The 254118-nt window shown below is 42.9% G+C and overlaps 2 protein-coding genes across 16 annotated transcripts; one reads left to right on the plus strand and one right to left on the minus strand.

Annotated features, from left to right (window-relative positions):
- The first annotated feature begins 7090 nt into the window (after nucleotides 1–7090).
- On the plus strand, nucleotides 7091–31565 carry NR1D2 (nuclear receptor subfamily 1 group D member 2). 3 transcript variants are annotated; one of them, XM_056335776.1, is made up of 8 exons: nucleotides 7091–7396; nucleotides 10637–10897; nucleotides 12877–12965; nucleotides 13918–14062; nucleotides 15808–16427; nucleotides 19848–20033; nucleotides 23870–24080; nucleotides 28505–31565. In XM_056335776.1, exons 1-8 carry the CDS (start codon nucleotides 7381–7383, stop codon nucleotides 28699–28701), a joined length of 1725 nt encoding a protein of 574 aa, XP_056191751.1. In that variant the 5' UTR covers nucleotides 7091–7380; the 3' UTR covers nucleotides 28702–31565. The 3 variants fall into 3 exon arrangements, with proteins under 3 accessions (XP_056191751.1, XP_056191749.1, XP_056191750.1); XM_056335774.1 differs by lacking the exon at nucleotides 7091–7396 and adding an exon at nucleotides 7572–7755; XM_056335775.1 differs by lacking the exon at nucleotides 7091–7396 and having other exon boundaries at nucleotides 8553–10897.
- A 36481-nt stretch (nucleotides 31566–68046) lies between these two features.
- Nucleotides 68047–229347, minus strand: THRB (thyroid hormone receptor beta). Of its 13 annotated transcripts, none has more exons than XM_056335704.1 (10): nucleotides 229112–229347; nucleotides 196876–196905; nucleotides 180406–180514; nucleotides 119681–119745; nucleotides 89117–89217; nucleotides 85192–85339; nucleotides 83196–83401; nucleotides 79895–80041; nucleotides 75121–75379; nucleotides 68047–73650 (listed from the first exon to the last, which is right to left on the minus strand). In XM_056335704.1, the coding sequence occupies exons 4-10, from the start codon at nucleotides 119685–119687 to the stop codon at nucleotides 73409–73411; spliced, it is 1110 nt and encodes a 369-aa protein (XP_056191679.1). In that variant the 5' UTR covers nucleotides 119688–119745; nucleotides 180406–180514; nucleotides 196876–196905; nucleotides 229112–229347; the 3' UTR covers nucleotides 68047–73408. The 13 variants fall into 13 exon arrangements, with proteins under 13 accessions (XP_056191679.1, XP_056191681.1, XP_056191677.1 ...); XM_056335706.1 differs by lacking the exon at nucleotides 229112–229347 and adding an exon at nucleotides 228903–228997; XM_056335702.1 differs by lacking the exon at nucleotides 180406–180514.
- Between the last annotated feature and the right edge of the window lie 24771 nt (nucleotides 229348–254118).

Below are 254118 nucleotides of genomic sequence, written 5' to 3' on the forward strand. Positions count from 1 at the left end.
CTGGAATCCGAGTTATTTTAAGAAGACTTGTATATTTGCAAAATAGTTTGAATACCTCAGGTTTGTTTCTAGTAAGCTTTCACTCTTGCTACCAATGCCTTGCATAGGATTTTATGAGAGAAACTACATTTGTTTTAACAGTTAAGTTTTTATAGCTGGAAGCAATTTTCTTTAGTGTAACATTTCATAAGCCCTTTATGGCTAGCAATATTTCATTGAATGCCTGAAGATTGAGACCTACTGCATGACTTTATCATGTATAAAGCTTATTATCTGACATAATTTGGTGCATAGCAGGCTTATTTATTTAAAAGGTCACGCAATCATATTTCACCACTGGTAATGGCTTTTTTATCCATTTAATAGGTTTATCCCAAAGCATATTTATTCCTAATGCATTTTATTCTGAAGCCAGTTAATAACTTTAACTCTTCAGGCTCTTAGCAGAATTCAGAGGCCAGCGTTTTGGAATGGGAATTTGACTGGTTCGGCCTAATCCAGCAGGACACAAGGTCTGATACAGTGTTCCATGCATCATCTGCTGATACAATTAGCACCTTGAAGCATTAGGCCTGAAATCAACTTTTGACCTCCAAGTTCGCCAGGGTGAGACAATGATGGGGAGAAGCTGCTGCACGGTACAGAGCTGCTGGAAGCCCAAAACCGTCCTGGCCCTTACACTGCCAGCTGTCCTTTGGGTAGTTATGGATAATAATTCTGGGGGGCAAAATGTGTTTTGGTTTATTCCCCAGAGCAATTTTACAGATTTGAATATAGTTGCCTTTGTTTTGCCTGGATGTAGAAAGGCAATCCTCTCTCTCGGAGCCAACGCACAGGGACCAACGGCACCTGTAATGAAAAGCTGTTTTCTACAGTCTTGGGCTAATTAGGGCCAGATGCAGGTGGCGTTTGTCTCTGTAAGAGGCTGAGCCGAGTTTTTCCTGGGATTTTCCTTGTGAAATATGCCAGTATTCACCGTAAGCTTATGCTGCTCCAGAAGAGAGAAGCAAGGGTGATATGCAGAACCTTGCAGGAGCTGTGGGTGACATCTCTGACTTCATGTCCCCTCCATACAACCTGCAGAGATTTCCCAAGTTGAGGAGCCGGCACCATTTGCATCTCTGTTCTGCCCAGGACTGAGCTTTGTGTTTCTCTGTCACACTACATCCTTCCAAGGATTGACATAGTTTACAAAGGGAAAAAGCAGAGCGGGTTTATGTTTCAGTGGCCCAGAGGGTTAAGAAGGGAGATGGTGGAGCCAAGCTACGTGACTTCTGAAGCAATGGTTTTGATCCAGTGCGAGCAATGCCACCATACTGGGGGTGTTCTGGCCAGCACTGTGTCATGCAGTGCCAGCAGGATTGCGGGCAGCCTGCAGTGTAGCTAACTTCCTAGTGAGCATCAGTGCTTTGAAATAAGATGCTCTGCAGGACACTGTGATATAGGAGAGTTTGAAAAAGGCAGAAGAAACCCCAGTCTCAGAAGGATGTTTTTTACAAAAGACACCAGAGGGAGAAAAGGAGTTGCCCCCAGGGGGGATTGGGTGGTGGGGAGAAGGGACTGGCAGCTGTCAGAGCAAAAGGCAGCAGTTGTCTCCTGACTGTGCATTCAATACGATACTTCTCAAGTCTTCCCCAAGACCGTACAATGCGTCACTAGAAATCACCTGTAGTTAAGTCACGTAAGTCTTGGTGATTCAGGGAAAGTAAAGGGTAGATCTTTGTGCACCCTTTGCACAATCCATTCTGCTTCTCTCCCAAAAATCACTATTGGCCCAATCAAGCAATAAATATTTTCATCTTTCTTTCATGAGCTGATGATTTTATTTCTGGATAAATAGACGATGTACCAGCAGAATAAGTAATTTACAGCTCAAAAAGGACAAGGTGGGCAGTGATATTACTGCCATATAATGTAGGCTTAATTAATGAAAAATTAATGCTTTGTCTTTCTGGAATAAAGGTCCAAGTCCTCATCTTCCATTAAAATCTGCAGGGGCAGCTGAGGCTATTTGTAATAGTCACTGTTGACCGAGGTTATTTCCCATCATTTTGATCAGGCTAGTAGGACGCTTGTATTATCAATTTTTGTGAATAAAAAGCACACCTGCAATAGCCCTAGGTACGAGAGAAAAACGTAAGCGTTACGTGCTTCAGGCCATAAACAAACTGCTAAAGAGCTGAATCAGGAAGAAAGTTACCCTATGGGCAAGTTAGTATATAACTGTCTATTATGAGCTTTTATATCTTCCTCCAAGGCTCTGATACTTGGCACCGAGAGACAGGATGTGAGTGCGGGGGAACGGTCTGTGAGCCAGTTCCTCTGTTTCGGTTATACTTAGCTCTGTGACTACACCGCTCCCAGTACCTAAGCTAGCTGCATTCATGTCATGTAGGCATGCCCTTAACGGGTAGGCTTTAAATGATTCTATATTTAGCTTTTGCTTCTTCCTAAAGCATTCTGCACACATTCAGCCTATGAAGGGATGCAATGACAAGCTAAAGACCTCTGGGACCTCCTTATCAGGATTTCTCTTCAACTGAGAGAGAAAAAAAAAAAAAAAGTGCAACAATCTGAAGAGTTAGATACATACGTGAAATCAAAATGGAGAATAAGTAGGGCAAGGGGTCAGAAAATGCTGTGTAGGGCTTGACCCAAGCTGACTCTAATCGATAGAAAAATTTCCACTGGCTTCCAGAGGCTGAGATTAGTTGGATGAGTTATTGCCATTTATATCATTTAACGTAGGAAAGAAGTTACAGTTATACCTATCATTATAATGACTTTAGAGGACAATATTTAAGGTAGTAACTGAAGATAGCACGTAAATCTTTGCTTTAAAGGAGCTGGAAATGCAAGGATAGGTTTGATATCAGTTGCCTCACTGAAGAGAAGCATACTTGTATGAACTAGTTCCACCTGCAGTTGTGGAGCACAAATTATTCAGGACAGACAGATTACTGAGGGTTTCGGAAGGATCTTGTCAAACAGACTGACTGGACAGAAAAACAGTGCCAAAGTATTTTATATGGGGGAAAAGAACTTCATTATATGTAAACCATCCTGAGCTGTAAATGACTGGGGAAAAGAACTTGGATTCATTGTAGTTATGTGCAAATGTCAGTGTTGTTCTGAGCATCAGTCAAAAAGACAAATAAGAGGTTAGGAATTTTTTCCTGAGGTAATAAGGAACAAAGAAACAGAAAACATCAGGAGCTGTTGGGGCATGAAAAGATGCTGCTCCTTGGCACTCTTCATGTAAACAGTTTTTTTCTCTTTGCGAAGTAGCTGTTTGGGGATCAAATTAATGTTATTGTAAATGTGCCAGGCACTGAAGAAATCCAACTCATCCAAAAGCAGACAAATGCCTGCTGATGGAAGCTTTGGTGTTCCTGGCTGGTCCGTGGATGTTTACCAGGATTAGGAGGGCCTCTCCACAGGAACAGAAAGGTGGAGGTATTCTGTCCTGACCTGAGCAACCACCAGCATTTCAGGCCTGAGGAAAAAGAGTCATCAGCCTCCACATACCTCTGGTGAGGTGGCCAAAGTGCATCCTGTCCCACCATCCAGCTATCAACTGCACTTAACAGTTAGGTCAGCATTAGTTGGTGCAACACTGTTGTGCCATCTCCCATCCAAAGGTAGGAGAGTCTGTAGCACAGGTGGGAGTCACTCGGCAACCTCTGGAATTTAAATATGCAATTTTAGCTCCTCCATGTGTGGGGGATGAGAGAAAAGAGAGGGAAATGTTTGTGTTCTTTCCCAGGGATGGGAAGGGGGTTGTAGAAGTTTTCTGTCCCACCTTCTGTGCTTTTTCCCCTCTCTTGCCCCTTCACATGTTTCAGTTCAGTCTTCCCAGAACCACAAGTTTTCTGCAGAGAGCAGCACCCTCAGTAAGCAGAGCAGAGGCTGAAGGATTCCAAGGACTGATCAAACACATGGATTCCCAAATGCTCTTCAGGTGGTCGTCCTAGTGCCCGCCTGACCTTTGGGCTGGAGAGATGCCACACCACTGTAAATGCCAGCAGTACACTGCCTCTCCGTAATGCCAGGATTTGTTTTGCCCTTGATGGAAGGGTGAACAACAGGGAGGGAATCACATCTCATCATGGGGATCATGGAATACCCACTGAGCATCACATCTGGATGGAAATGTTACTTGCAGCTCAGCAAGTAACACTAGAGCTTTAGCGGCCAAGCTGGGGGTCAAAGAGAAGCCCTCAAGAAGCAGCCCAGGCACCATGACTTGGTCAGCACCCAGAGCCACAGGTTATTATATCAAGTGTTTGTTTGTGTGGGTTTAGAAGAGGTAGGTGGGAAGGGGCTCCAAGAAAAACCTGGCTCCCATATTGCAGCCCGTTGGCAGAGTGTTGTCTTCCCCCAGGTTACAAGGCAGAATAAAAACCTCGATGCGAAACCAGTTTTCTCCTCCAAACACTGAAGCGCCTCTCATGGGCTGCTGTGGCAGCCCATCACTTTGTGCTGACCAGCAGACCTACAGCATAGGAGTGGACTGGGCCATTTCTGAGGAAGTTCTCCTCCATCAGGAACTCCAGGATGGAGTTACACTGGGTTGCGCCATCCCATGGCTGCCCACAGCCATCTCTATCTGCTGGACCTTCTCAGGAAACACACCTTTCGGCTTCCTCTGATTGTGGTGGACAGGGACCCTGAGTGCAAGGCTGGGTGGTGGGCCCATTACTTGCTTTTGCTGTACTCCATCCCTAAAAAGAAGTGCTTGGCTCTTGCAACCTGTGTGTTTGTGGGGAGCCACCTCAGGGAAGGAACCAGAAAGGGTGTAGTATGGGAGCACAGGGAGCAGTCCAAGGTCATTAAAAAAGAGGTTGATCTAAGATGAGAGAGAAGCAAAATAAAGGCATTCTTAAGGTGGGTGTGGGGTGGCTCCGGGACTGCAAAGTGCAGCACTAGAGGCAAGAGCAGGCTGAAACTGCTATAATGATCCCTGAGAGTCTCAAAAGCAGATGGTAGAAGATACTAGAGGCTGGAATCCCTCTGGGATGGACAAAGTCCTGTCCTGGTGGTAAATAGGAGAGACTGAGATTGGGAGCAATAGTGTGGTGGCCTCTCCCTATGGCCAGGCAGGAGCAGCAGCATTTGTCCTTGCCCACAAAGGAAGTGGAGGAGCAGTCCTTCCGTTTATTGGCCACTCTCAGGAATGGAGTCCATGGACCCGAAAAACCTGGAGCCTCCCTTGAGCACCACAGACTGCCTGCAGGCCAGGTGGACCTTTGGTCTGAGTGCCAGTGCCTGCAGACTCATCTCTACCACCTGCAGACCGAAGACTCCCGCGTTGTCCAACAGCAAGTGCTCGAGTTCTGTAGGGTTTTTTTTTTAGCAGCCTCAGTGAACATCTAGGGTTGGTAACCCACTGGTTGGTGGATATTATACAAGCATCTGCTTTGCTAAAATCCAAAAATAACAACAACAACAAAATAATATCCCGGAGACGCAGAATGCACGGACAGAGAGGAATTGCTCTGCTGTTGTTTCTGATGTTCAACTTGGCTTCCTAAGAGAATTTGATTTACAGACTATCTTCTCCTTTGTCGGACGATTTCGGCTGTTGAGAGGTCTGACATGGCAGGATAGGCTATCTTAAACACGTCACATTGCCCTCGCTCCCCGAAGACCAGCAGCAAGGCAGAGGAGGGGGATGGAGGCCCTGAGCGTGCAGAGGGAGGGTGGGACGTCGTGCCCCCCACCCGGCCATGCCCGGGCCAGCAGCACGGCGTGGTGGCTAGCTGAGCAGGCAGGGACTGTGCGAGAGGGCCAGAGGGCAACTGGCAGGGCCTAGGAAACGCAGCTTGGGGTTGGCATGAGGAGAACTGGGAACATGAGGAAGAGCAGAAGCTTTTGCCACAGGAAATTGGGGCAGGGGGATGGAGGGCCTGGAGACGGTGGTGGGCGCTGCCTGCGGACCAGAAGGCAAGCTAGATGCCTCCTGGCTGCTGGGCCACAGCCAGAAAAATGGGAGAACTCACCCATTGACCGTATTCGAGAAGGGAGGAAGCTCGCCCAAACTGACCTGTTTACCTCATTTGAGAGGAGAGGAAACTCACCCAAATTGGGAGGCGGTAAGCCACATTTAGCTGTGTTTAACCTCCGCTTGCTGACCTGGTTTAACCCCACCACCTCCCTCCCATCCTGGAGGGCAAAATACACCCGTGAGGCGACGCATGTCCTTCTGCATGTCCCCCTGCATGTCCCTCTGCCTCCTGGGGGCCGAGCGAGGGCAGCACTTCATTTCGGGCGCTGCGTGCAGTTAATGGAGGAGAGCCTTACCCCGCATCGCCCCCCCCCTTGTTGCGGTGGGTTTTCTTTGTGGGTTCCCTCCTGGGAGCGGGACATCCCCTCTTTACTCCCCGGGTGCAGCAGGGTCGCTGGGGGCGCTCCCCTCCCCGCTGCCGGGCGGCAGGCCGTGCCCGGGGGCTCCACCGCATGTGCGCAGGCCGCAGCGGTGCGCGGGCGGGGGGGCTGCCCCGCGCTTTGCGTTGCCCCCGCAGCCAGCAGACACGCGGCTGACAGGGCCCGGGGCGCCGTGCTCGGCACGGCCAGCGGCTCCGGTCGGGATGGCAGAGCTCATTAGCTGCGGCAATCACAGCAGTGGCATTTCCTGCCGGTGCGCGGCGGCGGAGCGACCCGCCGGCGGATGCTGACACCGCCGCCCATCACCGTGCCCCGCGGCGCCGCGGGCGCGGGCATACTTGCGCCGCAGCGGCGGCGGGCGAGCGCCGCGCCGGTTGCGGCAGCGGCGCGTCCCGGCCGGCGGGGGTGACTCCGGCGGCCCCGCGAGCTCCGCGCCCGGCGCGGGCGGGGGGTGCGGTGCGGCCCCGCGGCGGGGGGGAGGGGGGGGGGGGGGGGGCGTCCTCCGCGCGCACCCCGCTCGCGGGCAGGTCCCGCGCCAGCGCCGCAGTGCCCGTGCCAGGGCAGCCCCCGCCGCCGCAGTGCCCCCCGCCGCCCCGCGCGCCGCCCGCACGCGCCCGCCGCACGTGAGCGCTCCCGCCCGCGGCCCGGGCGGCGCGGAAAGTGTGTCACTGGGTGAGGGGGGCGGGCGGAGGCGGGGCGGGACGGGGCGGGGCGGGGCGGCCGGCCGGCGGTGCCGCACTCTGCGCGGCTCCCGATCGCTTTTGTTGTAAAGGGGAGGGTGCCGCGGCGGGGACGGGCAGCCGCCGCTCTGACAGGCGACAGCGCGGCCGCCTCCCGCCCGCATGTAGGGCTGCGGCGGGGACGGAGCTGGGCAGAGAGAGAGCGACCGAGCCGTGCCGAGCGGAGCCGAGCCCAGCCCAGGGCAACCCAGCTGTGCCGAGCCCGGCGGACCCCAGCGCGGCGCCGCCCCTGCCCCTGCGGGAGGAGGCCGCCATGGAAGTCTGCGCGGGTAAGCGGCGGGCCGGCCGCGGCGGGCCGCGGGCGGGAGGGGCTCTGCGGGGTCGCCGTGGCGGGCCGGGCTGGGGGAGGGGGTGCGGGCGGGGCCGGCTGGGGCGGCGCGGCGCGGGGGAGCGCGGCGGGCGGCGGCGTTGCCCGGCCCCGGCCCCGCCGGTGGCCCGGACGGCCGCGCGCTGCCTCACATGGACCCGCCGGGCGAGCCATGTGCGCCCTGTGTTTACGTTCCGCGCGGCGTGCGCGCCCATTGGCCGTGCGGGGCGGTGACGCGCGGATTGCATAATAGTGCCGGGGCGGCGGCGCGGGGCGGCTGGCGGCGCGGACACGTGAGGCGGGCGGGCGGCCGCTGTTTTGGTGACCTACATTCGGGGCGGCGGCGGCGGGGCGCGCCCGGGACACGTGGGGCCGCGCCGCTGCGGCGCCGGCGGCCCCGCCCCCGCGGCGCCGGCGGCCCCGCCCCCGCAGCGCGTAGGCCGCGGCGGAGCGCGGGGTTTGGCGGCGGTGGTGGGGGGGGGGGAGTTGGCGGCCTTCGGCGCCGTGCGGCGGGGGTGCGGGGCCCGCACGTGGGCCGGCCCGGTGCGTGGGGGTGGCGTTGTGTAACGGGGAGGGGGCGTCCGGGGGCAGGGCAGGGCAGGCCCTCTGCGGCCCGGCGCCGCGTGACGGCGGGCATTGCCGCAGCGCCGGCCCCGCTCCCGCTGCCCGCTCCCCTCCCTCCTTGGTCGGCGGGGGCGGCCGGGGGCGCCCCGGCTGCGGCGGCAGCCGCAGCAGCGTCCTCGGGGCCCGGTGAACGGACGAGCCGCGTAGCCGCTCACCGCCCCCTTACCGCCCCGGCGGCCATAGGGCTCCCTGCGTCGCTGTGTACGTGAAGCACCGGCGCGGTACGCACCCCCCCCCGCCCCCCAGCACAGCCCCGGGGCCCGCGGCTCCGAACCCCGTGCGGCCGCGGCGGGCTCGGCGTGGCCAGAAGGGCTGGTTGTGCCACCCTCCGCCGGGCCCCCCGAGCGCAGCCCCGCCGGTGTATGGAGCCGGGGCTGCCTCACCCGCCGGGCATCGGGGTGCCCCGTGGGGTGCGGGGGGCGTGTGGGTGCGCGGGGATGGCGGTGCTCTTTGTTTCGAGCAGATGCACCAGATCTGACTCCTGGCTGCTGCTGATCGAGCAAAAATAGGGTTCGTAGGGAGATGTAACTTCTAAAATAACAAAAATATTAGGGATGTTGGCTATGGCACAGACAGGACTGCTGAGCTCCCCAGGGTATGGGAGCAGCCCAGCCCTCTGGAGCTCCTCAGCCTTTCAAAAGGCAAGGGGTGAAAACCCCCACAGACATACTCTTTCCATGCCCTCCTATGACATCGGTGTTACATTTGAGGGAAAAGAGCATCTCTTTTTATGAGGCAGAGCTTAGAGATAGCGGGGTGAGGTGGCAGCCTGGCGAAACGTGGAGTTCCCCGCAGGGCCATGTCTGCGTGCCCTGCTCTGCCCCTTGCAGATAAGGATGGCGCCTGCTGAGGAGCTCCGTGCCTCCCGTGGACCAGGTGGACTGTGAGCTTTGGCCTGGCACCTGGCAGAGGCACGTGCGGCGCCAGGGGATTGCAGGACCTTTGTCAAATCGGTGGCGTCTTACACTAGCCCACGGGTGTTTGATGATGGCTTTTTCTCATGCTGTTGCTGCACTCATGTACCCCTTGCAATCCTCCTTTCCCCAGAGCACGGATCCTGAACGCGTGCTATGCTGCACGGAGGATTTCTTTAAAAAAAAATAAATAAATGTGCAGGAACAAGCGCAGTGGTGGGGTGTAGGGGCACCGGTGTGCAGGAATGTGAGAAGCAGTATGTGTTGTAGCGCATATGTTGTGCAGCCGCTTGGTCTGACTTCTGCTCCGCAGCAGCTCTGCTGGGGACTCCTCGGCTGCATGCTCCTTAACGGGCTGGTGGGAGTTTCCTTGGTAGAAAAAAATGAAATGTTAAAGAACAAATGGGCCAGTAAAGATGCTGCAGAAATGCTGAGAGGACTGTTATAGCTGATAAAGGTGAAGACATTTTCTAAGTCAGAATTCCTACCTGCAAGCAGTGATATTTCCAGGGTTGTATAACACCACTGCCTTTTGCTGTGAGGAGACCATGGCTGATCTAAGGGGCTACAGCCCCAATCTGCTATGCCAGCTCCTCAGTTGACAGAGGACTCGACAGACACCAATGCTTTTTTCCTCCAGAGGAAGCCAGGGCACAGCCCTTTAAAAAGTTTTTAATTCTTACTGGTGTTTGGAGTTCCTTGTTGCAATGTTCTGAGTGAAGAGACTCTACAGAGCAATACAGGCATAAAACAGCAAAGATGCAGAGAGTAATTTCCTTAAACAGTTGCGAGGCTTTTGTTGTTGAAATTTTGGTATGAAATATCAGATGCTTTTATATTAACTTTTGAAATGCTGAGTCTTGGAGTCAAACAAAGTGAAAACAATTTCTCTGGCTTACAAGCAAGAAAAAGGAGCCTGTGAAAAGCCAGAACTGCTCCCAGGTCTGCCTGAGGGCAAAAAGCTGTTTCATCTGAGGGATTCTCAAGTGTGTCAAATTGTGCGATGCGGCAGGACAGAGACTGTTTGCATGTAGCAGCCCGGCAGTCAGAGTTTAGGTGCTGCTAGAAATGCTACAAAGGCTTGTAGTTGGACAAATGGCATTCAGTAGGCTAACCAGGCTGCAGCGCTATTTCTTTCCCTTGCCCCCTTCCCTTCTGCATCGTGAGCACCTCCCAGCCCTTCCTTTCTGTGCCTTTGGCGCGTAGCCTGCATGAAGTCTTTCTGTCTGCCCTATTTCTGTCCCTAACCTAGCTTGTTTGCATTCTGGCTCCACAGCGCTGTAAGATCCTGTCTTTGCTGTGGCTCCAGGCGAGCTCTGCTCAGAGGGTGGCCAGGGAAACCCTCCCTGGGCTGCCCTGTGCCCTTTCCCCACTGCCCCATCCTGCCAGCACCATGGCTCGTTGCTCCATCTTTTGGTTCTGCCGGCTCATCTTGACTTGGATCAGAGGAGGCTGTTAAGATGGGAGAAGGGGATGGGGCAGACTGGGAGGTCAGCCGTTGAAAATGAATGGCGAGAAGGAAGCTTAAGCGAGGGAGGGAAAGGAGTGTGCCCAGGAACACGTGATGGCTGGGTCTGGTGTGCTGGGTCATGGCGTGGCTCACATGGCAGCGGTGCATGTCTGCTTGTTATGTCACTACGTGCTGCCTTTTTTTCTTGCCTTAGGGGGTGTGATAGCTTACATCAGCTCTTCAAGCTCGGCATCTAGCCCAGCCTCATGTCACAGCGAGAGCTCAGACAGCGGTTTCCAGTCATCCTCTTCTCCTGTACCATCTTCTCCAAACAGCTCCTCTTCAGAGAGTGGCTGCAACGGCCGGAGCAGCGAGGGCTCTGATGGGGCACCGAAGAGTGATCGGCTGGAGGAGACTATTAAAACAAACCAGTCGAGTGTTGCTGGTTTGACAAAAGGCCATAATGGAGTCACAAGTATGTTTGGTGCCGGTTCCTGAAACCACCATTTTTCCCCTTTTTATATTTACAACCAGGTCCTCCGCGTGGCTTGCTGCGAAGGCACGTAGCAAAGCCTCCATTTTAATTTTTTTGCATTATATGCGTGGTAATACATATGGTATTGCCATACAAATGCTAATAGAGGGGAGGTCCCGTTGCTGTTAACTTCAAACAGTCCATAAATACAGTCCAGATTTACTTCACATTTTCACTAGTGAAAACTGATCTTCATAAAAATCCAACACATGGTTAAAAAGATGCAGTGAAGTAAAGGTAATAGTAATCAGAAGTTGCCTTTAGGAGTATTTATGGAGCTGTCTTGCAAATCTCGTTTCTCTGTTTTTTCATACTCTCTTCCCTACCCCTCCACCTTTCGTCCCCCCACATTTCTTTGAGGAACAAAATAAACAAAACAAAACCATTATATTATATTTACATAGCTGTAGCTGGGATTTTTATCTTTTTGTTTCTAAGTCTTTATTTGTGGATGTTAAAACTGAAGTATTCATAAGCGGGAACTAAAGGATAGCATTTTAAAATGCATGTAACAATCCAGCTCCAGCTGTTTTCTTGCACTTTTTTTTGGTAATCAGAGAAGATCAACGATAAAGAACTACATTTGAACAGTTTTGGAAGGGCAGGAATCAAACTGGGTACTGGAATGAGTGTTTCAACAAACAGCTGGAATTCAGACTAGTCTTTTGAAGGCTGCATTCTTCTATTGGCAGAATTGTTTTATCATTTTGAATTGTTATGAAGCTAGAATTAGTATCTCACAGTTCTATCTTAAAAGTTTTTTTTTTAAAAAAAATTGTAAGAGCTCTTACCTTAAGTTTGTAGTAAGAACCTTTACTTCCTCTTAGAAATTTGCTTGCATCTAGGTTTTTGGTATCAGGGCAGGGGTTCCTGAGGATGAAACCTGTTGTAAACTGTTCAGATGTATAGGTAGATAGATAACATTTTTAGCTCAGTACTAGCTCTGTTTAAAAAAAATAAAAAAGAAAAAAAGAAAAGAGCAAACTAAAATTTTTGTGGTTTGGTTCTTTTTCAAAACTTTACAAAAAATAAGAGTTTTAGTTCCTCTTTATAAATGAAACCCAAATGTCAAATAATCTACTTTTCTCGTAGAATATGATTCTGTGGGAGTATTTCCAGCTGTCTGTGTTACTCACTGTTGAGGTAACTTTGTGGTTACTGAAGTCACTGGTAAAATTCCCATTGACTTCAGTGAAACCAATGGTAGATCAGCACTTGGGACTTGCAAAAAACGCTTGTTGACAAGCTGAAGTAAAATACGTGGGCAAAAACTTAAAAAAAGCCACACCATGAGCATATTTACAGTGTTGAGAAGGTATTTCCAAGTTCAGGTGTGCAAGTGTGCCATTCTGGATATACACTGAAATGAGTAGTCTGTACATATGTAGATGTGGCTGAGTCTGAAACTTTCATCAAATAGGTAGAGTGTATGGCTTGTTTACAATGCATAAGAAAATAAAGTGTCCAGTAGTTCTGTTTTTAAGAAAAGATGCTTATTCTCTGTTGGGGAAACTGTAGCCTTTATAAGGGCTTACTTGTCCTGATGGAAAGAAAAAAAATAGAGCCCAAACTTCGTGGCCTAGTTAACTAAATGCTACTTTTAAAAGTGCATAAATGCAAGCAGACTTTCTTTTTCTACAGTTGAGTATAATGCCACTGTGACTGAAAGTCCAGTGAATATATGCTTTCTCGCTATTCTGTTGAGTGCTTCACATTTTTTTACCCCCTCCCTTGCACTGGTACCTTCTGAACTGTTCAGGGGTTTTGTGCATTCTTCTTGTCTGTTCCTTTGCTGTGTATTTTGGATGTTGAGCTGACCTGATGTATATTGCTTTCAGTCCAGGTTTTAAAAGCTGGAAACATGTTCCTGCAGTTGTCACCGGTTTTCTATATCCCTGACTTTTCTGTTCTGATTCTAGAATTTAATGGCATGGTTCTTCTTTGTAAAGTCTGTGGAGATGTCGCTTCAGGATTTCATTATGGTGTTCATGCCTGTGAAGGCTGCAAGGTGAGCTGTATTTCTGCTTACCCTTCTGCTGGTGAAATGCTCGAGTTCTCCCCATAGAGGAAAAGGGGTGATACCGCTGAAAAAGTAGCGGTACGCTTCTCTGTTCAAACTTAAATCTGATAGATTTCAGACAATGTATAAGTTGTAGGAAAAGGCAGACCACTTAGCAATCCACAGCATTTTTCGAACTCTGCAGTACTTTCTGTTCTCGCCCCATGTCCAATCCTGCCTGACCTGGAGTGCATGGCAGAGAATGAGAACTGGAGACAGAGGTGGTAAGGACCATGTAACGCAAGACATGCAAATGTTAATTGCATTAAGAGATAGTAGGTGTGAGTTGTCACCAGGGCTGGAACGCAGAGCAAAACAGCTTTGGAAGAGCAATGCTTTACCACAGGGAAAGCCAGAGCTGGGTGCTTGGGTGTTCGTGCATCAGTAGAGCTGTATTTTCTGATACTGTAACACTGCAAATCTTACCTTATGTGAAGGAGTTTATCGGCTTAAGGGTTATGTGAAAGAGCCACCTTTGGAGGTCATATGGTGCAACAGAATGGTTTTGTTGCCAAACTGGAGATTGAAGTCAAAAGATCTGATTTTGACTTTCATGTTTGCACTTGATGTCACCGGAGATTGAGGGTGTATCTTAGGAACTGTCAGTACAGTGATAGAAATAATACTGGAGGTATTCTGCTCTTAGGTGCTGACTATGCAAGGAACAACTTAGCATCTTCTATAATTAGAAATCATAACTAGTTTGCGTTATACACAGATCACGCACAATGGGGAAGTAAGTCATGAGGAGTAGCAAGCTCTTTAAAATCACTTGGGGCTGATGGCTCTGAAGAAGCTGATGAGATGCAGTGGGGTTTTCTGTGCTTGCAGAGAGGTGAACCTTGGCAGGATATAATATATGCTGTAATAATAGTTGCTGTGGTTTCTTGTTTGTTTGCAGGGTTTTTTCAGAAGGAGCATTCAGCAAAACATCCAGTATAAGAAGTGCTTGAAGAATAACAACTGCTCTATAATGAGAATGAATAGGAACAGATGCCAGCAGTGTCGTTTCAAAAAATGCCTGTCAGTTGGGATGTCAAGAGATGGTATGTTCCTCTACTGAGCAGTGATCCTCTGAGAGGAAGTCTGCTGCCCACCTCAACACTGATTGCTAAGGGTCTTAATGGCAAAAAATGCAGCCAGCCCTTTTGTCAGGGACAGGTTCCCTGTCCAAGAGCATTTAGATCAGCTTGCCTTCTAGCTCTGTGACTCTTCTGAACTGGTAATGTAATACTGGCCACAGAGCTGTCCGTCTCTGGAGGCTAATGCAGCGGGAGGCACTGCAGTGGTCTCTTAGAGGAATGGTTATAACAAGTCTCAGTTTTGTTTTAATGAGTTAATATTTATAGCTGTATCCTGCATGAATCGGAACAAAACTCTTCTCCTTTGTTTTGTAACTGTTGCTTTTTCAATGAAATGGAATTCTGCTCAAGCCGATAGCCTTAGACTAATCATTATAGAGCGTAAACAGTTAGGTTTGGGTGCATGGGGTGAGGATATATCTGCCTCCTTTTCTTTTCTTGGAAGGAGAGGGAAGGCAGGGAGGAAAGGGTAATGTTGAGCTGTGTCTCTGTCCACCTTGCTGGCTGTCCACTCCTTGGTGACTTTTTAAAAATGTAATGCTGAAGGTATAGTTCATCAGTCTGCTGCGACTTACTGTCACAAACCAGAACTCTTCCTTCTGTTTCACTTTTTAATTTTCTCTGGGTGTTTATTTCACAATAACTAGGAATCCGGGGCTGTTAATAATTTAGTGGGTGGAGTGTTAAAACTTATTTTAAATAATTGTTCCGAGTTCTTGTCATGCATAGGAGTTATTTCATCCCCTAGGCGCTTGTTTGTGCATAAGGTTACACCTGCTTTAATGAAACAGACTTAGTTACATTAATGATGGGCTACTGCATGAACGTAATTACATCAGTCGAAACTGGTTATAAGCCCTTGTAAGGCTGTGGTTGAACAGGGTAGTAGAGGTAGTTGTAGATTCCCTAGGACAGGATCAGAAGCGCTACAGCCGCAATGATGCCCATCCCTTTGCCAGCAGAAAATGTCCTTGTCGAGGCAAAGTTATCAGGAAAATTTGCCAAGGTAAGCTGCATTCAGCATTGATTCTCTTAACCGTTTTGCCAGGTTATATAATAGGTCCATGAGGAGCTGTTGTGTAGGACTTCTATTCAAGTATGATATGAACCATGTTTATATTCAGCTAATTGTCAGTTCACAAAGTTGAACTGATTTAATTGATCCAATCTTAAAACCCGACAATTAACTAATTCACCTGTGTGTATAGTCCAGGGGTCCTCAAACTACGGCCCGCAGGCTGGATACGGCCCCCCAGGGTCCTCAATCCAGCCCCAGGTATTGACAGACGCCCCCGCCCCCCCCCCCCCCCCCCCCCCCCCCCGCCTCTGCCGGGGGTTGGGGGGGGAAACCAAGCAGCCGCAGATGACTGCCTGCCACTGCATCCACGTGCCGGCCCCCTGGTTAAAAAATGTGAGGACCCCTGGTATAGTCCATGGCCAGGTTTGTAGCAGAAGGGGAAAAGGCTTTAGAGACTGTGTACTGTGAACAACAGCATACGTTTCATATCTCACGCCTATCCTATGCCCAGTTTGTTCCTTGATTTCACTGTAATACCCCTGCTGTAGTATTGGTGAGAGCATTAGTATTCTGTTAAAAGGCAAGATTTTTGGTAGCAATGTGTATTCTGTGTGTGTGCGCGTGCGACCGCTTTCAGGATTGACTGTTTTTCTTTTTCTTCCCACCGCTTTTCATTTCTCCACCTTGGTAGCTGTTCGATTTGGTCGCATTCCCAAACGTGAAAAACAGAGGATGCTGATTGAAATGCAGAGTGCCATGAAAACTATGATGAACAGTCAGTTCAGCGGTCACTTACCCAATGAAGCATTAACAGAACTTCAAGATCAAGCACCTCAAGAAGACCTTTCCTCCAAGCCCAAACAAGAGCGGGAGACCATCAAAAGCCCTTCTCCCCCTCCTGGCACTGACATGGCTAAGGAAGAAGTGATTGGTATGGTCACTAGGGCCCACAAAGACACTTTCATGTACAACCAAGAACAGTCCCAAAACCCAGCAGAGATGATGCAGTCCCAGACTGGGGAGAGAGTGTCAAAGAACACTGAGCAGTACATCTTGAGCAGCGAGCACTGTGTTAGTGGGCTCGGTGGTCCTCAGTACCCTGAAAGTGAGCAGCACCTTGCTGGTGGACAGTACAAAGGGAGAAGCGCAGTGCATTATCCAAGTGGGCACACCATGTGTTTTACAAACGGCCACTGTATGAACTTCACGAGTGGTTATACTCAGCAGCTGTGTGATAGGATCCCAGAAGACGGCTTTTCTCCAAACAAGAATGCCACTTATTCTTGCAGCACTGGAGGAAGAATGCATCTGGTATATTGATATTCATTGTTTAATTTTACTTGGTGAAAGTCTTAGTGATGGGTGTGATCCAGCTGTGCCTCTTTAGTCAGTGAAGCTGCACACAGTTGGCGCAACGCTGAAACTTAAAATAGTGACACAAGTTTGATAGCACGGGTCGTGATGAAGGAGAATAGTGGCTCAGGTTGCGCTGAGGATTTGAAATCGTGTAAGTGATGGAGTTTCTTGGCTTGGTATTTAGTAAACAAAGTAGGCTAGTGTCAAAGAACATTGGTTGAAGAGAACAAACTCACGGGCTTTTTAACTGGCTTGAGTTAAAAAAGAAAATAGATGTTAGGAGTTTATAAATTCCTTTCTTTACTCAATCCTCTTGAAGACTTCACTTTAAAATAGACTACACAGTTGGATATGCTGTATTTTCCTTAAAGGTATTTAGAGCAAATGTCTGGGGTGGCACCTCAGGGCTAGGATTTTAAACCAGTCTGCATGCCTTATTAGTGTGTTCTAAAACCTGTCTTGCTGGGTAAGCTTTGTTTTGTTTTTTGTTTTTGTTTTGTTTGGTTTTTATGGGGATAGGGTGGTTCTGTTACAGGCAATGTAAAATACAGGCTCAATGGCACCCCCAGGCTATGCATCCTTCTCCCCTAGAACGTGTTCAGATTGGAACAGAGGCAGGAGGAAGATGCACAGCTAAACCACTTGAGAGAAGTTCAAGGTCTTTTCTGTAGTACTTACACAAGTGAGGCTCTAAACACACTTCTTGGTAACTTGGATGACTTTGCTAGAGCATTTTCTCACTGAATTCTTAAAAAGGATGCTTCCTGTTTTCTTGCATGTGGGTTCTGGGTTGGGTTGGTTTGTGGTTGGGTTTTTTTGTTTTCTTTTTTTTTTTTTTTCCCCTTAACAGGTCCCTCCCATTTGCCTTGCACCTGCTGTTCCTCTGCCATTCAGGCAACCGGTTCTGTAAGCCCCTTAAAATAGATTGTCCTTCTCTTTATCACTGGAACCGCCTGGGATGAGAGAACATAACATCCTCATTCTCATCCTGTGCTCCTGTCGAGAAGCACAAGCCTCTGACCTTTCTGGTGTACTTGGAGCTGCTGGTGTTTTTCTTCCTCATAGTTTGTACAGATTCTTCATAGGTTCTTGAAGACCCCTGAAAGTATCCACATGAAGGCTATTTATTTTGATGCTGGATTTTTTTTTTTTAAATTTTTTTTTGTTTGGGGTTTGTTTTTTTTCTCCCTCCTCCTTCAGCTACTGCATATGTGAACCATGCCATCCCTAGCAGGCTCTGACCTTAATTGCAGACTCTGGGCACTATACCATGACAAATAGTAGTAACTCCCAACCTTTATTCCTTGCAGGGAAAGTATGTGAAGTCACTACAACAGATTCTTGGCACTCCCGAGAAGTCAATGAGATCAGGATCTGACTAAAATGAGTCGGTAGCCATAAGGGAATGTCACTAGGCTCTGAAGCAGTGTGGAGACAGATGTTCAGGGGTTTGGTTTTTTTTGTCAATACCCCCCAACCAGAAAAGCAGAACAGGTCATTCCTGAAGAAGTTCCTCTAAAGAGAGCTAGTGGCTATCAGCATTCAAGGAGTGTCTGGATGATGCTTTTGGTCGTACGGTTTTGTTTTAGATAGTCCTGCAAGGACCAGGGAGTGATGGGTCCTTATGGGTCTCTTCCAACTTGAGATACTCTGTGATCCTATGATCTTGGGAAGAGGTCTCTCAAGACAGCTTGGACATAATACACAGTGGGGGGAAAGTGGCAGTTTCCCTTTGGGACTCAGTGCTGGGGGTTTAGGGTAAACAATCTAGGATGAGAAGTTGAGGTGCTGTGTCCCGTTTAGAGTGGGGTGCTGAACCAGAGATTCCTTATTTTTTGGAGTGCTGTATTTTTAACAATGCATATGTGAACTGTTGCAATATCATAGATAGAGCAGTGATTGGTTTCTGCCATGCTTCTAGTTGTGTGCCTAAACATTTCCTTTTGCCAAAATATGTCATGATTTTCAGTTTATGGAAAGGGTCCTCCTCTACCCCACATGCAATCATTTGGTTTTGGGTGTTGTCCTCAGACACCCAAATGGTGATGTGATTCACAGCTGAACCAAGAAATCTACAATTCCATTCCTTGTCTGATGGGGAGAGAGAAAGGGGAGACCTTTCTGCATATTGACTGCCCAGTTACAAACTGGGATTTGGGGCGGGGGGGGGGGGGAACCCATAGAAATTTGTATCTGCCTCCACCTTGTTTTCCCTGGCTGTTGCCAAGTACACACACACACGCATGCATGCATGTATATATGTACCTGTATAATATATTCTTGTAATGTAATTCTTGAAGATATTCTTGTAATCTTGGGACCTTCCACACAGAGAATTCCTAGGCAATTATCAGATTCAAGTTGCTCTGCAAAAGCAACATAGCTCTGAGGAATTACTAATTCATTTCACTGTTTTCTCTTTGCTTTGCTGACGTTACGCAGGATTACCTGCACTATTTAGTATACTTGTGAGGAATACTTAAAGGAATTCTTGTCCTTGGTGATGACAGCTGAAGTGAATATTAAAAGGTTTAAATGTCATTAAAAGATGTAAATTTTAGAAAGCAGAACTGAAAGTATCTCAAGAGTGTCTGGTTGGGTTTTACAAAAGGAATTCACTGGCAGTCTGCCTTGACTGATAAGTCTGATCTCATTGTAGTGGATTCAGATGTTCCTGTAAAAAATTGCTGCATGTTTGTATAAAAAAGAGCATTTTGTCATCTTGTGACTGAGCAAAATTGGAATACCAGTTCCTTGGTGGTCCTTCTTCAGTGATACAAATAAAAGCAAACACATAGGAGAGGAAGGTTGTCCCAGTAATGAGGGTGTAAATGTGTGGCTCAGGAAACCAAGGCTTGGCCCCTTGCTCTGACGTTAGTACCTTTGTCACCTTGACTGAATCACTTTAGTTGCCTGCAAAGCAAGGAAGATCTATGAGAATTAATGTAGAAGTGACTGTGGAATTAAAATTGATTGATTGTGAAATCATGATTAATTGTGAAATTACAGGGGTAACACAAGAGAAATCCAGTTGTCAGGCATGAGTTGAGATCAAGGAAGAATAGCATAACCTGGGTTCTCTCAAGTCTTTTGTTGTAAACAGTGTTGGAGTCTCCAAGGTCAGCAAATCTAGAAACAGATTACTGATGGATTGCCATGGATTTTTTGCTGGTTTTTTGTTTTAAAGGGAAGGGGGAAAATCCAGTTGCTTTGGGAATTGACTGAGGAATACTGATTCTTTTTTTTTTTTTTTTCCTCTGTGCATCATTATTGCAAAGTTTTCTTGAAGAATAAACATGGTTCTTTGAAGTATTTGTCAGTATTTGGAAGGGTGTCTTTAAGAGTTATTTTTTGTGTATGTTTTGTAAACATCAGGTCTGCCCAATGAGTAAGACTCCCCATGTGGACCCAAACAAGTCTGGCCATGAAGTCTGGGAAGAGTTTTCCCTGAGTTTTACCCCTGCGGTGAAGGAAGTGGTGGAGTTTGCCAAGCGCATCCCAGGTTTCCGAGATCTCTCCCAACATGACCAGGTTAATCTTCTGAAGGCTGGGACCTTTGAGGTGAGACCTCTGTGTGTATATTGTGGACCTGACAAGCTTTGCATCAGTCTGACCCCCTTAAGAACAAAAATAAACAAACTGGGTTATAGCAGGCAAAACCAGCTTGTTCATGTATGCTAGCTCTAAGCTTTCCTTAAGCTGATGGTGTCCAGTGCTTCTGTTTGGTCAGATCTTGTTGAGCTGTCCCTTGTACAGCCAGCTCAAAAGTGCTAAGCCAGTCTACCCTTCCCTCTTCCCTGAGCATTAATAAATAACTCTTAAGGAGTTTCTTGGTTTCGTGTAGCAGCGGGTACTGTGATAGCTACCTTTGCTTAGCCTGGAAAGAAGCATACTGCATCCAGAAAGGTGGGTAATTTAGAAAGCTGTCTATTGACGTACCAGTTTTGTAGAGGAATGTGTTTATTGCTCTGTATGTCCTTCTGCCAAAGCCAGAGCATCCATCCCGACCAGTCACCACTAGCCTTTGGTGGCAGCTGCAGGTTGCTGAAGTCTCTATCTCCAATGCAGTGACACTGATAACTAGCCGTGCTGCTGCAGCTCTGTAGATACCGTGTGCCAGCTGCAGCCTGATGTACTGTAGATGAAGCCCACCGGGCCCTGATGGTCCACTTGCAGTCATGACACACATGTGGATTAGTGGTGTTAATTTGGAAATGATACCGGAGAGCTTGGTGCTGTTAGTGACCTTCACCAGAGGGGACCTTTACTTAAGGTTTCAGTCGCTCTTCCAGACTCTTGTATCTCTATTGGAGACCATGCACATTTTAAAAGTATTCAAGTGTGAAGTTTAAACATAGAAGGCCAGAGGAGCTGAAGTCTCAAGTATTCAATGTTACTGTGCTTTTCTGGGGAGGGCAGGGTTGGCAATACTTTTGCTCTTGTTTGATTTATTCTTATTGAAGAGGGTGCTGGATTTCATATTTACCTGACATGTCTTGTGTAATGTTTCGGGTCTTTTATCTGCATTTATACAGCCTGGTTCTAAAATGTGTAATTGTTGGGTTGAAAGGCACAAGTTGTACTGGAAGACTTGGTGTCTGGAGCATGACAGTTTTCTTTGTTTCTTCCATTTTGCTGTCATGTATTTTTTTTGCTGTTATTCTTGACCTTTTGATATTCATCTACAACTTTGGTAACTTAAGGGCTGTATTTTCACTTCTTTAGCTACAGCCTCTTACATTGCTGTTCACATTACACAAAAATGTTGGTTCCTTCCTCTGCAAAGTGGTATACTGTCCAGTGCCCTCAAGGAGAGTGGAAAAACCACCTTGAACTGTTCCTATAATGTAAAGCCAGACATTCATGTTTTGCAAGTAAAATGTTTTGGCTTGGCCTTTCTTCACTTCAGGCTTTTCTCAAGCTTTGTTGGTATGCCTTTTTGCCAGTTACAAGCACTGCTGATAAGGAGGTTTCTATATCCAGGGAAATCAATAATAATGTGTGGCTGCGTGCTTATCCCTATTCACTTATAAATAAGAAACATTAATGATTTGGGTTAGTGAGCTTCTACCTGTAGTTAAAGGCCTGTGTGGCATTTTAATAACAGAAAAGAACCAATAAAAAATGTTGGAGAGCAGTGGGGGGACACCCCCCCCCCCCCAGTAGTATTAATGAAATGATTGCAATAGAGGCAAAAGCATCTTGAAAAGCTGATGTATACAAGGTCATTTCTGTCTTCTGGATAACTGAATTAGGATATCCCAACATCCACCTGTTAATAGAAGAACCTCGGTAAAAGTACTACCTCCGAGCCTGTTACGGCTCCCTTGGGCACCAGTGTGTGGCTGTCTTGAAACTGTGCTTACCAGCAGCTCATATTGAAGGAGTGCTTGTCTGGGGGTAAGAAGATGCATGGAGACAATGTTGGTGAAGCAGCAGCATAGCTCTATATATTCACACTCATGTGAGGTAAAAAGTCTTCTTGGAACTGGGAGTATTGGGGCGCTCGGTATATTGTGGTGGCATTTACGTGGCTTTTATGGGAGCCAGCTCAGAAACAGCAGTGAGCCTAAAATAAAGAACTCCTGGATTTGAGCAGGTCCTTCCCCACCTCCACAAGCCCCCAGTCCAAATATAGTTGATGGTAGAGCTAACAAAGCCCTTGGATTCGTTGGGGTAGTGGCTCAGTCTCTCCACAGACTCACGAACTTGGTTATTTGGGTGCAGGTGGTAGGGAAGTGAGCAAGCGGTTGCCTCTGTGGAGGTTTTTATGTGTTTCTATTGCTCTGATCGGGTGGCAGGGTTGATCAGGTATATCCTCAGCATGCACAAATAGGAGTCTGGCTTGAAGTGAAATGGGATGAATCAGTCATGTGCTATGCCATAGTCTAAACTGTTCTTCCATGGGTTAGAATGGTGACGTTGAAATCTATAGGCAAGGTCTTTACCTTAGCATAAGTCAACACAGCTTCATGGGCTTCAGTTTTGAATACCAGCATTCATACTGGTTGTTCGTTATGTAAGTTCATGTTTCTAAAGCCCAGTTCTGTAAGGGGAATGCTATTTTGAAGTGAAAGGTTGTTGAGTACCTGGTGGGTCTGTGCTAATGCATGAGTTCAGCTTTGTGTGTCTGCCCTTTCTCTTTTTGTTGTGTTCTGAGGGCTTCTGCACCTAGGTTTCTGCACTCTGTAGATGTAGTGAAAGGGCATACAGCTTGGCTGACAAAGGTGAATAATACATAGTGCTCATGTGTCCATCGAGATCGCTGCGTGCCATTTGGCTGTTAAAACTTACAAGCAAGTCATTGTAACATGCATGAGTGGTGTTTGAATTCTCAAACGTTTTCATTTTTTTTCTTGAACCCTCCTTTATTAAGCTTGTCAAAGGCACTAGTCTTTGCAGAAAATCTGGTTCTCCTCTCATCTGTAGTAAACATTTAAATTAATGGAGTTATGTAGGGTAAGTGGGAAGAGCTGACTGTCACACGAAGAGATTACAGCAAGTCTGAAGTTCTAACCAATGCCAGTTGGTTAATTTTCTCCAAATAAGAAGGCTGTTCTGTGCAACTTAAACCTTGAAAATGTAAATCAGGTTGTTGAACATGAGCAAATGAAACTTTACAAGCCATTCCAGAGGGAAACATTTCACAGTACGACTGAGAAGCCACAGGAGAAATTTCAGCCCAGAGGGGTAAGTTCAGTACATGTCAACTGCTCCAGCCCAGGTGCTTATACCAAAGGGGTATTCCCAGCTGCAGCTACAGACCAGGTGTGGTTCCAAGCCCTGCTTCTCTAGCCTTTTGGAGGCTGTACACGTGGCTCCTTTCTACCAGAGCTCATTAACATTCCTGTGGGTATAGAGATGTGGCATGGTACTTTCCCAGGGAATGCCTAAAGGGCCGCATCATCAGGTGGCGTAAGTCCGCATTGTTCCAATGGAGCTGCTCCAGTTGATGCCAAGTGAGAATCTGGTTCAATACCTTCTTTTTGCTCTTCGCAAGTGCGGCCAAGAAAACGTTTCTTTTAATGCTCTGTATGCCTTTGGCTGTTCAGTGGCTTAAACAAGTTGTCTTACTGGCATATTTATGAATGGCATTGTCTTTGTGGCTCAGGCTGTCTGAGGCTTAAATTTTAATTTTCTTCCTTTTCATGTGCGGTAGCCCCTCCCCTGCATCCACTCACTACCTTTTTCACTTGTTTGTTTCTCCAGCTACTGGGCCAGAGCTTGCACTGATTTTTACAGCTCGGTAGCATGCTGACAGTTTCTGTATAGAATGTTTGTGCAGTGGTTAATGAGACAGTTTGAATGACATTAAAAGGGTTAACTTGTTTCTTTGGCCTTTCTAGAAATCCACCTATATTAACCTGGTTTGGTTTTGTTTTGTTTTCTTTCACCAGGTTTTAATGGTACGGTTTGCATCTTTGTTTGATGCAAAGGAACGTACCGTCACCTTCCTGAGTGGAAAGAAGTACAGTGTGGACGACTTGCATTCAATGGGAGCTGGTGATCTGCTCAACTCAATGTTTGAATTTAGTGAGAAACTAAATGCCCTGCAACTTAGTGATGAGGAAATGAGTTTGTTTACAGCGGTTGTCCTGGTATCTGCCGGTAAGAACAGAAAGTTAACTTGCAGCTTTGCCAAAGTTTGAATATAGCTCTGTACGAAAAGATTTCTGTAAAATGTATACCCTATTATTTCGTGTCGAAGTGCAATTTAGTAGGTCTTAAGCTACTAGCAGCCTGTAATTTACTTGTTTTACATACCTGCTTTTTCTAATGCCGCCTTTTGGAAAAATGTGACAATGGTTTTTATTTTCCTACTACTTTCTATAGAATGCAAAAATATATCTCATAGCTGCCCAATAGCTGTTTAGAAGCTGTTTGTCTGACTCATCTAAGTTTCACAGGACAGCATCAATGAAATTACTCCTGATTTGCACAGCCTAAGTCTTGGGATAAGGTGGTATTTTTACTTCCAAGTATTGTCATTGAAGTCTGTTGCGTGTCTTACTCAAGTCTAAATCCAACAGTTTGATCTCTGCCTATGTCAGCAAGAAAGCCCTATTCATCTGCATCGTGACTTCTTACTGCTAAAGGTCTGCCAATCCACTAACATCTTCACCAGCCTCGTATCTTGTTTCAGTCCCTGGATACACAGAACACCCTGGCCCAGATTCAAAGAAGGATTAAGCACCTACTTCTGTAGTATTATCTAAAGCCTCAAATTAGGCACATTAGCTCTGCATATAATGCCTGGAATACAAGATGCAGAATCCCTGCTTGCTGGGTAAGGAGCTCTCTAAAGGTGGCTAGCACAAATGCTAGCAGTGCCTGCTTATACAACAAGCCGGCATTTGGGGGCCACTCACTTCTTGAACCAGTGCATCTCTTCCACATAAGTGGTTTAGACCTACATCTTTCTTACCAGGGAGGTGAAGCCTCTGTAAACAAGGTAGGACAGTTCAGTCTAATGGCTTTGTGCATGGCCTTACTGAAATGTGATGGGGCAGCTGTAGGTAGCCTCTTCGGCTGGCAAGCAGTGGTAATGAGCAGAGGGTGGTACAGAGACTGCCAGCTTCAAAAGCCAGAACAAATGGCAGCATGAAGGAAGCATGGCACTGCAGTCTGTTAGTGAAAATTTTCAGGTAGCAGAGAGAAACCTGGGATTTTAGTTGCTTTTCCAGACTCAGTTCTACAAATTTTATCTTTCAAAAACTAAATTGATGAGAACTGTAGATAACCGTTAAAATAAGGACTGAGAACCAGGCCTCTTCCTTGTGCAGTCATAACTAGGCTACAGCCGCTCTCCTTGCTTTCTCGCTCAGCTCTTGGGCCCTAGAATATCACAGTCTGTGCCACCTGTTTTGAATGTTAGTGGCTGTATCTGTTTTGTTAAATGTGCTTCTAGCACAATGCCACCGCCTCCCCCCCTCCCCAGCCTTTTAGGTGCTGCTCCGTGCTGTTGCTAGCTCCCAGTAGGGCTTAGCCCTGGGGATGGTATGTAACTGTACAGCACGTAGTGTCAGAGCCATGCAACAGGACAAAAAGAGAAGTGTTTGGTATTCAGACTTGGAGCTGCTGAGGATTTTTCAGATCATAGCTTTGGACATTATTGCTACCTGTCTTTGCTACCATGTGATCTGATCTGCATCTGATCACAGCCTTCCCGGACATCTTCACAAAATACTTCTAGGGTTTTATAAAGTGCAATTTCATAAATCTTTTAACGTTTGGGCCCAAAGTTGCATTTGTACTGTGTTCCAGACACAACAGTAACCTTGGCGGTCACTGTAAGTCCAGCAATTTTCAGATGAACTTCACTCTGTAACTTGCAACTGAACTGAAATACTGCAGCTGTTACTTGCACAAGTAAGCCAGCAAGCTTCACGCTTGAGCGGTACCCAAGAAGAACAGAAGGACCCCCAGCAGAGCTCCTGGGGAAGATGCTTGCAGTGTAAGGGCTTGCCAGGAAGCGAAGGTGCCTGCAGAACTGAAGGATTGTGGCTGCCTGTTGATTAACAGATCTTGGAAGCAGATCACCTGCACCCCACCCCTCAAGGAGGAGTGTGACCCAGAGAGTCATTTCCCAGGTGGAAGCGGAACTCAGTTAGAGAAGGAGGAAGAGTTGAGGAACACCATCTGAGAGAGTGGAGATGCAGACAAAGGCAAAAGATGCCCTAACTGGAAGAAGTGAAGGTGGAAGAACAAGGCCATTAAGACTTCTTCACCTTGGAATGAATGCTATTGAAGAGGAGACTGAAAGGAAGGAGTAGTGAAGATTTACATCGGTTCCAGAAGCAGACACCACAGTGTGTGACTACTGAATCCTAATGAAGTGATCCAGAATATAAAATACCATGCTGCACTAGTTAAGAATCTTTTTAAAGGACTTTCAGTTGCTTAAAATTTAAAAACGCCTGTGGAAAAAGAAAAGCAGTATTTGTCTCTAAACAGTGCTAGTGGGGGAACACTTGTCAGAAACAATTCCACATAACACTGGACAAATAACCATTCTTAGGAGGGATGTTTAGAATGTGCAGGGGTAGTAGCAAGGAATGAGTGTAACTGTGTACATCTTGTTGTGGTGTCATATGGCAAAGAAAGAAAAAGCAGGGCTATACAGTGAGAATGTGGGAGTGTTTCTGGTGGTGCTGAGGAATTACATTCACAAAGTAAAAGAATGTTTCACCTCTGGCTTCGGTTAGCTGGATGTGTTGAAGATGGAGGGATGGTGGCAAGATGGGTCATAGGCACTGATGAAGGAAGAAGCAAGGTGGAAGCAAAGCTGTATGAATGTGGTTCGTGCAGGTCTATAGAGACCAAGTGAAGACTTAACTGAAGGTGATGTTTTGTAGAAGAATATAAAATACACACCCGCTATTATTCTGTCTTATTGGGGTAGTACTAGCAAAAACTGCTGGCCACTGGAAGCAACTGGAAGTAGACTAAGAGGGGAAAGACTTGGACTAATCCAAGAGAAGAGACTCCAGTAACTCACCCGAGGCAGCCAGGGAAGACTGGACTGCATTCTTCTGCCTTCAGAGGCAAGGCAGTATTGTACAGAGCTCTTGAGAAACCTCAGCTGGCATATTCTGTGCAAATGTCATCATCCCTGCTCAGGATAGAGCAAACCTAAAGGCTCTGTAAAGCAGGAGGGCAAGTGAGATAGATATCTTCACAAATAAAGGTGGGGAGGCATCTCTTCACTTGTGCCATCTTGGAGAACAGCTATCAAACCTAATGGACAATCTTCACAGAAGACTGGAGTATGTGCTAATAAACATAATTTGATATTAATCGAAGTTCCCGATCGTTAGAGGAGGTGGTTCTGGAACAATCTAAAGGAACTAAACACGTTAACTGCTTCAAAATGGATCCTTAAGTGAATTATGTCATAATTTTGCCCCATAGCAGTAGGGAACTGCACTGAACAGTCCAGGAGGACTTCCTAGGCTTTTCACCTGAGAAGTCAAATTGGATTGACACTGGCAGCATAAGGGACGGATTCCCCCTCTGACTCTGTGATGTGACTCAGTGTTACTCCAGAAAGCTGTTGTCATTCCGTGTCCCAGTTCTGCAAAGTGCTTAAGTACATGCACACATCAAAGCACATTTCTGTTCGTGTCCGTCACTCGTGTATGTATGTGCCCTGCTGAATTTACATAGTGTTTAAGAAGAGAGGCTACAGCTTGGAAAAAACCAGCTACTGTGCATGGTTATTAGGTGAGATGTTGTGCTTAAAAATTCATCCTTTTAAGCTGCTTGCTTATGTTCCACCTAAGGACAACAGGAATGTTCTTAAATACAGCTCTCTTGAAAGAGATGCTTCCGGGTGTGGGGCGAATGCGGTATGTCAAAGCATAATATTTTTCTTGATGTTGAAATTCTGCTTCTCTTCCTCAGTTGGGAATTTTTGGGTGCATTGTGTTTCATTTTGTAAGTGCTTCAGAACACGCTCAGAAATAGTGCTCAGTCGTGTCAGGGCTTATACTCCCTTAGCCCCTGGGGCTCCCACTGTGCAGATACAAGTGTGGCTGGCCCGGAGTGGGATTTCCTCCTCAAACATGAACCTCCAGTTTAAGTTTAGGGTTCTGTGTCCAGCCTTGAGAAATGTTTGAAATTCTTATTTCTGTGTGCCCTATCTCTCTCCTTGTGTTGCAAGTTGTGATTCAGCAAAATACTTAAGTGTGTGCTTCAACCTGTCCTTTTCTGGAAACGTGGGTAAGTGATTACAGAAAAGGTGTTTGAATGCTGCCAGTTTGGCACGAGCTTAACACTTTGCAAAGCTGATGCTAAATAATGTTTGAAAGACTTTTGATATGTGGGTTTGAAATTTCTAGCATAAATATTTTAATTTTTCTTGTGCTTGTTACATCAATGAGTGATTTTTCTAGCGGCTTTATGTTGCAAAGTACATCTGTTCAGCTTTTTTTTTCTTTTTTTTTTTTTTCTTTCTTCTCCCCCCCTCCCTACCCCTCTCGTTCTTTTGTTCTGTTTGTGTGTTTTGTCATGTCCCCCACCCTTATCTTTAGATCGCTCCGGAATAGAAAATGTCAATTCTGTGGAGGCACTTCAGGAAACACTAATCCGTGCATTAAGGACCTTAATCATGAAAAATCACCCAAATGAAGCCTCTATTTTCACAAAACTTCTTTTGAAATTACCTGACTTGCGTTCCTTAAACAACATGCACTCTGAAGAACTCTTGGCCTTTAAAGTTCACCCATAGGCCTTTAGATCTCATTTGGACTTGGACTTGCCTGGTGTTAAACTGTTTTGTGCTAAAATATGTATTTATACAGTTGTACCACTTGTTGGAGAGAGAGAGAGTTCACAGACTGTGAACAATTGATAGCTGTTCCATAACCATGCAATAACGCTTCAGCAGGTGCTTTCAGCTAACGGCAGCACAGTGTTTGGAGTCCTCCAAGACCTCCAGACCCAGCTGTGCTGCACTGCTGCAGAAGAGGTTGTGATGAGCCTGAATAAATATGGACTGTTCCTTCATTTAGGAAAAAGAACCACTGCTGCCCTCTCATGTAAACGGAACACAAAATAGCTGTGTATATGCATATGGAGCATGGAATGGGGTGGGAACAATCCTGTGCTAATGGGAAAATGGAAGAGCTGATTTAATTGGTCTTTCACGTATCTAATAGATGTATGTCTGTGTCTCTTGATAACTCACTCATGGTTTCACTGTTGTTATTCCATTAAACCCAATGGAATGATTTCAGCTTGCACCAACTCTTCACTGAGCGTGTGTTCATGCCATGTGTATATAATATAAATAGTTAAGTAATGAGTGTTTATGGCTATATAAAGTACAGAGTTGTGTGTATATATGTGTATGTATATAAATAGTTCTATACATAAAGTATACATATAATTTCTTCACAATATTTTAAACTGTGAAGGAATTTAAACTTACAAGAGAAGGTGATCTATGGAAAGAACCAAATAGATGCACTTTGCATATTGCTGAACTAATTATATGAGCATTTCTAATTTTTAGAAAACATCAAATTTGCATTAATATGCTGTGTTTGTTAATTTAAAAACCCCACCAGAGTGGCACCAAAGGGGCAGGGTCAGATTCAACTTCTAGAAGGGGTTCGTAGAGAATCTCAGGTGGACATGGTTGGTTGTGGCACTAATAGAATTGATTGTCTGCTGCCACTGAGGTTCTTACGTTCTGGTAAAGGTTAAAGAAGCACCAGATGCTCTTCAGAAACTTCAGCACAGCCAGAAAGAAACTATCTGATAAATAACAGCATCTATCAGGAAAAAGAAAAATAATGGGAAAAATGTATCCATGGTTGCGTTTGGGTGTATGTGTGTTCTGTGACAGTTTATTTCTTGCAATACATCATCTCGCTGCTTCATTGCTAAATGAGAATTGAAAACAGAAATGTGAGATTCCCCATGTCTTTTCACAATTTGGGCTTTGTGGTTCCCATGCCTGTTCTTCTGGAGCTCTCCATCGGTGCATGTGCGTGTGTGTGTATGCGCAGAGAAGGTGCACTGGATGGTCTGGATTTTTTTTCTTAAAAAAACAACACCACAAAAACCAAACAAATGGGACATTTTTTGTTGTTTATGCCAGTAGCAAATTACAAAGCAGATCCTTAAGGCTTAAGATTCTGCTGCTTTTCCATCTAGAAAAGCAGCTTTCTATGGGTTTTCTCCATTTGTAGCAGGGCCTGGCATCAGAAAAGAGAGATAAAAAAAGTCAAAGCAGTTTTGTTAGTTAGTTATGTTTATGTTTTGCTTATGTGGGAAGAAGATGCTCCATTACCCTTGTGTTTAGTTAGCTTTCCTGGGAGGTAGCCCTCTGAGTCTCTAGCGCTGACTCCGTTTGTTACCGCATTTAGCTGTACGCGGTAGCTGAGGAGCCAGAAAGCCACCGGGCCGCATCGCTGCTCCTGGCCGTGCAGCCATGGCTCTGGCGCAGCAGTGAGCGGACGGAGCCCTGGTGCCTGCCCCTGAGCACTGCCAGCTGGGCAGGGCAGGGGAGGCTTGCACCCTGCCACAGCTCCGGTCACCTCGGCGCTGGGAATTTCCCCTCGGAAAGCGGTAGGGAGTGCTGGCCGGGGGGCCAGGAGCAGAAGGGGGCAGATGCTTGAGTAAGAGCTGGGGAAAATTCACCTTTAGCCTTGGTTGAGGAGCAGAAGAGCCCACCCTTTCCTCCACAGCTGCTGCAGGGAGAGCTGTCCTCCTGCTTTGAGCTACTTTAACCACTGGATAATGGCCCCTTAACGTACAGTTTTGCCATCCAAATGTGCTGTCGGGGCATATTGTCCTAATTTCTGTTAACAGTCTGCATCCTACCAGTATTATTTGTTTGAGAGCTTCACTGAATTATGCATTGAACCATTCAGACTTTAGAAAGGACACAGTCACGTTTTGTATTATTTAGGGGCTGGAATGACTTCTTTGTAGACCCCATTTCAAATGTGGAAAGTACAGTTAACCCTTGGTTGTTTTGGAAGGGAAGGAGGCTTCTTGCAGAGATTGCCACCCTACAACTGTGTTTTGTTGTGTTTTGGTTTGGTTTGATTTTTATTTTTTTTTTTCCTTCTTAAAACTGTATTATTAAGCCTTTAGGAATGTATAACCAGGACTGAGTAATTACTGCTTATTAAATTTTTAGTTAGATTGACCATGTATGCCTATAGATAGATATTGTAACTTGTGCAATTTCATTTGAAATAATCTTCCTGTACATAATGGAAAAACTCATATAACAGAAAAAAAAAGCCCCAAACGGATTGACTGAACAAAAAAGTTGATTAAAGTACGGTTCAAAAGTGACCCACGTATTACAAACCCTAGCTGGACTCTTGGAAGAAAATCTGAACTCATTGTGTTAGCTGTGTATTGTGAGCTCTTCTTTTACTGTGTCACTGGTTATACACTTGTTAAACGCTGAGATAATAGACTTCATGCCAGACATTTGAGTACTGTAGACTGGGTCATCGCTGAAAGATTAGTGTACTGTATGACTTAAATGAAATTTTTATTCTTGATTTTATTCTTGATTTTGTTCTTGTTTTAAAAGATTAAATATGGGCATTATGTCAGCAAGCTAAACTGTGTTTCTGTGTTCTTTGCATTTTTCTGTACAAAATCTGGAGGGGAGGACAGCATGCTGAGATGAACAAAACAGAAGTGATGGATGAGAGCATCAGCTGCTGCAGGGCTGCAGGGGCTGTGCTGGTGTGCGGTGGCTGGGAGCTGGCGTCTCAGCCCGCCCGTGGTACTGGGCGCTCTCGCCAGGTGGTTCGGTGGGGGTTTCTGATGCGCTTGGTTTGCTACAGTTAATGGACTTTTTGGGTAGTGTCATTAAAATAGATAGTTTTAAACACCTTCGTTGCTTTCAGGAATGTAACTGTAACTGAAAAAAGGAATATGGTTTAGGTTTTGGTGAAGACAGTCTTAAGGCTAGGTTACAAGAGAGGTAGATGGAAGATGGCTTATGAAGGGCAAAGATCTGCTTGATTTTTTAGCTCTGTTTCCTAGTTTGTAATGTTTATTGTTTTAGGAGGTAAGAGAAGCTTCTCCAGGAAATGTTGTATCTATCGGTGTTTAAAAAAAAAAACAAACCCCAAAACTGCAAAATTATGACTGCCAGCACTGGAAAAAATCACAGCACAAAAATGCTTTCTTCTTTTCTTGGCATGTGTTCCCTGGTGGCATGTTTGCATATGGCTTCCCGTGTTGCCACCCAGTCTGAGCCCCTGTGAGCGGGGCTGTGAGCCACAGAGTCCCAGAGCCTGGGAGGTCCTTGGGAAGAGCTCTCTCCAGCTTTCACTGGGATGCTGCAGGTAGGCCATGGGTGATTTTTTTCCCTGTTTGCCTGCCGAGAGCTTTACCACAGCAAATGGGGGGGATGGGAGGGATGCTTCCCTGTAAAAAGACGATTCCGTTCCCCCCTCTCCCAGCCTCCAGGTTTGGCAAGATGCTGTGAGGATGGGGGCAGGAGGTGTTCGTGCTTGTTTGTGGGTAACTTGCTGGGCTTTGAGTCGATGGCGTAGACTCGAGTGTGAACGTGCCTGCAGCAGCCTGCCCCGTCTCTGTCCTCACTCCGTGAGGGAGTGATGAATGTCACAAGGCAAACAGAGGTACGAGTGTCCCTGGAAGCAGAAACTGATGCGGGTGTGGGCAGCCAGCTGCCCTCCTGCTCGGTGCTCCCATGGGCAGCGTGTCGGCTGGGAGGGAATCGGCATTCACAGCTGAACTGCAGGGTGCTTTGATTACAGAAACAGTTTGTACAAGGAAATAATTGACACTTCCTTTTCTTTGATGAGTACAGTGAGCAGCTGCCAGAGCCTTCATCAGCAAATACCTTCCTTTTTTTTTTCTTTTTCTTTTTTTTTTTTTTTTTTTCTTTTTTCTAAATTGAAGCTTGGAGTGGGGAGGGAGAGGAACATCCAGGTATGGGAGAGCCTGGAGACACCTGCTGCTGGCAGCTGACGGAGGTGTAATAGGCAGCTTGGAAAAAACATTGTGAAGGCTGTGCTCACTGGGCAGGAAAGCTGGTCAAGGACACAGCCACATCGCTAGCGAGAGAAAGAGACAGGAGCTGAGCCAGCATGCATGGCGGCTGCAAGGCTGCACATTCCTGGTTGGCAGGAACAGGCAGGTCCACCCGCGCTAGCAACGCTTCTCTCCGTGCAGGCACTGCTGCCCCTTCACAGAGCAGCTGGTACCTGCTGCAAACCCACACTGTAGCACTTCTGTTCTAAGGCAGAACTTGCAATGACGGGGCTGAACTCTGCTGGCTCCTGCAGCCGTGGAAACCAACTGCTCCTGCCCGGCCTGAACCCCCAAGGCAGGCTGCGTGGTTATCCGTGACGGTTGCTCCCCTGCATTGCTCTCCGGGAGAGCCTTTGCCTCTGGCTGGAGGAGAACCCTCAGGGGGTTACTTGTAAAGTTACATGCTTAAAACTGGGGGGACTACCTTCTCAAAGAGCTTTTCTCTCTGCCCATGCCCCCTACCCCCCATACCTCAGGCTTAGAAGATTGTGACTCAAATTATTTGATGCAGCAGCACTGAGTGCTACTTACAAGACGGCACAAAGGCAGAGACCAATATGATGTGTTAAAAACCCATCTGGCCTAGAAGTTGCAGCTTAAAATCAAGCACGTCTAGACAGGCCTGCTGGATTACTGCTGTACGACAGCTCTTCTCCACTGTGGTGCTCCACAGACCCCATGCCGGCAGCCCCAGGTTAGCTGGAAGGCTGGATAATTGCTGCCTTGGTTTTCGTTTACTTAAAGCAGAGACTCAAAGCTGTGTGATACATACGCAGCGGTGATGGTTTCTAAAATGAGGCTGACACTAATGCCCCCATTTATGCCACTTTCACAGGTTCAGTCGTCAACACATGCTGAAGATTTCCTCTGACCTAGGCTGGAGACTGACTCAGTTCTTGCTTAGTCCCAGAATATGGTAAGATCTCAAGGAGAACCTCAGGTACCCATTGGTCCCTTTCCCTCTTCTCCTTTGGCCCAAGTGCAGGTACAGAAGCCCTGGTAAGCAACCCAGATCTGTGCAAAGATGTGGCATCCTGATAGGTGACCTCTCTTCTGCACAACACTCTGGGATAGGGAAAGCACATGGATAAATGGCCACCTAACATGCATCTGGGTCCCCAGTGGCAGATGATACAAATTATTTAACAATGCTGCACTTCCGTGATGTCTAAACTAGTACCTCTTAGGCTGGCTTATAGTGCAGAGATTAGACCATGCTGCATGGAGGATTTTTTTCTGTTCACCTTTTTATCCTTGCCCAATACCAACCTCTCCGTCGTCGCCTTATGCTGATTAACAGTGTGCGTGGCTTGGCAGCCCCATTTCCTACTGTGTGGTATGCATTTGCCCTCTGCATGCCCACACACAGGCTTCCCCTTGTTGCTAGTTTGGTGTGGGTCCAAACTGACCCCCCCGACATCCGCAGGGGAGCATCTGTCCTGTTAGTCCTTTTATAAGAGTATAAACAAAACTGCTGGGTTAATGCATCAGAAAACAAATGCTGGTTCTTACATTTCACAAGAAGAATTTAGTCATAATTATTTACAATCATTTGCCATGTGCCTTGCAGATGAGCTCTGCTAAAATAGTGATGTATTGGGAAACCCAGTTCGGTCAGTGGCTGCTTTCTTTTCATTTATCCGTGCGCAGCAAACGCTGTGATAAACCTGGGTGTAAAAAAGTACCATTTTTCTTATAGGTGCTTCACCGTAGGAGAGGTTCCTCCGTTGCTTTCTAAGACAAAGTGGGGTGTCGCTTTTTAACTTCACTCTATATGAAACTTTCTGGTAGCTAACTCCATGTAAGCTCTGCACGGGGTTGTTCTTGCGCAGGAGCCTTGTGTGAGCATAGGTGGGCTGAATTAAAGCGCTGCTGTGAAAGCCAGGAGGATCGCCTGCCAGTGATACCAGGAATTACCTGGCACCTGCAGCCAGAAATTCCTTGGCATAAATGAGCAGCCTTTACTCCTCTGCTGGAAGAGCATCGGCTCCCCCGGCTGCCCCACGGCACCACAGCTCCTGGGCCGTGCTCAGACCACACTTCTGGCCCTGAAAAGCCTCCTAATGCACTGAAGCTAAGGCAAGACAGTGTCACGTTCAGAGGGTTGGAGGAGAAGACAAACACGGGGTGGGTGGGGATAATAAGGTTAGGTGACTACATCCACAGCTAGTAATTATTTTCGAATCATGGAGAAGGTCCCTGTATTTGCTTCTTCCCACCTGCCAGGTTTCTGTAAGTCCGTAACCAGGTCAGGATCTTTAAAAATAGCCCTGGAGCTGAAGAGCAACGTGCTTGCAGGCTCTGATGTCCACGCTATACTTTGTGGTTGTGGCTCTCCAGTCATGGCGTGGGTTTCAAACACGCTCAAGCCCAAACCCTGGAAAAAAAAAAAAAGCATTTATTTGCTTTGCCTCTTTACACATCTTACACCCAAAATGGCCAGAAACAGTGCTGTCAGAGTTACAACAGAGCCACCTTAGTGCCACAACAGTTTCCTTGTTTAGTCCTAGTGTTTCATGAGAAATACAGTAAGAAAGACGACAAGGCCCCCAGAACCGGGGCACAGCTTTCCCTGCCTGTTCACTTCTGTCTGCGGACACGCATACCCGCCCTTGCTATCACATAGTTACTGATAGCAACGACTGCCTCTTGGCTTACAGACTCGCGTAATGTAGGCTCAGGGGCTAGTTCAGCCCAGCGATCTGCCCACTGATGACAAACCACCCGATGTCTACCAGCTGCTGAGGTTTCCATGGAGGAGGGATCGGCTTTGGCCTCATCCTGCCGGTGCTCTCCAGCTCAGCGTGTGTGCGTTCGTGCCCGCTCAGGCTCAGCAGCCACACGGCTGGCCTGGGGATGGGAAGGTGCCCTCAGGAGCATGCATCGGCTCCTGAGGCAGCCGCATCAGAGCCTGCAAGGCTGCTCTGGCTGGCCAGGCTCACAGTGGGAAGACCTGAATGTGGGCGATCGCGTGGCCACGGGTCACATTCCTGGTGTCATTGCAGCTAAATGGCCTAAAATGATAAGCTGGTCCTGTAAAGGTGAGGCCTAGAGAGGAACAGCTAGGGTTTGGTCTCTAGTTTGTCCTTGTTATGTGCTCGTGGACGTGGCACGTACCCTTGCTCTGCCTGAGCTTCCATTGCTGCATAACTTACCACATGTGAATACCATGGAATTTCATTCAGCCATGTAAGCTGACTGCTGGGAGAGCCTTGACCGGAGCCTTTGTGTTTCTCAACGTGCTGAAGAGCTGCTGTGCGTTAGCAAGGGACCTGCCTGTGCTAGAGCAAGTAGCTACCAAGGTGGGCTTTGTCTTCTCTGGCAGTGTTAAAAGATATGAGAGCAAGACTCCAGCGGCTCAGCTCATTAATACACTAGGACTTTATTAAAGTCTAGAAGGAGTACTTGAAGGAAAATGGTGTTTCTCATATGTGAATAAAGTCTAATAAGAATTATGCAAGCAGTTTAGAAAGGGCTGTATATGCAGTGCTGCTGGAGTGAACTCACATCAAACCACAGCCCAAGGTCTTAGTTTGTTGGTGAGAAACCAAACCATTTGTGAGGACCTTGCTCCAGAGACTGGTGACACGGTAAGTACCACCCAGTCCAAAATAAAAGGCAAATCAAGAAAGTATCATTCTCCTGTGTCCCCCTTGCCTCTCCACCCAGCAGCTACCTATGCTGCATCTCCCCCAGATGCTGCTACCCCTGCAGCAGTCACAGGGCTCCAGTACCTGGCTGTGCCTCCCCGCTTCTGCACAAAGCCCAATAACTCACCCAAACCCCGTCTCCGTCGACCCCTTTAAACTGAGCTGCCAGGTGTTGCTCTGCAGCAGCTGAAGCTGGGGCCCATGAGCTGCTCCGCTCGTGCCACCCTACTGATGTGGCGAGGAAGGCTGTTCCCTCCATACGTGGGTGGACTGGCCGGTTCCCTCCGTACGTGGGTGGACTGGCCAGCTCAGAGCTGTCTTGAACCACAGAGCAAGATTTGTCAGCACCTGCCAAAGCCCAAAGTCTTGACAAACAGAAACTATTTGCTCGGGGTGGAACCAGCTATTGCAAAGGGAAAAAAGTGCTTTCCCGTAGGAGAGCTGCCTCCCCATGCACAGCGTGAGCAGGAGGAGAGCTCGCTTCCCTGCCCAGCACCGGGGTCACTGCCCAGCATCCCCCCTGCCTGCGAGCTTTTAGTCACAAAGCGTGACGGAGGAAAATACAAGCACCTCAGGGGGAGAGAGAAGTGCAAAACCCAGAGGATAAAGGGCATTTCCTCAGCCTGCAAATGGAGTCCAAAAAAATTCATTTCCTTACACGCCATTTGCACCAGCACCCTTTCAGCTGATGGCATCTGGGTACCTGGGCATTAACCTGCTGCCAGGCACAGCTGCGGGTCCTGCCGGGTTTTTCCTCCTCCCCTAAGGGGAGACGTGTTATTCCCCAGCATTCCTGGCAGGGGGCGCTCTGGCACCAGGATTGCAACACGGCACGCCGCTGTCTGCGGCAGGGCTGCGCTCTGATGCTGTTTGCTCCCCAGCCCAGAAGGGAGGCTGTTAGGAAAAAATAAACAGTTTATACCCAGCTTTGAGACAGAGACATTAGAAGAGAAGGATAAACTGCAGCTCTAGGGACAAAGATAATGTAGCGGTGAATTTATTGAAATGTCAGGGCGAATGGGAATGACATAACCAAATAATCAAAAGGGGAAAAGAAAAGAAAGTAACCAAGATGATAAAAAATTAAAATGGCAAACACAGCACAGCAAGGAGCAATTACCCCAGGCTGGAAGCGAAGCAAATGTACAGCACAGAGATATACAGAGAGTAATGGTAAAACGCAGTTCGAAATGAAAACAATAAAACAAAAATATAATTAAGAACAATTCAAGCCACCCAGATGCATTCATAGTTCAGCTTGGATGCCAAATTCGGTTAATAACTGCTTCCAGCTGCTCAGCGATGCACAGCCATTTCTCACTGCAGCCTCTGCGCTGAAGCTGAGAGCATCAGCCCTGCAAGCAGGCGCCGCGCTTGCGGCACAGGCCCTCGCGAGGGCAAGGCAGCAGAAGGGAATTAAAAGACGGGAAGAGCCTTAAATCACTACTGAGCATCGTCGGGACTACAGTGTAGTCTGCTGAACCCCTCTTGGTGCTGGGCACCCGGGGAGGGGAGGATGCTGCAGCTTCAGAGCCTGCGTGTGAGGGTGATTCCTCTGTACCGTCAGTCTCTGCCGTCACCTGCTGCTCCTGCCCCACATCTCCCCTCACAGCCACAGTTTCTTCCAGGTAGAGAAGGGTGAGGGCCTGAGCCTGAAGAGCAAGCAGCCCTTAGAAAATGGGGCTCAACACCAGCCTCTGTGCCTCCTCTCAATCTGGGGCCTGAAAATAATACCACCAGATACCTTTCATTTTCTTCTTTTTCAGCTGATGTATTTTTTTTAGCTGTGTGTTAGGATCCACCTCTTTCTGAGTTTCTTCTTTTTTGTCTTCCCAAACCAGGAGGGCTCACAACTTAAATTTTTCATGTTTAAACCCAGATATTCCCCCTGCCCAACCACGGTGTGAGTACACTCACGTGCACAGGCACACACATCTGCACATTCTCTCTCTCTCTCTCACACACACATCCAGCTCCTGGGCCTTGATGCAGACCATCAGCTGTGGGCATGCAGGAATGAACTTGCAACGCCAGCAACTCCTATGTTTCCCAGAGGGTGATGTTTGTCCTGTAAGACAAAACAGTCCTCGTATAATCAAATAACCTTTATATCACTGCTGGGAGACAGGGCACAAAGACTGTCAGCAAGAGAGTGAGAACAAAGCAAAGACAAAGATGAGACACAGGGAGGAGCTGGAAAACATTGTTTTTCCTCTCCATCCCCTTTTTTAATTAACAGCAAGTCTAGTCTGTGATGCTTGAAGTGGTCTGTGTTTGTTAATCGCAGCTCATTTGGCTGTGTAGGAAGATACAAACAGAGCTTCATGTGTGACTGATGGGAGCTGCAGAGCCAGCCCCCTGCATTATTTTTGTGGCTCCCATCAACAGCAGCTCTTAATGTGCTTATGCCAGGCCCCAAATCCAGAGGTGCTGCTGCAGTCTTCTGTGGTTGGGCTTTAGCTGAGAGGAAAGAATCCAGCTGTGCTGTGCCTGTTCTCAAGCCCCAGCTATGCAGGCCCACATCCAGCAATACCTCCCAATCTTGCCACATGCCGTAACCATGTTTGCATTGTATCTTCTACAGCTTACTTTGTTCCAGCTCTACCCACTTGCTCGTCAAAGAGCAGAGACCTCTGCTCTGATCTTCTAGCACCTCTAGTCACCTACCCGCTCCTTCCCCGAGCAGCCCCACACAGCCCTTTCCTCAAGTGCCTGCCAAAACCCCCTCTAGTAGCCTGCTGGCAGGTGTGCAACCAGCTTCAGACCCGCTCCGCCTCATCCCTTTGCGTCCGGCCTGTCTGGCCGCCTTCTGCAGTTCATGCTGCCTGACTCGGGGCTGTTGGAGCTTTCTCCCTCCTACTGGCACTTGCCTGCTTGCTGCTGTTCAGCTCCACTTCCCTCTCCTTAATGAATGCAATCCCCTGCAGCCTTTCTCATCCCACCACCCCACGACACTGTCAAGAGTTAGTGACAGAGATGCCTGTATTTGCACTGAGACTCTGACTTGTGTCTGGGAAGCCCAACAGCAAGTGTTTTATTAAAGGCAAAGTGACAAGGGGAGGGGGGGGGGAAAGAATCGAGGAGTGACTTGTCGTAAGTCCAAGAAAACTGGTGTGTCAAGAGCTGAACAGTATATGACTGTCAGCTCTGTAATGCCATAGACCAAGCTGTTTCAGCTACAGCTTTTAAGCTGCTTAAGGTGAGTCAACCGTTTAAAGTATCTTGGTTTCTCTACCTATTGACTCAACACCGAGCTACCGTACTAGAGATCTCAGAGATTTTCTGTTCAGGTGGGAGGGCAAGAACCCAGCTTTGCTCCACATAACTCATGCCAAGACAGCAGCTCTGAATGATGGCAAACTTCTAAAGAAAGTTTCTAAGTGAATCTTCAGGACCAGTCTTGCATTTAAAATCTTCAGGCTACATAGAGCTTTGCTGCTGGGGAAACCCAGTTTACTTTCTTCCTTGTTTACATATAATCCTGATTCAGCTTTGAGGTGAACAGTACCAGCAGATAGGAAAGTCTGTCCTTCAGATACCCCTTGACTCCAATATTGCCCCTTGGGACTGATCTGCAGGTCAGAAATAGCTTCCATGGCAAGATGCCACGTGTCTGTCACAGGGGTGTGCTGGTGCTGGTACTGCTGGATAACCACAGCCTTTTCCTTCAGCTGGAAAATAAAGCAAGCCAAGAGAGGCTTTCAAACCAAACCTCTCTGAAACCCTGCCATACTCTATGCCCACCTTCACCTCACATATAGGGATCTGCTGCCATCTCCCTCTGCTTCTGGCTCTCTGTAGTCTGTGGTACATCTCCTGTGGTTCTTGGTCCGTCAGAGATTTTTAGTGTGCGTATTACAAGGTCAAGAAGACTGACCCCCAGCCGTCCCACCCTTGGACATTCAGAAGGCCACTGAAAAAGATGATACATAAAACAAAGAATGATTCAAAAGCTCCAACAGGATTTGCAAAGATTTGAAAGGTTAAAACTTACTTAGTTTTGTCTAAATTGCCATAATCACCCCACACCCCTGCAACAGGTGGTTTATCCAGGAGCTATAAGAATCATCTTACTCGTGAGAACAACTATGTGCCCCTGCCAAGCCAGTTGCAGTGCTTTGCTGCTGGTGGTGAGTGAGCCGGATACATCATTTTCATTTTCTGTCAGCTGAAGATAGAGAAGGAACTGGATAAATGGTAAATTTTCTATTTCTTTTCCACTGTCAGATCTGAGCCCACAAGACAGTGTTCAGCTGGCATGGGTGAGTCGGGGAGCAACCGCTGAATGATAGGTTATGAATTTAACGATACACAAGGCAGCCTTTGCTGACAGCTTTGCTAGTTGCACCCTTCTTTGCTGGGGTGGGCATCTACATGCTGCACTGTTGTCTGCTTGTGACTGAAAAAAACCTCATGGTGTCTTGAAACCTGGCTGCTGGTGTGTGGCCAGGGGGACAGCATCCCACAGTGAGCAGCGTGAGTTGTGACCTGAGGTTAGGAAGAGGGTTCTTTGAATTCATGTTCATTGGACGGTTGCAGATGAGTATGAGAAGTTGCCAAAGGTTTTGAACATATGGGTTCTCCAGCTGTGCTGTGGTGATTCACAACATCACACCCTAATTCTGTGCCTGGCAGAGATTTTACATCAACAGGAAGGATTTCTTCTCCATCATGCTAAAGCTATTGCGGACTACCTCAGACATTTCAATGCCCTCGGTGATAGATGGTCAAGTCAAGGAGATGATGCTTGGCTATTTAGCAATATGTGTATGTGGCAATACAGTTGTACAAGAATAAGAATTCCTGCCACGTACTTTTCATCAGTGTAATAGAAAGAAAAATCAAGTTGATCAAGTCTGAGGGCTATCATGCATCTAATTTTTCTTCAGCCGAAACAATGTCAAGGACAAGTTTTTCAAGAGCTCTTGACTATGGCAAAGGAATGCCAGTTCTTTTTTTTTTTTTTTTTTTTTTTTTTTTGGCTGCTACTCTCATTAATTAACATGATTTGTGCTTCCATTGTGATAAGAAGCACTTCAGAAAGATGCCAAATATAAATATAAAAATTAACAGCAAAGTGAGATCAAACCAGAAGATACTGGCTGAGGGAGACACCCCTAAGTTTTCCCACACTATCACTTTATTGTATTCCTTTCTTTAGCTGGCCCTTCTCTAAAGAGATCATAAATCCCTCAGAGTAAGCCTCACTGTTGAGGCTGCTAATGTGAATAAAGGTTGCTGAATCATCCCCCTGACCTTCTTACCTATCTGCAGAATATCTAGAACACTTTGAGGGCTGGGGTAAATTATTAAAAAAATACACCTGACAGTTTGTTTTTAAAGCTCTTCAAAGGTAAACTGTTTCTCTGAACTTTCTGAAACCACAGAACTGTGCAGGAATAATATTTAGATACAGTTCAAAAGCATCCAAATCCCTCTTCAGACTCCAAAGTCTACAACTTGGATGCCACACATCCCTCAAAACCACTACACAGCTGCACAAGCCCATAGATAATTAGCTGTGACTTCATGCAATCTTTAACTGAAGCACTTTGGCAATCCGGGCATTCATCCACTTTCTTGCTTCTCCTCTCCCCTCCACATGGAAGCCTTTCTGCTCAAGGAGCACTGATCTCGTCTTTCACCATAGTAAGGGGAACAGGGCTCCTCCTCTACCTTGAGGCTTCTTGACAGGCACTCTTGAGTTCTCAATTCCTCTAGAAAACACCAAGAGTTAAAACTTATTGATGGGAGGGAAGGGCAAAATCAACAGAGGTACACAAAACCTGAGAGAGAGAAAAAGAAAGCATGATTGCAAGCATCTTCAGAAACTGGCATTTTAAAAAAAAAAATATTTTTTAGTTCCTGAGTGTTTCATTTTCTTCTCTCATTTATTCGTGCTGCCTATGCCTCCCTCATCTTCCTGGTACTTGCAGGGCAGAATTAATTTTGCTGTCCTTTGCAGGACACTTGTAGAGACAGAGAACTGCTCCATGCTGCCACACATTCAATTCCCATCCACAGTCAACCTGTAGTGTTTTTGCCTTCTTCCAACTCCATGTGTTATGTCTCACATCAAGCATGACCATGCCAGTCTCTCAAGGAGGCTAATCTTTTCCTGAGATAAAAAAAGAGTGACAACAATTTATCCAAGCTCCTGAATGGCAGAATAATAAATCCATTTTCAGACTGAACTGTAGACCTCACCCTGCCAGCACTGTCAGACATCAATTACTGTAATGAGAAGTACATCCTGATCCTATGACTGGCATTTCTCCCTCAGCATTAATACATGACCATTAATGCAACAGCCCAAGAAACCACAGGGAAAATACCAGTGGAATTTATGTTACTTGACCTGTGAAAGAAAAACACCAAGTGTAGCAGAGGCAGGAGCAACCTTTCTGTTCCACACGACTTGTTCCTGGCAGTAAGACACGTCAGTAAGACTGGAGCATACTGAGAAAAGGGAGCTGGGGAGGGGTTCAAGACACTTCTGTCTTCTGCAGACATGACAAAGTGGCTGGAAAACAAGGACCAGACCATTCTCTGCCTGGAAATCAACAGCCTTTTTTTACTTCATTGCTTCTATTCCTCTGTCAGAACAGCACACCTCACTTGCAAAATACCTGTGCTTGCCAGAAGGAGAGGTCTTGCCCTCCCTGAGATGCTTTTCACTCTGTTCAATTAATTTTACTAACACCCTATAGATTCCGTGCTCAGGTCTTCAGATGAAAATGTTTCATCATTACAGTTGTTTCACAGTAAGAGCCATGCGAAACCTACTAATGCTTTGTGTGTGCTGCTATTAATTACCCTGTCAGAAAGCTAGGAAAGCCTGATAAAATGGGCTGTTTTTAATCCACCATCCAGAGGAATTCAAACTAGCAAAGCTGACTCAGGCAATTGCAGGGAGTTTTGCTAACAGTGTTGTTTCCAAAGGGTGACATGCAATGTGACACATGTGGAAGAGACCAGGCTGTCCTACACTGCTCTTCAAGAGGTAAATATGACTCTCATTACTGTGCTATTTCTTTATCATCAGTGCTCCAGGAAGGCAGGGAAAGTTACTTCCATTTTGCAGACAGTTTAGCTTAAGACCCATGGCCGCAATCACACAACGAATCCCTGGCTAAGGTGGGAATGTACTTTGGACCTCCTGAATTCCAGTTCCCATCATCATCAACTTCTTTCTTATCTCTTTCTCAATTAATGCTGAACAGAGTCTATACGCAAGTGGCAACCCTAGTGTGCCGCATGACTGAGGCCAGACCTCAAAGGGAGACAGGGACAAGTGGGTAAGAGGTGATGCAGACTTCACCTCTCAGTGTGCCTCAGCACCTGTGGGGAGACAAGCTGAAGCTCTGGGAGCAGAATTCACTCAGGGTGGTCAAGGCCCAGGAGCTGAATAAGAAACACATGAAGAAACCCCTATTCAAGGAGCTTCTCACTGAACTACACTCCTGGATTCCCATTTACAAACAACGTATTTGAGACAGGACAGCCCTGTCCTCCCCCCTCAGTGCTCATTTCGTGACGAGCAGGTAAGTGAAGCAATGAACAAGACCAGCTCTCCAGACACGGAGTGCCCTAAGGGGCATCCATCATACAGGGTGCAGCAATGAGCCCGTGCCAAGCACCTGGTACGCTGTACGACCAAAGTGCTCAGCTGAAGTTCAAGACCTTTGCGGTGTGGACTTTGAATTTTTTATAGCTCTCTGGTACTTTTTACTACTGGCCTGGGAAAAACTTCTCTATTTAATTTAGCAAAATCAGTGAAACTGAAAGATTGCTGAGAGGAAGCAGAAGGGTAAATGTGAACAGGTGATTTCTGAATCCTGTTCGTTGTATAGTCTGGCAAGCTCCTTGTCCTGGGGTGTGCTGTAGTTTAGATTAGCTGGAGTCACAAAGATCCGAAGGCAACAACATAAAAACTATCAGAGCTCGGTGCATTTCGGTGTCTGGAGTCCTCAGAGGAACAACTGTAGGCTTCGTCCTACAGACCCTGCCTGGAAACTGTCATTGCTCTCCCCATTATATCTTGGCTGAGTAACAAGAAACTTTCTAAGATGAGTCAGTAAAACACACACAGCATTTTGCAGCAGAGCAATCAACCTGCTATGAATTATGTAATCAACACTTGTATCACGAATACTGATGTTAGGCTGATAGGGAGATGCTGATACCATCAAGCCTGGAACAGACACCAACACGGCGATGCTGGGGTGCTTGATTTGTCCATCCTGGGTGTTCTTTTGCTGGCAACTGAATGCACTCTGGGTCTCCTGACTCTGGAAACAAGTTAGACATGTGTGGTATGATCAGAACAGGTTTGGCTAATTGTCCTGCTCCAGGCTGTAGTGATAAAGGGCAGGTACCCGTGGACGGCTATGATTATGTCATTTACACCTGTTAGCTCTTTTGCCATGTTTTGCTTCTCCTTTCTCCACCCTAGTCTGCTCCCAAATAAACAAGCTACCCCTAATTATTTTTTCCCTCTCAGTTCAAATTTGGCTCCACCTGTACCGAAATTCTGTACTTCTGATAATGATATGTAGGTACATCTTGACCTTATATGACATTACAGATACTTTTACATAGGCACTGTAGGCCTTGCAAGATTCCACTCCCCAGAAGGTCCTCAGCCCTCCCTTACAGTTATCTGTGAGGTCTGGTTATTCCTCACGTAATTCACTTTTAACCATCTGTGAAATCCATCCATTCCTCATGGTGTTATACGTAACTTTTGTTGGCTTCTTACATCCGTAGCTGTCACGTCTGGCAATTGCTCATGTCATGCCCAGTGGTTTCTTATGTCCTGCTCAGTTAGCTCAAAGGCAGGTCAGGGCATAGTCATCTGCCTACAGCCTTAAAAAATACTATGTGATTTTCAGGCAGCCCGTGATATCCACACCAGCTGTGCGCTGCAAGAACCATGGAGTGGTATGAAAAAGCCTGGGAAAAAATCAAATTAAAATCACCCTGGACCTTACAGAAACTTGGACATGAATGCAGGTGCATCAGGACTCACAGCTAGGCTGCATTTCTCAGCAGGGAGATTTTAGGTGACAAATGTCACCAATAGATAGGTATGTCTGTCACAAAAGCTATTGCTTGTGTTGCATAGGTGCACAACCCAGCAATTTCACATGAGAGGAACATTTTGAACAATGTGCAAATGCTCTGCCCCACAGCTGCCATGGTCTGACCAAGCACCCAACATTGTGGTCATGAATCACAGTTTTGTGGCAAAGTCAGGCTTCACTAGCATCTGCACTTCTACTTCCTTTGGCTTTTTGTAAAAGCAACAGATAAACTTTATTTCTCTGATGAAGAACATCATACATTTTTGCAAAAGCAGCACTTTTAAAGTGAGGATGCTTTCCATTCTGTGGAGAGCACTGGCATACACACAGAATAGCCCCCTCTCTTGCAAAACCTGGCATCTAACCTCCAATCCAAATATAGGAGCTACAAACCCTTGCTAAGAAAAAAAAAATGCCCAGGAGTCAGGGTATGCACTTGTGTAAGAGGTAGGAATGAAGGCTACATGGACAGTGCAGAAAAGTGTCTCCCCTACAGATAAATCTCTGCATAACATCCTCATTAAGCAGGAGGAGCGTTTCCTCTGCAAAGGCACCACAAAAAGGGATTCCTCCCTTTCCAGTGGTGCAAGAGCTAAGAGGGGCTCACAAGTGGAAGTCAAACATCCTCTAAGTGTATTCTGAAGCCCCCAAAAAGAAAAAAAGAAAGTCTTATTTACCTCCAGTAAAATCAGGGGAATTGCAAAAAAAGTCCTGAAATAATTCCTGGCTTGGCTTGCTGCACTAGTTGAGTAGAAGTGCGGCACTGCAGTTGCTGGTTCATGAAAGTGATTCTGAATCCTGGCTTATTAGTTCAGCCTGCTGTCCTGTCCTAGAGCCCTACCTGGTCTTGGCATCTCCTGCTGAAAATCCTTATTACCACCTTCTTTCCCACCATAAAAAAGAAACGGAGACTGTGAGCCTTGTTTTGAAGCTGAAAGACTGTCATCATCCCCAGTTCAGGAAAAAACATGTGTGGGAAAAATAGCGTGTAGGTGCGTTCAACTGTCTGACGCCAAGGCTAGAGGCAAATCAGATCAGCACGGCTAGAAATGTGACAAGGTATAATTAACATGGGATGACTTCTCGATTTCACTGTTGATTTTTTTTTATTAGAACTCTAAATAAAAGTGACAGGAAGAGGGCTGCCGTGCCTCGCTCCCCAGTGCTGTGTGTGCCCTCCCTGCCCTGGGTGCTGACCAGCAGCCAAGCCCCGGTGGCCGCGCAGCCCTGACGCTGCTCCAGGCTCAGCGGGCTGCGTGCCCGCGGCTGCTCGGGGCAGGTGGAGATTTCGGCACAGCCCTTCCCAGCCTGGTGTGCTCCCTTGCCTTCAGTGCAGGGCAGCCCAGGGCTCGGAGTTGTCCTCGGCTCCCAAAACAAAGAGTCACTCCCAGAAGACCTTTGATCCAAAGGGCAATCAGAAAAGCCTGGGGGATGTTAGCTACTGCTAGCCAAACCACCGGTGGGTCATTAGCTGCCCGTTGTGTCCCTCTGCTTTCTGCTCCACTGACCAACCCAGTCTTTGAAGTGTCGCAAGACTCACAGGACTTGCTGATGTCCCAGATCAGAGCACTACTGAGTAAGTTTGGCTCCCTCAGGAGCTCGGCAATGCGTTTCCCCTGCCACACTTCTCAGGGAGGCTTACCGGCTATTACACGCCCCACACCTCCAGCTCCTCAAGGCACACGCAGAGAAAATGGCCCAATTCTTACCCATGGGCACAGCACAGCCCAGGGCAGGTCATGTCGTGTCCTGCTTGCTGGGGTCACGCTGGACAACCTCAGGCTCCATCTGCAGGGACATGAGCAGAAGAGCGAAGGCACGTTTGGTGCCTCAGGGAGCCCAGCGATGCGTTTCCCTGCACAGCCTCATGGCCAAAGCGTGTTTGGTGAAGGGGGTTTGGGTCACATGGAGGAAATGCCCAGACTTATGGAAAAAAAGCCACAAGCAGGCTTCAGCTGGTCCTACCAGAGTCACCCAGAGCGTGGTGAAGGCCTTCACTCTTTGCACTGCAGTGATGGTGTCAAGCCCCCGCGCCTCTGGATCTGGCCACACGGAGATGGCTCACGAAGCACCTGGTGGCTGGGGGCACGGGTCACTTCCCACTGGCCTCAAGGGCTACCACAGAGCGGCAACTTGCACTTCCAGCACCAGCTTTTCCATTGGAAAGATAACCTGGGCATCATGGAGACAAGAAGGTGACACTTGGCACTTATAGCGGGAGCCTCCAGCACAGGAGCAGCCCCGCTCGGCCAGAGCAGCTCCTGCCCTCGCAGGCAGCAGGGTCGGAGCTGGCACAGAGCTGTTTGACTCAGCTTCTTAAACCCCACGTGCACAGCGCAAGTGCTGTCTCTCATCTTTTCCCCATACTTCTTGTCATCCATCTCACATACCTTCTTGCTGCCCACCAGACGCACAGCCCTGCTCTGACACTGTCTGGAAGCCCCTGCAGAGGTCCCCACTGCTACTTTTTGATAAACGCAGACTTCACCCCTACAAAGGAAGCCCGAAAATGTCACAGCCAATGCCCCGGGGTCTGTGGTAGCAGAATTATTTCTTCACGTTGCACGAACAAGTTGTTCTGCAGCAAATCAGTTCCCCGCCGCAGAGCTGGTCCTGGAGGGGCTGAGCAGCCCCCGTCACGGCTGGCTCGGGGCAAACCCAGTGAGGCCTTGGCAAGGCTTCCGCACTCAGGGGCCCGAGCTGAAGTGCTCCGAGGGCTTTGATCTGAGGCAGAGCGTGGATTTCACGCGTTCCCTCGGGCTCCTCAGATGGCCTTTCTGCCTTTGAAGGCAGGCCCTGCTCCCACGGGCAACAGTGGGAACAAAGCCTCGAGGTGCCGGCACGGCGCTGCCCCGGGACACCGAGCCTGGCGTGGGGGAGGCGCTCCCACGGCCGCCAGGCAGAGGGAGGCCAGGGAGCTCAGCACCCACTGGAAGGCTCCCAGCACCTCGCGTGGAAGGGGACCAGGGACAGCAGCGGGCAGCCAGCCAGCGGATGCCTGCCGAGAGCACCGTGAAGCAACAGCCTTCGCAGGTCTGCCATCTGGGGCAGCCCAGGAAACGCTTCTGGGTCCAAGCACTGGGTCTTGCCTTTCTTCCTGCGGGGAATCAAAGAATTGGAGGAGAAATCAAAACTGCAAAGGAATATCAGAACAGAGATAACATCTGAACGAGGAGACCTTCTCCAACAGGTAGTAGATCATGAAACACAACATTAGGCAATGTAGGAAGTCTGTTTCTACTTGAATTCTTTTGTATTGCTATTGCCCAATCCTTCTGCAAATGTTTTAATTAAGAATGTGTTTTTCATATTTAACTATCTCTCCCTCCAAGCCTGGATTTAAAGATAGCTTGATGCACTTACTTTTCATCTTAATTTCACTAAGAGAGCTCCTTTCAACACTTGCCTCTAGAGAGGCAGTAAGGGCACAAGGCACATGCCTTTTGGAGCTGCTGGGTCTTCACTTTCTGGGACATTCATGTGCATTCACTGTACTGCAGTGACAAAGCACTTTTGACAACACTAGAAAATAGCTCAGAAGTTTCTCCTATTCAAAAATGCTGCAGCATTATGCACTCAGGATGGTTCAGGCAAATGTGGATCTTAAAAGACAATGCCTGTGAAGGTGCCAGATAGAAGCTCCTAGCTGTATGTCATAGAGGCAACTTTCATGTAAGATTAAATGAATATTTACACTTACCCTCTCAAAATCTCCTGATCTGTACTTCCAATTGCTTCATCCTGGGTATGTATTAGAAAAATACTGGAATTATATTTCCTGCAGTCCACTTCCATAGACTTGCAATTCAATTGCTCCCCAGTTAGAAAACTCTCTTCTTGTATCAGGTATCTCCGAGTGGTCCAAGTCGCATGTACAAAGTACATCCTGAGTTCTCCTCTTTGAACAGCAGTGCACAGTGGGCATGCTTTTTGGGAACGTACTGTAAATTAGCCTCTCTTCTTCACTTGAAAAAAGCATCTTCCAGCTCTGACACTACTTTGTCCAGACAAATGTCCTTTATAAATTAAAAAAATAAATAAATGGAGTTTTGTTCATATTTGGAACCTGTAAACAATTAGACTGATAAAATTTTTCCAGAAAGACTTGTATGACCCAGTATGTAGTAACCAAAATAATCTTTAAGACATCCTCCAGAAAGCAACTCATAAATAGACTACTGATTAAGAATTCCTCTAAACTACTGCTGTTTGGGAATTTTAGCTGCAGGCCACATGTTTTTCTAAATAGGTTTTCTGAATCTTTTACTTTGTAACAGCTGTTGATTACATAAATACTAATTGCACCACTGAACAATAGTTGTCTCTATTGAACTGCTGGGTAGATAATGAAAATAGACTGCAGATAGAAGAAAGCCCATTTTCAAGTTCTTCTATTCTGCTAGGCATCTCCATTCAAAGGTTTATCCCTTACTGACATTAACGTACTCTTTTTATGATAATAAGTGAAAATTACTTCACAATTACTTCAAAAGAAGTAATTATGTTTTAGAAACAATGCCTAATTTCTACTTAGATTTGTTTACCTTTGTCTGGAGCCATTTTCATTAAGAAAGTGGCATTGTCAGATTGCTGGCAGACCTCTGAAATGAAATGAGAAGGCTCATTTCTGTTACTATCACCCTCTGTTTCACTTCCAAGTATTTCACCATCTCCAGCAGCACACTGTGGAAGACCTTCAAGGATAAAAGGTAGAATTTAATGAATAACAGAATTTTTAGGACAGTAAATAATTTCCACAGCATTGGGTTCCTTCCCTTTTCCAATCAGAAAAATAAATATACTGTACAGTATTTTCAAATGTAAATACAGGTTTAAAAAAAGGTACTACTCAGAACACAGGATCTTGGAATCATAGAATGGTTTGCGTTGGAAGGGACCTCTAAAGATCATCTAGTCCACCCCCCTGCCATGGGCAGGGACATATTTCAAGCTGGAAAAGCCTTTTATGGATCAAGAATGGAAACCGCAGTCACACTACATATCCATTTATGTGTACCCAGTCCTTGGAAGATTCTGTATTTGTTTTTTCTTTACCTCAAAATCACTGGCTTTGTCTGTATAGATTTTACAGAGCTGTAAATCTGTTTATTTTATTGACGTTATTCTTGATTTACATTGAAAAAGCTGGGAACACATTTCCTTAACCAATGTAAGGATCTCTTTTTGAGATTTGAGACTCTACCATAAAGAGTCACAATCTCTTAGGCTTCAAATGGAAAAATGATGAGCAAATTAGGTAATTGCAGCCTCTGGTTTAGTTCATAGTGTCACAGAAAGCCAAAACAGCATTTCAGTTTCTCTTTGCTTTCCCTCCCCTCTGCTTTCTGTCCCCCTGCTCTTTCTTCCTAGCTCCTCCAAACATCTATCAGCCTCTTTCCAAACAAACCTCAAAAAGCTCCAAGCCCCTGCAAGCTGGGGATAAAAAAAGGGCTCTACTGGATGTTAAGGAACAAGTGCTCTCACAGTACTAGTTTTATGATATTGTACAAATATATTCATCCGAACATCCTATGAACCTTCCACTCTTTTTTACCCCAATAGTTAGGTGTATCCTTCCATACAACAGACACTAACATCTTCACATGTCCCCCCTGCTAACAGCTGCCTCTAGAATTATCTAATTGATTAATAATTCATTTAGACTAATCTTTCTAGTTTTTCCAGCCAAATAGCAAGTGGTCTAACCAAAATAATACTTTTCCCTGTAAACTTCGTCTCACTTATGGCTAACATATTTTGCATTTGGCCAACTAGCAGTTAGTGGTTTCTAGCGATACTGATAAGGTCTTTTAGCCATTAGTCATCCATTTGCTTGACATGAATACAGTGACTGGGATTCAATGAACTGTGTTTGACTACTTTCTTCTTGGCTATCCAAAGGCAGTCCTAGTTATCTGTTCCTTTTTTTCCTGAAGTTTACTTGTCAAGAAAAAATAATTTCTCATCACCTTTGTCTTACTTCTGGTCTTAGGGGTACTGACACACTTTTACCAAATTGTGCTCATTTCTAGATTACTCATCTCTTAAAACATTTGTATTTCTTTGTTACCGTATCAGCTAATCTGCAAGCTACCTCCTCTGTATTATTTGGTATTTTTATAATGAATCTTCTCAAGTAGTTAATAGTTCTAGCTTAAGTGACTGCCTGCTGTAAGAAGATTAGTTTATTGCAGGTAGGTGTATTTATATGGCAAAAGAGTTGTTACAGTGATGAGTTGGAGGAGGGTTAAAAGATTTAACCTCAGCTCAGGTTTAATCTCACTTTACTAAGTCATGTGGCTAGAGTTACATCATATAGTTACGTTAAACTAAAGGAATTGGAGCTGTGATTCTAGGATCATTCCAGACACTTCTCATCAGAGTTTGAAACTGATGCTACATGCTGTTGTCCAACATGTGCTACCAGAGGTCTAAGTGAAGTGCTTTTAAGTCAGAAAGTTGCTTTTCTCGTCTAAGCAAGAAATTGGATCTGAAATATCCTATGCAATGTTAATTGTTTTGTTTGCTTCCATGATCAAAGCCTTCAAAGAAGTGGAATTATAACATTTCTATTGGATGTTTGTAAGATGAGTTGGTAATCACAGAGGCACAGGTTGGTCAGGGTTGAAGTGACCTCTGGAGATCACCTAGCCCAAGCCCCTGCTGAAGCAGGCTCACCCAGAGCAGGCTGCACAGCATCGCGCCCAGGTGGGTTTGAATGTCTCCAGAGAAGGAGACTCCACAGCCCCCCTGGGCAGCCTGTGCCAGGGCTCCGCCACCCTCCAAGTAAAGAGCTTTTTCCTCATATTCAGCTGGAACTTCCCGTGTTGCAGTTTGTGCCCGTTGCCCCTGGTCCTGTCGCTGGGCACCACTGGAAGGAGCCCGGCCCCGTCCTCCTGCCACCCACCCTTAAGGTGTTGGTACGCACGGGTGAGACCCCCCTCGGCCTTCTCCAGCTACACAGCCCCAGCTCTGCCAGCCTCTCCTCACCAGGGAGGTGCTCCAGGCCCCTAATTCTCTTTGTATAACACAGTCCTTGTGTAGAGAATGATTTAAAGATTTCTACTAGTTTCAGTAACAGGAGCAATTTCAATGGCTTTTACAGGTCAAATGATTAGGCCCACTGTATTTGGTTTTGTCAACTCATTTTTGGTGATGCCCATTGATCATGTAGAGAATAAACAGGCAGAAGGGCCACCATGTACGGGTGATTCATAGCTAGCTTTTGTTGATCCAGGCAGCCTGATATCCTCCAGAAAGTCAGCCTGGTTTGGGTACAGGCTGGTGGAGTGCTGGTCAGTGGGAATCCTTGGGATTTCGGGCAGTACAGTAAGACTAACAGCACCACGTTCTGCTGGTCCATCAAGACAACAGCCCTAGGGTTAAAAATCCTAACTATACCAAACTGAAAACCGAGTGTTGAGGAAGTAGCACCCAATATTCCGAAGCAGAGGGAGGGCTGTTTTACTGCCAATGTGCACAGAGAACACTGCTAGCAACGTTCCTGTTCTACCTGAGCATGGCAGGGACAGAATTCTGGACCAACCCTTGTAAAGAAACAGGATAAAACTTTCCTGGTTCTTCAGAGGGACAAAATTGATGTCAAAAAAAGAGCATCTTCAGTTCTTGTCCCGATTATCACGTCTTAGCAGACGTCACTCCAGCCAACTCAGTGATTGAGTAGCAATGATTTCTGCCTAGCCCTGTCCAGAAAGTTCTTTCCATTGTTTCTGGAGCCAGTTTGTCCACTTTTTCTTGTGGTTTTGACTTTCACCCCCCTGGAGCATGCTGGATTATTTCCCCTTCTCTTTCCCCTCATGCAGTCTTTGCAAAGGAACGTGTAGCTGAGAACACACAAATTAGCATTATCTGTGATACCGTACACACATGCTGATACACTCTACTGCAGCTAGGGAGCATGACAGAGAGAACTATAATACCAAGATATTAAGTACATCTATAATGGCCTATACATCTTTTGAGAGTGTTATATGTATGCTTGGGTGGACCCATGCAGGTCTGTATGCGTGGGTAGAAAACAGTTAATTTCACAGCTAGCCTGCACGCCTTTGCTCAGTGCTGCCTGTCACCTTCTCTCTCTGCTGGTTATTCATTGGACTAAAGAAAGGCAACTGGCTTCAACTCTTCCATAGCCTCCCTCACCCAAAATTATAAAAATGCAAATAATAATGATAGTAGAGGAAATCCTGCTGTCTAAAATTTACAACAGACTAGGAAACAAGTGATGCTGGAAAAGCATCAAATGCCAACATCCAGTTCTAGCTGTTCCAGGTCTGAGCACATCTACTTTAACCCACACTTCTAAAAGATTATGTGTAGGATCTCTGAGCTGGTTCATAAACACGGCTTCCAAAGCAATCTGTTTCACTGTCTCATGCATGGTTTGTCCCTGGCCTTCAACCTCTTCACTCGTTTCTTTCAGCGTACCTTTTATTTCAGAAGTGGTTATGTATAATGGGTACGAGAACAACCTGCCTCGTGGCTGTGTGTCAGCAAGCTTCTCCTCTTTGCCTGAGCCTTCCAGTGTATGTTCTTTCAGACCTCTGTATGAAAAAGGCCACACAGCATCATCATTTCTACACTGCCTTCAAATTCCCATCACGTTTCTAGAGGTAGGTACCTCATCCAGCATCTGGAAGGCTGTGAAATTGGTCTGTGGGAAACAGTTTGCTTTTCTGCAACTCTTCTACCCCACCACGATTTGTTCCATAGGTATTACAGTGAATTAATCGAAGGGACTCGGATTACCGGAGTTGAAAGCAAGCTCGCCAGTGACAATTCGATGTTGGTGGCTTGTTGCGGTACCTCGTGCTGGTTTTGTGCAGGTGAAGACTGGCAATCGCAACAATTGTCGCTTGGTGGAGCCAGATTACTCCGCAAATGGAATATGCCTTAGGAGTGGCTTGTGGAAAAGGTCTCAAAGTCAGGATTTTTAAGTAACACATTGGAGGAAGAAAGTCAGGAATCAGGAGACTTCAATCCTTTAAGAAAGCAGATTTTTTACAATTTTGGTACTCTGGCATAGGAGAAGTAAAGGTCTTGCCAGCTGAGGGAAAAATTACTACCTTTTGTTGGAATAGAAGTGCAGTAGAGATGTATTTGGCAATTTATGTGCAAATGTGTAAGCTGCAATGAAAAGTTTACACTTTCTGGTTTTGCACAGTTTAAAGAAATTCATCTTGTTGATGCTAAACTGCAATCTTTTTGCTGACGATATGTTCTTTAAAAATATCTGCCATTTTCCCCAACTTTCTCTTAAATTCTCCAAACATGTGAGAAAGGACTTAATGTATTTACAATGTAAAACACAGAACATCCTAAGAGGAAAAAATGAGAGACTGCCAAACTATAAACACCTTCTCTACTCTATGCTGAGATTAGCAACTCTTTCCCCACAGTATGTTTCTTTTCCTGACCATATGTATGGGACATTTCAATTGGAGTCTTACTAGAAAAATTCCTTCCAAGTCTTCTTTAGAAAGAAGAAATGAAAATGAAATTGGCTTCTAAGTCTGTGTTATATTTACTGTCATTGCTGTAACAGAGCTCAGGGAACTTGCATCACCCTGCCGTCTTCATCTTCAATGATCAGGAGTTATTACTGAGAGTATGTGCTCTCAATGGCATTTTTTGGGCCTCATTACATAATTTTTCTTTGCACTTAATTGCTCCAAACCAGCAAGAAAAGGCTAGATGACAGGTCTGCTTTGAGGATGTCCTGACTGCCATATAAACAAAGTCTTACCAGTTCTTTCCATATATTTTTTATACTTGTCACATCTCACGTATTGGGAACAGACTATCAGTTGGCTCCAGCCTACTATTTTTCTTCGAAGCGTATTGAAAAGGAGACGAGAGCTCTTTTTTGTCAGGGATCCCACATGTCAGAAAAGGCTAGTTGGCTTAGTCTGCAGTCTGTCGATGGGTATATCTTACAAGAGAGATGGAGAATAAGAGAGAAGCCAGAGCACTGGGGGGGAGGGCCTGCAGTTTACTTGCCATGCCCACCTGGAAGGGCATCTCCTTCCATGACACACAGGATCAGGTGAGGATTGTGATTTTCATGTTCTTGAGATACTGGCAAACCTGGCACAGAGCCTGGTTGTAACAGGTGCCAGCCTATCATACAGAAAGGTGAGAAAGAACAGGAACTGCTTGTGTTACAGTTTTGAAGATTTAAAGTTTAAGTACAAAGGCGTATTAAAGAAATAATTAAGTTCTACATAAGATGTCCTCGAGAGTAAATTTACTCAGTTATTTCTGCATAAATCCCACTCTCTCAAGGTGGATAAGCACATGATCATAAAAGCAAAACCATACATGATGAGCAATTTATTACTATAGACAGCAACAGGACATTTAAGAAGAATTAAAAACTACAGTATTATCCCTGTCAAGGAAAGCAAATAGAACACACCACATTTTACAGAAAACCAAAATGAAGTTAGTAAGAAAAATCAACAAAGGTCAGACAGAATAAATAGGGCTGTGTGAAATAAAGAAGTGACTTTCCCATGTACAGCAGGGCAGCGTAGTCTCAGTGCTAGAAGATGTGTAGAAGAATTAGAGGGGAATGAAGCTGGGTTCATTAACATTGATAATATACAGCTGTGGGCTGGCTTCAGGGGCGGTGGGTTGGCTGATGTGGATAAGGTGCAGCTGTGGCTGGTTCCTGCTAAGTAGTTAAATAGCTCTAAGGGGGATGGAAGAGGAACACAGGATGAAGAGAGATCCAGAAGAAGCAAGGCATGGGAACTACTTACTGAAGTTAACCTGGTATGTGATGGTAGAAGCCTTGCTGCAGCTTGATAGTTTTGATAGTGCTGTGACAGAAGATGGAGTAGGGACTGGATGAAAACACATCACTGGTTCTGCCTACCTGGAATAGCTGGAAAGAGGCCCTGTGATGGCACAGGCCAGCTAGGAATTAGTATTTTCAACTAGCAAGTTGATAGTTTTGGAGCTCAGGACAAGGTTGGGATGTCTTCCTAGGATGGGAAGAACATCCCCACAGTTAGCCATGGACACCAGGGAGTGTCATGGAGTTCCAGTTCAGGCTGGAGAGGTCTTTTGTGTGTTCTGGGTCAGCTTGAACTCCCTGACATTTTTGGGGAAGGTGTTTGTGTCCCTGTGGCAATTCCAGATTTAAGTTTGTTAAGGTGGAGTTGATGAGCTGTATGTCTGTGTGGTCCCATGGAGCTGAACACACCAGGATGTGGTACAGGAGCTACAGGCTGTCCCTGCCTCTCAGGTGCAGCAATGGTATGGGGTCCAGGGTATCAGCCCATGCAGAGTACTGAGCCTGGGGTTCAGGTGGGCTCCTCAAAGGGCAGGAGAGCTCAGAAATGGTTGTGTGCCCCAGCCTTCAACCTGACTTTGGAAGCCTTCTAAAACCCAAGAAGGAACAAAGTGTAGCAGCTGCTCCTTCCCCGAACCCTCCTGATACTTCCTTGGCTCACTTGGTCAAGATGACCAGTGTGGGCAGAAGCATTTGCCCCAGGAAGAGGATGAAGGTGTTCCTTCCAGTCAACACCGTACCAGATCCTTGAGCCCAGGCTGTGCAAGAATTGAGCAGGAGTGTCTGCTCCTGTAAACCCGAGCCAGAGCCCTGCCCGGTGGCCAGCCTCCTGCTGAGCAGCAAGGTGGGCACGGGCCTGGGATCCAGGGAAGGGTTCACTGCTGCCTACCACCACCAGCAGCACTCAGCTTAGCTCTGGGGGGTGCCCAGAGAGGAGGCAGAAAAGGCTGTGGCTGTGACAGGTATGTAAGGTCTAGTCCAGTCTCCGGATGGTCTGTCTGGTACTTGGGAGCAAATGGCTATTTTCTGGCCTTCATGGCATGGCTTCCCGGTCTCTTTTCAAGCTTATGGGCCTTATAAAGCCTAGTAATCAATGGAGTTCCTCAGCCTGTGAAGTCCTCAACACTTGTCCCAGCGTTTTTGCACAGTCACAGGATTTTGATTTTTTTTTTTTTTTTCTCCTCAAAGGGCAAACCATGCTTCTTAGCTAGAGTACCTCTCATTTTTTTTAATTGATCTCATGTCCTCTTCTTTGATCATTTAGCATTCTTATTGCCTTCAAGTCAATGTTTTCCAATCGGTGAATTCTCTTTAAACTGAACATTCAGGATTCCTGTGGTGTAGAAGTTTCCTGTTTTTCACTTTGAGCTCTCCAGTATTTTTTGCTACTGGTTTGGGCAAAGCTCCTCTATTTAAACTACAATCTCCCTAGCAAAACTTGTGAAATCAAATGACCGTGGAGAGGAGACAGAAGGGTAAACCTAAGTAGGTAATTTCTAAATCTTGTTCATCATATAGTCTGGCAAGCTCCTTGTCCTGAGGTTTGCTAGTTTAGATTAGCTGGATTTTCCATCTTTCTGTGACTTTAACAGTTTTGGCAAAGTACTTCGGGAAAGAAGGGAGCTGAAAGAAAAGCTTTGAATTGCTGTCTCCTATAGTTACTTTATCAGGAATGTCAGAGAAGGTTTCCAGCAGCACATGGTGTAGGTGCTATGTGTCCCCATTCTGCTGACAAGGCTGAGTTTGGAGCTCCTTTGACAGTTTCTAGCATTGTGCAAAGAGGCCAGAGGATAAGGAATGAAAGAGGCAGCCTGGCTAGGGAGACAGTTATCAACAAGCTTCACAAGATCCTACGGTTGTATTTCTAAAACCAGTTTTTGCTTTGCTCCAGCTGAAGGGGTTTTTTCACAGCTCTCATGCCCATGCTACAGTCCCAGGATAAACTGCAACATTGTGTCTGAAGAAGAATGCCTGAGTTGCAGAATCAAGAAAGCTGCTGGAAAGAAGGAAGTTTTAAAAAACATCTAGTTCTGCTGGAAAACCAGCTTTCTCTCTAACCCAGTTTGAAATGCAATCTTCCAACCAGCCCAGTGTGGTCAGAAATGAAGATCCAAAGGAAACAACTACCTGAGTAGTTGTGCACTTCTTTTCAAAGGGACAAGCTCAGCCTGTCTGCAGGGGCCAGTTACAAAGCACGTAACTGATGTTTATCTTGTGAACATGATATGATCTTCTGGCAGCAAAAATTCCTGCCTCCCTCACCCATGTCCACACCAGCAGTGTGCTGCAAGAACCACGGAGTGGTTCAAAAAACATCTGTGCAGAATCAGACTAAAATCACCCTGGCCCTTGCAGAAGCTCTGACGGCAATCCTGGGACATCACAGGATGTATTTCTTAGATGAGAAATTTTAGATAATAAATGGCTTCCTCTAGGTATTCATCGGTGCATCTCTTGCAGAAGCTACTGCTTACTGCCTAGGTGCAAAATCAATGTCTGTGGCATAATGTGCCATCCTTTCCACATAGGAAGAGTCCCAACACTTTAAACAACCAAGGTGCCAACACTGTGCCCTGCTTTACAGCTAGCACGGTCTGATCAGGCACCCAGCTCACCAGGAATGCATTATATACAGGCTGCTGTCACAAAATCGGGGCTCTGGAAAAAAAACAACACTTTATTTGGTAACTTGATCTGTGACTGTGCACTGGGCTGGTTGGAACATGATGTTTCAGACTGGGTTAGCTAGAAAGCTGGCTTTTCAACCAAATGAGATGTTTTGTAAAACCTAGTTCCTTTGGGGGTTTGCCCCCACAAACAGGCTCTGCACAGAGGGGCTGGGTGGTGTGGAGTGCTGTGGCTCAAAGCAGCAGCAGTCTTTGCTTACACGGCCATCACGGCAGCAAAACACTCTCCCATCCTAAATCACCAGCAGAGATCACAGACAAGCCTCCAGTTGCTGTTGTTTCCTTTGTTTTCCCAGATGGGGTCATTTTCAGTCTTCTGTAGCTCTTTTCTTCAAAGGGGATTGTTGTATATGCTTGACTTTTCATGCTATTTGAGCATCTTTGTATACAAAACTGTTTCTTCCTCTTTGCCTTTTTTTTTTTTTTTTGCCACCCATAGAAATTATCGTCTTTGAAATGCCACAGTTGGGCCAGATTCATGTCTTCGCCCATTCTGCGAGTGTCTTAGTGCCTCAGTGGCTCTACTGATGACAATGGGACTCTCTGGGGAGGCAAGGATGGTGGGCTTGGAGGCAGAAGCCATGTAACGAGGTGCAACGCAAGTGCCCGCTTTCCAGGTGATGCCATGCACAGGTATGCAAGTGTTACTACTTCACCAATGCTTGACACAACTATCATCCTAGTCCACAGAGCTGTGTAATTTAATATGCTTTGAGGTGAATGATGCCAAGGTCGTACTGCTCTTCCCTGCTAGCATTTTAGAAACCCATTTTGTGGGTGAAAATAACCCCCTCGGGCAGGCTGAGGTGTGTCTCTGGTGCTTAGGCTTTTACTGGTTTCATTCAGTCAGTCCAGCCAAGCAGAAGTGGCTGGGGAAAAGACATGCACCTGTTTCAATGTAGCTTAAACTGGTGCCTAGTTCAGGAGTGTAAACTGGCTTGAAGCATGGGCAGAACCTCTACACAGGTGTTTTTGTCTGTTCGACGAAGTTTAACCCAGACACAAAATTCAACAGGCTCAACTTTGCCAAAGACAAGCTCCTGCTGTCATGGGTAAGTCCAACTGCAGAGGCAGAGGTTTAGCAAGACTTGCCCTTTAACCCTTTCCCTGTGCTTCATAGAACTGGTGAAAAAGGCCAAAGTTCTCTCATTGATATGAGATTGCTTATCAATATCATATGATATCACTTATCAATGCTGTTAAGTCCACTTTAGGGAAAAAAATAGATGTTTCACTCAGATCTCCCCTGAAATAAATTATGGGCATGGCTCTTATATGCAAGTAAGGCTTTTTCTACAGCCACCTGATTTCTGAACAGCTTTTGGGTCTGAACCCACCCCATCATCATCATTTAGGTCAGGTCTTTAAACTAGACAAATCTTAAGCTATAACTTCTATCTCTGTTTACTTGTTGCAGGCTGTAGTTTTCATCTTAGTTACCATATTTGCACTTAAATCATTAAAATACTTGATGCACCAATGCAGAAAGATACATTTCTGAATTAGATACGTACATTTCTGTATTAGATGCGTGGATATAGATGGAGGAGGGAAAGAAAGATACTTTTTTTCTGACCTCTTCTTTAAAGAAGGGGAATTACGAAAACAGTTTCAAGTCTTGGGTCTTATTATTAGTCATCTATTACTCTGCATTATAGAAAAATTATTTCTGGCACCCTACATCCAGCGGGTCTGAAGTAACAGAGAAAAAAATGGGAAAATTCAGTAAAAACCACTCAGTACCCATTTCAAGGACATGATGGAATCTCAGAGGGAAGGCAACCAGCAGATTTCTTAATACAATAATATTACATCAACTTCTAAAATTAGGGCCAAGCAAAGTAGAGCTCAGAGTGTGCTTTTGTGTTCAGTGCTAGACTACTTCAAAACTGGTCCAAGAATAATGCAGTCCTGAGCTATCCCACAGCTTGCAACGGCAGAGAAGAGTGAGGTTTTCATAACTGATCCTTAACTCATGCAATAGGAAAAATCTGCTCCCTCTCACAAAGAATATAAGCTTTTGCAGCACTTTCAGAGTGATGGCATTTTCCATTCTATGGAGAGTGCTGGCATCCACCCAGAATAGTCCTCCTTCTTACAAGACCTTGGCACCTGACCTTCGATCCAAGAGCAGGAGCTACTACCACATGCTGAAAAAGAAATTGCCCAGGACTTAGCGTGTGTATGTGGGACATGTAGGAGTGAAGGCCAAATGGTCAGCGGAGACAAGTGTTCTCTCTTGCCGATCAACCTCTCTGCTTAAAATATACATTGAGCAGAAGGAGAGTTTCATCTGCAGCAGACACAAAACATCAACAGTTGAGAGGGGCTCACTTTACTTTGTAGAAGTCAAACATCTTGACTCTGAGGAAGTCAAGCATCTCCTTTCTCTTTTGTAGCCCAGAAAAAAAGAAAAATCTTATTTACTTCCTTGATGAAAATGATAATATTACTGGGATCAGTCTCCTGGAGCTGTGGGGGGATAAAAGTGTGGCATTACAGCTCATGAAAGTGATTCTGAATCCTGGCTTATTAGTTCAGCCTGCTGTCCTGTCCTAGAGCCCTACCTGGTCTTGGCATCTTCTGCTGAAAATCCTTATTACCACCTTCTTTCCCACCATAAAAAAGAAACGGAGACTGTGAGCCTTGTTTTGAAGCTGAAAGACTGTCATCATCCCCAGTTCAGGAAAAAACATGTGTGGGAAAAATAGCGTGTAGGTGCGTTCAACTGTCTGACGCCAAGGCTAGAGGCAAATCAGATCAGCACGGCTAGAAATGTGACAAGGTATAATTAACATGGGATGACTTCTCGATTTCACTGTTGATTTTTTTTTTTATTAGAACTCTAAATAAAAGTGACAGGAAGAGGGCTGCCGTGCCTCGCACCCCAGTGCTGTGTGTGCCCTCCCTGCCCTGGGTGCTGACCAGCAGCCAAGCCCCGGTGGCCGCGCAGCCCTGACGCTGCTCCAGGCTCAGCGGGCTGCGTGCCCGCGGCTGCTCGGGGCAGGTGGAGATTTCGGCACAGCCCTTCCCAGCCTGGTGTGCTCCCTTGCCTTCAGTGCAGGGCAGCCCAGGGCTCGGAGTTGTCCTCGGCTCCCAAAACAAAGAGTCACTCCCAGAAGACCTTTGATCCAAAGGGCATTCAGCACCTATGTTTCAGCATAGGGTTTTGGGGGTATATACTGGGAAGAGATCAGCCCAGTTTGTGTTTTAGCCATGCGCTGAGTGCAAATTTGTGTGAACACACAATCTGCAGGGTGCCCAAACCCCTCTCCTTCTGGCAGAACAGACTCTCATTTCGCCCTTGGGTCTTGGCAACAATATTCACAACTTGCAGGTCTGATGACAGAATAGTTCTTAGGAGAACAGACAACTGAATGCCAGGTTTTTATAATAACCAGATGCCCATTTTAATACTACAGACTCCTGATAAAGAATACTTTGCTCCTGAGCTTTGCACACAGGCTTTAGAGGCAGTAGATCTGTCCTCGTTGTCACCACCTGCCTTGTTACCACAATATCCATCCAGGCAGACCTTTGTGACCATCTCTCAAGCTCTGTACCTCTTGACCTGGTGAGTAGAAGTGAGGTGCATTAGAAAAAGCATGGCCAGCGGGTGCAGGGAGCTGATCCTGCCCCTCTGCTCGGGCTGGTGAGGCCCATCGGGAGTGCTGGGCCCAGCGCTGGGCTCCCCAGTCACGGGAGACGGGGAGCTGCTGGGGAGGGCCCAGCGGGGGCTGCGGAGCTGGTGAGGGGCCTGGAGCACCTCCCTGGTGAGGAGAGGCTGGCAGAGCTGGGGCTGTGTAGCTGGAGAAGGCCGAGGGGGGTCTCACCCGTGCATACCAACACCTTAGGGGTGGGTGGCAGGAGGACGGGGCCGGGCTCCTTCCAGTGGTGCCCAGCGACAGGACCAGGGGCAACGGGCACAAACTGCAACACGGGAAGTTCCAGCTGAATATGAGGAAAAATGTATTTATTTTACTTACGTACGTGGGCTGGATGGGATCCACCTGAGGGCAGTGAGGGAGCTGCCAGAGGAGCTCGCTAAGCCACTCTCCGCCATCTATCAACAGTCCTGGCAAACTGGAGAGGTCCCAGAAGACTGGAGGTCAGCCAGTGCGATGGCCATCTACAAGAAGGGCAGGAAGGAGGATCTGGGGAACTACGGGCCTGTCAGCCTGACCTCGGTGCCAGGGAGGGTTGTGGAGCAGATCATCCTGAGCACCATCATGGGGCATGTGCAGGACAACTGGGGGATCAGGCTCAACCAGCACGGGGTTATGAAAGGCAGGTCCTGCCTGACTAACCTGATCTCTTCCTACAGCAAACTGACCCACCTAATGGATGAGGGAAAGGCTGTGGGTGTTGTCTACCTGGACCTTCGTAAAGCCTTTGACACCATCTCCCGCAGCATTCTCCTGGAGAAACTGGCTGTTCATGGCTTGGGCTGGCGCACTCTATATGCTGGGTAAAAGCTAACGGGACAGCTGAGCCCAAGGAGTGGTGGTGAATGGAGTTACATCCAGTTGGTGGCCGGTCACAAGTGGTGTTCCCCAGGGCACAGTATTGGTCCCAGTCCTGTTTAATACCTTTATTGACGACTTGAACAAGGGGACTGAGTGCACCCTCAGTCACCTTGCGGATGGCACCAAGTTGGGTGGGAGTGTTGATCTGCTGGAGCACAGGAGGGCTCTGCAGGGGGATCTGGGCAGCCTGGACCGATGGGCCAGGGCCAGCTGTATGAGGTTCAACACGGCTCAGTGCCGGGTCCTGCACTCGGGTCACACCAACCCCACGCGGCGCTACAGGCTGGGGAAGGGGGGCTGGGAAGTGCCTGGTGGAAAAGGACCTGGGGGTGCTGGTCAGCAGCTCGCTGAACACAAGCCAGCAGTGTGCCCAGGAGGGCCGGCAGCACCCTGGCTTGTATCAGAAACAGTGTGGCCAGCGGGGCAAGGGCAGTGATCGCCCCCCTTTTGCTTTACCTGTTAAACTGTCTTTATCTCAGCCCACAGGTTTTTTCACTTCTACCCTTTCAATTCTCTCCCCCATCCCACTGGCGGGGGAGAGACAAGCAGCTGCACGGGGCTTGCTGCCAGCTGGGTTTAAGGCATGGCAGATGGGGAGAGGTGGCAGTTAGAGGCTGCCCTGATAAACCCCACGTGCTCAGCCTGGGGGACCCAGGGCATGCAGGAGGGGAGCTCCAGGGCAAAACCTTTACCCGCTGTTGGCAGAGGGTAAGGAAGGGGTAGACACTGGTAGCTGATGCCTGTCAGACTCCTCTGAGTCTTTGAAGAAGACAGGAATTCCTGCCCAGAAAGGATCTCCTGGCAATGCAAGTGCCTTGTTAGATGTTCCCAATGCCTCTCTCAGTCCTCTGGGGTGTTCATGGCTTTGTATCTTATAGGCTCTCCACTGCTCATGTTCACTGATTCTAAGCCACGTTGCCGAGATGTGCTCTTTTTAAATCGTGGGTTACCTTTTTGTGTCAAACACATTCATGTGCCTTTTGTGAAAGCGACTGACAGTACCTGTGATCTCTCCTACACTTCACAGGAGCACGGAACGACTTTTCCAAGACCACAGCCTGGCTCTCACCTTTTGCCGTTATCTACAGCTCTGACTTCAGGGGGTGCAAGGTTTGGCCTCTCAGATCCATTAATTATTCCCAGCTTTGTTTTTTTTTAAAATTTGACTACACAGGAACTCAACATACTTCACTCTTCATCAGGTAAGGGTCCCAGCTTGAAGGATGCTAGCCTGTAAAGTGCGAAAGCAGGAGACGATGCTCGACCCTTCAGCCTCTCTCCAGATCTTCCTTACAGTTTTGCCAGCACTGCTGCTCCTCAGAGCACGCCGGCTGAGCTGGCCCTGGTGCCAGACGTGGTCAGAGCCAGGCTCTTTGACAAAGCCGCAAAGGCCATTACCTGTAGTTATCGCAGCTGCTCTCTTACACCATAGTGAACACTGATCGAAGGTGCAAAGTTAGCTTACATTACCCTTTCCCTTTTCCCAAGAAGGCTAATTCTGGAGAGACAGAATAATGATCCAGAGCTAGCATGCATGTTTTCATCATGAACAAACAAATCTAGGATTGTCTGGACGATGTGAAGTCCCTGTGCACATTGAATTGCTTACCCCTGGGCACGCATTTTGTTCTGATCTTTCTGTTCCTCTTTCTTTCTTTCTTTCATCAGTCTCCATTTAAGTGCTTTATCCACTTGCCAGGAATTGTCTCATCCTCAGATATTGCTGTATTTGTGGTTTTTTTCAGGTCTTTAACTTTTTAACATTTTATTTTCCTGGGCTCCTGCTCCTTAAGAGTGGAGAATATCTTTGAGATTTCACATACAAAGTGAAATGTGTTTTCAGCCATAGCAACTCCTATTGCAACTTTATATACACACCAAGGTATGCCCAAGCTTTCATTTCTATTTTAAACATTACATCAGGCAGTGAACCTTTCTGCCTCTATAGTTATTCCAGCAAAGAAGTCTTCCTCCTTTTTTGGTCCTACCTCTGAGCAGGGAGATAACCAAGAACTTGCAGCTACACATAACATAATTTTTTCCCTTTTAAATACCACTTTATTGTTTAGAGTTTGCAAAACTACTTTTATTTCTAGAAACTAAAGCACTGTCTTTCCAAACAGAAATGCTCAAAGCTACTCTTATACCCACGCAGTTAGCCTCTTGGAAATTCAAATTTCAGTGGCATTTTGGAATTGACTCGTTTCTGGTTTTGCTTTTGATATGCTGATGTCCTTTTCTACTTTTTTACATTGTGTTTTCCAAACACAATCCACTGTAGATTACCCTATTTTCACTGTAGAAGGCCACCCTGGTTCTGCTCAGCAGGGTACAGAACTTCTACCACTTCCCTAAGTCTGTGATTTTCTAAGCACCACAAGGTCAAGATAACCTAGGAGCCTTTTTTTGTTCCCTTTAGGACCTCTGACTCGGAGATCCCAAGTCTCTCAGTATTCCTTGACCTCAGAATCTCAAAGCTCTCATAAATGATTCAAAGGGGCTTCCTTATCTTTTTAAATTCTCCTTGAAAACTGCTCCTTGATCCTGGCAAAAGGGTTTTCTGGCACATCTGTCTTTGTGCCTACCGAGGCAGCTCACATCAGTCAGTACCTGCAAGGTCAGTGCTCCCCCCAGACACGAGAGGTAGGAGAGGACAGAAGGATGCTCTGTGATCCAATCTGGAGAACTGCAATATGATAAACAGAGTGGAGAGACTTTTGTTCTTATCCTTTACTTGTTTCAAAGGTGGTGTGTCTGCAGTCACTCTTACTATGAACATGCTTCATTTTGAAACCATTGAGCCTATTGGAAATATCCCACAGAACATATGACCATAAGACACACGGCTGTTTAATGTTAGACTCCTAAGTTCCCACTGAGAAAATCCTTCAGACACGGCTCAGTTTTCAAGGAGAGAAACCCTTCACCTACCGTTCCCAAGAGGAAGGATGAACTGCAGCCAAGACGCTCAACAACAAGCCCAGGATGCATCAGGCAGCTCACAACAGACTGAGGACACACTCCTGCTGGCAGTGCCAGTGCTTAGAGGGGAGAGATGATCATCTTTTATGTCCTTCTCTGCTGTGGTAAGTGCACACTGAAGCAAATATATGTTGCTGCCAGAACACTGCTCCTCTCCACAGACCTCGCGCTACTTTTTGATAAACGCAGACTTCACCCCTACAAAGGAAGCCCGAAAATGTCACAGCCAATGCCCCGGGGTCTGTGGTAGCAGAATTATTTCTTCACGTTGCACGAACAAGTTGTTCTGCAGCAAATCAGTTCCCCGCCGCAGAGCTGGTCCTGGAGGGGCTGAGCAGCCCCCGTCACGGCTGGCTCGGGGCAAACCCAGCGAGGCCTTGGCAAGGCTTCCGCACTCAGGGGCCCGAGCTGAAGTGCTCCGAGGGCTTTGATCTGAGGCAGAGCGTGGATTTCACGTGTTCCCTCGGGCTCCTCAGATGGCCTTTCTGCCTTTGAAGGCAGGCCCTGCTCCCACGGGCAACAGTGGGAACAAAGCCTCGAGGTGCCGGCACGGCGCTGCCCCGGGACACCGAGCCTGGCGTGGGGGAGGCGCTCCCACGGCCGCCAGGCAGAGGGAGGCCAGGGAGCTCAGCACCCACTGGAAGGCTCCCAGCACCTCACGTGGAAGGGGACCAGGGACAGCAGCGGGCAGCCAGCCAGCGGATGCCTGCCGAGAGCACCGTGAAGCAACAGCCTTCGCAGGTCTGCCATCTGGGGCAGCCCAGGAAACGCTTCTGGGTCCAAGCACTGGGTCTTGCCTTTCTTCCTGCGGGGAATCAAAGAATTGGAGGAGAAATCAAAACTGCAAAGGAATATCAGAGATAACATCTGAACGAGGAGACCTTCTCCAACAGGTAGGCGACCAAGGCACGGAAAGTGTGAAGAGATGGGACGTCTATTGCTCCTGTGACACCATCCCTGTCTAGACTGGGAATGGAGAAGGACAGAAAGGGCATTCCCTTAAAAAATGTAATTGAGTGAGACATAACTGTCAGTTCACTGGAGTGAATTCAGTTTGGGTAATGTGAACAGTGGAGAAGTGAAAACCTTTGGCTGGGTGCCCAAGGGAGGGGAGGAGAGGAGATAAGATATGAGGTAGGCAATGAAAGGGATGCAGAAGAGTAGAAACAGGTTAGAGGTGATACAACTTGTCCTCTGTGTCCTATTTTTCCCATTCCAGTGGCTTGGAAGCGTGCGACAAAGCTGACAAAACAGCCCGCAACAAAAAGACGGATACACCAGAACAGCTTTTCAGTTATAAGCTTTTTCTTTTTTTAGAATTCAAGCTTACACAGTTATCTATGCCCACTATATTCATAATTACATTTTAATATCTGCATACAAAAGCTATGTAAAAATTATTTTCTTCCCCCAAATATACAAATTTTCTCTTTAGATAGTTTAAAACATTTGTGATCACAGATTTTTTTTTAATATATTTTAGGCTGAAAAAATATTACCAATCTAGCATAACTCTTAACACTGTTTGCAAAAAAATACATCATCCAAGGTACTTTGTTTTTTACTGTATGGTGTAATGTTTGCCTTACCCTCAGGGCATGAAACTGATATAAAAAAAATAAACAGAATAAGCAACCCCCACAAACCACATAGACAAAGAAGTCCTCCCAACCGACATCATAAAAACAAATAAACAATCCAAACCACCCTTCTCTTCAAAAAAATTATGAATGACTAATTTGATGTATTTATGAGCAAACTAAAACTGAAGAGTGCTAAGGAAGTAGGAAAAGAGAAAAAGAAATTACAGTATGTCAGCTAGTTCATGCCCTGATACTATCTTTACCAACATTAAATGTGTAATTAAATAAAGTGTCTTTTAATGTTTTACATTGTGCTCAGTAATTTACATAAATTTAATCTACATCCGGGTGCCGATGCAGATTTACATTTGATTGTCTTGTGCATAAACAAGGTTAGCTTTTAAAGAAGGTAAACTGTGCAATGGACAGTCACAAACAACTTATTACCTGCACAATATTGCTTTTTGAAGGCGACATCAGTCAATGTGGATACACACAAATAATGCATACTGTTTGCATTTGCTAACACCTATACTAAAACTTTGTGATAAGGCCAAACCTTTTTTTTTTGTTTTTAATTTTAAAGCAAAAATATACCATAGTAAAAAAAATGTGCTCACACCGTTTTGAGTCTTTAAGTGGAAAATAAATCTCTATCACACTAGAATAAAATTGTCTCTATAAAATTTAAATACGGATCACTTCATTGCTGTATCAAAAGGAAACGTCTGGCAATCATTTCCAGATGATCACAATAACAAGACACATTAAGAGGTCCTGTCACCTCTTCCTTTGTGAAAAGATAAATGTTGAACACCTTCAATTCTCTCACAGTGAGAGGAATACGTTCCTTGGTTGTGGATTTTGATTCTGTCAATGAAAAAGGTTTAGCCTTAGGAATGCTGGCTACATCTCAAAACCGTAAGATTGATTTTTATAATTTATGATTCATGCAGCAAGAAGTCAATATGACACATACAGGTTAGAGTTCCATAGCATAAAAATACATCACTAGCAATGACATGCTCTGCTTGTGATCAACAGCCCTGTCTTGGCAGATTTCGGACATAAATGGTCTTTCTGGACAGTTTTTTCCTCTTTCTGATGCCTACCTCTGAAGAAGCAAGCAGTCTGCTCAAGGATGATTTCGGACCTTGGAGGTCTAACTCTAACATCTACATTTTGGCAGAATGTAAACAAAAATCATTATCACACACTATATATGTAATTATAAATATCATAACTTAACTGAGATTACACATGAAATGAGTATCTAAATGCACGTGTTACTCAGGGCAAAACCACAAATGGTGACAATCAGGTTTGACAGGAAGAATCTTCCATGTAGAACCACACAAACCACAGAGCAAACGTGAGAGTTATGTGGCACCATCAGAAATGAGACTCCGAAGTGCACGTTTACTATTTCACACAGAAGGCCAGCTACTACAAAGGCTGCTGGCTGCAGTCCTGATGTCTGCCATTCAGATGGTCAACCCAGCAGCTCAATCCTACAATGGCTTGAGATCACTGATATTTAAAAGCAAGTATGTCTTTGCAGAACCAAGGTCAGTATCCATTGGTAAGAGTCTGCAAGAGCATCCTCATGTGATCTAGTTTTGCTCTCATGATCACATAAAGCAGGAGTTGTACTGAGGGAGTAAATGAAGTCACACAAAGTAAGACTGATAGGAGATCAGAGGCCATTAGATGCCAGTACATCAAATCTGTCAAACTAAGAGCTTGGCCTTAGTTTTCGATTGAGGAATACCACTAATCCCGCTCTGTTGATCAGTGCCAGACTCCAACGTAATCTAAAAAGCTCGGAAAGTGTGTCCTTTCTGCTTAGAGTACTGCCAAACCTGTCAAAAGTTGGTTGCCTGATTTTAGGCACTTCAGTGCACCTGCAATCACCTAAGGAAGGAGGCCTGATTTTCTGAACCCTGATTAAGCCCAACTCCAAACTGCATCAGCATCTTGGTAAGCCAGGCCATTAGCTCAGATGCCTAAATGCGGCTTACATCTATTTATTATGCAAGCTGTTACAGAATGTTGTAAGTTGCCATGGTAGACCTTGGGGAACAAGATCCTGTATGAGCAAAGATTTTTAAAGCAGCCAGTGTACAAAGCATTAATTCTCAGCACTGATTCAAACTGCAGTTCTGTCCAGGGTGTTTCAAGTTCTTTCATCTCTTGCTGCTTCCCCAAGTTAATCCAGTAACTCTCACATTTTTTTCTAACTTCTGATCTTTATTTACTTTTTGATTTACAGTCTTGACAATCCCAAGTGTTCAAAAGCCAGTTACGAGTGTCCCAATAATTACGAGCTAAGTCACTGTTGCACAGTGACTTCCCATCTAAATAATGAACACTTAGGCAACTGATTTTCCTCATAGCCCAAAGAATAAGAATTGTTGACCTTAATGACAGACAGAACCTCTCAAGCAGCAGCACAACTCCAGGAACTGAAGCCCTGAAAAATACACGAATTATTACGGACCTTGTAGTGAGATCATTGTGAATACTACTAGGAGAAATGTGGTGGTTTTTCTCCTGGGTCTCATCTGCATCATAGCGAAAAGCTTGTATGCTAATTCAAGCTTAGATTTAGCAAACAGGTGAGATACTTGCACAGGCTTCAGGGGGAACTGCTGGCTCAGATCCGTGGCAGAACAGAACTCCAAAAGACATGCTCTTTTTCTTTGCAAGCCACTGTGGGTATAGATGCAAGTAACGGATCAGCTGGTTTTTTGCTTTCCCTATATGCTACCAGCTCTCTACCAAGCCACCCCCAAATCAGGTATCTAGCACTCTTTACTGACTATGGATGCTGCCCATCTGAGATTCTGCATGAGTACATGTGAGTTCATCACATTATCTGGCCCCTTGTTCCAAAAGCTAGAAAGTTTCTAACTCATCCCTAAGACACAGTGCTCTGCAAGGAATCTGGATAGACTGATGTTGTTAACACATATGCTTCAAGATGGAAGAAACACAGCCCACAACAGAGGTTCTTCAACTTCAGCAAACATGTAAGAACGAATTTCCAATAGTCTGCCTTCCTTGCTACCTGCAAAAAAACCCTAAACAACCCATTGTGTTTTGCGTTCTCACAAAACTACGGGTACAAACCCTTAAGTGATAACATCGCTGCTCACAACTCATCAGAGGTGCATATGGTATCAAAGAATACGGAGAACAAGATTCCCTGAAAACATAGCCAATAGCACTCCACATGCTTTAATGACGTAGGGGAAGAGGGCTGGAAAGAATTTAACCCCTGACACACACATACGGTGTTCCACCTACAAGATACGTTTTCCTGAGTATCATGTTTTCATGAGGGGGTAAACACCTACTGTACGGGACTAGATATAGGCCATGAGCTTTGAAAGTCAACACATCCACCATAACAATGCCCACTGACTTGCCAGGCAAATATATCAATAAATAGCAGAGAAAGAAACCGGTACAAATGAATGCACAACACGAAAGAACGTGGGGTATGAAGAAGTGCAAATATGTGAACTAAGTCTCTGGTTCCCAGGAAGAACAGAAGGATGCTTTTGATGTATCATACAAATTAAGGGAATGGTTTAATACCAAGTTTATAAAATCCAGGGACAACACCCCTGAATGGAGATGGATGACAGAGAGGAACCTCTACCTATAATGCCCTCATCACCGGCCTCCAAACATTCCAGGACTGTGAGTACTGGCTTGCAGATTTCGGCAGCAGGACATCCTGTCATTGCTCAGTTCGGTTCCTGCTAGTGCAGTTAGTTGAAATAAATTAAAGGAATCAAGAGAGAATCTAGCCAAACAAAACACATACAGACACCAAGGAGGGAGAACCTAGCTGATCAACACACATAAATGCACACACGCACAGGAGAGGGTGAGAGGAGAGTGAGACGAGAAAAATATGGAAATATGTTTAAGACATCTGCTGAAGATTTGTAATTATATATATATAAAATTATATATATACGTGCATATAAACTTTATATATATATATATATAAACCCCAAAAGATTACTGCCAAGCAACACTGTTTGTATTACTGGGATAAAGCTGTACAGTCTTGAGTGTCATAAATAACACGGTTGGTTTCCGTCCCATCTGAAGGTCACCCTGTATGTTTCGTTCTCCTTTTCATCATTCTGTGAGCATTCATATCCCTGAATAACTTGGAGGAAAGCCTGCTATCCTGACAGGAGCCTTCTCCCTCAGAGTGACAAATTTTCCACACACCTCAGAAAAAGCAGACCTCTCCACTCCGAGGAAAAGCACCTCAGAGGATCAAATTCCCCTCCTTACCTTCCAGTGAAGTTACGTGGAGTTCAAATGTAGTAAAAACTGAAGTATCTTAATTTCTTATACACATGGGAAAAAAAAAAAAAAAAGAGTCAATCCCTTCTAACACTCTGCATTGTTTTAAGTACTTGATTTATGGGGCACAGTTAAACTGTTGAACTGCATCTGCCTGAACAATCCTCAGATAATGATGGGATCATGGTGATGATGAAGATCCTAGATCATAATGGTGATTGTTACAATAGAAACAACCGTGAAGACTAGAAATTTCATCTCATGAATCGGTCACTTGTGCCCTGCAAAATGAGGTAAAAGACTAAACAAAATTGCCAGGGTCAAATTAACAATAGCCGTTTCAATTTGGAGGCCAATTTATTTTCTGCCACTTCAATTTCTCTCCCGTATTTTCCAAGCAATGATGTGTGTGAGCTGGTGACCATGCAAGTGCTGGTGAATGAGATTGGCCTGTTTCTATTTTCACTGTTAAGCTGTCAAAGCATTCACATCAAAGGACTGAAGAACAAATTGCAATAGTCACAAGTACCCGCATTAAAGGGATGTTTTCATCCATGTGTACACACAACTGCCCCCCAGCAACCCCAAAAGAAAACCCTAACGAAAACCCAACCCCACCTCAAGAAACAGAAGAGCACGAAAGAAGAACAAACAGAGGTGAGAAGAGCCGGGCAACGGGATGAAATGACAGCCAGTAGTGCGACGGGGGTGCGGAGAACCGCTCTGGTCTCTCTAATCCTCAAACACTTCCAGGAACAACGGAGGGAAGAGTTCTGTGGGGCACTCCACCTTCATGTGCAGGAAGCGGCTGGCATGGCAGGCGCCGATCATTCGCAGGTCTGTCACTTTCATCAGCAGTTTTGGCCAAAAGTGTGCAACATGGTGTTTTCTGTAATTAATGTAGTGTTCGAATGCCAGGAGGAAACCCTCTTGACACTTTTCTATCCTCTCAACACAAACAAGGCCTGGGCGATCTGTAGATACAAAGAAGCAGAATTATAGTTATTACTTAATTAACAAATTCCTGACCATAAATCAGGAAAAGACAGGATGATACTGTTGTTAGGAAAAAAAGGAGGGAGACCAAGGACATCTGCCACAAACAACTTCTTTGACCCTGGACACCTCACTTATCAGTACTATCCCTGTTAAAACAAGGAGATAATCCTTTCTTCATCTTTTGTCTGCTTTGCCCATTTAGAATATAACTGTTTGGAAAGTGTTTGCTTACAGTGATTAGAGCAACAGGTCCCTGATCTCAGCTAAAGTTTCGACCTACAACCTTCTGTAAAACAACTAATGAAGAACTAAAAAAAATTCCTTGTCAAGTATCTAAATTACAGTTCTTTCCTATCTGTTTCTCTGTGGTCTGACCAATGCTTTGATCAAGCGTTGATCCATAGGTGAGCTGCAAAGGAAACTGTTACAGGGCACCAAGGAACAGCACAGGCCAAAAGTTTGGCCAAGTGTCTCAACCGGCACCCAGATGGGCACTGGAAAAGCTCCTTTTGTTAAGTCACTCTTCAGGAGACACTTCTGGGAAAGCAGGTCCTCTGAATTGCCTTCTGAAACCCCTACTCACGTATCATTTTGTAGGGAACAAAAACCGAAATAAAAATGTTTTGATTAGGAAGGTCAAGTGCCGTGTTGCGATTAATGTGGAAACCTTTCTGTCTCAGATGCAGTTAATGCTTGTAAATCACTGTCTGTGTACTGTTACTCAGTGCCCAGTCTTCAAAGTGGTCTTAAAACAAAATCTTGCTAAATCTGCCACTGCCCAAGAATGGAATTTCCTCTTTGGGCTGGCACAGTCAGTGGGAGCATATTTTAAAACACACTTGATTTGAGAAGGTTAGAAACTCTTTGGAAATCACACGAAATGGTCTGTGCTGCTTCCGTATCATGCCACCAAGAGACGAGTTGCAAATGGTCCCAGTGTGGGGAAACAGCACAGCTCTCAAATGCCCATCAGCCAGCAGCGGTGCTGTTAAGTAGGAAAACCAGATGGCAGGTCAAGGTAAGCCTATGAGACTGATGGAAATGTGTATGAACTGCCCAGTGCACCACAGTACCGAGGGGAAGAGGGAACTTACTGTAAGGACAGCTGTTGCTAAATTGCCAGTTTTCATGCAAGGCAAATCGGCTCAGAACCAGTTCTAATTTCTTTCTCATGATCATCCCTGCCTCCTCCCTAAGCACTAAACTGACCAAGGCATGTTACCAAAGCCACGTTTATGCCCATGTCTCTGAATACCCTGAATGTCTTTCCTAATGCTTACCAAACTAATTCTAAGCTGCATCAGGATTTTCAGAGAAAATTGCTCCCACATTACTCTAGTCAGCACTACAAGATCTAACATATCCTATTTCTTTTTAGAAGAGGCTTGTGACAAAGACTAAAGAGTTTCCAAATGGTTGGGGTCTCAACATACTTCTGTTCTCACCTGATGACATGAGCAGAACAGCCTGAAGAAGGGCAACCTCGGTGTCATCCAGGTTAAATGAAGAAAGAGACATGCCCAGGTCAAAAATGGCATCAGACACTACGCCAAGACCCCCATTTTTTAGCTGGCCCCTTGTCACCGCCATCTCCCCATTTAGTGTTAGAGTCTCACTCTCAGGGTCATAGCGAACTGCTGCTCGGAGGGACATTATCTCCATACAGCAGCCTTTCAGAAGGATGATCTGGTCTTCACATGGCAGCTGCAGAAATTATAAACAGTAAAGAAAAAGATATGTTTTTCAAACTGAGTTGGTTTTACAACTAAAATAAATCCATGAGCATGAAGTCACAGTTCACACCCCAGGACACTACCTCACATAGCACAGCTACCCTCAAACATGCTGCCGATTGACTGCACCGCACAAACCTCCAAGACTTGCATTCCTGCCTTCAGACACTGCCAGCAGATTAACATCCCCACACACCCTTAGGAAATCTAGTGATGACAGCTCTAGGCAAACGGTCCTGGGCAAGATACTCAAAGCAAGCCAGGCTGACTCAGATACACTTGCAGAAGTGCTGCTCTCTGTGGGACAGCTCAGATTGTGGGAGCATTATAAAATTAAGTCCAATAAATCTTAAGAATGTAGCTTTCCGCTTGCAGAACATTTCAGAAAGTGTGAAGGGTGAAGCAGACCTACCAGGTGCCAGGTTGGTGGCAGCATACGCCCTTGGTTTTGTCTCCCATCATGAGTGGATGCGAGATGGCTAACGTGGTCACGGTTCTCAGCTGTTTACCCTTCTCTTTCCTCCTCTTGAGCTCCCTCAGTTTACAACTTAGCATAATACAGTAAACTATAATTGGGGCTGGTACAGACCTCATCCATCCTGGTTAAACTCACTACCAGCCAGGCTTATTTCTTACCTGATCAGAGGAAAAACCAGACGTTTGGGAGGGCCTGTTAAGTGTGGACTGCTTTTTAAATAAAAGGGCTGAAACTTACTGTACTCTTAACGCTCACTGTCCATTTAAACAACACAGAACTTAGTAAGCTACATTTAACTTAGTAAGGCTGATCTCCCTAGACTCCCTATGTTACTGCTGGACAGACAGAAAATCTATGATATAGCTCTAGCTTTTATGCTGGTGCATAAGCCATGGTCTTCAGGGCATGAGGCTAGACATGTCTTTTCCGTGATATTAAAAAAGCTAAGCTGCCTGAATTGGTGGAGGTAGGTTCTGTATTTAGAAAGTATAACTAGGATGCTTATATGTTAGGAGAACGCATTCTATAAAGCAAGTCTTTATGTTTTCACAGGTAATTCAGTTATAGCAAAACCCACCAAGACTATTTTAAGACTGTCACTAAATGAACAGCAAAGGTCACATATATGAAAAAGCAACTCATTTCTACTTGGCTTTAAAAGAGGCATAAATCTATCCATTTCTGATTCATGTAGAGTTCTTATATTTACCTGATTTGCAATTCAAAATGAAAAAAAAACCCCACTAAATAAAGGTTTATGTGACAACTGTGTACTCACAAAGCAAGTACATTGATTTGGTTTAAAATAATGCAGAGTGGATGCCAGACAGTTAGCTAATGCAAGTGGAAAGCAGTTCCCTGTTAGAGAAAAGTTTTAAGCACAAAGCCAGCCACAGTCAGAAAAAGGAGTTGAATCATGCAGCTATTTTTCTAGCAATGCCAACTTCAGGTGTGAAGTGTTTGATACACAAGAAAAATGACTCATCCAGTTCAGGGCAAATCACTTTCTCTGTGGATCACACTCAGCAGTAGCATGGAGAAGGCTGCACAGCCACAGTGGCAGTCTTGCTACCCAGTGACAACACCACTCTTTGGCTGCTGAGACTGAAGTGGGAACAGAAACAGAGAAAGAAGAAGGAAAAGGAGAGGGAAAAGGAGAGGGAAAAGGAAAGGGAAAAGGAGAGGGACACAAAAGAAAAAGGAAGGGAGAAGGGATAAGAAAAGAGACATGAAGGAAAAAAACACCAAGAAGAGGGAAGAATGGTGGAAAAGAATCAGACAGGTAACAGTAGGGAAGACACTGTGACACTTCAGCTGTTTTATTAGTGAGCTATTAAACCAATGAGAGTTCTTCTTCCTACTTGAACCTTCTTAAAATTTCTTCATGGTAGTGGTGATCTGCCTATGCCCGTCCTTCATCCTCCTTCCCAATTCTGAAGGATAGATGGGACATCTGTTTCACCGATGCCAAGCCTCAGGTCTTATCTGCCAGCAGCAGCAGTTACCAAAGACAGGGGTCTTGTACATCAGTTCTGCTCCCAGTTCTGCAGGGTTCAGTGCTGGCTATACTCATCGGTTGAGCGCTGCCACCAGAGGCACCTTCCAGGAGTGGGGTTAACAAATGTGCCTGATTAACTGCCACATGTCTTTTCCTTCTCGCTCTGCTGGGGGAAAAGCCAAAAGGCAGAAACTTGAGATGCTCACCTCTGCAGGACAGACTGGCAGCCAGCACACATGTAATGCATCACCATGGAAGTGAGCTGAGCTGAGCTGAGCTCCCTAAAAAGGTATTTGCATAGCTTCACCCAGCATGAAACCACTGATGCCGGTGACACTTAGAAACCTGACATCAAACTGATTAAATGCTTCTCAGTCTTCATCTTCTATGCAGAAGGAAATACAAGAAGGAAACAACAGCAGAAATTCTGAGAAGTAAATGAAGTTTTCTTTATACTTCGACCACCCTGGGATTAGATTCTTTCTTTGAGGCACGGGCCAATGGATGCACACAAACTAAGCTGGGTACGCACAGTGCTTTGCTGGCTTGCGCATGTGTCCAAAGAAGAGAAAAAGAAGGAAAAGTAGCCACGAATATGTCAGTGGCTATGGATGTTCCTTGCCATGCCCCTCCTCCACAGGGATTTACTACACTCTCAGCCTATGCCTCTGTGGAATTAAGCACTGAGGTAAGGTTCTGCAGGTCCTACGGGAGAACGGAGGGCTTTTTCTCATAAACAGATCCACAGCTCACACAGCATTGCTTCTAAGAAAAAGATACGGGTTAAAAACCGTAACTGAAACAAAGTTAACAAGACAGTGCCCCTTCAAAAAGGAGCAAACATTTGTCATTTTCTTTATGTTACAGCAGGAGCTACATGACAACTCGGAGGACAGCTGTCCTATTCCTTTGTGTTCGTGAGGAGCTGTCCCTCACTCTGCCATCAGATCTTGCTGTCAGGAGTGTCAGGTTTACACGGCGGCTCAGCTGTAAACAAAGCCTGTCCTAGCTGAGCTGCATAACCTACAGAGGTTGTGCCTAATGACGCCTTGACTTCTCCATCCATGCTTCCTGCCCGGTTCTGACACAAGTGGGCCCACAGTAGCCAGGAGGGGTAGGAGATGTCAGATGGGCACTGCAGTCTGTGTGTGACTGGCAAAACCTTCTAAATTAAAAGACTACCTTGGTATGTCACTGCAACTTCCTACCAACAAATGCCTAATCAGAGGAGACAGATTCCCTCAGACACCGAATGCTGCGAGGGCCTCTTGATCTATGGACACGTTCCTTGTATTTGGAAATCTTCATGCTCGGCCACTATTTCATACTTTCTTGGCTGATGGAGCCAATGCTGAGGTTAGCCAGGGAGGGCTATTTACACTATGCCAACTATTGATATTTACCTTTTCTTGTTCTGTAGGTGCCAGAGGACATAAAATAGCTCTCTCCTTGACCGACCTTAAAGAAAAGCTGCCACATACAGAAGAGTAAAATGCTACAGCTGCCTTAAATGTCCTTCCTGACTTATGTTTAGCTATTAGGAGGAAACACTGTTCCTGAGTTAGGGAGTCCCACGAACTCATTGACCACGGTCATTCCCATTTTGAATGTTATTGACTTGGCATTTCAACAGCAGAGTAAAGTGTTGCTCTGCAGTGTGGGTGAGCAGGCAAGCATCCTTCCATGACTGGATCTGGGATATTTCCACGCTAAAACTCCCATGGCTGTGGATCCTAAGTGACTCACAAGACTTAAAATTAATATCTTAAAATATTAAGATTGCTAAGCCTGAAATATTATTTCAGGCTGTAGTTCTGATAACATTTTTTTTTTAAGTCAGGAAAAAAATCCTGTCAGCCATTGCATCTGGTCCTTCAGTAAAAACGATACCTCGGTGTAAATGAGATGAGCCTAGGGCCTCTATATTCCTAATGGCAACCAAGTCTATCTGAGTCAATATTTACTGACATTTAACATGTGAGTATCTACCTGGAATGACAATCCAGTATTTTTACAGACTCTTTTATACACAACTCCCCCATTCAGGAAGAGCATGCTTAAGGAACACAATGAGGCAAGTGCCACTCCTGGACAGGGATACTTTCCTGAATTTGAAGACTTTGCTACTGTGTAGACCCATTTCCACAATACTGTACCTGCCCAGGAGCCAGAAAGCACAGAGGGGAACTGTGTTCTGGAAGATCTGATTAAATGTATCAAAGATGCTTCCAGACAGTCTCTTTTTGTTCATTTGCTTTGGCCACCTCTAAAGACACATTCGAGTCCCTAATGAACCATGACGACCTCTAGACGAACAAAATCACTATTTCAGGAATCTCAGGAAAAAAGAAATCTCATAAAAATCAAGAAGATTTTAGTCCTATCAGCTTTGGATCCCTTTAATTTTTCTGGGTTTAAACATAGTGAATTTTTTAGTTCCATGCCAGGAATATTTTGAATAGTTTTTAACAACAGGCATATAAATGAGGAGTGCAAGGAAGTCTTCTTACCTCACAAAACATAGGCAACTTTTTGGCAAAATCCACCACTCTTGTAATCGCTGGTGTGATAATTTTTGTAAACTGGCTGAAGGCTTCTAAATCCACTTTCCCACCTTCTGGGGCATTAACTATTGGTGCCTGCCCAATATCTTCCGGCTAAGGATATAAACAAAGATATTTAAAGGAGCAATCTATCTTAGAGCAAGCATTTTATACTCTAAAAAGTCCTGCTTGGCGACAGAAGATGTGCTAAAAAAAAATAACACTATTCGCTTTATAAATAATGCCCATTATACCACAAAACATGAACTTATTTGTTTGTATAAGGCATTTCTAAAAGAGGCGAGTGCACAGAGAAATGGGTGACTGGCATGCCACAACCCATCTTGTGTGGGCATTTTTGTGCGCATGCAGTTTCTTCATTGTGCTTGTATCTGAGTATTTTGTGTGTGTAGCGTACACACTTTTGTTTTAAAATATAGGCGTGTTCTTGTTTCTTACAGGTGCTGAGAACTCTCAAGTTTTTCTGAAAGTGAAGGGAGGTGAGGTGACTTTTCACCCCCAAGAAGATGCTGAAAGCTTTGCAGAATTGGGCTCGTTCACCTACTTGAAGTTCTGAAATCCTCCTCAGAACAGATTGCCTGGTATCACAGAGCTCCAGGCAACTGCCAAGGCCTGTTTCCAAAACTAGGCTAGAACAACTGATGACTAAGAATGGGTTAAGACAAAGCTAATCTGGATAAAGTGACTAAAATCTGAACTTGTCTGGGTAAAATATTGGTTGAAAATCATGACTTCAGCTCAAGGCTTCCCCAAAATGAAAAAAAAAAAAAAGGTATATTGAGGATTTCAACAGGAATATACAACAAAATAGTTTCAAGCAGAATCCGTGATGAGTGGTTTTTTTCTCCAACTGCACTTCAGTTTGTTCACGTGATTTTTATGACAGCTTGTCAGTGTTACCATGTATTTTAAAAACAGGCATATCAAAGCTGTTCCATTCACGAAGTGTGGCTTTGAGGTTGTAATAGACCTGCCAGCCACCATGCAGAGGTTCCATTTCATTTACATTAGAGTAAAAAACTGGATAAAACCCAGAGAAGAAGGCCTTTACTACTGATGGAATTCAATACATTTATATAAGTGCACTTAAAACAGGGGAGGTGCTGTCTATAAAACCTTGTGCTCAGCAACCCATTGTAAAGGATCCTTCCACAGCTGTCACCTATCTGAATCCAAATCTAACTTCTTTCAAGAAAAAACTCTGCAATGTGTGAATAAAGCAAGCACCAATTGTAAAGTAACAATGAAGAGGACTGGGCTCAATTATCTGACAGTTCCTACTAAAAAACTCAAATAATCCCAGTTCTAGGCTCCCTCCCTCCCTGAAACTTGGGAAACTAAACCACATTGTCTGTGTGCTCATGATAAACAACCTTCATCACTTCCAAGCAAGAAGACCAAATGCTTAAAACCACACATAACATTGTTAGGGGGAAAAAGAAAGAACACAGCACTTTCTTGGGAAAGGGAAGTCAGGATCACTACCTAAAGCTATGACACTCCAGAAGGGAATGCAACTGGAGAGCCCTTGCTACCTAACTCACCTTTTCAATAGGAAAAGAAGTCCAGACCTCAAAGGAGGTCCCGCTGCTGAAGAACCAGCTTCAGCTGCCTAAGGACCAACCCACAGCTCCTGGGGTGTGCGATCAGTTCCTCTGGCTCTTCAACAGCTTGTGGCAGGGCTTTCAAAGCCCTCCACCTGGGGCTGGCACGCCATCCTGGACTACCCCTTCTGTGCTCACTGCGAGGTGTCAGTGAGCTTCCTATGCTTGCCTTGAAACCACTGGGCTTCAGCATGTTAGCTCTGCAAATAAGCAGGAGGCCCTGCAGCAAGGGCTGTGCCAACGGCAGTTTGATCTGGCCTAGGAACCAGTTGTGGAAGCCACAGCTGGTTTCTGAACTGCCCATTACAGCTGCCACCCCTGCCTCTGTCCCACCCCGCCATTTTCCCAGTAGCCCACTCATTACATAACCTCGTGCCCTTGGTTATGTTTTTGCTGGAGGTCCCCCCACCACTGTGCCTGTCTCCAGAGCCTGAAGACCCTCAACAATCACATTTTATGTGGCCTACTGTCCTCATTCCCAGCGCCGCCCTCAAGCTCCCCATGCTTTATCCCAAACCAGGCAATACCCAAAGAACAGCGATCCCGTCTAAGCAACAAAACACACTATTGCAGCTGCTTCTTGATCTGCTAAAACTACTGCTGCAAACCTCACCGTGCAGCACCACTGGAAAGTGCTCTGTTGCTTCTCCCCAGTGATCACTGGCTGTGCTTTCCTGATGGCACGCTACTACGAATATGCAGCCATTCATACAGAAATGTAGACAGTGCCACTGAAATTATCAGAACGTCATAAAAGGGATCAGCTGGTTTGAATATATAATGTCTCTTAGCAATTTAACAGTAGGTTGGGATTCCCACGGTGAATTAAGCAGCAGGAGCCTAGGCCTGCAAAAAATGAGCATTCTCTATCTGGTTAGGTATACACAAACGGTTAAAGACCTCTGTGTATTCCTGAAATGCAGTCTACAATCCCTCTGTTGTGCTGTAGAAGCATTTTGCATTCTGCACTTCTTTCCTTTAAAAATCAATTTAGAAAAATCAACTAAATCCTCTTCTAAGGCTGAGCATCACAAATCACCATTTATTTTCCAATCCTTAGTTACAGACTGAAAGCTGACGTTGTCTTGTGGTCTGCAATTGCAATGCTATAAGTCTATGTATCATCCTGCTTTCACTGAAAGTAATTTTTCTTTGCTAAATTCATTGTAATTAATGTGTTCACTTTGGAACAAGGAAGCAAAACCCATGAGTTACTAATTAAAAATATCAGCTTTCACCTAGAACTTACATTGTTTTAACACTTACAGTATGGTTTATGCTAGTCCCTAATAAAGACAACTGTCCCTAGACATAATTTATAAAAAAAGATTTGGTATGCGTTAGAGACTGCTACTGCTGTTAATCAGAAGTGAAACGCTTTTGCTGCTTTTTCTTATCATAGCGCATTAAAAGTATCCAGCTGGGTAAGCCTTAACTTAGCAACATGCTGTTTATCTCTTGAAATACATGGTCTGATCAAACACTGAGCTTCAGGCAAGAATAAGCACGTAGTAACTATAAAAATCATCCATTTTCATACACTGGCAGATATATCCACTTTGGGGTGGCAATGTTGGGAAGGAACTTCAGAGGAAAGAAAGGAACCTGGCTCCGAGAGCAGTGTAAAAGGCTACAGCCCTTACCAGAAATTTCCTCTTCTGCTTCCAGTGGCTGCCTTGTGCATTGGTGGCCACATGTGCTTCAGTAACAATTTTGATGAGCTCCCATTCCTCATCTGTTGGCTCTGGTTTGTGCCCAATGGTTTTCTGCAGCTCTTCCCGACGTCTCTTCTCTCGATTTTCTTCTATCAGCTTCCTCTTTGCCAACCGCTTGCTGTCATCCAACACCACTAGCAGGGGAAAAAAACATACAAAAATGGCAGGAAGCTCTTAAGGCTGTCTGAAACCTGGTCTTTTGTGTGCCTGAGGGACTAATTGATTACAAACACCTTAACTAATCAGTAAAGAGGTACTTTGGTAAGACCCACAGTTGACACAGTTCTCTTACTTCTCCCTCCAAACTTCACCTCTCAGAAGCCTGGATTGCAAAGAACGACTTACCCTTCTGGTGACACTTTGTATGCTGCCACTGCCTTCAGTGGCTTATTCCGCTAATAAAACTAATATGTAAAAGCTGTGTGAGGACTTGGACAAAGTGCTCCTACAACAGACTTGGAGTAATCCATGTTGGGAAAGATGCACTTTTGTCTTCTTTAAAGTATTATCAGCACTCTTGGTGCTCTGAATTGTGTAGAATGTGTTCTTGTAAACCAGCAGAAGGTAATGTCGATTAAGGAAGTGGGAGTACTTACTCACAGGAGGCTCGACTACCTGTTGCATGACATGATCGGAAACAATCTGCCTTCGGCTCCTTCCATAAGCCCTAAAATGGTGCCGTTCCATAGCATCCCCCTAGAACCCTGCTACTTCCAGTGATGCCAGGCCCTAGGGCTGTGCATCTCTGACCACCATGGAAAGTTTTAGGCCATTTTCCATGCCAACATGAATATGCCATTTAAACAGACTGGCCTGCTTTAGCAGAGGAGGACCATTCTGATCCACAACTGGTGGCAGGCAGGCAGGAGCAACAAACCCCCTGCTTACGTGCTTCTGTTCGCACCTTTTAACTCAAAGGTGGGAGAAACCCTTCTTGAGGCAGGGGACAGCTGGCCCGTCTGCCACGCTCAGTGACGGCTCCTTCGGTGCATACGCAAGTGCAGCCCACACAGGCCACGGCAGATTTATGGCAATGGCACCTTCTGGTCACCACCAGGCTCAGAGGAACTTCTCTGTACAGCCACTGCCTGGCTGATGCTCACCACTGCCTGCTGCATCAGACTGGGCTGGATGCAAACCGGTGACCTAGGGTTATCCAGCCCCACTCCTGAAGGTCTACCTGGCTAAAATGAAGTTGTGTCATTTCTTCCATTTCCCTCTAGACAGAAGACACTGTTGTCCATTACATAAACAATGAAAAATACCATTAGAGTATTCTTCCATTGTTTATTGGGCCTGTTTTCCTGTCAGTTCTTCTGCAGAGGATTACACCAGCAACAATCATTAACATTAATGCACAGAGGGGTTTATGTGACTTCCTCCCATTTGCACTAATGGAAGTTATTGGTGTAAATCCCTGTGCAATGGCAGGAAAAGATGACCCCTAAGAGTTAATCTTACAGCCATATTTTCTAGTTCTTTAGAATGAGAGTCGCATTCTTTGCAGTAGATAACTTCTTCAGGGCTAAAAATAAAACAAACAACTGCAGGATGACTCATACAACGACATTCAATTTCACATCCTCCAGAATTTTCTAAACAAGATTTTGTTTTCTCAAGCAAAGTGTCCATCTAGATGCCTTTCTCCCTCCTCTCCTCTGAAGAGTGAACATTTCTAGTGCTATTCAGCCTGCTAAGGCCAGGAGAAGGTGCGATCTGGTGAATGATAAAAAATTACAGCCCTATGAAAGTGGTTTGATGCAGTGAGCATAATTCTCTGGTATAAGTTATTAAAAACAATAAAGTGCTAGCAGTTCTGCTCTACTTTAACAGTCTTCACTAATCAACACACTGTAAGCAAACACACACGTTTAAAAAAAAAAGAAAAAAGAAAAAAGAAAGAAAACCAGGAAAATATACTTACAATCTGTTGCCATGCCAACAAAGATACATTTTTTGAAGCGACATTCCTGGCACTGATTTCTTGTTACTTTGTCTATCACACATTTTCCTTCATATTTACAGGAATAGGTTGGATGGAGGTTTTTCTGAATGGTTCTTCTAAAAAAACCCTAAGTGCAATAAATAAATACATTGGAAAGCATTAGCATTGTGCAATTTTTTCAGATTGGGAGCCACTTTGGTTTGGTAGAAATGTAACTAAGTCTGCAAGATAACAAACGTCATTCCATGAAACTCTCAAAGAGGAAAAGAAGGAACCAGTTTCATAGTGTATGACATTTCTGAGTTTCATGAAACATTTCCTCCCTACAAATTAAAACCAGACATCTTAGGTAAGTAAAGGCATAAGTAATTCTGTCTTGAGGGAAGAAAACTGTCTACATGTCTTGAAGCCTAATGTTTCTGTCTGTTACATTTTTGTTTTGTTTGACTTCTGCAAATAGTAAGAATTGTTGTGCATGTGTGCTACGAAAGGATTAAGAACAGTTCTACTCCTTTCTGCCCATCAAAGCCAAATAACCAACCAACCAGCCAAATCTGGGCAAGACTAAGAATTTTGCAAACACAATTTACACAATCTTTGAGTTTGGTTCTAAATAATGGATTCATAATTTTTAAATTATCTATATTTCTGAGAAAAGGATTTGATTTGTATTTACCACAGATTTACCTCTGTATTCAAAAAAACCATCACCGATAACACTGTCTCCATACAAATCCATTCATTCTATCCATCTATCCATCCATCCATCATAATACTGATCTCTATTGTCAATTGAAACAGATCCCAAGCTCATGAGCTAATGTAGCTCCACTGAATTCACTGATTTATACACCTCATAGACTCTGGCCTTAGGTAAAGAAATCGGATACAACTTATCTCTGAACATTACAGACCTAATTCTGCTACTAATTTCAATATGAGTTTTCTCACTGACTTCTTCAAGAGCTGGACAAACTTCCCAAGACTGCAAAATACAGACAAGATAGGCTGTAAAGCAAGAAATTTAGACTTCACTTTAATTTCAAGTTTCACCATCATTTGAGACCATCTACACCCAGCAATGCAGCTTAGGACCACCTTGACATAGAGAACACGCTGGGACCCTGGTCCTGTCTGACTAAGGCCACTGAGAATGGTTTTGGTTTCAGTGAAAACAACGGCAAAATTAAAGTGAGATTTTACCTTATGAACAGCCTCTCCAGCTGGAATTTTATCTAATGAATAGTTTCTTCACTTCACTAGGCAAAAGGTCTGTTTTTTAATCATGTTAAATAACACCTGGTGAAATCTTACAGCAGTGTGTAATTTCTTTTAACACAGACTGTTGAACTAAGATGTACAGATAAGTCTGTACTTCAGCTTGAGCTCCTACCTCCAGTGAAGACAATAAAGAGCCTTGTCCTCATTGGAGTTTTATCTTACAAGATCCAGCTCGAGCTAAGACTATAAGTCTTTCTTCCTTAGTAACGGTTAAGACCTGAAATACCAATCAAACTGAGTTGCATAAAGCATGTGTGTGAGCCTTTGCAAGACTGGAACCTACTGGGTTGAGCCCAAATTCAAGAAATCACAGGCAAGATGTCATTATGTTTGGATCAGGTCTCAAACTCTCATCCATCCAACAACTGGATTTGGATCCAGTCTCAAATCTGTGATGAATTCCTCAAGACAGGACCTGCCCGTCTCCTCCTTGAAGGTCAAAGCTGGCTCTGGACAACCAGGGCCACAGGGTATCTCTAGTTCCAGAAAATATGGAAAAATCTCTGATGAATCTGAGGAAGTGGTACTGAACTTCTGTTTTCCAAACCTTGCATGTCACTTAACGTCGCTCTAGCTTTACAATGGCAAAGCTCTTCATCACTTGTGTTGGGACAAGCGCATTTCACCTTCCTATTCCTTTGCACTTCTCAGAAACCTTTTACAAAAAGCTCTTTGATCATCTCTAGATACAATGTGATAAGGAAGCTGCTCTCTGTATTTGTCTAAAAACTTTATCACAGAAGTGTTATTTTCACCAATAAAAGAACACGTATTTTATTGCAAGACAACTACTCTTTTCCTAAATTCCTTTACTATGCACCTATAGGGCAATAGATGCAATGGGTACAGTCTGGAGAAATATTTTGTGATGCCAGAACTCACTGCTGGTTTATGTTTAAAGTCTTTACAATTTACTCCTCAGAAATCATGTGTGAGGATGCTTTGTTCATGAAAGCACTCGCCAAAGCAAATTTTTGGCTGTCACTCCTGATTAATGCTGTTACAAAATTAAAGTGCTTTTGAATGGAAGCAACTAGTAAATGTCAAATTCATTGAGAACTGACTACATATAACTTTGCTGATAAATCATACAACTTGAAGTGTGCACGCAGATCCTCCAAAGTATGGCTTGAAACTGTCCACACAAAAAACCCCATCTTGTAGAATGAATACATTTGCAAGAAGAACAACAAATCAAATCAAAACAAAATGGTCTCTTTGTAAGCCAACTATAAGCAGAAGAAATTAATTACTTTTTGCAAATTTTTAGCTTAGTTCCTTGTGCACATAAGCATTATTTTAAATTTTACCAAAGAACTGTATCTGAAGATAAAATCAGATAGAAGAACTGTGTCTGAAGATAAAAGTAGATTTTGTATGCTCTATCTCCAAAATAGCTGGTAGGCATAAAAAGAAATACTTCAGTTGGAGTAACAAAAATCTTAGTAGGAAAGCTAGTGAGAGAGCTTGGAGCAAAAGGTATTTCATAATGCCACAGTGTTGCTTACTTCTCATTATATCTGAATTAAGTCATATTCTTACATTTTATGTATTGTTATCATCTGGTATATGGGATGCGTACGGGAATCACTTGTTTAGTTCCACAGTTTTTTTCAGATACAAATAATTTTTAATACACATTATGTATGTATTTGTATAAATCTGTTATGAATATTACCACGAATCTGCTATACATAGGATATTCAGGCCTTTGTGCATTTCATAAATGTAACTCAGGGCAATGCTGTACAACTGAAGGAACTACTTCAACAAAAGACCTTCTGTGATGTCGGGCTCTAAAGCCAATCCAAACCCAAAATCTCGAATCCAAATATTCCAGACTTTGTGGATGAACAGAATACGACTTCTGTGGCTTAGTCCCATGAGACTAGTCCATGACATGTGTGGTCCCATTTGTTTAGAAAAACAATTATTTTTTATTTTCTGCAGGAAAGAATAGCTTTCTTACAGGATCTCAAGCTATTCAGGCAAATTTATGGCACTGAAATCATGTAAGATGTGCCTGATTGTGTTACTCAATTTTTTTTATTTACTTGCCCAAAGCAATCTCTTTTTTAATTTTGCATGTAGCTTTGTAGATGCAATTTAGGGCTGAAAGCACATTTCAATATGCTCAAGTTAAAGAAGTCAAAATCTTCTTGAAACTGTTTTAACTGGGTGTCAGTGCTTCCCAAAGTGATGGATGTTACTGTTGTATGAGCATGTGGAAGGGATTTTGATTTCTACTTCTTCACAGTAACGATGAGAGGCACTGGAACATGGTTAATCACTACAGACTCTTAATGGCCATAGGCAGAATCTCAGAAACATGACCAAAGGAACATTAAAAAATGGAAATAGTGAAAGCTAACAGTTAAACAGCAACCACAAAAATCTAAATTTCTCATTCGTTTTTCAGAAGCAAACACTGCAAAAATCAACTATATTCCTTATGCATATGAAAAGCAGCAGCATAGCCAGTTACAGCTTATCATCAGTACTGGATGTTCTTATACGCTTCTAATCTGTCTTTGTTTTATTTGACAGCACAGTTCAGGAAATCTGTATAATGGAGGAGCTGGACAGCTATTTCTGATTCCCACTTTCCCACCGTGCCATTTACCTTGCAACCTTCGCAAGTGATGCAGCGATAATGATATCCAGTAGCTTTGTCCCCACATACTACACATAGCTCATCCTTGTCTAAGTAACTGGGTATATACCCTGTAAAGAAAAAGAGCATGTGGCATGTAAATTCAATATGAAATGATACATTTGGTATAAAAGTATTATATTTAAATCCACTATAGATCTTGTCTACCAGCCCCATATTTCTGAACTCACTGAATTTCCTAAATAAAAAGATCACACTGTTACAGACTTATTTAACCATAGTCTACTTTTCAGACTATTTCAGCATCTATTGGCCAAGAGGGAGAAGTTGGAACGTGACTTCTCTCTCCTGAGTGATAAACTATATCAGAAAAATAAATCTATTTATTTTTACCCCAAAAGCTTTGACGTGAAAAAATGAAACAAGACATACAATATATATCTCTTTTCTGTTTCACAAAACCCCTGATATACTTGGACACTGAAGATGAGGTCCCAGGTTGCAGGGTGCCTCACGAGACTTGGTAGTAAGAAATATTTACTGAGAGATCCTTTGTTTCAAAACAGCTCCACAGGTGTGGTTAGAGATGTACCAGCAACAGACATCCCAAGGTGTATTGATCATACCTGACCTGGGTGTGCTCTGCAGCAATATTTAATATAGCCTGAATTGAGGGCAAAATACAAGGGCATTCAAATACGTGAGTGTGAGTACGTGCGTGCGTTAGAATGACATTTTTCTCTTCTGAAGTGGTCTACCAGACACCCAACAAGTTAAATGAAATATTACTGCTATGAAAAACATTGGAAATGCTTAGTTCTTTTCCCACAATGATAGTTGTTTTGATAACATAAACATATTTTCCATTTGAGCAAAAACCCAAAACCATTCTGATGGTAACCAAAAGGCAATTCTAAACTAAAGAGAACTTTTAAACAGAGGAAAAATACAAACTTTCAAAATGAGTGTTCCTGTGACTCATAATTAATGAGGTTATGGTACATAACTCTTCCTTCTGAAAAATCTCTCTGTAAATACGCAACACAGAGATCTCAGATTCACTTTGAGGGGAGAGAGGAAAGTGCAGCTATTTGCGTAACCATGTAAGATTACCGAAGAGTAGTAAATATTTCACCGAATCCCAGAATGGCTGAGGTTGTAAAGCATCTCTGGAGGTCGTCTGGTCCAACACCCCTGCTCGAGCAGAGTCACATAAAGCCAACTGGCCAGGACCATGTCCAGACGTTTTTTGAGAATCTCAAGGGATGGAGACTCCACAACCCTTCTGGGCAACCTGTGCAAGTGCTTGGTCACCTCATAGTGAAGATTATTTTATTGTCTTCAGGAAGAATTCCCTGTATTTCTATTTGTGTTCATTGCCTCTTGCCCTGTCACTGGGCACCACTCAGAAGAGTCTGGCTCCGTCTTCTACTTGATGGGGGATCAGGTGTTTATACACATTGGTAAGACTCCACACACATACTTGAGCCTTCTCTGCTCCAGGCTGAGCATTCCCAGCTCTCCAGGTCTCTCCTCATAGAACAGATGCTACAGTCCCCTCATCATCTTTGTGGCCCTTTTCTGGGCTCTCTCCAGTATGTCCACGTCTCTCTGGGGAGCCCAGAACTGGACCCAACACTACAGCTGTTTCACCAGAGCTGAGTGGAGGGGAAGTATCACCTCCCTCAACCTGCTGGTGATGATCTTCCTAATGCAGCCCAGGATGCCATTGATCTTCCTTGCCTCAAGGACACACTGCTGGCTCATGTTCAACTTGCTGACCACCAGGAACCCCCAAGAACTTCAATGAGAAGTGCTTTCCACCTAGTTGGGACCCAACCTGTACTGCTGCATTTATTACTCCTGCCCCTGAGCAGGATTTGGCATGCCTCCCATCCCATTTCTCCAGCCTGCCTAGGTCACTCTGAATAGCAGCACACACACCCCGGCGTACCAGCCACTCCTCCCAGTTTTGCATCATCCACCAACTGGTTGAGTGCAGTTTATGAGTGCAGTGAGGGACAGTCCTTTCAATGTGGCTACCTATAACATTACCCCTTGCCACTGGCTTGCTGAACCCATCTGTAGCACGACACGTTAAGACTAGACTCCAAGCTTGCGGTCCTTATGCAGCCCTCATACCAGTATGGCTTGGTACGCCTTGGGGACTTGGCACACCACAGTCACATGGGGAGCAACCAGACTTAGGGCAGCAGAAGGCTGTTGGAGGATGCTGCAAGAGTGGTGGCCATCATCTTCCTGTGACTAACGTACCAGAGGGCCACTTCAGTAACAGACAGCTTCAATGAAACTGCCTTCCCAAGGCTACACTTGCCAGAGGCTCTCCAGAAAGAAAAGCCCAAATCATAGAGAAAACACTTGAAATTAACTAAGCTTAAAATACTTGAACTTTCTAGGGGCTCATGAGTGGATTAGGAGAAAGTAAAGAAGCAAGAAGGCAGGAAGTATTTGTACAGTCTACTTCATATGTCTCATTTGATCATAATTATGAGAACCTCAAATTACAGAGGAACATATATCCCTCTTCTATAAAGCTGGTAAGCAGGAGCACTCTGAAACCATGCCTGAGTACCTGTGCCTCAGGTTTGCCAATACCCTTACTGGCATCTGAAAGGGGAGTGGGGGAATGAGCTGAGATCTTCCCGATGTATCCTACCAGTCTAGAATATGGCAAAAGATCAGATTTAGATTCAAGTTACATTCCTCCATGATGAACAAGTTGTGCTTGGATAAAGACTGGTGGACACATGGAGCTGATTCTGTGACCTTGAGGGAAGAGAGACAGCAGGGTTTCGACTCTAATTTACATCACTGACTTCTAATGGACATTATGCCTGGGGGGATTAGCAGAGGCTATTATCTCCATCCTGCCCCCCTTTTGCTCACACCTGCCTCTGCACATGCAACACATACACAACATGGAGCCAGTAGAGGAGGCAGCAAAGGGACACATAATCTTCCACTAAATTTCTCGTAAAGATTAATGGCTTCTTGTTATTGCTGGTTACTGCTATTCATGACACACAGATTTAGTATAGCATAGACTATATCCTCTAAAATTCAGTGTCCCTGGTTTGCTTCCTCAAGAATTACTTCTGAATTAAATGCCTTGATGTTTCATTAAGTATATAATCTGGTTAGCACTGCTCATGTAATGGCAGCTTTGTTCTACTGGAGGAGCAGGAGACCACTTGTCTAAACGGCTTCCTTAAATATATACAGTAGCTTGAGCATGAGACCACCGCTGTCCATCTCCTTGGAGTTTCATTACTTTATCCAACCCAGGAAACAGTTTCCAGTCTGGCAGAAAAGACAAATCTCCTGCAGGCACTCTAGTCAGAAATTAGAAACTGCATCCTTACATGCAACCACATTCCCAATTTTGCTGCATCGGAAGTGTTAAGTGCCAGCTATTTAAGCTACTTAAACGTTAAACATTATGTTCATCGCTTTTGCAGCATGGTGCCCACGTCACAAGGTAAGCACACTCTTTGAACTCTTCTACTGATTCAACAGGAAACACAGATAGAAAAATCTTATCCCAAGAAATCATTGGTAATAAAAGTGTGCAACAAACATTTTTTCTTTTTGTTACAAATCTGAGAGTGATATCCACGCTTTTGTATATTTTTACCCCTCCTTCCAACAGCTGAAACTGCTAGAAAGTAGGAAAATTGGACCTTAAGCAGGATTTTAAAAAGATGTAATTCAGACAAACAGATGCGCCAAGAGGAATAAGGGACTTTACATTCAGTTCTTACAAACCATACTGTCCACTGTAAATAATTTCTAGTAGATGGAAATATCCAGTCTGACCTCTGTATAAATTCAGTGCAATTTCATTTGTAAGACGTGCAGATAAGCAGCCTCAGTGCATTTTTGCTGCTACTTAAGAATTAGACACAGTATCAGCAGATGGAAATTCAAAAGCCTTTCTAAACTTGGTACCAGCATGGAAGCTATGAATAGCGCGATGGAGATTCTTGGGGAAGCCATGAATGGCAACAGAGTTGTCTGTTGGATAGTCTGAGGAAGAAGCTGAGCAACAGACTTCTCTTACTCCTTGCAGCGCTTGGGGGGAAAAAAGAGGAGGGGCAGACTTAATAGGGACCTCTCTCTCACATCAGCAGTACTTTGGCATCTTGTCCGTTTAATAACTCTGATCCAAAAATAAAACCTCCTATGTGGACAAAGCAGATGCTGTCTGGACAGATTAACCCAGGTACTTGCTTATGAATGTCTGATGACAAATCTCACGGGAACATCAGGTGGATTCCTATTTCTGGTGTTCACATTTCATCCTTTATTTCTTAGTCAAAACCTACCAAATGCATAGTGAAGAGGAACCGTTCAAAAGCAACACCAACCTCACCGGACTGTACAACAATAACCAATATTGTTCCTTGGCCTTTCAAGCCTCTGTCTGCTGTATTCTAGCAACCTCCCGGACTATCGTTCGGTGCATCCTGTATGATCCTCAAAGGTAACTATCAAGTATGACTTAACATCGTTCATCCCAATGCCCGCCTTGGAACTTTGCTTTCAGTGGAGAACACCAATGAATGACCTTGACCTTCCATGTCTTGGGTTTCCCCTGCAGCCTAAAGTAACTCCTTTGCTCCCCAGACTCCCACCTGCCAGTCCACCTAATCTTACTGTCTTGGCAAGGTTAAGTACCCAGCAGGACCAGTTGCCCCTACCTAGAAGAATATGTTGTACAATCCATTATAACCATCTTGATGGTGATTTACAGTATCTTTTACATTGTAACTGTAGCTTTGTAGAGGTATGGCAAGAAACAATTCCCTTCGATAGAAAAATGCGCAATGAGTTTGCCCAGCAGTTTTAAGGACAGAACCAGATCTGCTAATCTATGCAGTCATCTAAGGTACTCTCTTTCATTAATACTGTATGCCTACACTCTCAAATTACCATTTGCAGGAATGATACCTTAAAGCAGCATATGCGACTCTGCACTATTTAACAGATTGGAGAGACACAAATGAGACACTTGGTGGCTATTCTTGCCCCCCACAACGAGGCAAAGAAAAACTGTTTAAATGAAAACAACCCATGAAAAATGATACTGTTTTTTTTCCCCTCTGTACCTGGCACACATTAAAAAAAATGTTTTGGGAAAAGTAAAGCACTGATTTCAGTTCTGTTAAAGTATGGTAGCACAGTCTTTGCATGTCCAGGTCTCTCTCTGTACAATGTAATATTGGCTTAGGGATTAAACCACACCTTAAAAAAAATTCTAGGACCCAAAACATATTTGACTACCAAACAGGGGTATGAGTGCCATTGACACAAACAAATTACGTCTGTATACCAGATGCTCCTTATTAGCTTGTGCCTGATCCGCCATAGGCTTACACCTTGCAAGCAGAAAAAGTAATTTTTTTGCTATTGCACAGGGACACTTGTGTTTTAAGACCACCATCCAGTATTTTGATTTTCACTGCACACTGGCAGAGTCGTGTATTAAGTATATTCCCTGAAATCTATTTTTCCCCCATCTGGTATAGTTTGCATGACTAGAGAGCACTCACTGAAACGAGGAGTTTAGGACTTATCAGTAAGGTCTTATTCAATTACTAGACATTGCAGTATGAAAATGGAAAAGATGAAATTAATTACTACCTTGAGAATCCCTAACTGTATTAGAAATGAAAAGAAAATTCATACTGCTGTTCTACCAATTCCATAGTCACATTGTAACCCTTTAAAATCATAAAAAATTACAAGAGCCATCCAGATATCATCCTGGATACACTTGTGTAGAAAAAGCTTAAACAGAGTGTTCATCAGAGAAAGCATACAGCTGAGTGAGAAAAAGCATACTGCATTCTGTTCTGCACTGTTATCAATACTGACCTGAAAGGCTGGGCTGATACACTGATCCTTGTTTCCCGCTTTCTTTAAATTACTCCCACTGAGAAAAATTGCTTATTTCTCCATTGAGCTTAGCAGCACTGAGAATGCTGCTTAAAGAGAGTCACATGTTTTTAGCTGCCTTGCTTGTCCCCAATTTTGACCTTTGTCTACATTCTTTGATTTATGGAATTGCTAAAATCGGCAAGAGATTTTGCAAAGATAGAACATATGGAACTTTTTTATAGTGTCTTTTCCTTCAGTGACTTTACTATGTATTAACTCTGTTCTTTGGGCTGAGTCAGAAACCTTATCAACATCAGTGCATTTTGCACAGACACGCTGAACATATTTTAGCCCAAACTGTGTTATCACTTAAACTGCTGTGATCAATACCGTACTTGCATCCATTACCAATTACAGGTACGAAATGCACTACTGTAAGAAGCAGACCATGCAGGGTTCATTCCTCCCCCCAAGTTATTTAAATGTTTTCAGAGATCATAGGTTAGCATTGCAAGTAACTCATTTAGAAGTCTAAGACTCGCTGAACATCAGTTTTACTACTGATGCAAAAGCAAAGTATGACTTAGTTCACTTTCCCATCCTTCATTTGGCTGTGGAAAGGCTGCAGTAAAGGAGCTGAAAACACTTTTTCCACTGACATTTTTATTAAAAAAGAAATGTGTCGTTCCAAATGCATAATGATTTGCTGGATAAGATGCAATTTTTCTGATCAGTGCTATCTCCTTACATGGGTGGTCAATAGAAAAATTAATCATTTTTAAGCCCAAAATAATTGTTAACATACTGGGAGCTGCTCTGCTGCAAAGGTCAAGACGACAAATGATCAGTGTTTTTTTACATTGATTATATGCACAAATACTGCCTGCCCTTACGAGAAGACATTTTCACATAATCTCCATGTTGCATTTTCTTAGCTATTCAGAAAGTACCCTAACATTTTCACACCGCTGAGAACTCAGTTTGGACTAATTCAGTCACATACTCCAGCACTCCTACAGTTCGTATTCTCAGCTGCACGTAAATTGCCTGAGAGAATACAAAGGGAAAGAATAATGACAATTACAGTAACAAAAATATTAACTTCTAAAGCCCCATTCTCCCACCATACCAAGAGCCCTTAAGAAGATGGCATTAACCTCACCTTGTACCTGGAAAACCAGGCGAGATGCAGGGCTGAGGAGCCGGCACTGCTACAGCCCGACTCAGGAATTCCCACCTGCAAACCCTTGGTTTACTTCTGGTCTGCTCTCACAGAGCCTGGAGTTAAAGCCTAACCTGACAGACACCTGCGGGCATCTTTTATTAACTTTGTCCTGGAAATAACTGCATGAAGGGAAGCGAAAGCCAACTCTCATCCCAGCTTTGACTTTGCAGACCTATTTCCCACGTGGTCCAAATGGCCAAATCACTTGCACACACCAAACGTGGGGACACTGAGGTTTCTGGACTCTGGACATATTTCTGTTGTGCTTTCCTGACTGCACTATTCTACCCTGTCACTGGGTATTCCTCCTCACTGTATGGGCAGCATGAGGAGATTACTTTTGCTTCTCTGCTCAGCCTCTGGGCAATGGTAGGGTGGCATAACCTCCCTGGAGCATCACCTGTCCAGCGTGCAGCGCTGCAAGCTCACCATGGTGGGTTAAACTGTAAGAGGGGAAAAATATTCCAGTTTAACCTCTCTGGGACAGAACTGGGAATAGCATCATGTTCTCATAATGATGAGCCCTGTTTTGCTCATCAGATTTCACAGCCTCATGTGGAAAACAAAGTGTATCTGGTTGCCTGTCTCCTATGGTAGGATCAGGTCCAAAAGGGCTTCCTTAATAAACCAGTAAGCTCTGGCATGAATATTGTGCTGCTACAGCATGAAAGGCAATGGAGCAACAAGCAGATCCAAAGCTAAAACCGTATCTCCGCCTCTGGATTTTCTGGTACACAATTTTTTCCTTTAAAATTGAAGTCTTTCATCAGAATTTGTGACCGATAGTCAGGAAATAATGGTTTATAATGTACTGTAATAACTGCAACAGCTTAAGTGCTCTCATATTTTAAAACAACTGGCTACACTTTCTAAATACTTTTTTTTTTCCTTTGGTGACACATTGTTGAGATCTTTGGTTCTTGTTTTTTAAAGTTATTTTATGAATTCTTTAAAAGTGACCTAAAGATAGAAAAGTAATTAAACTCCCCTTCACAAATTAATTTTTTTTCAGCATATAAAATATTGATTTTTGTTCTTCCCAGAAGGAAAATAAAACTTTAACCATTTAATAACTAGCAAAAGTTTTGATAGGAAAAGACTCCATGTGCCATTGTAAAGTACAATCTTATTTGAACAGCATATTATTGAGATTACTACAAATTTCAGGGGACTAACAGAAATACCAACTGCAACAATCAAGACTGCTCATGAACACCTGCTTAGGGACTTAATTTTGCTTTAATGGGCTATTACCGAGGCGTCTCTAACAAACTCCCTCATCACCCCCCAAATCAATTCTGGATCAATACAGACACACATGCCCTATGCAGAGCCTTCTGTTCTTAGGACAGGATTAAACGATTCGTTAGTTTCATGATAGCTTGGTTAAAAGATGAAAATTAAAAAAAAAAAAAAAAAAAGAAAGAGCAGAGGCACATGTCCCACACAGTTTAGATCTCTTCTGCTTAAGAAACTCAGAATTTGCAAAGGATTGCCAGAAGGGAGGCAACTTTTTATTGATTATCACAGTAATAAGGCTCTAAAGAATCCCAGAGCACGTTGCTCAGTCTCCATGAATGATCAATTAAAAGCCTGCTTGAGAGCCGGCTTCCACAAAATTCACTGTCATTTTAGTGAAACTGAGGTAGAAAACAAGGTCAGTCAAGCATTTTTTACAAAACCTCTTCATTCTTCCAACCAAACAAATACAAAAACTTTGAACAGAGCATATGTCAGGTGCCTGAGTACTGAAATAACTTAATTAAAACTCTGATCTAGGTGTATCAATTATTATTTATAAACTTTAACATTATGAAAAACTTACTCCTTTACTGACTTTGCAATAGCAACTCTTTATTTTCTCTAAGATAATCCTGAGTACTATTTTTCTTTAACTAAAAATAAGACATGGGAAAAGTCTAGAAAGTGTTATAGATTCATTAGTTAAAACCCAATAGCAGATTAATAGCCTTAAAAAGCATTAAAATGTTGCACAATACAAAACCATGCATTATTCACAACTATATTTAGTCTACAATTTGACCATGTTCTTACAGCTTCCTAGAACAACATTTAAAAAATATTTCCTTTTTTATGAATACAATGCTGTTCAAAGTATAAAATTGAGACATTGTCTACCGAACATGTAGATTTATCACACCAAGCGCTCATGAACACTGCCAGCACAAAAGAAAATGTTTGTTTTCCATGTAGTTAATAAGATTAAAAAGTCTACTTTATACAACAAAGCCACTTCAAAAGTAGTAAATGCCGTTTTCTCTATCTACCTAGTTACATCAGATTCATCTGAGTTTTGGATAACTGCACACAGAAAATCTGGTCTCAATAGAAAAAGGACATTATGCTGGTACACCAGACTGTATTTTTATTCTTTAATAATGTGATTTTAAAGAAACACAGAGAATGTATACTCTGTATCAGCTTGCTTGTCTGAGTACAGAACAAATAACACTGAAAACATTTCCAAGTGTTTGTTGGTATTTTGGGCTCTTTTTGAATCTGCTTTGCTTACTTGAAAGCAAAAGAATAAATCCTAAAAACAGGCAACGCTTTAACCTTGAGGGAGCAGATATTGCACTGATTTTATCTCAAACAGATCGATTAGATTTAACTTTTTGCATACAGAAGAGTCCTTCTTGCATAGATATATTCTTGAATTTTCAGCCTTTTTTTTGCTTTGCATAATCAGAAACTACATTGTTTTCACTTAAAAGACAGTAACTCTATTAAACATAGTAATTTTCCCATACATATTTACAGTTCTATTTTCAAAATATTTTGCCTGAGTTCCTGAGTAAACAGAGTTCACATTTATTGATAACAAGGACTCAACACACATTATTTGTATGTAACCAGAAACAGAGGTTTAAGATGCAGAATATATAATGACGGCATTTCAGAAGAGAAACTTTCTTATCTAGCTCACTGTGAATAGCAAATGATTTAATAGCCCCAGAAAGCAGAAAACAAGCAATATATTTGCAAATGTCTTTTATAGATTAAGAAAAAGTGCTTGGAAATCCTTATCGCTCACAGAAAACCTTACAATCACCTAGCAACCTATGTTACTGCTGCTTTCAATTTTGAACAGGCAGCCTTCACATTCAAAGATGTATCTGAGCCAACTGATGCAACTGTAAGTTTAAAGCAAAACAAAAACAAAAGCAGAGATTAATTTTTTTTTTTTTTGTTATTCAAATAAATTGCCCCTACCTTTCTTCTGAGAGTACGATGGCGACTGCACTTGAGAAAAAGTAGGTTTTTCTTCTGTGAAATATTCAGGTTGGTTGTACTGATTCAGGGCCATGTCCATGTCAGAGTACTCGCTTTTAAACACGTTTCCAGGGTAACTACAGGTATAAGGCTGATTCACCGCCCAGGCCTGTTCCATATATATGTTGTTACTGTGCAGGACCTGAGCATCACAACTGCTGTAACCCTGATTATCTTCAATATATGTGCAATAATCAGTGGACTGCATGTAGCAATTGCTACCAGCAGCTGGGTGCACTTCATATATTTCTTGCATACAGTAGTTCATTTTGTTACCCTATCTCAGCTTCTACTTTACGTACACACACACATGCATACACACGCAGGCATGCATACACATGGAACGGGAGAGGAGCAATGAATATACACCAACAAAGTCGACTGCAAAACAGCCCGTTTTACTTTGGAGCAGCACCTGATGTGCTAAAATCCTATTTATATTGGGACGGCTTGTGAACTCCCCTGCCAGTCAAACATATTGGGAAGCAGATTTATGACAGTCAAAGGTCTTAATCTGTGACTGTAAGTTAATTCCAAGGGAAGATGGCAGGCAGGTAGCAATGACTACCAGACAAAGAAGCGACATCCCGACAACCCTCCTGTTCCCCTGTTTGTGTGGAATAATCATTTTATAAACCATTTCCAGCCTTTTCCAATATGATTAGAAAATGATTACTAAGGCGAGGACACAGTTATGTCACTGTAGTTGTCAACTTAAGTGTGAAGCATTATAAAGACTGCTTAAGAACTCCCAGAGGGGATACACTGAAAATCCTAAAATCAATAATCCTGTTTTTCAGCATTAAACCTAGAAAATCCAATAGCGCTGTGCTGATGACCCAAACAGTAGTCTAGTTTTACAAAATTTAGCAACTTAATCTGTCATCAGCTTTATTGATTTTGTTTTACAGAATTACATGCATGAATCAACCCAGCCTTCCACACATACACAATCTTCCCCACTGCCTGGTAATGCATTTACAGGAAAACAGCTTTTCTAAACTTCAGTGATTTGGGGAGGTAATTTCTATTGAGTTCAACAGGTGGGAAACTTCAAAATAATATAATCAGCAAAAACCCCACTGCTTAAAGATTATCAATAAGCTAATTGCCTTGCTATTACATTTTGCTATCTTTTATGTTTCAGTAACGAAGTGCTTGTAGAAGTGTATCTTTGTCTACAACAGACTGAATAGAGTAAGGAGGGTTTTTTTGCTCATTTTGGCTCACCTATGAGCTATGAACGTATCAATGCCACTACAACAAAAAGTACAGGACCTTAAAATTTCTTAACGCACCCCAATTTTCAATATAGTTAACATACCTTGTTTAATCTGCCGTTCTTTTTGATCGAGAAGACATTATTTTATTTTTAACTTACATTAGCTGCTACTTTTTTTTTTACTTGGCTTTTAAAAGATGTTTTTTCTTTACAGCACAGCTAAAATATGGTAAAACTTGTAAAGTCAGTAACAAGATGGCATCCCCTCTTTAATGTCTGTTCTTATTTTTAGGAAGCAGAATTATTACTGATCTGATAATGAGGTCTTAAGTTTTCTTTTTTTTTATTTCACTCACTGTATTTACATGATCGCCAAAATTACAGTAAAGTTGGACCTTTTTCTTCTAGGATCTTAAGTATACATCTAACAACCCTGACAAACACACACCAAACGGTCCTCAAAAATTCAGTGACGTAAGTAAGAACTGGGCATGACATGCACATATTTCTCCCTATCCAATATTGTTTATTGTTTCAATCTAATGCAAAGATCTGCTGGAGAAATGTTCTCCCTTCCAACATACAAGCGTAACTAACATATCTAACCAAGAAACACTGTCAATTAGCACCTGATGTGCAGGCTAACAGAATTCAGGAAAAGTGCTTCTGAGGACCAGAGAAGTTAAAATTCATCCTTGGATATTTTTTTTTTCCTCCTCTAACTATAAAAGAAGCATGTTTAACACACATTTCTTATTAACTTGCTCAGAAAATAATAATACATTTGGTAAGTCAAAATGAACTCTATCAAGATCAATTCTACTGAAGTCAATGAAGTTGCTTCCAAAATTACCTTACGCTGCTAAAATTCTGATAAACTTACATCTTACTTCGTTAAAAGCACTAATACTTACTGAAATCCCAGAAGTGAAACACAAATAAACCCTCATTCTCCATGCTGTTTTTACCAAAAATCTAACTCAACAAATAGCTTTGTGAAATACATAAAAAAGCACACCATAAAAGTTAATTTTCATTTTAGCTCAGGCCCATGATCTAGATTTTAGAAACAGTAGTTTTGTCTGTGATAAAAAGCTTGTCTTAGGCAAGATCTGATTTTTCAAGAATGGATGTTCAGCACTTCACAAACACATGCCCGTGTTTCCTAAGAAATTCTGCAATCATTGTTTACACAGAAACCCCCAAACTATACCCGATTTATGTGATCGGTTGGTAATACTGTAGTACATACAAATGTAACACATACAACCTGCCAAGCTTACTTTTCGGCACTCCCCAGAAAGAAAACATTCCACAAGTGCAATATATGGATTGTTCATTTACCAGAAAACAATCCTGTACAGTGAACAGGATTTTATGTGAGAGCTTGCACAGAGATGAGGTTGGTTTTTTACAGATTAGCAGAGCAGAATACCTAGATTCTTTTACATCACACAGAAAAGCTTTGGAGAAATAGGTTTTGAGTTCTTAGTGGGAATTTTTCCCCATGTGGATTTGTTTTGCCAGATGAGTCAAAATTCTTACAAATTTTCTCTTCTCTTGTTCTTTCTCCTCAATTTACTTTAGGTTTGTTACTGAAAAGCTAAACAGAATTGAAACTGTATGTAGACAGAGCTATCCCAGCCAGGATGACACCTGAGGATATAGTATTTCACCACAGCACAGCCTGTGACTTACTCCCTGTTCCAGAATAAATCCCTCAGCAATAGAAAATAAAAAATGTTTATGTCAACAATGCTTAGAAATGTGTCATACATACTACTTTTGTCAGAACTACTGTAATACTGCAAGGAAATTAAATTACGTTAAAAATGAAGAGAAAAAGAAAAATGGATGACAGCCCTTTCTGACCAAAAAAAAAAAAAAAAGAAAAAAAAATAAAGAATGATAAACACTGCCAGGGAATAGAATTTCCTTACCTGTAATGTGCTCGTATTAAAGAGGTTTATAGCACTGCAGATTGTTGTTCCCTTGGAAACAAATCAGTTCAAAAAACAGTGCAAAGATTTAACATCCTTATTAAAACTGAAATATTCCTAAAATATTTTTATATTAAACTCTTAGGGTCAAATCCTGCAGGTCCCTTTCATGTATCACTTTGAATTTAATCATCTGATGGAAGACAGTCAGAAGGGGTCTTTATCAAAAGTCTGAAAGCGGAGTAGAAAGCTGTATGAACAGCTTTTCTTTGTTTTGTATTCTGATTTGAATATAAGAGTTTAAATCATGTCATGTTGAGCTTTCATTGCCTTCAGCAATATAGTATCACACTTGGAATTTTATTAGTTCACATCTGATTATGTGAACACATGGAAACTAATCGCTAGCAGAGTAAAACCTCCAGTACAAGGAAACAGGGCAGTGATAAAACAGAAACTTTAATACTGCAGCAGAAGAGGATCCGAAGTTTGAACCCTCCACAGTCCAAGGTGTCAGTTCACTGTATTAAAAAAGGCAGGAATTACTTGCTGAACATGAGTCTTGAATGTCCCAAAGGTTTTGAAATACTCACCCTGATGTAAACCAGAAGTAAGTGTAGTGCGGTCAGTGATGTTACATGGGGTGGGCAGAAGTCAGGCTGAGAATGCCTGGAAGGAGGTGTCTGCAGGAGAGACAGACTACTTTACGCTAGACCACGCAGCTCTTCACCGAGTCCCATTTTAAAAATTCTGACTAAAACTTTTGATTATGAATAATCAAACACCCCACTAAAGCGCTTCTCTTGTGACTTAATCCAGTTAGAAAAACCACCAAAACAAACCCACAGAAATGTTAAGGCAAGACAGGATTCCTGTGGATGATCCTCCCGACAGCACACCCCAACCAACTGCCACCCCTGACACAAAAAGAAGGGTCGTTCAGCACAATCTACTCGGTTGCGTACCTCTGCTATCAGCATGAATGTGCAGGTGGCGTATTACCTGCAAGAGTCACGTTCTCCTGTTACTAGACCGTGCACCCCTGGTCTAGAGCCCTGGGTACCTCAATGCCGCAGTTAGGGCCCCTGTGCGCCGCTTCTAAAGGATTCGGCAGTGTCAGTGCGTGGGAGGTTTTGCAGAACATTCCAATTAGTCAGGGCAGAGTGCCGCTTCTAAAGGACCAAATGGAAGGATCTTATGTTGGTTGTGTGCACGCTTTGTGGATACAGATGAATAAAACCCCAGTATTTTGGTCAAAAAGTTTTGCACATTTGAACATGTAGTTGCAAGGATTAAACACGCCTTTCTAAACTCTTATCAGTTATGTACCTTGTGTTATCAGCCCCTAGTTTTGTAATACATATTTTCACATTACAAAATAACCGTAACATTTCCTACTTATAAGATTTTCTTGTTGCCTGCATTCTCTCAGCCACCTCTGATGAAGGTCATGGGGGAAAAAAACCTAGATCATGGCTCTTCAAGGAAAACACAAATCTGCGCTTTCAGGGCTCACACTAGATAACGTGGAACACATCCCAGACAGTCCCGATCCCCTATCATACAGAAAATGCACTGAAAACTGTAACAGCTTTTGATCAGAAGTACTAACATGTTTTTTGCAACACACAGCATTTGTCAAATACATCTACCTCTGTGCCCACAAGATGAGCTACCACCTCTCTCTAAGGTATATATTTGCACTACCTTATACGTTCACTTTACGTACTTTGATCAGAGGCTCAAAACAGTCCCCCAAAAATATAACTATGCAAACTTACAGATTAAACTAAGAAAACCTCAAAAATCAGACTCCAAAATAATTCCAAGTATTTACAAGAACAGAATGTTAACACTATATAGTATTTACCTTATTTTTAAAACTCTACTTGTGACTAAATCATGAAGTATGTAGTATTACAGAATGCTAGCGCTGTAAAGTTACAACAGCATTTGACAATTCCTGGAGCATGTCTCACTGGAATCAAAGACATTAAAAATTGTAATTTTGTCTACACTATATTTATTATAGCAAGTGATACAGTTGAGAGAAAAAGAGCTAAAGCCTTCTGGCATAAAATAATTTCTTTGGGTTTGCAACAGACGCAGCAAGCTTCCAGCTAGCTGTCCCTGCTTTAAACCTGAAGAAAATCTTACTTGCACAATAGCACACCTCTTTTCTCAACAGGTATTAAGTTAGTTCTTTCTCTAAAACCACTTCTCTTACAAAACCTGCCGTACCTCGGTTATGACACGCCGCTAAATTTGTATGTGACTCATAAAATGCCAGTGTGATGTGCCTTTTATTGAAACACTTCAGACTCATTAGTCTGTTTGGGTAACAAAGAACGTCACAGTTTATATTTAAATGTTCAGATTCACTATGAATCCAGTTATCCCTGAAAATATTTGACACCTTGAATACATCTGGTTAAAAGAGAATGGATCTTGCTCTTTCACCATCAGGACTCTTCAAGGGTTTGGGCTTGCTTTTTCTTGCACTAGCTCCTTGCACTTTTCATGACACATGTACGTAGCACATGGTGTTGTCAGAAAGCATTTGCTCCTCGAGAGGTTTGCCAACAGCCTGGCTAACAAAATTCTTGAACAGCGTTCAACAACTTTTAAGATGGTCTCTGAGCAAATATTTGCCCAGAGACATTATAGACCTGTGACGCAGACAACCCAATTTGTTAAGTCTCCCCATATATCATAATTGGAAGACCCTGTTAGCAAACATCGGTTAATTACACAGCTTATTTCTTGAGAAAGTAACCGCCAATACTTAAAACATTTCTGAGTCATTCCCTACTCCAACTCCTCATGAAAACTTCAAGGTAAAAAGTTCCATTTGTTCAAAAATAAAATCGAGCAGAAAGCTAGCTAATTTAGCTTGACACAACATAATTAACAGACTCTTGGCTGGGACTGTCTGGGTTTGGCAGCCTCCTGACAGCCCTTAGTAAGACGTTAAAGCGATCAACACCTGACATCTGTTAGCAAAGAGGCATTCTGAGGTAAAGAGCAACTAAATCTAAAGAAATCAGGTACTTAGACCAGTTTAACTTTTTCATGAGGTGATATCCTGCCTGACACTGTAATCTTTCCTCCTGGAGTGACGCAAGACTTAAGTAAAAGAAAACAACTTGTAATCCCTCCCTCCCAATATGCAGTCATTATTTTTTAGGTGAAGAACAACAAAGAACTATTTACCGCAGTTTAAAAAGGAATAAAAATAACTTAAGCACTAAATTTGTGCTAATACCTAAGCTACTGTGATTCTTAAAAGGAATTCCTTCAATGCTGCGCTGATGTGAACAAAAAAACGCTACCTGAAAGAAAATGGTTAATTCTCCTGACTACCGAGGCAAAGAATATTCCTAACATGAAATTCCATTTATGTGAGTTCTGTTATGTGCACTTACTGAGGCTCTGGGGATGGTTTAATAAGAAAGAAGAAAAGGCAAACACCACAGTCACAGGTGAGAGACGAACACCATGGAAGTAGTAAAAGAATGCTTTGTTTGCCTTTGTATTTTTAATGTATCAAGGATATGCTTAATTTAAAATGACCGGGTTCAGAAAAGATTTTTGATGAGCTTATCAAGACCATAAAGAGAGAGACAAATACATTTTTAGAAGGCTAAAGGAATAGATACTGTTTTGTATTAGGTATCACACAGAAGACCCCAGTAAGTACTCATTACATTGTCATCAGGACTCTTAACAAAGCTATAAAATTGAATTATAAGAAATACTAAAAACTACAATTATCCCCGCTGAAAATAAAAATAATTAAAAATTTAAAAATTGATAACAAGAAAACACCCCCCACATAATAATGCTTTTACCAATGGCCAAACCCCTGACCGTAAACAAAGATATAACAACCTGGTGGGTTTGGTTTGGGTTTTTTTTGTTTTTAATGCAGTGCTTTCTGTGCTCTGCATAATAATGCCAGTTACCTTTAAATTTTTTTTCTTCTTTTTGGTATTCCTGGGCACTTGACATAACTTGAAAGTTTGCTTTTGTATGGCCTGGCTGTAGAATTGTGCTAGTCCAAGTTGAAGCATGTAGACATTGCGAAAGCTGCTGTCCATTCCTCTGGATATCATAATTTTTGGAGTGCCTTTTCCTACACAAATGGTTTTCCGCTATGCCCACTACGTTCCATTTCTGACTTCTGTCAGGAAGGTGAATCAGTCTGTCCCATGAAAGGAGGCCACGTCCTGGATGTTTGGCAAATACTGCAGAGCTACAAACTGTTGGCATTGCCAAAATCTTGCTCAGGTGTGGAGTTTTGGAAAGCAAGTGGTTCCCCGGCTCTCCTGACGCCGTGGCATTCCCGTGCATATCCACTTGACCGCACTGATACGATGCAGAGCCTTTCAGCCATGCCCATTCAGCCACCATAGTTCCACTTCGGTACAAGTAAATATAAAATTTTCCTGTCTGTGAAGCCTGAACAATTAGGCAGATCTACGTGGACAGGCTAACACTAGATGTAACTTTCACAACATCACAACTACAACATGGGCCTCAGGGCAAGTTACCACCAATTTATTGCCTTGCTCATATGATCATTTGAGGTCTTGTAGGTCGAGGCTGGTCGTGAACAATTTTCAGATACTTAAAACACAAAACATCAAGGATTCAGCCTTGTTTGACTTTGCTCTTATCGTACGCTGACCTGAGGGACACTCTGTTACCTAAGTGTGACATTCTTATGTGGGCATGCTTAGCAGTTCCGTCTTTGCTACCTACTGCCTTCCTCTACTTGTGGTCACTGTAGAGAATTGGAAACACTGATTTTATCACAGGAGTATGGACATTTGGGTCCAGTGTAGATAATGAACAGTACTAAAGTGGCATGATTTGATCTGATTAGTCATAATGATTAAGCAAATTTATTTATTCTTTGATATAGAAGAAACTGAGATACCATTAGTTAATAAATCTGTAAAACTAAATACAGCCTGTTTTCTATTTTTGGGTAGCAAAATGAAATGCTGTAGAAATGACACATTAGAGATCATAGGTATTCCACATTCAAAGAAATTATTTTATTTTATATCATATGTATCAAAATTCAAACACAAAATAGCTTTTTAACTTGCAAATAGAAAATAGCAAAATCCAGATATTTGCTGACTGATATCCACTGTGGGTTTAATCATGGTAAGGTATGGTTCTGCTGTTTTAATGGACCTAAGAGTTAATTTTACATACATTTCACTAACTAAACTAATTCATATACATATTAGTAAATACATGCACACTAGGTCAGTAATTTCCTGATAAACAAAACCCATAAAAAATAACTTTGGATTTCAGTTACCAGAGCTGAATACATACTATTGCTGTTTCTGAAAGTTTTGTCTTAAGACTTCTTCTAAGTGGAATGTTGCTAATATAGGACATATTCAGAAGACCTAATTATGGTTAATATTAAATACTGTTACCTTGTGTTAATCCCTGGTAGTTTATATAGCTTTCCTCAATATCTTACTTAATTTTAAATGTAAATGCATAACTTTTTTTCTGCTGGGAGTAAGCTCACCTGATATTTGAAGTTAAAAGTCCATTCCTCCTACTCACTGTATCTCAGTTGAGCATCAATAACATGAATTTGTATGAGAAATTATCTGGCATCACAGACTTCAATGCATAGGGCAGGTAAGTTAACTACAGAATTTGCACTTACCGACTTACTTCTGGCTTTATAGACCTGCTCTTAGTTCAGATTTGATTTTCTTAGTAAAACTAAAAGGTAACTAAATGCAGGTAATATGGAAAGAGAATATCACTTGTAGGAGGATAATCAGATTTAAAATAGAGTAGTGAAAGTAACCCAGAAAATACTAGGCAATTTAAAAAATCGAAAGAACAGAATATAAAACTTTTTTTCATAATTTGAACACTGCCATATCTTATAGACTTCATAATAAATTTAAACTCAGATGGAGAGGCTGGATTGTTCTGGTAAGACCCTCTGGGGTCCCTCCGTGGGCTGCGCAGAACTTCCCTGTAAGATCTGAACCAGACTTGGCTGCTTTACTCTTCTTGGCACAGAGAGGAACTGTGCACTACAACTCACCCTTCCACTAGGCTTTGTATAATCTCAGATAATGCACCTTTCAGTATAAGGCTACTCTCCTCTTCCTTGTCTTCCTTCACATTCTAGTTATCGCCCTGCATGGATAATATTGCATCTTTAGATAAACCTGGGAGTTGGGCATGTGCAATGTATATATATAACAAATACAGGCACTCCTATAATTCATTCATAAATAGATACTGCTCTGTCAATTTCTTGAGCAGACCACTGATGCCACACAATTCTCGACCCTGTTTAAAGAAGTCAGTTATATCCTCAGTTACTCAGGTCTTGTTATTAGTCCTGGAAATGAGATCAATGATTCATAATCCAGGCTGTTCAATCTTGTTAGGCAAAAACTTCTATTTTCTTCTCAAATTTATCTTTGATATTAAAGGTCATCTTTGCTGTCTTTTAGCCTATGAGGATTTGCTTTACCTTCGATTTTAATTAAAAAACATAGACTCACTGCAATGGTAAAACTTTTGCTCCCCAAGGATTCAGAAAGCATGTCACACAAGGCTTACAGATTTTTAACTTTAGCAAGGAACTCTAAAACCCTCTTTAACTTTAAAAAATAAAACACATTCTCCAATTTCTGTGTTTTCAAAGCAGAAACCAATTCTGTTATAGCTTCCATCATTTGGAATTTGCCCAGGCAAGAGTCTGCAAACACTAACCCAACCTCAAGCAGCCTTATCCTCTTTTCCTTTCAGTTCCCTCTGAAATCTGTCTCACTATTTTGACTCTTACGATAGCCATTATTTATTGAATTTTACAAGCTTCCACTTTATTTCACAAATTCCCTTTAGTCATCAGGGACATCCAACATTCAAATTTTGCTGAAGGAAGATTTGTCTCCTTTTCTTATACTTCCTATACTGTGATGCAGCAGATAATGTATGTCCTAAATTACCATTCAGCTTATTAAACCATTAAATTACAGTTTCACTACAGGAATACATTATTTATTCTACTCCTTTTGTTTTAACATATCTTGCCTGAATTTCTCAAAAACTTGCCACCACCCCCAACAGAGAATGCAGTTTAAATCTCCTGCATCTGCTCTTGGTTTTGTCAACCCCAAACTCTTGATAAAGGATGATAATGTAGTTTTGTCTGAGCTCCCTAAATGTAAGAGAAGCATGTCTCTCTCTCCCTGCAGCTACTGTTAAAATGGCTATAATCAAGGCAGAAAGCAGTGCAGCCTGCTGGGATGAATCACGACTGAAACCACAGGCCCTATTTTCAGGGTAAAGAGGGACTAATAAGAAGGGCCTAGAGCTCTTGTTGTCAATGTAAGTAAAGGAATCATCAAATAATCTGAGAGATATAAAAGCAGCACTTTGTAGCAATAACTGGCATCTGAGCAGTCAACAGTTCAAAAGACTTTCTCAAGTTCCCATCAGACTGACTTTACAGGTAAGCCTGTTTTATGGGAGCAGAAAATTTTAGGAGATGAAGTGCTCGTTGAGCTAAACTAAAAGGACAGGTGAGGAGCATCTCTCAGAAATTGTTTATTGCAGGCCAAGACTCCTAATGGATGACTTAAAGGTTGGCCTGTTCTCAGATATTTAGTGTTATCTGAATGTCACTATATAAAAGACTATAAAAAAATGGAACAATTAACTTGTTTTCATCTCTGTTATACGTGCTTTTTCTTACCTCTCTACTAGTATCTGCCAATAGTGGTAAAGGAAGAGATACAAAAAGCCTCTCCCTTCTTTAGTACTTCTCAAGAGAAGGGAGCCATTAACTTGTTACTTCCAGAAATATGGAGGTGGCAGCCAGCCAGCCAGGAGGACAGCATTCTTGCTGGAATGAGCTGTGCACCTATCCTGAACTTTTGATAAAAACTCACAGTGCCCAGCACAGGACCAAAAAGCACACCGAAAAGTGTGCCTGTTCCCTGTGCCCACCACAACAACCCCTAGAGGCAGCGCATTACATCCTCCCTCCTGTGCCCTGACAGCTACACCTGTTTTTCCCAGCTCAGGATCTTCCCTGTTACACTCAAGGCTGGCATTTGTATTCCCAGTAATACCACTACTGCTCCATACTGCAGTAGCTCCAGCCGACAGCTAGATCCATTGGCGATGAAAGCTGCTGTGTGACCACACAGGCAGTCCCCGCTCCTCAGAGGCTACATTGCTCACACATTTTGGGGAGTTGCAAACCTTTCTTTTTCACCCTCAGCAACAGGCTACCAGTTTTGAGGCAAACGGTAAATCAACAGGTTCTGGGATGCCAGATTATTGCTGTTTTTACAGTTACAAAGATTCTTCCTCTCACAACAAAGAGTTACTTTGCATTCCAAAATTGCTCTCAGTCTGTAAGAATTTCAGCTTGCAGCTAATCAAAATAGTAGCAGTAGGTAAATACATTAGCAGTCTCTGAACTGTCATTAAAGTTACTTCATTGTAAAACAAAAAATTGACAAAAGTGATTCTTAGGTAAAGTTTTGCCTCCTCGAGTTTACTGAAAACAGAGCAGCAAGGGCAACAGCACTTTACTCCTGGTTTGTTGGTTTTTTGTTGTTTTTTTTTTTAAGACATTGAAGTATGCAAGCATCTAAGGACATTGAAGTGGGCTGGCTTCAGAGAGATCAACTAAGGCAAATGTAATCAGGATTAAGACTGAGGGGTGCATAGTAGGTTGATCAAGCAGCCTAGTTTTGTGTGGACCCCGTCCAGTATCACTAGATGATTTTTACTTAACGACTTAAGGAAAAAAGCAAGCAAGCTACAATTAAAGGACATCTCCCCAGCAAAATTAAAACTCGATTCATGTTTTGTACAAACATTCTAAAGCACGCAAAGTAACTGTAAGTAAAAGCATGTGAAGTTTTCATGCACGTTTGTGCTGGAAGTAATAAAATTATCTCTGCCAGACAAGGCTAAGGTTTAGTTTATTCTCATTATTGTTGAAGTCTCTTCACAGCATTTTATTTTCTTTCCATTATTTTGCTTCTCCTCTCCTTTCCTCCCCTTTTCTCCCAAATAACACTGTAGCATTTTCTCCTTATTCTTCCTTATCAAACAGGGAAACATTCACAACTGAGTGTCTCAACCTTTAAACTAGGTATGTGTGATCCTTGAATCAGCAGAAGGGTAGAACACAGCTAATACAGACTAGCCAGATTCTTCCTTATAAATATGCAAACCCTGCCTTCATATAATGTGCTAAATAAAACCTTTGAAAACATGTGATTTCTTTCCTAAATTTTAAAATGTAAAAATGACTGACTATAAGAAAAAACGTTACAATGAGAGAGAGGGACTCTGGAACCAGTGATGTCTTACTGAAACTACTGGCTGGTTTCCAGTATTTCAGAAACGTGTGTATGAGTATGCTTGTGGAAGTAAACAAAGCCAGGACTTTTGCACTGTTACTCACTTCAGCAGTGGCAGTATTATAAAATATTTAAATAGTACATTTTAGAATATGGCTTCCACTATAAATTAGATTTCAATATTTTCAATCTTTCAAAGATTACATCATCATAAAAGAAGAGTGTGCAGATCTTGCAATAAACTTTGTTAAGAGCTTTTAATGTGTAAGAAAAGGTAACATTAAGAAACTTGTAATATACAGTGTAATAGCTTTATCCTTGCTCTTGCTGACAGATACCTTAATGAGGTCTTCAGCATGAACCAGTGTAATCACTTTTTTAAACCACACTGAATTTCTATTAACTATTAAAGTAATACTAGACATATACTTATCTCATCAAGAACCTGGGCTTGACATTATGCTCAAATTACTAAACATAAGAAAAAATTAATCAGAGGAAAAGAATATCCAGAAGAATGTGACAGCTCATCTGTAAGTTAACCAGAGGCAGGTTCTGAGCACAGAGAAGCAAATGGTTCAGGGTTTTGGTATGTACAGAGCTATCTGAAACCCCCTCCTTAAAGGAATGAATAAGAGCTGTGTACTCAAACATGGGATCTTCTGACAGCTACAGATGCAACAAAAATACTGAAAGAAATGAATGACCAAAGCTATATCGGAAAAAGCAGGAAGATGCTGGGATACCCAACGGAACTCGAAAGGTGATGTTAACAAATACAGCCACACAGATGCTAAATACATTTGACCCTCTCATAGCTCTGTACAACATGGGGGAGGGGGTTTTCCTGAGAACAAGGTACACCTGAGCATGGCAGCTCTGTTTAAACCACATGGCTCACCTGGTTACTGTTCTCCAACAGAAGCCATAAACAGATACCCAGGCAACAGTAAGAACAAAGCAAGCACACGAGAGTTCCCACCAATAGCCTCCCAATCGTTAGCTACTTGTCAGCCCAAGGGATTGCCTGAGTCCCTGGAGCCTACCTAAACTGCAGTAATACCCAAGGGATCTCTCGTTGAAGTGAAGCCCAGTCTCCTCTTGCATACACTTCTTGCAGTCACAACACCCTTTGGCAAGGAGTTCCAGTATCTGTCTGTCTCTCATGTGTAGAACCACCTCCCTCTGTTTTTTTTAAACAATATCAATTTGATGCCCAACTGACAGCAATCCACCTGTCCCGGACTCATTTTGCAGACTATTGCTTGTGTGAATATGGGAATGTTAATGGATTTTTACTCTCTCCATATCATGTTAGGTGATTTATGCCTGGGAACCTACTAAAATAGGAGAAGCCAAAACAACATTTCCAGATTATGGATCAAAATACCATAAAACAGACCTTTAGACATGCGTAAATTACAATGAAGCCATTTGGGAAATCACTCAAATCACTTCTACAAATCACTACCACCATTTTGTAAAATCCCAATTCTGAGTACTGCTCTTGCCATGAGATTTCAAATCAACTTCACATGGTCTCTCCTCAAGCCCACATTAGACCTTCCACCCTTCCCCACTGAGGAATGGACAATCTGTTTGGACACTGTTTACTAATAGCAAATCCTGGGGATATGTGCACATAATGGAAGCTTTTTTTTTTTTTTTCTCAAGGTGATGAAACAGTTCAAGCTATTTTAATTCTAGAATTGCTTAAGAGATACCCAGTGTCTTGAAATAACACCTCCTGTCCAAGAACTGAGGTTTGAGCAATGGTCAGGTAAAAAAAGAGGTACTAGAACTATCAGTCTTGACAAATATGTTATTTGTGAAAGACAAAAAACAATACTTGCCCAAATAATGCAGTCAAAGACTTCTTCAGAAAGAAAAACTGAGAAGTGAGGAGAGAATTCTTCAAAACTTGAAATAAGCTGAAGCTTGGTGCAGGTCTAAACAGTTTTCGACATGTGATCACATACATAACAAAGCAGATCTAAAAGCCTGGCCTTCATGTTTGGCAACCTTTAAGCATTTCCTTAAACATCTACCTTCCTTTATGATAAGCACTGCAGCAAATCTGATGCTTTTAAAGAACATCATCAGAAATGCATTTAGGGAATGTAAAAGGTACTTTGTTTATATGGAAATAACTGGAAAATGCCTGATTGGACAGTAACTTTCCTACATTTCATTGGCAGCTTTATATTTGGCACAAAATAATTACAGTCCTCTCTACCTATAGGACTGTATATCAAGGACAAGTACTGTAAGTTCATTGCTCTGACATGCAATCATCAGAAAAACTGAACAGCAGTCTGTGGTCAGGCTTATGAAGGCCATAAAACGGCAAGCTGCAACTCCTGTGGCAAGCACAACAAAGGGAAGTGTTTTATTTTATAAGCTAATGGAGAAGACTTAGAAAAAAGCATAAGGACCTTTTGGGTTTTTTAATTAAATACTTTAAAAAGTGTCTGCCTGTGAAATCAACAAGTATGTTTTATATTGACAGCACTATGTACTCCTAACTGACGGCAGCAGTGAAACACAGTGTTACAGTCCAAGAATGATACTGAAAATTTCAAACACAACAGTCTGCTCCCATCAGAAATAGATTTCAGAAAGAAGATTATCAAAAAGAAGCACCTCTAGTTTAAATACAATTACTTTAGAAAGGGACTAAGTATACTGATGGACTATTAAAAGGAAAAAAACATCAGCACTAACATAATGAAACATACTTAAGAAAATGGCTAGCAGATGTTGCAAAGCTAGAAAAATACATGGTTTTTTTTCCTCTGTTCTTTGTGAAATCTAACTAGATCCAAATTTTCTGAAACACATGTGTATCTTATCTCGAAAACGTAGCAGGTATCCATTGAGTTGTAAATACCAAACTTAAACACCTTTAGAAACACAGACATATAAACATGTTTCTCCTAAAGAAAAACCCCCCTCTTTAGAGTGCCTTTCCCCCCCTCGTGATGGGAAAGAAACCCCCATCACATTACTAAAGAATTGCATAAAAAATTGGAACATTACAAAATGTTATACAGACTACTTGCCTTTTGAAATTTTTGTATTTTTGAAAGCACTTTTAAAAACATTAAAGTTTAAAACAAAAAAGTTAAAATTAAACCAGAATGTCTGTAACCTAGAACTTACCAAGTGTGATATTTTTAACTGCATATTCAAAAATACGCTTCTAAGTAATAAGAGCCATCATGGAGTGATTCATAGCTTCATGCAAAAACATCCCACAATATAAATCTTGTTAACCTTTTGAAAATCCCCAAAAGCTCATTACAAAGCTGCTGAATCCTGGCGTAACAAAACCTTATATTAAAGTATTTACTGTCCTTCTAAAGTGTCCATTACTTAGAAGAAATAATACACTTGAGTCAGTTGGATTTTATCATGGTCTGGCAGACAAGAAGTGGCAGACAGTGGTGTATGTCAAATTAAATTATCCTAGGAAAATCATTATAGAAATTCAGGAGAAATAATTTCTCAACGGATGCTACACAACAAACTATTTTCCAATTGAATTAATGGCAAGTTTACAGGGTAATGAGTGTTACAGTGAAAAAGACTAATGAAGAAAAGGTGGTACCTTTCCTATCCTATTACTTTTCTCAGTTCTTGTAAAGTACATGCAACACCCTTGGAGACACTGGGTTTCAAATGGATTTGTTGCACAAAGAAGGATTAATTTTATTCTCCAAAGGAGTGACCTGTTACAAGAAATGCTGCATATTAAATGCTACTTACTGAAAATATGCATTTATGACATTTAAATTATATTCCCTAATGTAAGCACTTAATTTTATTGTAATTCCTACCTTTATCTAACTTTACAGTCATTATCAAATAGAACCGTGTGAATATTGGAGAGTAGAAGCACAAAGTCTGAGTCAATTATGAAACTCCAAGTTAAAGCAGAGTAAAATCCTGCCCTTCCTGAAGTCAGTGAAAGAGCTGCTGCAGAGTTCACTGACACCGTTATTACATTATTTACATTCAGTCTTCATCTGCCACGAAGGTGAAATTAATGAGATTTACTGTACTTGACAAATACTACTTTCTGGTTTTTAGAACCCATTTGTGAATTCCTTCTTCAGTTCTCACTCTGGTAAATGAAGTAAGATAAAGGTCTTTCTCGGGGCTTCTCCTGAATTTTGGGAGAAAATGTACAGAAAGAAGAATTCAGTGATAGATTATTGCCAGTGAATAGTGGTGCTAAAGCCAGAAGCCTCACTACAGTTTTTAAACAGCCAAAAATTTTTAATGAACTATGTTAGATACTTACTTATTTGAAAGTACTATCTCTTCTCAATGAGAAAATAATACTTTCCAACTTCTTTTTCTATTTTATTGTAAATGTATGGCAAAACTTGTAGTTATTGCTGAGATGGTACTAATTTTTAAAATGCTTATGATTTTTTTCCCCAGTATTACTCTGTGGACAGTTAATTGCTGGTGTCAACTGTAAAACTGCTGCTGAACGATGGGGGGAATGGCCAATCAGTCATTTTCCACTTACTTCTACTTAAAACAACCCCCAAACGTATTGTACTTACATTTCCTAAATGCATTTTTAATATTGTTCTTAAAAAGCATCAGATCTGCTGCAGCATTTATCATAAAAGACGAGTGTTTAAAAAAATAAGGTTTCAAAACAGGAAAGGTAAACTTTCAGATTTGCTTTGTTACATTTATGTGTGTGATCACTCATCTGAAAACTATTTACTTTAGCCATGTACTAAGCTTCAGTTATGAGCACAGAATGCATATACTCAGTACTCAACTGCAAGAGGTATGTCCAGCTTTCTCTGTCCAGAAGTATCCTTTTCTCTCAGTGTTTGGTTATCATCTGAGTTACATGTACATAAAACTGGTTAAGCAAGTTGTGACACTTACAACTGGTAAAGTTGCAAAAGTACACTGACAAACACACTGTTTACAAAACCTGTAGGTCCAGCTTTTCACATGTCAGCTTCTAACGTCATCAAGTACCCAATATTAGGTGTTCATTAACTCCACCTGTATTGCTGTGTGAACTCTATTTTGACTGCATTCTAAGAAAAAGGAAGTGTAGTTTGGACCTCATTAACTCAACATTTGTCTTTCAGTTTATCTTTTCGCATGCAAAGATTGCACCTGGTGCATTCCTTTTGCTTTTTATTTTTCATTTTATTTGCTTTTAAGCAAGGGCTTCTACACTTCTGAAATCCTTCCATGTTACCCACAACTTTGAAGTTCCCAAAATAATTTTGGAAAACTTGAATTCTCTATTAAGAGTGTAAGCACATACAATTGCAGCACAACTGCCACACCGGTACTTCTTTTTAAAGCTGAGATGTCAAAATATTCAAAATATTTTTCCTATGGCAGTTGCAAAATGTAGGCCAAATTCTACAGTCTTCCGTCAGAAAAGTTCCTCTAGATGCACAAACTGGAGGCTTTTGGGCAGTACCTAGAGGAGGAAAATTCTTCCTGCAGCAAAAATGTAACATTTGGGCAGAGAAATTATCAAAAAATCAGAATACTACAGCCTATTATTTTAGGCAACTGGTTTGGTTTTGGATTAGATTCTGCTCTCATATTCCAATGACTCAGTAACAGAATCTAACCTTTCATTTCCATTCATTAAGAAAGGAGTCCTGTCTGGCTCTGGATTGTGGCATTTATGCCATTTTTATAGAGTTTGAAAGATTTTTATTTCATCCATGCTTCTTTTCACATTCACACTCATGTAGGGAATTTCATTCCAATAATGAGAAACAGAAAATATGAACTGCTTATAATGAAAAGTGCTGGGCATCTACAGCTGTACCAACAGTCGTCTTCTGCACTGAACCTTTTTTTTCATCTGGCAATTATTTTCTTTGCACACATTTGTTCTGCCCATTTGTTTGGAAAAAAAAAAAATATGCAGAAAATGTAGGTCCTCCCAATTAGGCTTTGTGTTTCACCAAGCTTAGCAGAGCTTCCCTGCCAGAGGGAAGTCCAGGGAGACAGGTCTGGTTAGATTGCTAAAGGGAATCCTCCTTAAAACTCTCCTCCATAGGAAGCTACACTCCAAACAGGTAAGGTGGGGATAAAGCGCCTGTACTGCATTTCCTTCCCCATCTCTTGCCATCACATAGCACAAGCTACTAATTGCTCCCTCCAAAACCACAGCAAAATCAAGCCCTGTAGCAAAAGGTCGAAGAACGAAATTTAACATGAGACAGAAGAGAGCACAACAGAGAGCTGGAGGGACTGAGTTACATGTCAGTGCTCTGAATTCTTCCAAACCAGGTATTTGCTAAATGAAATTAGAATGCCTGCAGAACAATGCAAAAACACTCTAGTGGCCCTGCCAGTGCAGCCTAAGGCTACTAACTCCTTCCCAACCCTCATGTGGCAGTGATGCTAATTCAGAGCCCAACACACCAACCAAGGGTCAGGTATTTCACCTCATTCCATGAAAATCCTCAGTGCCCTCTGCCTCCATCTTACATTCATCTTGTGCCTAACCTCAGCTTCAATGGACAGCAAAGAAACCATAAAAACAGAAGTCAGGTGACACATCTTTACATATTATCAAATAATACATTTTACTCTGAAAGCATGCATTTAAATTATACTCCGTTTCTCCCCATGAGTTTTACTTTCTACCTCATATCTAGGACCCTAAACTTAAAAGACCAGCTTTGCTGGTGAATGCAACTGTTACCCCTTGCTGGCCAATACAAAAGGATGGGAGCCTTGCAGGGAAAAAGGAAAGGATATTTGATCTGCCCAGTCAGTAAAAATAAACTATCCCTTGAGCATAACACCAGGAATCAGTCTCGTTTGTCACAATTTTCCCTATATAGCACACGCTGTATTTTACAAACAGGCTTTTAAAGTCCCATTTATGGCATTTGGCTCTTGAAATATACATTGACAAACAGTATCAGCAGAATATTTTCTTTTCTTAAGCGATTTGATGAATACTGAAAAAAAATCTGGAAGTCTGAAATTTTCTGGCTTTCTAATAAGTACACCTTTTTACACATTTTGTTCTGGGATTAGAATATATGGGGGTTTTGACACAGTTTATGTACAGCCTTCAAATGCTTTGCAGCTGGCAGCATTAAGATGGTTAAGCAGACTTAAAATGGTTAATGGTCATTTCAACTCTGTGTCTTCAGCCCACCTGCAGACCTAGTCAATTATTATGTCTGAAGAGTATTTGGTAATCTATGTAAAATGAGTTTGACTGTCTCACTTTGAACTTCAGGGGATATGTCCACGTTACAAAATAACTTAGGCCAAGGTACTCAGCAGAAACTGTCACTGTACTGGCAGTTTCAGCCAAAAACCTGAAGTTGGAATGTGCGTTAGAAACAAAACACAACTTTGTTTCTGAAGGAAAACCGAGAAGAGTTTCAGCAGAAAAATGTTGGGAAGATTACTACGTGCCTCACATCTCCATGCTCTGGGTAGAGGAAAAATTTAAATTCCCAGCACCAATGCATTCAGAATTTGTTAGAGCAGTATTTTGCAGTAAACATTTAATAATAATTCCAGCAAAGCAAGAAATACTGCGTAGATGCTTTTACAAAATACAATTACCTGACATACTGCTGGGAGTTATGGATATGTAATCATTCTCGTTCTTCTTCCGTCACCGATGTCACCTGCCAAAAAAAAAAGGAAAAAAAAATCTCATGTAATACATCCATAAATGCAAATCTGCAGAATACTATTAACATTTAAACAGGATGGAACATTTTGGATCTTGAATACCACGGTCCACATTTGATGGCTTAACAAATTAAATTCAATGCACCTTGCTTAACTGCATGAGGCGATAAGTGCAAGTCAGGTCCAAAACCTGGTGGACTGGAAGAGTTGTGGGTAACAGGGATTTGGAAGTAAGGTCAAAAAGCTGGTGGCTACTGACGTAGAAAAGAAATGCATCTGCCCACTTCATGGAACACTTTGCCTCACCTCACTTTTTTTGCAGAAGTTCCTTTAGGTCCAATGAGTAACTTTAGGAGCTGATTTTTTTATTTTAGAGTTTCTAATGATATACTCCCATTGGTATATCAGTAAGAATAGAGGACTCAGATTAGAAATTCGCTGTCTACAGGTACACTGATTCTTCCTCAATCATTTGAAAACCTGAAGTCTATCAACTTCTACAAGTTTTGAGATGTAAATAGTAATTTTACTTATTTGGCAGAAAAGTAATTCATATGTGCTTATTACTTCTGAACAATGGCATCTTTGATTTTATTAAGGAGATAATTGCAGCTGTAAGGAACTGTATTTGGCATCCTGAAGTCATGGTATTAGTATTTAGCTTGCCTCCCCCATTCATATGTCCATACATACACGCTCCTTTTCTGTCTGGCAGCAAAGTCTGAAGGCCTGCACATTAATTTTGTGTCAGGACAGAAAGTCACCGATACCAGTCACAGCATCGTACTTCTCTGCAGTATCTGTACTCATACTAGCCATGTTTTTCAAACAGAGGCATCGCAGGCAGCACTCCCTCCTTCAGCCACCCCAGCCCACAACACAGTGTGCCGCTGGATGATCCCAGCTCGCTCCCTGGTTTAAGCGCCAACAATCCAATCCGAGTGGAGACAATCCTAAAGGCATTACTCCAGAATAGAGACAAGATCTCATTAGAATTTTTAAATAAGAAATCCCGGGCCTACAACTGACCCCACTAATGCCAGTGGAAAACTAGCCTGGGATCAGTCACGCTCGCTTGCTTGTCAGGAAACACGTATCTTCTAACGTCTGCACGCAAGTGACATTGCACAGGGGAAGCAGAACCTCTCTTCGATCGCCCTGATCGACATTTTACGTTAAGAAACTGTCCTTTGGTACACGTTAACAACCTTTTGATCTTTATCTCTCGCCATCCATGCAGCACCACAGCCCTGTCAGTATTTCCCCTCACACGGGGAGCGCTTCCCTTCCTTGTCCTTGAAGTAAACACCCTCCACGAACAGCAGGCTGAAAGGACAGCTGCTCTATTTAGTCACAGACTACAACGCTAGAATGAGAAAGCAGGTGAATTGCAGCAATCGCATGTACCGTGTAATTAATGCATCTGGGACGCTGCCTCGCAGTTCCACCTCAGCCCATCAGCCCCCGCCCCCCCGCCCGGGCCGAAGGCTGCCGGCAGCTCGGCCCCTCCGCAGGCTCCACAAGATGGCGGCCGGGCGCCCCGCCGCGCCCTGCAGCCCCCGCACCGCCCCGGCCCCTCGCCCCAGGCGCCCCTCGGCGTCCCGCTACTCCAGACGGGGCGGGAGCCAGGGCCTTCCCCCAACCCAGGGGCCGCAGCGGAGGGCCGCAGCGGAGAACCGCAGCCAGCCCTCCCGGAGCGGCCCGCGGGCGCGGTGCTGCCCCGCTGCGCGGCTTTTCTCACGCACAGCCCCCGGCCCCGCCCGCCCCGGCCGGCCCCGCCGCCGCGCAGTGCGGTGCCATGCGGTGCGGTGGCGCCCCCTGGCGGCGGCGCGGGAGCAGCCCGGAGGGGAGCGGGGGAGCCCGCAGCGGCGGGGCACCGCAGCGCTGCGGCGGGCGCTTCCCACCCAAACCCCGACCCTCTCAATTAACAGCTCTATTATCTCCTCCGTAATGTGCTCCCTGTCTTTTTCATCGCTTTATGCCTCATTACATTAGCCGGGCATATCTGGGAAATCTTCAAACTAAATTAATTGCTCCTCCAAGATTCAAATTGCTTCAGGATTCAACAAAATAACACCAACACTCCACAAAGAAAAACAACGCCCACAAACAAACAAACAAAGCAAACCCAAGAGAAAAAAAAAGGCGGGTCGGGGGGGGGGGGGGGGCGGGGGGAACCTCAGCCCATAATGTTGACTGTATTTGTAAAGCAAGCGCATGGTAAAACCTACCAAAAGTTTTACAGCAGGGACTGGTAAAATATCCTCCAGCACACATGTTACAACGTATTTTTATCTCTTTGTCTTTTCTCCCGAGGAAACCACCCGAGACTGCCTGGGCTTTTCTCAGAAAAGACAGTATCTCCTTAAACTCTTCAGGGAAAAGCAAATACTCCGCTTGGTATTTGCCATGTACAAACAACACGACCAGAGGCAACAACACAAGATCTTTCTTTTGCTGCTGACATCTTGTGGAACTTCAAAATCCTTCACAGTCTGTCAATCAGAAGATTAAAGAGGATACAAATTTAGATCGGGCCTCCCAATTAGAATCAGACTCTGACACACATACACACACACACACACACACACACACCCCATGTCATGGGACCCCGTGAACCTCAACAATGAGCCATTTCCCAGAATTTCATTGTGGTTTGGTGACTCAGTGACACACAAGTGCTTTTGCAGTAAACAATTGAGCATTTTAAATAAAAATGCTGCTCATCCTGTAAATAATTAGTTACTAACCCTAAAATTACTGGGTTTGCACCGATCTATTAAAAAAAGGGGTGGGGGGAGGAGAAATACAAAGTTATTCAATGAATTATGTATAAAAAAAATATTCTAGCTATCCTGGGAGTTTTGCCATTTTCCCTGATGAGAGCAGGACTTGGCATGAAGGCAGCTGTCACTTGTGTAAAAAAACTAATTATGAAATGACTGCAGGAAAAGATAGTCTTTTGTTTAAAGGATTACACTAACGTATCTGGCTTTGGCACAGTCCTCCTGTGTCCCACAGTTTAAAATGGAGAGAGTACATCCTCTTCTCCTCGCACCCTCCCAGACATTAAGTTTCTCGGAGCAGGTCTTGGTGGTGCTGTGAATGCACAGCATCCCACCTACCTAGCACCTCCACCAGGCAGATTTAGCAACCACCGAAAGAACCACAGTAAACAAGCTCATTTGTAACACCTGCTTTGTACCTGACGGTGATTTTAATAATCTTAAATGTTCTCTAAGAGAATGGCCTTTATCCCACACTTTATATGCCAGAAGTAATTTTCTGCTTTTTCCTTCTAAGGAATGATGCGCATGGACAGAAACACTGTGGAGGTACAGAACTATTTATCTGTTCTGGCACCCAAAACCTTGACCATCTTCTGAAAGCCCAGCACGGTTGCTACTTTAAATGAGCAAGCAGAGTAACTGGTGTCTACATTAATTACAGCAAATTTCTCTTGAAGGCACATATGTGGAAGACGTTGGAGGAAATCAGGTTCTTCTTCAGTCTACAACGTGAACAGACACAAATGGGAAGAGCGCGCGTGAGTCACAGGCGAGGCTCCACCACATCAGGCCAATAATGTCTGGGAGTCTTCATGGACCTTGCAGAGTAAGTTTCTTTCTTGCCAGAAGTGACACAATTTTTACGGGTAAGCTTTGCTAACATCACAGAGAGCAGGCTTCATTAGATTATTTTTTGTGTGTCAAGCACTCTTTGCCCACAAAGCTACCCAAGGTCTCATGGCTGTGAGTCACAAGCCCTGAGCACGCAGCACTAACTTCAGAGGTTGCTATCTCACATCCTACATGATCTCCCCACAAGAGAGCCGAGGCCGCGGAGCAGGTAGTGTGATCTTTCTCCATCACCAGAGTTCAATCCTACTTTTTTTTCTTGCTTTTCTTTAACAAGGTAGTGCTCACATTTGTATCGGATACCTCAAATAAAAGTAGCAAAATGTTGATTCCATTCTGATACCAAGTTACATTTCAGATCTACAGCCCTGCATCAGGAAAAGAATATCCCTATTTTGCCCCAAATTAAAAAAAAAAAATACATCTTTGGGATCTTCATCTCCTCTGGCCTGAAAAGGTGCTATTTGGAACTAATTCTCAGGCTTTGGTCTCCAATCTAGAAATGCTGTCAAGCTGTACCACCAATTAGTGCAAAACTTCTTCTCCCATAATGAAAGGCAATTAACCAACTAACATTAATGAGTGTGGTTAAGCATTCTCCCACTCTCACCAAGTGCCTCCTCCTCCATACAAACGCACTGGATGACCAATGGCTATATAAAGGGTTGCGCTGCTCTGGGGATGAGGATGTTTCTGACCTTACCCTGTTGCTGCAGGTTTAATGGCAGCTGCCAGTCTGCCCTAGGCAGGGGGGCACAGCAATTTGCCATTTGAATCCCGGTCCCTGCCCGCAGGGTGAACTGCAGGCTGCCCGGCAAGCCCTGGCACAGCTTGGGGGAACCAGCGCTGCTGCTTCCCACCTCTTCTGAAGGCAGCAGCAGGCGGGGAAGGGGATTTTGCACCTTTCAGAAGCACTGATGAGCCGCCCAGCTCCTTGCCCCTCACCAGCCTGTCCCTTGACATCCCCTTTCAAAAGCCAGAGGGAGGGCTACGGGAGACCCGGATCTTCCACCTGAGTCCCTCCTGTAACCCCACCTGAAGGACCCAATGTCTGGCTTATCCCCGGCACTCTTACACAACACTTACACAACGCTCGCCCTTCCTGGCTCGCTGGGAGCTGGGTTGCCTCCAGGGAGAGGAGCCTTGTGCCCAGAGGAGGGGAGGGCTGCTGGCAGACCCCGGGGGTGGGTGGGAGCGGGCCCAGGTCCTGGGATGCAGCGAGGAGCAGGCGAGGGTGAAGCAGGATAGCAGAGCACACAGGGTTTGTAACGGGGCACAGGGCAGAGCTCCAGCAGTCAGACCCAGTGCCCCAGGACATCAGCCCCTCACACTCTGCCCTGGCACAAGTTATGGCACTTTTGTTTTTCTCGGGGGCTGTTTTGGCTTGGGAGTGATGAATTATGGGATGTGTCATCTAAACATTTTCTGCAAACTCCCTCCCATGAAAGTTGCTCCCGCTTTTAACTTCATCTTTAGTGAAAAATCAAAGAAGCAACTCCACATGAGGAAAAATGACAAGGTAGCCTTTAGGCTGTATTGATGCCTAACTGAACTTTCAGATTTGTTTCAATATTTAACATTTCAATATTTAATAGCAAGGCAAAATTAGCGCTTTAGAGCAGAGTTATACAGAAGATTCTGAATTAATACATACTCAGTGAAAAATGTACTAGACTATGCCTTATGGTACATGGTACCTATATAATGAGCAACCAGTATTCTCTCCCTTGTAAAACACACTGAACAACTGTGCCTTGTACGAGAAATGACAACCTATCTAGTTTTCTAGACATGCTTAACAAAAAGCCCCCATGAGAACTCCCTTGTAGGCACAAGCTCAGAAGTGGACTTCGACTCGTGCTTTTTATTACTAGTCTAGTTAAACTCACAAGGACACAAAAACATGCAGTAAGGCATAAAATCAAAACCACGGTGCACTATCTGTATAAACACTTGCAATCTATCTTGAAACACTCGATCAAAAAGGCAAGGAGCTACTAAGCTTTCTAACATGAATGTCCAGTAGTTCTGTGTAACCTTATTCTTTCCTCCTCACACAGACTCAATGTGCTCTTTAGAACAGAGTACTGGGTTTACCTTTTAGGCTCAGAATTTCCTATTTAAACTTGCTTCTTAAATGCTCTAAAAATGGCTGAGCACTAACAAGTCAAGATTATGGATGCTCTGCGTCAGACAGACCATAATATGGTATGTCCTTGTCTCTGTGCAGGCATCAGCAGCTTTTTTACAGCATGAAAGCCAGAAAATGATTATATGCAGACAATAAGCCTGATAAATAATAACGGTAACCTCACTGCTTTACAGGGTCTTTTGAAAGCTTTTGTGCTTCAATAACCAGAACTGCAGGATGAGCAAAGTTAATTTAGATGGACGAAGTCATTCCTCCTATAGTCCCCCACTGGTGGGACTTCAGTTCTGGCATACGGCTTGCAGGACAGGCTGAATGATAAAGCTGTTGTTTTGAATGTATCTAGAAAAAATAGACAGAGGACCACAAAATTAAATAATGCAAAATAAAAGCAAGATAAAAGTTGGTTTTATGAATTCATCAAAACTTAATGTCTTAGTGTATTTGGGTAAATATATCTGTTTATAAGCTAATGGAAAACATAATAATCTATTTTGACATAGCCAAAAAGAGTGTCAGCATTTCTGTCCATTTCCCAGCAGCTTGGACACACTAGAAAGGTAGTCTCATCGGTATCATCGAAAGTGCACGGGGGAAGACTGCAACATTACCTTTAAACCACCTAAGCATCAAGCAGAAAACTGAGTACGTAACAGTTCTCTAGTCCTGGACTTACAGAAATGAGTAATGTTATCTCACTTACAGAGTATCTCAAATCACTTATTATCACGGTGCGGAGCTGTCAACTGGCCCTAAGATGTAAGGGCTCTAAGAAGTCTTCTTATATTTGGATTAAAACTCGGTCAGCATCGTGGACCGTAGCCTTCTCTTTGCTTTACTTCATCCCCTTGCAGAAACATCAGCTCCCTAGCACTTTGCTTTGGCCTACTACATGTGTACACAGGAGGGCATGAGAGGAGCACAGAATTGGAAGCAGCCTTGTTTAGCAACTATTTTGATAACCAGTGCTTTGTTCCCTGTGGGGGACTTTCTTAACATGAAGTGGTACAGTGCAAGCCAGCCAGATTTGCCAAAGAGTAGCTGATCTGTGTAAGTTATGTCTATACTGTTACAGATTTAGACCTTAGTTCAGAAAGACCTCTACCTACTTGCATAAATTTCCAGCTGAACAAGCATCCTGGAGGGCCAAGCATGCTAGAAATGCAAAAGGGATAAAGGCCTCATATTTAAGTGTTTATTCCTGTGTTTTTTGTGTGTTCATGGCTTACGTGTTCATCCTCCAGCGTATGGGAGTTCCATTCACACAACTGTTTAGACATAAAACTTTTCTTCTTTGTTTTGTTCTGTCAACTCATGAAACATTAGCTTTCCCTGAGATTTCAACCAGGGACAGTTTTATCTTCGATGCTAATTTCTCTTATTACTCACTGCGAAGCGTGTATTAGACGAAGGCTGTCTTGAATTACCCAGTAAATCCCTACAACTGACTAACAGCAGATAATCCCAAAGATACTAAATTTCAAAGACTTTCATTGAAACTGGTGATTTTCCACCCTCATGATGAAATGGATTAAGAAAAAAAGAGTGTTTTCTAAATGTCAGGAGGGGAGATACCAGGATGAATCTTGTTAACAGAAATGCATTTTTGTCCATGCATCTTATATACGCTGTGTCTAAAAAATCAGTGAAGCAGAAGTGAGTATGTTCTAAACTACAAATGTCACTCTGAATAGGGGTAAGTACTACCCTACAGATTGGTACTGGCATTTGTTTGAGCTATTCTTAGGGATTCAGATATGAACAGCAGAATTAATGCAGCTTTAGGCTTTCTGCTTTTCTTAACCAGACGTTCAAAGAGCCACCGCTTAGTTTAAAAAATAATTCTAAATACTGAAAGCTCATCGTCTGTATTGTGGGCCTTGAATTACACTGTGCAAATATATAGAACTCTGCAGAGACCCTTGGAAAAGAGAACAAGAGATGCTGTTACAGTTATGGATTTAGCCTCATGGGTTTTGCAACTTGACGAGTTTTCCAAACCTGAATCTGTACGTCCTAAAAACTGATAGCTGAACTGCAAAACCACTGAATTCTGAAATGTTCTACACAGATTCCAGACCTGAAACGTATGGCTTAAATTCAGTTGTAAGTGGGGGAAAACTTTGAAGAAGCTTATTTTCAACAACATTAAGGTAACGGAGCAGAACAAGAAGTTAGCTGTTTTCTGAAATCTGTATCCCTAGCCAGCAAAACCTATGGTGTGGGGGGGTAAAGGCTAGCTAAAAGTCTGTGCAGATCCTTTCTGCAAGTCGAACTGGTGGTCCTGGAGCCTTTGCCTGCCACTGCAGGAGCAGCTCAAGGGAAATGCCCATAAGACAGATGCTGACAGCGCGACACACACCAAAAGGGGACAGGGCATTTCTGGATGTGCAGGTTCAGGTCTCATGTCAAGCAGTAAGGCAGATAATATCCCTGGAGGCACGATGAAGGCACCAGAGACACAAAAAAAGTATGAATAATAGAAAAGGAGGTACGGACAGTAAAGTTAAATGATTAAGGGGCTGGACTAACATGTATCGGTTGAGAGTTAACTATGGCTTGGTAAAGTGACAGCAAAGTGAGCGCATGAGAACCGTGCTCAAAAGAGAGCAAGGGATGTTGGAAGAATGTGACTGTTATGGAAAATTTGGTTAAATTATGCTAACGGTTGCTGGTGGATATGTGATTAGGTTAGAGGGCAGCTATATTTAAAAAGGAGAATTCCTGCCTGGTTTTAATTGATATTTTGAAATGGAGAAGCCCATATTGATATTTCTGAGGTTTACCCAAAAGCTTATTTTTCAAAAGAAAAAATTCAATTACTTCACTAACAATCAGGCTCAAGTTAGAAAAAGCTTTCTGCAAACATCCCCTCTGAAATTTCAAAATATAAACCACATGTTTTGTAGATACATAAATATATTTGTAATTATTATAAATAAATAAAGGGTTTCAAGTTACCTGGCAATAAGCTGGTGGTTATAAAATATGACTATTAAAACTATCTAAACGCCCATTTGCTTATGGTTTTGGGCAGACAGGAGTCATGGAGAGAAGGAATAATACCTGTGAAAATGAAGCAGAAGCTCTTACCTTGCTTATTTTAACAGAAGATTGCTTGCACCCTCTGCAATGGCTCTGTATATATGACCAGAACCGCATGAAGTTAACTAGAATTCAGCTGAGGATTTTCACAGCTCAGAAGTTACCCTATTAAAAGTCCTGTTCTTCTTTATCCTCATTTTTTGGAGAACAAACACATTATGGTGTATTCCCAACAAAAAACTTCACTCATTTATTCTTTAAGGCAGCAGAGTTGCCTCAGAGGTGTGCTCTAACCTCTCTCGCTCCCTGCACCTTTTTTCCTGCCCTCACTGGGGCTTCGTTGTGGAGAGTGGAGAGGACAACTACTTCTTTTCAGAAGAGGCATATATCCTAATATTAAATACAAACATTATAGAAGCCAACCTAATTTTGAGTGCAGACTAGAAACAAATCACATAGCCTCAGTGTCAACAATGGCCTTTCAGTATGTCCGATAAAACAGCAATTTCTTCTTTTTTTTTCTGAACCTCTCGTCTGCTGCTTCATTTACAGCTAACAATAATAGTCAGGCCCCAAAATAAAGAAAAAGTTTAATCGCTGATGATTTCGCTATCTCTCTTAAACAAACAACAGAAGTCCACAACCTTTTAACCTTTTCCATCCTATTTGCTAATTACTTATTTTGTAATTAATCCATTATGTATCTGTCATTGCGTTTTAAATTAAATCACTTTAATTGCTAGTAAGTAGGGTTTATTTAGTTCCTGGTATGGTTGTACGGGGTCATGAGTGGGGAGCTGTTGAACCACTCTGAGTTACAGGTGGCTCTGCAAAACTGCTTTAGTTGCTGAAGATAAAGAAGAGTTAAGCTGCTTTCCTTAGGTGATTTTGTTTTAATGTCTAATGGATTAAAGTTTACTGCCAACGTGGGAGGGCATTTTTTGTTTCTTGCATATAATCAGACTGGGCATTATTTTGTTTTTTGAAATCATTTTTAATAAAGAAATACTTATGCTGATAGTTCTAGAAAATACCTATCACCACAATGCTTACTTTGCTGCATAGCAGAGCTCCATGAAATGCAACGCTTTATATTAAAAGCTTCAAATAAAGGGAATAGAGAAGATCTTACACATGGGGAACAGGGAGTTTTACGCATGGGGACGACAGAGAGCACACTTTAATACCTTCATATAAAACACCATAAAAACTGAGGATGGACATGAAAGATTTTTTTTTCTCTGTAGTACATTCCCCTTCTACCCCTTGCATGACCTGACTCGCTTCACCGACCCTGCAGAAAGTACCCACTTCTTTGCTGGTTCATTTTGTGCTGGGTTTGAGCCCTGTGAGGTGGTGGGCGAGCACCGCAGCTGGCACAAAGCGGCAGGAGCCCACCCTGCAAGGAGGGAAGGGCAGGGAGACGAGGGTCACCCTGTCTCATAAAACGGCACCCCACTGGAACACACCAGGGCTTTATGCCTTTTGCAATCAACTAGAGTATTTATGACTCTGTGCACTGAACTTACTTTTTAATCGTTAAAATGATTTCTGAAGGTTTTTGAAACACCTTTGAAGATTGTAAGTCTTGAACTGGGGGGAAACTCCACCCCCAAAGATAACACAATCCATTACAACTTTTTTTTTTGTATTTGGATCCTTATACACTGAAGAAAGGCACTAAAAAGTCCTTGCTGCATGTTCTAGAGAACAGCAATATCAATTGGTAAGGTCGATTTCCCTTTAGTACTAAATAAAGCCAAGAATCTAGTACTGATGAGAAATGAGAATAGATTTCCAGCAAGAACCCAAGTCCACACCTTTGCTAAATTACCTAAACGTAACTATTGGTCAAATAAATAATAAAGACCACGTATGAAAGCTGGCAGATTTAGCAAGCTGGACTTCCCACATAGACTTTGTTCTGGGAATTCGTTAATAATACTAAAATCCAAGATTAGCCTAGATGTTGAATATTTTCTTCCTTGTTCCCACCAGAAAAAAAAGTCTACAAAATTACACAAGTTTATGGAGCACACCTTAATAAGACCTACACAACCCTTCCAAAAGACATTCTTTCTGTCCAGTGAGGAAGCTGTAATCAACCTTTTCAGCCTGCTCTGTCATCTATGCATTTTACCTTTGGCTACAGGGTACCAAGACATGACTCAACAGCTGGAAGATTCCAGTACAGCATTTTGTTGCTGCCAGATTCCTACCACTGCATTCAACCCGACGCCTTCCTCGCCGATCTCAGCAGCTCCACACCTCCACGGGCAGCGTGCCTGGGGAGCTCACCTTGCCACCCCCCAGTCTTTGTACCCTACTTCAGCAGAGCACCCCACATCTGCACTTGTTTTTCTAGCACTTCCACTGCGAGACAAAGCTTACAGGTGCAGAGGAAGATGAGGGAACTGCAGAACGACACAAAGCAGAATGGAAGACGCAGTGGTGGCTTTTAAATTTTTAATGAGTAGCCTTTGGATTGGTCTTCAGGGACAGTACAGCCTGTCAGGCAGAAGCCATCAAAAGCCCAATAAATAGGTAGAGCTGTTGTACAGAGAGGAAGGATGCAATCAGAAAGCTTGCATTTGCTTAGAAAGGAGGGGCAAAGATGCAGCAATGGAACTGAATTAAGACTCAGAAAGATATTCCTAACAGCTGTATTCTGAATGTTCTTTAATATTATATGACCCATCTTTATATGACCCATCTGTGACCGATCTTGAGATGATACGGCTCTGAGCAGATGTTCCAAAAGCTTAGACTGACAGAGAAAACCAAATCACTGAAAGAAGCAGAGCACTGTGATGGCCTGCGCCTAGGTGCACACAGACAGAGGTTCACGCTGGAGACAACACACAAGCAGCCCAAGCCTCCGGGAGAATGGCGGGGAAAGAACAAGCAGGGGAAATTCAATTGTAAAGCCCTGTCCTGCACCACCAGCTTTGCTCAAGGTGGGAGCTGGACATCTGCAGCTCTTTCGCCTTCCCTGGTTCGCCAGTTGTTGGCTCTGTACCCTCAGATCTTTCCAGTTTCACCACTGCCTGCATTCAACCCCTAACAGAGGTAAAGTATTTGGGACTTAAGGCATGTATTTGTCAAAGCAGTAGCACTGGGGGTCCTAGGAGGGCAGAGGGAAGTTTCTATGGAAGCAGCATCCTCCCGCTGTCCTAAGCAAAACCCTGGTATGAGCAGACCCACTTTCCCCAGACAGTGCACCAAAAATACAAGGGGGGATCTTATCCACGCCTTTTACTAAGTTCTTTAAACTCTCAGTACTATACTGCTTCACAATGGTATGTGATCGAGTTAACACCAGGGTGGCATCAGTTTCTTTGCTCTCCTGAGTTAGTGGAATGGTCCGGACTTTTCTTTTAAAACATAATTCTCGCTTCTCTCCCTTCTCCTCCTTTCCAATTTGCCAATTTTCCAGTCTCTCCTTCTGTTCTAGTTTCAAATTTTGTTTGTGTGAATGTCTAACAGGAAAACTGGACGCTGCATTTCATTCCCAAGGATATCAGATCTGGGGGCTCCACTACCAAACGCCAAAGCCATGGCCTTAATGACTCATTCCTTGCCTCCTACTCCTGTGTATCTGCCATCTGCAGAACAGATCCTTCAGGGATGCAGCTTGCAAAGAGGGACAACCACCATTCAAAGAAAACTTGAAGACATCCAGCACAGATGACTTCAAAGGTTAGCAGGAAAATACTGGATCTGCCCTGGTATGGAGCCCTAGGGGCAAGACAGTGATAAAATGGGGTGCGCTTCCAGTGGCGCAGCATACTGGATAGATTCAACGAATTGCAGTTTTCTGTTCCAAAGCTCTATGTAAATGCACTGCACTAGTAAGGGACAGAAGATACAAATGTGTGGATTATTCAAGTGAAGTTACCAGATGAGTTCTCTCTGCTTATCTCAGGAAAAATTGCCCTGAAAATGCAGAAAATGAAGAAGCCAAAGAGAGCCAAGGGAGAAGCCACAAGCAAAATGACTCCCAAACACGGCAAGATGGAAACCGCTACTTTTCCAGCAGATTTAACTCTGTTTAGCATCATCTCTACTTAACTAACATGCAGTTTGATTTTAGCCAGACACCCAGAGCCAGTTTTTATGCCACTCTCATCAATCAGGAGAAGCAGAAAGGGATGTCATCTCTGCGTTGTTGATAATGAGGCTTCCCATGATTTACCTCAGCAGCATCACATGATATTGGAAAGGACAGTGGAAATACACGATCTTAAAAGTGATAGTTCACATACCTCCCATCAGGCTTATCTGGAAACGTGCTAAAAAAGCATCAGAGACGGTCTTTTCCTGTTGCTTTCCATAGTGTCTTGAGCAGTAAAATACTGTCAAAAGTGACACACCGATCTAAATTAAGGATGTAGACATCTCCCCATCCAATGATGGGAAGGAGCTAATCTATCAGAGCAATTTTAGAATTACTAAGTTTCGTAAGTATTAATATATGGATCTAATCTACATTCAACGTTACCCAAATTACCTTGTGCTGAAAGAACAAGTTCTGTATCATGAAGAGAAACAAATGAAGCTCACAGAAAAATAATTAAAGCTGGGAGTTGCAGTGGGAATTGGAGTCAGCACTGCCTCATGTTCCGTGTTGAAAATTTATTTTTACGGTAACCCAGCTTCCTCATCCATAAGGTGGAGATGATAATACTTCAGTTACAACAGTATGCCAGTAAGATCTACAGATAAGCCATCAGAACTGCTATTATTAATATTATATATGCTTGGCATGCATTTTTTACTTCAAAAAGTTTTACAGATCGCATTTCAGGTTTACACTTTGGGGATCACATTTTTAGACTTCAAAAAAGTTATTCTCAATTTATTTACTACATTTGGCCATATTCTTTGCCATTGACTTCAATTCTATTTTACAGCTTATTAGTTTTATGGGATTTTGTTCTCTGTATGATGTGGGAACACAGTAGTGCAATGATTCAACAAACACCAGTTTTACCAACCAGCCAGATTTAACAGGCTATTTCTTGTTGTATCCTATAAACACAGTGAGCAGCCAATCTGATATTTAATGATGCAAACCATAAGCAGAGGTAGTGTTTTGTGCCAAGATACAATATGTGGCGATTGCAAAAGCTCATCGTGAAATTTCTGTGGAAAAAAAAAATACAGCATGGAGGTTTCTGGGCTGTTCTTTTGTGAGATTCAAAACAGTATTTTCACTAAGAAAAACAGATAGATTAACTAGAAAACCCCTGAAAACATTGACAGAATGAGAGAACACCTCATATTGTCCAAAAAAAGGTATTTGCAACCAACTTTTTGGTGCTTTTTATGGAAAAACAGGATTCCAGATTTATTTTCATGTTTTGCCATCCACTGAGAGGCTTCAGCCTGAACAACAAAGCAGTTTGATTATAAGGGAAGCACAAAATGTACTAGCTTCTGAAGAGGGCTTATTTTTCACTATCTGTGAAGTTGCTGAAGAATCTTACATAAGAAGTTATTTATAATGACTTAAAATTAGAATTTTCTTTGAGGTATCCTAACCAAATTACAGAAAAAAAAGATTTGTGAAACAGGATGAGGTATGTTTTAAAACCAGCTGCTTATTTTTTAAAAAACATCTTTGTAGATCTCTCAAAAGTGAGACTGGTATACTTATTAGGATTTTCTGAACAGGCACAGAAACTACAGCTTTGTAGTCAGGGTACAGCAGACTATAAAGTGCTGTCCTTGCTCACATACCGACAGTAAAATGAAACAAAAAAAAGTCTTAAAAATTCAGAATGAAAAAGTAGAGTTGCCAGTAATGACCTGACTCACAGTTCTTGAGCGCTTGAAGTTGACAGTGCTGGATGATTGGAAATGCTTCAGTAACACAGACATCTCTTCTCTCCTGAACAAACTGACATCACTACAAACCCATGCATCTGCTAAAATTCACAGCCACGCTGGGCTTTATTTGTGAGCTATTGTGGTCAACAGCTACAGCCAAAATACATGTTTCTCTTCCAGTTCTCTTTTTTTTAATTATTTTTTAAATCATATATCCTTTTACTACATTTTATATGTATTTCATTTTGGTTTTATTCATCCTTACACTTTTTCTGTTGAGTAATGGGCTACAATTCATGAAAACCCTGCACAGCTGTAGAAACAAATATTCTGTTCAATCTTCCAGGACAGATTTAAGATGTCATTGTCAGCTTTAGGATATCTGCCTGTATTAGTCATCCTGCCAGTATTAAGATAGTAAGAGAAAAGATAAAGGTCTGCTGGAAGGCCCACTGAGGTAGAGGGCATCTTTCTATTGATGTCAGCTATTTTGTACCACGTTCCTCCAGCACGGATTAGGACACAAAGAGCTTCTCATGCCAAATTCTGTTCTTCATGTGCACTCATTTTTATTGAGCAGGCTCAGTAAAGTTTACTGGGACCATCATTCCTGTAACCCTTACACAACTTTTACCTTACTTTACTTTATGCAGTCTGCCTGGGCAAGGGGCCACACTTTTGTATTTTATGAAGGATAGCCTTTTCCTCTGCCCACCCAAGTTTATTCCTTCACTTTAGCCTCTTATTTACTTCCTTCACCAGGTTCAAAGAGGTCGATCCTTTGTTGGACATCTACCCTTTGGAAGCAGTAACAGTGGCAACAAGATGGCTTTTTCAAAATTGGGCCGAAAACTTTTGCCCATGGGAATACATCATTTAGGGACATTACCCAGCTCCCCTTTGACACCTCTCCAAATTGGCTCACGCCTGCCGTTTTGACGTGAGCTGCTGCCCTCGGCCACAGGTCACAGGGCTGCTGGCACTGCTCCGATCACTGCTCTCCTGCTCCCATGGCGCTGCCCAAGGTCTGCTTTAAAGCTTCCTGTAGGGTCCGAGATGTTGATCCCAGCCCACCTGTGAAGTCTGGGTGGGAATTCCTAGCTCTGGGAAGGACACCAGGCGGGCAGAAGGACGCTGGCAATGCTGCCAACAAAAGTGATGGCCAGCTGGATTTCACTGATGGGTGAAGGGACGCTTGGCAAGAAATGGCTGAATGTCACAGATGAGGGGAGGGCAAAGGTCCTGCTGGGGAGTACAACCATGCAGGGCCACCAGGACCCATCACGTCACCTAAGGCCAGGATTCCCTAGGCAATCGTGGCTGAAATACTGAGTTGGGATGAATGTGGAAAAAATGGGATCAAAGGGGAAAACCGCAGATAAGGGCGGGTTATTTATTTGGGAAGAGACTGGAGTGGAGAAAAAAGACACAAGGGCAGCAAAAAGGAGGGTCAAGACATGACAAAAGGGGTAACAGCAGAGGCAAATAACGTTAACCGGGGCTGCTTGGTGGTATCTATCAGGTGGCCATGCCCTTGACCACTGCAGCCTGTTGTCCTAAATCAGACCAACCGACCAAGCCTGTTGTTCTGAGCACACGTGTGTGCTGACCTGCTGGGAGTGCTTGGAAGGTCCAGGCGGGATGGGCACAGGGGAACATCCCAGGTGGATGGATTGAGCATCCAGTGTTGCTGTGGTGGTGCCTGTGCCAGACCTGACAGTGTCAGCCTCTTCCCGAGCTCCTCCTCACACACACACCAGCAGAAGGAAACCCTCTCCCACCAACACCGCGTCATCTCCCCAGAATGGTTTCAGCTAAACCGACAGAGGCAGCGGCACTTTTTCATTGGCATAGCTTCATATGTATTAGGGGCTTTGCCAGGATAATTTCACTGGCTAGGAGGGGATGATTATTTTTATATGCCTTTACACAACATATGTATGCCGGCAAAATCATCCAAAGCCACTTCACTGCTTGCCTAGTCCCAAAGAAGGAGTTAACGCCTTCAAATTCAGTGAGCAGCCAAGAGGGTAATGAAACTGAAATACCCATATTTCTTCAGAAAAATGCTACGTGAAATTATTGCACTCTTACATTGAAAGCGTTGTTTTTGAGACAATAGGGAGTAGGTGAAAACAGAAGTCTCTTCCTTTCCAACTGTATTTTCCATTGGCACTTTTCTAAAATAACCCTTAGTTCTTTTTTCAATTGGTTTTATACAGACATGGTTTTCCTTGTAAATACTACCATCTTTAGATACTGCACAAATTATCCTCAAAAAGATTATGTAGCACATTATCCTTATAGAGATACGCATCCAAACACCCCCACTGAGGGTGTAGACTACTGATGCTGATGGGTGAATTAACTAAGGTTTAGTTTTCCAGCAGACAGATGTGCTGCCTTCGGGTGCTGGCTACGCTTCTGAAGTTTGCTTCGAATATGAAGTCAGATACCGGAGAGGAAAAAGAATTCATCTATGAGAGTCCGTATCCTCAAAAATAAAAAGGGTGTCCTAAAACTCTCAATTGGAGATAGACAAAAAGAAGAAAAAGGGGCTTGTTCATTAAGGAGAAGACTTAACAGAATCCAGAGACCAACTTGCAGAAAGAAATCTGACTGGATCCACAACAAGACATCTACAGTGGATACAAACTCAGAAACTTCACTAAATATATTGCCTCTTACTCACTACAAGGATTTTTTTATGAAACCTGTTCCATTTTCTCAGAGGCAGCAAATGAATCTCCACTGAATAGCACCTCCTGTGTTCACAGAACATTTACAACTGAGCAAAGCACCGTTCAGTGCTACAAATGCACACAGTTGCACAAAGCTGTGTAACGCTGGTGAATGCAGGCACTCCTAAGAAGAATCTGGGATTTGGAATGTTAGCCATTGCCAGCATTTTTCTTGTTTGGTTTAGCAGCCCACTGGAATATTTAACAGTACCATACATTCTTTTTTAATGCTCTCGCATGAAGAGGGTCTTTTTTTATATATATAGTGTGCTTTTTAATAGGAACGAAATTTTAAGCTGCTACAGAAAAAGCTCTCTTTGTTGGGATTTGTGCATCACTGAAATAGCCAATACTTTGGAAGTAGATAAACCTGCATGCAGTGTCAACAATCACATTTAGAAGATAAAATAACATAAAATAAATTGTATGCTTTTTTAAAATGGTTACTGCATGGGGAAAACTTCTGACATGCAGGTAAAACAATTTTTGTTTTTTATTATGAACTACTGAATTCCCAACAGATTTTAAAATAATGATATCAGATGGAAAGAATTTGCACTGGTTTGATTTTTAAAAAATCAAGATGAATATACGGGCAAATGCCTTTCCGTCATTCTTAGGCAGGGGTAATCATGGTTCTCCAGGCTTTTGTTCTAAAACTCAGATTTTATTTGGGACCCATATATAACATTTGGTAGCTGTACACAAGAATGATCACAAGCGAAGCTCCCCTTTACAATGATTGTTGGTTCCCTGTTTCAGATAGGCTAGATAAAGACGAGATCCCCAACTTTGACTTTGCAAAAGCAAAAAACCGACAAAGCAGTCTGATCCTGAATCACAGCCTGATCCTGTTCCCTTTAACTCAAGAGAACTTCTACCCACTGCTTATATTCTTTCATGGAAAACCAGAGAGAGCTCCAGGCAGCAGGCAAGGCAGGCAGCAGCCTGGAGCAGAAAGCTGCCTACACCACCCAGGAGAAGAGCAGCGCGCTGCGCATTTGCAGTTCCGCAGCCCTCACTGGTACACTGTCTCACAACTCAAATGCACTGACCAACAGCGAGGGCTTCAGCTGAAATTTTAGCTGGCTTTGAGCAGTCATTGTTTGTAAGTCTCAGCTGCTCTGGAACTGGATAACTGATTTCTGAAATATTCTTCCACCTTACAACATTTGTATTACCATGTAATTCACCTCCTGAAGAAATCTTTTTACGCATTCACCAAACGAACCCTCACTTGATGCTGGTGAATATTTGTTTTTCTCAGTATTCTTTCACAGTTGATGGATATTTATTTTGTTGTGTTCTGTTCTGTTTTGTTTTTTTTTTTTAAATCCATGTAAAACAACTCCAGGCTGATTTCAGTTTCACGCTGCGCAGATTTCTCCCAGAAGAGACTGACATTTTTCTTTCTGTGGTTTCAGGGAATATTTAAGTATTTTTTATAAAAAGAACAACTTCAGCAGGGCTACCGAGAGACCCCCACCCTGGCTGATGCTACCTTCCTAGCAAGGAGGCACAGAGCTGGAGATCAGATCACAGAAGAGGAGAGACAGGGACGTCTCACTGCTGCAAACCTGATCTGCTGTGTGTAGGGCATTTCCTCCTGCTTTTGGGAGACAGGGACAGATCTGACTTGCCTGGCTCCAGAAGTGAGTGCTATCAGCCCCAATCCACTAGCTTAGGGGTGGGAGTTACCTTCACTTCTCTCCAAGGCATGTCTCGCTGTGGGCAGCTGGAGTGGGGTTCATGTAGAAGTGCCATAAGGAACCCCAAGAACTGAGCCTGAAATAATCTTCAGGCTCTGAGAAATAGGTGTCACAAAGCAAAACCTTCATGCATTTACCTACAAAGGACTCCTGTACTGTGCTTAGCGTTTTGATCTCCAGATAAAGTCACTGGTCCCTCCAGTGGGCAGGTGCTCAGCTCCTTGAGGGACCGCAGGATAAAGCCCATCTTTAGTTTGTTAGTCTTCTTTCATCTCCCCTTCATACAGACTCCTAACGTTTCATCCTTCTGGTCTTCCTTAAGAGTCAGGAAATATAAAGAAATCAGTGGGTGTTTTTAAGCACTTTACTTGCCAAAGTATGACTTGAATGGTTATAATACGTGATTCAACTCAAATGAGTCTCTCTGTGTCCTCACCATTTCAAGATTACCAAAAGATTATGCTTCCTTAGAGCTGTTTGTATCGCCAAATCAGGAACTTCAAATGAAAATCTGGTATTTGCAAATTCTTAGTCAGAAATCATAACAAGTGTCATTGGCTTTCCAAACAAAAGAATGCAGAAAAAAGTTTCACCAATAAGGAGGAAAACTTTGCAGGAATCCACTGATTAGAAGACATTGGAATTACTATTATTTGATTCAGGGGTTTTATGTGATAATAATTTCTTGTCATAAAATAAGGGGAGCTGTTAAAGATGTCACAAAGGTACTGTCAAGGGCTTTAACTAAGAAAAAATATCCTTGGCTGTTGCCAAGAGAACTGGAACATTTTTGGAGGGGAGCATATTCTGATCTATTCTCCCACATGGGAATACCTTCCAAAAATAGGGTCTATAGCTGATTCCCCCTTTAGGGCTTCAGTCTTTTAGCAGTGGTCAGTCTGCAACCATTTGCATGAATTACTATTTGCAAATACAAACCTGGTGTTTTAGCACGTTTCTGTAGCTGGTTGCAAAGGATTTTCATTTCAGTGTAATGCTGCATTACTGAGTATGTGCTAATGCTCTCGCTCCTTCTCTATATTGCTATTACAAGTCAGTCTGCTGGTAAGGAAGCCTGGGTTCGTTAATCTTGCCAATACTCTGCACTGTGTCATGCGCTGCTCATTAGGAACCACGGGCAACCAGGCTGCCTCAGCTGATCAGTTATAAAAGTTACAGGAGCCTTTCCCATCTCTCTGGTAATAAAAACATCAAATCTGCCACTATCACAATCCTCTCCAGGAGAAGAAAATGCAAGTGCTAATTAAAGAAGGTGCCACAGTAGGCTGTACAGCAAATGGCATTCATAATGAACGTCGGAGTGTGAAGGACGGAAAACTTGCTTCCTCTTTCCAAGAAACATAGCAGAAAGTTAAACACCGAATAACCTCTCTGAAACAGTACAATCTGCATGTATTTTCCCAATTTGTGTACAGCAATGAAACATCCTCAAGCCTTGCATTAAGAATTTAATTGCTGCTTTCAACAAGCTTTTAGCATTTCGGTAAGTCTGAAGTTCATTCTTTCAATTCAAATTCAATTCAATTCAAAGGCAACAGCTCCAGTCCAGCGGTGCATTTACTTCGCCTGTCCCTACGGACATGCTAGCAGGGCGGGTGCTGCCGTAATTCATAAGCAGGATTTGCCGTAAGTGCAGGGTGAAGGGACAGAAAAGTTTGAAAGGGTTTTCATCTTACAGGGTTTTACATAAATTCTGGTATACTGGAGGTTACCTATCAGGACTACCTTAGCACATCTTACCTGAGACAAAACGAACACCTCACCATGTGGGTACTAAGAGATTTGCTAGCTGGTGTATGTTTCTTGTAAATCCATGCCCATTTATGCTAGCTTCAAACGCCTTACCTATCCTAAGCAACCTCTTCTATTGATCACCTCTTCCTTTAGTTAAGAGTGTTTTTCCCAATACAGAGTTCTCTTACTGTAAATTCAACTCCCAGTGTCCTGCTATATCCACAGGCAATGCTGGCTTTCCCTCCTCGCAGCTAACTTTTATGCATTTCATGTCACCTATTATCATGATCTTCCCGATCATCTTTTTGCAAAACTAAGCTGCTGTGCTTCGCTAAAACTTTGCTTAGAACTCAAGCTTCCCATGCCTTTGATACTTCTCGACACTCTTGCCTAGACTCTCTCCTGTTGCTCATTATTTCGCCTACGATGTGAAACTGGAGTGGGTACTCCACCTGGGACCTCAGGAGGACAACGTAGTTACATACGTATTTCTCAGTCATTACTTAGGGCAATCTACACCTGAACTATTCCAGATTATTTCCTCTGGAGTCAGTCTGCTTTCAGTTTAAATTAAACTATCTAGAGATCACATTGAAAGAGGAATAAAAGTGTCCATTTATGTAGCTCACCTGGAGTAGCTACTCTGTCTCAAGTCGTTAGCCAGTATTTTTCCAAATTAATGTTGTCAGTATATGCACACATGCAAATGTATGCACTCCCCCATTTCAGACCTAATGTCTAGATCTATCCTGCATAAGATGGTTAAACTTCCAACAGTTCTGCACTTTAGTGATGGCTACCAAAGGCAGAAGGAGAATGTCAGTCAGCATTTCTGAAAATAAGGCTTAGCTTTGCAAGACCATCTATTTCTACTATCTGGAAGCCATCCAGATTTATTTTTATTATTGTAATGGATTTTTTTTAATTGTACTAGATTTGATGTCATTATTGTTCACCTAAGAATATATTTAAATAAAATCTTAAATGTTATTTTACGGGATTAATCAACACATCACAGCACCGATTTTCATTCACAGTGCAGAAAAGGTCAGTATGCAAATGCAATATGCTAAAAATGGATCTGCTCTGAGTAATGCCCAATCAAGTTAATGAAACTACATCCTGAAGACAAAGTTTAGCTTTTTGTTTTACCTCTTGATATTTTGAATCTGTTCTCCAGACTAATGCTTGATTCAAAATGTCAGGAAGAAAAATGAGGAATTAAGTAATGCAGAAATAACATTTTCTTTCATTATGCACAATCTATTTATACAGTGGCAATCTTTGCATTACTTTTTCCATGAAAAAACATGCTGATTATCAATCAAAGTTTATTCTGCTTTTCTTCAACTTCAATCTTTTTCTATTTAAATCGGAGTGTATATGTGAATTGTAAAATTACTTATTATTTCTATATATATATTAAATGAACATTAGAACAACATTAGCATAACCTATCTTTTTTTTTTTGTATCAGGGAAGCAATAATTATTTTTTAAGCTACTTGAATGCCACTACATAATTCTGAAGAGCAGTCTGGTCAGAATGATTTCAAGCCTTTTGTAGGTGACAAAGAATTTTGCAGATTTTTTTGTTAAAAATTGGGAACTTTTAACATCATATAAAATCATAAACAAATGATCCAAAGACTAATGAAATCATGAATGTATCATTAGAATATTTTTCTCCTGTTAAATATCTGAAATCTTCAGACAGACGGGGAGGAAGAAGTGGAAATCACTAAATGCAGTACACATACCACACAATGTACGAGTTTGTAACTTAAAGAATAACTGAAATCTATGCAAAATACATAAGTTATTCTACCTGTGAAATACCTATGAAAAACTCATAAATTTTACATATTTATGGACACGATACAGGTGCTTAATACTTAATACCTACAGGCACAAGTTATCCTGGGTAAAATTGCTCAGGAATAAGTACAGGGTTTGATAGGTGTAAGAGCTGTGAGCACATACATCTGAACCCACCCATTCAAAAAGCTCTACGAGACTAACACATCCTGCAATAAAACATAATGGAAGACAGGCACGCTACAGCAAAGTACGCAGAACGCTCCCCAGCTGACCTACCCTTACTTATTAAGGAGAACTTCTATTTAGTATAAATCTACTTACATTTGTAATTCTTCCCAGCATGAGATTTCATACAGATAGGGCTTTACACATTTTATTTTTCAGACACGCTCTTCATACTTTTATTTCTTAATTAGCAGTAAGATTAACGATATTGATACTCTAATTCATATTGGAAAAATTTAAAGGAATAAAATTCTGAGTCTATCTTCATTTGTTCTTCAGTATTACAGGGTTTCTAGAGCATGTCAGAAAAAGATGCATCTAAAGATGGAAAATATTGTGCTGTTGTATGTGCTCTAACACTACAGACAAGAAATTCTTAAAAGGTCAGAACGAAGATCGCATCACTCGGATGCAGTCCTACACAGAGAAACATGGAGAATATGGCATTTTTCTCTGTCTCCTTCCTGAAAACTTCCGTTTGTTTTTTACATCTGATGGGCATTCAGTTGTTACCTTTATAGAAGCATCTATGAAACACTAGCACTTTTTTCCTAAGTGGTCGCAAGTCCACTATGACTGCAATTCTTCTTCTTTTAAAAATATTAACATTTACTGTCACTGAGTTTCCTCTGCCATCTTATTACTCAGTCACACTCAATACTGTCAGATCCTTCTACAGCTCTTCTCAGTTGACTGTAGCTCTGTCAGCAAGCTTTATTACTCCAATATTAACCCCCTTTTTCAGGTACTGAACCACCCAGATGCTTGGACTGATGCCTACGGGACTCCATTGGTGACTTCCCTTCATTGTAAAACTTGACCATTTACTCCTCGTTGCTTCCTAACTTTTAACCTGCTATTAATTCATGACAAGAGTTTCCCTTTCATCGCACGGCAGCTTTAATTCTTTATAAGCCTTCAGGAAAGAACTCTATTGAAAATGTTTGGAAATCCAAGTAGATTATAACCGGATCACATTTTTTCTGCAAATCATTGCCTCCCTTGGAGAACCGGGTAAACGTGTGAATTTTGACCTCTCCCTGTTAAGCCATGCTGTTTAGCCTGCACGATGAACAACACAATCCTAAATTATAATTGACTCCCTGTTCCCATTCATTCCACGCCACAGAGTTAAACTGTAGCTGTGGTTTGACAGTACTCATCATCCTGATCAGCTTTTTACGTACATGTGACAGAATTTGGCTGTCAGAAAATGAGTGGTTATGAATTATGGAAAAAACATTTTTTTACAAGCTTGTTATTTGCCATATCTGGTTTTTTTTAATTATTATTTCCCTCTTTCTTCAATGTAATAAAAATGCATGGAGGTGTGGGAGAGGGGAGAAAGCTTTCAAAATGGAGAAGGTAGCTTTCTTAAGAGTTCATTGCATAGGAAACCAACAAGCCTAACACCAATGAAGCAGCCCACATTGAGGGCTTCCAAGCTCACAGGTGACTTCAAAGCTTCAGGGGAGAGAGGAGGATTTTTCCAATGCAATTCCCTAAGGAAACAAGGTTTACTGGAGTGGCTGTGCGCTACTCCACCATCACCTTCCCTCCCTTTGCCCCATCCACACCTTCTGCCTGCCGGATGGCTTTCACCCAGCTTGACAGGAACACTGAAGTCTGAAAAACCTGCAGGTTCTGGCAAGTGTCATGGCAAAGCGGGAGCTGGACGTGGGGGAAGAGAAGCCATCAGGGCCTCCCTCCAGCGGGATGGTGGGAGGACTGCAGCACTTGTCAGCTGTGGCCAGGAGCCTGGAGGAGGAGCAGGAGGACACAGTGACAGCACCCAGCCTGGGGTGACCAGCAGCACAGCTGGGAGGGAGCGGGCTGCAGTGCACCGTTTGGTGGGTTTGTGCATAGTTTCTCTCCACATCTGACAAAAGTCCTCCCTGTTGATGTCTCATAAGCCAAAGTTTCAAGAAAACCCAGTTTGGGGAGCCAGGGTCATGCACCCCCTGGACCTGCAGCCTCTCAGAGAAGCTGAAATGTAGGTGCAACTGGGGACCCCAGGATATTCAGGCACAGCCGGGGGGTACAGGGCCAGCGGCTCCCGGTGCTGGGGGAGCGTGTCCTACCCGCTGGCTTAGGCAACGCCAGACACCTCACACAGAGCAGTCTGCCAGGATGAAACAGGGTCATGAGGGAACTGTCCCCTGCGTCTAGCACAGGCTTACCTAACCCAGGAGGTTTTGAATTGAACTTTTCATTCAGAAAAATTGTAATTTTCCACTCAAAATGTCATTGTGACACTCTGTTAACAGAGCTCTAATGTATTTCACTTCATGTTCCCACATAGCAATAAAGCAATATTGTCACAGTGTATCTGACACTGGAGCAGTAGGTGTAGGCTGATGATTTAATATTGCGCTTTTACTGTCACGTCTAAAGAATTTTGGCTCACTGGTTAAGTGGATAGCAGACAAAGGCCAAAGTACAGTTATTCACACCCTGTTTTATGGTTTGGTTTTTCTCGTGTTATGACATGAGATGCAAGGAACACAGCACAAAAGTTTCTATGTGCTAAAACTGAGAAATTCCTAACAGAAGAAAAATCCACGGTCTCATAAGTATTACAGTGCTTAGCTTTTGACATACTTATAACTATTCGAATACATTCATAGGTTCAGATATATGTAATGACATACAGAGAAAAACACGAAAATCTTATGTCTTATTCTAGGTAACAACTGCAACATACTGAAAATGGTTCACTTGCAAGATACCATATGCAACTAGGATGTCCTTTTAAAAGTGATTATATTGTTACAGATTGATGTTCAACCAAAGAAATTATAAGCAAATCAGCTAGTGCTTACTAGAAGGGGCATTTTTCCTGGCTTTATGACTGTAATTTTACAAAACAAAACAATTCTTAAGGATCAACCTTGGTAAAAATACTTGAAAGCATGAATATAAGTGCCACAGACACCTCTCCTAAAGATGTTTTCCAAAAAAAATCCAGGTTCTAGTTCCCTGGATTCTAATGCTGGCAGCCAGTTACTTTTCCTGGAACAGTCTGAACAAGATCCTAAATCTGAAAAAATAACAAGCTCTAAGAATATTCAGGTCTAGAAATGCATGTTCCATGAGAAGTCTTACTCTAAAGTAACGTTCTTTGATTGTATATACCTTTTCAAAGAAAGTGAAGGCAAGGTCTGAGCAAATCAAAGTGCAAAATTGGAAGTGGGGGGAGGGAAAAACTTCCACAAATTGAACTATTATATACTACATATTTTTGCATAGACCCACAAATAGGTAAGTCAGAAAACAAAATCACAAGAAAGAGTTGAAAAGTGAAACAATGTGGGTTTTAAGAGTGAAGATTAATCATTTTCTTTCCTTTGAAAAAGAGCATTCCAAAAAAGCATCACTAAAATGCAAGATGCCACAATAAAAAGATGTATTATGTACCAACAAATACTCAGTGTTTGAAGAGACATCACATGAACTGCATCACAGTCTTGAAATACATATTTAATCCCACAGACAACCCTTAGTTTAACTGGGTACAAACAAAATTTGTTCAGATGTCATTTTCTCTATGTTCAGCTCACAAAAATAAGTTTGCCTTAGTATTTTTTTTTTCTATTGCTGGTAGCAAATCCAGAAGAAATAGGGTTGTGCACCTTCTGTGCATCAGTGCATATCTTTGCTTTAACCTGAAAGAATTTTCATTCTGTATCTTTTGAGTTGCACACATAAATATCAGAGAGGCAAATACCATAGATGAAAATGAACCTGGTTTAGAAACAGACTTTCTGCCATGACATATCACAAGCAGAGTTAACTTTTTACTTTCCAAATCACAAAATACTAAATACTGAAACATTCTTTGAAATGTTAACAATTAATTCTTTAATAGCATCCTCAGAGACTTCACAACTTTCACCTAATTTGAGGGTAATAGGTTACAGCAACTTTTATTGCTGCACTGGACATAATTCTTTTTTTGTCTGCTTTTATGTTATGCCAGAATTGCCTAAGTACATATGAATAAGTTTAGGGGTGGTGGTGGGGGTTGATTTGTTTTTTGGTTTTGTTTTGTTTTGTTTTTAAGAATGCTTATACATTTAAATGAATGCTTTTGCTTTTTGCTTTGGTTTTCAACAAGCAGCATTTCTGACCATGCAGCGTTTCACTATTGTTCCTGTCTTTACCCACTGCATCTGCTCCACAGAACTTCCCGATTATTTTTTTTTTCTGTAAATCACATTGTATTTTGTATGCAAACCTTACACGAAACAGAAAAGAATTTAATGAAATGTCCTCAACGGCCCATCACGGCCCTCAACGGCCCTGCTCCATGTGTGAGAAGGTGGCAATGAGCTGACCCTGGCTGGGCTCTGCATTTGCCTCTCCCTGCCTTGTTCTGGCAAAGGAGAGCCCACCAGAAAACTGCTGGCTTCTCTCTTTCATAAAGCTCTGTAAATGCCACATCTTGAAAAACATGAAGAGGAAACATTTAAAAATTGATCCACTGGCTGCAGCAGAGCCTGCAAAGCAGCAACAGAGAAAAAGAAAAAGAAAGGACTCACCAAGATACATCCTGATGTAGGGAGAACAGTTGTGGTAGCAACCCTCAACAGTCTCAAACTTAATACTCTGCTTCTCTCCTCTTTTCCTTTCTCAGTCCCATCTCCCCCCGCCTCCCCCCCCCCCCCCCCCCCAATTTCCCCATTTAAGGGAGAAAATAACAAGGCAGAAGACGCCAAGAGACTTTCATGACATAAACAATAAGGCTTTCCTGTGCCAACATTTCCTTTAAAAACACTTGCCAATAAAGCTCCTGGAGGCCAGCAAGAGAAAGAAATGCCGAAACAGCCATGACATGAACTTGGCATATTTTCTGACTCACTCACTTCCCTTGAGACAATCCCTCCAAGAGAATGCTAAAGGATAATGGGAAAAGAAAATTTCTTCCAGCGAGGACTTCAGCTGCCCGTGCTATAGAAGAAAACTGCCAATTAACTTTATTTCTGTTTACCTACAGCCTCGCTCACACAGCCACCTCCGCTGCCATGTTTCCTGACTCACACACTCATGTTTGCACATTCATCTCGTAATCCTGATGTCTGAGAAAGTCAAAGATGCTTTAAAAAAAAACCACCCTGAGAAACCCCAACTCCAAATAATTTCTGAACAGCAGAGAGAATGATCAGTAATGGATAAAGGGTAGCCAAATACTTGGCCACTTTGCATATTAAATCCAAATTTCCTTTTCCCTTATCCCTGCTATTTATATTTCTCATAAATTTTTAGTGCCAGACATGCTAGTCTCTAAAATGTTAAGGGTACTTACATATCTTGTGTATCTGTAATGAAAGATTGTCAAGATGATTTTGTCTCACCAATCCACCTCATTTTGAGTAATACCATGTTTTCAAAACTAAATGGCATGTTAAGAACCAGAAATTAAAACCTCTTTGGAAATCAGCATTTACATGCACAAACAGGCCTTCACTTACTCGCTCCCTCCCTCCCTCCTGGGGTACGGCTGTCCCCTGCAGTCCCTTGCAGGCAGGCACAGAGGAGTTCAGCTGTCTCCTCTCATCTGCGCCTCCATCTTCACCTCCAGCGCAACTGGACGCTCCCAGGAGGCCTGAGCCCAGCTCCTGACGGAGATGATGGGCGGGAGGCAGGCCAGTGCCGTGCCGATGGCAGAGGACAACGTGGCTGCTCCTCCACCGCAGGTCACAGCAGCTCCGGCCGGTCTGAGGGCAGGGGCAGGCCGGTGAAACAGGTCTCCAGGCCAGGCTTTGCTCCTCCAGGGCTGCCAACCCGCTGCACTCCCAACACCAGACCGGGCACCAAACCCCCACCCAATTCAAAGACAGACCAAGCAGAAGTTCTTGTTGCCCTGTGGGGGCTGTCCGATTACCAGTCTCAGTCGTGATGCGGAGACACCACCTCTTCCCTCCACATGTACCCGACTCAGGGGACTGTGCAAGGATCCATCGATCCCTCTATGCGAACCGTGCACCCTGTCACTGAGTTAGCTCGTGCTCACTCTCCGTTCCTAGGAAGGCAGTGAGCACTGCCAAGTGCTCCTCACTCGGCTAAGGGTTGTTATTGTTGCTGGCGTTTCTCTGGTTTTGCATTCAACTCCTTAGATTAGCATCAGGGTATCACATATCAAAATAACCACTAGTGAGGATTTGCTGGCCTGCTCAGAAGTCAGGGTTCACCGTACCTACAGCTGCATAATTTTACCATAATGTAGTCTGATATCATACACCCCTGGTTTCTACTTTCTAATAACTTACGTGCTGCTTTAGCACTTGGGTTTATGTCACACTCAAGCAAGTCTCCTGACTCTCCTCTACGAACCTGCCTACCCCTGAAGTCTATATCTAAATCTAAGAATCTTATCTAAGCCAGGGCCACCAGACTGCACGATTTTGGTTTTTTTTTTTGTTTTTTTTTTTTTTGTGGATTTTTGGGGTTTTCCTGGCATTCCCAGCTAGCATGGTTCTGCTGGTAAATACTGTAGTATGCTATAATGTATACAATCTACATTGGGAGTTTTCTACTAGCTCACCTTTACTCCATCATGACTGCTGGGCATCTTGTGAAGAAATACACATACATGCACAGAACTCAAGATTCTTTTTTCTTAACCATCTTTTTCTGCCCACTCACAAAGCGAACACTGGTTTGTTTTTAGGTTTGTTTTCATCAAAACCTGAGAAAATATGTGTTTTTTTGTAACACCACCAGGGCAAGCCATCTGTGGTTGGCTGGCAAACTCTGAAATTTAGGGCTGAGGCAGAAATATTTAGGAGTCAAGAAAAGCTGACTTGCTCAAGAAATTAAAGCCCTTCTGACAATCTTCCAGAGAGCCCCTGAGGAAAAGGGAGGGAACCAGAGAGACTCAAGGAAAATGGATGGGAGCCCAGCATGGAGATTCACGCCAGAACAGTTCCTGGCCAAGAAGGAAGGCTGGCAAGTAGACAAATACAGGCTTTCATAGGCAGCATTGTAAACAAGACATTAAAAATATTAATCCATTTAGATTTCAAGCACCAAGATGAGATTTACTTAAGAAGCAGAATTATGCTGGTAATGGCTCCTCAAACATTTCAGCTGAATGTCAAAACTTTTGCTCAACTGCATCAAGCGAAAATACAAGGAGCTGTTGACACTACAATATTCAAACATTCAATCCTATGGCAGGGCTGGAAAAACACAGAGGAAGGCAAAGGAATGCTTGAGCCTTGGGCAGAGACTCAAGCCTTTGCAAGGGAACTGCGTTCACAATTTATTTTTACCTTCGTTTCTACACCAAAATAATAAATTGAAGGGCCAAAGTGGCTTCTTAAAACCAAGCCTCCTTTCAGAAATAATTTCAAATTCAATGTAAATTTATTCTATCAAAATACTTTGTTTTCAAGTAGAAACAGTCATCTAGAACAGAATGTCTTTTTGTGTGAAAGAAAGTTTAAGTAAACTTTGAACACCTACAAGTTTTTTTAAAAGTTTCTTCTCTCCAACAGGAATCAGAACGTCTCCCCTTTTCCCCTTAGAAAAAATACATCTATATTAAATGATTTAATATTTCAATTAAAAAAAAAAAAAGTATTAGAAAAGTCATTTTCCCCCAAAGCAAACAGGCGTTCAGGGCAAATGTACAGAAACACAGAAGAAACACAAGCTTTTTTGGTGTACATGCTAAGTGTCATGCCACCTTAAGCCTGACATGGCCAGAAGACTCATGGATCTTCTTCTACATGCGTTGAGTAGGGTTCACAAGCTCATCTATCGAGGGGCAAGCATGTCAGGGGAGGCCCACAGGGAAAAACAAGTGCTTTTAAAAAACAAGAAACATATGAGCTGCAGTCACTATAAAGGATTCAGGAACTGAGAGAGTCAGGGTTCAGAAGATTCCTGTATTGGGTTAAAGGAAAGACTAATATTTCTTGAATTAACAGGGTTGATCTCTCAATTCCATGCGCACAGCCCTGTGCTCAAGAGAGGTCTTTTTTCCTTCTCAGAAGCCCCAACAATCATAGTAAAACGCCACGTGTGGAGGGACTGAGATAGCTCCATCCAAAGCACTAAAAGCATTCTAAAGAAAAGGTTAACACTCTCCATTGTCTTTAGTCTCTTAAAAAAGAATTAACTTAAAAAGGACAGAACAGCATCCCATCTCTTGCAACCTAGGATATACTGTATACCACTCAGAACTATGTTTCTTATCAGGTTCCTTAAAAAAAGAACAAAAATGAAAAGATACAAACCCCCCACTAAGCTCTTTTCCTTGCTTATATCTGTAGCCACTCATAAAATTATCGTAAGCTTTCCACACTATCTGAAGTGGAAGATCTGAGCAAAGGAAAACCTCAAAACACAGAATTACAGAGGGAATAACTTAATTCTGCTTAGGAGTCAAAAAAACTAGATTAAAATTTAAAGAACCTGAAATTTTATAACAGTTTAAACATTTAAATGCCAATGCAAGTAGCAACATATGAATTATAGAAATCCTGTAGCACTCCTGATCTTATGAATCATGCTATGAAATTTGCTTTCTGCACTCTCAATGTAACCAGAATGAAATACTGGCATCTCAGATACTTTGAAACAATACACAGGCAGCATATATAATAGTATTAATTTTAATAAGTTAGCATTCTATCTCAGATGCAACTGCTTCAAAATGTTCTAGCTGAAGGTATTTTTGTGAAAGCTATTTGTCTATTACATACCGTAACCACTGCAACTTCACAGGCCAGGGAGGCATTTTCATGACACAAAAAGAGAAGCCATTAGCAAAACGCTGCTTGGCAAACAGTAGCTCACACACTGAAGCTGCAATACTATCCTGGCTTTCCTACATATTAAGTATAGGACTACGTTCAAAGTAAACATGTGGTCATAATTAAATAATAATTATGAGTAACATTTGTGTAACACCATTCATCCAAATAGTTTAAAGCATTAGGTAAATCTGTAAACAATGGGTCTAATCCTGCACCCTTTACTCACATAATACCATGCAATTCAAATGGACTATGTACTTCTTGTCTACACACAGACTTAATTGTCCTCAATTAACTCCATGTGTCAACACTCATTCCAGTGTGTCTCGCTCTTGTTTAACTCCACTCTCTCACTGCTTACTACAGGTGAACATACTGTTTCTACACTCTCACCGATTTAACATCACTTTTATGGACACTTTCCTACATGGATCCCACAGGGCTTTTCAAACCTCGGTGCAGCCTCACCTCTACATGCTTCTAATAAGACAAACATTCTTTTACAGATGCGTAAGTCCACTTGCTGTTAGCACTGACCATCCCACTTGACTTGCATGTGTACACCCAGGACATACAATTTCTATTCTTATATCTTAATCACACAAGTAGCCTTCTTCATCCATCATGCTCCAGAGTAAAACCACAGGAAATGGTAAGAACAGGGGAAAATTTTTCTAAAAATAAAATATATTCAGAAGCAGACATGCTCAAACCACTTTTATGCATTTGTGGTACAAATGTCTGTTACAGAGACAAAGTCGCTAAACAAGTTAAAAAAAATAATCAACAAGAACTTGTAGATCTTCCTGACAATTTGGTGTCAGTCTGCCTTGACAGTCAAGCAACTGGAGAACAAGAGGAGAGACCAGGAATATCTGAATTTCATTTTAGCCCTGCTACGGACAGTTACTCGACTTCTTTGCTTCGGCTGCAGTACCTGAAAGTCAAGCCAAACCATCTTATGGATCTTCTGAAATGCAGGAAAATCCCTATGGCCCTTTGAAGACAAATACTATTTACTTGTGCTAGCTACTATTCAGCTTTTACCATTTTTCACTTTCTAGCTTAAATTTTTGCATAGAAGTAAGTCACTGTCACATTTCACTCACACCACAGTTTAGTATATTTTCATTCCAATTTTAGTTTTCCTTTGCAAGAGGTATGCTCAATTTTAGCTCTTATATGTATTCCATGTAACTTTGGCATACATCAGAGAGCTTGTTTTTTTTAGCACCAGACAAAATCGCTGAAAAACATAATCCACTGCTAAACTGTCCGCAAAGCTCACACTAGTACAGCAGTTAAATAGGGTGGGATTTTCCCCTTAAAATCTTCTGATAGATTTAGGCATTTCTTCGGCATGTTCATTCAGAAAAAAATACAATAATTGCCTCACCTAAGTACAGTTTGGTTGAACCTGAGAAGAACTAAGAATGTTACAACAGCAATTCCTATTATAGAAGAAATCCTGCAAAAATGACTGCAATTGCTTACAAGCTGCAAAAGGATTTCTCGTGAATTCAGAAGAAGCTGCACTGCTGCTAGCTAGTAAGAACACAGCTCTCCTTGTTCACTGATAACACCTAGAGCTATGCACTCTTAATCCCTTATATAGGCCGTGTTTGTGGATCCTGTATGAGTGAAAAAGTGGATGTTAACGGTTTAATCCACAATATTTTAACAGCTTAGTTTTAATATGCAATAGAAATGACACATTATATTAAAGCGCATTGCTTTTGCACACGAGGGTAGGGGTGGAGAGGTTTGCTTATCTCATTAGTCGTACAGACAGCATCCATTGGCAGCCCAAGCGGACAGCAAGGTGCGGAGGTTTCCCGTCTGGTCCAGCCAAAAAAGCAGCAGAGGTGCTATGCGCTCTCCTGCCAGGACACCCAGAGCATCGCTCCTGCTCAGCGGCACCTCTTCATTTATACCTGCGGTGCCTAGACCAGGACTGCAGCTGTAGCAGTGGAGCAGTCTCTCCCTTCCCATGGACCAGACCTTGACAGCGTTACAGAGGCCACAGCTAAACACTGAGCCGAGGCAGAGAAACCAACAGCAACTCCATTCAAAACCAGGCTGTAGCCTCCTCTGCTCCTTATCTGTGCCCTTGTTTTGGGGTCAGGCCAGAAAGGGCCCATAACCGTGCTGCCAAGAGCACCTCTGGCACTGCTCCACATCCCACTTAGGGCAGGGGCAGGCAGCACACAACCCAGACAGGGAAAGGACCCCGGGGGGAAAACAGGTGTCATGGTGCCTATAAATACAGAGACTCTTAACACTACCTCTTAGCAAATCTATAACCCTGGGTAATTTGTTCACAGTAAACTGTAAGTCAGGCCACGCAGGATACAATTCACTGATGCACCACTAAGCACAGCACTAACACTTCATGCAAGACCGATAGGGTCTTCTCGTGGTGTTAAAACATCAGCCAGGAGGGCTGAGAAACTACCTGAAGTGAAAATGAACCAGTACATTAAATGAAAGCACACAGGACAAACAGGCTTAGTTGTTTGGATTTCCAGAGCCACTTATGAGTAAAAAGTAATTATCAGATTTGACATGATGGCAGGCTAGTCCATGCTTTCAATTCACTAGGAACAGTAACTGGCAATTGCTTGGAAAGCTTATGTTTAATGATAGAAATGCAGAACCAAATCTGCCTGAAATACAAGGTACGTCAGTCAAAATAGCCAAAAGTTTTAGCTGACATTATGCTAGGTTATAAATTGCAATAGCTCAGGAGTGTTCCTGATAGGAAAAATCAGCAGCTCCAGAGGATAATAACCATTTCAGTCATCTTAGTTAAATGCCCCTGAGTCAGAGTTGGCTATAAGTGCATCTAGAGAAGATACAAAAAAATGTTCAGGGGCAGAAAGCAAGTCAAAACTTTTCCTGAATCTAATTAGGCCAAATTAAATACAAACTTCAATTTCTCTTTCATTTAAAAAGTTACTTCTTATTGCTGTAACTGCATCTCACTATCACTCCCATAACTTATTTATCACATGACTCACTCAAACACAGGCTGGTACTGTCGGAGTTTATCATATCACTGATTTTAAAATTTTATATGCTACTATTTTGGGGCTCTTACATCCCTGAAGATGTAGTACTCCAACCCTCTGTGAGCACAATGGATTCTGAGCATCCCCACGGTACATCTTTCTGACATGGAAGCAAATCCAGCGCACAGTGAATATGCAACTAATATCAACACACTTTTCAGACCTGACCGAAGTGCTGGATGCATTTAACACTGAATAATCAACAGGTAGAAGCTACTCTTTTAAGAGCAATGACATCTCTGAGTGTAAAACACAGGCCAGATTCTGAGAGAACCTTCTGCTGGCCTTTCATAGATTTTCTCTAGGTTGAAACCGTGCTGAAATAAGAGACCAAGACTATGTAAGAGCTCAGTTCAGTTGCCCACACATGACCTCAGTTGTCCTGCCTGGCCTCCACCAGCTGCTCTGGACCCCATATGAGTCTGGGTAGGCCACGTGTAGCATCAGCCAAGCTAGATGCATACCTTCAGTCATCCCTCCATGACCTGATTGCTATCCCTAAAACACCTGAAACCTGGAAAATTGTTTCCCTTTGCCTTCTGGTGGGCTGGGTATTCAGACCTTGAGAGTCCTTGAGGATCCCAGATGTATTTCTTCTCCAGGTTCTGGAGCACCACAAACAGAAGATGACCACAGTGATTTCTACAGATCTCACATCTGAGCAGAGCATATTCCATATTCTTCTCAAAGGAAGCTTTGAGACCTTCCTTCTCTTGCGATGCACACGTGCAGCAATCAAGAAAAAAAAAAATCCACCAGCATCCTCAGGCAATTTCTACCTCATTAGGATGTAGCGGAGGCCATTGGCCATATAGAATTTTTTCTGCTATTTGTCTTGGAAAAGCTGCATATCATCACATCTCAGACCTTCACACTGAAAACTTTCATGAAGGATAAAGAAGGCTACTTCAGCTTGAAGCTAATAATAAACTTTTCTTCCACAGAGATTTCTTTTTAACAAAACAAGCACATAATCTAAAAAGCAAACCTGGAAATTAGGCTATATTTTAAAATTAAATACAAAACATGATGTTCCTACCTTAAACCTGCATCACCTTCTAATAAATGCAATGCAGCTGTGGGGCAGCATTTTCAGAACAGAGGTAAGTCCTAGGAAACAAAATGCTTTTAGCAGAATGCTGAATGGTTTCATTGAGTATTTTTAGCCTGGCCTCTTGAGATGCTCTGCAAACATTTGCAAAACTCTAAAACAGAGCCAGGGTTATGTCACTATCTTTGGTACAAATAATTTGTTAGGAACTATTTCGTTCTGGCACCAGGATATATCAAGAGAGGATGCGTGAACTGGATTGTTTACTTTTGGATTAATGTTGTTTGTCAACTGAAGGCTGCCTTTATGAGGAAAGAGCAAGGTGCCAAGAAGTACATTTCACCATGCCAAAATTAAAGGGAGGAGTTCAGAAGCAGTCTTTTATTACCTAATTAGTTTTATCAAATGACACAGATCAACTAACAGGAGATAACTAACAGGAAAAAGGGGTCTAATGAAAAAGTAAGTTATCAGCTGGATGCTCTCCAGAAAACAATTGCCTCTCTAGGTAAACAAGTGCTACTGTTGGGAGGTCAGGCACGAAGCACAAGGAGTGGAGGTCTTCTCGGGATACCAGCCCTCAGTGGAGTCAGAAAAGAAGAGAAAAGCAGTGGGATAAACTACACTGAGAAGAAGGGATGACTTGTTATTAAAGGAGCTAGTATCTTTAGACAAAATTATTCCTATCTGGTCTATAGATATCCCACCAGTTGTTGGGTGTCAAGTACAGCTTGCCAGATTGATAGCTCTATTCAAAATGAAAATTAGGACTACAATAAGAACAGCCACATTTACCTGCTCAAGAACAAATTACCAGAATAACTTTTTCAGAGCTAGCATGGAAAATGGCAGCTCACAGATCCTATTTTACCTTGATTGCCCTCCTGTGACTGGAAAGGGCGATCACAAAAAGAAATACAGAATTTCAGGTAACATTCTGCTTTATCCAAAATAACCAAATGTAGCATCTGGGAGGTCATCTGTACTTAGGGCTCCTTTCCACTATTTTCCCAACTGCATGATCTAAACTAGTCAGACAATTCAGACTCATGTGGCTCACATTCAGATTACATCAACTTCTAATTCCTAATCTGAACCATGCTTTCATTTTTCCCATTATTGCTTATCTAGTATATACCTAATATACACAAAACTTGTCCCACTATTTTAGCTAGTAAAATGACACCAGGCACATGTAACAGAACAAAGATATTCAAGAAGCCTTGCTGGAAAAAAAAATATATCCAAACCCAAGGATTTAATTGACTAAATACTTGTGCCCCCCAGCAGCTTAAAGAGAAGCAACATTGATTTTTACAAACATTCTTTGAGAATTGTAAGTGATGCAACAGAGGAATTTTATTATACTATTCTTCCCCTTCATCCTCCCTCTCCTTCATCATCAGTTAACTTGAAAACAGATGGGGCAAAGAATTTACAGGAAAATGCTCTATCTCTTGGGGCCACCAGTTCTACCTTTACTGCAGAGCTGTGGGGAAAACCGGAAAGTTTCATATATATTTGCAGTATACTGTAAGGACTGCTAGATGCAGAACTATTAAAGGAACCTAAAAACCCATCGCTCTAAACAGAAATATCAACCACTGCCATCCCAGAACTGTGTTAACAGCAGGCATGAGAAGTTTATGAAGCTTTGGCACGTCCTGGGCAGAGCTGGGTTGCACTGCTGGGAAAGAGCAGCCCATTCGGTTCCTGTTAGCATGCCCTTCCCTGGCTCAGAAAGGCTGAGTTGCAGATGAAGTCCTAGTTCAGATAAGACATCCTGACAACCCTGCATCCATCTGAGAGCACCTGCAGCAACAGAGGATTCAGCCTAGACTTAAATCGCTGACACAGATGGTCGCGACGCTTCCCACAGGAGCGCGGGCATTCCCATCAGCCTGTGCATGGAACAGGTATCACCACTCCACTGTGTCTTAGCAGGATACTGGGTTTGGGGAACTCTATAATAAGACAGTCCAGGAAAAACAGAAATAAGAAAGAGAGAGCACAGTACAGGAATGCAAATGAGTGAGCTCACACAGGCACAAATAGAAAGCAGGTTTAGCTGAGGAACGAAATAACCAGAAGATGAACTTAACCCATCTGCCATCTACCTTCAAAGCCTTGCAACAGAAAAGACCGTAAGATTCATGGTCTTCACAAGTCTGCAAGTGACTCTGCAAAGAGTGGGGATTCTCTGCCAAAAATAGTCAGCCTTCACTTTCTTCCAGCATCAGTCCTTCGCTGGCAAACATTAACCACTGTGATACCAGACCTGCACATGCCTGAGGTCACTGGCCATGATCAGGATGTGTGGTGCAGATCTCAATGGACACGAGACCCAGCTTTTCCCCTAATGTACAAGCCTTTGCTCCCACAAAACAGGACAGTACCACTGTATTCTCTCTTCTTCTCTCCCCGACCCATCACTGCCTCCTTCTTGTTCTTTCTTCTACCATTTCCTCTTACACTAGAATTGACTGCAAGGCATGGTGCCATCATACTGGGGCAAAATCATTCTCGGCTCTGCCCACCTTGAAGACTAGCAGTGGAAAAACTGGCTGAGCCAGGACAATGAGCAGAACCAGAAGAGTAACCACCACCACTCTCACCATGATCACCTGAAGATTCAGTCACCTTCCTCCTTCCCAAAGAACCTGCCCAAACAATAAATTACCATTTTAACTGCACACCTCTTCTCACAAGGGGTCTCTAGCAGGCTTTGATCACTTGTGCTGTGCACACATACTGAATTTCCAAATGCTTGGCTTACTTTTTTTTCTTTTAATCCTTTCCCTTCTGTGTGCCCTCAGCAGCAAGTATCTACTATATAGATACTAAGTAGCACAGAACTTAGTAGCAGAGGTTCCTTTACCCAAATCAAACTGGGCAAGGATTTCCGGGTTCAGTTAGGTTGCTCAATATAGAGTTCTACCTTTTCCATTGTGAGAAGACTCCTCCCATAAATTGGTATACATCCCAGGGTGCAACCAGAGTGATCTTCTGAGGTATCATTCCTCCACGCTTACGGCATTCCTGCAGACAGCTCCTCTGGAAATTATAAGCTTTAAGGCAGTGTTCTCTGCACACCACCTTCCATCTCCACATTTCCCTGGGAAGTTTCAGCCTTCCTGCCCCAGCACCCCTGACACGAGACTTGTCCCATGAACACAACATGAACCCATCAGAAGAAACAAGCTGAAGGAAAGGTGTTCATGCTTACTGCTGCTTTTGCCATAGCACCCTGGCATTTTCGATCTGGTCCTAGGAGTACTAAGGCTAGATGCAATGCACCACCAACCTGCGGCCACGGTAAATACCACGACCTCTCCACAAAGACTGAGCTGGTTCGGGAAGCATACCTGAATATAGGAAAAAAAATGGTTAAAAGGAATAGGGCCAAGAGAAGTCATACAAACAAAAAAGCCTCACTTGACCAGATCATTGACCTTGCCTAGGAATGTGGGCACTGTACACAGAAGGAAGTTATCTGTGCTCAAGATGCAGTTAACATCTGGATTCATATGCTCTTTTCCACAAGGAAAAGCTGTATGTAAGGTCAGAAGGCAGTAATTCACGTTTCATTTTGGATCAGGCTATTGTTTATGGGATGCACACAAAGAGAAATATCAAAGACTTTCTGAAATTAACAGCGAGTGATTATGTGAGGCAAACGTAATGAAAACACAACAAAGGCTCTTAACTAGCGGTAGAGAACATCCAGCCAAAGCCTTCCTCTGACTCCCACTGTGAAAAACTCAATATGGAAATAGCCAAATTTATGCATTAGAAGAATGAAGACTAAAGGCTTTCCACCAAGTTATTGTTTTCCTGAATCATTGATAGCAAGACAGCTTTCTACGTCACAACAGTATTTCAATTACTGACCTTTATATGATAAATTTAGTGTACATTTTTGAGGATGGACAAAAATTTTACAATTAGTCTAATATGTCTAGTAGTAATAGTTATAAAGGACACTGAGCATTTGGTCCTCCATTTGCTGTTATAAAACTCAAACTAGGCAAATACATGATAAGCAATTAACAGGTTTAACAACACATGTGATTAGCTGCAGTCATATTAAGATAGAGTGATTCTTAGGCACATTAAGTGGATTATTTAATTAAGTGATATGCATTTCAGCAGAATACACTGGATAAGAGTGTGTGCAAGTTGCATGCATGTTGAAAAGAAAGTGTTCTAGCAAATTCAATACACATAGGTGGGAACTGTCACAGAGCCTGTTACTAAGAATTATCCAATACTTCCTGTAAGATCCGATTTTCACTTACTTATAATTTTGCCAGACTAATTGTCCAGGCTCAAACTTCCCATGTTGGATGTATGCCTCAGGCTATTTTTTTTCTTGCACCAGCCAAAACCGTTCAGTGATTTCCAAGATAAAAGCCAGGAAAAAAAGACATTGTTTTACAATGAGAAAACATATTTGGTAACTCCTCCTTCAAGAATTCAAATATCCTTCTTGTTTTAAACAGGCAGAAGGTGCATTTTAGTCAGGGAAGTTGCTTTTGCCAGGCCAGTTAAAACCAGTTCATACCTGACGACATACCAACCTCTGCAAAATTGTGGGAGGCGCTGGATATGGGGTTTAATGCCAGGTAACACTGCAAGTTCCATCCTCACACGAGGAGAGGAAGGTGAGATGCCTTCCCTGCCACTGCTGCTGCCCCTGCTGCAGCCCGGGATGCAGGTCAGGCAGCGCTGAGAGCAGGACCAGGCTGACGCACGCCCCTGGGAGGAAAACCTGCTGAAAACAGGAGAAAGAACGTATACCTGGCCCATACAGACCACTTCTGCAGAGAACAGAGTAGGATCCCCTGAAGAAGAGGTTAAAAAGAAAAGGATTTAATGAGCTGACAGAAGTGACTTGGATAATGAGTTTATGATGAAAAGAAACAGCCAGACAGGGTCACTGGTGGGGTACAGCGCTTGACTTTGCAAACTGTGTGTGCTGTGTGTGCACAGTACTTACATCAGAATAAAATGCACTTAAAATGATAGCATAATATAGTAACTCAGAAATTGTCAACATGAAGCTAATGTTCTCAGATACCAACTACAACATGTTGCTCCTAAATATTTTGACACCCTCCTGCAGGTATCCTGTTATTCAGACTGTACGTATCCCCATAACTGTCGTTCAGAAATAAACCCCTATTCATCAGGAGAAGACACCTCTTTTTAAAAGGTGTATAAACTTATGCCCCTGTTTCCATGATTAGAAACCTATATAGAAAATATGAGAAAGACTATTTGAAGTACCACAAATGGCAATCAGGCAGACAGCTCTTACTGAGATTTTTAAGGAAATCTATGCCTTTGAAAATCTTCCCTGTTTCCTAACAAATCCAGCTATAAACATCATTTCAGCAGTCCCAGGGAAAGGACACTGGAGCTACCAATCAGGACCGAGAACAAAACATTAAACAAAACCCTCTGGAAAGACAAACACTGTGTTTACTCCATAGCTACTGTGTAACCCAGCACACACCTCCTTAGCCACCTACTACCCAGCCGCAGCAGCAGCAGCACAGAGTTGGTGTGGGCAAGATCCCCTGCCTTCCGAGCAGCCACAGCTCTGACCCAGCTCCAGCGTGTTTGCTCCACCACGGCTGCAACACGCTGGTGCACCTAAGGTCACCCTGCCAGAAGGCAGCGGCAAAGACAGGGAAGTCCTGAACCGCTGTCCTCTGCAGGCAGGCGACGGGGACAGGTACTCGGCCTCAGCACACAAGAATTTCTGAAGGTCTTCAATGATTTCTGCAGTGATTTTTGAGCAACAGCCAGAAAGGAACCGTAAGCGTTGGTTAATCATTTACCTTTCTTGTGTTGGTTGCTCAATACTGAGTGGGCATTGCGCATGCAACTACATCATGGTCTGGAGTCGAAATGGAACTAAATAAGGCAGAAAACTTTCTGTGACTGGCTGTTCAAGGTTTTACCCAGAAATTATACTATAAAAATAGACATAGAAATGCAATAATTTAAATAACTGATTACGGGGGGGGGGGGGTGGTCCACTCTTCAGCTCATTTCCTAGGTCATTCACATGTTCTCCTTTCAGCACTGAATCCCACTTTCCACAACTAGCTGGTTATACCATGGATTAGTCAAAAAGGCAGAAGATGAAAAGGAATGCTGACTGTGCAGCTGGACCCTGCTTTTTTTCCTACCCCCTACAATATCATTTATTCCCACAGACATAAACTTCAATACCCATTATGACAACACTATTTTCACTGATTATGTGCTTATTAATGCCAACTTTCCTTCAGCGAAGAAAATCACCTTCTCCCAGGAGAGAGATGATTTGCAATTTCATAATAATTGCTGTGTCTCTTAAGTAGTTCTAATTTTAACAGGACAAAGTACATCTTGTTTTACAAGGACGGCAGAACCATTACACAGCACAATGCTATAACCTTTTCAGATGCAAGCATTTCCTTAAAGACAGAAGAAAACCAGATCTAATTCTCTTATTACTTAAGAACAGAAACGTATTAGGACTTTGCATACCATGCATTTAAGAAGACATATATATAAACCCAAGAAATTCATAAAAGTTAGGACCCTGAATAATTTTCTTCCATCATTTAAATGTGAATTATTAGGTAACATTGAAAAATTTTGGTCACGAAGAGGAACACAACTGAAACTACAGAAGAAATGTATTCATCAAAGATCTTCTCTCTAGTCCTATTTCTCCATTGAATAAAACTATTCCCATTAGTGCTGGCTCATGTGGCATAAGCTCCCAATAACGTGGCAGAAGAGTGGCCTTGGTGGATGGATACATAGGTTCCCTTCCCCCCCCCCCCCCCCCCCCCCCCCCAATTCTGGATGCATCAGTTTTAATACTTGCCACTGTCATTACTTCTTCCCTACAAAAAATAACTCTAGAGCTAGCAGAGGAATCAAAATATATTTATAATATTACTCATACTGCAACTTCTTAATTTATATTTCATCTAATTGCTAAACAGCCTACTAGAGACTTGCTAGATCTGCCCAAAAGTTACCATCAACAAATTATGACAAAATGTGTGTTGATGCACATAAAGTGAAAAGAATTGCCTCAGAAAAGCAACACAAAGCACCAAGTGAATTGGAAACGGTCTGAAAGGCAGAGGGCATGCACTGTAGCTCTTTCATGCTCCGTTTGTTTTTTGTGAGCTTGATTTATGTATAATTAACCATTTTTTCCCCTGCAAATAATGTCATATGAAGCTCTGCTATCATTTTTACCCCCCATCCTCCTGCCACAGCCACATAAAGCAGCACAGCTTAAAATTGTGACAACTGAAACACGTTGCCACAGCAAGAGTCCAAGCTCTCTACGTTAGCATGAAATCCCACTCTCTTGTCTCCCTCCTGCTCCTCCTATCATCACAAGAATGAAAGAAATTCATGAACTGTAACTCTCAGTCTAACAGAGCCTTGGCCAAAATTCAAGCTTGATAATTAATTACAGTCTGTCTCTCCAAATTCCCACACTAGGCTAAGAGAAATAACTCTTCTTTCCCCTCCTAGACAACAAGTTTTTATATGGCTAATGGACACAGCATTCCAACTCAGAGAGCTAGAAAGTTAACTGGAGAGAAATAAGAGATATTTATAATACTTGGATAAGACGACAGCAGCAGATGAAGAGAGAAGAGTATTGTAGTAAGTTTGAAGTGTGTATCAACCCAAAAGCTAAATCACTGTTCTTTAGTTACACTTTCTACCAGAGAATAAAAGCACAGACGATCGTACAGGACACATAGCTGTCAGGACTTGGTGTCTGAGGGACTGTAACACAGGCTAGATTTTTTGCGATAGGAGGATATCTGAGACAATTCAAATATGGTTATGAAAAGTCGATGAATCAGTATGGTAAAACAAATTTAAATATAGTGCTAGACCTCATTAAAACACAGCAGGCATCCTAACCATTTCAGTCTGAAGAACATGGAGCATTAACACTATACCATGTTCTTAGACAGCCATAAAACCAATCCGTACCTCACGCCACTATTCAGTAAATCACCAATATATCAAGAGAAGGAAAACTATTATGATGCCTGTACTACACACTTAACATAAACCACTCATCGCGCTGAGATTCTAATTGGAATTCTGTTCCAAGCCTGATAGATGAACACTATAACCTTAAGCAGCACTCTTGCAAGATTTTATTTATTGTGTGTTTCACGTGTATTTGTAAAGGACTTAATTAGCTTCTTTCCCTTCTGGTATAAAAGAGCGTGCATCATCACTGAAAAAAATCACAAGGCAAGCCTAGTGTGAAGGGTCTTGCTAGTATTGCACGTATTTCACAGTGACAAAAAAGGTGTAATTCTTTCTGAATACTAGAGATATCATCAATAAAACCTCTTTTGTTCCTTCATTAATCTGGTCTGTGTCATATTTGCTGTCTGTCATTGTTTTACAGATGCCACATACGTGCAGCCCAAAGGCTGTACCTGTGCAAGCACCAGACATTAATATATGGTGACAAACTATTTTAAATTGGTCACGTTACTATAGAGAATATATGCAGCAGATGTTGCCAAAAGCATAGGATTGTTCTCCATGAACCAGATGGTAACTTTCGATCCTCTGTTACTGTTTAGTTTTGCTTTCTAAAAACTCTTCCATTTCTAAATCAGAAGCAGAGTAATTTCAATCCAGCCTCACTTGAAAGCTGGTGTTGGAACAATTAATTCAACTCTGGTCCAATTCTTCATTCATTCCACTCATTTTCAGTCTGTAAGGGATAAAGCCTCCAATATTTTTATTCAAATACAGCCCAAGATACTACAAGCATAACATCCACGGCATACTGCAGCCACGTTCTGATGTACCCTATGCACACTCTTGAGATTTACTTCAAGAAGTTCAGGCACCTAAGACTTGGTCACCTACCCCCACATCAGCACTACACTGACTGGACACGGAAAACAGCTTAATTAGTATCAGTTTTTGCACAACAAATCAATTTTCTTCAGCAGTGGAAATGCTGGGTCGTTACACATTGGCTGACAGAGGCAATAAAAACTCAAACTTTTCTGAGAATAGAAATGGTAAGCAGAATGTTTGTAGAAGGGATCCATTTATTTTATGTGTTGACTTGGTAGTAAGTACAGAGTTTAACATTAATTCTGCATGAAAAAAATATTTCAATAGGTTTATAACTTGGTACTTTGGATTTCACAAAAAAACCCAAGAACATATACACAAACTTGTATATTATTTGATTTACACGTATTTCATATAGAAAAGTCTAAATCATCCCGTGCATGCAAACATATAACTATGACAAACCACAGAGGCACAGGTTGGTCGGGGCTGGAAGGCACCTCTGGAGATCACCTAGCCCAAGCCCCTGCTGAAGCAGGCTCACCCAGAGCAGGCTGCACAGCATCGCGCCCGGGTGGGTTTGAATGTCTCCAGAGAAGGAGACTCCACAGCCCCCCTGGGCAGCCTGTGCCAGGGCTCCGCCACCCTCCAAGTAAAGAGCTTTTTCCTCATATTCAGCTGGAACTTCCCGTGTTGCAGTTTGTGCCCGTTGCCCCTGGTCCTGTCGCTGGGCACCACTGGAAGGAGCCCGGCCCCGTCCTCCTGCCACCCACCCTTAAGGTGTTGGTACGCACGGGTGAGACCCCCCTCGGCCTTCTCCAGCTACACAGCCCCAGCTCTGCCAGCCTCTCCTCACCAGGGAGGTGCTCCAGGCCCCTCACCAGCTCCGCAGCCCCCGCTGGGCCCTCCCCAGCAGCTCCCCGTCTCCCGTGACTGGGGAGCCCAGCGCTGGGCCCAGCACTCCCGATGGGCCTCACCAGCCCGAGCAGAGGGGCAGGATCAGCTCCCTGCACCCGCTGGCCACGCTGCCCCTAACGCGCCCCAGGCTCCCACCCGCCTTCTCGGCCACAGGGCCACCGCTGGCCCGCGGGCAACCGGCTGTCCCCCAGCACCGCCCGGCCCTTCCCCGCAGAGCTGCCCCCCAGCAGCCCACCCCCAGCCTGTGCCGGTGCAGGGGCTGTCCCTCCCCAGGGCAGGACCCCGCGCTGGCCCCTGTGGGACCCCATGAGGTCCCTTCCCTCCGGCTCTCCAGCCTGCCCAGGCCTCGCTGAGGGCAGCGCAGCCGCTTAGGTATCGGCCGCTCCTCATGGATTTGTACCACCAGCTAACAATTTCCATGTCTTAACTACTCAAATTCATGTCAGGCGTGGTGAGATCACAACATACACTGCCTTAAAAATGGGTACTGGAACTTTTCAGGTCTCCAGTAAACAAGTAGCAGGAGTTAATCCCCATCTCTTGTTGAGCTGTAATATAATTTCACTGATTCAGGTGCAATTATTTTCAGTTTATACATATGACAATCAAGGAAAATACAGTATCACAGAAAGGGTATTTCACTGTTATTTTCACCCAAGTGTAGGCATCCTAATGCTTTTTTCTTTGTGGTGTTTATTTACTGTGTATCATCATTTGATCTAGAATGGATTATCACACAACTGTCTTGCAAGTCGTATAAATGCCTTGTAAGTACTGTTATCATTGTTATCATGATTTTCTTGCTTTCATCCTTATTACTGTCATCTAGGGGAGATTTGCAGTGCACAATAAAAGAGCCCCAATACTGTTGCAGTGCCAAAACTCACGAGAAACATCACAAATTCCAACACTGTAAATTACACTTCCTTCCCTCCTCTTGGTCACAAAATGTAATTACAGCTGAATCTAAGCACAATGCACAAATTGTTCTCAGTGTTTTGCACGTGCATCCAGCCTTTTATCTACAGATCTGAATGCTCTTTAGATGTCTGAATTTAGATCTGCAGACTCCCCACAATACACAGCTAAGAGAACTAGATTCCATCGTTGGCCATCGTTGCATCAGGACACATAAAGGAAGTGCTCTGCTTGAAATGGTATTCCCAGTTTGAAGAGATTCCATGTATCTCCTTTTTCAGACAGTGCACTGAACAACCCCCCGCACTCTCATCCGGCAACTCAGACAGACCCCATGGGGAATTTACACTCCTAAACTTAGGATGATCAAAATAGTCTGAAAATGAAGTGAAAAAGCTGTTAATTCACCTAAGCTGCCTTTAGCTCTGGCTGGGTATCCTGAGCAGGAGGACGGGATGTTGGGATCTGCAGCGGGTCTGCAGACAAGTTAGTTGACCTCAAAGACTTAGCCGTGTACCTTTAAGACGGCCACAAATTGTCAGGTATGTAAACAGGATGTGAAGAACCGGAACTTAGAACCGCAGCATACGGGCACCTACGGCAACAGCAAATAGCAAGCAAAGAAGAAGGACACAAAAACCTATCAGGGTCTAATGCCTGTACTGTCTCAGATATATAAATAGTTTGTATAAACAATAAAGGCCATTTTGTCCGAACCCAGCCACACAGACATAGTGTTTCTTTTAAGTCCGCCTCGACTTGCATCACCACATTGGGAGGCAGCAGGAGCAATGTGCGCGCACCGGGGCGCACAGACATTTAGGGTAAGTCTTCTCAGGGTTCGCGTACAAAGAGAAACCATCCCAGAGAGGGAAAAGAGCCTGCTACGATCCTATTTATCAACTCACATCCAGGTGGCCTCTTAGGCATGTTGGACTTTTCCACATAGAGCATTTAAAGGAACGAGGGATTGCATTATCATTTAACATGTTATGCTGGCCACATCCCTTAAATAATCCACTCGTACATAGATCCTAAATATACAGATTCAATACAGATATACTATACAGATATAGTTATACTATACAGATACTCATCTACAGATCCTGACTAACCAACCTTCAACTTCAGCACACTTTCCTTATAGGTATCCAGGCTGGATGCCTTTAAGGAAAACCTCAAATCAATGGAGAATACAGGACCTTCTGTAGCGCTTCCCCCTGCATCTCTGAAATTTTTGCTCACAGCTGCTAATTCTTCCCACAGTTGGAGGCAACCCTTGGAAAGCCTCAGGCACTTCAGGAACAGAGTCCAAACTACAGCATATCCTTCAGGTCTTAGAAGAACTTTTACTAACTACTAAATGCAATATAACTATCTCCTTGTAAAGCCTCATTTTTTAATTCAATAAGGGTAATCATGGAGGTTATAGCATTTCAGCTTATTTTTTTTTTCAGCAGTTTGTGAGCTTTAGAAAACACTGAAGATCCTCTACCTTTCTCTGGAGGTCACAGGACTCCCAATGAATATGGTGATAATTATGTCAATCCTATGGAGCATTAATCTGAAATAAGAACTGAGAATTTAAAAATTTGTTAAAAAAAAGCGTAAAAAACCCTCAAAAACTCACAGTGCTAGTGATAAAAATTCACTGCAATACAACAGCCAGTCTGTTTCTCTAAGATTTCCAGAACACCTGAGACACTGCTAAATCTTAGTAACTTAACTAGCAACAGTCTGATGTAAGCGATATGGGTAGGATTAAAAAGCTTTCCTGATTTCAACAAACAGACTGGAACATCACCTGGAAAAGCAACTCTTCGGTAATGCAACCCTACTGATTATTTTAGTTTACTACATATATTTTTAATGTGTATGGTTCAGTTCTCTGTCTCCTCATTAATTTTATACCCTTTGGCATGGACTGTTGCTGGTTAACCTGATGGCTGATACCACTGTAAGCAAAAAGAGAATTAGTTTTGCAGGTTTTAACTGAAAGACAGTAATAAAAGAAAATATATGAGCATCTGGATCAAGAACATCTTGAACAGGAATTTTAAAATGGCTCACACAATGGAACCATTACATTACAAAATTACTGTACATTACACATTACAGAAATGCTGCTCATATTTTGTTTTGTTGACATGGAAAATTATCAGCCTTGTTAACTGTAACACATACTTTGAAATTATCTGTTCAGATTTATCAGCAGAACCAGATTTATTACATACATGTAGACACCTGTTCTATAAAACACACCAGCTGTGCCAGAACGACCATGCTGGAATCCTCTGGCTCTCATCCAAGAGGAAACACATTGCAAGCTTTATTGAACTGCCCTAAGAAGCTTTTAATTTTATAATGAGGAGATCACCAGCCAAAGTAGAAGACATTTTTTAATTTGCTAATCTCCATGTCAAAAAGACTAAAGAAAAAATACTATGTTTTGGTCATTTGGCCATTACTACACCAGATGAAGACCAAGACTAACATTTCTTTCCTTGTGAGAACTGGCCGGTATCTCTGCTGTCAGTCTGGTCCTCTTTTACATAAACATTTAAGTCGTATTTATAATAGAGGAAAAAGTCAAAGGCAAAAGGAAAAAAGTGTAAAAAAAAGAAAAAAAAAACCCAAACAAATTCTCAGATGAATTTAAATAACACAAGGTTTACCGTACTCCGCTGCCTGTTTCGAGGCACCACCTCAATATTAGGGCGTGTGTCGCACAGAGGACACCCTTCTAGAGCCACTGCTGGCAGCCAAGTGGGACACCCTCTGCAACATCTCAAGTATCACTGGGCATCAGTGTGTTGGCAGCTGAATCAAGATGGTAGGTAGAGTCCCAAACGTGAGACTACAATCAATCAAGGCATGCTTTCTGATTCAGATTTGGTGTTGAAGATCCTTCTCCATCAGCAGTCTCGTGGGAGTAGTTAATGACTGTAATCTCTGGGGGATTCCACACACACTGCACCAGTAGATGAAAGGATGCTTCCAGAAGTTTTCTGTGGCTCTGCCTAGCAAGATACCTGCCTCGATCAATGCACGCTTTGGTGCTGTTTTAAATAGACGTTCCGGTATCTTTCAAAGTGTGACAGTTTAAAATGAAAGCAGTTTTGAACTTTCAGTCTTGATTTTTTTTATTACTTTTACTCATTCTTTTGAAACTTGCCGACAGAGAGAAGTTTTGATTCAGATCATCTCTACAGTGTACAGCAGATAAACTGCCAGATAGATGTCAAGGCCTTCTTCAGCTTCGAACGTCAGTTACTCCAGCGCTACAGCCAAGCTCTCGCACTAATCTAAAAACCCCTTATGAAAATTTTAATGATTAAGAAGGGTGTGTACATGCAAAATATCTAATAATGTCATCTCCTGCTCAAACTAGTTAGATGAGCCCCTCCTCACATTTGTAACTGTTTAAATATTTCACCGGTATGGTACAGAGCTATGGTATTCACTTGTTCAGTGTCAGGATTATTCAGATAGAGAATTATAGGGAAATACAGCTTTAATACAGTGTGGTACAATGACCTTTACCACGTGTTCCAAATTCTTCTGGTAATGGCAAACAGCGATGTTAAGCATTCAGAGATTGCGTCAACAATCTTGTTACACTGAAGGTTGAGCAAATGGATTTCTCTGTAGAAGTTCATGAGCATGGAAATACATTTCCTTCCCTACTAAGCATGAAGATGTTTTGTTTATTTAGTGTTGAGTTGAACAATGGACCAATTCAGTCTCAGGGCAAGACTGATTTCCAGAGGTCTTGAGAACAAACACTTCAGTAGACAAGTATTTTGATGTCTCCGCTCATGGCAGGAATAAGCCCAAACCCAAGGGAAGGTAGGAAGGAAGTGAAGACACCCCCTGAGCTATAGTTATCGCCGGACACTGGCAAAAAATGAGAGAGGTGGAAGAGATGCTTTTGGGTAAAGCATTGCTAAAAGCATGTGTTAAGCAAGCTCTTCTAAAAGTATACTTAAAAAATGTTAGTGGTTGTGCTTTTTTTCTTTTTAATTCCACTACATTAAAAAAAGAGAAAAATAATCCCTCTTTCCTCAGCGTTTGTGAAGATCTTAAGGAGCAAATTTTGATATAACTGAAATAAACCCAAAACTTTGAAGAGAAAGATGATTGCTACATACTGACCACTGAATGGTCCACAGATAGCAGTGACATATTTCTAGTACTGATCTGCTTCAACATTAGGCAAATAATTCCAGATTTTCTTTTTTTACAGTGCTCAGAGAAAATCATTACTGATCTACATAAATATTTCAAAGTTCAGTTAAGAGCTTTACTGAGATTTTAGTCTTCACGTCGCCTTCTGCTTTCAGGGCTAATTTATCTTACTCTCCTCCTTACTCTTCCCTACTAAGGCTGTATAATAAAATTTCATGTCCTTTTCTATATGATAATTAATAATAATTAAAAAAAGCAGCATACTATGATGGTAAAAGAGAAAAGCTGAGCAGCCTGCCTTGCAATACATTGATTGCTTTAGAAAGCTACTGTAAGAGAATAAAATAGCTGCATTTATTAATAAATTTATCAATGAAAAATCACAAGTCTAAGAATTATTATTATCTGGCAGTACTTGAACTAACAAGTAGGATAACAAACCATCTCATTTTGAATGGCATTGTCAAACAATTTTAAGAAAATATTTTCATATGACTTCATATGAAACTTTAAAGAGTTTTGTGGAGACTGGAAATGGGAGAGTTTTAAAGATTTTTGCTCTGTTGTGAACATGCAGTAACAATATTAGTGGTTTTGCTGAAAAAGAGTTTTAAATCTGGTATTTGCTATAGAACCACAAATGCAAATCTGTGAACTTGTCAAAACATGAGAAGAAATAAGGCAACTGAAATTTGATATTAACTCCAAGGAGAACTTCTCCCATCTCTACAGTTACAGCTTACACATTTCATTACAGTCACAATATAATTATGGCTCATTCTGCACTTTCACAAATAAAGGACAATGTCAGAAGTCAGTACCCCCCAACTCCCAATATATTTTCTAACATTCATAATGCTTATAATCAACCTAAGATCCTTAGGGCTTCCTCAAGCGTGGCATACTAAACATTAAATCAACACCTATTAAACTAAGTAACTAAGTTCTGATAAAGACACAGGTTTTATATGCTTTCATAGAAATTATTTCTCATGAAAAACACTAGGACTTTTGTTTTTTTATAAAACTGCCAAATCAAGGAGTTTCATTTGGAACAGGATCCTGCAGTTGATTTTTTGTCTTTCATTCAAAAAATAATCTTTTACACAAAATACGAAGTTAACACTATATTAATCTGCATTACTCAGTTAATTTACTAAGAACTCTTCAGCTACTTGTGGTGCACTCAGTCTGCATCTTCTTGGCCATGCAAGAGTCATGCATAATTTTGACACCTACGAGCGGCAAATCTGCTCTCTAAGATACTGGGAAAACCAGTAAGGAGTGCCACATTTCCAACAACATCTCAGAACTTTATGTAGCCGTAGCAAGGTCAAATACACTCATGGTCCCAATCTAGATTAAAGGTTGCAATTTAAACAGCCCTAATCTAGATGCATGGAAAAGGTAATCAGTAAACACTGACCCTTTAACCATTTAGGGCAAACTGTATTATTAAGCCATGTTTCCACTTAATCTTATTTGTAACTAAGTCTCAAAAAAATAGATCTACGTTTCAGTAACCTGAAATTGATTACCTTGGTGATGACAGTGAAAGCATTTTTGCTACCTGCAACTGAAATACCGAAAATCTGAATACCTTCGGAGAGCACCAAAATCTTCAGTAAAAAACCTCAATTTTCATATTCAATTACCTGTCAAGTATCCCAAGAGTAATAGCAATCTATCTCTTGCTATAGGATGCAGAAAATGTAGTTCTGTATAAAACTACACAAAACTGAATATGTATGATTATTACTACATATAAAACGAAGTGGCTTTCAGATCCCTGTAAATTTTTATTCAAATACTGAAATTCCTTGTAGAAATGCAGATTTAATGTTACCCTACTGATGTATAATTTGAATGTCGCACAATCACAAGAAATCTGTCATAACGCCCCGCACAATACAGAACAGTCAAATGGTTTATTCTTCCTGTCAAACAATTAACTGCCGCTTGTTTTTATCACTGAAAGTGAGTGTATAAACATTTTCCTAACTTGCAACAAAATGACTTGGAATTCAAATTTACACTGGCGCTGAAAATTCATAGCTAACACAGATAACCTAAAACATTCCTCTCCTGTAGAATATATAAGTAATTGAGGGGAAAATTTTAAAATCACACATCAAAGCACAGGACAGTCATTGCAATGCTTGCACTGGATTTATTTTAAACCATGTTCACCTTGCATGAAGCAGTACCATTTCAAATGAAAACATCAGGAAATCTCTGAGCTCCAAGGATAAAATCTGGCATCAAAGAATTAAAAACAAAAGGGCTATTTTAGTTTCAGAGATGCTCTTCAGGAACCCAGCTTGCTCTGTGTTTTTGTTACCAGCTGCTGACACCCTCCATGGGAAACATGGTTATTTTAGACTTCTACGGCAGCAAACAGCTCTGGTGATTCCCTCTGAAGTCCTGGCCCCGCACTGGGATGGCCCCTCCTATTTCCAAAAGGGAAAGCTGGAATACTGCATACAGCCATCATCACTGATTCATCATTATCATCTTCCCAGATGTGGCAGAGGTAGCCTCCTCTCCACACAGCAACCCGACCTGCCTGCAAACATCATGGGATGCCACAAGAGGAGGAAGACTCTGGTACCAATTGCTCCCTGACCTGCCTCACCAGGGATGGGTGCCCCAGCCGCCCTGTGCACCTGGCAGAGGAATATCACACAGGGATGCTCCCCTCAGGGGAAAGATCGGGAGCACAATACACCTTGGTTTCAGTCTGACCAGCCATTTGTACGGGAGACAAATCCTAGCCATAAGCTAGCAGAAACATTGCCTAAGCCTAAAAACACTCTGGTCACGGTTCCACCACAAAGCGTAATCACCCTGCCATAGGACATAATCACCTTGTAACAAAGGGACTTAATAGCAGTTATTATATGGAAACAAGCATTTTTTTTTTTTTTTTAAAGATTGCAGGTAAATATTAAAATCAACTTGAATCCAAACATGAACAAAACACTGGGGTTTTCTTCCTTTCCTCAGACAAAATTATATGTAAGTGACCACCACTATCAAGGAGAACACCTCTTACACAGTTATGAGTACACTCTTGGCAGTATCTACCCAGTTCTAATCAGCAGACAGTTTAAAAAACAGAACACACAAAAAAAACCCACCCAAAAGACAACATACTAAAAAACAAATTAAAAAACCAACCTCAGAAACAACAGGAAGCAGTATCATCTCAATGAAAGTCATGATTAAAGCTTCTAACTCAACTATGAACCTTCCCAGTTATTTCCAGCACTGAGTAACATCCTGAATTGAGCTGCACTGACCTTCACTTTCAGTTCCCTGCTGCAATGCTGTTTTCTAGCAAAGAAGCAATCTGCAAATCGGAAGTATAACACATACTCAACGCAGACTTCAAACAAAGGACCACTGTCACAATGCGGAGCCTACCAGAAATAATCTCGTTACTGCAATCATGAACGATCTGACTCATGAAGCACCTGCAGCAATGTTTCAGGCTACCATCGCTTATACACAAAGCACACCTGGCTATTTCACCCAGCAAACAGAGGTTTAGCAATGCTACCTGGTTTTATAAGGAGAAAGCCTTGAGACAGTACAGCCAAAGTTAAGAGGAAATTAATTTTTCTATCACTATGTGGTTTATTTTTCCATTCTTTGGGAAAGAAGGAGAAACCCCTGCTCCTCCCTAGCGCATCGTGCTTTTCACATTAAGATAAAACACTTCAAATAATTCAGGATACAAACGATGCAACCTTACTCACCCCTAAGTACTCAATCCTCATCTAGCACTGACCTGAGGAACCCAGGCTGGGTGGCCAGCACACGTGGGTCACCCCCATCTGCCCCAGCACACAGGTACCAAGCAGCACACCTGCCTTCACGGTCCTCAGGACATCATGGGCACCGCACCACCTGCCTTTCTGAGAAGGCACCAGTGCAGTGACACAGGGAGAGTGAGGCTGCACTGAGCTGGCGCGGCTGCTGAGCCAAAATACCTCACAGTCCCTTGAAACAACCCCGCTTAAATAAATGCCAGCAACACAGCGCTGCACAGGTACGAAGCTGGACAAACCCTGCTGAGGATAATGTCAGTTTTGATGGTTCTACCAGATTTAGAGGGAAAACTGTCATGGTCAAGCCACTAAGGATTAATACTAGAAAACAAGCATCCAGTTACAGAAAATATTCACAGAAGGGGAAAAAAAAGGCCAAGGGAGTCAAACCGCATCCTTCATAAACAAGAAAGCAACTCAATTTAACTGCAGAACTCAGTAGCACCGTAACTTACCAAACCTTTGCCAGCCCTGGACAGCCTGGGCAGGCAGGAGTCCAGAAACTGAAAAAATGAATATTAAAAAAAAAAATAAATATCTGAAACTTAAGAGAATACACAAGTGTTTCTTAATAAGGTAAACAAAGTTTCTTTATGAGCATATTCCCAAGCTGAACACACATTTTAACTTGAAATAGAGGGAGTGTTTTGTAAAAGCAATATGTTGATGTGAAGCTGCTTTTATGTAACTCAATTACTGGAGAAACATGTTGTATCATGTTTTTTAAAATATCATAGAGATAAAAGTATCATTATTGAAATATTTGCATATTTTGTAGTACAAAGAAATAATGTATGCTAACAAACTATTTGTTGTCACATTAGCTTCAAACAAATAAGGAAATAAGGGTTGATTTATTTCCGTGTGTTTTGGGCTGTAGGATGGTAAAATTGCACTGACTGTAGCTTCAAAAAAAGGTCTTGTAAAAGTAATGGAAAAAATCCTACCAATTTCATAATTCAGGACAAATAAGTGGTACTTTTACAAAGTGGTAACTTCATGAAAATAATCACTAATTTACTTTATTTATAAATAGTATTTGAAGGACTGACTTCTAAACCACAATTTTTAAATCTGCTCTTTAAAGAAGCGTTGATACGTTGAGGGTTGCATACCATACCTTTCAGAAACAACAAACCGACTGGATCTGTTGTACTGCAAAACTCAGCAGCACCTCTGCCTCAGGACCCCGGTCACCCAGCCTAGTGTCCTGCTGCTGCAGCCAGCCACATCTCCTGGGGGTTTTCAGTTTGATTTTTGACCCCAATGTTATCACTGGGACCCTTTCCAGAATCTGACAGTTCTAATTGTTCTCTCCCAACCTCCATGCTTAATCAACTGCAGATCAGTTTGCACAACCCCCATGGCAATGTTGGCCACTGTCAGCTAAAACAGTTTTCTCCCCTCCCCTGTGCCTCACTGCAGCAGGCAAGGTGGGGAAAGGCAGGAGGAGGAAGGGGACAATAAACTTCAGCATGCACATACACACATATGTCTACACACACATGCGTATCTGTGTATATAAGTATGTATTCATGTGTATACAGTACACCTATAATCAGTGGGATGTATATATAATTTGAAATGAGAGGTGGAGTCCTGAATCCACAGAATCATCAGCTGCTTTAGCTAATGACTCCAAGTTTTGCTCCCATTTACATTTTGGAACAATGCAGCATATACTGAAGTTCACTGGCAAACCAAAACCAACCGCTGTGGTTCGATCCAGCACGTTGGTCACATCCAAAAGAAGTCTCAGGAAAATTCTCTCAGAAAACCCCAGTTCCCAGGAGGGGCATCAGGAAGGTGCGTTCACACCACTGCAGGGTTTAGTGCTAGAGAGCAAATGAAATGATACATTGAAAAGCATCATATACCCTTAATAGTATGCACTAGTAGGATCACATTTAGAGTACTTCAGGGATTTGATACATCGATTTTATAATAGTTTCAGCTTTTTTCAGAGTTGGCAAGTAGATTAAAAGAGTACTGATTTCAAGCAGTATAGCTAAGGCCCTACAACTCCACGTGTAGATAGCCCTCAGAGTAAGAACATCCTTCTGTAGTTAAAACCAATCTACTGTAAACAGAGATCAGATTAAACCAAAAGAAGACAATCTCAACGCAGTATGAGACTGTCAGCATATCCCTTCATAATTGCACAGGTATTTTGGAATGGCAAAGACCAACTACAGATGAATAAAAGAACAATCCTCAACTACATATTGGTATTTATTTTCTCATTCCCTCCTAGTAACAAACTATTCTCCCATAATTGCCATGGAAATACAGCATCCTAGACTTCATCTTAGAAATAATAGGGATGTTTCTGTGAAATAATAATCCTTGTGGAAGTATTAGCAGGTTATTGTTCCATTTATGTGTAACTTGAAACTTGTAGTTTTAGGACTTGTAGAAGTTTTAGACTATTCCTTTATGTTGTGCTACTAAGAAAAAATTTCCACATAGAGGCATAACCCCCAAATAAAATTGTTGACAAAGTCTTAAGTACCAAAAAGCAGCAAGAAGCCCTAAATCTAAATTTAAAAAAATAATTAAAAAATAATCAGGTTGTGATGAGATTTCTTAACCCAAGTCATTAGCTGTGTTAACATTTGCAGCATATTACGGGTATTAAGCAGAACACATTTTTATTTGAGTGTAAAAGTTTGGGACTTGCCTCATATGACCTTCCTGGCGTACTGCCAAGGCTCAGCTCTTGTTGACATTTAATCTGAACATAATCCCTGAAATCCCTGTGCCATTGCAGGGTTGCATGGGAATGATTTCCCGACAACATACACAGAACTGTGCTGTAAATTTTATTTCCAGCTCATGGCTGTTCCCCTTCCTTTCCAGCTGTGGCAAATCATTTATTTGAATAAAAATAAACAATCTATACCCTTTATTTGTTATGGAACCATATAGTACCTAGAAGAGAAAACAAGTCTGACACTTGTTATTTCAGTAGTTTTTCTACTGACGGCTACCATATTTTTAAGGGAGCAAACTCCAGAAAGTATTTAAAATTCAGCAGCTAATGATAAGCCTGGGTAAGGAGCTGCAGTGGCTCAAACAACCCCATTGACTCTAAACAGCAGCAAGACCACATGTGCTGCAGCAGAGGGACAAGGGTTCCAGCTGAGGGTACTTGCACTTGACTGTGGTCTTCTGAATGAGCAACTGCCTTTACAAAAAAAGCATACATTAAAGAGGATTTTTTCATATTCAAAGATGCCTCTGATCTCTGAAGCCAGCTGCCTTTTTGTCACGAACACTGTGAAAAATCAGTGTCCAAGACTTCCACATCTGTGATTTTTGGCACTTGTGCAAGGGTAGGGACTGAATAACTGATGTCTGAACAACACTAATGAAACTGAGGCAACACAGCAATCTGTCCTGCAGGAAAGCATGGAAAAGCCCACAAATAACTGCAACAAGGTAAGCATGGATCTCTCATTGTTTTCTGTGTGCTCAGGGTTTCACAAGTCTTTTCCCCCTGTGTTCAAGAAGGAGCTAGGTAGGCAAAGCAGCACTTTCTTTAATCTTGCTACTGCAGGCCCTAAAAGCAGTAAACCATACAGCAGGATGAGCTCCAGTATAGGATGGAGAAACCTACCCATTGACCTGCATACTTAGTTTAGCAACAATTTAACTGTCATTACAGTCCGCATGAACTAGCACTGGTCTAGCCTGAAGCAGAGATTGGCTCTTATTGAGACCTGTCATTTCCTTGAGCGATCTCAACACTTTACATAGGAAAGGGAAAATAAGTAAATAAAATGAACAAGAAAGATTAATTATTCCCTGAAAAAGATGAACTCAATTTAAGAAAGTGTAAAAGGATGACAAAGCAATTTTGACTTTTTTAAACTTCTAATTTGTAGCAGAAAGCTTGCTCTGTTCGGCAGACTCTTCTCCCTGTGCATTAACCCCTTCCCACAAAGACACTTCCTACAGAGCTGACCAAGCTACCGAGACCATAATTCCGTGGGAAAAGAGAAAGTGCTCTGAAGCATTCATAAAGGCTTATTTTATTACCTCCAAGTTACTTCTAACGCTAATCTCTTCATATATGTAAACACGTATCCTATTTCAAAGGTAGTCTTTGGGTTGGGGTGCAGAGAACCTTTCAGTTCTTTTCCTTCTGCTCTTTAAGAAAGCTAAACTCCAAGGAGACACAGGAGCTACTCCTCCAGTCCTGTTCCCTATAACAGACTGGCTTGATCCAACCAACACCCACCTAACTCAATGGGGAGCTGTCAGCGTTTGGTTTAGGCCGTGTAAGAGAGAGAAATTGAGAAACCTGTTTTTACCTGGCCTTCAGCCAGGTACAGTGCCACCACTAATGAATGGCTGCTACAGTGAGACCTTTTGAGAGTCCTATGTGAGATAAGTATTGATGAACACAATGCAAACCCCGTCCTGATCTCAGAGGGGAAAAAATCATTGCAGCTTTATCATAGATATTTGTAGGTGTTCTAGTGCCAGCCTACTGCCAAAGGAATTCACTGATAGGGAAGGGCAAGGTCTGTTTGCAATGCAGTCCTCCCCAGGGAGATGCATTTCACGGCTCCCAGCCAAAGCCTCCAAAACGCCTCCAGGGTAGCAGTTGGGCTGGAGCTGCCCCATCACGCCCTTCCACTGCAGCCAAATTTGCCTATTTTTGCAGCTGGCACCACCAAAGGCTACAAAATCTTGTAGTCAGCACAATCCCTTCCAGATTGATTTTTTGGTCTCTTCAGCTAATAAATAGTGAAAGCAGCACACAGACTGGCAATAACCGTAAACATAGTTTACATAGGAGGCTCTGCACCTCTCTCAGCCTTTTGTTTTTCACAACAATTTCTGCGCGACTGTTACCATCATGGCCCTGACTAGCCTCAAAATAAAACTGCTCACTAAACCAGCTTGTAACAACATCATTCCACCTCACACTGACACAACAAAATCCTTTTTGCCCAGTGTTTCTGATCCCCACGATAACAGCGCTGTACAGAGAGCGTAATGATGAAGAAAAGCTATACTGATTAGTCCAATAACTCAGTGGTGGTTTCTTCCTTTCCTGCTCCAGAGGCACCAAGAACCAGCTCAGGAGATTAAATCTTGATGCTAAATAGATGTTCACTGGTGCAGCCAATCCTGTAATTTTCACGACAAAACCCCCCAAGTCTATCCAGTCCACAGCTACTAGTGATGTACATTCTACTAGTCCACCATGTGCTACCTAAATGAAAAGAACACTTTCAACAGTGGGTGAGTGAGGAAGACTATGGTTTTAATAACATCTCCATTTGCAACTAAAATCTCAGTCAATAGAAAAAGTCAGAAAGGGAGCAACCAAGGATTATAAAGAGCATTGCATATATAGGTGTATCTTACACAACCAATTTTTTGGAACAACACAATCAGCCAAAGCACCAGCAGTGCTCAGGATTTCAATGATCCCTTTCAACAGAGAACTGCAGAGGGCTTTACAAACCAGAAGCCCCACAGAGGCAAGTAAACACTACCTACTTTCACATGAAGCGTTACAAACAAAGCCTGAAGGGTGAACTATAGGCGTGAAGTTCAAAAAAAATCCATGCGTACAAGCAAATGTATGCTCTGTATGTGCAATTACCATGGCCCTGTGTGATAAGTAAATATATACATACCAGAACAGTAATTATTTCTCTAACTTGCTGTTGCGGGCCTGTGACAACGCTGGCTTTTTGAACTTGCAAATGAGCTGCACGGTCGAAGACCACTCACTCTCCAGAAAGTTCACTCAAGCTCACAGGTTTTGGTTTTGTTGTATTGCCAGCTTGACGTAAAACTTCAGTTGTGCCCCTAACCTGACTCTTATTCAAAGAGAAAAGATCTTAGCGCTATGGAAGTGGTGCTGTAAGCCTGAGCAGATGGTCCATGGGGAGGAGGGGGAGGTGGCTTGATATTGCTGTGGATAACGGCACTAGTGATGCAGTTAGGAAGCAAAAGCTTGTATTTCAGCATCCTTCTCAAATGCTAAGCCCGAGAGACTGTTCTAGTGTATAAGATGCATTGATATCCAGAGGCTTGGGGGGAAATGGCACAGCCAGCTCAAACTTGCGCCTCTATGCTCTCTTCCCCTGCAGAACACCGTTACCTTTTCAGTAATGCCTGCTGAGAACAGTCCCTCTCCCACGTCATCCTGCCACAGGTGTCATCTGGGAATGTGCTAGTTGGCACGGGCCAAAACCATGTCATGGAATGTGCTAGAAATTAAACAATACGGACAATCATAAGATACAAGTCGTGGCCCTGAGTAATTTACCAATGCAGACAAAGCAATGCTGATGCAAAGCAGAAGAGGAGTCTTTCAAGCCCATCCCTGCAGTTAAAATACAAACATCAGAAACAGGGCGGTACAGCAGGACCAAAGACTCAGACTCCAAAGCTTAGTCCCACAGCCACAACGCGATCGTGTTAGCACCACAAGAAAGCAGGAAACTTCTAAACACAAAGTCAAACGCTTCTCTGAAAATAAAGAGGCCAGAAGATGAGTGCTACAATAGGTATCAGGGCGCTGGCAAAGGCAAAGTGTGAAATGGATGCTTTCCAGCATTCAGTTTAGGAAGACAAACATTGTTTCACAAATTCACTGTAGCCCTGCTTATTTTCCAAGCTCCTTAACTCATGCCAAAGGGCTTGGACTTTCTGAACATCCTGTTCTGTTTCCTCCACCGTTAGTCTGAGTCCTCAGTGCTGAATGTCTTTATTTCAGAGCCCCATTTTCTATCATTTTATTCCAAACTCCTTACTCTGTAGGCTTTGTATTTTACCTCTGGGTAAGAGTGAAGACAAGCAGATTAATGAGAATTCTGAACAGCACATTAAGTTACACCTATTTTAAGAGCCTTCCACAGTAAGCATCCCAAGGCACTGTATAAAAATAAAACTACAGAAATTGCATTTAAAACTAACAAAAAGCTTGCAGACACTGGCGTGCCTTGAAGCATAAATACAAAAATCGATGATTAAATGATTCCACGATTCCCCAAAGTCTCAAAGCCACATGAACACAGACCATTTTACCTGTCATTGACTGGATGCATTAGCAATCTGCTTGGATGTAAAGCTGAGGCATCTCCAGGACAGCCTACCAGCAGGAGAAATACCCCCCCCTAACAAGGGCAGGAAAACAGCTTTAACCTACGAGCAGCAGCTGGCCATTTCAGGGATTTCCTAACTAACTGCAATGCCTCCTGCACCTCTCAAAGGCAGCTGCACAACACATTTCTGCTCCTTTCTTTGCCTCTCCACAGCTGCAAGAAGCTCAAGGTACAAGTGGTCTCACGAGAGTGACCACAGTAGCAAAGCATTCGGCAGAGGCAGCAACATCTCTTGTCCTAACGACGTTCAGCTCCCAGATCTTGGGACTCCACCAATACCACAAGAAACAGAAGCAAAAAACCTTGGCACGGCTGATGTGCGTGCTGAGCCTGGGGCTTGTCCACCTGTACAGATGGGCCTCCTGGCTTGGCATGAGAGGAAACCGCTGCTGCTGCTGAAGGGCCGGGGAGCCTGTTTCTGCTGTTGATGTGGACATAAAACCAGTCTTGCTTCTCTCTGCCACAAGACTTCTCATCTTGCTTCCTTCCCATGGCAGCATCTCAGGCTGAGACCGAAGCATGTAGTCAGACATACAAGGAACCAACTGTGACCTTCTATGCCTTAAAGAAATGGATTTCTACACTGTCCCGTCACATTGCCCAAGCAGCCACGGGGCACAGCAGATGCTCCCATGGTAACGTTTGACCTCGATGATACCTTCGAAGCACCCCAGTAAAGAAGCTGGGTGACCCTGCACTTGGTCTCAAGCCCATCAGGAGCTGCTGCTGGCTGTCAGTATCCACGTCACGATACCATGCAGCAGGCACACTCCAACCCATGCCTTCCATACAACCCTTCTCTAGAAATCCTCCAGCGTGGATCCTCGTTCCCAGCTACTGGACTGACCACGCTGCTGTCTGGTGAGTACCACTCCTGTAGGAAGCTCCCATGTAACTACTTCATCTTGCCCTGCCACTTTGAGGCAGAGATGGTTAAAGCAGTGTATAGATAACCAGCTCGTCCTTCCCAAGACTTATTTCCCTTTCTTGAGGCAGTTCAGGAGAAAAAAGCCCAACCAAGTCATGATGCATCTGCAGCCTCTTCAAGCAAGTAGTGTTGGAAGATCAGCTTTGGCCTGCAAACCTCACCAAACAGTAGCGTGGCTCACACTAGGTTCAACCCTACTCTAAAATTATGTATTTATTAACACACAGAGAAGAAGAATTTAACAGCACAAACGGTAAGTGGACACTATACTGCAGTTTTAACAGTGAAGTCTGGCTAAGGCCCAAGGGACGTAAAAATTTAAATTTGTTCATGTTATTTTGTGTGCAGCTGAGGTGATCACCAGCATGTGCCCATTCTAGATTTTGTGGAATTAAAAAAAACTAAAATCTACAAACGTTATGCTTACCAACATAGTGACATTTGTGAAGAGTACTGACTTTAGTAAGTTAGCTAAGACCAGAGCTACGAACTTATGAGGGGGACACAGAGTAACATCGATGTAAGAAGAACCGGAGGTCCTGAACGACACTGGAATCACATTTTGAAACCAACTCAAGAATATGTATGTGAAATCAACAGAACAGACAAAGCTGATGCTTCAGCAAAGAAAGCCTGGACAGACATGACTTCAGGCTCATGCTGCTCGAAGTAAGGAACTTTCCTCACCATCCAGCTTAGAAATCACTTGGATTCCAGAGTGGCCTTCTAATCGCCAACAGGAAAGCAGCAAAACTATTTTAAGTAAGCATTGCTAAAAATAAAATGGGAGACGCAATGAAAGGCAAAAAGAAAGTGGTCAGTGATGAATACAGTAGAGATTTCACTATTTATATTTTTAAGACTATTTATATTTGAAGGTTTTCCCTTTGAGACATTGACAGGCAGGCTTCCACGCTCATCAGTCTGGTATTCGTTCAACTACACAGCATTTATAGAAACATGTAAAGGCCAACAGAAACAAAAAAAGACATTAAAATTAATTTCTGTCACAATTTGGAGGTGTTATTATCACCTCGCATTCAAGTTCAGCCACACAAACCCAAAACACTTCCCAACATTACACTTGATACACATTTTGCATCCTCTCCACGAAATCCTGCTCCAGCAACACAGCACACCGTGAAAAAACTAATGCAAGAGTTTGACGTGGTCTGAAACAACATACATGGTCTGGAGATAGGCTCTTTCAGATGAGCTTGCCGTGTGGGCTTGATATCCCGAAGAGCTGAACACTTGATGTCATTCAGCACACCAGTTATCCCATGATAACTGTCAAACTGTACCTGGGAACAGTTCAGGTGAGTTCCCGTAAATATAAACTAAAACTAGGACAGGGACAGTTAACAGTAGAGACAATTGATTTCCAGGGCCTGGGAATGCTTCCAAAGACCATTTAATTTACTAGTACAAAGAAGCCCATTGCATGAAGTCCTCTTAATGCCTGCATGACCCTGAGTTTGTCATGACTCTTTGTAGTCTTCATTAGCTTGTCATTCTCTCACCTTCCTTCTCTGAGATCAAAGTAATTCCACTGGTACCACACCAGCCACAGCTTTTAGGAGACTTTTCTCTGGCTTGACATATAAATCCTTGTTTTGTTCTAACAGAGATGCTGAGATCTTTATCTCAAGTTTCTTCTTCAGGACCATTTTCAGCTTCATGTTTGTATGGTGTTTCTTTGCTCCTGGAAGACAAAACACCACTCTTTCTCCTGCTAGCTAAGCTCTGCTGATGGATGTGTCTTTCTACCTAAAGAAAAGGAGTCTTCAGACACACACATAGGCATCTTCCTCATATCACTAGGAATCCCAGATCTTGATGAGTTTTTTTTCCCCGTTTCCCCTGCTGTTGTCCAACTATCTGCTGGTTTCTCTCCCCAGTTCTTTAATGACATCCTTGTTCCTCCTCAGCCTTAAGTCTCCAGTTATCTCCAACTTACCCTCCTTTTTTTCTGGTGCCACTCTTCTCTGGTGTCATCTGTTTTCCCTTTTTCTTTTGAGCTCTCCGTCACAACAAATCAGTCTTTCACTTCTTTTCTCCACTACCAATTAGTGCCAGCCTCTATGCTGTGATTAGAACCACATGCATCTGTGGTCAGCTTCCTCAAAGACCTCTCCCTTCCAACTACTATTTTTATATACAGCTGTGCATTCAGATCACCTCAACTGCTTCTTCTCTTCTCCCTCACGTCTTTAGCTCCCAGCCTTGAGCTGCATCTAAACTACCTGGATATTATTTCTCCTGACTTCTGTCAGGTGACATTTCTATGTAAAAATAGATCCTATCGGGTAACATTGAAGAAAGCAAATCTTCTGTTCCTGCATCCAGTCTCAGTGTCTTCTCTGCTATCCTTCATTCAGCGCTCTATCATTGCACATCCTTCCCTGTCTCTGCCTTCAAGGAAAAATAAACAGCCCAGACAAACCCCATCCAGGCTCCAAATTTTCATTACACGCTGGCCTCCTCCAGCCACTGACTTTCAAAATTTTTGGCTACATCGGAAAGGCAGTTATCTGCCCAGCCTGAACGAAACTCCCTTAGGTGAAAGGTTTCAGCTATGACCAAAAGCAGAAAACCTCCTTCATATCCTTCAGCTACAAGAAGTTTAACCTACTGAAAACTGCAAACAGGTCCTGCAAACACCAAAGAAAGGAAAAAAAGAAAGAATTATTACAATGTAGGGCAGGAATTCTTGTACATGAAGCTTTACTACAACTTAAAGAAAAATGGATGAACAGATGAGTGATCTTCATTTTCTGGTAAGAGGCTAAGTACTAAGAGATAACTCCTCATGCTTGTGAAAAGAAAAATAAATACATGAACTTCAGATACAGAACAGAATTATTATAGTTTTCTGCAAAATTAGAAATGATTACTGAAGCATGTGGCTGAAAAGAAAATGTTAAAGGATTTAACAAGGATACCTTTTTCCAAATTGAAGTACAGACTCCAACCCCTGATTATTCCCATCAAAGTGTGAAACCATACTAAGGAGTTAGATCATACAACCTAAACCACACCTTATTGAGTTCTTCCCATGAATCAACACAGATTTTATAGCACAAATAATAAGGACAGATCTTCAAAAGACATGTGGATGTGTAGGAACAGAGTACAAAGCAGAGTGTCATCTGAACTCTTTTATTATATAATAAAAATAGCACTTTGTTTGAGAATTGGAAGTTTATCAGTTTCAGTACAAGGCTTCCCTGCATATCCGCACGTGCAAAAAAGGACAAGCAATGAACTGCAGGAAAGCCTTGTACCCTTAGTGCCTTCTTTTATCTCCAGAACTTAAAATCCAGCAATGTTACTAAACAAGTAAGGCACAGAGACACAAACAGAAAGGATATGTCAATCATTTTCATGTAAACAAAGCAGCCAGGCATCAAATGTAATTGTGAATAACTGGGAGGACTTTCAAAGATGCAAATGGACAGTAAATGTCAAGTTCAGAAGATATTCAAGGTTAGCCAAAGTGATCTAATTGCTTCTGTAAATGTATAGTTCCTGAAAACTATGAAGACACCTTCACTGTTGCTAAAGATTTTGGAATGTGTATCCACTATAAACACTATACTAATTATAATTACATTATTTTTCTCTCATAATTTCCACGGTGATTTTCCTAAAATGAAGCAGGCCAAGAATACTTCTCACCAGGTATTTCCTCTGCTAGGTGACAAGCATGCTGTTGTACCTAGCCTACTGACCTTGGCAGACCTCTGCCAAAAGCTCCTTTAGGACATGTGAAAATTAGTTTGAAGGCTGTATTTTTTTCTCGGAATCATCATCAAACCACCATGAAGTCTGAAATTGCTAGGCATTTCTTGCCGGAAAATGCCTCTGAGATTCCAACTGTGTATCATCACCAGGCAGGTCAGCAGTACAGCAGGTGTCACACTTCACCTGACTGTGCCAGCATAACCTGAACTAGTTGCAGAAACTACTAACACCTTTCTGGCAGATCACACTTACCTGTGGCCTCCATTAGAAAGCACAATACAGAGATCGATCCACAGACTCTGGCAAAAAAAACCAGCAATCTTTTAGCTGGCTTTAAATTAGGGTCATTTTTTCCCTTAACAATGCAATCGTGCAGTCCCTGCCTCTGACCAGCATTGCCACGAATATTTTTTTAGAAAGATATATCAGAGTAAAACAAAAAAGATGTATCAGAGTAAAAGCCTGCAACATTAATTCCATACTTGATACAAAATTTATGGAGATAAAATGATGTGGAAGCCTTTCACAGTTCCTTCTAAAACTCAGAAATCTTCCTCTGAATTCCCAGTGTTGCTTTGACATGCTTTTTAGACCAATTCCTTGCCAGAGGTGCTGTGTAATTGTTTATGTCTCATCTAACCTGAAGTGGAAGCTGAAACTCAACAAGTAAATATGCAAATATCTGCCAGTGATTTGTACTTGCAAAATATAATCCAAATGTTTATTGCAATCCTGTTTAAGAAGTTCCCAGCAGACACATTTCTAGCAACACATTAAATGCCAATAGGATCTGGTTTCCTGAGAGCCAATCGTGAAGGACTAGGAAACCCATGTAAAGAAATTTCTGAACAAGATTCCAAAGATAAATCCTTTTGTTATGAAAAATACTCTTAAGGGAGAAATGTGACTGACTGGTTCACAATTCAACTATTTGCCACACATTTACATCAAGGCAAAGCATTTTTCCCCACCAGTGGGAGATTTCAGTTACATGGGGCACAAGGAAAAGAAAAGAAAAAAATCTATTGTGAAAGGGCTCTTTTACCGTTCTAGTCCAAGTGAATGTCTTAGAATATGTCAGCTGGACAAACCAAAAATACAAAAATAAAAGATGATTAAAGATAGTTTATCTTCACCTAGCAATTGGTAACTATGCGTTCCAGCCAGAGAAAACACTGGGAAAGCTACTGGAGGAGTTTTCCTTTGGCTCAGGGAACAGATGAGCAAGAGTTCTCCTAAGGCATTGGTTACAAAGCCAAAAGCTGTTAAATTCAGCAGCGGCTAAAGCAAGTTACAACACAGTCTGCTCCAGCCTATGTGGACAGAGCCAAGCTGCAGTAAAATAACATCTAGGGGGAAAAGAGAGAGCAGAGAAAACATACCTTATGGTTTTATCCCAAGTCTGAACCAGACTCATGGAGCTGTCTCAAGCAAGTCACAATACAGAGGTAGGAAAGGATTTCTGCTCAGAGTGCTCACCTCCAGCAGCACAGTTCTTATAGTGGCATCTTCTAGTGTTTACTCAATCAAGTTTTCAATTCCCAAAGAATAGACGCAGTTTCTTGGGAAAATTATGCCACTTGCTGACCTTGAGGAAGACTTTTCTAGTCCAATAAATTGCATCTCTCCTGACATGCATTCTTTCTAGTTAATCTAATTTTTCCTATATGCCACTTCACCATCCCAAGCATTTTGATCAAACTGTTCTTACAGCACTGCTTTCTCCACGCCCTCTCCTACACAAAACCTCCCTCTTCATCTGTCCTTGCACATTTCTTCAGGTCCATGGTTCATTTTCCTTCCTCTCCTCAGAATTTTAGTTAAACCACATAAAATGATGCATAAAGACTAAAGGGAAGTTTAAAAAGCTTCTGAAGTGAAAAACAGGCTGGAATCGTGAACTAAGAACTGTTCTCTGGTCAGCTGTGCAGCTCTAGCTCATTGCATAAGCATGACTGTAAAATCATTCTGCAGCTTCAAATAACTCCTATTTGTGCAATTTCCACTTAATTTAAGACTTAGCTGGAGCAAACTGTACTTGCATTCTAAGGAAGGCAAAAAAAGTTAAGAGGATCTAAAAGGTTTTGATACAATGAGTGCGATGCTATGCCAATGAGAACCAGCATTTAGGATCCCGTAAGAACAAGAAATCAATGCAGGTTCTGTTTTAATTTTATTTCAAAGAATGAAGGAATAATAACATTTAAACAGAATTATGGACACTAACACATTTTACAGTAGTCTCATGTTTAGCCTCTGCCTCTTCCTATATGTGAAAGCTTTACCTTTAGATAATGTTTGGAAACAGAACATCAAATGCACCCATGCAGAATGGGAACACACCGGGGTCTGGCATTTTCCCACTGAGGACAGGCTGCTGAACAAAGTGAGCACTGCCTGCCATTTTCACTTAGCTTTTGCTGCCAGCCAGGCTGGAGCTCTTCCTATAAATCCCAATATTTTCCAATCAGTTTATTTTCAGAAATGGAATATTGGCCAGAAAAAACACAACTTCCTATATCTCAAGAAATTCAGAGCTAGTGAACATCTGCATTGTGGCTACTTATCTGGAAATCTTGATGGGTTAGTACTGTCATTGTATCTTAAAGTGGCTCGACACTGAATTTTTTACTGTCCTGTATGTCTCTACATTTCACAAATCTGCTCTGTAACTGTAAAATGTAAGGCGCTCTGCATCAGCCCCAATAAGGGGGTGAGACTAATGGTGTGCATGGTTAGCATCTTAACATTATGGAAGTCGGAAATGTCAACACTTGTCATAACTGCTCAATAGGAGTCTCTCAGTACCACCTATCTACTGTAAGTAAAGGACTATGACACATTTTAAACCGACAACCTCACAGTTAGCAAAATTTCAGTACTTCTTTACCGTGGTGGCACTCACGATGTGGCAGAGAACTTTTTCCTTGGTATCTGGCTGACCTTTATGGAAACCTGCTGCCCCTCTGTGAGGTGTGTGTACACCAAGTCTAAGTTCAAAATTTACATTTCCCTCCCTCAAATTTTATTATTTTATCTTTACCTCTGTTTTTTTCTGTGATTATTAAATCTAAGAGGGACGATAGGTTTTTAAATCAATTTGTGAAAGGACAATGAAAGATGCTGATGACTAGAAGGATGGAAACAAGCTTCTAACAGATGAAAAGAGAGAGAGGATTAATGAGCAGATGTGTCCTGTTTCTGAAATGCAAGCACGATGACTGTCTCGGGACTGATTCATTACAAATACAGGTCTGCCCGTCATGGTACCAGGGAAGAGCTCTTACTGACTCTTGAGCAGAAAGGGGAAACAGCAGAAGAAACTTCAGTCAGAAGTTCACGTTTGAAGGAAAAATACAGTAGACTCCATTTAGCCCTAGCTCCCTCTGCAAACAAAACCCCTCAAGTGAAATCACAGGAGGAGCAAGAAATTTAAGTCTCCCATTCTCCTGTCTGATGAAGATTGCAGGAGCTGCACCTTTCATAGGAAGCCATGTCTGACCCCCCAGCCACACTCCGACTTCAGCAGTATCCAGAACCCACAGAGAGCTCGTGCCCTCCAAGGGCCAAACTCTCCCACGGCTCTTCACAGAGCAGCTCAGGTAAGAAATACTCCCTGCGCACAATATCCTTTTGTACTACACAAGTGAAGCCTCTGAATAAAGAGACCGGTATATCACGTAAGATCAAGGAATTAGAAACTAACCAGTAAGTGTGACTCTCCAGAGCCACTAGACCGTCCCCTTCCGTCATTGAGCTGGGCGGGCATGGCTGAGGCAGCTTTCTCACTGAAAAGCAAAGCATTTGAGGCTGGTGTGTTGGGTTTTTTCCTCCAATGTAATTTTAACAAATCTAGTTCACCATACAACTCAAATCAATTTAACAGGCATGGTGGCTTTCAGCTCAGTTTACATTTATCTTTTTGAGATCTTTTCGTTTTTTTGGGGGGAGGGCGGCTTTTTAACTTTGAGATAAACTGTTCTCTGTTGTGAACAAAATTAGCCGTCGATCCTGGCTGGCTGCACATAAAATCCATTTTAAAAAGAACTCTAGGATATACATGCATTTTACTTTGAACTTCCTGCTAGACTGCATTCGTACTTACTTGAGCAAAAGGTTAGAACTTCTACGTCTCTCACTGCCTAAGGGAACCAAAAATATTAGCGCTGATTAAATATTTATTTTGTAGCAACATGAAATCTATCATGCTACAGAAAATTATTTTAAACTGTATGTCTTCAACAAGGCTGTGACTTCCAGCTTTTCCTCTTACCAAGTTACACGTTCAATCAAAATACAGCTGGGCCAAGAAAACTCTGTTTTGTTTTGGCAAAGCATCAGACGGCATCTTCTGGTTTGCCAGCACAGGCAGAATCTTATCTAACCGTATGATGCTCTTGGATTTACTACCTATTAGAAAAACTATTAAGAAGCACTGAAAGGTTCCAGCCCCTCTTACGCATTCTCAGTCAAATCTCGTTAGTTTGCACACTCTCAGTTTGCACACAAAAATACAGCAGTCTTTTCCCATCTCTCAGGGAAAAATTAATAGGAGAGTGTTAAGTCTCATGTTACTAGGACTTCATTACCTTTAAAAGCTACGCTAAATAATTAAACTGCACTTGTCAAATAAGTGGTTAGAGAACATTTTGTGCTGTGGCATATGTTCTTACTGTCTGTTTGCTTCAATTGACAAAATTAAATCATTCAGAGTCTCCTGCACAACAGTGCAAACAACAGAGACCCCAAACCTGGAGAGGAGGAGAGCTGTGGGACTCAAAGGACAGATGTGTATAGGATGTGATTAAAGAAAGGGCACTGGATTAAAGCCACAGATGAGGAAAATCAAACAACAGAAGCAAAGCTTGCTATGAGGATGCTACTGAATGAGAACGACCTAGAAGCAAATCTAGCTACGACCATGTAGTTCTGTAGCAGCTTCCAGACAGGCTTTCTGTAAAGTCTCAGACCCTTGAAGTGGGCAAAAAGGCAGAAAATGGATATAATTGCTTAGAGAGACTAGGACTAGTAATATTCAGGCAATATTGGCTTCCCCAACTTTTTATTTACCTTCTTACCCATATTTTCACAGTAATATATATTGGGGGAGGGAGGCTTTGGCTAGTGCTAATAGCAGGGTACAGTAATCTGAAATATTCTGTACTAAACAGGATCTCTCAGGGCTGAAACAGAGGGGCTCTGGGCAAAATGGCAAAGACAGAAAAATTAGATGAGTGACCTACCCGTCCACCACATCCATATGGCAAGGCCATTTCTGTAATGCCAAAAGACAAACAGAATTTCTGACACAATGCATGTTGTCCTACCTGCCTCCCTTCTCTGCAGGTGGGTCTTAGGACCCACGCAGCCAAATGATGCAGATGTATCCAAATGAACAGCTGTCCCTCCCGCTGATGGGACTTGATCTGTCTGGCCAACCTGGCAATTTTTCAGAAGCAATCTTCTAAAGGTTACTCAAAACAAAACACTTCCCAGCTGCAAATCCCTTCTGGTAGCAGCCAGACATACGCTATACCAGCCTGCTACTACTGGAGCCACAGCCACCCTCCCAGGGCTGCAGCAAACCGCAGGATCTGCTGCCCTGAACACCCATCATGATGTTCAAGTTGGACTCGGTCAATGAGTGCATACACACAATCTGCTATTTTCTAAATGAACTAGTCACCAAAAGCCACATTTCCATTAAGTGGGAGAGAACATTCCTGAAGCTCCCGTTCTCTCACGGCAGCAGAATTTCCCTGAATTGACACTTTTTGCAAAGTTATGTAACAGTGAGTGCAGCATGCTTAACTCTTATCTGAGCAGACATTGCGAGCACAGCATAAGCACCATGGTACTTCTTTACAGCAAACTGTGCTCCAACAGCATGTGAATTTAAAAAATTTTGCAAAAGGTACATTTATTTCTTGGAAGAGAACAACAAGTTACCCAAGCAAATCATGGATTCTTGTATAGGGGTTATTAAGTAAACAAAAATGCAGGAAACTGAATTCAATAGCTTTTAAATGCAGTAAAACTAAGCTTTTACAGCAAGTGCAGTTCTACAATATAAATAACAAATTCGGGAGTAGCAGTGCATTGGAAATGAGCCAAAAGAACTCCCCAGACCTTAACACAACTCCTTCTTTTTGTCATGTTGAGTACTTTTACAGCATTGCCTGAACAGAAAGAAATGCCAAGGAAGCTCTCAGCAACAACCAAAATCAATTTTGCAAGGTTGTGTACAACTGTCCAGCAGAGGCGTTCCTTCTGTGGTATGAAAGACTGTTTTCCTTTACATTAAAAGACTAGCCACAAGCTTTCACATGAAGGAAAACAGCAGCAATTTGATGGCTCAAATGGAGACAGCAATTGCTTTTTCTTCCATAGCACAGCCTCCTCCACTCCTTTTCAGAACTGAAGTACCCATTAACAGTGACTCAGTAGTAGCAAAAACGTGAAAAAAAGGCATCCTGAAGTTTGTTTTTAAATACTCTCCACAGTCAGTATTATGGCTATCAGGAATTTGTCAAAACCATAGGTATGTAATGTATTTTCAGGAGAGACGGTGGATAAGAAACTTCACACTAAAAAATCGCAAGTGTTATTGCATAGCAACCAGCCAAACACGTTTGACTCCTGACTAACCAAAGCCTTCTCTCCTTTATATTTCACCATAGCCGCTAATCCCTTACCTACTAGGCAAGGGTAATTAACCTTTTTTTTATCTTTTTCCAATCTCTTGCCATCCCTCACCTTTCCCTTTTTCTTGGACGTCCATGAAAGCAGATGTAGCCTTCATGTGCAGGGACACAGACTCACCTCAGCCACCTTCCTTTGGGTTATCAAACACAAGGGTATTCCTCTTCTCTACTTTAGTCTTCCTATTGGTTTAGTCTAATAATTCTCCCAATTCAGGTTTAGACTGCCAAGTGTAAACGATACGTACAGGTTAGCCCAGGGAGGGAGGAAGAGCAGTAGGGATGCTCAGAGGACAGAAACAAGCCAGGTACCAAGTGCCCACCACCTGCTGGCAGGTTGGGTATCAGGTATTCTGGAACACAAAATCCTCCAATATGCCTGGCCTCAGCCTCAAATTACCCTGGACAGCTCTGGTTTCTTAAAGTATTACAGAAGAGCTTTTTCACAGGTCTTTCAAGAGAGCCAGAATTATGTGAAGGCTCTCCTGAATAATGTTTTATGCACACATACAGCCAGCACAACTCTTTGGCATTCCTCCTGTCACACTACTGTGGAGTTTCACTGTACATCCCTGTAAGAGAAGCTATGCTATGTAAGTGCAGCAGGATGACAGAATTCTGAGCTCAGGTTGACAGATTTTTTCCATTTGTAAGATTTTGCACAGTTAACTCCCAATTAATTTTGGATGTTGAAATTAATGAGCTTATCAAAATAACAAAAAGGAGTCAGGGCTATTCTTGTTCAACACAGTGTTCTGTGTTTCTTCTAGTATAAAATTACCTTTTTGATCAACCATTTTTTTGGTATTTTCTATGAAAAGGATCTGCTGCCTTTTACCCAGTAAACAGGTATGTTGATGAGAACAGAAAGACGAGTGACCTCCCCTCTTCTTGAGTATCCCACGTCGGTCCCAGAGCAAATATACAATTTATTACTTTTTCAATTTTGGGGAAAGCAGATTATTTTGTACAGGAATTCTACACAATCTGCTAAAAATGTATCCTACCCTTTCTACTCATATGGGTATAAAGACTAGCTATAGAAAATCCTGTGTTAAAGGTGATAGCATTATGCTCACTGAGTAACTGCAGAAAATTCCAAACTCATTCAGGACTTTAGTGGTATCACAGGAAAGACTCAATGAACACCACAGACAAATCATTACTTTTCAGTGAACTCAATACAAAATGCAAGCTACCGAGTAAATCAGGTGGAATATTAGAAGACGATGCAGCAAGCTGTGCCTACAGGCCGCCGAGGCGAGCAGAAATGGGCTCACTACGGTCTGTACGGCGGCAGCACACGCAAGCCGCCCACGCAGCAGCGCCGTGCCCACCACTGCGCTCCTTCAAGCATCTGCTCAAAGACTTTTCAACCTTTCACCACTGAAACAAGAGTGACCCGCTGCAGCTCCGATTTTGGAAATCCTGTGGCTGCCTGCACCACATAAGAGCCTTTGTTGGTGGAGATGTGGATTTAAAAGGCCTGAAGGAACTCTTAGGATAATCTGGTCTGACTTCCTGCCTGGCACAGGCCATAATACCTCACGCAGCAATTTCTTTACAAAGTACAAGAACTTGTAACTCTACTAGAAGGTATTTCAGTAGGAGATCTAATCTTGATTTAATTACTCCAAGTGATCTACCACATTCCTTTCGAAGCATTTCCAATGGTTAATTACACCCACAGTATCGCATTTCCAAGCTGAACTCCTCTTGCTTATCTTGCCGTGTTTTTGTCTGTTGGAGCCCTATCCTATCTCCCTACACAGATATTTTTAGATATTAACCACATCACACCTCAGAATTCTCTTACCTGAGATAAATAGCTTTGCCTGCTTGGCAAATCAAAACAGGGATTCCTGAATCCAACGCACAGCAGCTGCGGTGGTATTATAAATAGCTTTTGACTATGGAGACTAAAAGAGAAAAGTCAATTCAAGTGCGAAGGGAAGGCCCCGAGCATCCTCTTTAACAAGCTTTTCCAGCTTCCATAGCAGTCACCCAAGTACTTGTAAGACCTGGAAATTTGGGATAAATAGCGCTGCAATCTGCAGAGTCTAATTTTTACCTTAACTGACGAATTCTGGCTCAAACTGGATCGGTAGTTACCGAACACTACAGTTAAAGAAATAGGCAGCTGACAGCAGGTGGTTTTCTACTACTCGTATGTCAAAAATCACATAAAATTCTTGCTAACAGAATGACCACTACTGCAGGCACTGCCAAGGCAGAAATCCAGGAGTGAGCAATATGTACCCTAAAATACTTCCAGTTGTGACTCTGGGAAACAAAATGAGTAAGTTTCCACTACTGCTGTCATGCTATATAACTTAGACATTTGTATTAATGCAGCATTCAGAGGCTCCACATAAGGCTCTCTTGTGTTAGGTGATCAACTACAAACCCAGCGAGCTTAATTCGTTTTTTCAGCATTTGCCCAGTTCTTGAATAGCTGAATCGTGGTAATGAGACAGAAAGAGGACTTGTGTCCTCCCTGAATCATGGATACTGATGAGATCAATGTACAAACTGCTCAGAACTAGAACCCCTTCTGGCATTTACAAAATCCCTGTACTACCCATGTGTTTCTCAACACATTATAAAGTTCCTTAGCTTCCTCAGCCCTATTCCAGAAGGGCTTTCAGTCCTTCACACCGATTTGGTGCAGAACAGCAGCATCTTGCTGTCTCAGAGATATATTATGTATGCACACACCTTTGTAACTGCAAATACACGCACATTCTCTCCATGTACTAACACAAAGCAAGAACTGCAATTCTAGATTGTCTGCTATTTACAAGATCACTTTAAAATTTTCCACAAATGTGGATGTATCACCACAAAAATGTGGTATGACTTCTCATTGCTTTTTCACACCACTTGTGCTTTTTCAATTAATATTTCACATTAGCACTCACTTGTAGTTTCAAACAGCTTATATTTTGTGTAACTTTTAAGCCTCCCTCTTCCCTATTCCAAGGATGCCTATCTGCAAATCAGGAATATAGTTTATGTAGCTGTATCAACTTTTAACGGTTTGGGAAGCCTGTAGGTTTAAAAAACATTCCTTTTAATACATTTCCATTTGGAAGGTGTCAGACTTGAAATAAGTGCACAAAATCCCACTCTGCAAGCTTTCAGTTTAACCACCAATGAAGACCAAACCAGGTAAATAATAGCAGGAAAGGAAAACAGTAACCCACACCACCTCCCTTCCTCGGTATCCTGTGAATGGTTATTAAAATTGAAACGATTTCCTGTGACTGAAAAGTAATGATAAATTTCTGTAATGCTCTGAACAGGATCATACGGCAGCTGCCTGTCAAAACAACTTGCTATCACACACCTGGACATGTTATTTGACACAGCTGTTTCATTTTCTATATGAACAGAAACACAATACATGAATGTCAGCATCCTCACTAGCAATGAAAGATAAAACCCCCTTTTTGAACACCCCTTGATGTTGGTAATGTATTAAAAGACATTCTTCTGTCTTTTGCTCATCTAGCAGATGCATAGGGAATCCATCTCCAGCCTGAATCATGTTATATAGGAGAAAATATTCACTCTCTAGAAGAGTTCACCCCTCCTCTACGGATACATTTATTTAACTATGTAAGTCAAACTCCCACCACCACATCTCAAAAAAAAAAAAAAAAAAAAAAAAAAAAAAAAAAGCCGCAAAGCTACTTATTTTATCAGCATATAGTCTAATATTTCATTTTCAAACTGCAAAGAAGTGCTCCTTATAAATCAGATTTTAACTGACGGAGTAGTGAAAACTATAGTCTCTACTGAAAAATAGGTATCTGTGAACTCCTTATAAGCAAAAAGAAGTTTCCAAATTATGCAGGTATCTTATTTTGATTAAATGACCAAAGAGTGGCTTAGTAACAATAAAAGAAGAAAAAAAAAAAAAGTCAAATGTCGTTACACTTATTCTGCAATATTGTCTCCTTTTCTTGCTTGGACATACTGACCAACACTGTGCCTAGGACATACTCCAAAATCTGAATTTATTTGTTAAAAATTAGTACGATATTCAAGTTAATTGTAGGTAAAGTGGAATAAAAAAATCTTACCTTATTAGAGCTTCATGTTCTGTTCTTTCACTGAAAAGAGTAAAAAAATTTGTATTAAAGGTCCACATGGTAAAAAAGTACTTTCTGAAGTTATTATTTTATTTTCACTTCAGTTAACACCAAAACTATGGTGTTCTTTTTGCATAACTGAAACTAATTCCCATTATTTTGGAGAGTTAATCATTCTCAACACCCTGGAATGGAGACCTTTATTTATTTACTATCATAACTAGCTGTTCTAAGCAAACATTTCAAATGCTTTGGAAATACCAATACAAACAACTGATCTAGTCAATTCATGACCTAAACTGCAGGCTGATTAGGCACACTTTGTAGGTTTATTTTCACTGCAAGCAGAACTTTATAACCAGTATTTGTATTGCTCTTATTTTTAATGGACACTGGATATTTCCTATTATTAGGTGGACTTGCATTGCAGTATCCTCATTCAAAGAGTTTCCCAGCCTGGAAGGTTTTTTATAAAATCTGCTGTTTTCTGCTCTGTCCCAAAACCTGTAGGGTCAGCAGTGGTTGCAGAAGAAGGAAAGCATGAAGTCATTTCATTAAACATCTGCTTCAACTAAGCCATTCTAAATGACACATTTGCCAATAGCTTACCGATATACATCACAAGATCTGAAAACCACAAAAGCTTTAAGACTATTCTGAAAAGTTCCAGCATGACTCAGAACAATTAATACATTTTGAGGCCTGCAAAATTATTAATTAACCTTTCATTTCTTTGTGACTTTTGTTCAGTCCTTTACAACCAAGGAGAACTATTTGCAGGCATCAGCACTATAATTGGGAATTGGATTCTGGTAACTCTGAAGTAAATGGGTACTTTTTGCCACTAATATATGCAAGAACAGAAACGCACATTATCTTATTTCATTTTCTAAATTAGCATAATAACATGAAATAGAAAACAAAAAGCCAAGCCTAATAAAATCTGACAATTATTAGTATTTGCTGGAAAGCAATGAAAATCATGCTGAGTCACAGGCAAAGCATCTCAGCCTCTAGCACTTTCTGTACACCTCATCAGCCATTAGTCAGTGTGGTTAGAAATATACAGATGAAGGAAACCAAGAAGACACCTTGTTCATCTTTGCCAAGGATGAACTCAAAGCTTGGCCTCAAAGCATGCGGTCAGTTGCAATAGCTGAAGAGACTAATTTCCCTCTCTACAATGCAAATACCGTTTTGGGGGACAGAGGGGTTAATTACAGTCTTCAAGGAACGGCTGTGAATCTGTCCATCTGAGGGAAGCAAAGCTTAAGTGAATAGCAGAAGTAGAATTCCCTTAAGTTAGTATTTTATGAGACCAATAAAATAAGCCTACTTCAGAAAGGGAACAGGCAAACTTAAAAGGAGACATTCCTGAAGTGCAGAAAATCATTCAATTAAACATCCATTTTGAAAAAAGGCATGAGATCTCATTTTTATGAATCAGCTCATCAGAGCTGACATTTGCAATGTCTGATTTCCCACAGCAGAGTATCTGCACACATTTACCTTTAAAGGAAGAGAACTAACTATAAGGTCATTTCATCACTTAGTAAAATATACAAAAACCTCACAGATTTCATTTTCTACAGCTTTTTGTGATAATCAGCTATTAAAACATACATCAGCACCAAATCACTTCACATTTACCCATCTGGCTTTATGTGTGCATCACCCACAAAAGGTAACTTCAAGGTTCTGCATGCAGGAATCAAGGCACAGAACCAGCAGGCGTTGTGTCACTGGATGACTGTTTCAACAGGATTGAGTGGGATTTCTTACAGCACGAGCCAAATCCTTCCTACTTTTCTCATGCAAAACATCCATTGAAGCTAGCCAGAGTGCAACTGAGGACATATTATGTCTCTGATTCTTTATTACTCACCTGCCCCAATACTACAGCGGTCCACAGCACCAAGTTTATGGGACCAGAATGGTTCTTTGTGGGAAGGGAAAGGAATGTCTTACAGGATAGCCTGTTTTAACCACAAAGCAGGTACAGAGGCAAGTCTGAAGAAGACTAAAAGTCATCCTGGACTTGTGACAAGATCCACAGCTTTTGAAACGCAGTATTCTATGCTAGAAACACTCACAGCACAGGCTGCTTTGAAGCATATTTAACTCATCCTACGTACTTTTAAAAGAAGAATGAAAGCTGACTTTGGCACGGTTTATGACTCCCAGAAAAAAAATTAAATCCTAGCATGCTTAAAGAAACAGTTTGCCTAACTTTCCCTTATCTGATCTAGCTGTTGATAAGAGGACAAGATATAATGAGGGCCATGAGCACCTCCCATCTTATGTTCTCACAGGCCCTGCTGCCTGCCTAGCTTGATGGTCTCAATAGACAATTGTCCAAGAGAATCATGTCCTAGAGAAAGAAGGGCCCATTATTGCTCTCCACCAGGTAGCAGGAAGCTTCCTTTATTTTAAGATGATCTGGCTTCTCTCCAAGTGGAAATAATCCTCACCCCAGCATGCCCAAAACCACACTGGGTGAGTGAGGCTCCGACCATTCAATGGTCCCTGCAGAAGACTTGCCAGGTTGCCTGCCTTACCTCCCTCTGACACCATGGCAGAGTTTCACGTGGGCTCTTTGCTTTCACATAAAAATGTATTTCCTCTTATCTGCTTGCACTGCTTCATGCTTAATGACCTCCTTGTTCAGATGGAGGGAAAGAGCTCTACCAAAATAGGGAAGAAATTTTTATTGCAACATTCAGATGTGTCATTTTTTCTAAGCATATGCCTCTCTACAGTAAAAACTGTACTTGTTGCCAGTCACCAAATGTGTTAACTTTGGATGCACTCCGGAGGGATTCTAGCAGACTGCCTCAAAAGCACATCAATACAATTAAGTTAAACTAAGCAGACAACTGCCCACACTCAGTGCCAAAAGACTCCGTAACTTCAACGAGGTATTTACCATTATCCTTTCAATTCAGATAAAAAAAAATAAATAAAATCATAAAACCTTTTTGCAAGCTCCATCTTTTTCAGAACAACTCCTTATGAAGCAGTTTTGTAACTACCAAAACTAACACTAAAAAAAAAAGTACAGAGATTGTTGTAACAATGTACTTTGCTGATGCTGTTCATGAGTCTTCTTGAAGAAGACTCACCACTGACTCCAGTCGAACCACAGAAAACTAATACTGCCAAATGGATTAGACTGCAGAATAGATGTAGATGAATATTTCCTCCTTTCCCAGACTCAGAAAATTCTTGACTGCATGGAGCTGTACACATAAAAGCGTTCCTTTTTATTTCAGTCATTATTATTTTGTCTTTTCTATTATATGCTGTTTAGCAGAAATTGCAAAGCTGAAGATACGGCAATGTATCTTGCCATTAACAAAAACATGGGTTTGATCCCTATAATGAATATACCCAATTAGTGAAAACAATTTATTTCCAAATGATTCAGCACTTATCCGGTACACGGTAGGAGAAAAAGGCATCCAGGTGCACTTTCCAAAATTTAAATATAAATTACATACTCTGCATAAGTCTTTGAACAGATATCATATTAGAGATGACATATTAGATCTTCCTCTTGTACATGTATTATTATCCAACAAAACCCCATTCATCCTATTAAAAATTACTTTTAGGCTCCTGAAATACATCACAGACATCTTCATTTAAAAAACAGGTAGGGGGAAAATAATTTAAAGTTACCAAAAGATGCAAATCTATTCAGTCTTCTAGACAGATTCACCATCACCCCAGGATTTGCTTCAGTTTATTTTTGTAGCCCCCACAGGATGCTCTGATATTCAGAGGTCCACAAGGAGACTGACTGAGCAAAGTAACAAGAATTTCCTTTTTCACAAAAGATCACAGAAAGCCAACCAGGCCTGGAAAAGCCACGGAGTTCTCATTCCATCAGAGTCAAGAAAGCAAAAAGAAAGGGGTGGAGGATCAAGAATCCCGATCAGAAGATAAATCCATTCCTGAAATCATTCCAATAAGTTTGGCTTTCAGTTCTGCTGTTTAGCAGCTCCCAGTAAGAATTAAAATGCAGTCAATGGGGAAAAAAAAAAAAAAAAACACCAAAAAACCCCCCCCAAAAAACAGAACCGAAACCAAACAACCAAAAACCCAACAAACCCTAACTTAGGAAAAAAAACCCAACAGAGAAAAATCTCACTGACCCACTGACCTCCCTCAGCAGAGTTGTTCCTCAAGATGCAGGGAACTCTGCTGGCATAGAAATGTAATTTAATTCTTCCTGCCCCACCAGTCTTGACTCAAGGCCATTTGATTTCACAGTTCCAGCACTTGCAGTAGTTAGGAAGTTGTGCCATGAACTTTGTAGAGTGAAAAGCCATGACTGCGGCATGACAAAGTCTAATCTGTGACAGGCATTTTCATTTCTGAAACTTTACACAGCATGCCTTGGATCGTCTGGTGCTTCCTTAGGGAGACTCAACTCTCTGCAGGTGCAGCAAGACAGCAGATAGGTCTGCGTGCACAGGCTAAACTCTGAGACCTACAGATGCATCCTAAGAACATTTACTACCAGCACAATGCTAATCATAATTATCATGTGGGTAAACACTCTCTACAGGATAAAAGGCTAGAAGAAAGCCCATGTTTAGATTGGACAGCAAAGACAAGATCATAGCTGGAAGGCAGAAAACACATAAATAGTTCCATATAACGCACACCTACAGATTAAAAATCAACCATTGTTGCCAAAAACCTGCACATAACCCCACCCACAGCTATACATGCCTACATATAACTGCCAATAGCAAAAGGAGTATGTGGTCCATGTTCTGCTGCTCCACCAGCACAACCAGTCCGAGAGCCACCGTCTCACATCTGTCCTTCTCCCCAGGGAAGTGCTGAATGCTCAGGCACATTCCTCTTTCTTCACCCCACCATTGTTACTGCTCTTGATGACTGGCTGTCATAGAAATACAGTTCAATGATTTTTTGGAAGCTAGTCCTCCTCCTGGGTCTAAGAAGTCTTACATTTCAGCCAGGTAGCTTGACCCAACTGTTCAGAGGTGGAATAATGAGGAAACAAAAATCACCATTGCTACCATTGTACGTTTGCGGAGACCATCCTAAGGAGCTAAAAACTCACAGCTGCTTTACTGAAAACGGTATGAATGCACTGTCCAGAAGCTATTATCCTCCCCAGTAAATGGTGAGTTCACAGACAGCAATGGCTCATAATCCTGTTTTGCCAGCATTTCCATTATAATGCTCTGTTTTAATGAAGAATTAAAAAGATCAGAATACACTTTCGCTACTAGACCTTCAAGTTCTATTACAGTACATTTTATTTACATTATACACGTTAGTGTCAGAATTTTCCTTGAATTTAAAAAATGACAAACATCAATTAATTTACTTTTAAAACAAAAACTGTACTAAAATAATTGTTTCAAATCCTCAAACATATTTCTCTAGTCTTTGTAAAAAATTGTGTCATTAAAAGGAAAAGCTAATGTATTATAGTAACACAGGGATTCACAGAATTTGAGAGAACTAAGCAGATCTCAGAAAAGAGCAGCTATTCTCTCTATGCCTAACAATCACAAGTCCTAAACTCGATTATTCTCTCCCTCTGAAAGGTATTTAAGTATGGCATCTCCATAGGACCTGGCCCAGTGCCACTCAAAGCGCAACGATGCACACTGCAGTCAATGAGAAACCCTCCATCCACCTTAGGCTTGAAACCTTGCCTAGGATCAAAAACCCAATTACAAAAGGCATTAGGATGCTGAAAACAAGCTTTCATACATATTTTTGAACTACCAATGTTCATCGCTTTTCTGAGTATTGCCCAAAACTTCACAGAAAACTAACAATAGTCAAATGTGAGGGGAACCTTCAAGCTTTAAATGCAATGTATGAAGGTGGTGAAATGGAAAGTTTTGAGACTCAGGAATATTCCTCCCAAATGTGTCTAACCATATACGGCAGTTATTGGTGGAAGTCACCACTCTGAGATTGGTGGTGCAGCCAGCACCCTGGAGTCTTCTCCTTTCCTCCTCCAGCTTACTGAAGAGGAACTCTGAAAGCAGACAAGCTAAGACAGCCCAAACCAGGTGAGACACTTCATCTTTAGATTCAGACCACTTTACACCAGGTTTTAATCAATGCCTGTATGTCTGAGTAAGCAAGAACTACAGCACAAGTAAGACTTGGACCTTCAAACCTTGTATCTGAAAACACTTATTTTTCTGCTTATAATCACCCCACTGACATGAGAACTATTATGGTTGCCTTTATTGATGCTAGTTCATTTTCTATGGGATGGCAGAATTAAAAAGCCTAGTATCTTCAAGGACAAATGTATAGTAAATTGCTGCACAATATCCTCACCCAGTGAATGTCATTATTGAGTCCTGGAATAAAACACAACAGACTTTGTTATGTTACCTTTTCCAGGGTACCAGTCCCACCCCAACACACCCCAGAACTTAAAGCCTGGCTGCCTCCAACTTGTGACAAACATCCAGAAAGCATACTTCCCCCCCTGCCCTCCCCCAATACTTTTTCTGCCATGCTCTGTTTGGTATGGCGGATGACAGCCATCACACCTGCATGCTGGAATGCAGCTCTCACGGTATTTCCATCCGAAACTAACGCAACAAAGTTATGAAAGCACAGGTTTAATACATGCTTCTAATGTGGAAAAAAAATCACGGTGAACTTGTCTGTAGTACGTTAACTTCTTTATATTTGATTTTAAGATCTTTTTTATTACATTTCTTCCTCCTTTTCTTTTTTTTTTTCTTCCTACCTGTATGGCACGTGCCCTCATTTAAGTCCCATGCGTAGCATGTCCCAGTGAATCATCCCAATGCAGTTCAGACCTGTGGCACAGGCTGCGTGATCTGAGCAAGGAATATGTCCTTAAGCTCTGCATACATTTTGAAAGCTATGAAAACCACCCTAAGAACAAATAAAATCAAAATCTGCCATGTAAGAGTCAGAGAAAGCAAGCTTAGAGAATAACTTCTTCTTATGGTACAGTAGAGATTTTAAGGAGTATTGTACAACACTGTATAATCATCTGGCCAGCAATTCCATGGGGAAGTATTTTTCAAATGGCAGTTTTGGTTGTCTGTATAAGAAATAGACAATGAAACAGAAGTATTTCTAAGAAGGGCTTTGGACAATGTCTCCCTATGCCCAGTATATAGAGCAAACACAAATCTGCACTGAAACACAGTTAGGTTTAAATCGTGCAGGCACAACCCAACTTCTCTTCATCATTTGCGGAGAGGTGGTGATACACGCTGCTCCTGACAGTGACACTGTTTGCTAGTGACTATGACTAAATTCAAAATATCGTGGAATGAAGATTCTCTGGATAAGCTAACAGGATAAAAGCCTTAAGAAATTATATTTGCTTTGTTTTCTGGAGCTAAGGTCAAGCACGCTGAAGCTTCAGGGTTTTTTGAAAGGTGGAGTTGGGCTAAACTCCCAACAGGAGAGAAACTGACAGATTTAGACATTTGTTTAGTAACTATGTAACAATGTATCAAAGCTAAGCTGTTGCAATTGTCTTTGATGTTTATTTCTACCACAGGAGATCAGGAAAAAAAAAATCATCTATCCAAGTACTCAAATTCAAAAACACAGTGAAACCTTCTGAACGCACAACTAGCAGGAATGAGGAAACATATTTTCCCCCTTTTGGATGCTCCATAAAAAAAGCTTAATTTATGTTTCTGTTAGAAAGCCAGTGGTATTTGCCTGTTCCCGCCCCCCCAGTATATCACAGATAATACACAGCTGCTGGGTTTATGAGGAATTTGCAGTTGTAACTCAGCAGACAAATCCTTTGTTACAAATAGAGAACAAATAATGGGGATTTACAAGGCTGTAATTATACTGAGAGGGTTTATGCATGAGGATATATTAAAAGACTATACTATATGCAGAATATTTTTTTAAGAAAACCTCTAAGCATTATCCCCACTTACACTAAGGACCCTTTTATAATGTTACCATAAAAGGGACTTTAAATGCATGTCATTTAGGATGCCGTCAAGTCTCTGCCAAGCTCTCCTACGTAGGCTGAATTGTAGAATATACGTGTTTTACGGTTAGCAAATGATGATAAATGAGCAGAGCAAACTTTGAGCCCAAAGCAAAAACCACACTAAAGGTAGATGATGTTCTCCAGCAACCAGGCAAAGTATGCCAGCTGCTGCAGTGAAACGGGAGCAGAGACCAAAAGGTGATGCCCACAGTCCCCACCAGCTGATGCTGAGCAGCCACATGGTTGCACAAGAAGCGCAAGCTGAACAACTGCCCGATGAGCCCACTCTGGCTACTGATCAGGCCACTGCCATATGAACAACAATGCATCAGTTGAGTGATACACCACTGAGAGCAAAGACCTTGTTTTTGCCTTTGCACTGGTCTGTCTGGTCAAGAAAGGCACCTAGACACACCGAAGTGGGATGCCCTGACCCATGGCAGATGCAGACAGTATTTTGGATGTCTAATTTCACCGGCAGCCTCCTGAGGACAGGCGCTCCCTATGCACCAGAGGCCTGTGGCTGGCTGCACGGCACTCGCCAGGGGATCCACCAGTTACAGCTGCATCTGAGGATGCTCTGAAGTGAACTGCCAGCCAGCTTGTCCCAAGACTAGGAAAACACAAAAGCAAAGATGACTTCAAGTATCCAACTCTGTGAATTAAAGAGGATGTTAGGTTTTACTTCAATGTATACCATGAACAGAACATAGCTGAGAAGTTATCTTACAATACGGTGCACATTCTTTCTTTAGTTATCGATGGCTACCACAGTTCCTGCCCTTGTTACAAGTCAGGAAGGATTTTACATCTCCTCACAATAAAACACTGAGCTGGGAATCACAGAGTCAAAAAATTTTGCACAAAGTTATCCTGAGATGATTTTGATCCTACTGGCTTATTATTCAACTAAAATGGGAGAACTGGACTGTTACTCAAGAAACTATAGTAAATAAAATGGGAATTACTTTCCCAAACCACTTCACTAAGATCAGTGATTCATTATCATAAGTTTAAATTTTGGAGATAATTAATTATTGGTGGGCAGTAGCATGCAGAGTTATCTACTGGATTTTGAAGGTGACCTTTCAACACACTGAAACAGTTGCTAATGGTATATATGACAAAAAATCCACTAGTTTATCATGAACTGCTTTGATGGAGACAGGCACTATAATTAGATAGTCAAGAGAAATCCAGATCCAATGCAACAGACATCAACATCACAAGTAGCATGTCTCCCATGTAGAAGTTTTGTGGGTTTTTTTTTCATAGATTAATTATAATGTTTTGACTTCTGGCATGGATCCCTGAACCAGACAGGGGTGCAGGAAGACTGTGTAACAGGAATGTGCAGGGATAAACAAAGTGGCATGAGGCACACGCAGCAAACCCATGGCACCAGGTGGCTGAGTGGTCCCGATTTGACAGGAGGAAGGAATGGGTAGCATCACCTCCACTATCCTTCCACATCAGCATCCAGCTAGTGGTGAAAGGAGATGCTTAAAGCCTGTTGGTAGAGGACAGGGGCAGAGGAGCAACCTGGAGAGAATATGGGAGAGAGGCAGAGGTTTATAGTCTTCCAGCTTGATCACCCTGATGAGTGATTCCATGTCCATAGGCAATACTAGACACAAAATATCCTACTTTCTCCTTAATTTGTTCAGAAAAGGCTTTCATACTTGTTCTGCTTCCTGCTTATAAGGAAGGAATTCTCTTCTGCAAATGTATCAGAAGTACAATATGACAAAGCAACTGAGTATTGCAGCTAAACAACAACGGAGCAGAAAGCATTTTTCATTTTACAAACCAGAAGAGTTTTTCTTCCATATAGTATTTCAACATTGGTTGGGGTTTTTTTTCTTTCAATCTATGACTTTCATATTTGGGATCAGTCATATGGACTATGTAATGGAAAAGCTCTATTACTTATCTGGATCATTATTTTATTTTGTTTTCCTGTGGTTCCAATTGTTCGTTGTTAATTAGATCCAGCCGTAACATTTCATTGTGCAAAAGGCATACTCTGTTTTAATCAAATCTTGGACAGCATTTTGGATGGCACCGTTAGCAACTTGGACAGAATAGTCTGTGGTTTCCTCACCGATGAAGAATCAAAATTATTAACTATGAACATGTCTTCCACTGAATGCTGACAATTATCAGGTTATTTTGATGAACATCTGCCTGTTTCATGGAACCATTTTAGATTTCCTTGTGTTTTTGTACCTGGTTTCTTCACTCAAAACTATACTGAAGTGTAAACCTGTCCCATAGGATGTACTCATGGTGAACTCCTACATCATTTTTCAATTTCTCATTTTATGCTATGCTGAAAGCGATGCTGTAAACACAAAAGCTGACTGTGCTAGTCTCATCTATTTGAAATCAGACCTTTTTATTTATGATGTTCAAATGATCTTCCCTGTTGTTTTAGCAGTGAAGAGAAATGGACAGTGTTTGGGAACAAAAATACCAACAAACTCCTGCTTAAGGACTGTCTTTGTAAATGTATTTTGGTGACAATGTACTGATTCAGATTATCCTCACAGGTATTTACTGATGACAAAAATCTAAAAAATGTCTCCTTGGCAGGAATAAACACAACACTGCTTCTTCCTATTGATACATAAATTGTCATGAAATAGCACTTTTGATATTGGTGCTGCCGTTTAGAGAATCCTTGCTAGGTTTTACATTTTGCTCTGTAAGATTACGCCACCCCTTTTATGTTAGGTCACCCAGCGACTGCTCCTTCCCCCACTACAGCCCCAAGGAATCACAGACTCATAAACTGATGTTTGCTGTTGCCTAATCACCGGTCTGCAGCAGCTCCATCACCAACTAAAAGCAAAAATAGAGAAAGTAGCGCTGTTTAACACCTTTGTTGGTGACATGGACACTGGGATTGACTCCACCCTCAGCAGTCTGCCAACACCACCAAGCTGCGTGGTGTGGTTGACACGCTGGAGAGAAGGAATGATATACAGAGGGACCTTGACAGGCTTGGGAGAGGGGCCCGAGCAAACCTCATGACATTCAACAGGGCCAAGGGCAAGGTCCTGCATGTGGGTCACGGCAATCCCAAGCACAAATACAGGCTGGGCAGAGAATGGACTGAGGGCAGCATTGAGGAGAAAGACTTGGGAGTGTTGGTTGACAAGGAGCTTAACATCACCTGGCAATGTGCGCTTGCAGCCCAGAAAGCCAACCGTACCCTGGGCCACATAAGTGTGGCCAGCTGGTTGAGGGAGGTGATTCTCCACCTTCACTCCACTCTCGCAAAATCCCCACCTGGAATTTTTTCCATTCAACTCTGGGGGCCCCAGCAAAAGACGGACACGGACATGTTGGGAATGAGTCTAGAGAAGGGCCACGAAGATGGTGAGAGGGCTGGAGCACCTCTGCTATGGAGACAGGCCGAGAGAGTTGTGGTTGCTCAGGCTGGAGAAGGGAAGGCTCCGGGGACACTTACTAGCAGCCTTCCAATACCTACAGGGGCCTACAAGAAAGCTGCAGAGGGAATCCTTGCAAGGGCATGTAGTGATAGCACAAGGGGTAATGGCTTTAAACTGAAAGAGGGTAGATTTAGATTAGATGTTAGGAAGAAACTCTTTATTGTGAGGGTGATGAGACACTGGAGCAGGTTTCCCAGAGAAGGTGTGGATGCCCCATCCCTGGAAGTGTTCCAGGCCAGGCTGGATGGGGCTTCGAGCAACCTGGTCTGGTGGAAGGTGTCCCTGTCCACAGCAGGGGGGTTGGAACTAGGTGACCTTTAAGGTCCCTTCTAACCCAAACCATTCTACGAAATAGCCACTATAACAGTGTTATAAGGACCTTAAAGAGAAAATTACAAAGGATCCTATTATCCAGCTAGAATTGTCTAGAGTTTTGGAAGCCTTGAACGTAATAGCTTATAGCTATGCAACTACACTATCTGCCTGGTTGTAGTATACAAATTAGTAAAATCTAACACACTGTCTAGCCGTCAGTTATTACTGCTTGCCTTCCCTTTGCAATACAGGCAATAGTGCAACTAACTATCTTATATCATAAATTATAATATCATTGCATCACATTGTATTATGTAATTACAGAGAGATGTGAAAATTTGTTTGCTTTTAATCTTCTGATTTTTTCAAATTATGAAAACCTTTCAATCACAGCCTGAAAGGAAATCCAATAAGCTCTATTTGCACATATGAGTGGTGATTTTGGATGGACATTTTGCTGACAAACTGAAATGTCTCTAATGGAACCTTTTTTCCAGTAAGAACTGAACACCATCTTTCAGATGTTTTAGGTTATGCACTCTAAAATGGCCTTATGCCAAAGCATGAGTCACTTTTGAAAATTTAAGACCCTGTATCTAGTATCAAAAACCAGCAAAATATAAATTTCTTAACCATTATCAGAGTAGGACCATAATTTGGAGAAAATGAAATGCCCATTTTGGTTAGTTTCTTTCATAAAACAAAATAAAACAAAACACCACAGCAAATATTTTCAACTGACAAGTTAAAAAAAAATACAAAAAGAAACCAAACACACAGAGAAATAAGCCTCTTTCTTAAATGGGGTAAAAAAAATTGTATTTTAGATTTCTCACATATTAAACAACTTCGGCCTGTATTTTGGGAAAAAAAATCAAACTAGTGGTAACAAAAACTTGTCTAGTTTTTTGACGTGGTGCTATGTTTGCCACATCAGCCCATTTCAAGAACAGTGCCTCTAGGAGTTTAAACCAAACATATCATATTTCTACCACTGAATAGAAATACTAAGGGTCAAAATCCCCAAAAATTTACTCAGAAAAACTAACATAAGTAGCAGTTTGCCCACACAAGGCTTGAAGAATTGACATTTCAAAGCCTCTTAAATTCAGCTTTGCCCTCGGTTTATGTACAATTGCTTCTGCTGCCCAGCACAAAACCCTGCCCTCATATGAAAAGATGCCGAAAAGCAGAGACTGGCGGGACAGCAGCCTGCTTCCTTGTCACACAACTTTTATGTTCATAATTCCTAGCAAGTTCTGTGAAGTGACTGACAGACTTTTGGAGAAAAAAAAATAAATTCAATGCAGCAGAAATTTTGTTGGTTTAATGCTACAGCACAGAAGACAGCAGCTCTGCATGCCAGCACAGCAGGAAAAACACTCAACTGGTTTTAATAGACAAGCATTTAGTGCAACTAGTATAATCTACAGTAGCATTTCCCCCTATCTATTATGTGTGCCAAAAGCTAAACTTTTGCTTTTATACAGTACCTTGCCTATCTCCAACACAGTACCTTATCAGCTTTCTCTCCATTTTTGAGGTATTTTAGTAGCAAAAGAGGGGGGACTTATCAGATTCTTGAGATTCCTTCTAGAACTCCTGTTTTCTTCTGTTCTGTGTTTATGTTGCCACAGAGACATAAATTCAGACATGTTTCAATAGGAACTGTTATTTGTTTAGTTAACATAGCTCATATTCTACGTCAAACAACCTCTCTGAGTGTAGAAAGTAATTTAAAAGGTAAAGAAAACTCCAAGGAATTCCACAAAGAAAAGCTGGGATTTCAAAAATCAGGGATAGTCAATCCATTTTACCGGTGTCATTCCCCAACACCTCTTTTTCTAAATTTCAGGAAAAAAGTGAAAGAGCAAGGAAATGGGTAGCTAGAGAAATCACTATTTTTGTAAGCCAGGTGTCATAAAGCATTTGTGCTACCTTAGCGGCAGCAATTACCCTGGAAAAGATTTTCAAAATGGCATTCAGCAGCAGACTTACAGGGATGAGGAACTGCCCGCAGAAACAGAAAAACAGATGATGACAGATCTGCTCTGGTAAAACATCAGTTTGTAACTCCAAGATACTTAACAGGTAATTCCTTCCCAATCTTCCTGTCCATCCATCTACTGTTATCCGCCTCAGTGCTGCCATTGGGTAAAGCTGATATCTTAATCCTAACCCTTTGAAGATAGCCAGCTCCAACAGACTGACCCGTTTTTAAACATATTTTCATAGACAAAGCCCTCTAACTGCCAACAAGTCTGCACATTTAGGATTCAGTACTCAAAGCAGTGAGTGATTAAAATCTAGTGATTTTTCAAGAGAAGTTCATAAGGACTATAAATACAGCACGTAGCATCAAAAAGCCTCATCAGCCAGACATCTGAGTACCAGAAGAAGATGCAAGGCATAAAGGCAATCAAGCCTTCAAAAACAACATACCAAATTGATTATGCAACACTGGAAGAATGAGTATTACAGGAGACACTTTACTTTTTATATATGTCAAACATGTTTATGATTTCTCTTAAAAGACCTATCTTGCATTATCCTGATAGTAACAGATAGTTCATGTCACACCTGCCTTGCTACACTGCGTATCCCACAATAAACAATGCTGCCTGCCTCAGACAGAATGTCCCTTCCAGGTACATATCACCTCCCAAAAGGGTACAAAAATGTCCTACCCTGACACTTTCAGAGCCAAGATCATGAGCAGGAAACTCTGACTTTCCCGATCTCAGCCATGAGCATACAGCACGTAAGCACAGGCAGCACCACAGAGCTTGCCCCGCTACCTATGGGTGCACGACAGACGCTGACCACTTGACCAGCTCTGCAGACTGTGATGCAGCCTGGAAACCTGCCTCTCTCAAGGAAGAAGAGCTGCACATTTGCTGATCCATGCTGCTGACACTAGCAGATGCATCTGACAGAAAGCTGCCTCCATGTGACACCAGCAGCAGTCACCGTGCCAGCTCACTGAGCACCCCGGGGTGGCTCATGAAGGCAGTACCGATGCCCAACTCTCCTCTGACACTAAACCCTCCCGTAGACAGAGCAGACCACACAAGTGTGCCTGCAAGCTCCCCAACGACAGGATCGGAAGACAGTTTGGAAAAGCATCACACAAGGAGGATGGAAATCCATGAGACTACTAACAAACTCACTCAGAAACCTGATGATGCTCATGCAGGGCGCAGTGGCTGGAATTTCAAATATAAGATATGCCATCCACCCTAACCAGACCATGCTCCCTGTCCTCCACTGAGGTTTTGTACCGGCACTCAGAAGACTGCCTGTGCCCACTGGCTGGAGAGGAGTGCAAAAGCAGCAAGAGACTGTGCTCTGCCCTTTTTCAGAAAAATAGATGCAAAATTAGACAAGCAATGGGAAAAAACAACCTTAAGCTGCCTCAGTGCCAAGGCTGGGGGTGGGGGCAGTGCAGGGAGGAAGGGCTATATTTCCATTTTACTTTCTTTGGGTTTGCTTTCTCCTTTTATTTCAGACAGGTCTCAAGCTAGTAAGGCTGAGGGCAATCTCCTGTTTACCCGGCAGACCCCAGCTGTGGGTAAGTTCCTCACACCATGACAGCACTACTAACATTTTTCCCTCTAATTACTTTTGCCCAGTTTTCTATTCTCCGGGTCAAAAAGCAAGGAAGAGCTTCAAACACTTAATGGGGATACCTCCTTCTAAAAAGAATCATCCAGAAAAACTGCAATTCAGCATTAATAAAGGCTCATGTCTTTTCTACAGAGGCTTTCTGCATCCTGCAAGCAGAGGAGTTTTTCGTTTAGCAGGCAGCAGAAAGGGAAGGGCTTCCATCAAGTGATTTTGAAATTCTTGGTCAAAGGTTAACTTGGTTTTTAACTTCAAAGTACAGAAAATCTTGGAGGCTGCAAGAATAAAGGGGTAAGGGCTGCCCTGAAAGTAAAACTTCAGAGGGATGAAACCAGGTGACAAAGGCACATAAAGCTGCCTCCTGTACTACACCTTTCCTCACTCTTGGTTTCACAGATAGAACCTAAGAAGTGAAAAGGCAAAGCCCATTCTAAAAAGTTTTAAAAATAATCAGATTTTTCCAGCTGGCAGCACCAAAGGAGGAAAGGCAGCTTCACTAATTAAGATCTGAACTTCTGCTTTGACTTCAGTTTTTTGTGATGTTACTAGATATTTAAAAATATGGTACTCATTCATTGCAGGGTGCAGCACCCGCGGGGCAGTGAGTAATGGTTTTACTCTTGTTTCAGTACTGGCAGCAGCATGTTGGACTGGAAAATGAACCTCTATTTCCTATCTATTTTTATAATCAGTTTATCTATCATCTGCTTAATTCCTACCCCCATATGCACAATAGAAACAAACATCTAAGAGTCAGTACTACGCTGAAATACATTCACAACGCTGCCATTGATTCAGACAGCTAACTGATGACACTGACTTGTAACAGAGGACAACATTTGGCCCCAAACAGTACGTCTGTAGCCTATATGAAAAATTCATGAGCTAAATCTTTTCACTTCTTTTATAAATAGAAGACAAAACAAGAGAGTCATCACTTAGGGAATGATTCAAAATCTAAACCTAGGATAACGTTCTAAGGAAAGCAACTGGTAACAGAGACAAAGTGTATTTTCTCCTCCTAACAGAAAAAGGATGGGATTAAGTTATTTTCTGCCCTTTTTTTGCTTTCCTTAATTGAAAAAGTATAAAATACCAACCAAACGTAGCAGTAAGTTATCAGACACAGAACAGAAATCTGTATTATTATATGCCTGGCTGTATTTTGCTGCAGCCCTGAAGGCATACATGTTACTGAGTTCTGGTTTATTTGCAAGCTTTCCTGCTTCTCTAAACACAAACATCATTTTTGGTATTTCATAACTAGCTCCACATTATGAGGTGATATTAGCAGTGGAGGTGACAGCTGGCAGGAACTTTTGAATCGAAGGTTCTCTTTCTAACTGATACACACAAAACTCTGTACTAGCTCTTACAAGATGCACTGTTTACTGAAGATGATTACCCATGAGTAAATAATGAGTCATGATATCCTTAAAAAAGCAAACACACAGAGTTAAAGAATAATTTCTAACACGGGTAAACAGACAGCACTGAAAATTGAATCACTTACGTGCATTTTTCCTAATAAAGTGTTAAGAACTAGACAGGCTATAGAAAATAGTCCATAATTAGATAAAAATATGTTAGAAGATCTTGGAAAGACTGTATCTCTTTTCATATAACTGTAAAGCACCATTTATAGACATAGAAACGGGTAAATGCAGTCTTAAATATATGCAGGAACAAATGGGATTTTTATTTGGATGACACAACACAAACACCACGGTTATTTTGTCATTCTTGATGGTTTACTACACTACCTTTGTAAACAATGCAGACCATTGAAATGCTACATATTGGCAATTAGGCAGGAAAGCAGTACTGCAAATCTAACACTGTAATTACAACATGCAAGTAAACGGCTCATTTTTACTATACGCTATCGGACAACCTCCTAGCACTTTGAGAATTTACTCTTGGGGAATTCATCTCCTGACAATCATTGACAGCAGTGAAATACTCTCCCCTTCATTACTGCTGCTTCTATATGCATCTGATTTCTAATGCTACCTTATACCTTCCTAAGTTCACCATTAGGCTCCAAAAGACCCTCTAGGGAGTATGCTGGCAGAATAAAGACTACAAAAAGTAAGCTTATATCCTGTCCATTCAAAACACCTTTCATCTTGAAGGACTTCGCCTACAACAGTCTGCTGCCAGGCATTCCGCACTGCCTCTCCAGGCACCTAGTGAAACTCATCAGCAGTCTTACAAGTAAAATTAAATGGAAGCTAGTGACCCTTGTGACATCTCAGCAACTGAGAGTGGTGGCTCTGGAGTGACAGCAAGAGTTAAAGACCATAAACATACTCTACTGTAACTGTGCCGTTTCCTATAACCTTCTAAAATGTTTACTTGTAAGGACTAAAGCAGAACAACCTGGACTCTAAAAAAAAATAAATAAATACAATATTTAAGGACAATAAGGAATTATATGGAGACAGGAAAAAACATGGACATAACCTGCTTTCTTTGTGAACACCGCTGTATTAGAAAAAGATCCAGATTGAAAGCTGAAATGGATGCTGTCCAAATGTTAGGACTAAAGCTCTTTACTTGACATACTACATTCTGAAATTAAGGAAGCCAGGATATATTTGAAAATTTAATGATGATTGAATAGTCACACCTTGGAAAGCTGGGAAAAGGAGTGAAGTTTTACCATGACACCGCCATTCAAGGCTGGGTACAGCCACCATACTTTGGGGAGTGCTGTCCAGCTGGGGTACCACCAAGCAACTAGACAAACATACACCAAACCTGGTAAAGCTCTGACTTGGAGACAGGGGTGCTTTTTCCCCTTTCTTCGTTGTGTACTTCTCCTAGCATATTGGTCTTGAAATGTAATCTCTTGTGCTTTGACCAACCTACAACCTCCATAGAGCTATACACAGTTCAGTTTTTTGAGACTATGTCACTTTAAATCACAAGTTTCTAAAACGTTGTCATGACATTTTAAATAGCATTTTTTTAGAGAAGAACCCGATAGCTAGTGAGATGGCCAACCACAGAATGGATCACACAACCTGTCCTACAAGTTTCTTAAATTACAGACACTTACACTTCTGAAGCAGGGTTACATGTAACCTGCAATCCTACAAAGTAATCCTCATTTTTTGGCTGACTGATGAAAGTTAAGATCACTGAAAAGGCACTGAGTAGCTTTAGCTGCCCATGATCACAATAGAGAAGACGACACTTCTTCCCCAACAACCCACAAAACTTAAAACACTACCATAAAGAAAAGGAAAAGGAAGAAAAGATGAGAGCAACTGGAGAATTTAAAAACCCCTTTAGGGCACTTTAACTGCCAGTCTGAAGCTTAAAGGGAAAATGAAATAAAATCTAAAATGTCACATGGCACTTAGAAGACTATATATGCCTGCATTAGGCAAATACAACAGAATCCTGTTTCTGCTTTATTTTGTTTTATATTATTGAGAATGTTTAATTAAGTAAAAATACACCACTAAGAATAGGAAATACTTCAACATTAATATTTTCCTTTTTTCTTTTCATGATACAAATATTCCATATTCTCAATGTTGTTATACTAGAGTTAAATTAGGTCAAAGGCATTATTTAGTGTTCAAAACCAGAACATGCCACAACTATTAAAAATTATCATACAAAGGGGCCTTCAGTAGCTGCCTGTCCCCCATTCTACCAGAGCTGTATCGTTCCATGTTACACAGCTGCTGATGCTTTACACAGCTTAAGATTCCTGTCAATCACTTCCAAGGTGATAACACCATCACGCACAGACCAAAGTCTTAGACCCATCCCTTCTAATAAGTAGGTCCCTTCGTTAAAAAATCACTTTCGTTTTTTACATCTACCTTTTACAACTACTTTCAGACAATTCAGAGACATCTCACCAACAAGCATACACGGACACTTTGCGGTCTTTGCTAATATAATTTTCCTTTTACTCCCTCTATTATTTCTCCAGCTCTTCCCTGAATTCTCTTCTGTTTAATCTCTTCTGTTTAGAAAAAAATATAAATAACGAGGGCTACACAAAAGGGAATGCAGTGTTCCAGGACTGGGCTTATGTGAGCCATAGGAAATCAGTACAAAGCCGAGAAGAGCTGGGGTTGCTGTGGCATGATGTCATGACCTCTCTTTACAGCCAATTATACCACCAATGCAACAGTGTTCTTACATGACCCTGTATCTTTTAATTTTTTCTCTCTTTTTTTATTATTACTGTGCCTGTCTTTGCTTTACTTATTCTAGATACTTCCTCCAGTTTGCTAACGGTCTAACCAAACACGTATTTCTCCTACACGTCCAAGCAGAAGACCCAATTTTACTGTCAACACAGCCAGATCAAAGCAGCTAACCGGTTTTGGAAACATCAATGCCAACACCCTAATAATGTCCCAATTTCTTATGTTAACCAAAGCCATAAAATTATTCTTGATTACCAACGGGTAATACAGCAGAAACATAACTTGAAGATACATGTTGACAGAAAATTAAGTTTATTGATTCAAAAATATAATGCGTTTACTACCAGATATTCAGCTACTGATCTGCAAAATGTTCAAAAGATACAAAAATATGTGCTATGCTGCACTTCCAGAGAAGTACAGGCTCATAATTCAGTAGGTTTTGTATATTTGTCCCATTACATAACGTTGATTAGAAGACATTAGCTTGGATTAAAAAAGGAAGGGCATTAATTGCTTTAAATATTAATACCATTGGCTAACTGACATATAAAGGTATAAGGACTCATACTGAGCTTTCACATACTTTCACCAAGTTTTTCATAAAGATATCAGTAAACAAGAAATACAACAAAATTAACTAACGAGATTCCACATTACATCAGGGAAACAACCCCAAGTGATATCACAAAAGTCTGAAGAAGAACAAACAAGAACATGGTATAAATTTAATCCCTAAATCAAGATACTATGCTTGCCATATATATAGATGCAGATGGCTGGGTATACTGATCGCAAATCTAGTACTGTACACAAAATTATTTCCATAATGTTAAAAACACATTGTAAGCAGATCATTTTGCTCACAGAACTACTGAACTTTGGAAAACAGTAAGCCTGTATCACCAACCTTTATTTTTGCCTTTCTCATTTCTCTGGCAGTAATAACCACTGAAGGCAATCTCGTATCAAGTTTCGTTTTGGAGTCCTGACCCCTGATGTCAAACATTGCATGAAGATGTGTATTTATTAAACACAGGTAATGTTGACTGAATTTCAGAAATCATTGTTGGGATCATAACTTTTTCTTTCTGGCATATCACTTCTGGGTACTGCTCCTTAAGGTCATAATCTGCCTTTGACATTCACCAAGACTTCTTCACATGGAAATGAGACAGTAACTCCACCCCTTTGATGTTATTAAAAAGGCCACTCACTCACTACTAGGAACATTATTGAAGAAAACACATCCAAGCAAATTAACAGCAAAGTATCACAAAGACTGCTGGCATCTGCTGGCTATAACCTAGTTGCTCAGATTTGCTATGTTGGCCCCAGTATATAAAAGGAGTAACACCAGACCTAATTTTTTCTGACTTATATGTCATCCATCCAAAAATACAAAAACCATGCAACAAACATGAATCCCCAAAGATTATCCTCAATACAGATAAACTCAGCAAAAGTAAGTATTTAAACTGTAACTTCTGATCTGCCCATCTGCTTTCCCCACTTAGCCCTGCTCTCCAGATGGGAAAACAGGTGAGGTCTTGAATTACTCATATGTCGCTCTGTAGTTTTGCCCACACCCTTCCTCCTGTTACACCATCATCTAAGCATTGTGAAATTTGGATCTCCTAACAGAGATTGCAGCTCTTAACCTCCACAGAGCCACAGGTAAAGCTCAGTCCTATTCTATCCTGCGCCTTGCAACATCTGCCAGGCTGAATCTGTCCAATTCTTGCTGCCTGCTGCTCTTTCTGGACTTAAATACTTACTCTCTTAAAGAAGAAAAAAATGACATTGAGGTTTCTACAATCCTAATTTGCAAATTGTTTCAAGCTCTTTTAGATAAGATTACTTTCCAAAGCAAACACGGTAATACTATATTACTTTCACTTCCCAAACACAGACTGGCTTACGACTGTGCAGGGCACACAACACATTGGTTTCTTTCAGCTGCCTGCGTTCACAAACAGTTTTCACTGACTTCAGGAGATCTTTGCAGAAGTATGGGATGTTCCACTCATCCAAAGCTATTTAAAGGAGCATGACCTAAAGCAATATATTGACAAGATTAGGCATGGTGTACCAGGAAGCACCCTTAGAAACAAAACACTAAAATAAAATAATCAAGACTGTAGATTTGATCTTGTAGATCCGGACTTATAAATGGTAAAGGTCTGCCTTTAAATATCTTTATTGCACCATCAATTAATGCAGCTGCAGACTTACAATCATCAAAATGGACTACGGCTACATCTACACAGACATGTTTCGAAGAGATTGAGCTCAAGTTATAACTTGGCTTGCAGCTGAACTTCACAAAAGGGAGTCCAAGCTTTTTGTCTTACTGCATGTTATGCTTGTCCAGACAGTGAGCAATATCCTGTCAGCAATTCACTTCCCCTTTGCCTTCCATCTCCAAGGTAAACTGCTGACAAGCCTTCCTGCTAGTCCTTGTAAGCTGAGGAAATAAAATATGTAACAAATATTGAGAAATAGAAAGTTTTTACCAAAAAAAGGCAACCTGCAGTGTTGCCGCACAACATGGGTTAAACGGATGGGCATGTATATTATGGGCATGAATTTTCAGCTGCAATTTGTGGATGAGCTTGAACTGCAACTAAAGGTAAGAAGATGTCTGGTACATGCCTTGGCTGCCAGCCAGCATCCACATTGGTCCCCACAGGGCTGCCCCATGAGTAGGTGTAGTAGTAATGGGAGCGGGAAGACAGTCCGCTTGAGTTCAGGTTTTGTGGCTGCAATTCCACCACTTCATTGCTTTCAGAACTTGGGTTGCCCGCTGGAGAGACACATAACCCAAGAAAGAGACCTCCAAAAAAGTTCTGGGAGCCAAACTGTGCAGCAAAGGTCAAGGGAGAAGGGAGAGCAAGGGTCCATAGAGTAGTCTGCTTATGTAAATTTGGCTTTTTACACTTATTTCCTATGAGCGAAGCATGATCAGAAAATGACTCCTGAACAGCGGCCAAGTCCTGGCTACATTTAATGCCCATGTGACTCTTTCTATGGGATCAAAGGCAAAGATCCTGAACATTGGCCCCTTATGTGCCAAGGTGAGAGCACGAGTTCTGGTTGAAGTTTTAAGTAAGCTCACAACTTCAGTGTGTGCATGGAAAATGCATTTAGAGCACTTTTTGAAGTTACACAGCAGCTTAAGTTGTTTGTGTAGACCAAAGTAGTAAGATTTGCTCTCTGTTATTTTGGTATGAATTCATAGTATATTTATTGACTCCCCTGAATTTCTTAAGGCCAAGCCTGGCAGACCAGCTTATTTTTAAAGCAAGCTCTACATTTCCCATTAAATGACTCTGTCTTAAATTATTTTTTCCTTCACTCATCTCTAACCAAGGGAGCTGCAATTCCCCATATCATTCTGCCCATCTCCATCTCAAAATGAGTTTTTTCAGAAAGTTTCAGTCACAGAATGGCTGAGGCTGGAAGGGATGTCTGGAGACTACTAGTCCACTCTCCTGCTCAAGCAGGGTCACCTGGAGCAGGTTGCCCAGCACTGTCCACCTAGGTTTTTAAGATCTCCAAAGGATGAAGACACCACAACCTCTCTAGGCAATGCATGCCGGAGTTCAGCCAGTCAAAATGGTCCTGCTATTTCTGCAGAAGTAGTCAAAGGAAATGTTTTTTCTCTATGCAAAATTTTAGACTCATTTTCTTTCATCTACTTGAGTTCTCCTACTCCTTGGAAGAGAACCTGTAATTTGGCAAGCAAGGCCCTTATGACAACATTTAATCCTGCTGTCTCTGTGAAAATCTAGTCAGAAAGGGAAAATGGGGGAGAGCAACTTGCCCAAGTTTATTTGTGCTCCACAAAATTTTTTATAGCATTTGGAAAAATTACATTTCATTCAGATTCTTGAGTTTACTAGCTATCAGGTATTTCAGAAGACCTGAAGACACTGAAAACAGAAGAAAGCAATATATACATACATATATATACACATATATATGTTTCTCCATATATATATAGCTCCATGCCAGGAAACAGGCTCTGTAAAGAATGCAGTGCAGAGCCTGAAGACCAGAGGTATGGTGCTGGCTGCAGAAACACGTGTGGCCAGGTCTGCCCTCTCCCCCAGGAGAGCCCAGTGAGCCCACAGAAGTTCAGCCCCTTGCCAGCCAGCCGTCCACAGTGACTGCCCCTTGTGCTTTAGACTGCAGCCTGGCAACACAAGATGGACTGGGGCAAGGGAGCAGAGGCCAAGGGAGCAGAGGCCAAGGGAGAACAATTGCCTGACACACCAACCCTTGGACTGGGGAAGTTTGGGGAAGGCCTGCTTGTCCCTCCTCTTCCAGTCATCAGACCAGAACCATGACCCAGACGGGCTGGCAAGTCTCCATCTACTCCACGTCCTCTGGTTTGGAGCTATGAAAGCTGCTCACCAACAGATGCCAACAAGAGTACTCCCAAAGCCTGGCTGCTGGGCACTAACCCCTTCTGTCTCTCATGAAGAAAGCAAAAGAAGAGCATGATAATGAAGGACTTAGTATTAAGCAGGTGGGGGGGAAAATGCTGAAATACGCCACAACCAGAGCTGACAGGTTCGACCATAACCAGGCTGGATGATAAACGGTGAACACCAACAGCACTCAGAGCTGCGCCACAAAAGGAGGGCTGAAGGCGAACACCTGTAGGCCCACACAAGGAATGGGCAATCTGCCCTAATGAGAAAGTAAGGCAGAGGAGAGGAGATGGGAAGAGCAGGAGATAAGGAAGCACCTTAGCCTAGCTGTCCCCCTCCCATGTATCCCATGCCACAGCAAGCCACCTTATCCCCATCGCTGCAGGTAGGACAGAGAGACCAGGAGGGCTGGCTCAGGGAGCAGCTCTGCAGAGAAGGTATGACCAGAGCCCTCCCTCACTCGGGAATTAGGGAATCCAGCACTTCCCTGCCCCAGGCCACACCATTCCCACCCACGCCTAACCTCCTAGCAGAGAAAGCACTTCTACCTTTGCAAAACCGAAGGGTGTCTCGACACGAGGCCTTTTGAAGCGATCACAGCAGAAGGTCTTTCTGCCTCGCAGAATGCACTCCCACCATCCACCAGCTGGAAAGGCGCGGCCAAAATGGCTGCAAGCACATTCCCTGCATCCTACTAGGAGAGTAACAGTGGGCGAGATTCATCTTCCGTGGGCAGAGGATGCAAGCAAAAGGGCTTCCCAGGAGGCCTGACTACCAGAGCAGTCTCTGGGCAGAGGATGAAAGCAAAAGGGCTACCCAGGAGGCCTGACTACCAGAGCAGTCTCTGGGTTCTCCTAGAGTTCAATGGAAATGAAGACAGCTGTCATCAAGATGGTATCTTGTGCAGCAGCCTACTTGGTAAGAAAGAAGGCTTCATACTTTCAGAGGCCATCACCGTTTTCATCAAAGTCTCACAGCACATGCCCGTGGTCCCACACATACACAGCAGAACTGCCAAGTAGGGGGGCAAGGGAGGGAGATGCCAAAAGGCAGTAGGACTGGGGACAAAATAAAACCCAACGACAACAACGAACCCAACACAGTAATGCAGAAAGATGAGAAGGCAAAAGCATAGGGCCTGGTCAACACAATGGCAAGCAGGACTCCTGACCTCTCCCTCCTGGTGGCAAGACCCTGTCAGAGAGAACCAGGCAGCAGACAACTCCAAGGACAGTGCAACCCACTCTACCAACAACAGAAGCACGGCAGCTGCCTTCAACATCTGCCAGATTCAGCAACCAGGGCAACCAGCAGGACGTCCTATGGTGAAATGAGCTTGAAGATGCCATCTCCATGCATAGAACTCTTAAAGGAAAGAAAATGCCTCTAGCATCCCTGTCCTATTCCTGGCAAAGGAAAAAAAAGTAAAGTATCCGAGGCAGGGGACTTTGGGGTGAGGGGCATGACAGGGAGAGAGCTTAACTGTTTACAATAGTTGAATGCTAAGATGGATAATTCAGGTAAAATACCTTCATGGTGCAGAGCTAACTGATTTTTCAACTCAAAATTCACAATAACTAGCGACAAATTACTGTTACCTGTGTACAATTTATAGGCAAGGACCACATGCTCCCCATATTCTATGTAACCAACTGAATTCCCTGTGACCTGATGTTCAGAGGTTTCATAGTTTCAGGTACAGTTAAGAGGAACTGTAATTTTCAAACACAGCTATGACTATACACAGCTAAGCACCCTGAAAAGCAAAGCAGTACCGTCCGTGGACTCCAAACCTTTGTTTATCTGCATATATGCAAAGATACCCAAATTAAGGCTGCATAATCAACCTTAATTCTGGTATTTCTTTTCCTTAGTGCTTGACATTATAACCTTAATAATCAGCAATTTAAGTAGCTGAACAGTTGATCCAAGCCCTCTGGCCAACCAAGCTGTTTGATTCTGATCACACAGACCACTTCAACAACCAAATCACTTCAGTAAGTCACATCGGTGAAACAGGCACAACATGAAATACACGTGATTCAACACTGCACAGAAGTACTCTGTGTTCCAGAAATAATTTTCTCTGTATTTGTAGAAAGAAAATTATACTTTAGTATTGAATGGAAGTAATTATTTTGCTTCAGAAATGAAATTTGTCATGAATATTTTATAGGCCAATACCCTTTTAATGCATATGTGCATGGGCATGTATATTCTGGATTTATGCGGATACAAGTCTGTACAGAATCCTTCCTTGTTTATCTAGTGGATAATATGTTTCACCTTATCTTTTTTAGAAGAATAAACGCAATATGGAAAGTAAAGTCAGACACCTAACTTAAAAAATGAAGGCTCAAGATAAACCTTTCCATTTCCTAAAGCCATGAACAAAGCTATTCTAAGCCTTATACAGAAGTGCAACAGCTCCTAATTGCACTTTGAAACACCTTGCACACAAACACACCCTATTTTTTAAAAAGGCATTTGAAATATTAAAAAAAAACAAAAAAAACCCAAAAAAACCAACAAACCAAAACAAAAGAGTTGGGGATAAGCCATGGAAAAAAAAATATTTCAACACAAAACTAGATAGAAAACAGATGGTATAATGCCACATGAAGGCAATCCTACCTGTCAAAGAGTTCCAAGGAGACAGGCAAATGGACCAGAAATTACACGATTGTGCTAAAGGCCAGAGGAAAAAAAACAATGCTAAAGAAGAAAGATCTTCACTTTATTAGTGTCCATTCTTTCTATAGTTAGGAAACCAAGAAGCAGTAGAGCAGCACTCCATACCTGCTTGGCTTGGACAGCCTGTACTGTAGGTACTGTGACAAGTAGCTGGCACAGCTGAGTCAAGGGAAATAACACAACGTCATGGGTGGGAAGTGAGGAGTTAACAGTGCACTGAAGGAGGCCAAGTTACAAGACCAAGGCAGTGGAAGGAAGATGTAAAGGTCTGCAAATCCATGAAGCATGAGAAAAGAAAAGGCCCAGAGTTCAACAACATTGTAAAGATGTAGATAATGAGAGCAAACACAACACATGACTCAAGGAAGCTGACTTGCAAAGGTGATGAAAACAGCTGTTCTTACCCACAGAAGTGTATTTTTCTTGTGAATATTTTAAAAATGGTTCATCCATATGTGTGTCACTAAGATATCCGTTACTAAGCAATTGTCCAATGATCCAACTACTTATGTAGTTGACAAGTACTTCTAATTTTCTTCAAAGAGCTCCTTTATTTTCCTACGCCACAGTTGTTGCAAAGCACATCCTACAGTCAAGCAACGTTGTTGCTTACAATAGGCAAAAATATTCAGCAGGTGAGCAGAATTAATGATCTCCTATCCAAGACAAAAAAGTATGCATTGTATATGCATGCATACAAGCAATTTGGTTCTACATGTAGCAACTTCACTCCTTCCTCATCCAGCAAAGGCAAGACTTACATTTTGACTTTAAATTCACTTGAAGAGACATTGATCTTGCCCTGTTTTCTACCTTACTATTAGGCAGCTTGACAATCAGTCCCTTTATTTCTTCCAATGGAAAACAGTACCCTAATTTATTGGGTTAGGTTCACCAGAGGACACAGAACAGTTCTGTAATCTAGAATGATCACACTGCTTTCATGCGTATAATCTAATTACAACATAAAGAGTATTTGTCGCTTCAGTTCATCAGTAAAAATTATTACAATTCTGTATATTTAAGACTTGAGGATACATAGTAGTATTTTTTAAACTGCAGTTTATTCCATTATTCTTTGACTAATTTATTGGTTTAAGTTTCACAGGACCTTTAATTTCTAATAAGCTACAACAGGTCAGAGTAAAATGAGAATTTTTATGACCACAAGCATTCAGAATTGAAAACACTATTTAATTTTTGTATTTCAAAAAGGCATTTTATTCACTTACAATTTCATCCTGTCTAGTTGCAGGCTGTTACATGCACTTTGGCAGTGTGACCATAAACTGAAAAGATTAACAACAGAACCAACTTTTCCAACTGATCTTTTTTACTTGCACTGCCTCCCTAACACAACCATGTTTAAAGTAAAGAAGTTGTGATGAGTAATGGGAACAATCTCATTCACGTGTTGTGAATTAAATGAGAGAAACAATTTAGGCAAGATTCAATTACTTTATTCAAAATGTCCTCTTGGACCACATACAACTGATGAAGTAACAGAGAATTGAAGAATCACAGAATGGTTTGGGTTGGAAGGGACCCTAAAGATCATCTAGTTCCAACTCCAATGAAATATAATTCTTTAATCTTTACACAGAAATTAAGTTTCTTCATAGTCTGCCCTTGATTTTCATAACAAAGGCTCTCACAACACATGCATTGCTTGTTTAGTTATCCCTGTAAAATATGTAAAATCCTAGCTCATCCCGGAGAAGACAGTATTTCTCCACTGCACAATGACTAGTTTAAAAAGCATCAGCAGCAGTACTGCCACGCTAATGGCCACATGAATTATTCTGCTAACTTCTTTGATAGGATAAATTAATCCAAGCAGACCCCCAGACTAACATACCCACACTGCATTTTCCAGTACAGACTTCCTCAGCCACTCAGAGGCCTTTCTTCAGTTAAGCAGACAGAAGAAGAGTACTTTCATGACTTAGCAGAATTCTGCTGTCCTAAACCTGAAAAGCTACTAAAAGGCATTTATTTATTTATTTGTTTGTTTATTTGAATGGGGCCGTGCAGGAGAGAATCTAGGACTGCATATATAGCCATTTCTGAAATTTGGAAAGCAGGGAACAAAGACAAACTGTGGAAATATAAAGAAAAACTTTCCTAATCAGGCCTCTGACTCTGGCTGACAGAAAACTCGCAGATTGAGATCCTGACCGTGCTCTCTAGAAACCCATGGCATAGAAGTGCTGCCTCGTTCCCTGCAGGTAGGTGGACAGTGCCCCAGCAGTATCTCTTCCCTTCCTTCAGAGGCCAGATTCTCATGTGCTTTGGGAATCCAACATGCAAAAGGACAAGACAGAATAAGTACGCAGGTCTGCATTGCTACCCTGCATCCTGCAGTACAGCTCTGCCCTCTGCCACAACAGCCACCTCCTATTAAAGAGCAAATCAGTTTGGCTGGATTAGCCACTAGCACCAAGTCCTAGAAGGAAATCCAAGACACGAGGGCTCACAGAAATTGTGCTACCATCCTTCTCGTGCTTTCCCTCATCTCAGGCTCTTTATCTGGGCTTCCTTAATATGCATGCCTCTTCTGCCTTCTTCAACTTTTAGTAATAAGCAAACCCCAAATCAGTAAACCAGAATATGACAGAGGAGAGATAATGAGCTCCAGAATTTCCTTTTCCAAGGAGCCAAAATTCCTGGTCTCACCCTTCCGGTAGCAAATGAGATTCTTGCTGGAGGATGTCCTGCCTCAAATCAGGTGGGTTTTTTGAGGTTTCATCTCTTGATTCCCTTCCAAATAGAATCAAATTTCAAGACAGGCTACACTAGACAAACTCTGACAAACTTCAATGATTTAGATTTAGCAATCCTTCTCCTCCCTGCTTTTCTCTTGGCTGGGTTTTTAAATATAGCCAAGAGGAAAAATCTTGCTCATCACCAATAACAGGGAAGCCAGGAGAGGTTTTATGCCTACCACAGGTATGTATTACTCTGCAAGCTTCTTTATGGAACACCATTCTCTGTTATCACTAACAACTTTCTCCCCTTCACCCTTTAAAAAAAAAAAACACACACCAAAAATGCCCCACCAAACAACTGTATAACAAACATGGGAATTACAATATGCATATCACAGAAAGCATGTCTTAGGACTTCACATGTCCCACTACTGCAAACTCTTTGAAAAAAGACCTGAAGACAGGTGTTGGCAGGGTAAGCAGCCTTCAGCAGAAGCATATTCACTTTTTCCCAAATCCCTCACATGACGGGAAACGATCAGATAATAAAATCAATGCTGTAGCATATAAGAGAGTGAACAAAAACACCGCCACCACCTTCTAGTCAGCCAAAGAACATTCCCACACAGGAGAAGGAGACAGCACAATAAATTTGACTTTACATAACGACTTGGATATGCAAAGAATTTCAAAAGCACTGAACAATCTGGAGTAGCCATGATGTAGTCAACACTAACTCATACACGACTTGATCCAAACCCACTAAAAATCAATGGGAGATTTTCCATCAACTCTAACAAGACTCTGGTTTGAGCCCTCTCAGCTGTGAGCATCCAAGTCCGCAGTGTCACAAGCCGACGCAAACCACAGCTAAATCCTCTCTCTTCCAACATGGAACCATAGGACATTTAAATTTCCTCGGGTCCATGCAGCAGCAGTACCCTCAGTTTCACAACTGGTACGTCAGGACTAGATTATTCCATCATTAGCAAGTAACAATGGAACACACCAGCTCATCCAAAGGTCACCAATTCAAGCAAACTGAAGAAAGGCTGAAATTAATTTAAGGGTCCTGGGGACTAATATGAAGGGTGATTTTGAGCCAGTCAGTAGAAAAGACACACACACACACAAAAAAAAAAAAAAAAAGTCTTGCAAGGAAGGAAGTAGGCATATCCAGTTTCACAAAACTTGTACTGTTACTGTGCCTTAAACAGCTGTTCTGTGAGAAAATGAAGAGCTGTACTTTCCAGTGACTTAGTGTAGCTTCTTCACTTTTAAAAAGGCTATATATTTAAATAGTTATATTCTTTACAGTCCAAAGTAAGGGAGAGACCTCAAGCCTCTCACTGTATGGCAACACTGCTAACTAATGCAATTGCATAACGATAAAGCCTCCTGAAAATTACCTTGTTACTACAGAAATTTCTTATAAAGAGCAAACCCTTTGCTCTGTATTTTTTTTTCCTCTCAAATGTTTATTCAGAAGTTGGAGCTGGGAAAACAGGAACCAGAAAATCTAGTAAATTGTCTCAACACAGAAGTAGTACTGAACTGTAAAAGGAAAGCAAACCATTTTATAAAAAGATCCACAGTCTATCAATTATGCAAACATGTATTTACGACAGACTAAGTTTTGTAAATAAAACCTAAATATATTACTATAACTAGCAGATGGCTCAGTTCAAATGTATGAATTCTGCGTTAAGTTAAAATAATAAAAGGCAGACTGTATACTGGAGAGAGAGAGGCTCGTTCGCCCTCCCGAGCCCGAGCCGGTATGTATCACAGCGGTTTTAACCTGCGTTTCTCCTCCCAGCGCCTGGATCACGGGCGGTAACTGGGGATCACGGACCCCCGGCGCTCCCGCCGCTCAGCGAACAGGTGCGATCGCCCCCACCAGCAAACGGCCTCTAAAGGCTGACAAATTCCCCTCTGCCTTTCCACTCATATGCTGCCTGATCAATCCACCCACCGCAGCTTCCAAGCCTTCCTCTTCTATATTTAGTTAACAATTAACACATTTGGCTTTTTAACTTCACGGATTTCTGTTGTTGTTGCTTTAGAAAGTCAAATAAAACTTCAATGGATAAACTCTTCACGGGGAAATACCGCCTGCGCTGCAAACATAAATAAATAAGGAAACGCCGGCGGACGCGCACGCCGCCGCCCCCCCCGCCCCGCGGCCCCGCCGCCCCCCGCGGTGATGCATGCCGGCGGGTCGCGGCTCCCCGCCCGCCCGCCCCGCGCCGCCGCTCGCCCCCCGCCGCCCCCGGATGCTGCGGGCGGCGCCCCGACGGGCCGGCCGAGCCCTCTCTCGGCGGCGTTTGCGCGCCGCTGCCGCCGCTCTACCCGCCGGTGACGGCTAAATATAGCAAGCGGCCGGGCGGCGCGGCTCGCCTCCCCCGCGCCCGCCCCGCACCGCCCCCCCTCCGCGGGACGGGGGAACAGCCCCGACGCGGGGCAGCGCGGCGCGCCCCGGGACGCCAACCTGCGGAGCCGGCACCCCCTGCCCGCCGCCCGCCCACGCCTGCGGCCGGGGAGCGCTGCCCCCCCCTCCGCGCCCGGCGGGAGCCCCGGTGACCTACCGGCGGCGCGCAGCGTCCCGCCCGCCCCGCGCCCCTCGCCGGGCACGGCGCGGTGCCTCTCGCCGCGTCCCTCCCGCCAGCCGCCGTCTGGCTGCGGACGTGACCTGGATTCCCCCCGCCTGCGCCGCCGCCTCCCGCGGGGCCGCGCACACGCCGCGCTGCGCCCCCCCGGCCCCGCCCGCCCCGCCGCCGCCGCCGCCGCCGCTCACCTCCGGCCGCCGCGACCCGCCTCGCCTCGCCTGGTCTCGCCTCCCCACGGCCCCGAGCGACGCGCGGCGGAGCGGAGCGCGCGCAGCGCAGCGTTACGCAACGCGCCCCGCGGCCCCTCCGCGCCGCGCCGCGGTGAGGGTCGCCGGGAGGCGGGCGCGGGGCGGAGGGAAACCGCGGCGGAGCAGGAGCCGCCCCCGGTGGCCACTTGTAGCGCCGCTGGGGCTGGCGCCCGCAGGCGGCCGGGATCCCCGGGGCTGCGCCGCGGCCCCGCGGGCGGGCGGCGCCCGGGCAGGGCGGGCCCCGGGGCGCCGCCGAGTCACCCCTTCCCCGCAGGGGCTCGGGCGGGCGGCCAGGTGCGGGGCCGGCGCTGCGGGGGGAGCCGCCGCGCTCCTCTGCCGCGGGAGTTGAAACCCCGCGGCGGTGACGCCGCAAGACGCGGCCGTGGGTCGCCCTGACAGAGGGGCATGGGCCGTGGTCGGGGGCTGGAGGCAGCGGCCCCGCTGACAGCTCCGCCGCAGGCACGGAGCCCGTGCCTCAGCCCCTGGGAGCGGGCACCCAGGCCGGCCGCGGCTTTGCGCAAACACACAGTCAAAGGGCTTTTTGATTGCAGCTTCTGCGTCCGGCCGCGCCGTCCCAGTTATTTACCCGCCCGCCTTGCCCAGATGGGCTTTGACAGGCGCGCTGCGAGGCCTCCGCCGCCGGGGCGCGGGCAGCCCGGGGGGTGCGGGCTGGAGGTCCCGGCCCGGCAGCGGTGCCCAGCGGTGCCCGGCCCCTTGGCCCCGCACCTCGGTGTGGGGAAGCTGCCCCGCCGCGGGGCCGGGCGGTGGGCAGGCCCCGGACCCGCAGACCGCCGACCCCTGCGGGGGCCAGGCGGGAGCAGCCGGGCCGTAAGCAGCGGGCCGTAAGCAGCGGGCCGTAAGCAGCCGGGCCGTAAGCAGCCGGGCCGTAAGCAGCGGGCCGTAAGCAGCGGGCCGTAAGCAAGCAGCGCGCCCGCGCCGGCAGCGGGACGGAGGCCGGTGGGCCTCTGGCCTGCAAACCTGGGGGAAACTGAGTCCCAGGAAGACGGCCCCGCACCTCGGCCCTGGGCACTTGCCCCTTGCTCCTAGCCAGGCAGGCGGCTCTGGGAGGCAGATCGTTGCCCGGCCTTCAGTCACGCTCGGGAAGATGTGCCGGGAAAAGGATGACAGTACATCCCCACCACCCATCTCTAATTCATGAGGCAGGGAAAGCGAGGAAGGAGAGTCTCGTTAACAGCTCTCAGCTTCAGCGAGCAACATGGCGTCTGAAGTAACAGGCGTGAAAGCAATAGCTACTTGAAAGAATCAGATTGGTTTGTTTTTCCTTAAGGAATTACAGGAATATTAAACCCTTCTTGCAGTTATAAATCATTTAATGCAAATCATTTAATCCAAACAGAATTTTTACAGGCTCATGAGGCTCACTCATTTTGCCAAGAGTGAGTCATGTACAAATAAAATGAAACCAACAAAGAAAAGAGCTCTCATACCATGTGTATGTGGGTGATCCTTTGAAAAAATTGTAATTATTTTTTTTAACTCTACCACAGCCGGGAAGACAGGTTTGTGAAGCGAGAGCAAACCTTGATAACTGAGCTGTGGCACATCGATGTGTAGTTTTTCCTTCACCCAGAAAGGAACACAACAGGTCCCTTGTCAGGCCAACGAGAGCGATGGTGTGACTCATGTACCAGTAGCCCCTCCAAGGCCGCAACTTCAAACCAAGTTGTGTACTGACATACGAAGGAAGCAAAGGGCTTTTCAAAAAAATGAAAATAATGTTAAGTGATTAATACTTAGTAAAAGAATGCAGTAGGCAGCTAATCCCTCACTTACGGGTTAGTTAAGGACGTGAGTTAAACTTCATTCTTCACTCCCCATGTCATAAATATGTGCTGCTAAACACAGAGCACAGTATGAGCCAGTGGGGTGGTGATGCACTGCTCTGAAATGACTAACATGCAGGGACACAAAGCCATGTGATGGTGAGAATGGGAGCCTTGAAATGTGTCATCATCCCCATCAAATGAAACTGATCTGGAACGCCATTCACTGGTGGCAACGGCAAATATTTGCGCATACTAGAGAGGTATGGCTTCCTAGTATGTTCAGATGGCAATTCTCCGCATCGTTTGGAAGAGGTATGTCGGAGTATCTCAAAGTGCTCCTCTAGCCGCCTGCTTTGTGTTTTAACAGGACAGACGCTCCTGGGTCCTCACGGGTCCACAGCCTCCCTTCCACCTGCTTGGCCAGAAGACTGTAAGTCCCCGATGCGCAGTAGGACAGAAGCAGGGCAGGAGTCCAACAGCATTTTGGTAACAAGCCAAAGGGCTGGACTTTGGCCAATACAGCTGCCCAGGTCCAGTGTATGGTGTGAACACCAGTGGAGCAGAGGGCCCCATATTTAGGCAATCCAGGACCCTAAGCCATCTGTGATGGGACTTTCACTATCGGTGGTCCTCGTTTCAGTGCCTGAAATGCCACTCCTGCCTGGCAGAAAGAGAGGTCCTCTCATTCCCTTCAGGAGTTTGAGGGAATCTCTGCTTGCCTTGTTGCTACTAGGGATGTGCTGTGTCTACCATGCACTCACAAAATGCTTTTCTTACGCGGAGACTGTGAGACGGGGGTTCAGCACAGCTGCAGGGCATGCAGAAGTGCCGGTGAAACCCTGCACTGTTTGTACTGCCTGACCTGCAGCGGACACTGCAGCAGGAGGGAGGAGTGGAGGGAGGGAGCACATAGCTTGTACAGCCAGGAAAGTAATGATATTTTCCTCCTCCCTGAGAACACAAGTTCAGGTCATCTGCAGGCATAAGCTGCCACTGCATCAGTTACCCACGGGCCGTGACTTTGTTCACAAACATCAGGAGTCAGAAACTTCTTTCAGTTAAAAAGCTACCTATACACTGACCTCATCAAATGACCAAGAGCTGGACCCGGAGTGCATAGGTCCTCTGAGGTGCTCTGAGATGAGCTGGAAGAGAATCTGTACAGCTTTCAGGGCATAAGGCTCTTGCCAATGAAACAGTATTTTTTCCTTTTGCATTTTAACACAAAGACATAACTCAGTACCTTGGTGGATTTCAGCTTTTTATCCCTTACTGCTCTCAATTTACTTTTTCTCCTAAGTATTTTTTGTCTGGCTTTCATACCTCGGGGCTCAGCAGACAGGAGAGAACTTTAGTTCAGCTGGGCTTTCTAATGGTAATGGACATCTTACTTACATCTGCCATCACCTGGCAGATTTCCTTGTTACTGGTTATTTTGATTGTTTTTCCCTATGGATCTTTGATTTTAGAATGGTTGCTTGGCAAATCAGTTCAGATACAAATGACCGTGTTTTTCTCAGAAGTATTACATACCTCATGTGCTCTTTTTTGAGGAGTGGTGTTACTAACTTGTTTACACACAAGCAGGCAGGCAGCACAGGCAATGACAGGAGCTAAAGAAGCAGCTGAATCACTTGACCACTTGGCTCACCTTATCTGGTGGACAGAGGAGCCCCTAATCACTTTCCAAAGGAGAGTCTTATGAGACATGTAGGTTTTCTTTTTATTTATAATTTCTCAGGCCTCTTATTTCCTCAGTCCTCTGAAATAGCCTGTACTACAGTGCTTGGAAAAATGGTGATTAAAGACAAAAACAGTTATGGTAAAGCAGTACAAAATGTCAGTAGTTTAAGATCACTCTGGAGCCTGCTGATTAAATGAGAACCTTACCTTTTGGCAGACTAAGGCAATCCAAAACATTTTGTTTTAAAAACTTTACGAGGAATGTCGAAATCAGGAAGCGTACATGTCCCTGTTCATTTTTCAGACTACCAGCAGTGAGTCAGCACAGCAGGAAAGCATCCTGTGTGGGTCCCCCTTTAAAGCACCAATAACCACAGCTTATACACACAACAAAACTACTGGGCAGCACCTATTAATGATAGCTGAGGCCAATCTTCTCTAAATGCCATGAAACAATTTTGTGTTAACTGAAGGTATTTGGCCAACATCCTCTAGTCTTTGTCTGGGGCAAACATCCATTTCCTGCAAAAAATTGAAACTAAACCACTAATACTATATACTTTCTTTCCCTCTCTGATTTCCATTTTACAATACAGTGTAATATATGTCTGTTTCAAGATTTCTGGGGAACCTAAAAATAACCTAATGTAATAATACCTTGTTTCTGCACAGAGATCCAATTCCATCCTGCCATCAGAATTCAAGGGGAACCACAGCAGATGTGTAAGAACAGAAGATGAATGAATGAAAATCACGACAAATAGGAAACAAAAATAAATAACAAGAAGGAAAGAAAAAGAGAAACAAACCTAGAGGCACAGTCTAACCTCCAATGCACAGTTCATATTCATTTTTGATCTTCCATGCAAAAACACAGCAGGGAATTTTTTTCAAGTTCTGCAGGGACGCACATGGCACAGAACATTAGTGTTTGGTCCACAAAACCAAAGGAACAAGGGCAAAAAAATGTGAACTGAAAGAAAAATCACCAAAAATTATTTTGTAAATTGCAACAACAAAGTATTGAGGAAAACAGTCTTAGCCCTCCTACACTGAAGCCAGCTTCCAGACTAAATAGGAATTTGTGTATATTCCCCTTTGTATTGCAAAAGCTGTTTTACTAAAAAAGGCTGTTGGGACTGTCATCAAAGGATGATGTGGAGGTTAAGAAAGTTCAAAACAGATCAGACAACAGACAGATAGGTCTATTATTGATGGCTAGTAAACATGATGATGCAATCCAGTGAAATTTCTGGCTCAGGAAATTCCCATAACCTCTGCCTGCCAGCAGTTAGGAAATCCTACACTTGTCCTATTTCTTCCAGTCTTTCTGCAAGCGTTGTCTACTTGTCAGTCAGCCAAAGGCGACTGGGCTAGATGGGCTACTGGTGTAAACAAAAACAGTGGTTCATACTCGTTATGCTCTGAAGAGATGATCAAGGCCATTGTTGTCATATTATGCTGTCACCTGGGATGATTTTGTTAATGATCCAAGTAATGGTTCCAAATCTCATAAAAATGATAGCAGACTTAGTTTGGATTTCCCAAAAATACCCAGCAGAAGCAACTCCACATTAATAAATTAATATTAATGGCAAAAGTAGATTAAAAATGTCAGGTTTCATTAGCTCAGAACTGTAGCTTTTCCTTCATACTGAATGGAATGGACAAAGGGTGAGATGGGCACACTAGTAAGGACAGCCCATCAGGCAAGAAGAAACAGCATTTAACTGACTTGCAGAAAAGTCTGTAATTTGGAGTGGGCGTGATAGCACCAAAGGCTTTGCACAGAGTCCCCTTTCCATGGTGGATAAGGAACATATCTTTCGAGAAGAATCAAAGCAAGAGTGAATGCAGCTCTGAGAGAAGGTACAGTGGGAAGATGGTTAGAAGTCCTATTGAAACCAGATCCCTTGTCCCAAACCCCTGCGGTTTCAGTTAAAAGATTAGGGCTTGGAAAGGCTCCTGCAGTTGGAATAATTATAACTGGGTTACTCTGAGGGAAAGCTAAAACCCACTGGGGAGAGGCTTGATTTTGGAGGCCTGACAGAAGCAAGAGCTTTGCAAGTTCTCTTATTCCTAATCTAAGACCATATGGAGCTCAACTGCCAGGTGGGTGGGTGTATTAATGGAGGGAATGTGCAGCTCATCTTATTCAAAATCAACTTGTTCTTCATAAGTGAGCATCACTATGGAAAACACAGCAAGAAACATGGAGATGCTGGGAAACAACCTCCACCTCTAAGTAAAAATAACAAAACCTAGAAATTGAGATTCCACCTTTATACTAAGCTCAGAATAGAACTTAGAAGCCTGATATCTCTTCTTTGGAGAAGATGAAGACATCTACTCATTTCAGTAAGTGAAAACATGTAAAATAATGCACTATCATCTTTCCATTCATTCTCCATCTCTTGTTTTAGCAGTATTTTGCTAAGCTTTATTTTAGCAGGCCTAAAACATGGAGTGAATGAGATCACTTTACCTGAATCCAGTCATAGCTGGATTTCTGGAATAATTCAGAGACATGCACAGAGTCTTCATTTAAGTATTTTGGTTCCTAAAGTCTCTTGAAAGGTGTGGAAGAGAAATATTACTACAGTGCTAGCAGAAATACTATAATGGTATAGCACTATAATTCTATTATTGTAGAATGGTTGTTGCCATTTTTTGCTCCAAGTGTAGCACATAGTGTAGTATATATACCTGCTTAGTGTAATATGTAGTGCTGGTACAGTTCCAACAGTCATATTTCAGTAAATGCCAATTTAAACATGATTTTCCTGACATACAAGAGGGAAGCATCATGTTGTGATATTTATGCTAGCAGTGTCTGGAAAAAGAAGCAGTTGCTTCCCCTAGAAAACCTGATTTTCTAGGAATCCCAGATGCTTTAGAGGCCGGTTTAAAAAATCACTCTACAGGACCTGCCAAGGAAGAGTCCTACTTTAGTCAAATCTCTGGCTTTTCAAGTGACCTTGCCCAGTACAAACATGCTGCAGCAGAGTGGCAGTGCTGCCCGGTGTGCATAAATCTTTGCAGAGGGAAGTGCTTCAGCAAAAGCTCTTGCTTGACTTCTAGAGTAAGTATAGCAAGTCATAGCATAACGCTTGACAGTGCTACACATTTTTATAGTTACCTGGTCATCCAAAAGCCAATAACATTAAAACTGACCCAAATGCAATGAGAAGTATTCTGGAAACACCTACAGTGGTGCACTCAGACCCATGGCTATGAACTCCTGGAACAAATTAGAAACTGGCTGTACCGTAATAGCTGGGTATCTCATTTCTTTAGAATATGAGCAAAACATGAACAAACAAGCAATGGATGAGGCAGATAAGTAGCTAATTCTAACATGCAGGAATTAACTTACCCAGCCTAGGCAGCCCTCTGACTATTGAAAAAACTATCCGCCAAATCTATACTCATTACCAGGGCAATAAACAAATTAGAAATACACAGAGACAGGCTGAACAACTTGCACGCTGTTTTTAAATTACCTTTATCAAAATGAGAACTTGGGGAGGCGATGGGGATGATTAGAAACTGATGATGGCATACACTGCCTGCTTTTCCTCCCTGTAAACTATCACTTTGTTTCTTTCAATTCACTGGGTCTTCAGACACACCAAGAGCAGTTACTTGTTCTTTCTAAAGACTTTTAGAAAGCTGGCACCTACACTTTTAGCAGGGTGAAGAGGAAGTAAACCTTTGAGGAAACCTTACCCGTTAGAACCACTTTTTAATAGTCTAATGATTTTTTAAAAACAATTTGAATTTTGCCCAAAATGTCATTAAAAACATGTGCTTCTCCACCCCAACTATAGAATTCCTGAAACAACGTAATAATCATCTGAAGGGAGGAGATTCTCTAGAAAAAATGTCTATTTACTGTTCATTACAGTGCCATGTTTCATCATTCAGCATTGAAAATCTCCATTCATAAAATAGCATTCATTGGTTTTATAACAACTCCAGTTCAAAATCTTCTTTTTGGAACTCTGATCCTCCAAACTGAGCTTTATTAATCATTGACGGAAAACTAGCAAAATCCTACCCCATACTTTGGCAACCTTTCAAAATGTCCAATTAGGTCAAATCAAGAAAGCCCTAGAAACCAATTACAGCAGCACCTCTAAGACAAAAACCCCCACTGTACTCTCAAACAACTGCAAAATTACAGGGAAAAAAAACCCAAACCAAAACCCTCAATCATGATGTGGTTATGCACCTGAAATACCACCTCCACAGAAACTTGCCAAATAGCCACTGCTTGAACCACATCAATGAACAATATTTGCTCACAGATTTTCTTTATCAGTGTCATAAATGTCACCAAGCAGTTCGCCATAAGGAACAATGCCAGCAAGTTCCTTAATCTGTCAAGTGAACACTTTCTCCTCTTCAGCATTTTTCTACAGACCTCATCTTTAGTGCTCTTAATTTCACATGCACATGAAGTCTTCACCTTTTTATGAGTTTCATGTGTTCTGTATCTCACCTGCATGTTTGTACATTAACAAATATGTTGACAATGTGATAAAAATAATCTTGGCGGCAAGAACAATAGCAACCTTTATCTAACATCTCAAGAACGTGATCTTTGCTTCTGCAGTACTACTGCACGTACAGCCATAGGTGCTGGTGGGCTGTCTGAGGTGTGTGTTGCTGCCAATCCTAATCCCACCACCCACAGTTAAGAATTAATTAGGACTTGAAAATGCCAGAGGGAGGCAAAAGAAACAAAAATAGCATTTTAATTAACTGTAAACAATAATTAAAATTCTGCATTATGTTTAGCATCTGCACATTTCTTGACTTACTGCACTGACTCTGAATCTAATGAGATCATCCAAACAAATCCCAGAGGACTGGACAGATCTCAGATCCTAAGTACATCCCCTATTATATCTCAAACCAGTAAATAATTTATGCATCCTTATTGGGAAGACCAGGAACTAAAATTTCAAAAAATAACACTGTAAATGAAGCAAAATCCATACACCTTGGCCAGGCTGAAGGGGAACGACATGTGCACACATATAGTAAATAGGTTTTGAGTTTCCAATTCCAGATGTACACTTGTTCTGCAATTTCATAACACAATGGTCCCCACTTCACTACACTTAGTTATTTAGTTAGTTGTTTTATTACTTATTTATTTATTTACTTATTTACAGTTCCCTTTTACTTTTTTTATTAACCTGTCATTAAACTAACAAAATTTGGAAGGTGGTGTTACACAACTTCTTTTGCCAAAGCCATGGAAAAGTTTCCAACAATTTCCACTCCAATGCTCTTTTAATTACAATGTTGAGACACAAGAACCCTCTAAGTTCTTCCTATCTATTTTAGTTACTCATTTTTCACTGCCATTTGATCTTCAGCTGGCTAGTTTACAAATTGGATCTCATCAGTTCATTTCAATAGAAAGTACTACATTCCATCAACTCATGCTTGAAACAGTCACCTGTCATTCAGAAGTCAAATCCCTTAACAAAAATCTCCATACCTTCACCAGGAGGACAGGTAAACTTCCTGAAGTTTTACTTTACCAGGAGCTTGATCAAAGGTAACCACCAGGACCTAGCCATACAGCAGAAAGTCAAGGGCTTCTCCTGCACCCATTTCTAGAAACCCGAAGGAAAACATCTGTCTGAAGTAACCACCTGGCTTTTGTATTCTGTCACTTTTCAAAAATTGCTAGACCAAACTTCTTAACATCTCTTAGCTACAGCTAAAACTTTAATTCACACACACACACACACAAAAAACCAACCCAAAAAACCCCGCCTAATATCCATTTATATAATGCACTCAATATTGCAGCCCAAATAGCTCATTTGAATTATACTACATGGCAGACAAATGCAATGTTTTAGCTAATGTGTTGGAAGGTTTGTGTGGAACCTTTTCTTCCTTACATTATTTGTTTACGAATCCATTAATACAATAATCAGGAAATGTTTGGAAGAACCTGCATATCTCTAGCTTTCTTTCAGCTTGAGTTTCATAGGTTCTCAGGTTTCACAGGTTCATATGTTTCATGGATTCTCCCTTACGCTTTTTCTAAACTAGTAGGTACAGAAGATTAACTGATTAGGAATGTCATTATTGAAGTGTTCACTTCCATAGCACATTTTTTGAAATGCAAATTGAAGAATTGTAACGGAAGTATTAAGAACCGCATAAAACAAAGTAAAAAGAGACTGGTATGTATTCAGGAAGCCAAGGTCAGACGTAAGTCTAAGGTCTATGTCAGGATGTATCCAAATTAAGGATATCTTTTGTTAGAATGGCTGCCGTTATTTATGACTGATTGCAAATGTGGCTGAATTGCTTTGTTGACCTGGAAAGGTCAGGAAGTTTACCCTGTTTTTCCTCTCATTTTATGTCATGCCTTTTCTTTAACTGTCTATACTCTCGTAACTGCACCGCTTCGCTACACTTGTCTTTCTACAAAAGCTTTCCTTGCATTTTCCTTTTCATTCATGCTTGGGGTTTTTGGGTTTTTTTCCTCTGTTAGGGTGGCAAACAGGCCATTAAAAGTGCTACATTTCCTCTGGGTGGATGAAGAAGCCAGTAATCGCTCCCCTTTCTTTACATGAAATGCTGTTTTGCCATGGCCTAGAAGGCCCAGCTTGGTACAGGCCAGCTATAGGCTGCTCCCTGGTCTGAGAGACATCCTGTAACAGACCGCACCTCACAGTCACGTACGTGCTGCTGTACGAGAGCTGCTGAACCTCGGCCCTTATCACGGTTGCTCCTTCTAGTTGGTAATACTTTCCAGGAAACCGCCTCACAATCTTTTGTCTTTCTTTCAGACGTATAGAAAATCTGTATTTCCTATAAGTACCCTTGGTTTGCAGAGCCTTGTAAGGGAGCTTCACATTTTCCTCCTTAACTTTCTTGGCCTTCCCTCTCACATCCCCCAGTTGGGGCAGATACATCGTTCTGTATCGACTGTTTTCCTGCTTAGTCCTTTCCCCTTTCCTGGAAATGCAGCCCTTAGCACGTTCAAGAATTTCTCAGGTTTCTCCAGTGCATCTTCATTTGCCCAGAAAATAAAACAGTAGGGTCTCACAGTCTTGGGGTCCACACAGCAAAAGCAGCCCACAGTTCCCGAGGGCAGCAGGGTTGCATCCCTCCCTCCCAGATGAAAGTCTCCAGGAATGTCTGTAGCAGTTCAGCTACCTACTTACGCTCTGTTTCCTGCGCCCTCTTCCTAATCCTTTCCCACAACTTTTCTGCAAGCTACCTCTCTTTTTGTGCCTTACTCAGGTTGGTCTCCAGATTGTGACAATCTGTGTGACGAAAATAAATGTAATTCCTCTCCTTTGTCTCAGCTTCTTTCTGAGTCACACTAACCTGTGTCTTTTTGTTGAAATCTTTTAAGCGGGTCAGCTAACTCCAATATTACCTGAAAATGTTTGTTACCTGGAACACTTCAACTTCTTTTTAATAAGAGGTTTTCCATCATTATCAAAGACATTTTGTTGGATTTCATGTTTTCCCCCTGCCTTTTTTTCTCACAACTTTTCCATTTCAGCTTTCTCCATGAAAACAAGCATTGTTGTATTAGCAGGTTCCCTTTCCTTCTTTCTGCTAGGCCTCATTTTTTAAGAGATTTCCTTGTTAAATCTAAGACAATATGTCTTTCTTCATTTCCCTAATAAATCCTGATACCATTTCCCAAGCCTTTTTTACTAACAATGCCTTCTCATTTATCCTGTTCAAGTTTTATCTCAACTGTTCAGCAGAAGTTTATATTAAAGCTGTATATTTTTGTTTTATGTTTATTTATTCAGCCAAAAAGACCAAGACCTTAAACTTTTGCAGCCCAACATGCTGTTGTGCTGTGAATTCTTAACTAAGCCTTACTCCTTTTGGAAATCGTGCTTTTATAGATAGACACTACTGACTGGTTTTAATATTACACAGTATCTTCCTGCCACCCTTTTGCAACTGGTTGAGCGCTTCAGTCCCCTGCAGTATTTTCTTTCAGGTATATAGGTTCTGGGGAAAAAAGAACCCCTTTAACATCTGAAAGAGCTGTGATATGACTGTCCTATAGATATGTTCTGCGGTGCTTTCTTTTCATTGAGGCTTAGCTTCTCACTGCCTCCTGATTGCTCCGATCCATGCTGCAGGACCTAGCAGAGCGCCCTTCTGTGACTCCCAGCACATGGCAATATTCGGACCCGGGAAAGCCTCAGTTCCACCAAACACTGCTTTTGTGGTCATATGGTTTGAGCACGAGTTACAGGGACATTTCTTCTTTTCCCCAAAGGTGCTTTCCTAGTCTAATAATAATAATAATAATAAATTAATACCAGGTCTGTATCACAGCCTTAGTAAGCCAGAGCTGATCCTGTCTCCCTTCAGCTGATGGTCTTTGGGCACTGTTTTGGTGAGGAGAAGCTCTGTCCCTAACGGAGGAAGATTGTGCTATGCCAGCCAGGGAGCCGGGGCACGCACCCTCCTCTCCTCAGCTCTGTCACCTGTTGCTGCGGGACTTGGGATAAATTACTCCATATTCCCGTGCCATGTGTTCTCCACAAAAACGCGTATTCTGTGTTAAGTTTGCTTACATCTCTCCCACAGAAGCATCTCACCGAAACACCACAGAACTCAGAAACGTGTTTTTCCCACGAGGTACAGAGTTCACTCACAAGGTGGCCGGTAGCGCCAGCTTCTCCAAAAAATGCGGGTATGTCACCCTCCACGGGGACAAGTACGATTAACAAACCGTGCCGCTACCTTGGCAGAGAGGTTCTTACAGCTCCTCCCGGTTTGTCAGCACGTCACAGAGCACTGCCTGGGGTCCCCGGGGTCCCCAGCGCCCTCCCGCGTCCCCCCGCCCCGCCGAGCTCCGCGCTCCCACCCGCGCCGCGCCGGGACGGCCCGGGAGCGGCCCGGCCTCTCCCGCAGCATCGCCGCAGCTCCCGGGGCGGGGGAGAGGGATGAACTCTGCAGGAGCCATCACGACGTAGCCCTTCCTGGAGCCTATGTTCTTCCCGTGCGACAAGAACATACATCTGGCAAACCGAAGGGCCGGCGGACCCTCGGTAGCGGAGGCTGCTCTTGCAGCTCCAGCCCCGTCCTCGCAGCCCCGCCGACCGCGGGGAGCCCCGACACGGCTGCGGAGGGAGCAGCGCTCCCAGGGCGGCAGCACACCGGCGCCTCCCCGCCCCACCCAGCGGCAGGCTGGGCCCCGGGCGGCGGAGGCGGCCGGCGGCGACGCCCCCGCCCGGGCGGCTCCATCCCCGGCGTTGCGCCGCCGCCCCCGCCCAGCGCCGCCCCCGGAGCGCGGCCCCCCGCCCGGGCCGCCTGCGGAACCCCCGCTCGGGCTTCCCGCCCCGGCCGGCCGCCGCTCCGGCCCGGGGGGTCCCGCCGGCCCCGTCGCCGGGGGACGGCGGGCAGGGCATGCCGGGCGGCCGCCGGGGGAGCGGGGAGGGACGCGGGGTCTCACCTGCCACAGGCGAGCGCCGGGCGGGAGGCGCCGGGCCGGCTGCGGCGCTTCCTGCGGCGGGAGGCGGGCGCTGTCCCCGGCTGACCCCGCGGGGGGGCGGGGGGCCGGGGGGCCGGGCCGGCCGGGCGGCCGCCTCTCCGCTGCGGAGGGAGGCGGGCGGGCGCGGGCGGCGGCGGGGCCGCGGCGGCCGGTGACCGCTCTGGCGCTGCGCGCTGTCATGGCAGCGCGGCCCGGCCCGGCCCGGGGGCCGCCCCGCTCCCCGCCGCCGCTCGCCCCTGGGCGCGGAGCCCCCGCCGCCGCGCCGCGCCCTCCCGAGGGGCGGTCCGGGGAGGCCGTGCCGGCCCCGGGGGGCGTCGGGGAAGCCGCTCGCTCCGTCTGCGCTCGCAGCTCAGCGCAGGGGCCGCGGGAGGGCCCGACCCCCGCGCCCTCCCGGCCCCGGCCGCCCCCCGCCTCCCCTGGGCGCTTCTGCCGGCCCGGCCGGGGACGGTACCGCCGCCTCCCTGTCGCCGTCCGCCTGCGGGGAGCGGCCCCGCGGCAGCTCGCCGCCGACACGCGTCCCTCCCCGCCAAAACTGCAGGGAAATTAATCGTGTTAAACGAGAGCTCGAACGGCGCAGGAACTCTGTGGGTGTCCGCAAAGTGCCGGCAGCGCTCCAGCCCGCGGCGGCTCCGCTCCGGGCTCCGCGCTGCAGCGCCGGGGCAGGGCAGCGCGGCTGCCGAGATGGGCGGGCTGCGCTCGGGCTCCGTCCCGCTAGAGGTAGTTTTCCAAACAGCCAGTGGATACCGAACACCACGTTTCTTCCAGATTGCAAAGGATTTTGTTTCGGGTTTAATTTTGTTTGGTTTTGGTTTTTTTTTTCCTTCGTATCACTCTTCACCAGCGGCCAGTTTTGAAGGCTGAGCTACGAAGCAGCCAAAATCCATGCCCATTTGCCTTACCGTTTTTAATTGGCTTCTTTCTGTTTTCAGCTTCTTTACCGTCATTTTTTACATCTAATAAGGAATAAAAGGAATGAAAAACACGCAAAGTCAAAGCACAGCTTAGCTATCACAGTGTTGCCTGCATTAGAAATGTATAAATAAGATGAGCACCTACGTGACTCCTGCTAGGGGATGCAATTAATTTGACTACACAGCCTCATAACACCACAGCTGAGACAGAAGTGCAGTTCAAAGGCAGTAAAAGGATTAAAGCTCCATCCCGGTTAGCATTTAAACTTCTTGAACACTGTTCCTCTATAATATGATTCTGCTCTGGAAATGTGATAGCATGTGCTGGTTGCCTCGGTGCTTGCTGCATCGTGGACTCAGTTTACATGTAAAAGATGTTCCCACTGAATTACAACCCTGCAAAGCCAACTGAGATCTTCTCTTTGACTAACAGAATGATTATAGCTAATATATTTTATATAACTAATAATTATAACTAACACTGAAATAGACTGAAAGTCTAACTTCTCCTATATACAGTGTAATACCTACATGTCTTCACTAAAATTACACAAAAATTGTACAACTCTTCATCATCCAGCTAAAACATGCTACATATTTTAAATTTAAATTACTTTAGTTATGTAGCTTAACCAGTGGCAGCAAAACTCAACAAACATGAACTGGCCTGAGCAGGAAATAGTGCAGGTGGGCAAACAAGCTTCTCTACTCAGATCATCTAATACTTTGGCCCGGACTCCTGGTAGCACATTGCAGAGGGTCTCCCCAAATCATGCCTGTGGATCTATCAAATTAGGAAGCCACTGTAGTAAACTTATCTAGAAAAGTTTCAGTGCATTCTAGAAATACTAGGGAGGATCATTCTTGCTTTAGAGAACAAAAACACAGGCTTTAAAATAGCTAGGGGTAATGAACTGAATGACATTGATCCATTTTTATACAAAGTTAGAGTTTTTCAGCTAGCACAAATACATAAGGTGTGATTGAACCACCTTTGTCCCTTAGGCCCAGTTCAGTTGCTCTGTATAGGAGAAGGTCTGTAGACCAGGACTATAATAAGCCAACAAAAGATCTGATGAGGCTGCACTGTTACATGGCAAAAGATGAGGGGAATAATGGTGATAAAAAAAAAAAAAAATCAATGCCAAAGGAGCAAGGTGAAGGCAAGTAAGGACATAAACTTCAGCTTGATGTAGCAGGGCAAGGGAAGCCATCTGAATGCTCAGTAGGGGTGATGTATCCAGGAGCACAAGGAAGGATGGTGACTATCCAGGAAGACGAGTGCCTTCAAGACCTTTCTTGAGATACATTTGAAGGGTTTGTTTTCTGTGGAATCTCCATAGTTCCATCCAGCAGTGAAATATCTAATCTATACAGGAATTTAGTATTGATGCGGTTTTATTTTTCCCGTGCTAAAGGACTAGACAGGCAGACACAACTGGCCGGAACTGGGAAGAACTGGTTAGTATGTTAGAGTAGACAAGGCCCAGTGTAATGAGGAACAACGTCTGGAGCAGGATCTGAAGGTTTGCTATTCATGCTTCCTTATAGACTCTCACGCTACTTTCTACAGTGATTAATTTTTTTGAAAGTATAGAAATGAAAGTGACCAGATCAGCCATTTGTGTATAGACTTACAAAAAAGACGTGTCTTCTCCCACAGACTTCGCCCTTAAAATCTCGAGTGGAGTGAATCTACTGAAAACCTCCCGGCCAGCCCGTGCAACCGAGTGAGGCAGCTGCTGGATGCGCACAGCATTGTCACCCCCCCGCAGGGAGCGCGCCGTGGTGTGGGGGTTGGGGTGTTGTACGGACTCGGGGGAGCCCGCAAACGCCCCGGGGTTTCATGCCTTGGGTTTCACACAGCCCGTGTGGGGCCGGCGCTGCCCGCCCCGGCCGCCGCCGCTCCCCGGGAGCTGTCCTTGGTCGGGAGCGCCCGGTGTCCCCACCCGCACCGGGGGCTGTGCCCCGCCGCGGGGACACGGGGCTGCCCGCGGCGGGTGTCCTAGTGCTCCCTGTCGCCATGCGTTCCTGCTTCGGGGGACACCTCTGCCGAGGAGACTCTTCGCTTTTATTACTAACGTGTATCCCAGATACAGTTATCTTTTTTTTTTTTTTTTTTTTTTTTTTTTGTTGCTATCTGACATAAGATACTGTTCAACTTTGGAAAATCTCTTAGGAGTTCACTTATTTTAAAAAATGCTATTTTTTTAAGTTTAAGGTTTCCTTTATTATTTTTTTTCAAGCTTCTTAGATGACTATCTATACTTTTGGTAGATTTCCAGCTTTCCCATCCATCTGTTAAGTTGAAAATAACATGAATTAAATATTCAGTTTGCTCTCCAAGTTGTGGATTTTCAAGGAGTGAATCTTATTTAAGCAGATAAATGCAGTTGCTGCTTTGCCAATTTGTGACTTTATTTCCTTCTAGATATCCCCACTGGCTTGCATATTGCTGCCAAGGTATTGAGATTGACTCATCTCTTTGCACTCTTTTGCCTTCTACAGCAACGCTTGAATTTTAGGCTGCTTGTTGGAATTATTTTTTGCATATTATTGTTAACCCTAGGATTACTATCATGCTCAGTAATCTTTTAGTTGACCTTTTCAGACAGTCTTCCACATCTGAGTGATCACTACAGACCTAAGTTACTAGCCAAATAAGACTTCAGTATCTTGCTGTTGTGCCATTTAATATCTAATAGTCTTGCTGTCTAAACCTTTCTGATAGTGAATCAGCAGGAACCCCAAAATGTTTAATCATTCACACTGTCATTTTTTGTTGATCAGCCTTCATATTAAAAACTTCGGCACCTCCTTGTTCAGTGCAACATTGTTCAATGTTAATCATCAAGCAGAATATTTTATCTCATGTCATTCATACTTCATCCATGCATGTTGCACCTGGATACAAAGTTGTGTTAATATTAATTATTTTCCTTGACATAACACATTCCTTCAAAATAGAACAACATAAATCAGGAAAGAGACTGTCAAATGCTTCTGTGAAATGTGTGTGGTTTATATTAATATTTTTTTGCTATTCAGTCTTCCTTTGACAATTGTTTTTAGACTATGCTGATACACATTCTGAGAAGTTAGAATAACAACAGATTAGCAGAAAAATTATGCACAACAGAAGCTGAACATGGGTAATGCCCTCTCCACACTTGCAAAAAAAATAAGCTGAAGTTTATAGGGTGAAAGGTGCATTCCAGCTCACTAGGTCATGTGCTGGCCAGTCACTGCTGTGGCCGCCGTGCAATGTATACTGGAACTAGATTTAAACCAGCTATCTTTAAACCAGCAGCAACTGTAGTGTAATGATCCTTCGAGGCAAGTGTCTAGTAAAACAATCTGGACCAAAGTTTCTGTCATGAGCTTTGCCTCAGCCAGCTCACCATATGAAAAGGTTTATCCACCGAGAAGAAACAAAGGAGCAGAAAATTCTGTGCAGATCACTTCATGGACTCTGCTGGCATTGTCATTATGAGAAGATAGGTTTAAGAGTTGAAAAATTTCAGAAAGAGAAAAGCCCTGCGCTGTGCAGTGATTCCCATCTGGTGAAGCCATGGTGGCTGCTTGGACAGCTCCTGTCCCCGGGCGGCCGCCTGCCTCTGCTCACCCATGGCCTGGCCTTCTGGCCAGCTCACAGCTCTGCTGGGCCACTCCTGCTGTCCCAGGCTGCCAGCTCTGCCGCTCACCTTCTAGTTAACTTCCTCTGGGTGATCCCTGGATGAAATCTGCAAGAAGTAGTATTGGGAGACTAACTAAGCCTCTATGTGATCCTCCAGGAAATCCAGGAAAAAAAAGGAGGTGGTTTGTGCCTCCAGGAAAGCATGGCTGTTCGTGTTTCAGAATATGGATTTCGGAGGGTAAAGAAGTGTAGGCTTGTGGCATTTCTAGTAGGAACATGTAAAGCAATTTCGTTACTTCTTTCTGATCTAAAGCACACTGAAAATTTCCACTGTTATCATTCTATTTTAGGGGGGCTCATTGGTTTAAAATCAATATTAGACATGCAGTGGTCGAAATGGCAATTTTATTCAAGATTTCTTCTGTAGTAATATGCTGTCATACGTGTTCTGACTGCCCATATGGCAGACTTCTATATACCATCTCATTTTAAGCAAAGTGTATATACATATATTTCTTCTAACTCCCTGCAGACACAGTAAGGAGGAAAGCCTTACAGCAGAAACTAATTCTAAGCTCCATAGCTTTGCTAGTGAGTAAAGAATCAACTTTGCTTTAAAAAGACATCATTTGTTTGTTCACACAGGGACTTGGTAGGGAACAGAATCCTCTGTACTGGAAGAGAGAGGGAAAGCAGGCAAGCACAGCAACTCCTTGTGTTTGGTTCTAGTTTCTGCCCATGTTAAATGACCCATGTAATGAGTAAAGAATTGTTTAGATTGAGTAGTACACAAACATGTCAGATCAATAACTACTCCACTGCTAACCGGCAGTCTGAACTGGCCATAAACAAGATCAGTGCTGTTCACGATTTTTTGAAACCAACGCAGCTACAGAAATACTTCCTAGAATGGACAGATTCCTTTGCTACATGACAATTAACACCAGCAGCTTAAAGATGAAGAGAGGCCCGATGTGTGGTTTTTTAAGAGCCCAAATGACTCCTGGGTTCACCAACGGAGCACTAATGGTGAATATAAGGTTCTGGCAGTAGTACTTCAAGATTATTTAAAAACAAACAAACAAACAAACACACACACCCCAAAAACAACAACAAAAACAACTATTGGGGCTTCTCAAGATGTACTTTTGACTAACATACTTTTAAATGAATGTATTTTTTCTTCCCTGCTTCTACTTACAGCACTGACTTGCTGTGAGCTTTTAAATTACCTTGCAAATTCCACAAGGTGAGAGCTATGAGTGGGTTTTCATCACACCTAGCCTAGAAGATACACACCTGGAACTGGAAAACAGCATTTTTACAGCAACTGAAAAAGAAATGGAAAAAAAAAAAAAGTATGAGAAATGTGACTACTTTCATCTTTAAGGCTATGATAGACAATGGATGGGTGTCAGGACTTTGGATTGAAGTCACAGTCCACTAACCCCTGTGTTTTGAAGGATGGGTTGTAAGTAGGGATCAAAGGACATGGTGATGCTGCTCTTATTCAGTGGGAATGTGGTCTCATTAGGGAAGACACCAAAGTGATCTCATGTGCAAGAGGGAATCTGGAGAAGAAAAGGCTTTGCTATGCCACACTGTCTCTGTTGAGAATCTTCTTCTGGTTAAGGTCACCTCTCACAAAGTGTCACTTCTTGACAAATCTTACCTTTTTTTTGTTACTATTTTTGTAGGCTACATGGACAATTAGTAAATGTTTCCATGGCAATTCATTGACAGTTTTTCTTTTAGATGAAGATAGATTTCAGCATTTGTAGACAAAGACTCTGTTCTTCCTTTCTGTTTTTAAAGTATTTTTAAGGCTAACCAAGTAGGATCATGTAGGAGTATGTTCTGTCACAGTAACAATACCACTGTGAGGATATTTCGGGAGGTCCAAGTTAAAAGTAGTCTATTAATGTCTTGAACACCCATGTTAAAAATGCATTCAGATGAAATCAGAGTGTGTGCAAATCACTGGTAGACAGTGTAGTACAAAATACTGTAGACAGTACTATGTCTTATGTTCTTTCCTCAACTGAAGCGGCAATCAGAATAAAGCCAAGGAAGGGCTCCCCTGCCCTTGTAGAGCACTCAGTTCTCACCCTGACGCCTGCTAGGACCAAATAAAACCTATGACAAGGTAACCTAAGAAGGGGGTAAAACCACACCAGCAAATTACCTCAGGGGCGGGGAGACTGTGAAACTATAAATGTAATTGGCTCAGTTCTTCCAGAAAAACATTAACTGTTCAGATTCTGGGAGAGGAAGGCTGACACTGGACTAACAAGAAAAACTAGCACCTTGCAGGTAGTATCTTCTTGTCTGGGCCGAGACCAGAGCTCGGCTGGCAAAGAGGTTTGGGATGTGAAAAAAAGCCCACCCCAGACCTCCAAAATAAGGTTAAATTTCGGAGCTTCAAAGAAGATTAACAGTGTGAACCTTGGCACAGTTATGGATGGACTCAACTAGTTTAAGAGCCATGGGTCAGTCATTTCATTTGTTTCACTTCAGACAGCCAACATACAGCGAGATACTGCACCGATATACTTAGTTCTCATTTTTGAAGTGCATTTGGGCAGCCCACAGGAAATGTCTTGGAAATGAGAACTGCAGAAACGAACAAACAAAGGAAAAGCACGTCAAGTTACTTAACAAGGCTGAGAAAGAAAAAGCCTGCTCATTCCTCTTCTACAGGAAAGCCACTTGATAAGAGGATCCATTTGCGAAAAGGAGAAAAGAGGAAACTACTGACAGTTGTTGCAAAGTGAAATTCTGGCTACCTATCCTATGGCTGTGCCCCCGTTAGTATTTTCCTGTGTGAGCAAATGAATGAAGAGAAGCAAAGGGGGGGGGGGGGGGGGGGGGCGCGGGTTGGGGCAGGATATTAAGCCTTTCCAAATCCAGTATTTCAACTGGTTTCAATCCTATTCATAAATTATTTGACTATTGGTGTCTGAAATGGTAAGGCTAATTTACCAACTTACCTTTCTAACCACATTATTAACTTAGCTTTCTTTTTTCATTTCTTATAAATAAGATACAATTTTTGCAACTACTATATATTATAAATAACCCTCATTGACCATTCTACCAATGTTCAGCATATAATCTGAAGGGAAACATAAATTCTTTCTGAACACATAGTATGGTGTGTTTTCCAGAACTACTGCATTTTTTTCATTTCAGTTCAGGTGGCTCTGCAAACATCCAGGACAGTTATTCCGTCTCCTGTGTCGTGGGTGTGTTATGCTTTTACATAAGGTCAGTTCATGCTGCTCCATAGGTAGCAGCATTCCCTGCTCAGGGAAGCTCAAGCACATCAGTATAAGGTATCTCACAAGCAGCTACGCAACAGACTGGTGTTCCTGAAAACACTAATTTTCTATATTCCTAAAGGCAACTTAAACACAGATGAACCATGCTACACGTTTCAACAATAGGATTTTTTTTTTTTTTTTTGTCTGTGATAGAATGACTTTTTATTAAGGTTGCAAAACTGGTGAAACCACTTCTTATAGGAGCTGCTGCAATGTGTAGACTTCTGTGTAATCATGAGCACCCACCTGAAGCCTTACAACAAACAACTGGAGAGTCTTAGATTTGGTTGCACAGGCTGTTTGGCTTCTCAGACCAGTTGGTTTCCTCGCTCATAGCTGAGTTTCAGAGCTAAGCATTTATATACATGTATATATATTTATATTCCTTAAAAAAACTCACATAAAACTCCCTAAAATAAGTAGATACATATATATTTGTATATTTGATGAAAAGCAATTATGTTCCATCTTCTTCCCGAAGCAGTTTACATAGTTTACAGGTGGACCTCTATATCAAGAGGGAGGTAATACTTCAACCTTCCAGAAACAGAAATGAGTGGATGCTGTAGGAAAATTACTGTGGAGCAGAGTATTAGGCCTCGGTTGAGCATGTAAAATAAATCTGTGTATTTACTGCCCAGCACCCTCCCATGCGTGCACTGGAAATTTTCCATCGAAAGCTAGGTCTGCAAAACTGCATCACCACTAGCCCAGCTTACAGTAGAACGTACCTGTGGCTCTCTTCAGGGGATCCAAAGGGCAGCTGCATGGCCCTGAGGCCAAGGGACTTAAGTGGCATTACTAGGACTGCACCATCTTCCTCTGTGCTCTTACGCAGGCTTTTAATTCCCTTTGCTTCTTGTTTTCCCTGAGAAGGAAAGGGGAACCATTTAAAAGCAACATACAAAATCCAATAAATACTGCCACTTTAATAAATTCCGGTGCAACTTCAGTGTGGTGCTAAAATATAATAACCAGACAAATCAGTGGATTTAAGGAGCAACTGAATGCACTGCATTGTCTGCATAGCAAAGACCACTGAAACGATTTGAATTTTCTGTCAATCAAACCTACTTTATAACAAGCTTATGGTGGTACGGAACCAAAGTAAAATCAGTTCCGGTATCCACTATCTCGCTACACAGTAATTAAACAAAACCTTGTAAACACTTTAAACCAAAACACACATGAATAGTCATAGAACATCTGAACAGGGTGGAAACAGAAGAAATTACATAATAATTTCAACATGCAATTCTCAAATTAGATCTGCATGACATGCTACTGTGTTTTTTTCATGGTAATAAACAGAGGTTAGTACTGACAGCACATGCTTTTCCTCAAAACTAAGAATATTATTTAATGCACTGTTGCCACATTTCCAAATGGCTGGGGGCATTACCAAGAAGGCTGTTACAAAGAAAAGAGAAAAAGACTGAAGGAATAATATTATTTCTATGCTACGCCATTCTGGAGGCAGCTTTTATAGTGGTGACCAAGGATACAAACAATTAGGTAGTTTCCACCATTGAATTCTTTCAACTGATGTTGATTATAAATAAATAATACTTCAGTGTCTGCATGTTTTCTTCTCAAGTGTGGGCTAAACAGAGGCATAGTGAAAAAATAGCTACCGCATGGACTGCAACAGGCTTGAAGTTCACACCAGTGATCTTAACTGTGTGCACCTCTCTGTTTGTGAAAGCGCTGCTGAAATTTGAGTTCTTTCACTTAACATTACAAGCAGAAACGTAGGTAGCAGGTTAGATTTAAGGCCCACTGAAGTTAGCAGCAAGCCTCCTACTAACTTCACTTACATGTACAAAACACAAACATGTGGCTGAATTAGGAACAAGGGTAAATACAGAGGAACAGAGGAAACTGTCACTGGTTGAAAACAGGGCAGGTGGGCAGTACCCAGCCTTGTCCATACAGGTTTCCACTGTAATTTCATGGCAGACTGGAGGAGCTACTCCTCCTTCCACCACAAATAATGGTTCGTACCTAACAAAGCTAGCAACTACTAGCTGCTAACATGGCAAGGAAGTAAGGAGTTGAACTGCTGAAGGATACTCAGGCAGGTACTGAAGGCTGTGGGAGACCATGAGAAGGTGAAGTAGAGAAAAACAGAGGAGGTTCCTGCCTGGACCAGGACAAACACAGAAGGACAAAGCTCAGTTGATTTCCACGCCGGCCTGCTGCAGCAATGGCACTACCCATAAACCTGCCTATAGCTTTGGCAGTTATGAGAAGAACAGTCTATTTTTCTTCTGTGAGCTTGTAAGACAAGTCTTGCACATGAATATTCTAGAAGTCCAGTTAGAGAACTGGATGGATAGATTATTAATATTGCTATTTTTAGACTATATAAGGGATAGGGCTGCTGGGGAATCTGTTATTTTAAACAAATGGTGGATTACTGTGTCAGGACTGAAAAATAAACACACGGTTGAGCGATTTCTCAAACTCCTGCATGGTCGTTAATTTTTCAACAGTTCTTTTAATGGCTTTGAGAGCATAATACAGCAGAATTCACTAAGAGTCAACTCTCACTGTCAGTCCTTTGTCACGCTGTTAGAGAAAATCCCATCTATCTTCCAGTGTTTTAATTTTTAGCTGTGTTCTTTCCCCATCTCTCTCTGGTCAGCTTTTGAATGAACGGCAAATTTTGGATCTGATTTTTTAAGCAGTCTACATAAGCATTGCTTTTTTAACTATGTTTGCATAACTCTCCATCTGACAAACCTGCTAAATTCCTTGTCCCAACAGACATACAGAAATGACCTATTTTCAGTGGTGTGCTGACGATGTACTTAAGGACTGCCTAAGTCTGCCTGACAGGCCACGAACAATCCCTGAACTGCCTCTTGATAACCCCTGATATTTTTATTGTTCTGTAATGAAGTTGTTGGGTTTTTTTTCCCCTCTCCCAGAGCAAAGGAAAGAAAAATATGTAATTGAAATGGATCAGAAGGCTTGATGTCTTAGGATTTAAAATCCCAGATGAGCTCAGTTAATGTGGCGAATCATTCTTGGTTTATGATGGGCTATGGAAGACAATAAAGTTCTCGTACTGTTCCCAGTGGCCAGCTATTCATATCCCAGACCCACCAGTGGATCTGAATTACCAGCATGCTTTTTGGCAATCAAAGAAAAAAGACTGCAGGATGAATGGGTGCCAAGATGGATGTATAATGTGGGCCAATTCCCAAGGAGAAGTTAGGTCCAAACTTGCTGAGTGGACCAGGCACCCAACAGCACAGGTTGAAGAGGACCAAGTGGGTAAGGGAGAGACTGCCTGTTCCATAGGCACAGCCTCCTGTTGCTTTCTGAGGCAGGGCAGCTTCCCATAGGATCCTGCAGAAATTTGGCCATTATTGCTGCAGTTCATGTGTGTTCATGCTGATTTTTTTGCGGGGGGTGGGGGGTGGGGGGGTTGGGGGTGGGGTTTATTTTTCACTCTTGTTAGCTCTGCATAGCTAAGCAGACCAGAGGAGGTGAAATGGATTCTGCTGTTTCTCTTGTACAGTGTCAGAATCCATTGCATGTGTGTAGAGCTGCTGAAGACAATGTGATTGCCAAGTTTTTCTGGGGGCGGAACTGGCCTGCTGGTGACAACACACTGGAAAAACAAGAGGAAGAATCCAAAATGACATTCAGCTTCTAAGCAAGTTGATAGAGCCCAATACTGGGAAGTTAGTACATGAGGGCTGAGAAGGGAGATAGCTTTCCTTTCCACTTGGAAATTCGATGTGTTTTGTCTGGAACAAAGCGGAACAATATAAAAATATAATTTGGTTATGTCATTTTTCTAGCACCATTTTTTGGAAAATAGGTTTGTAATCTATGGTGCTATGTAGTGCGTGGGACAGGCTCCATCTGAAGCACCAGGTACTTCTGATTTTTTTGGGAACTAGTTGAGGGTGCTGAATACACCTACTTCACCACCACCAAAAGCTCAGGAGTACAAAGTCTTATTGATCTGGTTACCTTTTGAAGCTTTCTTTATTAATCTCATTACGCAGACTTGTAAGAACGTGGTGGAAGAAGAGTTAGATGGGGAGGAAGCTTTTAGCTGTGTAGTAAATACAA

Source organism: Falco biarmicus, chromosome 4, assembly GCF_023638135.1.
Source record: "Falco biarmicus isolate bFalBia1 chromosome 4, bFalBia1.pri, whole genome shotgun sequence".
NCBI lineage: Eukaryota > Metazoa > Chordata > Aves > Falconiformes > Falconidae > Falco > Falco biarmicus.

What these genes read in the sequence shown, in the direction of transcription:
- NR1D2 (XM_056335774.1), top strand. Translation starts at nt 7,587, where the DNA reads ATGGACCCGCCGGGCGAGCCATGTGCGCCCTGTGTTTACGTTCCGCGC. An exon ending in GGCGGGCGGCCGCTGTTTTG is followed by an intron (nt 7,756 to 10,636) that starts GTGACCTACATT and finishes TTCTTGCCTTAG; the next exon opens with GGGGTGTGATAGCTTACATC. An exon ending in AGTTGGGATGTCAAGAGATG is followed by an intron (nt 14,063 to 15,807) that starts GTATGTTCCTCT and finishes CCACCTTGGTAG; the next exon opens with CTGTTCGATTTGGTCGCATT.
- THRB (XM_056335713.1), bottom strand. Translation starts at nt 107,102, where the DNA reads ATGGTGGCTGAATGGGCATGGCTGAAAGGCTCTGCATCGTATCAGTGC. An exon ending in AGAAGAAAAAAAATTTAAAG is followed by an intron (nt 89,218 to 106,654) that starts GTAACTGGCATT and finishes TTTTCTTTACAG; the next exon opens with GGTATATACCCAGTTACTTA. An exon ending in AGCAGAAGAGGAAATTTCTG is followed by an intron (nt 80,042 to 83,195) that starts GTAAGGGCTGTA and finishes TTATATCCTTAG; the next exon opens with CCGGAAGATATTGGGCAGGC.